The sequence below is a fragment of the Jaculus jaculus genome, chromosome 4, assembly GCF_020740685.1.
Source record: "Jaculus jaculus isolate mJacJac1 chromosome 4, mJacJac1.mat.Y.cur, whole genome shotgun sequence".
In the NCBI taxonomy this organism is placed as follows: Eukaryota; Metazoa; Chordata; class Mammalia; order Rodentia; family Dipodidae; genus Jaculus; species Jaculus jaculus.
In genome coordinates, this window is record NC_059105.1 from 13,320,976 (window position 1) to 13,597,763 (window position 276,788).

Genomic DNA, 276,788 nt, shown 5'->3' on the forward strand with positions numbered 1-276,788 from the left:
CAGTAGGGCAATCCAAATTTTATGAGCTATTCTTGTGAGACTTTGAAAATGCTGAATATGGAGATAATTGTAGACTATGAAGGTTCTGCAACCGGACATTCAAAAGGGAAAGAGAGACAAGTGAGAACTTACTGGACCTGGGCTACTGGCATAAAGGCTGGTGAGTTCTACCCATATCAACAGAGGTTGATCAAGGTTAATTTTAAAAGTAATTGGCTGATGAACTTGGTGGAAAATGTAAAACAAAGAAATGAAAAATGTACTGTTTATCACAGGGGAAAAAAAATCAAATAAGTTTACAGTTACAGACACAGACTGGTTTTAGGTTACGGAAGCTTTTGCAATTGCTTTGCAATTGTTAAACAGATTACCACCATTAAGGTGGGCCAACTGCTTTGCATTGGGACAATAGAAAACATGCCTGAGGGTAAATGAGTAGGAATATAAGGTTTTTAGTTTTTGTGTTTGGGTTTTTTTTTTTCTTTTTTTACAAGGAAGATTGTTAAAGGAGGCATTCTAAAAGTCTAAGCTGCTATTCATGGTCAAGATTTATTTCACCCCTGGGTTTACAAATTGGCTCTGCCACTACTCACATGATATTGGTTTTGGAATCATGAAACTGCCGGGAAGAAGGTCATGAAGTATACGCAGTTCCAGAAGCCACTGCTGAGATATGGCATGTGAAACAGGGTTGCTGGAATCACCTGTTTTCAAGGCCACTGTAAGAAGCTGTGAAGACAGACCATTATTTGCAGTATAGACTGAAGATGTTTTGGATACATCTGGATTGTACTACCACTACTATGGAGTGCTGTTGGTTTGGGATAAAAGATTTCCCCCAGGCTACTCACCCCAGCTAGAGGGGTTGTTGTGCCAAGACCCCTGACCAGGAGCCAAGATCCCCGGTCACCCAGGAGTCACCCAGAGAACTGCCACAGAAGTTGAGACACTTGAATGTAAAAGCAACAGGTTTCTTTATTGCAAGCCTAGGCCTGGGCTCCGTCCCCACAGTCCGGCACAGCGGTAGTGAGGGAGAGAGCCCCTTTCTTTTGGGGGAAGGGGTTCATATAGGAATTCGAACAAAGAAGTAGGGGATAAATACATGATTGGTTGATTTAAACAGTTCTGATTGGCTTGGGGTTTCAGCTGGCAAACTTGGGGGCAGGAGCTAGGGGCACTCCAGGCAGATGAAGTAATCTCCATTGTCTTTGAAGTGGAGATTCCTCAGTTTCTTATCTAAGCAGGTGGTCAGAGGCTGGAGGCCCCCCACAGTGGAGTGTTTCTGCAATGTCCTTGAAGTGGAGATTCCTCAGAAACTTTAGGGGGGAAGGCAGCATTTGAGCAAGCAAGCAAAGTTTACAGAAGCAAAGGTCAGCACATTAGCCGGCTAGTTCTCTATCTAAGTCAGGCCTGGGCCTTTTTACTTAAAATGGTTATATTTGGTCTCTCAGGGTGGAATCAGAAAATCCAGAGACTCATCAGTAGTTATAGATGTCGGGCTTGAACTGCAGATGTTTCATGTTTATCTGATGGTTATGAATTTTGTATTGGTCAGTCTCTGCTTGTTATGCCTTATTGCAATGGAAATATTCACTCTATGCCATTGTGTATTGGTAGTATGTAACTTGTTTAAGTTTTACAGGACTTTCAGTTATGAGACAGGCTTAAATCTCAGATGAGACTTTGGACTTTGGAACAATCTTAAAGTTGGTAAAGGTTATGCAGACCTTTGATGTTGGACTGAATGAAATTTGCATCGTGAGATGGTTATGAGTATATGGGAGTCAAGAGCAGAATGTGGCAGCTTGAATGTATGGCCCCATAAACTCAGATATTTCATTAAAATTTAGCCCCTGGCAGACAGACCTCTGCTACAGAGGGTGTGTCACTGGGGCAGATCTTGGAGTCCAGCCCTAAGGTATGTAAAGCGCAAATGGAGCCCTGTGGTTCTGTGGTCCTGGCTGTTGGTGGTCTCTCTGTGATTGGACCTATGAATGGGAGCCAGCTTCTTCCACCATTCCTGGTGTTCCCCTGTATTGGTGACCCTGAAATAAGCCCTTTCCAACCATTAGCTGCTTCTGGTTGGATGTTTGTCTCAGCAATGAGAAGCTGATTTACATTTCCATCTTTTAAAATCTACTTATCTGTATCTAAAAGCACAGGCTCCTAGACAGCTCTGCCCTTGTCCAATTTTTGCTGTCCCCTCCCTCAGTGAATACAGCTAATGTCCACTGGTTGTGACCTCTGGAGGCCGAGCGGATCTGCTGTCCTTCTCATTGAGGACAATGAAAAAATTGGTGCCTGGGGACTTCCGGTTAAGATGGCGGCGTAGGTACCACGCCAAAGCAGCCTAGGGGGGAAAAAGACCAAAAAAACTCAGCAAAATACACACTTTTACTAAAAAGTGAGGTGTATAGGAAATTAAAGTGGCAGCGGAGAATTAGAAGAGTTCTAGAGCATCCAGAGCCTGCACAGGCGGGAAAAGCGGCTCCGGCAGCTCAGCCAACCGCCGCGGCCGCGGCGCAGCAGAAAACCACCAGACTCGGCTCGAGCTGCAGGAAAAGCCAGGTGCGGGATTTTCCCCTCACACAGCACTCTCCACAACTCGGGAAACGTGAGGGGAGAGCGGCAGCGAGCAGCAGAGGAGCAGACTGCGAGGTAGAAGAACACGTGGAACAGCGAGACAACCAGAGCAGCCGCAGCTCCCTCCCCTCCCCCACCGCCTGAACCCAGCTCCAGCGAACAGAGCAGCGGCCCAGGACCCAGCCACGCCAACTTGGGCTGACAACGGGACCCAAGCAGGAGCAGAGTTCGGGAGCAACATCAGCGGCTCCAGGACCGGTACCAGCCATTGTGGAAAACAGTGTGGAGGTTCCTAAAGCAGCTAGGGATTGATCTACCATATGACCCAGCTATAGCGCTCCTAGGCATATATCCAAAGGACTCATCTCATTTCCTTAGAAGTACATGCTCAACCATGTTTATTGCTGCTCAATTTATAATAGCTGGGAAATGGAACCAGCCTAGATGTCCCTCAACAGATGAGTGGATAATGAAGATGTGGTACATTTATACAATGGAGTTCTACTCAGCGGTAAAGAAAAATGAAGTTATGAAATTTGCAGAAAAATGGGTGGACCTGGAAAGTATTATACTAAGTCAGGTAACCCAGGCCCAGAAAGCCAAGCGCCACATGTTCTCTCTCATATGTGGATCCTAGCTACAGATGACTGGGCTTCTGCGTGAGAATGAAAATACTTAGTAGCAGAGGCCAGTAAGTTGAAAAGGAGACATAAAGGGTGGAGAAAGGAAGGGAGGAGGATACTTAATAGGTTGATATTGTATATATGTAATTACAATGATTGTAATGGGGAGGTAATATGATGGAGAATGGAATTTCAAACGGGAAAGTGTGGGGGTGGGGAGGGAGGGAATTACCATGGGATATATTTTATAATCATGGAAAATGTTAATAAAAATTAAAAAAAAAAAAGCCCAGGCCCGGATGGATTCACTGCTGAATTTTACCAGACTTTTAAGGAAGAGCTAACACCATTGCTTCTTAAGCTTTTCCAGGAAATAGAAAAAGAAGGAATTCTACCAAACTCCTTCTATGAGGCCAGCATCACCCTGATACCAAAACCAGGCAAAGATAGAACAAAAAAAGAAAATTACAGACCAATCTCCCTCATGAACATAGATGCAAAAATTCTCAACAAAATATTGGCAAACAGAATACAAGAGTATATCAAAAAGATCATTCACCCTGACCAAGTAGGCTTTATCCCAGAGATGCAGGGATGGTTCAACATACGCAAATCTATAAATGTAATACATTACATAAACGGGGTGAAGGACAAAAATCACATGATCATCTCATTAGCTGCAGAGAAAGCATTTGACAAAATCCAACATCCCTTCATGATAAAAGTCCTACAGAGACTGGGAATAGAAGGAACATATCTCAATATAATAAAGGCTATTTATGACAAGCCTACAGCCAACATATTACTAAATGGGGAAAAACTGGAAGCTTTTCCACTAAAATCAGGGACAAGACAAAGGTGTCCACTGTCCCCACTTCTATTTAATATAGTTTTGGAAGTCTTAGCCATAGCAATAAGGCAAGAGACACACATAAAAGGGATACAAATTGGAAAGGAAGAAATCAAGTTATCATTATTTGCAGATGACATGATTCTATACATAAAGGACCCTAAAGACTCTACTAGCAAGCTGTTAGAGCTGATCAAAACCTACAGCAATGTAGCAGAATACAAAATAAATACACAGAAATCAGTAGCCTTCATATATGCTAACAACAAACACACAGAGGATGAAATCAGAGAATCACTCCCATTCACAATTGCATCAAAAAAAATAAAATACCTGGGAATAAACCTAACCAAGGAAGTAAAGGATCTATACAATGAGAACTTTAAAACACTCAAGCGAGAAATTGCAGAAGATACTAGAAAGTGGAGAAACATCCCTTGTTCCTGGATTGGAAGAATCAATATCGTGAAAATGGCAATCTTACCTAAAGCAATCTACACATTTAATGCAATCCCTATCAAAATTCCAAAGGCTTTCTTCATGGAAATAGAAAAAACAATCCAAAAATTCATTTGGAATCACAAAAACCCTCGAATATCTAAAATAATACTGAGCAACAAAAAAGAGGCTGGTGGTATCACCATACCTGATTTTAACCTATACTACAGAGCCATAGTAACAAAAACAGCATGGTACTGGCACAAAAACAGACATGTAGATCAGTGGAACAGAATAGAGGACCCAGATGTAAGCCCAAGTAGCTATAGCCACCTGATATTCGATAAAAATGCCAAAAATACTCATTAGAGAAGAGACAGCCTCTTCAGCAAATGGTGTTTTGAAAACTGGATAAATATATGCAGAAGGATGAAAATAGATTCTTCTCTCTCACCATGCACAAGAATTAAGTCCAAATGGATTAAAGACCTTAACATCAGACCGGAAACTTTGAAACTGCTAGAGGAAAAAGTAGGGGAAACCCTTCAACATATTGGTCTTGGCAAAGACTTTCTGAATACAACCCCAATTGCTCAGGCAATAAAACCACAGATTAACCACTGGGACCTAATGAAATTACAAAGATTTTGCACCGCAAAGGACACAGTGAAAAAAGCAAAGAGGCAACCTACAGAATGGGAAAAAATCTTCGCCAGCTATATATCTGATAGAGGATTAATATCTAGGATATACAAAGAACTCAAAAAGTTAAATAATAAGGAATCAAACAAGCCAATCAAAAAATGGGCTATGGAGCTAAATAGAGAGTTCTCAAAGGAAGAAATACGAATGGCATATAAGCATCTAAAAAAATGTTCTACGTCACTAGTCATCAGGGAAATGCAGATTAAAACTACATTGAGATTCCATCTCACTCCTGTCAGATTGGCCACCATCATGAAAACAAATGATCATAAATGTTGGCGGGGATGTGGAAGAAAAGGAACCCTTCTGCACTGCTGGTGGGAATGCAATCTGGTCCAGCCATTGTGGAAAACAGTATGGAGGTTCCTAAAGCAGTTAGAGATTGATCTACCATATGACCCAGCTATAGCGCTCCTAGGCATATATCCAAAGGACTCATCTCATTTCCTTAGAAGTACATGCTCAACCATGTTTATTGCTGCTCAATTTATAATAGCTGGGAAATGGAACCAGCCTAGATGTCCCTCAACAGATGAGTGGATAATGAAGATGTGGTACATTTATACAATGGAGTTCTACTCAGCGGTAAATAAAATGAAGTTATGAAATTTGCAGAAAAATGGATGGACCTGGAAAGTATTATACTAAGTCAGGTAACCCAGGCCCAGAAAGCCAAGCGCCACATGTTCTCTCTCATGTGTGGATCCTAGCTACAGATGACTGGGCTTCTGTGTGAGAATGAAAATACTTAATAGCAGAGGCCAGTAAGTTGAAAAGGAGACATAAAGGAAGGGAGGAGGATACTTAGTAGGTTGATATTGTATATATGTAATTACAATGATTGTAATGGGGAAGTAATATGATGGAGAATGGAATTTCAAATGGGAAAGTATGGGGGTGGGGAGGGATGGAATTACCATGGGATATATTTTATAATCATGGAAAATGTTAATAAAAATTAAAAAAAAAAAAAAGAATAAAAAATATTTTTAAGAAAAAAAAAAATTGGTGCCTGGGAAGACAGAGAGACCACAGGTGGTAGTTTGAAGGTATGTCCCCCATAGACTCAGATGTTTTATTAAAGCTTATCTCCAGCTGTCTGGCTATAGGAGGTGTCACTGGGGATGGATCCTGGGATCCAGGTGTGTTAGAGGCAGATCTGAATTCCAGCCAAAAAAACAAAGGTATGCAGAGCAGTGTCTGAGCTCTGCCTGGGACCCTGCTGCCTTCCTCTAGTTTTCTGCTTGTTGCTTTTGGTATATGCTGGCTGGTGATGGTTTCTCTGTGCTTGGACAGAACTTTTCCCTAGATCTATAAGCCTGAAGTAAATCCCTTCCTTCTCTAAACTGTGCCTGGTTTGGATGTTCATCCCAGCAACATGGAGCTGTCTCCAACATGATTCAGGCTTAACAAAAATGTATCGCCTGTTCACACCTGGTGACAATGACCAGATGCCCACAGTCCCATTTTCTACTATCATGTGACCCCCCCACCCCACCCCAAATACCCTGCCCTGGTTAATAGAATTTGCCTATTCCTAGAAAAACTCCACTCTCCAGGTTGCATGACCATAGAGGTAGGGAAATATGGTCAGGGATAAGACAGTCACCAAACTAAACCAGTGACTCATCAGCATGGCCACACAGAAATGGAAAAGCAGAAAAGGAGGCAAGTGGAAAGCTGGAGGTATTTCCTTCCCACTGCAGTATCCTCACCCGCAAGTAAAACGCCCTCTGCCTCCCCAACCTAGGGAAGTTCATGCCAGGAATTCCTTCAGGCTCTTCTACTGCTACCCAGCCTTCTGCTGTTCGTGTCCATCTCTAGAATCTTCCTCTGCATCGTCTTACCATTTACAGCCACCACTGTATTAATATTTTGGCATCACTCACCTCATAGTTTATTTAAAGTTGCTTTATAAGAAAAAGATTACCTGCCAAAGTTATAAAGTGAAAACCAGTTTCTCTGACTTATAAATGTGAGGTGCACAAAATAAATGTAAGCCACGCATAGTAGCACATGCCTTTAATCCCAGCACCTGGGAGGCAGAGGTAGGAGGAGCACAGTGAGTTTGAGGCCAGCTTGGAACTACAGAGTAAGATCCAGGTCAGCCTGGGCTAGAGTGATACCCTACCTTGAAAATTAAATAAATAATAAAAATAAATGTAATGAAAGACTGCACAGTTACATTTTTGCTGTCAGAATGCCTTCCTCAGTGTTGCTTGATGTTCTGCTCCCCACCACCTAAACCCCCATTGTCAGTGATCTCTGGTCAAGAGCAACCTAAACAGAAGGGAGATTGGCCCAGCCAAGTTCACAACTAGAGGCAGGACTAAAAGAGGCAGGCGAGAGCTGGAGAGATGGCTTAATGGTTAAGACACTTGCCTGCGAAACCTAAGGACCCAGGTTCAATTCTCCAGGTCCCACCTAAGCCAAATGCATGAGGTGCTACATGCATCTGGAGGTTGTTTGCAGTGGCTACAGGCCCTGGCACGCCCATTCTCTCCCCCTCCCTCCCTCCCCCCCTTCCCTCCCTCTCTCTGTCTCTAATAAATAAATTTTAATTTTTAAAAAAAATTTACAAACAAATAGAACAAAAACGCAGATGAGCTCATATAGTCTCAGCATTTAGGAGGCTGAGATAGGTGGATCACTTGAGCTGAGGAGTTCAAGGAAAGCCTGGGAAACATAAGAACCCATTTCCAAATAAAGAAGTAGAGGCAGAACTAGTACTCATTAGACGACCTTGACAAAAACAAACCCTTACTGTCAGGGTCAATCTGCCTTATTAACATGTAACTTTCAGGTATTTCTTTAACAACTCACCTGTCCTGTCAGTTTGTAGGTGGATTCTGCTTGTTAGTCTTGATCAAATAATGTGATCCTTCTTAAAAGGATAGGGACATATTTCAAGAAACTTGGGGGGGCAAGGAACCTGTGTTCAATCCCCTGTCCCCACGTAAAAACACCGGTCATGGCAACGTGCACCGGCAACCACAGTACTGGGGAGCTGGGGGCAGGAGATCCCCGGAGCTCACTGGTCAGCCAGTCTAGACTACTCGGTAAATTACACATCACTGAGAGACCCTGTATCAAAACCAGCAGTGGGCATTCCTGAGGATGTGCTCTAGGGGTGTTTTCTGCCTTCCTCATGCACACTCACATATGTGCACAGGCACACACACATGCATAAATAAAAAGAAACTTGAACATTTAATTTTGTTTTACCATCTTCAGGCTTCGAGCTTTACATAACACAATTCTTAGAGGAAAGAAAAAAAGACCTTCTATCCATTCCCCTATAATTCCTCAAGAAAATAGAGAGCAAGGAACAGAGTGTGGGGAGGGGTAAAGAAGATATAAACCTGAAGGTTTGATTGAGGAGGTAGCAGCCATTATGAGCGTTTTAAAATTATCGACTAAAGGGGAGACTTCAGTAATTGCTCAAGCCAGGGCCAGAGACTTAATATACTCCTATTTGGATTAATTAATAGTTCAATTCTAAGGTTATGATTGTAAATCCCAGGACTGCTAGCTTAGCTCTAATTTGCAGTTCAGGACTGTCTGTGAAGTTGCCATTTATAGTCAATTTCCTCTGAGAGGGAGAAGTAAATGAAAAGCACGAACATCTGAATAACAAGTGAGGGCTCTCCATGCCTTTGTCAGCCGCAGCAGAAGCACGGAGGAGCACGGCCATGTGGCGGTCTCCGCAGCCAGCTGACATGCGCAGCACGCACACAGCCGTGCACGCCGTCCTCACACTCGGGTGACCTGAGATACAAAATGCATGTTCTTGGGACTGGGGAGATGGCTTGGTGGTTAAAGGTGCTTGCTTGCAAGACCTGATGGCCCGGGGTTGATTTCCCAGTACCCACATAAAGCCAGACACACACGGTGGTGCACGTGTCTGAAGTTTTGTTTGCAGTTACAGGAGATCCTGGTATGCTCATACCCTCTTTTAGTGTCTGTCTCCTTCTCTGTGTCTCTATGTCTTTGTCAAATAAATTAAAAAATAAATATTGAGGCAAGCCTAACAGACTGGCCTCTTTTTTTTTTATGTGTGTGTGTGAGAGAGAATTGCCACAGCAAGGCCATCGAACTCCAGACACATGCGCCCCTTGTGCCTATGTGTGACCGTGCATGCTTGTGTCACTGCGCCTGGCTTACATGGGGCCTGGAGAGTAGAACATGAGTCCTTAGACTTCCCAGGCAAGCATTTTAACCACTAAGCCATCTCTCCAGCGGAAAGATGGCTTAGCGGTTAAGCCACTTGCCCGCGAAGTCTAAGAACCCGGATTCTAAGGACCCAGGTTTGATTCCCCATGATCTACGTAAGCCAGATGCACGTGGTGGCACATACATCCAGAGTTCATTTGCAATAGCTAGAGACCCTGGTGCGCTCATTCTCTCTCTTTCTCCCTCTCTCTCTCAAATAAGTAAATAAATAAAAATAAAACATTGAAAGAAAGAAGAAAAGAGATGCTTTTGATCGCTGGTTCCTGATTGCTGAAGCAATCTGGCCAAAGCTCTCCAGAACTGTTCCTAGAACCACTGTGGTCATCGCCGTCAGTGAGAACAAACCAGAACGAGTTTCTGGTGCAACCCAACCAGCCTAAGTGGGGGTCAGGGAAACCCTCGCTCCTCAATACTCACCTTCAACTTCCCCATCTGCTGAGGCTGAAGCCAGGACACCCCCCCCAACCCCCAGCTTTGGCTTACAAGATGTACACACCAAGCCCAGGAGGCAGAGCTAGAGCGGTCTGCTGCTGCCCGGGCTGCTTACCCCTCACAGCCCCACCAGGACAATGGCAGCAGCTTTTCTGACAAGCAGTTCACACAGTCAGTTGTACAGTAGCAAGATGCTAAGGTTGGGTTCAAAGGCTGAGGAAACCTCCACGCCTGCTATGGCACAGTCACGCATTTTGCCTTCTCCCACCCTAGTCTAGATCACTTCGCGAGTTGCTCCTGGTAAAGTCATCCCAGGCCCCTCCATCTCGGCCAGCATCCTAAAAAAATAACCTTGAAAAGAAAGACAACAATCCAAATTGTTGGGGTCAGCTATTGTAGAAAAAGTAAAAAAGAGAACCGCTGGTAATCAGTAACCTGCATTCAGTTCTCCAGAACATCTTGATGACTTACAGATACCGTCAACGTGTGGGCCAAGGATTTGCTAATCCTTGGGATAATGTTTAACTCGCAGGAAAACAAAGCCTTTTTCTAAGGAATTATAGCAACTGGCCCTGGGGACTAGATGAGTTACGATTGTAAAGATGCCCTAGCGAATGACAAGGAAAATACCTCAAGTGACAGATCACCATGGAGCCTCAGCGTGTAGCCTTCTTGTCTGTTCTCCCCATAAAAACTCATCCAGTTATGCAAATTCCTTGAAATGGTCCTTGGGACAATAGTCTGGCCATTTTCTGACTAGCTACCTTATCATAATGGGCTCTTCCCCCCCCCCCCCCAGTATTAGCTTCCAAGCAGATCTGAAACTGGACTGGTAAGGTTTGCCTTTAATAAATCATTTTTTTCCTTGATGCAGTAAGATGGACAGTTCTTCCCTTTTGCATGCCAGGATGATTGATGCCCCCCCCCAAGGCCTCAGTGAGGAAGGCAAATGAGATTCCAAGAGCATGCTCATGCACTCCTCATTTGCTTTGAGCAAGAAAAGGATACTGTTACTTAGTAGCAGAGGCCAGTAAGTTAAAAAGGAGATATAAAGGGAAGAGAAAGGAAGGGAGGAGGGTACTTAATAGGTTGGTATTGTATATATGTAACTACAGTGATTGAGATGGGGAGGTAATATGATGGAGAATGGAATTTCAAAGGGGAAAGTGCGGGGGGGGGGGGAGGGTATTACCATGGGATATTTTTTATAATCATGGAAAATGTTAATAAAAATTGTGAAAAGAAAAGAAAAAGAAAAAGAAAAGAAAAAAATGAAAAGGACACTGGACTGGTAGACTGCTCTTTGGGACAGCCTGAAAAGCCAGACTCAGAGTCCAAGGCATGTTTTCTTTCTTTTTTTCAAATTTTTGTAAGTGTTTGTGTATAGTATTGGTGAGAGAGAGAGAAACTGTGTGTGCGTGTGTGTGTATGTGTGTGTGTGTGTGTGTGTGGTGTACACACGTGTGTGCAAATATGTGCACCCTATGTGCATGCAGGCAGAGGCCAGTGGAGAACGTCAGCTGTCCTTTCTACATCACCCGTCCACGTGCTTTCTTGAAATGGAGTCTCTCACTGACCCAGAGCTGGCTCCAGCTCAGTCAGGTCGCCTGGCCGGCAATGCCCAGAAATTTTCCTGCCTCTGTCCCCACAGGACAAGGGTACATAGCCACACCCAGCCTTTAACCTGGGTGCTGGGGAATCAGTGCAGAGCGAATCCGGCCCTCTTGGACCCACATGCTTGCCCAGCAAGCACTCTTATCAGATGAGCCTTCTCCCCAGCCCAGAGGCAAGTTTTCTGAAAGAAGCTAATGAGGCCTGATCTAAGCCCTGAGGAGGGGTGGGGAAACGGGGAACACGTGATTCAATGGTCACTGCTCTCAGAATATCTGCAAAAAAAAGACGATATTGTTCTATCTTTCCTTAAAGAAGTCTCTGATAAACTTCAAGTCTCACAAAATCCAAATCAACTCTGCCATGACGCCTCTGCTACTCACTGACACACTGACCACAGAGACCCGAGGGAGAAAGAGGGGGGTGGAAGGACCCTCCCTCCACATCGCCCCAAGGGCTGCTGAGGGGACTGGTAAGGAGCAAGACAGCGAGTTTCCTCAGCTCCTTAGACCCAGAGCATCGTCAAGGCAGCTGCTGTAGTGGAGCCAGACTGCCTGGCTCAACATCGCTCTATCATACAAACACAGAGTGCGAGAGAACTGTCCACATAGGCATTTATCTGTTTGCTCTTCCCACTACAGTAGAAAACTCCATCACAATAGGTACATTGCCTGTCTGGTGCTCCTGTATATTCCCAGCGCCTAGCACAGAACCAAGAAGACAGAAGATACAAGTTATGGTGTCAATCTGAAACACTTCCCAGTGGCTCATATCCCCAGCTGGTAATTCTGGCAACTTTCTAAAATATTTTTATTTATTTATTTATTTGACAGAGAGAAAGAGGGAGAGAGAGATAGAATGGGTGCGCCAGGGCCTCCAGCCACTGCAAATGAACTCCAGATGCATGCGCCACCCTGTGCATCTGGCTAACGCAGGTCCCTAGGAATAGAACCTGCGTCCTTTGGCCTTGCAGACAAACAGCTTAACCGCTAAGCCATTCCTCCAGCCCAGTTCTGGAAATTTTAAGAGGTGAGACCTAGCTGGAAAAAGTAGGTCACCAGGGGCATGTCCTTAGAGGATATCTCTTGTCCCAGGATGCTTTTGTTCTGATTCTTGTCCACCATGAGGTGACCAGCCTCCACCCCACTCCCACCACCATGAAGCTCAGCCTCACTATGGTCCTAGAATCAATGGAGCCAAAGACTATGGGTTGAGACCTCTAAAACCATGAGTCAAAATACATCTTTGCTCCCTTAACTTCCTTATGTCAGGTATTTTGTCACAAGAACACAAACGTGACTATTAAAGAATATGATTTGTTTTAATTTTACTTGAATTTAAATACCCCCAGACAGCTTGTGGGGGTGAACAAGCAATGCAGCTCTAACATGTGAACACGGGCACACTTTGAGTGCCACGGAGCAGGAGGAGACAGGGAGAGACGAACACAGAAAGGTAAAAGTGGATGAGAAGGCCGTGATGGGCATGGACTCTGTGAGTGACAGAGGGTTCTCGGAACAGTGATAGAACGTTATGTTCTGTGTACTAGAAGAATGTCTGCTGTCATGGCTGGAATGTGACCTCCAGAAGTTCATGTGTTCAAAACTTAACCCCCAAATTCCTATGTTGATGGCATTTGGAGATGGGGGTCTTAGGGAACTAGTGATTAGATTGTGAGCATGGACCCTTAGATAGCATTAGTAGCTATTTAGGGTATGTGTGTGTATGTGTATGTGTGTGTTCATATGTTTGAGTGTGCGTATACACATGTGTGGCATACATGTGGAAGTCAGAAGACAACTTTTGGGTTAGTCCTTGCCTTACACCTCTTTTTTTCTTTCTTTCTTTCTTTTTTATTTTTCGAGGTACAACCTTTCTCTAGCCCCAGGCTGATCTGGAATTCACTATGTCGTTTCATCAGGCTGGCCTTGAACTCACAGTAATCCTCTTACCTCTGCCTCCTGAGAGTTAGGATTAAAGGCATATGCCACCATGTAAAGCCCACATCATTTTAAATATTTTTATTTATTTATTTGAGAGAGGTATGGACACACTGGTGTGTCTTGCCACTGCAAACAAACTCAAGATGCATGTGCCACTTTATGCATCTAGCTTTGTGTGGGTATTGGGGAGTTGAACTCCAGCCTTTAGGCTTTGCAAGCAAGGACCTTTGACTGCAGAACCATCTCTCCAGCACCTTTCACCCCATTGTTTTTTTTGTTTGTTTATTTGTTTTTGTTTTTTGAGGTAGAGTCTCACCCTAGCCCAGGCTGACCTGGAATTCACTATGTAGTCTCAGGGTGGCATCAAACTCACAGCGATCCTCCTACCTCTGCCTCGTGAATGCTGGGATTAAAGGCATGCACCACCACACCTGGCTTCCCACCTCTTTTTTTACTTATAGTTGTTTTGGTTTGGTTTTTGGTTTTTTCAAGGTAAGATTTCACTCTACCCAGGTAGAGTAGCCCAGGCCAGCCTTGAACTCACAGCGATCCTCCTACCTCTGCCTTCCACGAGCCAGGATTAAAAATGTACCTCTCACTGTTCTTCAAAACCCGCTGGCTAGCTTCCAGGATGCTCTCCCTCCCCGCCCCCATCATTCCTGCAGGCACGCTGGGATCATAGAAACCCCACCTCAACTTCTGGCTCTTCACTTGGGGTCTGAAGATCCCGACTCAGGTTCTGTGTATGCTTTGTGAGCCATCTCCCCAGAGCAGGAAAAGAGCCCACACTGACCCTTCCACAGTGCCCCACCACGCCATGATGGGGCACAAAGTCCTCCCCAGATGCCAAGCAAACACTGATGCTCTGATCCAGGGATTCCAAGCTCCAGAACAAGGAGCCAACCGAACTTGATTCTTCATCAGTTACCCTCTTCTCGGGAATTTTGGTACAGCCACAGTAAAGGGGAAAAGACAGTTGCTATGTTAACAATAAACTCTGAGGCCCAGCATGGTGGCGCACACCTTCAGTCCCAGCACTCAGGAGGCAGAGGTAGGAGGATCGCTGTGAATTCAGGGCCACCCTGAGAGTACATAGTGAATTCTAGGTCAGCCTGGGCTAGAACAAGACTCTAGGAACCAAAGGGACACCATGACAGGCTTCAGAGTCACCAGTAGGCCTAAGTTTCTATTTCCCAGCAAGGTTTAAATAAGAATTTAACAGTTACTGAAAAAAAGATCACAAACTGCTTATGCCATACATTTCTATAGTCATAAGACAAGTTGCTTAAGTTCCTCAAACACATATAGCCAATCACAATAAAGGTTACCTAATCTGCTTGAAATTCCCCTAGCCCCATGCCCACCAGCTCTGCCCCCCAGCATCCTAAGCCTATCAGAAAAATACAAGTGCGGGCTGGAGAGATGGCTTAGCGGTTAAGCACTTGCCTGTGAAGCCTAAGGACCCCGGTTCGAGGTTCGATTCCCCAGGACCCACGCTAGCCATATGCACAAGGTGTTGCCTGCATCTGGAGTTTGTTTGCAGTGGCTAGAAGCCCTGGCGCACCCATTCTCTCTCTGTCTCTCTATCTACCTCTCTCTCTCTCTCTCTCTCTCTCTCTCTCTCTCTCTCCCCGTCACTCTCAAATAGATAAATAAAAATGAACCAAAACAAATTTTTAAAGAAAGAAAAATACAAGTGCAGTTACTACTTAAATCTACCAATCATGTAACCATTCCCCTACTTCTTTGTTCAAATCTCTATAAAAAACCTGCCCCCCCACTGCTCAGAGCTCTTGTATGAATCCACTGCGTTGGTGAAGTCAAGAATCCTAGCTTAAGCCCGAAATAAAGCTCCTTGCCTTTGCATACGTGTTTGTTTCTCCTTGGTGGTCACTGGGGGCACCAAGAACTGGGCATAACACCAATCAAACTCCCATTCTTCATCAATTACCCTCTTCTCGGGAATTTTGGTACAGCCACAGTAAAGGGGAAAAGACTGTTGCTATGTTAACAATAAACTCTGCAGCCCAGTGTGGTGGTGCACACCTTTAATCCCAGCACTCAGGAGGCAGAGGTAGGAGGGTTGCTGTGAGTTTGGGGCCGCCCTGAGAGTACATAGTGAATTCTAGGTCAGCCTAGGCTAGAACGAGACTCTACCTTAAAAAACCAAAAATATAAATTAAAAAAGAAAAACTCTGGAGTTGAGGGTAGATCCAGGGTGACCAGTTAGAAGGCTGGCCGAGATGGTCAGGTCAAAGATTGATAGTGAGTCAGCATGGAGTTACTGGGTGTCAGAGTTCTAGATATATTTTGAAGGTTGAGCCCATAGGATTTCCTGACAGGTGCTGATTAAAACATATATTAAGCCCTTAATACATTCCAGGCTCTAGCTATGAACTACTTTGGATCCAGATTTGCCAGAAAAATGTCACCCAAGTTGTGACTAGTACTAGCTATTCCTAAGACAGATTGCACCATGGGACATTTCTCACTCTCTGTCCTACAGTTTGGTCTTCAAACCTTGCCTCTTCATATCAGAGCCAATATTGCCTACTGGCACTGTGAAATTCGTTGTTGTTCATATTATTATTCATTCAGCATCACTCCATGGTATGGACATTAAGAAAACAGATGACTCAAGTCCTCCATAAATCCTTCATTCTCCAATCTTATTTCCCCGTCCATCACCTCCTCTTTTATTTTTAATATTCAGGTTTTTGCATTCAAGGCCAGGTCAGCTCTCCTGAGGACTTCCATCTTCCTCCTTTCACATCTGCCCCGTCCTCCTGGGACTCACACAGCCTGAGGATGGGAAATTGAGTCATCCGTCTTCTGTAACCATATGGAAAAGATGCAGTCATTACCGTTGTCGGCATTGTTGTGCTTTGGAAGCTAATTAAGACAATTAGCTATTAAATACCAAAAACAATTAAGCTAATTGAAATAAACCATATGCAGTTTACACCCTTGCATAGACAAAAAAAATTAACATGCGGCTGGATGGTGGCGCTACAGCCGTTCTGATGCCAAAATAAATCAGAGAATATGGGAGCCCAAGATGGAGGTTTATCCCCACAAAATGTTCCTCAAAAACATTTGGCTTGAGATTTGGAGGGTTCTCCTGTGCTGCAGGGGGAAAAGTGGGATATTTTTGTCCAAACGTGTCTTTGGGGCTATAGAACAGCAGCCTCGTGCTGTTACCTAGCCTCTGACTCACCTCATTGGCTGAGAACATTCCAGAGAAACGCAGCTCCTCCAGGGACCAGGGAGCCTGTCTTGAAGTTAACCAGCTTCCCCAGGGGAAAGACGCTGTCCATGGTTTTAAGTTGTGACTAGCGGATTTAGACCGCATATGTGGTTTCCCAGCAGACAGCCAGGGAGGGAAGAGAAGCCGTTAAGACCAGAGAAGGCTCTTTATAGAGTGTTTATTTGGAATTTTTTCAGCTGCATGTGCCAAAAAAAAAAAAAAAAACTCAACTCAAGTTTACTTAGACCAAAAATAGAATTTGGCTAGAAAAGACGAGCAAAGGAAAGACAAGCTAGAATTTGGCAATGAAGAACCAGGAACGCAGACATTCTCATAGTATCTATCTGTTCATCCACATCTTACCTGTAGTCTGGCTACCGAGGGGTGCTCTCCCTGTACCAGGGACCGTGGCAACCACTGGGGCCACTTGGACAACGCTGTGGATGAAGAGAACTCCGTCTACTAAGTCAGTGTTCATGTGCCCCATGCCTGGGAGAGGCGCCTCCACTCCCATCCCGTCAGTGGCCAAGGAGGGAAGGAAGGAAAGGAAAGCTCGTAGAGCAGCAAAGCCGGAAGCCGGCTACACATCTTGCAATCTGAGTGCTAAAAACAAGCCAGATTTAATGGAGGAAGAATTCAAAGGACGTTTCCTAGGGGAAGTATATGTAGATCTGAGCATTCATAAGATTTCATATTTTTAATTTAAAAAGAGAAACAAATGGTTAAAAAATTAAAAATATTTCATATTTCATAGTTTTGCCACCATCCCAATTCTTTGCTGAATATTCAAAAGATGAGATTATAAACTCCAGCTCCACCTCCACCGCAATGGACAGCCATTGCCATGTGTAAAGTGACAACAGAAAGAAAACGGACTTAAGGACAGGCCAGACTGTCTCCTCTTATAAACTGACCTGAATCACTTTCCACTGTTTTGATGGCCATTTATTATGTTGTATGGGTATCCAGTACCTAAGCTTACTTCCTCTGTGTGGGGGAACCCCCACCTTGTGATGATAGTATCCTGCTGTGGTGGTTTGACTCAGGAGTCCCCATAAACTTAGGTGTTCTGAATGCTAGGTTCCCTAGCTGATGTCAATTGGAAATCAAGCCTCCCGGAGGCAGTGTATTGTTGGGAGCGGGCTTATTGGTGTTGCTACAGTTTCCCCTTGCCAGTATTTGGCACACTCTCCTATTGCTATGGTCCACCTGATGTGGGCCAGGGGGTAATGTCCACCCTCTGCTCGCTCAGGCCATCATTTCCCCTGCTATCATGGAGCTTCCTCCTCAAGCCTGTAAGCCAAAATAAATTTTTTTTTTTCCCCACAAGCTGCTCTTGGTTGGGTGATTTCTACCAGCAATGCGAACCTGACTGCAACACCTGGCCAAAGTTAGTGGCTGTTCTGAAGAAGGGACCTCAGTGGCAGTGCTTGCTCATTTCTGTGGCATCAATATTTCCATTCGGCAAATGGTTAGCTATTAATATGACGTCATTGACTTCAGACAGGGGAAGAGATGTGCACATCATTATCACTATGGGCTAGGGAAGTGGCTTAGCAGTTAAGGCCTTCACCTGTGAAGCCTAAGGACCCCCGTTCACTCACATAAGCCAGATGCACAAGGGGGCACATGCACCTGGAGTTTGGTTGCAGTGGCTGGAGGCCCTGGCGCACCCATTCTCTCCTTCTTTCTGACTCTTCCTCTCTCTCTCTCTCAAATAAATAAATAAATAAAAAGAGCATAGAGGGTTGAGAAGATGGCTCGGTGGTAAAGGGCTTGCCATACAAGAGTGGGTGCTTGAGTTTGGATCTCCCCTGGGATGGTTTGAACTAGACGTTCCACATAAACCCATGTGTTTTGACCGCTAGTGGCAATTTGGGAGGTGGAGCCTTGCTGCAGGAGGTGTGTTGTTGGGGGCGGGCTTTAAAGGTGTTATAGCCAGCTTCCCCTTGCCTAAGTTCAGCTCACTTTCCTGCTGCTGTCTTCCACCTGCTATGGCACAGGTGATGTCCAGCCTCTGCTCATGTCAAGCTTTCCCCTAACATCATGGAGCTTCCCCTAAAGAATGTAAACCAAAATATATATATATATTTCCTCCCATCAGATGCTTCTGGTTGGGTGCTTCATTCCAGCAAGGCGAAGGGAACTAAACACCCACTGTAGCATGAGCATCTGTAATCCCAGCAGGCCTTCAGCGGAAAGGACAGCAGAGACAGAAGATTGCCCATAAGCTCATGGGCCAGCTGGCCTGATGAACGCGGCAGTGGACAAAGAGAGATCATGTCTCAAACAGGGTGGAGGGCAAGGCCAGCAGCAGAAGTCCTCTGACCTCCACATGTGCCATGGCTCCCTAGGTTTTGCAGGGAGCTGCTTGGCCACTCAGCAGCCATCTCCCCAGCCTCATGGTTGCAATTTGTTTTGTTTTGTTTTTCAAGGTAGGGTCTCACTCTAGCTCAGGCTGACCTGGAATTCATCATGTAGTCTCAAGGTTGCCTTGAACCCTTAGTGATCCTCCTACCTCTGACTCCCGAGTGCTAGGATTAAAGGCATGGGACACCACACCACGCCCGGCTGTGGTTGTAATTTTTTTTTCATAGTTAGGAAATGGTCTCTTGGTATATGTTCTCTGAAGACTAGTGAAAGGAGCAAACCAAGGAGACCCAGAACACAAAACCACAAAAAAGAACATGTAGTCTGATGTTTCAGAGGTAGTGCTCTATAAATGTGAGCTCAGTCACATTGCTTGATGTGTTCCTGGGTCTTTCTTCTCTATTTTCTCTTTTTCTTTTTCTGAGACAAGGTCTCGCTATGTAGCCCTGGCTGGCCGAGACCACAGTCTCCTCCTGCTCTGACCTCCCCAGTGCTGGCTCACAGTCAGGCACTAGCCAGACTCAGACAGCACTCTTTTCTTTTTTCTTTCTTTCTTTCTTTCCTTCCTTCTTTCTTTCTTTCTTTCTTTTTTTTTTTCTTTTTTTTAGTTTCTCAAGGTAGGGTCTCACTCTAGCCCAGGCTGACCTGGAATTCACTATGTAGTCTCAGGGTGGCCTGGAGCTCTCGGCAATCCTCCTACCTCTGCCTCCCTAGTGCTGGGATTAAAGGTGTGCGCCACCACGCCCGGCTAGTCAGATTTCTTCTTTGCACCCATCAGAAGCAGGCTGTGGTTTATTCAGAAGCGGGATTGTGGAGAGGGACACACAGAGCCACTCACAGAACATTCCTTTCTTCCTTTCCTGGTCATGTATTTAACATGGCCAAATTGGCTAGAGAAAAGATTTTTGTTGAATTTTATATTTTGATTTGGGGGTTTGGGGTTGTTTCGGTTGGTTTGGGGGATTTTATTTGGGGATGGTTTGTTTGTTTGCTTGTTTGTTTGTTGCTTGGGGGGGGTTGTTTGTTTGGTTGGTTGGTTTTTGTCTGTACTTATCATTGCTTCTACTTGCCAACTTCTTCAGCTCCAAGTCTAGGAAATATGAGTCCAGGAGAAAACTCACTCGGATGTTACTCTTCAAATTCCTCCGATCCACTGGTCTACCTTTAACTAACCAACCCCTGAAATTTTAACAAGACCCCTGGCTCCGACATACCACTACCACATGTCTCAAACAGAGTCACCCTACCACAGGCTCCTACCACAGGAGCAAAAATGTGACACCCTGCTTCTCCCCACCCTTCCAGCAGGTGCATGACCGAGTGTGGCCGTCAGGCACGTCCCCCTGGGAACCCGCACTGCAGGCAAGCAGACCAGTGAGGAGCCCTGGAGGCCATTCCCAGAACAGGAGTGGCTGCAGAGCCAACTGTCACAGCCACCACGAGGGGCTCGGCTATGGCACCCCGCGCTCAGTCACCGTGGCAGCACATACCTGACCATGGTCTAGCCAATAGTGCGTCTCAGTTGCATTCTCTCTCCTTTCCAGTGGTTCTGTGTGTCCCTCTCCACAATCCTGTTTCTGAGTAAACCACAGCCTGCTTCTGTTGGGTGTAAAGAAGAATCCTGACTAGCCGGGCGTGGTGGCGCACACCTTTAATCCCAACACTGGGGAGGACCACTGTGTGTTTAAGGCCAGCCTGGGACTTCACGGTGAGTTCCTGGTGAGCTTGGGCTAGAGTGAGACCCTACCTCTGACTAATAGGACTGGGGAGATGGCTCAGCAGTTAAAAGGCACTTGCTTGGAAAGCCAGATGGCCTGGGTTCAATTCCCTAGTCCCCATGTAAAGTCAGAGGCACAAAAAGTGGCACCTGTGTCTGGAGTTCCGTTGTAGTGGCCCTAGGCTCTGGAGCGCCCATTCTCACTCTCTCTCCCTCTCTCCTAAGAATTCTAGCAACCACACGTGCCCACTACTGTCAGCCACAAAATCCTTTGGGGAACAAAAACTCCATAGCCACCATAGAATGTTCTCCTTCTTGCCCAGGACCAATAGTCGGAGGGCAACAGGAGCAAGCGACCCAGTAGACCTCAACCTGGAAGGGCACAGCTAGGAACCGTCTGTGTCTGAACACACGTTCTTGCAAAGCCCATGCTAAAACGGAGTCCCTGCTGGAAAGATGGCTTAGTGGTTAAGGACACTTGACCGCAAAGCCAAAGAACCTAGGTTTGACTCCCCAGGACCCAGGTGACCCAGATGGACAAGGGGGCGCATGCATCTGGAGTTCATTTGCAGTGGCTGGAGGCCCTGGCATGCCCATTCTCTCTTTCTCTACCTGCCTCTCTCTCTCTCTCTCATAAATAAATAAATTAAAAAAAAAAAAAACTGAGTCCTCACAATCCTGTCTCTGGGCTGCCCAAGCACCCCTAACCCTCCAGGTTCCGGTGAGCCTTCCCTCATCTCGCCTGGCTGGGCCTGGATGCGGGGAGGACCCCCGGCCCCTCCTCCCACATGGGCTCTTTGCCCCCTCCTGTCCTCCACATGGCAGGAGCTTTTTGTGCTTTCTTTACTTTCCTCTGTATCCTCTTTTTATGGTTTTTCCTGACCCACCACCTGGTATATTCATTTTCCTTCCCTTCATTTTGTACTTCCCTCAATAAATATAATAATTTAATAATTTTAAAAAAGCTGAATCCCCAGTGCAGTAGTGTTAAGGGCCTTGAGGAAGTGACTAAGGCCATGATGCTCCGATCTTCAAGAGGAGCAGAGCTCTTGGGCTTAAGGAAAGCTTTTGTCCCTTCCCCCACCCCGCCCACCATGTGAGGAAACAGAAATGGGGCTCCAGCTTGGAAGCAGAGAGCTATCGTCACCAGATAACTGAATTTGCTGAACTGGAACTCCCGAGCTTCTAGAACTAAGAGAAATACTTTTCTATTATTTATGAATTCCAAAGTCTGAGAAGGTTCTTTACAGCTGCAGGAACTAAAACAGAAGCCGGGCGTGGTGGCGCACGCTTTAATCCCAGCACTCGGGAGGCAGAGGTAGGAGGATCGCCATGAGTTCAAGGCCACCCTGAGACTACAGAGTTAATTCCAGGTCAGCCTGGACCAGAGTGAGACCCTACCTCAAAAAAACCAAAAAATAATAATAATAATAATAATAATAAAATAAAACAGAGCCCAAAGTGTCAACCTGCTTGCTCAGTTTGCCACACACCTTCTCAGTGACTCTGACCCCCCTCCCCCAGCAAGAATGCGCGGAATTGAAGTTTCTTCCAGTGAGCTGAGTCACTTGGCATGGAGTGGAGCACACCAGCTAGCCTGAGCTTGGGAGCCAAGCAATCCCATACCGTAAAACCCACATTTTCTCCTCACTACTTCCCACCTCCTCATGCCCTTCTGCACTGATAAATCCTTCCTGGCTAGAGAGTTCCCCCTACCCATGTTACTAAGGGTCACTTATGTGCACAGAAAACACCAATCCAACTAATGGTTGTTTCAAAACCCAGCTTACTTGAATTTTAAAAAATTACATTTGCTTTAAGTTTATAGATTTAGACATTTATAGCTCTTCCTTGAGCTGATAAAAGCAACTTAGGAATCAATTTTCTATTTATTAGTCTAACAAATATTAGCATTCACTTGGAGAAGACTTTTGATTAATTCTTAGTACCATCTAGACACTTAGTTAATTAAACCTCTTTAACATTTTAAATGGCATTACCAATTTATTATATTTGATTCATTTTTAAATTCTTCATCTGCCTGACAAACCTCCCAGAGTACAAAGGTGATTCTTACATACTTAATAAGTCATTAGATGTAAACTTAGAAAGATTTCAACTTAAAAATTGCACATATCAACTGATGACTACGGCATGAACGTGAAAGTAGAATGTTAAGTGTGGCGTATTATTCCAATAAGCCAAATTCTCTTTAAACTTGCACATACATAAGCTGTTATATATGCACAATTTCTCTAACTTTTGGATATTAAAAATAGCAGTTTTGTGGGTTTCTTTTTTAACATTTGTGTGCTTAATTTTAAATATTCCCAGGGCTACTAAGATTCTACTTACAAATGATAACTTCCCTGTCAGCTAAGTCCTGGTGAGGATACTGACTGGATCCTATGTCCAGCCTCTAACTTCCTAATTTACAGTCAGAGATGGCCCAATAGCCCAGTCCCTTAGGTTAGCAATTACCAACCTTCAAGACAGAGTCCTATCTCTATGAAGCCACCAAAGAATTTATCCTTTTCATGCTTGTTTGTTTGAGGTAGGTTGTTGCTCTGGCCCAGGCTGATCTGGAATTCACTCTGTAGTCTCAGGCTGCTCTCAAACTCACGATCCTCCTGCCTCTGCCTCCCAAGGGCTGGGATTAAAGGCGCGCACCACCACAGCAGGTAGGTGCTTCATTTTTGTTTCGTTTTTTATTTTTATTATTTTTTGCCATTTGTATATGTTGCTTATAAGAATTTTTTGGCGTAGGTGTGTGTGGTGTGTGCATATGTGTATGCAGATGTGCATGGCCCATCCACACACATGCAGAGACCAGAGAAGAACGCCAGGTGTGCGTTCCCCCACCTCCCCCAGTCTGGGTTTGATTCCCCAGTACTCACTTAAACCCATAGGAACAAAGCGGCATGTATGTCTGGAGTTTGTTTGCAGTGGCAGGAGGCCCTGGTGCACCCATACACACACACTCTCTCTCTCTCTTAAATAAATAAAAAATATTTTTTAAAATATGTTTAAGAAAACATTCCCCATGAACCCAATGAATAGCCACTGTGAAAAACCTCTGGCTTGTACCAATGACTTCTAACATTTCAGCCACACACACCTGCCTGCCAACTGTCCAATTACTTCTGTAAGTCAGTCAGCTCACTTATGTTTACCTTGTCAATTTACTTCATCTTTACCCTACAGGATGATGTGGTCGGTCATTTGATTTTTCTGTCCTACATGCGAGAATACCCAACTGTAAACTGTCAGACGATCCAAATACCATCTAACCGCGTCGCACGTACCAACACCAGCACCCTTCTCCACCTGGAGAAACACAACCTGAGCTCAGAATAGTGAAGAGACGCCAGTTTTGGGCTCTTTCCAGCAGGGTGGGAAATTACTGTGTATTTACTGACACAACTTAGTGGCACACGCCTTTAATTCCAGCACTTGGGAGGCAGAAGTAAGAGGATTGCCGTGAGTTCAAGACCACCCTGAGACTGACTGCATAGTGAATTCCAGGTCAGCCAGGGCTAAAGCGAGACCCTACCTTGGAAAACCAAAAAAAAAAAATGGGGCTGGAAAGATAGGTTAAGGTACTTTCCTGCAAAGCCAAAGGACCCAGGTTCAATTCCGCAGGACCCATATAAGCCAGATGCACAAGGTGGCTCATGTGTCTGGAGTTTGTGTGCAGCAGCTGGAGGCCCTGGCATGCCTACCCTTTCTCTATAACTACTTTTCTCTCACACTCTCTCCCTCTCTCTCTCAAATAAATAAATAAAGTAAAAGAAAGATGTTACTTGGAGCATTGTGGTACATGTCTATAAACCTAGCACCCATGAGACTTAAGGCAGAGGACTGCCATGAATTCAATGCCAGCTTAGGCTGCATAGTGAGTGCCAGCCCAGCCACAGCTACTGTCTTAAAAAAAAAAAAAAAAAAAACTATTGATTTCTGTGTGTGCCACACCAATGGGAAAGTCATCTATTTCAAACACCTTATGTCCTGGCCAGCTGCTCCATGCCTGGATGTCCCTACGGGAGACACTATTTCCTAAAAGTATGTCCTTCCTAAAGTCCTACCCACTCACCTCCTTTTACCCAACACTTGGAAAGCGACAACCTCCCTCGGGTCCCTAGAGTGTGAGGTGAGGACACACAGACTCTCCCAGTGATCTGTCACAGTAGGCCCGAGTCATAGCCTGCTAGCTCACCCTCCACCCACATTGGAAAACGGGGCCTTCACTCACCATCACACGGAGCCACGCAGATGGGATTCAAAGGACAAGGGAGTAATGTAGAGGGCTCAGGGGAGCAGGTGCCCAGTACCCATCCCCCCAACTACTTCCTCCACTGCAAATTCTCCTGGCCCCAAAACCGAAGTGAGGGAGGAGCCTCAAGGTAACTTTGGGCTTCAACTGCAACTAAGTAAACAATGGACCCAGAGCCACTGTGAGAGCATGTTGGGGGATGAAAAGACCTTGAGAGGCCCGTAAAGATCAGGCTGCTGGAGTCTGGTTTCAGAGCTCATCAGGAAACAGGCTCTTGAGTTTCCCTTGTATGGTTTTTTTTTTTTTTTAAGTTTTTATTTATTTATTTGAGAGAAGGAGAGAATGGGCACACCAGGGCCTCCAGCAGCTGCAAACAAGCTCCAGACACATGCGCCACCATGTGCACCTGGCTTACGTGGGTTCTGGGGAATTGTAAAGGCCTTAACTGCTAAGCCATCTCTCCAGTGCCCTTGTATGGTTTTTGAGACTGTCTCATTATGTGGCTCAGGCGGGCCTCAAACTCACAATCTTTCACCCCCACCCCACACCCAGGTAGGGTTGGCAACTTTATCGAGTTCCTCAGTGACAGACACAGAGGACACCAAGAATCTGCCTGAGCTGAGAAGGCTGCAGGAGAGGAGGGGAGGCTTACAGCTTCCCCTTGGCATCTCAGCCTTGCAGAAAATGTCTACAAATACCCTGTATGTGACCAGCCAGGCCCAGAATGGAGAAGGTGGTCTAGTTTGAGTGTGGTGAGAAAGCGCTGGTGGGGAAGGCAAATGGACGATGGGGCCTTCCTGTTGGCTTGAGATCCAGGGCTAGCTCTTGGCACAGGCCGACTCCCCACCGTACCCCCTTATATCCTTCATTTCTTGGAGTCTATGGTGGCACTTTTTTTAAGATTTATTTTTATTTATTTGAGACAGAGAGGGAGAGAGTGAGAATGGATGCGCCAGGGCTTCCAGCCACTGCAAACACACTCCAGACGCGTGCGCCCCCTTGTGGAGAATAGAACCTGAACCCTTGGGCTTGTTAAGCATGCGCCTTAACTGCTAAGCCATCTCTCCAGCCCCTATGGTGACACTTTCTTTTTCCCCTGCCAGAGTTGACTTGTCACTCTGGCATGCAGGATATGAGATCACCAATATGTCTTCCTTCAATTACCTCAGAAAGAAACTCACAATGCCTCTCTGTGTTCAGTGGGCATTGTTTCTATCAGCTGCAGAGAAAGGACAGCTTTATTTTTAATGTGTTTATGCGTGGCCACGTGTGGAAGCACGCATGCAGGTGTGTGTGTGTGTGTGTGTGTGTGTATGTTTGTGTGCATGCATGTGGAGGCCAGAGGGCAACCTCAGGAATACTTTTTAACTCCTTCGAGACATTGTTTCATTGAGCTGAAGCTCATCAATTATGTGAGACGGGCCGGCCAGCAAGTCCTGGAGATCCTCTTGTTTCCACCTCCCCCTTGCTGGACTTACAGGAACAAGCCAACCACGCCTGGCACTTTTTGGCACGTGTGTGGGGAGGGGAGGAGCGCACATGTATGTGGGAATGTGCTTGCAGGTGCACAGAGGGCGGAGGAGGACGTCAGGCGTGCCTCCGCTGTCACGTACTGCTTATCTCAAATAGGAGTCTCCGAATACAGATCTTCAGGGTTCCATGAGCCCAGCACTTCTCGGGCCTCCACTTCCCCGAGGACTGGGGTCACAGAAGTGCCTGGCCACACCCAGAGGTTTCATTAGGTCCTTCAGGTGGTCTCAGGCTCTCTTGCCTGTAGCAAGTTCTCTTAGCTGCTGAGCCATCTCCCCAGCCCTGCCCTGCATTTTTACATGGGTTCTGGTGCTCAAACTCGGGTCCTCACACTTTCAAGGCAAGCAGTTTCCATGAGCCATCTCCCCGGGAGAGAAATAGTAGTTTCAACTGAGACAAACACACATGGGAACTAAAATATCTGCAGAATTCTTGGGGTTCTATTGGTGACAGTAAATGGGACAGAGTCTGGGTCCTCTAGGTCCTTGCTACTCTGATGCTTTCTTGGCCCCACGCCTTCTGAGGATGTAGCCAGGTAGCTTGGGAGGCATCTGAGCTACACGAAGGTTCTGGCTGGGTTCTTGCCCACCTTACAGCCAGCCCAGAGGGAGGCAGAAAGTAGAAGGAATGGATTAGTAAAGTGGGGCAGGTGTGCCCAAGGCTGCTGTGCATCCTGCAAATGGAAGTGTGGCTTTAGCCCCCTTGTCAGTGCCTCCTTCTCCCTTCTTTGTCTTTTCATCAGCTGAGATCTGCTCTACCTTGCCACACCCCATTTCCAGCTGTGCCTCGACAACTCTCTGTCCCTAAGCTCCCCTGGTTGTGAGCCCCGCCCTTCGAGACATTGGACAAGAGGAGCTCTGTTGAAACTCTCTCCTCACCTACAGCCAACCGTGATTCACTCACCATTCCACCCACCCACCCACCCCCAATCTCACCAACTCCCTGCTTAGTTAGCACTTGATAAAGTATTGTTCAATAAAAAGAAACAGTTCCAAGGAAATTAAAAAGAATCCCAGCAGGCAGCTCAAACATTAAATCTTACTCGCAGAACATAAATCCTACAAATATCGGAGTCTGCGCTTTGCACAAGTGGTGAGTCAGGCAACGGATCAAATTCTCTCCAACGATCATATAATTTATTTATCTGGAAACCAAATTCCTCACTTCGCTTTTATTTGCCACCTTGGATTCCATCCACTGTTCGGTGCTTCCAGAACCTATCTTGCTGTTGTTTTCAACAGTGGCCTCCCTGCCAGCCACCTGGGTGGCATTTGCTATGGGTGCCCTTGAGTTTTATCTCCTGTCTCTCCTTTGCTGCTTAGAATTCCCTTTGAGAGCTCCAAGTGTCAACAAGCATAATCACTATTTGAGTCACCTGGTACCATACAAGAGATGTCACCCAGCCTGCCAAGTGGGACACATTTGTTTTGAGCTTGTGTGCCCTCGAGGAGGGGAGCCAGGCAATGTGAACAGATGGGCCTGTGCGCTCTGACAGCCAGAAGCTGTCACAAGGGCCTAGACGTCTTGAGTGAACTGAATCCTCCGCGTGGAGCAGGGAGGCAACAACAGCCACTCTTTGCTCCAAGTAACAGGAGCTAGAACTCTGCTAGGTCCTGAGGAGGCTTGAACTCGGCCTACAGTAATGAAAGCTTCGGGCAGCTATTCAAGATGGGGCTGTAACCCAGCTCTGAAAACTACAAAGGAAGAGGCAAAATGGTGGTGAAAGTCAAGGGGGTCTTCTGCCACCTTGCACATGTCTACTCCCAAGCAATTTCCAGTCCGAAGCAGTTGGCAGAGGGGCTGGTTGCTCCACTTCCAGTCACCTACCCTGTCATATCCTCCCAAGCTGTTTCATCAGGACCAGATGAGGCTCTACTCTGTCGACTCCCTTCCACACCTTGAAAAGGTCCTCAAAGGACCCAGACCTCTGGTGAGATCCGACCCGAAGCCCCATCAAGAGAACATCAGGGACTACAGAGGAAACATCGGGACTACAATGGCTTTGGGATAAATTCCCAGCGTCCTCAAATGACACGGTAGTAACTGGGGCCCAGGCCAGACCGCGCTCCCTTTCCCTGGGCTGGCAACGCGCCGCGTCATGTTGTTTCTAACAGACCCCACCTGGTCCTCGCTAGTGCGCGCCGCTCCTCTCCCTCGGGGCACCCACCCTGGTGAGCTTTCCACACAACCCTACTGGTCTTCTCAAACCCCCCAGAAGTGCCCACTGAGAACGAGGAGGGCTCTCCCTCCCAGCGACAAGCCCAGCTCAGGGGCACAATGGGGGTGGGGACAGGAAGGGTCTCCAAAACTCTAGGCTCTTAAGTCCTATTCATCCTTCCCACGCTGGGCGACGGGAGGTTACCTCGCAATGTTTCACTTACTTATTTCGCTTTTGGTTTTTCTTTGTTCCAAAACCTCAGGATGGCCTCACTGGAAGCCACCCTCACCCACTAGCCCACAAACAGAAGTCGCGCCGTTTCCACGCTCCCACCCCGAGGGGGAAGCTAGTCTCCCTCGGCAGTTCACAGCGCCCAGGGCGCTCAGCTGTTGGCTAAGCAAGGTGACAAGCACAACCCGACCCAATGAGGGAGGGGCCCAGCCTTCCTGGCCCAACGTGCCATTTCCTCTCAGGTGTCCGGGGGAGAGCAGCTCTTCCCCGAGGTGCAGAGGGCTCTTCAGAACGAACAGAGCCCACCTGCGGTCAAACCCCAAAAAGGGCCTCCAGGCTGCGAGGTTCCCACATACAGCCTCTCAGCCTGCCAGTGGGTGCTGCCCAGGCCACCTGGACTCTGCCCTGCCCTCGCCTGTGATCTAGCCTTTGCATTTGACCTTCACCTTGCTCCTTGGCGAAGGTTTTTGAAATTCCACTTCGCCTTGGCTGACCTAAGGGAAAAGGGGTCTTTTCCTCGCAGGGGACAGGGTACTTGGTCAGTGGCCACATGAAGCTGGAGGAATGGTGACGCCGGATGCCAAGGGTGGGGGACGGCTTGGATGAAATGCTTAAAACGGGACAGACAACCCAGGACAGCTGGGAGGCTCTGCTCTTAAGAACACAACAAACACTGCTCCCCTACTGTTGCTGTCCCCGCCTTAGGCACTAGCTGTTGGCCTGAACTTCAGGAGAAAAGTGGGGTAATATAAGGACGCAGGACCAGTGCCAGAGGGAGCTGCCGATGTGAAGCAGAGATCCAGGACCCTGGAAGCTCAGAACTACCGTCCTCCATGAGTCTCCCAGACCCCGCTTAAATGAGACCTCCGATCCCAGAGGATCCACCAGGTGGCAGCGCTGCGCCTGCTCCACCGACAGAGCCTGCAATGTGCAAGAACAGCCACTAGAGGGCCACACAGGACCAATGGCCTCCATCAGGCTGCTGGTTACCTAGCAACTGTGACGCAATAGGATCCTGTTGCCACCCTCCTCAAGGCCTCCCAGGTTATTTCTGGCCAAACAGTGACTCTTGCACAAGGAGAGGCTTCAGGAATCCCAGAACTGCTTCACTCTTAAGCCAGGAGAATCTAAAATGGTCCACCAGGCCCCAAACCCTGTGCCACCCTGGCATCTAGTGGATTCAGCTGCTCCCCAGAATGCCAGGGAGCAAGAAAAGAGAGAAGTTTTCCATTCTCCTCTGCAGCCCCACAGCTCCGGGAGACCCCATGATTTCCCTAGTGACTAAAGGAGAGTAAATGACAATTGTCTCCCCTCCCCATCCTCCTGGTTTCTAAGCAGGGACTGGATTAATCGCAGGTGACCTTGAACAGACCTTGAGCCGCCTGCTCCTCGGCTGTACTTAGGGATAAGAAGGGGATGATAAGGCCCAGTTTTAGCCTTTTCTCTAGTCTTCGTTCTCCTCCCTCCTCCCCAAGCCTCTCTCTGTCCTTGGCTCAAAGCTCTCTGAATTTTGATGACCCCAATCATGAGATCCTTTCAGTTCTGATTCCAGATGGGTAAGTGTGACCTGGAAAACCAGAGGTGGCACCAAGAAAGTGAGGCGGACACAAAACCAGGAGTGTGTAATAATGAGCTCAAAGCCTGCGCCGTCTGCTGTGTGAAAGGCTGCAGCCAAAGTCGGCGGGGGGCTGCTAGCCTGGCCCGGGCAGCGGCTCCAGGCACACCTCTGGACGGTGAAGAGCACCTGGCCCTGCCACTGGAGTCCTGGGGTCTGTGAGTCGCCAAGGTGGGGTCTCTGAGGGGGCGCCACCCCGAGGGTCACACAGGCATATGCAGCTCGTTGTATTCATCCTGACCATCCTCGTCGAAGTTCGGCTGGGCATCTTCTGAGTCCAGCTGCAGAGGGGGACACAGGGCTGAAGCAGGGAGGGGACGGACTCGTCCCTTCCTGGGCGCTGCATCCTCCTCTAAGCAATAGCTCCTCCTGCTCCCAGGGACTGTAACCCCAGCTTAAAGCATTTCCCTTGGCCAAGACCCTCACCCCTAGATTACCCAGAACCTCTGAAAAAGACAAATACAGCAGCTGACCCATGGCACAGAAGTTCTCTCTCATGGTTCTCCCTCGTTCCTGCGGTACCTCAGGACACCACGTTTGCCATGGAAGATGTCCCCTCCTCTAGCTGACATGATCAGGACAGTTTTCTGTATCACATGTTCCTCAGCTGGGTACACACGACACGCACAACCGTGCACCAAACCGTTACATTACGTTCTTTCCCTCAGTGAGTATTTATTTTATCCACAGTGTATATGGTGGGCTCAACTAAGGTTCACTAACTTGCCCACATTCACAAAATCCAGCAGACAGCTGGGCACAGACTGGAAGACGGGTATCTAACCGCAGCGTGACTGCCCTCATCCTGCCATCCCAAACTACCATCCCTTACCGCCTGCAGCTCCCTGTCCTGGAAGAGCCGGGGCAGAAGGCAACGCCTCAGAGGCACTGTGAGCAGCAGCAGGAAGGGAAAGGCCAGGGAGGCCGCTGTGGACTTGACCACCCAGAGCAGAGCAATGCAGCCCAGCTGGATGCAGGTGAACAGATGCATCCGCCATGTCTTCACCTGGGGAGCAGAGTCAGCCTCACTAGCCGGCGGCCAGGCTGTCCTGCCCAGACCTCAGGGGACAGGAGTCCCCAAGCTCCAACTTATCTCTCTCCCCCTTGTCCACCTCTGGCCCTGAGGTCCCTCTGGGCTTTCTGCTAGTCCCTTCCCCTACCCCCTACTCCATGAGTCCTGGCCTGACCTTGGTCACGTAGGGCTGCTCAGGGTGGTGCTTTGCTGGCATGAAGATGAGCAACAGGCGCTGGGACAACTGGATACCAGACAGTGAGGTGACACCCATGTACAGGAAAATTCCAAAGAGCACAGCCAACGGGATCCGGCGCAGCACAGCCCCCATGACAATGGACAGGCCTGGAAGAGGTGACACGGATCTACATGACCCCTCAGGGATAGCCCTCCCGTGAGGACAGAGGCCTGGGTAAGGTGACATGAGCCCTCTGACCAATCAGCTAGGCCGCAGGAGATGGAGCAGGACCAAAGGGAAGAAGGGCTCCTGGTGTCAGCAGGAAGGCTGGGGTCCCAAAGGCTAGGCATGGTATATCTGCAGATGCAGAGGAGGGAGTGGGGTGGACCCTGAAACAGGAAGGCCCAAGAAAGCGGGTTTGTGGAGAGGCCCGGCTCTCACCCACAAGGCTGGCGATGAGCACCCCGGTGACCCGCTGCTCCCGCACCTCCTGGATCTGGGGCTTGTCACCGGGCGCAATGGCGGTACGCATCACGGTCAGAGCATTGACGTGGGTGACGGAGCGGACGGTGGCAGCTGTGAGCCAGGGCAATCCAAACAGCCCACAGAGGCCACCCAGGGAGCCAATGAGCAACAGGTCCAGGTGGAAGCCGGAGCCCTTGAGCAGCCTCCGTGCCTTCTGGCTGACGATGAGCCTGTGGAGGGACGGGGACAGGGCGCAGGGGCTGGCAGGCAGGCACAGCGCACACAGGACCGGGGGTGTATGTTCAGCCCACAGCTCTGCCCGGACCTGCCAGCTTCCTTTCTCAGGTTCCCAAACTGAAGTTCTCACATTGCTGCAAATGTGAGCCAAAGTCTTATACTGAGAACGTTTAAAACACCACAAAAGCCAGATGCCAGATCACACCATGTTATTTTGGTTGAACCAAAATGAGATGCACGTGAGCATCACTGGCTGCAAGGACATCCCACCAGTGTTAAGTACCACCCTGCCAGGGGTGGTGGCAGGAGCTGGGCATCATGTCAAACCATCCGGGAAAACTGTGCACAGGCCCATGTCTTGCTCTGTGTCCACCCCCCACCTCCTTCTCACCCCTGCGAGGTCTGGACGGACTCTCTCTTCAAGGCCTACCACCCAGCAGCCCAGACCGGCAGATGGACCTGACTCAACCCTGAATGAAGCCATGCCACCGGCCCCGGCTAAGGCCGATCCCTCCACCTCCTCTCCCCGGCCCGGCCCTCTCACGCGGTGATCTGGGTCTCCATGAATATCAGGATGAGGACCAGGAGGGCAGGCACAGCAGCTGCCACCATCATCCAGGGTGGGAAGGGGCGGGCACTGCCCAGGGGCGGGATGAACCATGTGCGCTTATCGGGGGAGGTCACCGAGAGCCCTGTAGGCACCGTCAGCTTCTGCATGACAGGAAGGAGGGTGGAGGGCAGGGACACGGCCTCCCATGCAAGAGGCCCACGCTGCAGCTGTTCCCAACCACACACCGAGCCCTCGGCACCAGAACTCTAAGGAGCCGGGCAACAACTCATTTCCATTCTCCAAAATCACTGTCCCTCCAGGGGCTGGCCACAAGACAGGGAACAGAATGCCTTTGCCCTGAGCTCCAGAGCCCCGAGAAGACCTGTTGTGGGGGAGACCTGGCACCCTGTCCCAGTCCACACTTGCTCCTCTGGATTCTGCCCCCCCCCCCCACCAATCGCCCCTTTGGGATCACACCTGGCTCATATCCTCAAGGCCACTGCCATCCCGGATGTGGTCCAGCCCATGGGGACCACAAGGACAACGGAGGACATGGCCCAGCCCACTCACCTGCGTGTAGGTGTCTGTGATGGAGTAGTCCACGAGGACCATCACCAGAATGGAGATGGGGATGCCAAAATCCCCGATGATGCGGCGAGCCTGCAGGGGGCACGGCAGAAGCACAGGCTACGTGAGGACCACGGAGACCCTGGGCCCTTCCTGGGGCCGAGCTGAAGGCTGCACCCAATCCCCAACGGAGTCCCAAAAGACGCCTCCTACTATCCCTTTAGGCTCCTCCCCTCGGTGCCAAGCCGCCTGTCAGGCGCCCATCTCAACTGTGCTCGAAGGAAACGGCAGAATGAGGGCGAGGAGGAGGAAGCCGAGAAGGGTAGAGGGCCTTTCCCGACTTGGTTGGCACGAGAGGATGGGATTCAGCCCCTCTCAGAAGCTGAGCCTGGCAGTGACCACAGGGATCTATGGGGACCACGTGCCTTGCCCCCCAGGAAGCGGCTGTTCCTGAACTTGCGCAGGAAGAAGGCGATGAGGAACGTCCCCAGCATGAGGATGAGGGACAGCAGAGCAGTATTGGGCTGGTTCCTGGGGCCTGGGGGTCCCTCCGTGGGGGGCAGGGCACTGCTGTTCAACTCCAGGCCAGCTTCTAGAGCTCCCTCCGGGGCCCCTTCCGGGGGGTAGAATGGCAGTAAAGGGTGCTCTGTGAACACCTGTGCAGGAAACAAGACTAGCTTGTCACTCCTGCCAGGTGACAGCCTGTACCCAATCTCCAACCACCCAACCCCAACGGAACCCCTCTCCCTGCCCCTTTGCCCCCAGCAGGCCCCATGCCCCCCTAGAACACTGCACTTGCCCCATCTACACCCACCCTCTGGGGATCGCCACCTTGTAGAGCTTGTAAAAGGTCTCATAGATGAAAATGAGCGAGATGAGGAAAGCAAAGATCTCCTGGGTGAAGGGCGAGATGTAGCGGACGAGGAAGCTGCCCTCAGCGGCCACCAGGGCAAGCACGAAGACCACCAGCCAGAGGCCCACCCACACCCGGCCGGTGAGGTACTCCAAGTCCTGGGCTCGGCAGAACTAGGGGCAGCATGGAGGGTGGTTAGTCACAGGCGGGAGATCGCTCTGGAAATCAGTGCCTATAGGACGGGCAGGGCTGGATTCTAGGGAGAAGACTGAGTCAAAGGACTGAGTCGCCTGGAGGAAGGACACAGGGCAGGAGGAAGGGGTGGGACAATTCCCCAGGGCAAGGGGGGCTTTACCTTGAAGAAGGCTTCTTCAAAAACAAGCAGAGGCCCAGAGAAGCCCACCACAAGCAGTGGCTGGGCCCCCAACAGGGAGAAGAGAACTCCGAGCACGGCCGTGGAAACGATCAGCTCCGACACGCCCATCAGTCCTTCGGTCTTCTCTCCTGTGGCAGCCGGGCGTCAGTAGGGGGGGGTCCCTAGCCTGGCTCTGCCTCTCCCCTTCCTCATCTAGCTCATCCTAAACTGGGGTCCTGAGCAGGAGAAAAGCAGCCCCTAGAGTGACCGGCAGAGGATCGCCCACAGTCTCAATGGGCTCACGGCTTCCCTAGCCCCTCTCTCTGGTCATCAGTCTCCCGAGATAATGTCGCACCTGGGACACCCCGCCTGAGAAACCCAGCGGGTGACATTGGGCCCCACAGGGATCCTGGGAGGCTCACCTAGCAGCCCCCCGAAGGTGATGGCGGGGCTGAGGGCGGCGAAGTAGATGAAGAGAACGGCAGCCACACACTGGGAGTGCATGGCGTCCCGCAGGTCACTGGGGTAGTGCGGGTACCGGCGCTTCACATCCCGCACCAGCCCCCCAAACACCGAGCCTGTCCGCCGCAGGGGATCATCTTCAGGGGTCACCTCAGAGCCTCCTATCTCCAAAGATAACCCTGGGGGGTGGAGGAGAGACAAAGGGCTGCTGGAAGAATGCGCCCTCTTGCTCGGAGCCCCAACGCAGCTCCACCCTTAGGACTTGGGGCCAGGGACGGAAGGGCCAGGGGACACAGAGGACTCAGGGCACGGGGACAGGGCTGGGGTCTGACCTTTGCCAGGGGCTGCGTAGCCCGCCCGCGTGGTCATCTCCACCTTGGTCTGCTCTCGCTCCCGTCGCTTCCTCAGCAGCTCCCGCTGGAAGGCGGCCACTGAGCGCAGCAGGTCACGGCCCTCCACCTCGGACGGGGGGATCACAATGCTGCCATCCAGGAACTCGCTGATGGCTCCCAGCAGGTCCTGACGGTCATCTGCCTGGTAGGCAGCCTCGTGAAACAGCTACAGAGGGGACACGTACCTCAGGACTAGGCCCGGGGGAAGGGCTTCAGGAAGGCAGCGGTGGGTCACGGAGCAGGCAGGACGGATAGGCCACATAAAGTGGTCTAATCCAGCAATACCGGGGAGGGGACTCCAGAGCCACTCTGACCAGGCAGTGCCCACACCCTGCACACTGACAAATGTTCTAACCATCACCCCCAGCTAAGGGCCCCTCCTGTTCAAGGCCAGTCGTGGCCAGCACCCCTGGCCCTCCTGTTCCCATCTCCTGCTACATCTAAGGTGTTGGAGTCGAGCTCTGGCCATGCCTTGTCACCACCCTCTGCCATACCCAAGCCCAGGGTTCTGCTTTCCCCCTTGGGGCAGCAGCCCCGTAGAACCTCACTCCAAGGCAGTAAGAGGGCCAGAGAGCAGGCAGGACCCAAGCCCAGGGCACGGGGCCCACCTTGTCAGACATGAGGGTGGCGATGGAGCGCCCAAGCTCGTGATAGTCGGTGCTGGTGTGGGTGGGCCCCAGCATCACAAAGAGGAAGCGGACAGGCACCGGGACCTCCAGCACCGACTCCAAGAGCACGGCCTCACTCAGTCGCACAAAGGCTGCCGCTGGCTGCTCCAGGAAAGGCACGCAGCCTGGAGGAAGAGGAAGGCACAGGGTGACGGACAAAAGGGAACAGTCAAGGCAGGCCCTAGAACGAAGATCCGAGCTTCATGTCCAGTGAGCAGGCTGCCACTGCAAAGAACCCCTCCCCCTGTAATCTACAAGGGCCCAAGTCACTGGAGTGTTTGGATCCATGGATAGGTGGAAATCAAGGGTATTCAGGTTTGCTTTGTCCTCTTGTTTGGGGGGGAGAAGGGGGAGGGACTTTTGAGGTAGGCTCTTACTCTACCCCAGGCTAAACTAGAATTTACTCTGTTGTCTATTCCAGGCTGGTCTCAAACTCACAGTGATCTTCCTAACCTCTGCCTGCCAAGGGCTGGGATTAAAGGTGTGTGCCACCACACCCGACTAGGGTTGCTCTTCTCTAACCTCACCACGGCGATACAGAAACGGGCTGCACTCCAAAACGGAAGTGCGGGCAGAGCGAGCTGGGGGTGACAGCCTCCAGCCGGAGGTGAAGACAAGCCGGGAGGCACACAGCCTGCGGACCCTGCCCCCGACACTCGGCCCTCCTCACCCACGAGCACGACGGTGGCCTCCGCATCTTCAGGAATCTTCTCCAAGAGCCTCAGGCTTTTCCCCCGGCGAACGTCTCCCCCGGGCACGTGGAGGGGCTTCTGAGGACGCATAGCTGGAATAGGGCTGGCACCCCGCCCGGACGTCGTGGCAGGCCCTCCCCCCACCGCCCCAGACCTGGCTCTGGGTCCTGCTTCCTCCTTGTCCAGCACGCACCCCAAACCACCTCAGTCCTTTCTGCTGAATGGCTCCCTTAGGCCTGCCCCAGCACCACACGGAAGTCCGTCTCTTGCACAAGCAACCCTCATGGATGCATGTCCCCTGCATGACTGGCAAACTGCCCGCCAGCCAACCTTCCCATCTCAAATCAGTCCCCAGGCCCAGGGCAGAGCAAAGTTACTGACCTCCTTGGCGTCAGGATCGTGAGGCCACAATGGGGCTGGTTCCCCGAGGTCATCGGCTATGGTGGGCACGGTGCCATCAGGGCCATGGCTGGGGGTTGGGTGGTGATTCCCCAGGACGGAGTTCACACTGGAGCTTGATGGATTTCGGGGGAAGAAGCCACTGTCCTTATCGTCATTGGGATGGCTGGAGAACGAGGCCAGGCCGGTTAGGAGGTGAGAGGTGGAAGCTTACAGCCTCCAACCCTTCTATGCAGTACAGGTGCTAGTCGGGACTGTAGCAAGGCGGAAGGGGAATGAGCTCCCCACCACCTTCAGTCAATCATCCAGAACAGGCTGAGAGCCCCCAGAAGATGCCATGCTTCTAGAAGGCCACTTAAAGTGGGCTGAGCCCTCCCAGGTGCCCCCCACGCACACCTGTGTTTCAGGAGCAGAGTTCGCAGGACGCTGGCCCTGTCTTCGGGCCGGATCTGGTCAGACACAATCATGGTCTCCACCACAAGGTGGGCAATGCCTGGCAGGGTGGTCTGCTCCAGGTCCAGGAGAGCCGCTCCTAGGACACAGTCAGAAGAGGAGCCGTCCTGCCACACAGGAGACCCACCCCAGTGCTCTCCTCCCTAAGACCAGACAAATGGGCCAGGTAAGCTGAGTATCCGTACACCCCAATATACAGGCAGCAGAGGAGAAGTGGGTGGAAACGAAGCACAGGAGGGGTGTAGGCCTCTCCTCGCCAAGCAAGGGGAGTCATGGCTTAAGGCCTGAATGGCTGTGAGGCCTACTATGCGCCAGGTTCTACAGCCCTGCCCCTCAGAGCTCCTGGGAGCAGTCACAGGGCACCGGGCAGCCTGGCACAGGAAGAGCTGCAGAGGAAGGCAGGTGGGCTAGACCACCCTGAGCCCTACCCTGGGCGATGGTCCTGCGGAGCTCCAGCAGGCTTCGGAAGGAGAGCGAGGCAACATGGGGCTTCCCCCAGCGCTCCGTCTCCTCCTCCACGTCCTCCTCGAACTTGATCCAGCGGGCCGTCTCCCGCCAGTGGGGCTCCTGGCTGCGGTCCAGCATCAGCTCGTTCAGCTCCACGAACACCTGCGGTGGACACCGCGGCGGGGGTCTGGGCGGGGGTCTGGGCACTGCCGGGCGGGGCCCCTAGCATGGGAACTTCAGCACAGGAGGAGGGGAGGGGGGCCCACAGGCTAACATCCTGGGGGTTCCGTACCTCGTGAGGTCTCCGGTCCAGCTTCTTCTTCTTCTTCTTCCTGCGCAGGATGGGGGCCAGGCCACTGGGGCTGCCCCTCCCGCCCTGTGTCCGGGACGGTTTCTTCACTAAATGCCGCCTCACCCCGGGGTTGTCCTCCAGCCGGTGACCTGTGGAAAAGGTGGGCTTGGGAGTCCAGGGACTCAGCTCTGGGTGGGAGTCACGGCCCACCCGCTCCGGGCTCCCTGCTCTGTCCGCCCCATCTGCCTGACAAGAATCAGAGACCACATAATCCAAGGTGGCCACGACATGAAGACGGACCCTTGGGAGAGAGGCAGACACAAAGCCACAGGGGACCACGGGCCAAGTCACAACACAAAAGACAGATCCTCAACTCAGTCCTCAGCCCCAGCAGGATCTCTGAGCCCTTGCCATGGTCACTGCCCCTCCCTGAGGGGGGCGCCTTGCCTGACAGCAGTCCCTAGGCACTAAGCCCCCCAATATTTCCATGATCCCCCATTGGCATCCACGACCCCATCCCATGGGTGCCCATCTTGACAGGCTCGGGTGGGGCTGCCTACCCCGCCTGCCGCCCTGTCCAAGCAAGCAGCTGGGGGAAAGGCCAGCCGGCCAGTTACTCACGGGCTGCTGCCCCTGTCAGGGGGCTCGGCTGGCCACTGATGGGATCCCATGGGCCACAGTCCTCAAAGTCCAGCACAAGCATCTCTAAGTCCTCCGAAGCCGGCGAGTCGCCAGGGCCGGGGGCTGGATTCCTCCCAGGGCCCCGCTCCTCAGCGTCCCGGGGCCCAGGACCCAGCGTCCCATTGGGCTCCATGACCTTGTCCAGTGGGCTCGTCATTCCCCTAGTGGCCAAGGCCTCAGTGCCTGCTCTCCCCCAGAGCACTGGCTCTGCCAAACCCCCGCAGCAGTGGTCTCTGTCCACACAGAGCCGGAGGTAGCGACACCTCCTGTCCTCAACTCCTCGTCCCCCAGCCTGCTGGCCGCTACTACCAGCTCCCACCCTGGGTGTGTAAACACGCCCTTCCCATGCCCCCCCAATCCTGCTGCCACTGCTACTGCTGCCATCGGATTGTTCCTGTCCCTGTCCTCAGGCCCTGGCAACTTTCCATGACGTATTGAGCTCAAAGCCCTCCTCCTCCCCCCCACACACCCCGTGGTTCTCAGGAGGAGAAGGGAGGGGGACCAGTGATGCCCCTGGCCTGGGCACAGAGCCTCGTGGGTGATGACAGGTGGCACTGAAGCCAGGCACTGATAAGATGGAAGGAATGTGCCGAGATCACAGCCAGGCTAGGCCGAGGGTGGTGGGAAGGAGTGAGGGCAGCTGTGGTTCCTGGCCCAGGGAGAAGCAGAGGCCTAGCAGTATGGCTCGGCCCTCCGCCTCCGAGCAGGTGGGGCAGGGAATAAAGAGCAAGATGAAAAGTTTGCTGCGGCCTCGGGGGAGGTCAGTGACATTCTCAAACTGCACGTGGGGAGAAAGAAGGCTGTCTTAGGCTACAGGCAACTCGGTTAAGGTGAACGGAGTGGGGACCAGAGGTGCAACCAACGGAAACCTCAGTTCTGTCGATCAGAGAGAGGTGGCTTGGGGAGGCGGTGAGCTCCCTGACACGGCCAGGGTCCCTCCACAAGGACACTGCGCAAGGTTTCTGAGCCCGGGGTCAGGAAGAACGAAGGGCTTCTTGGAGTCCCCAGGAAGCTGGGGATTGCTACAGGGTCTCACTCACTCTTCATGTCATCCAGGTCAGCAGAGCCCAACATCTGGGCCTCTGCCTCATCCGTGGGGACCCGCTGCTCTGGGCCTGGGTTGCCCAGGGCACTGCCCGGGCACAGTCGCTCCCGCAGGTCATAGCTGGCTGATGGACTCCAGGGCCGACTCTTCTCTGCAGTGACTCGAGAGGCCCGGGCCCGGGGACTGGGGGAGCTGAGGAGACAATACATCGGCCTTGGACTTGTTGGAGAGAGACTATGGGCTCTGGTACCTTCCCCCACATGGGGTCCTGGAGTGGGCACCTGGGCCCAAGACACAACACACCCCTCCCCAACATGCCTAACCCTGGCTTGCCTTACTCCTGCACCCCCATCCTTTTCACCCCAACACATGGGGCCTGCAGCACGCTTGACCTCTTGATTCTCTCTGACTGAGCTTCCCTGTTTTCTCTTGCTCTCTTGCTTTCTTCCCTTCGTAAACTATGAAGACAGACAAGGCTCCCCCTGCCTCCCCTGCTCTCCAGGTCACACCTGGGGACGCATTTCGGGATCAGGACAAAAGTGATGGTCAGGAGTTTGGACCAACTGTTCTAGGCTAGGCTGGGCTGGGTCCTGCCGAGTGAGGGCTGGGGTCAGGGGCTTGGGGCCGGAGTACCTGCCCAACCGCTGAGGGCTCTGGTCAGAGTGCAGGCCCACAGAGGGCAGGGCTTTGGTGCAGGCAGCCCTGCTGGAGAGGCCTGGGCTGTCGTCCTCATCACTTCCAATGGAGAACTGCAGACACGTGAACACAGACAGACGTACCCTGGCTGCATCTTGCGCTGCCTCTGCACCCCTTGGGCCGGCCACCCTTCCTCCGATGGGCAGGCCTTACCTTTGCTTTCTGTGGAGGCCCTGAGGGTGGAGGCTCCACAGGTTCTGCCTCAGAATCCCCTTCTTCTTCCTCCTCCTCTTCTTCCTCCTCCTCTGCTCCAGCTCCCCCCTCCTCCTGAATGGGGGGTGTCCCCTCCGAGGGGGGAGCGGAGGTTTTCTCCTTCTTCTTCTTCCTCCTGGTGTGCCGGGTGGAGGCGGGGGGCAGTCGCCGCAGCTTGTGGGGTGGAGGCAGGCGAGCCGAGAGCGGGTGGTGGGTGTGGTGGGACGTGTGCCGGTGAACTGGGGGTGCAGGAGAGCCGGTTGAGGCCCCTGAGGCAGAGAGGGGCCCCTTCCCACCCAAGGGACAAACGCCTTCTTCTAGTTCAAGACCTCAAACAAGAGCGCCTTGGTCCTTCCTCCACAGCCAGACTCCCCCACCCCCAACACTTGTGTCCATGCTTCTGTCCTTGGTGAGGCCTGGCGGAGAGGGGACGGGAGTAACGGGGGAAGGAAAGCCACAAAAAGGGGGCTTGGAGGGATGTGATACAGCAAGAAAGAGGAGCTGGGTGAGGGGGGACAAAACAGGGGATGTGGCAGAGAAGAAAGAGTAGTGAACAGGGCCACAGGGGACAATCAAGGTCACTAGTGAGGAAGGCCTTGGGGTCATCTCCCTACATCTGCCCTGGTAGGGGACCCAGCTCCCCTGGCAGGTACACAGGCATGGTGAGGGAGGCAGGATGACTTAACATGGTATGGTGGCCCAGCAGTGTCCAGCACAGGATGGCACTGGGTGATCAAGCCGGAGGTGAGCGCAGTGATGGTGGCGATGGAGGTGATGATGGTGAAGGTGGCCGCACCTAGGGGGTCCCCAGGCTACCCACACTCAAAGTCCCGCTCGCTGTAACTGCGGCTGGGCTTCTCCTGGTCCCAGGCTGGAGGTTTGCTGATAAGGTCCCCAAACCTTCTCACAGCCAAGGTCTTGCCCAAGTCATCTTCCTCCTCCTCTAAGTCTGGACTCAGAGGAGGCTCCTCCAAGGGCACCCGGACCTGTAGGCCAGACAGCCTCTCCTAAGGTCCCCTGGCTCACGTACACCCCACCACCACCACCAATCCCAAGTCCAAGCCCTAGTGGGAGGAGAACAAACAGCAGGCTCCATCTTCAACCCTCCCTCCTGACACTCACACCCAGAAACCACCCTCCATGCGGGCTCCTGAGGCCTTGGGAGAAGTCGCAAAATATCTAAAACGCCCCCCCCCACCCCTCTTTCTGCATACGACCAGCCCATCTCCATCCCTGGGTGGGGGTGGGGGTCCCAGGGTCAGGCAGAGGACGCCCCGCCCCTCCTCTGCCGTCCCCGCGCGTCAGTCACCTGGGGTAGGGGTGAGGCGCCCCCGGGCGGTGGCGTCACCCCGTTGGCCATGGTTAGGCTGGAGGCTTGCAAGTCTCTCGCTCACTAAGAGACCTGAGCTCCCGCAGAGAAGGGGACAGCGCGGGGACCTCGCGGGGAGACCTGGGGGGGGGTGCAGGGCAGGGTCAGGACCCACGCGTTCGGGTCCCCTTCCTCCCAGAGCTGCATCCCCCCCCCCTCCACTTCTTCTACCCCGCCACGTCCGGGTCAGCCCGGCGCCCCGCCCCGCCCCGCCCCGCGGTACCTCGGGGCTCCGGAGCCTGCGGGACCCAGGCGAGCCTCCGCCGCGCCCCATGTCCCTCCCCGCGCGGTGTCCGGGGCGCGGCCGCCCGGTTCGCGTCCGGCCTGTCGCCGCGCAGAGCGGGGCCGGGCGGACGCAGGCGCCGGAGCCCGCAGCCCTGGGCTCCACCTCCTCGCGCCCGCTGGGCCCCGCCGCCGCCGCCGCCCGGCCGCACAATGGGAGCGGGCGGTGACTCACCCCACCCGGCCGGCGCCGGCCCCGGCCCCGCACGCGGCTCTCCGCAGGCTCCCACCTGCCCGCACGCCCCTGCTCCCGACGCCCCGCGCTTTGCGGGAGGCGGATGCACAGCTCTAAATTCCCATAATCCCTCAAACACACTCCTCCACCTTGCCTGTAACCTCCCCCTTCCCTCCCCCCAGGAAACCTGGAGGAGATCCCACCACCACCACCATAGACGCAAGCCCTTCGGGTCTTAGTTGGGCCTTGAAATCGCAGACGCCAGAAAGCAACCACCAGTCCCAGTATAGCCGATGCCCATCATAGCTCCGGCATCTGGTGCCCAGTACCATCTAACATTTGACCTTGGCAAATTACCTTTCCTTCCTGGCCCTCAGTTTCCCCACCCATAACCAGAGGCAGCTGAAATTATGTGCCATCCAACCCTGAGACCCTGTAGCTGCTCCCACATTTTTCCTCTCCTTCCTCCCCACAACCCCTGAGGTCCCATCTCACTTCCCAAAGGCAAAGCTCTTTGGAAGGAATCCCTAGACCACAATCTGACCCTCCCAGAGTCACCTAGCGCAACCCATGCCCATAAAAGCTCTTGATAAACATCTTGAGGCCGTATCCCGGGGCCCTTGGGACAAACGTGGGGAGAAGTGTGGACAGAGCTGAGGGACTGCAGAGGGTGGAAGCAAGGGTCGTGAAGAGGAGGGAACAGCGAGCAGAGCATGTTCTTTACTCTTCTGACCCTGCCTTGGTCAGGTTCTCTGCCCAATCCAAGGAGTGCCTCTGTGCAGAGCTTTTTGAGGGGCTGGTGGGGAGGTGGGGTCCACTGGGCCCCCCACAACCCTGGGTTAGGTAACAGTGCATACTCCCAGCCGCATCTCGGGAGACTGTTTATTCCCATTTCAGCCGAATACATGGAGGTTGAGGAAGGCTTGTTACCCTGGGCTAGAGGGAGACCCTGCTACAAAAAAAAAAAAAAAAAAAAAAAAAGTTCAAAGCCCATCTGATAGGTTGAATTGTGTTCCCTAAAATTCACATGTGAAGTGTTAATCTCCAGAACTGAAGAATAAGCAAGTATTTGGAAATATTAAGACCAGAGCTAGGGAGATGGCTCAGTGGGTAAGATGCTTGCCTGAAAAGCCTAATAACCAAGGTTCAATTCCCTCAGTACCCATGTAAAGCCACATACACAAAGAGGGGCATGCATCTGAAGTTCATTTGCAGCAGCTGGGGACCCTGGCATACCAAGTTTCTCCTCTCTCTCCCCCCTCTGTCTGTGCTTGCTTGCAAATAATAAATAAAACATTTTTTAAAATATTAAGACCAGGACTGGAGAGATGGCTTAGCAGTTAAGGCACTTGCCTGCAAAGCCTAAGGATCCATGTTCAACTCCCCGGATCCCACATACACCAGACACATAAGGTCATACATGCACAAGGTTATGCATGCACACAAAGGGATGCATGCATCTGGAGTTTCACTGCAGTGGCTGGAAGCCCTGGCACACCAATTCCCTCTCTCTCTTGCTCTCTCTCCCCCCCTCATATAAAGGTGTATGCCACTATGCCCGGCCATATCTCTATCTATCTATCTCTATATATATATGCCTGCAGATCTCTTAGCATCCTACCTCCAGCACATCTGCACTTGTCAGTCCCTTACCATGTGTTCTGACAGGGTCTTCATTACTGGGTCAAGATAAAGATATAAATATAGATAGATAGATAGATATAGATAGATAGAGATATATAGATATAGATATAGGTATATATGGAGAGAGAGAAGCCATACTAGAATGAAGTGGGATCCTTCCTTACACAAGGCATGTCTTTATAAAGGGAAAGTTTGGCACATGCACACAGAAGGATCACCCTGTGAAGAAAGGCATCATGCTGCCACAGCCAAGGGAATTCCAGAACCTGGGGGAGAGGCCTGGAACGAGAACTTCCGGAGTATCTTCAGAGGGAACCCAGCTCTGCAGACACCTTGATATCAGACTTCTGACCTTCACAACTGACAGTAAATTGTCTAGGCTGTGGTACTTCTCTCTGTGGTACTTCATTACAGCAGCCCCAGTTCACTAACCTGCTGCCCCATCCTTTGTCCCTCCGAGCCAGGTAACTTGGTTCCAAGTCTGTAAAGAGTGTTCTTTCCACAGGATTTCTTTCCTCGGGGATCTTCCAGAGCCTTGAAGCCGTCCTCAGTGGGGAACATTCCAAGAGGCTATCTCTGATCTCCAATCTGTCCTCTACATCATGGTACTGGGCCCTCTCACAGCCTATAGTCAGACAGCAGCCAAACTTTCATTCCCAGCTAGCCTAAAGAGGGTCTTGCCAACCTGGGAGCCCTGACATCCTGGACTTTGTGGATCCTGTACCCTGAGGGAACACATGACTAGTTCCCTAGAGGGCAGGGTGCTGAACACGATCCTCTTCTTACTGGAACAAAGGACATCCTTTGGACACCTCTCCACCTTCCTCTGTTGTTTATGCTGTTGGGATAAAGGAGTGAAATGTTTCTTGGAAGGGGCTTTGCAAGCACATGGTCATCTTTGTTTTAAATATATTTTTTTATTTGCAAGGAGAAAGAGAATGGGGAGCTCTTGCCACTGCAAACTAACTCCACATGCATGCACCACTTTGTGCATCTGGTTTTACATGGGTACCGGGAAATTGAACTCAGGCCATCATCAGGCTTTGCAAGCAAGCACATTAACCACTGAGCAATTTCCCCACCCCACCCCCATGTTTATCTGTTATTCTGGGGTGAGACACAGGGTTGACACCCACCAGTTGTTTCCCACCAGCTCAATCTATTTGACATAATGCATTCTTTCACTGTGCCTGCAGATCTCTTACCATCCTACCTCCAGCACATCTGCACTTGTCAGTCCCTTACCATGTGTTCTGACAGGGTCTTCATTACTGGGTCAAGAGTGCCCCATACATGCAATAAGGATGGGCATTCTGCTACGTATCAGCTCCCAGCTCAGAGCCCATAGGTGCTCGAATGTTGACAGGAAAGGTGACGGCAGAGGCAGTAGATAGTAACAGGCAAGCTTGAAGCAGCAGCTACCCACACACCTTCCCCCACACTCCAGTCTGACTTGAACTTCCCACCCTGCGTGCTAACTCCCCGGTACATGCAACAGTGCCACAGCCCATCCCTCCTGCGCAGGGAAACAGGACCCATTCCTGCACACGCACACTGTTCTGTGGATGCCCCACAAATGGGCCAAGAGCCCTCTAAGGTGGCTTCCTCTCAGACATTCCCTGGAATCATTCCTTGTCTTGGAGTCCAAGCCACATTTGTCATCTGTGATCACCTAGATCTTGAAAACTTTCTCATGTTTTGGTCGTTTTTCACATTTCCAGTCCTCTCTTGCCAAGGCATAAGCTATGAAAACTCATGTGTCCTGATTCCCTTGCAACTAGAATTGCAGACACAGACCTGGGTTCCACCAGTCAGATTCACTGGTACAAGACCTGAAATCAGAAGTGAGTGTTATATCCAGGGAATCTCACTCTGTTGGCATGGTATGGGCTGGAGCTACGTGATTCTTCTCAGGGCAGCAGTTGCGGAGTTTTCAGTGCCTGGTGAGGGTGGTGATTCTGCCCTAAAAGCTCTCCTTGTGGCTTGGTCATGATTCCTAGCTCTCCATTCCTCCCCCAATACTGCCAGTATTCACTGTACTCCTTCATAAGAGCCTCTCCAGCTTAAAGCTGTTGCGTTTGCAACTAGGCATCCTAGCTGGGATGGGATCCAAGTCCAGGTCATGGGCTGAGCAGTTACAGGCGTGAGTAGTGCCAGCATGAGGGAGCTGGCAGAGAGGAGGTGATACAATGGCCCTTTTGTTAATATAGCAGGGCCCCACCTCTCTCGTGATGGCTGTCATGCCTCATCATCTCTTTTTTTTTTTTTTTTTTTTTGAGGCAAGCCCAACAGACTGAACATTTTTGAGAGAGAGAATGTTGGCAATCCTGGGTATTCCGCCACTATAATCAAACTCCAGATGCATGCACCTCCTCGTGCACATAAGCAACCTTGCACACTTGCGTCATTGTGCATCTGGCTTACGTGGGACCTGGAGAGTCAAACATGAATCCTCAGGCTTCTCAGTCAAATGCCTTAACTGCTAAGCCATCTCTCCAGCCCTCATCCCTATTTCTTAATGATAACAATGGGAACATTTTTTTTAAACCTGAAATTTATGTGGGACTTTCCTACTTACAAGCCACAAGCCACTTTGATCCCGTACAGTAACCCTCTGAGGTAGGCCCTATTTGACAGGTGGGAAAAAAAAAAAAAAAAGACAAGGCATATAAAGTATAAAGTGGCTTGCTTCAAATTCAAGAATTGTAGGCATCAAGTCTCAGATCCTCTAGCGTCATGTCTCACATTTGCCTCTGCCTCTCTGAACCATAGCATGCCACCCCCACCCCCATGTCTTTTTGGGGTTTTTTGTTGTTGGTTTTTTTGTTTGTTTGCTTTTCAACGTAGGGTCTCAATCTGGTAGAGGCTAACCTGGAACTGGAACTCACTATGCAGTCTCAGGCATCTCCCTGTCTTAACACCCTTATGCAGCTGCCAAACTTCTCAAGTCTTGTGAGCAACAAAAATATACCCCTGTAATTCCCAGGTGAGTTTTTCATGACTGCATCTTTGCTACTAGGGGCAATAAAAAGGAGAAATTAAGTGTGAGTCTCCCGTGGCCAAGCGGCCTGAGATCATAACCCAGCTTGGCCACTTGATAACTGCTTGACCTTAAGCAAGTTAATTATTACCATCTCTGGGACTCAGATCCTCTGACAGTGCCCACGGGGTTGTTGGGAGGATGACATGAGTGTGTCTGTGTACAGCACATAGGATGGCTTGGCACATACTGAACGTTCAGGAAATATTAGGTAGTTCCCCATACTGTTACAAATCAGAGAGAGAGGGGTCCTCGGATAACTCACCTGTGAAAAAGTGATGGTATGTGTACATAGGACACAAGTGGGCTTTGCCTGACGATGACAAGAGCTACATACGTGGGTCAAATTAAAGATGCAGACTATGCGAACCCCCAAAGTGCAGCCAGATCTACAGTGGCTTTTTCCTCCTGTTGGGCAGATTCTGGCACTCCCTGGACAATCATCCAATTTTTGTTTTTCTTACTTTACAATTTTTGTTTGTGGTGCTGGGGATTGAACCCAGGAATTCACACATGCTACACAGATGCTCTGCCACCAGGCTATGCCCCAGCCTCAGTATACCAATACTTGCACTGGTCCTAACCTTACACAGCGGTTGTGGGTTCAATGAGCTTATGCTGTCACCTCAACTCTTGCTAGTTTATTTCTCTGCCCACCAGACCTTGGCACCCAAGGTCATTTACTATTGCCTGGGCTCATGATACATACATCTTATGCTTACCAATGGGGTGGGATGGCATTGAGTGAGGGACCAGGCTCTGAAGATAAGAGATGCTGGATATAAAATGCCAGTTCGGTACTTGGTACAGAACAGTGCTCAGTGAATGCCATTCTTGTTTACTATTGTTATTACTCCGAAGGGGTTTATCTCACAAACCATGTACCCAAATCCCGTCTCGACATCACCACTATCCTTGGCTGTCATTTCATCCCACAAAATCCACCTTCCAGACCCGCCCTTCTGAAGTGTGTTTGTTTTTCTTCTTCGAATATGCAGGAGAGAGGAAAGGGTAGCACATGTGTGGAGGTTAGAGGACCGCCTGGAGGTGTCTGTACTCTTCCACCTTGAGACAGGCGCCCTTGGCACTGGAGACCAATGCTTACCTAGCTGGTCTGCAAACGTCAACTTCTCCTGCCTTCACCTCCCACTGCCAGAGGCATGTTGGGATTTACTCAGCATCGACCCGATGTGGGTGCAGGGGAGGATGGAACTCAGGTAGGCAGGTGTTACAAGCAAGTACCTTGTCCGCTGAGCCATCTCCCAGTCCCTAGTAGGGCATTTTGCAGCATGACTCTGTGCTTCCACCCTCTGTCACTTGTAAGCAAGGAACCTGCTTCAGTTTTGTTGTGTAGAGGAACAGATAGGACAGAATGCAGAAACAGCCTTCCAGCCTTTCCACCTTTGTGTCACCCAGAGTCAAAGCCAAAGGAGGTTTCAAGGAAAGAAAAAGGAAGTATACGGGATTTGGCCAGAGCTAGAGAGGAGCAAACCAAGAGAGGGTTTCCCAAGACGTAAAGGAAAATGAGACCGGAGAATCCTGCCAACCCTGAGACAGGGCCTTGACAGAAAGGGTAGGTCGCTTTGCATACCTGTTCATATAGTCACACATTCCTTCTCTACTACATGCCAGGTGTTGTGTATACATTTGGTGGGAAAATTGCAAATATCCCTGCCCTTAGGTAGGTTACAGACAACAAGCTAATAGATAATTTATGAGGCATGGCAAGGACCATGAAGGAAAAACCCAATAGCAAAGGAGTTTCAGGTGGCAAATACCTGAAGGATGAACGAAAGAGCTGGAGAAGAAGTGAGAGGAGAAGAGAATAGAGGAGAGGCAAGAAGAGAAGAGAGGGTTTCAGGCATGGAAGGAATAGCTGGGAAAGGCCCTGCATCAGGAAAGATCATGTCTGTGTGGACAGCTGCATGTTGTGGATGGTATTCTGTCAGCAGGCTGAGGAAGTTGGTGCCACCAGGGGATATATGGAAGGACTGGAGGCTGAAATCAGGATGGGCATTCTTTAAGTCCTAAGAAGCGGTGTGGTTTAGAGAAAAGGGCAGATTCTGTACATGTAAGGTACAGGTGTAAAACCACCTTAGTAACCAAAGCTTAGGCTTCCTCACCTGTAAATGCAGTTGACTTCTCCTTGAGGATGGTGCGATGACAACAGACCAGTACAAAATGCATCCTAAAAACTGGACATTAGTCAACACATGTGGCACATGATTGTGAGGCCTGGCCTCAGAGGCTGAGGCAGGATGATCTCAAGTTCAGAACCATTTTCAAGAAGTCATTATTAGAATATGCTCCTGCACAGTGTCTTCCACCCTTCATCACCAGCTCTAGGTGCCCTTTCCATGCCTTCCCCCAGACTATAAGCTCCCAGAAAGCAGGAGTGAGTCTGGCTCTTCCTTGCCCTTTCTCCACCCCCCACCCCACCACACACACAGAGCAATGACCATCTGAAGAACTCAGTAAATATCTGTGGAGTCAAAAACAAGTGCACAAGTAATTATAGTAACTAATAAACTGAAGAATGTCTGTGTGGAGGACAGAGAAGTCACTAAGTCCAAAATTATCAAATGACAAAGGATGGGCCAAAGGGTGGGGAGAACCATGCCCGGACTCACTGCTATCTCCAAAAGTGTCTGAATTCCCTCCAAGGTACACTGGGCAGATATCCACTCATAAACACGTGGGCAGTAAGGCGCAAGCATTCACTCATCCTATTACAAAGAGCATTCCTCGGCTTCTAGGTGACAAAGCAACACAGAGCAACTGGCAGGCAGGTTCTGGAGCCAGCACGCGCCCATTGCCTCGTGGTCTGCACAGTATCCATGTACACCTGACCCCTTGGTGAGCTAGTAGGTTATTGGCTATAGATGAGCAGGCAAGAGAAAGCTATTTGCTCGTGGCCAAGACCTGCATCATTGAGTTCTGAATCCCCTGGGTCCTTTCCTATAGCAGCCACAGCACACTGAGCTTCGCAGATGCATGCAGTCGACCCCACGTCCTCCTAGGCGGGCGAAGCATCACACAGAACCACGGCCGAAGTCCCAAGTGCAGCCTAGCAACCAGGGCAGGTTTCGCAAAGCTACCACAGTACCTTGACAAAGGAAGGATGTTACATGTCACCTGTTTTAATATTTCATTTTTTTGTTGGTTTGGTTTGGTTTTTCAAGGCAGGGTCTCACTCTAGCCCAGGCTGACCTGGAATTCATTCTGTAGTCTCAGGGTGGCATGGAACTCACAGTGATCCTCCTATCTCTACCTCCCAAGTGCTGGGATTAAAGGTGTGCGCCACCATGCCCAACTAATATTAATTAATTATTTGAGAGAAAGAGAGAGATAGATTGAGAGAATGGGCACACCAGGGCCTATAGCCAGTACAAATGAACTTCAGACACATGTGCCACCATGTGCATCTATCTGGCTTAAGTGGGTACTGTGGAACTGAACCTGGGTCCTTAGGCTTCGCAGGCAAGTGGCATAACTGCTAAGCCATCTCTCCAGCCCACCCATAACTCTTGAAAACGACTCACCCACAGGTGTCCCATCTCCTATAGAGAATATGATAGGTGGCCTGCATCCCGCTGCCCCTTAGGAACCAGTATTTACACCCCTCAGTTTGAACAAGACTCCCAGAGCCTCATATAAATTTCAACTATAATTTTTGAATCAATAACATTGAAGGGTTAAATTTTTAAAAATATTTTATTATTTATTGATTTGAGAAAGAGATGGGGGATGGGCATGCCAGGGCCTCCAGCTACTGCAAACAATCACAGATGCATGTGCCACCTTGTGCATCTGGCTTACATGGGTCCTGGGGAACTGAACCTTGGTCCTTTGTCTTTGCAGGCAAGCACCTTACCCGCTAAGCCATCTCTCCAGCTCTGAGGGGTTAAACTTAAAATAGTTTTTAAAACCTCCAAGGCACCTCATAGCCTTCTCTTCCTCTCCCACCACTTCTTTCATCGGATTTAAATTTGAGCAAACACAAGCCCAAAGTCCACCCCTCCCCACACCTTTCTAAGATGCATGCGCGTAGTTTCAGGGGAGAATCCTCTCTCCACTGCTTTCCAGGAGCCACAAGTCTCCCACTGAGCGCCCTTCCTGCCAGCCCAAGGCCAGGCAGAAGCCAGCCAATCGATAAGCACTTGCTGGAAGGGAAAGGCCAGGCTGACTGGACAAATTGATCTCTGGGGACAGCCAGGAACTCCTGAGGCAAGAGCCTCCTGACACTTGGGCCCAGAGACAGCTGCAAAACAGTCACCTTAGCTCAAGGTACAGTAGTATGGAGGAAGGAAGTGAATCCGTCTGGGGCCCTGCTCCTGGTGAGGCACAAAGCCAACAGGTTGAACACCTCCAGGAGTTGTAATGGCCTCAGCTCTGATAACCCATCTTCTGGGTTACCAAAGAAAGAGCACCTTTGTATAACAAGGACTCACACTGTTGAAGAAAACAAAGGTGCCCCCAGAAGGCTCCCTTTTAACTTCCGAGCTTCACACTTCCTAGCACATCCGCCTCAATGGCAGGAGACTGTTCTGCCCTTTTTTGGACCCTAATCCTTGATTTGCAGGATACAGTTGCTAGGGGACTTGTGGTAAAAGGCAGCTTTGGACCACAGGCTGGGAAACCTCCCGCATGCCAGCACAGGCTCCTTTTTACAGACATCACAAAGTCACTGATGGAAAGGACTTACACATGAACTCTCAGAATGAATTAATATTTGGGGGAAGCTTTAATTTACTTCAAGGAAGAATCCAGGGCAGGGTTCAATTCCCCATGACCCACATAAGCCAGATGCACAAGGGGGCATATGTGTCTGGAGTTCACATGTAGTGGCTAGAGGCCCTGGCATGACCATCCCTTTCTCTCTCATAAATAGATAAATAAAATATTTAAAAAAAAAAAAAAAAAAGAATCCAGGGCAGGACTAGAGAGATGGCTTACTGGTGAAGGCACTTGCCTACAAAACTAAAGGACCAAGGTTCAATTCCCCAGGACCAACATAACCCAGATGCACAAGGGCACATGCATCTGGAGTTTGTTTGCAGAGGCTAGATGCCCTGGCATGTCCATTCACACACACACACACACACACACACACACACACACACACATTCTCTCTCTCTCTCTCTCTCTCAAATAAATAAATTTAAAAAAAAATAATCCAGGCTGAATGTGGTGGCACACGCCTTTAATCCTAGCACTTAGGAGGCAGAGGTAGGAGGATCACTGTGAGTTTAAGGCCACCCTGAGACTACATAGTGAATTCCAGGCCAGCCTGAGCTGGTAAGACCCTACCTCAACCCCCTCCACACACACACACACACACACACACACACACACACACACACACACAAAAGAATCCAGGGAAGCTCTGAGCAAAACAGAAATAGGTGAAATAATTTTGTGGGCTTCCCCCACAGGGCTCTCTGGGTCCCCTGCTCCCTTGCATAACTGTTATCAGGGACTGCTACCCCAGCCAGAATTCCCTCCTCATCTTTCCACAGACCAGACCAAACCACTAATCTTGGGAATCAGTCCTGAGGAAGCTTCATGGCTTGACCTCCCTTTTCTGGGGGAAGTGTGTGGCAGGAGTATACAGGCGCCGAGACTTCCAGACAGCTGCGGGAAGAGCACCAACGCTTGACTCTAGAGGAGACGCAGCAATGAGAGCATCTCATGTTCAGCTGTAGAGCCTAACAATGAAAGCTTTGTCAGGTGAGTCCACTAATCTTCACATAAAAACATCTAAAAGTCTCCCATTTATTTGCAAATACTCTGACCCTCCTCCTGACGACAACAACAGGACAGGTTCCAGGTAAGCAGTCCCGAGTGCACCGCCCAGCCCTGCTGTCCCACACAGGCCGTGGCTGCTCAAGACCTTAAGCCTGGCGGCCTTGCCGAAGGAGCCGCAGTAACCACACTGCCTCACTCAGGAATGGGAGCCAACACCAGGGCCTCTCTATACCAGGATATGGGTGTCACTACTTCTGCTGTGCTTTCTTTTCTTTCTTTCTTTTTTTTTTGGGGGGGGGCAGTCTTACTCTAGCCCAGGTTGACCTGGAACTCACTCTATAGCCCAGGCTAGCCTTGGAACTCAATGTAGTCTCCCACCCCTGCCTCCTCAGCTGGGTATAGGCGTGGCTTGCCACACGAGGGTCTACTGCATTCATTCCTGAGGGCAAGAAACAGATCCCCACCCAGGCTGGCTTTAGAGTCGAGGTTTAGTTAGGGGCCTTTCCGAGGCCCGTACTTGATTCCAATAAGCTTAAGTAGGGGAGAGCTTCCTTCGCCTTCTCACTGAAAGCTAGAGGTGCCCAGCACTAGCACAAGCGGACGCTCAGTCCTGCCGCCCTTCGGGAGCTCCGTCTCCTCTGCTGGCTCCACTCTCAGGAAGGCTCTCCCCACAGGACCAGAGCTCCAGCTCACCCTTCCAGGGACCCACAGGGAGGGACTGTGCCTCTAACTTGGTTGCTCCAGCGCAAAGCCAGAGCTGGGCGCTGGTGGGGCACTTCAGCTCACACGAGCATTTCTAAACCTATCATCATGGCCAGACATGCAGACAGCAGTGAAGGAGCAGGGCTGACCCAGCAAAGCTCTGGGCTGGACGAGGCAGTGTGGCAAGAAGGCAGCAAGTGTGGAAAGCCCCAGGTGCCAACCCCTTCCTTGGCAGCCAGGCACACCCTCTCTCAGACTCTCAGCAATGGCCTGAGGTCCTCACTGGCTCCCATTTAACTCAAGAGTGAGAATCTAAGAGACCCAGCTATTTGGCAGGATCCCATGCAGGGCCATATGGCAGGTCACTGTCAACTGGAGGACTAAGTGTCGAGAGACCTACTTAGAGGACTGAAGACAGTCTCACTGCTCAGTGCTCCGTGAAGAACAGGTTGGGGGATGGCAGACCTTATGAGTGGCACTTCTTTTTTTTTTTTTTTTTTTTTGGTTTTTCAATGTAGAGTCTCACTCTGGTCCAGGCTGACCTGGAATTCCCTATGTCGTCTCAGGGTGGCCTCGAACTCATAGCAATCCTCCTACCTCTGCCTCCAGAGTGCTGGGATTAAAGGCATGCACCACCACACCTGGCCAAGTGACACTTCTGTGTACATACAACCCATGACATATGGCATGGTCATGACTTCATGGATACTTGAGAAAAAGTGCTAGAGAAACATTTCCTTTTTTACTTTTTATCTCTCTCTCCTGTGTGTGTGTGTGCACGCGCGTGTGTATGGGTGCGTGCATGCATGCCATAGCATGAGTGGAGGTCAAAGTTGTCGTCTGGACTTGCAGAGGGAGTTATGTTCCGCCTTCCTTGAGACAGGGTCTCTTGCCACTGCACACAAGTATAGCCTATGAGCAGCTGGGAAATTGAACCTGGCCAGCAGACTTTGCAAGCAAGTGCCTTTAACCACTGAGCCATCTCTCCATGCCTGGAGAAACATTTTCACTGACCACTTAGCCTGTTACTCTAGACAGCTCGCCCAAGGACCAGACCATTTCTCTTATTCTTTCCTTAGGTTGGGAGTCACTAGACGCTCACACCAGTGCCCAAAGCTAGAGAAGTCAACAGCCAGGCTGGAAGAGAGGCTGAGAGACCAGGAGAAGGAAGGAACCTCTGGAGTATGAGTCAGGGAAGGCTCAGCTTAGCAACCTCATCGGTCAAGGTCCAAAGCCTCCTGGGTCACAGTCCGGAGTGCAATGGAGAATAACTCTTCCCAGGGCTCCCGGATCCAGGCCAGCAGGGCTGTCAGCTGCTCTCCACACACGACACGAAGTGCCCAGAAAGTCTCCAGACGAGAAACCTGCGGGCCAAGCAGTGAGGTGAGACAAACAGGAGGTCACATCAGGAGGGGGGACTTGCCAACCTCCTCTGCTCCTCTCATCTCTTCCCCTCCCCAGGCCTGTGTCAATCCCCTTAAAAGACGCAGTGCTTGAGCCTTGAAGACAGCACTGGCTGCGAGCACGAGAGGCTACTGCTCATGGTCCCAGCTCTCCGCTTCTGGTGAGTTCTGAAGTCAACTCCCAGAATTGCTTGGGTTTAGTTCCTTCCTAGGTTCAATTCCTGGTCCCACTACGGTGACATGGGCAGTGTGTTCATATCACCAACCTCATTTCCTCATTTGCAATACAGGACCAATGATAGTAACTCCTCCTCGTGCTGTGGTTGTGAAGGTCAAGCAGCTGGCCCACAATGGACTGGCAGATCACACCAACTCATAACAGCTGGGTGCCTCACTACAGGAAGCAGGTAGGCTCCAAGGCCAGGGCACACCCACTGCTGACCAGTGCCTTCCTCTCTAAGTACTGCTCTCCCAAACCAGTGTTCTCACACCCCTGCCCGCCCGCCCGCGCCTCAGCTCCATCCTGGTCCGATTCCCAGCCTTCCTAGGTGCATTTCCTCAGTGCCTTCACTGGCCACCACGTTCAACACACACCTCATCATAGAAGAGCAGTCGTAAGTCCAAGGGGCTCATGCGATAGAGCAGCACCGAGCTCAGACTGCTGAGCGGCTGCTGCTCTCTGACCCGCACGGTAGGGCCTGGCCCCAGGGAAGGGGCCTGCCCAGAGTCTTCCCCAGATGCTTCTGGAAAGGAGATCTCTGAGCAAGAGCCTACAGGGTCCTCATCTAGCAGGTAGAGAGTGGATGTCGTCAGCAGCAGGGACACAGAGCAGGCAGAGGACCCTGGGGAAGAGAAGCAGGGAGAGGCCTGGAGTGGAAGGCTGTGGAGGCAAGGACCCCTAAGGGCAGGGACCCAGCGCAGCGCTGCTCTGGAGAAGAGGCGTGAGCCACACTAGATGACACGCCACAAAGCAGTCTGGGCCCCTGCCAACTCCAGAGAAGCATCACCTCCAAACCCTCCAAAAGCCCGAACTAAGGGAGCCCACCCCAGCAAACACTCCAAACAAGACCCTCCTTCCCCTTGGGACAGGATGAAGAGAGCAAGTCCAGTCAACTTGCCTTCTTCAGGAAGCCTGGACCCCAGAGCTAGTTGGTGACCCACCCAGAGAAGCAGGAAACACCCAGACTATCATGTGGGCACACCTGTGAAACCAAGGAGTCCAGATTCCAGGAACTAGGAATTGCTACAGGGTGTATGGAGATAGCAGGGGAACAGCCAGTGGTCTGGCATGACATGGGAGACAGAGGCCAAAGGAGCATGTACAGCACAAGCCTCACCTTCAACCAGGAATGCCAGAAGGTAGAAGAACCGGGGAGCCTCCAAGCAAGCGTCTTTTCCCAGCAAAGGCCTGGGGAGACCATGGCAAACACAGAAGAGGGTCAGCCAGGTGGGACAGCCTGGCACGGGGAGGGGACGGTGGGTGTGATGGGGGTGGGCACCAGAGTAGGACCATGACAGCTCTGTGAAGAGAGGGCCTGGACACTACCTGCACCCTAACCTCCTGTGGTCTCACCACAGCCGGTGCTGGGGGGTCACCTCCTCCTCTGTGGTCTTGACGCAGTTCCTCTGGGTGGGAGGCAGAGATTGCAAAACACCTGGATAGAGCCAGCCAAGGACAGAAACCATCAGGGGACTCTGCTCTCCTCTATCTCAACCACTCTTCCTCTTAACCCTTCCCACTCTCCATAGTTATATACTTTAGAAATTTCTAGAAGGGAAAAAGGGTCCCATGGCCTTTCTCTACTAGTGGGCATCAGACTGAGGCTCAGGCCCTCAGGGCCTGGCATCCTGGCCTTACTCTCACAGCCTGCCCTCACCAATGAGCTCTTCAATGAAGGCCCGGCAAGGTCTGGCATCTCTAGGCATCAATACACAGCTCTCAGCATCAGCTGCCCACTTCAGCCGCAGGCTCTGGCATGCCAGACCCAGCTCCATGCCGCTGAGCTCCTTCAGGGGAATGGCCACGGCCAGCTGGAGCCAGCTGGCTGGAGGTCCGCTGTAGAGGGAGCAGAGTGACCAAGACTAAGAACAGGATGGAGTAAGACCAGCAGGGAGACCCCAATGTTGCCCCAGCCACACATGTGGCAAACTCACCATATGGGCCCAGTCACCTTCAACAAGTAAAGCTTGTGGTCAGACACAACCACAAGACACAAAAACTCCCCCATGTGGCCTGCCAATACCACTGGCACCTAAGAGAAGAAGTCGATGAGAAGCCAGGAAAGAGAACCAGGGAGGCTGGCGTCAGACCAAATGCTGATTGCCTTCCCAACCACTATGCCTCCATGTCAAGGTAACCTTGAGCTCAACAGACTCTCCATCCAACACTCGACCACTCTGCACTCTGGAGCTCTGCCTTCCTTCAGACCCTGGTGTCTCCCTGCCTGTCCTCTCGCTTCCTCAAACCCACCTTCCACACTCAGCAACACTGACTATCTTAAATATTTAACAAACCTGATTGTCACGCCTCGGCTCCAAATCCTCTGGGAGGCCCCTGGATTCCATCCAATCTTCTTGGCAGACATACTAGACTGCTTCTAAACTGGCCTGCCTGTTTCAGACTCCCCTGGGGACACTTGTCTGTCACCCTGAACACTGACTGTGCCATCATGGGCAGTCCTCCCCACTAGTTCCTCTTTCAGGCTTCCGTAGAGCTTTCTTCCCCCACAGCATCCTTTTCCCTCCTCCTCTTTCCTCGCCTTACAGCCTTAGCTCAGCCACCATATCCTAGGAAGGCTTCCTGACCCATACAGGCTGGAAAGATGGCCCTTCTAGGATCTACCCAGCTGCAGTACCTTCATACTATCTGAGCTTATCAGTTTCTCTCACAGATCAAGGGCAAGACTGACCCTCACTGGCCTGCATAGAGAGGGTTCGAACCTCATGTTTGTACTGACAAGACATTTACTTCTTCCTAGGTGTGATGCTGAGCAGCTCACGGATGCCAGCTCTCAGCCTCCACTGTCAGTCAGGGAGCACTACCTCCACCTGGAGGGGGACAACTGAGTTTCAAATGTCAAGACACATGCCTATGGCTAAACGGAAACCAGAAGCTGGATCTGAAGTTTCCCACACACTTGACCTGACACTCATGGCTGAGGTGGCAATGAGAATGTGGGACAGTGGGTGGTGCAGACCTTGATACAGCACTGGAATTCCTCCTGGGAGTCACTGAACACCTCAACGTCCAGGAAGAGCCGGAGCCGGTGATCCACTGAGCGAAGGTCACCGTGCCCCAGGGCTAAGGAGCAACCAACAGCTATCAGCCTGCCTCTGGCAGCCCATGGCTCCATCTTCACCTCCCCCAGTACCCACCCTCCCCTAGGTCCACCCCCATCTTATGCCATCCAGACTCACGTGGGCTGAGGCCCCAGCTGCTACAGCCATGAGAGGTAGGTGCCTGAGGTGCAAAGCTGTCAGGCCTGCTGAGATGGTCACTGTGGCCAGCAAGGTCACAGACAGAGCTGGGGGACTGGGAAGGAGTGGGTGATTTCTCTTCCTGCGTCTGCCCAGACACAGCAAGGAGAACCACATGGTCACTCCCACAGTTTGGACATACAGCAAGAGGTTCTGCAAAGACGGATACAGATTCTGTGAGCCTCTCCCCAAGAGCACAACCCACTGTGGACATAATGTTCTCTGTTACTCACTGACTGACCTAAACCCACATTCCAGCTTCAGGTGCAACCACTACCTCCCAACCAACAATTCCTTCTCCAGGCACAGTCTGACTGATCCCTCCTGAACCCAGGGGGGTAAACTTGCCCATGACCCACAATATCCTTAAAATATACCCCTGCTTCTCAAGCCAGGCCCTGCTATGGTCCCTCTCACAGCCTTGGGCTGTTCAAGCACTTCAAGCTCTACCAGCAATGCCTGAAAGGTCAAAATCAACACTGGGAGAAGAGGAAAGTCCCTGATGCCAGTTCAGGGTTCAACACTAGGCTCCATGGACTAATAATAACCATGGGTCAGCAGAGTGTGGGGGCGCACGCCTTTAATGCCAGCACTCAGGAGGCAGAGGTAGGAGGATTGCCACGAGTTCGAGGCCCTGAGACTACGTTGTGAATTCCAGGTCAGCCTGAGCTAAATAAAAAATTAAAAAATCATGGGTCAATCATCTGCTCTCAGCCTGGCTGCTATCTATAAAATGGGAATGAAATTGTAGCTATCTTACATGGTTGGCAGGATGGCTGAGTGGAAGTAGATACAGAATGCAGGATATGAGGGCTGTAAAGATGGCTCAACAGTTAAGGCACCTGCCTGTAAAGCCAAAGGACCTAGGACCCAGGTTCGATTCCCCAGGACCCACATAAGCCAGATACACAAGGTAACATATGTGTCTGGAATTCGTTTTCAGTGGCTGGAGGCCCTGGCATGCCCATTTTCTCTCTAACTATCTGCCCCTCCCTTTCCCTCCCTCCTTCCCTCCTCCCCCTCTCTTTAAAAATAAAATATTTTAAAATTCTAGTTTAGGACTAGAGAGATAGCTTAGGGGCTAAAGTGTTTACCTATGAAGACAAAGAACCCAGGTTCAATTCCCCAGTACCCACGTAAGCCAGATGAGCAAGGTGGCACAGGCATCTGGAGTTTGCTTGCAGCAGTTAATAGGCCCTAGTGTGCCCATTCTCATTCATTCCCGCCCCCCCGTCAAATAAAATAAATAAATAATTTGAAAGAATGCAGCATCTGAGTTCCCAGTGAGGGAAGACACTGAGCAGCTATGATGCTAGCACATGCTAGCCCGCACACCACTGTTATCCCCTTTTGACCCATCTAAGCTGTCCCTACTGCATTTTGCAAATGAGGAAAGAAAAGATAAAATGATTCACATGCCTTGCTCAAGGCCATACATCTGGGAATAATAACAGTAGCTACTACGTATGGAAGGAAGACTTTTGTTCTGGTCTAAGGGAAATGCTTGGTACTCTACCATCACAGTTAAATCTCACAAGAAAGCAGGGCATGGTGATTCATGTCAATAATCCCAGAACTTGGGAGGATGAGGCAGGAGGATCACCACACGTTTACCCTGAGCTATATAGTGAGCTCAGACCGGCCTAGCCATTAATTCCATGAGCTGGTTTCATTTTCTTTATTCACATGAGGTTCATGAGGCTCAAAAGAGAAAGCAGCATTTAGCAATGGAGCATTAAAAATGTCACCCCAGGAGGGATACAGAAGCCACAGGACCTCTGTAGTACATCCAGGAAAGCTTGGGCACTGTTTCCTGCACACACTGGACCTACTGGGCCTGGTGGGTTACAGCCCCTAGAGCAGGCTCACAGTGGTCAATGACACAGCTCTCTGAATCTGGAAAAAATAATTTAAAAGCCCTGATATAGCTGCTTCCAAGAAAAGTCATTGATAAAAGTCATGGATTTTAGGCTGGGGAGACAGTTCAGGGGTAAACTGCTACTTGCCATCAAGTGGCTCACAAGGTCAGCTGAGAAGGACAAAGTATCTCAACCCCCCATAGCTCACTGGACAGCCCTGTGCACAGAGGACGACATTACAACCTGACACTGCAGAGAGAGCTCTTGGGCTTTATGCTGTTTCTGAAACACTACCCAAAACACCCAGAAGCCTTCAAGTTCTGAAAAACTAATGAGCATGCTTGAGCACACTTACAAAATGGCACTTCCTGACTTTGACAGGAAAAAGGCACCATGGTTTCCTCCGCTTTTTAATGTAGCAGCAGGCAGTTTTAGCCCCACCCACCTAGGCCTTGCTCCCTGGGGTCCCTCTCCACACTCCCCCCCTTAAGCGTTGTCCTTCCCTGCAGCTGGCGGAGCTGTGTGGGCAGTGAGGTCACAGGCAAGGCTTGTACCTGTCTTTTGGGATAGAGGCTTCCAATCTTCCTCACTGTCCAATCCCAACCTGAGCTCCTCTGGTTTGAACTCACAGCCACAACGGAGACATTGGAAAGTGCTCCCCTGTGGGTCCCTGGCCTCCCCAAGCTGCTGCTGTTCCACAGTGGTGAATGGAGTCAATACAGCAAGTAGCTCCTAAAAGAGGGTGTGTCAGAAAGTAGCTGCAAGCAAGAGGACCCCAGATGGATAGGTCTGGTCAGTCCCCAGCCCGCCAGCCTAGAGCTGCTCCCTCTGCTCCTCCCACCACCCCTCAGACCCTGTCACCTGGATGGCTGCATGGGCATCAGGCTCTAGTACCACGTAGCGACGCAACTGCCGGTCGGGACAAATGTAGGAGAAGCGCAGCACCAGGACAGGGTCCTCTAGGAGCCGATCTGGGCCCTGTGCAACAAGACAGGAGCAGAGGGCAGAGGGACAGTTACACTGCGCGTGGAGGAAGCTAACTCTGGTCCCCACTCAAATGCTGGTGCTGACATCTAAGCCCTCGCACAGAATCTAGTCCTCAGCCCAGCCTTTTAAACCACCTGCAATGGCCCTCCATAACCCCAGAGCCCCACTCCTTAACTACCAGTGACCACGAGAGAAGGCAGAAAACACCCAGCCTGGTGCCTTGCACACATGAGCTGCCATACTGTCTATCTAGCATGCGCCAAGCACCTCTTCCCAAACCCGACACCACCGCTCACCTCAAGCACTGGCTCTCTCTCGGTTTGGGTCTCTGGTTGTAGCTCAGCTGCCACCAGACTCTGCAGTTCCAGCCGCTCCAGGGTTCGAGCTGCTTGGAGTTCCACCTCCAACAAGTGAGCAGAAGTGACTCGGAGAAAGCATTCCTTGCCCCGCGCACCATCAAGTCCATGCAGGGGACACACCAACATGGGACGGCAGAGCTCTGCTGCTGAGGGTGAGAGGGTAGCCTTGAAAGAGGGAAGAACCGGAGGCCCCACCATCCCACAAGTCCAGCCTGGCCTTCTACCACTTGGTCTCCCCCATTCCCCATGGCTTCCGAGTGCCTACCTTCTACTTCCTCCTGTCCCTGCTCCTCTTCCTCCTCGTGGCCCTCCCTACGTCCCTCCTCTTCATCCTGCTCCTCCCGCTCTTCCTCTTCCTGAGGCTCCAATTCCACCAGGCTCTCCTCTGATGCTTTCAGTGGTGATTTCTCGGGACCTTCAGCTTCCTCTGGTGCCAGAGGGCTGGGTGTAGTCTCCAGGTCTGGAGCATCCAGAGGAAGGGTGCTAAGGACAGAAGTCGTGGTGGTGGCCAGAGGGGGGCTCCCTGCGGGCTCCAGGTGGCTCCTGTACTGCAGCCAGTCACAGCCAAATCGCTCCCGGAAGCTGTTCAGAAGTTCAAGCTCCCGATGTTGCTGCACAAACCACCCTGGGTGGAAAGGGGCAAAGTGAGCAGGCCCACCCCATACAGATGACTACATCATTCAAAGGCTAGTTCTCAATGTGGAGAGGGGAAGGGCTATAGCCCTTTCCTCAGCACCATGTTCCTAAATGTGTCCTCTGGAATGCCGTGGTCACATGCAATCTAGAACTGCACATCAAATGACGCTCATGTCCATTTGCAAAACACAGCAACACATGGAAGGTTCTAAGATGGCCTGCAGAGAAGAATCCTCCTCACTCACTGAGTTCTATACTCCCCAATTTATCTGGCCACAAAAGCCCTTCAACACTCCATACAATTAAAAAGCTCTGGAGAATGCTACCAGGGAACAGGTCCATCTCCTTGCCTAAACTGAAAGATAACAGTAAGAGGCATTTTAGACAATACACCAAGCCACAGAAACCCAAGTTTCTCCTACCACACCTGTAAAGCAACATCAAGATCAGAGAAGCTGGAAGAGGTTGGGAGGGAATTAGCCAGTGAGGCCAACTTACCAGCTGGGGAAGGATCCAGGGTTCGTGGCTCTGGATCTGTGTCACTGGGCTCAGAGATGCTTGCCCGCCGCACACGGACTCGGCTCTGGGTTGGGTAGATAGATGGAATTCTATGAACGACAGGGCCATCAGCCCTGCCATCCACAGCCACATACCAAACCTACCAAGAAACCCCAACTACAAACAAGGATAAGGCCTTCCTACTACTGCCAGTCCAATGAGAAGCCAGACCCCCAGGAAAGAGCCTCAACCCCAGACACAAAGCAGCTGAGGACTCCACTTACCTTAACCTTACGAAGTGGGGCCTGGGCCACAATGCCCCCTGAGGAGAGGCTGTCACTCAGCTCTGGGCCACCTGAGGTTTCAGTGGTACTGCCTACTGGCCAAGATAGAGGTGGGGCCATGGGACCAAGTCCTGAGGATTCTGGAATCTGGTGGATGACAAGAGGAAGACTATTCTCCTTTGACTGCAGAGACTTTTCCTGCCCTGTCTCCCCAGCCACTGACGTCCCTTCACATCACCCCAATCGCTGCTTGCCATTCCACCCCCACCCAACTGACCTGAAGATCCTTAGGTGACAAGACCTTGCCATCGAGCAGGAACTGTGCAGAGACAAAGGAGAGGGCAATGCTCGCGGTGCAACCCATCCTGAACGACTTCAGGTATTAATAGCATAGTAGGATGCCTAGGTGTTGGTCCCCTTGCCCAGGAATGGCAAGAGAGTGTTAGGGGGAAGGGAATAGTACGGTAGACATCAGATGATCACTCACACCATGGGAAGCACCCCTGGCCCGGGGTGACAAGTACTGGACAGTGGCCACACGGTGCGCAGGGTGAAACCACAAAGGGTTACCTTCCAGATAGAGCTGAAGGACACAGAAAGGGAAATGAGGTGAGCCACAAGTGATCTCTGTGTGAAGCCACAGGAAGGCCAGGCCTGAAGGCGGATCCCAAGCCCCAAAAGCACCCGTGCCTCACTTTGCGGAGCTCTACCAGCAGCCACAGTGGCGACAGTTCCCGGTGTCCTTCTAGCAGGTTATAAGCAACATCCAAGTGCCTCAAATTCCTCAGCTGCTCCAGGCCTAGGGCAGAGGGAAGAAGAAGGCCATGCGCGCCACGTGTGAAGGTGCAGTGGTGCATGTGTGTGTGTGCGTGCATGCGTGCGTGAGCTGAGGGTCACAGTGGAAGACAAATCTAAGCGCCTCACCCCTGACTGCTAAGTGCTTACGAAGCTCTAGAGCTCAGTGGGTAACTGGGCCGACCCCAGTCTTGCTTCCACAATTCCCTTCCACACTGGAACCTGCCTCTCAACTCTCCACTTACCTTGCAGGCTCCGGAGCTCATTGCCTCGCAATATCAAGGTCCCCAGAGTAGCCCCTGAAGGTCCCATTCTTGGCACCAAGTTCAGGTGATTATAGGAGATGTCCAAATGGTACAGCTCAGACAAGTCCTGGCAGTAGGTGAAGCAGAAAAGGGTCCTCTGCTTGACAAAGCTCTAGCCAGGGTGCTCTGAGCCATCTTGACTCCACCTTGGCCTATAAAAACTGCAGACTCAGCACAAATGATCGTTCATCTCACACTGAAAAACTTGATCAAATGCTAGCACTGTTCTAACAGCTCCAGACTGCACCCTTAGAATAGAATTCAACCCATCAAGTTTCTGTCAGAAAAGGGAAGGCTCCAGGGAATACTCAAGTGACCAAAGTAATTTTCTCTTTGTTCCAGCCAACACCTGAAGATAGCGCCTATCTCCGAGTCTCTGGGATGGGAAGGACCCAACCAGTAAGAGCAGTAAGTGAGCAAACCTAGATGCACTTCACGTAAACCAACACCCTCTCTTCTGACTCGAAAATATCCACCTCTCAGAATGTTCACGCACCTTCCCTCCTTATCCTCATTCTCCATTGAAAATGCCCGGTCACTTCCGCCCACATCAAAGTCGGTTTATCTCACATCCTCACTGCTTGAAATCTATGTTTACCACCTTAACACATGCCAAGCATAGTTCATCTTTGATGAGGGACAGAAAGACATAGGAAAAAGTTTTGTCACCATTATCATCATAAAACCTACTGTTTCTGAGGTAGGTCCTACGCTAGGTGACACTACTCTTCACAACCATTTTATTATAGAAAAGGAAGTTCTCTGCAGGCATTACAAGCTGAGACTGGAGCGCTGCCTGTCTCACACTAGGGGCCAAGCCCCCGACAGTCTAATCTCCCAGGATGTGGCTCCAGCCAGGGACACAGCAACATGGAAAGCAAGCCAGTCAGGAGAAGCAGTGAGAGCACAGCCCAGTGCACCAGCCACCAGGCAGCTCACTTACCATCAGGAAGCCTTTGCAGTCCTGGACTCGATTGTGGCTCAAGTTCAGAGAGCGAAGCGCTGACAACAGATGCTGGGGGGGACAGGGAGCAGGAAGAAAAGGCAGAGGAAGGGTCTTCACACATGGACACTTGCCAAAGAGGTGGCATTCCTCCCCAAGGACCCCCTCCTTGCCCTTCTACAAACGCCTTCCCTCTGGGGCACTCACCAGGGAGCTATCTAAGGTGGTCAGCCCATTGTAGCTGAAGTCAGCAGAAAGCAAGGCCAGCCAAGGGAGGGCAGAGCACAGGTCACCACCACAGGCTGACAGGAGTTCCTGGGCAGGGGACAGGCATGTTACTACTTCACTCTCAGCCTCCTCCCCAGTCATGCATTCATTATACACCAGGCTCCACCTAGAGATGCAGGTCTCTGTCCCCAAAGAGCACACTGTGGGGAGCATGGGGAGGTGAACACTGGGATATTTGAAGCAGTATAGCAGGTATGAAGTATGACTGCACATATACAGACAGATGCAGAGCGCTGTGGGGTCACAGAGGACAGGGAACAACACAAGGGAAGCACAGAGCTTGCTCTTTGTTTCTCAGGACACAGCGTCCAAGCCCACCCCTCGTCATCCTTACTTCTAGTTTCTGGATGCTCCTGCAACAAACCAGAGTCTCCAGCTGGGAGTAGATGCCACGGAGGCCATGCAAGCAGTGGAGGGGGACACCTCGGAGCTGGCACAAGAGAAGGAAGACAGGAAAGCAGAACGTCACAGAAGACAACGAGCTCATTCATATTTCCTTGTATGGGGAGAGAAATGGCAAAGCCCAGCTCTGGTTCAAGGAAGTGCTCATGGAAGAGAGTGGATGCCACATTAATGCAGGGCAATGGCGCACTCAAATATATCCTCCCACGAGAAGAGGCCATCTCTGTCCTCGTTCCCAAGAGGCTATTTCGTGTTGGGTTTTGTGCGCCCCATTCCTCCTTACCTCCAGCTGCCGAAGGGACTTGAAGGGAAAAATCTTGATGGGCCCTGGAAAACCAGGACCGGGGATATGAACCAGCTAAAAAACAAACACTCAGGTTACTGAGGCATGGCACTCTCCCTTTTCTCATCACCCCTTCCTCAGTATTCCTTCATCAGCACATCACCAACACAACCTACACCTCAGCCCTGCAAGCTTCTCAGAAGAGCACCCCGACCCCAGCCACTGCCTCCATCATTCCCTTAGGCTCGCTGTACATCCTGCCCCAGCCCCACGCCTAGAACCTTGAGTGAAAGTGTTTTCTGCAGCACGTCGAAAAGGAACTGAAGCTGAAGGATGATGGGTGAGTCGGCAGGGTGGGAGGGAAGAGCCACAAAGCCAGTCTGCCCAGGGCCCCATGGCCCCAGGTACAGCTCAAACACACGGTTCAGTTGCTGCAGTGTGGCTGTCAGCAGGCTCAGTGTGCTACAGCCAGACAGGACCGCATCCCCTGCAGGGAGAAGGCCAAGCATAAGGAATGATCTTTCCTCCAAAACAAACCCACTCTAATCCGTATTACAGATATTACACTGCAGGATCAAATTTTCTATCTCTTCCACAGCCAACAGCTCCTTCTCTCTTCAAAAAGGCACTTGCTTGACAAGTCTGAAGAAGTGAGTTTAATTCCCCAGTACCCATATAAAGCCAGATGTACAAGTGGTGTATCTATCCAGTGTTCATTTGCAGTGGCAGGTGTCCCTGGCACAACCATTCTCAATCTCTCTCGGGTAAATAACTTAAAAAGGGAGGAACCTAACTCTTTAGTCTAACACACAGACCAGACCTCATTGCTACAGGAATCCAACTCACTTTCCCAAATTTGTTTGCCTTCTATTCAAATAAGCCTGGCTATTCAGTGTTAGAAATACAGCCTACTTGGCTTACAGCTATCTCATTTTCTGATGCATTCGCTCACACCGCCTAGCTGGAGATCGACCACCCCCAGAAAGCCTTCTCAAAAATACTGCTGAAAGCCGGGTGTGGTGGCTCACGCCTTTAATCCTAGCACTTGGGAGGCAGAGGTAGGAGGACTGCCAGGTCACCCCAAGATTACATAGTTAATTCCAGGTCAGCCTGGGCCAGAGTGAGACCCTACCTCAAAAAAAAAAAAAAAAAGATACAATGCTATTCTATCAGACTGGAGATGGTCTAGCGGTAAGCCACTTGCCTATGACGCTTAAGGACCCAGGATCTATTCCCCAGAACCCAAGTAAGTCACATGCACATATGAGTTCATATGTAGTGACTAGAGGCCCTGGTGTGCCCATTCTGTGTGTGTGTCTCTCTCTCTCTATCTATCTATCTCTATCTCTATCTCTGTTCTCTGTCATAGACAAATAATAAAATAAAATAACTATTCTATCACAATAAGGGTCACCTTCCTATTACTTCTCCATAGTCATATTCACATATTTCATCATCCCTAACCCCTGAAGCCATACTGAATTTCTGCTGAATAATCAACCTTACAACCTTGAAGAAAAAAGTTCTATATTTTGGACACAGCATATGATTCAAGGAGTCTTTTCCCCTCTCAAAGGACCTACTAGTCTAGAAAAGGTTAGATGTGTGCAGTTGTTAATATAAACCAGAAAACAAAACTGCTAAAGATTCCACAGATACCATCAATGAAAGTGCACTGATAAGAGGGCAGCTGTTAACTTGGTAACATGCGGGCTGGAGAGATGGCTTAGCGGTTAAGCGCTTGCCTGTGAAGTAAGGACCCCGGTTCGAGGCTCGGTTCCCCAGGTCCCACGTTAGCCAGATGCACAAGGGGATGCACGCGTCTGGAGTTCGCTTGCAGAGGCTGGAAGCCCTGGCACGCCCATTCTCTCTCTCTCCCTCTATCTGTCTTTCTCTCTGTGTCTGTCGCTCTCAAATAAATAAATAAATAAAATTTAACTTGGTAACATGTGACACCATTACCTCATTTAAGCCTTATGAGAATCTAAGGGAAGTGCCAATAACCACATCTTACAGATAGGAAAACTGAAGAGCAAGGAATTTTTTTTTTTTTTTTTTTTTTGCAATGCTGTGGATTGAACTCGGGAGTATGAACATGCTAGGCAAGAGTCTATCACTGAGCTATATCCCCAGCCCTCAAAGAAAACTGCAATCAGAGTTGGTAGGAAGCTGCTACTTCTCTGTGTTATCAGAGCTTGTTTCACCATAATTGATGTCAAACATGTTGAACAAGTACTGTGGTTCCACTGCGTCCAGCAATTACGGTAACAAGTACCAATTGTGAGCACTTATTTTGTGTGTACACATTGCACTAAATACACTAGTTAAAACTTCCCCTCCCCCCCCACCACACACACCAAAAAAATGTTCAACTGGGTGTGGTGGTGCACGCCTTTCATCCCAGCACTTGGGAAGCAGAGGTAGGAGGACTGCTGTGGGTTTGAGACCAGCCTGAGACTACATAGTGAATTCCTGCTAGTGAGCCTGGGCTAAAGGGAAACCCCATGGGGGGGGGGGGGCGGCGGAAGACTTCCACAGCTTTTGAGTCAAGTATAGTCACAATGGCAGAGTCGCTGTGAAGAAAACCGAAGCTCTGAAGACTTGTTAACTTAGCCAAGTCTGAAAGAAAGTTGTGTAAACCTATGAGGGTCTTGCTCCCAATCTCGTGCCTTTTTTTTTAACTATACGGCACCACTTTTGGTTCCTTTCAAGACGACACTGATTGTGGCCAGCCCCCATCTCGAGGGGCTTAGTCACTCAGTGACTACATCCAGGAGGATCGGAGAAGGCAGGGCGGCGGAGGCACTGAAGGTTGGTCCCCGAGGAGGACAGGGTTCAGCAGGGCAAAGACCACGCGACAGCACCGCCGACCAGCCCGGGAGCGGCAGAGAGGGAACTCCGACCCCTCGAGACCCGGCCAGGCGGAACTCCGGGACCGCGGCCCCGCGCGCTCCCGGCAGGCCCGGCGCACGCCGCCCGAAGCCCCGCTCGACCGGAAGTCCACTCACCGGACTCCCGCAGCAGCCCCGCGAGCTTCCACACCACCGAGTCCTGAGGAGCCGTCGTCATGGCCACGGGACGCTGGGGGCGGAGCCTAGGAAAACAGGAAGCGGAAGAGCCTCAGGTGGGCGGTGGCGCCCAAAGACCCGGGGCTTTCGCGCGCCGGTGGAGGCGTCTCGTGGAGTTAAAAATAAAAAAGCAAGAAAGATGCGCTACGAGGGCGCCTTCCCGGATCCCCGATGAGCATATAGAGGTTTGGTCAATGAGACTGGCCAGTTCCGTCCTCCAACCACTTTTACAGCCCTACGCGCCAGAGACAGGAAGTCCCGCCCCGGAAGGAAGGCGCGCCGAGGGAGCGGCGGAAGGCCCGCCCCCGCAGCTTGAAGCCACGCCCCGCGTCGCGCTTACGTGTCGGGCGGGGCGGGGCGGAGCGGGGCGGGGCGGGCACGCGGGTCGGAGCTGCGGCGCAGAGTTTGTCCCCGAGCCAGGGCCCCCCTGCTCTGCCCGGGCTCCAGCTGCGCGAGGGGCCGGTCCTCCAGCCAGGGGGAAGACCTGACTCGATGTTTGTTTGCAGCTTAGGCGGGGCAGCCACGTTTGGAAGAAGTGAGCTTTTCTGTCGGAAGAAAAAAAAAAAAAAACGCGTCCAAAGCCAACGCTCGTTTTCCAGCCCTTTGCGGGGCCGGCCATGGGCAGTTCTTCACGGCCGAACCAGGGAGCCGAGGCTGCCTCTCTGACGTCCCCTGGACACCCCGGCCTCAGTCTTTCCCCCCAAACCCGTTTTCTTTCCCTTCGGCGACATCACGCTGTCAAATTAGCCACGAGTGACGCTCCACTCGAGCCTGATTGTTGTTTTTTTTTTTTGGCTCAGCACATCCGAATCGAAAAGTGGGTGTCCTGCATTGGAAAATGAGAAAACAGGCTCGCAGAGGTTAGCTTGCTGACTCGTGAAGGTCATTCAATGAGTAACCGAAAGCGCCGAGACTGCCCAGGGTTCTCGATTCCTGGTCAAATGATGATCAACTGCTGGACTACATTAAGAAAAATGCTTTTCAACAGAATTCCTCGGTTTTTTGCTTTTTTTCTTTTTGCTGAAATGCCCCCTATTCAAATGAACAGTAAATGTAAAGTAAATGAACAGTAAGCCTGTTGAGAATAGGAAACCAAGTAGTTTTTGAGGCTGACAGTATAGCTCCGTGGTGGAACGCTTACCTAGTATGCAAGAGCCCTAGGTACAATCTCCAGTACGTGGAAGGTGTGTGTGTGGGGGGGGAGTAATAGAATCCAGCGGATGGGATGGGCCCGCCAGGGCCTCTGACCACTGCTCTCAAGCCCCAGATGCACACACTATGCACCATCTTGTATATCCGGCTTAACCGAGTACTGGGAAGTCTTAACATGGGTCCTTAGGCTTCGCTGGCAAGTGCCTTAACTGCTAAGCCATCTCCTCTCCAGCCCAGAATCCAGTACACACTTGTAGAATTAAAAGCACTTGGGGGCTGGAGAGATGGCTTAGCGGTTAAGCGCTTGCCTGTGAAGCCTAAGGACCCCGGTTCGAGGCTCGGTTCCCCAGGTCCCACGTTAGCCAGATGCACAAGGGGGCGCACGCGTTTGGAGTTCGTTTGCAGAGGCTGGAAGCCCTGGCGCGCCCATTCTCTCTCTCCCTCTATCTGTCTTTCTCTCTGTGTCTATTGCTCTCAAATAAATAAATAAATAAAAATTTAAAAAAAATTTAAAAAAAAAAAAGCACTTGGGTCGGGAAGATGGCTCAGCTGCTAAAGGTGCTTCCTTGCAAAGCCTGCTGGCCTAGGATTAATTCCCCAGTTCCCACATAAAGCCCAGATGTACAACTTGGCGCATGTGTATGGAGTTCTGTCACTGTGGCAAGAGGCCCTGGCACGCCCATATTTATTCTCTCCCTCTCTTATAAGTAAAATATCTTAAATATTTTATTTTTATTTATTTGACAGAGAGAAAGAAGGGAAGGGAGAGAGAGAATGGGCACGTCAGGGCCTCCAGCCATTGCAAACAAACTCCAGAGCATGCGCCACCTTATGCATCTGGCTTCCATGGGTACTGGGGAATTGAACCTAGGTCCTTTGGCTTTGCAGGCAAACTCCTTAACCGCTAAGCCATCCCGCCAGTCCAGTAAAATATTTTGTAACAACAATACTATAACTTGATTATCTCTTCCTGCTTGGTAATCACTTTAAACTAGAGATTGGGGAAAAGGGTTACCCTTTAGCTGCCAAAACAACTCCTGTTAGGCAAGAAACCCTTTCTATAGAAGTTCCTACTATGCCCTGGAGCATGTGAAGGGTTTATTTGTTTTGTCCTGTTTTGTATTTTTCTATGTAGGGTCTCTCTCTAGCCCAAGCTGACCAGAAATTCACAAGGCAGTTGGCTGGCCCCGAAATCACAGAGATCCTCCCTTCTCAACCTCGCCAGTGCTGGGATTAAAGGCATGCGCCACCACGCCCTGGCAAAGCATGTTTTTAGCCTTGCCTCCTCAGGTCAGTTATTTTCTAAGAATTGCTCAATTCATATGGGTAGCTCATAAGTCCCCATTTGTGCAGAACCCATGTGCTTCGAGAAATGTGAAAAACAGAAAAAAGAAAGATGAACTACAAGAGGGAGAAAAGGAAATCTACTAAAAGCAGCAGCAACAGGAGACTAAATAGTTCTTGTTTCCATCCCCTGGTGAGGCCCCTACCCTTTCTGTCCTTGGCCTGCAGGCTAAGCTTTGGCTGCCTTCCAAAGAATTCTCCCCTGTGTTCTCCCCTCCCCTTGCCTGTTAGTTTGAATGCACTTTGGTAAATTACTACCATAAGAACCTTGACTAAATCAAAATCTTAAAAGAAATTTTAATCCAAAGGGAAGAAGAAAATACTATTTACAGCAACTTCCAAAAAAAAATCCCACATACACACAAATTTCGAGAAATGTGTCAGGCCTATAGGAAAAAAGAAAGAAAACTTTAAGAACCTAATATCTATCTATATCTCTCTCAAATAAATAAATATTTTTAAAGTGACTTAATCAAATGTTGTCCCTGATAGGGAAATTCCATATTATTATGATGTCAGTTCAGTGCAATTTCAATTCCAATCCCATTGGGAAGATTTTGGAACATGACAAGTTGCTTCTAAAATTCATCAAGGAGACTAAACACATGTTCACAGCCAAGAAACTTTAAGGAAAAGAAAAAAAAAAGGCACTAAAGGGGCCTTGCTCTACCAGATAGCAAAATGCTCTATAAAGTCACAGTGACCAAAAAACATGATAAGGACAAAGAGACAAATATTACTAGATTGATGGACACAGCAGAATAATCAGTTATTCGACAGTTTTGGAACAACTAACCCCATTTGGAAAGAGCTAAAATAATTTCCTTACATCCTGCACATTAGCTTCCAGGAATATTAAACAGCTAAACATTTTCTTCTAAAAAAAAAATCTATCTGTGCATGGTGATACTTACCTATAATCCCACTGCTTGAGAAACTGGGGCAGGAGGATTAAGAGTTCCAGGCCAGCCTTTGATCCCAACACTCGGGAGGCAGAAGTAGGAGGATCACCGTGAGTTTGAGGTCAGTTTGGGACTACAGAGTTAGTCCCAGGTCAGCCTGGGCTAGAGTGAGACCCTACCTTGAAAAAAATAACAAGAGTTCCAGACCATTTGGCTATATAGTAACACCCTGTCCTGAAAGAAAGGAGAGAGGAAAAAGAAGAAAAGACTAGAAGAGAGAGAAGGAGAAAGAGAAGAAACTCAAAAGTTTCAAACTCAAATTCACTTCTTAATTATGTTGGTAGGGCTAAGTGTATAGACCTGTAATCCCAGTTACTAGAGAGACTGAGGCAGGAGAATCACAAGTTTGAGGCCAGCTAGGAAAACTTCACAAGAAGCTGTATTTCAAAAATAAAAAGTAGAGGGCTGGAGAGATGGCTTAGCAGTTAAGGCACTTGCCTGCAAAGTCAAAGGACCCAGGTTCAATTCCTCAGGGCCCACATAAGGGCACAAGATGACACATGCTTCTGGAGTTCATTTGCAATGGCTGAAGGCTCTGATGCGCCCTTTCTCTCTATTTGCATATTTCTCTCTCTCCCAGGAAATAAACCAAAAATTTTTTAATTGAATAAATAAGTAGGAAAAAAAGTCAGGGGATATTGCTTAGGTTTAGAGTGCCTACCATATATAAGGCCCTAAATTCAATCCCCAGTACTTCAAAAAGAACATGGAAAAGAAAAGGGAATTATTTTTTTAAAAGATATGCAATGCTGTATTTCAAAAAGATGACATTAAATAGTAGTGTTGCATAATGTATTACCATGAACGAAATTGTTTTCTAAAGAAATGTAATGGCATTATGCTTTTAACCTGTAAACACTCTTCTGGGTGTTGGGCCCCAGGAGTGAACACACAACTTAACATCAGAAATGTGGAGCTGCCCCTGCCAAGCACGAGACCAAGACCTCACAACACAGCCACGGATCTCACACTCAGAAGGCACATCTCTTCTGCCTTGTGTTCCACCTCTGGAGGGTGACCTGAGGAGACAGCTGCTGTTGGTAGTTTCCTGACTCCTTTAAGTTCCCCAGGGATGGTCTCTGAAAATGCTTCTAATAAAACAGGATAAAGAAAGATGTGCCAGTCACTAGCTTAGGCTGCTGGCATGAAAAGAAAAAAGCAAAGGGCATCTTCAGACAAAATCACACAGCCAAGTATGGGACGATAGATCTGAGACTCCAGTGCAAAGCCTATTGATACCTTAGAACATAAAAGACCCAGGACCATGACCACAGAGGAATGACGTCGTAGTATACTTTAGGATGTGAGCCATTGCTCTGATGCCACAGAATAGCAGAAGACCAAAACCAAAGGATTTTTGCTGAATGAAAATGTCACACTTAGGTGATGGATTTGTTTTGTCAACTTGGTATTTTTTTCAATTTTTTTTTTTATTTGCAAGCACAGAGACAGAGAGAAAATATGAATAGGTAAGCCAGGGCTTCTAACCACTGCAAATGCATGTGCCACTTTGTGTATCTGGCTTTATGTGGGTACCGGGGAATCAAACCTGGGTCCTTGGGCTTTGCAGGCAAGCACCTTAACTGCTAAGCCATCTCTCCAGGCCCTCAACTTTGTGTCTTGGAATAGGAGAGAGAGTAAGAGTGTGACTCTGGCCTCCACAGAGTTTTGGGAAAAGACTTTGTACTAGAGAAGACCATGTGGATTGAGTGGTCAGAGGCAGGCCTTTCTCTGAGAGTTGCCTCATTGTGTCTCTTGGCTCTGCTGCCACACCTGGCCACAAAAGAATGGCCCAGCAATTGGGCCAGCCACCAAAAGCAAACGCAGGACCCAGCAGGAAGCCTAGCCGGAGAACTCCGCATTAGACCGTGACCAAGCAAGTTCAGCGGAGCCTCGTTCCTGGAGAGACTGGGCTGAACTTGACAATGCAGAAGAATGCCAGGGAAGCATCAGCCATGCTCAGTGTGAAATCAGAGCAGCTGGGCCTGGGGACACAGCTCAGTGCCAGACTGCTTCTCTAGCGAATGCAGGGCCCTGGCACTTTGGAAAAAAAAGAGAGAGAGAGAGAGGGCAGGGGAGCAAGGGAAGAAGGAACCAAAGCCTGGGAACACTGGGAACAGCTGAGAGAAAGACTACAATCGCAGCGTTCCCATCTGGCCCACCCAGCCTGAGAGGACTGTGCAGTTCCGCATGAATACCAGAGGGATTCCATGATGACTTTATAGGAGCCTGAGATAACCTGGAATTGTTTTACTCACTTCAGCCTCTATGGAAACCCATAGAGAAGGGCTTAAAAAGGGGCTGTTAAGATGCTTGGCTGTGCTTGTTTCAGCAGTGTATATATTAAAATGAGAACGATGCAGAGGACATTAGCATGGCCCCTGAGCTAGGGTGGCACACACATCAGCAAAGCGGTCTATTGAAACAAATAAACAAAGACGCTTAATTTAGGACCCAGAAAAGAAATGGAGCGGTGAGGACTACCCCTCTCAAACTGGTCTGGAAAGAGCAGAAGCTTGGGAGGAAACATGAACACAGGCAGCTATGGAGGAGTTTGGAGAGCAGACATAAGTGCAGCGCCTGAGAGGCTGAAGCAGGAAGGTTGCTATGAATTGGAGGACAGGTTGGGTCATGCATTTAGTGAATACCAGGCCAGCCCAGACTACAGGCTGAGACCCTGTCTCAAAACCATGACAACTAAGGGCTGGAGAGATGGCTTAGTGGTTAAGGAGTTTGTCTGCCAAAGCCAAAGGATCATGGTTGGATTCTCCAGGGCCCATGTAAGCCAGATACACAAGTAACACATACATCTGGAGTTTGTTTCACTCACAGTGGCTGGAGGCTTGGTGCGCCCATTCTCTCTCTCTCTCTGCCTCTTTCTTAAAATATATTTTAATTTATTTATCTTTATTTGTATTTACTTATTTGAGAACCACAGAAAGAGAGAGAAAGAGGTAGATAGAGAGAGAGAGAATGGGCGTGCCAGGGCCTCCAGCCACTGTAAACGAACTCCAGACACGTGTGCCCCCTTGCGCATTTGGCTAACTTGGGTCCTGGGGAATCGAGCCTCAAACTGGGGTCCTGAGGCTTCACAAGCAAGCACTTAACTGCTAAGCCATCTCTCCAGCCCTTGATTTCTTTTTTTTAAATTTATTTGTTTTTTTTTTAAATATATTTTAAGGGCTGGAGAGATGGCTTAGCAGCTAAGGTACTTGCCTGCAAAGACAAAGGACCCAGGTTCAATTCCCCAGGACCCACGTAAAGCCAGATGCACAAGGTGGCCCATGCATCTGGAGTTCATTGCAGTGGTGAGAGGCCCTGCTGCACCCATTCTGTATCTGCCTCTCTCTCTGTCTCTCTCAAATAAATAAATATTTTTTTTAAAAAATCAAACAGAATCTGGAGGAGGAAGAAAGGCATCATGTCACACAGAGCCCGTGGTAGGTCTTTTAAGTGAGGCGTATATGTGACACAGGTCTTCTATCTCTGTTCTCCCTGTGCCCAGGGCAGAAGAGGGGAGAGGGGTGGACAGCGAGGGAGGAGACTGCAGCCGGCGTGGCAGCGGTCAGTGGTGAAAGGGAAACAGGAGTGAAGTGAGAACTCAGGCTTCGGGGCTCGGGCTGTGAGAGGTGGCAAGTCATGGGCTCTGGGAAATTTTGCAGCTTCTACAGAACCAGAGTTAGAGCTGGCTTTTGTTCTGCTGTTTGCTTAATAAATATTTTCTCAGCCCAACTGAGCCATGCCCTGTGCTTCTGGGTAAACAAAGGAGGCAGAGGTGCAGCTTTTCCCAAGAGGCTGGCCTTGTGGTAGAAGGGTCAGACCCCAGCAATCACGTTACAACATTGTATTAACTTCCTGCTGCTGCTGTAACGAATTACGGGAGCTTTAGCTATCAAGCACATTTAAAACAACACCCTTATTATAGTTCGGAAGGTCAGAAGCCCCACCCTTGTCTCGCTGGGCTAAAATGAAGGTGTCAGCCAGGTGGGGTTTCTTTGTGAAGGTTCCGAGAGAAAATCTGTACTCTTGCCCTTCCCAGGTTCAAGTGACTGCCTGCTTCCCTGGCCTGTCACGGTTCCATCTTCAAAGCTAGCAAAGGCTGGCTGAGTCTTTCTCAGCAGGCTGACCCTGACTCTGACCTACCTCCCTCTTCAACATTCTTTGTGATGGCATTGGATCCACCTAGAAAATCCAGGCTATAATTTCTTTGCTTTAGGCTCATCTGATGTGCGACCTTAATTCCATTTGCAATCTTTCCCTTGCCATGTGATATCATATATTCACGGGTTCTGAGGTTGGGATGCAGATGTCCCTGTTTACCACAAATATGAGGCACGTTCCAGTGAAAACAGCACGAAGGCCAGTGTTAGACACTGAACTTAAGCAACAGCCCTTTTCACCCATCCAAGTTCTTAGAAATAACAGTTATAAAAATAAGTAAGTGACCGATTATAATCACCCCGGATAAGAGCTCTTGGTGGACTAGACACCACAAGAGATATCTAGAAGACGAATGCCAGGCAAAAAAAAAAAAAATAGTCAAGAGGAAAAAAAACTACTAAACCACAGCTCATGTATGCATAGCACTAGACTGCCCCAAGAGTTGAAAAAGGCTTCAGATATGTAGCTCTGTGGTAGAGTGTTCAAGACCCCAAGTTCAGTCCCCAGCAGCTACAAGTGCAAGGCTGTATCCTCGGCACAGGAAAAAGAAAGTCACCATGCCCAAGGTTGGTCAGTTCTAGAAGCAGGGGTACTCGGAGCAACAACAGGACCCTGACTCAGCAGAGAAAGCAAATGTCAATCACACTACACTGTCCTTCTTATTTTTAAAAATATTTCAATTTATTTGCAAAGAGAGAGGGGGTAGAGAGGATGAGAGAGACAAAATGGACCAGGCACCTTTAATCCCAGCATTGGGGTGGCAGAGGTAGGAGGATCACTATGAGTTTGAGGCCACCCTGAGACTACATAGTGAATTCCAGGTCAGGCTGGGCTAGAATTAGACCCTACTTCAAACTCCCCCCCGCCCCCCCCAAAAAATGCCACTGCAAACAAACTTCACATGCATATACCACTTTGTGTATCTGGCTTTAAGCTGAACTCAGGCCATCAGGTTTCACAAGCATTTTGAACCACTGAGCCCTCTTCCAGCCCCACACTGCTCGCTTGCTTGCTTTAGTTCTTTCTTTCTTTCTTTCTTTCTTTCTTTCTTTCTTTCTTTCTTTCTTTCTTTCTTTCTTTCTTTCTTTTTTTGTTTATTTGTTTGTTTGTTTGTTTTTCGAGGTAGGGTCTCACTCTAGCTCACGCTGACCTGGAATTCACTCTGTAGTCTCAGGGTGGCCTTGAACTCACAGTGAGCCTCCTTCCTCTGCCTCCCGAGTGCTGGGATCAAAGGCATGCGCCACCACGCCCGGCTACTGCTCTTCTATATTCCAACCCAAGAAACTCTAGGACGGCCTGTGTGGATATGGATATTCAGTCATAGGTAAAGAGGAGAGAGGACAGGACAGTGCTCCTGGTGACTGATGACACCTTGGAGAAGAGGAAAGGGGAATACCAACTTTCAAAATCTGAAGAACTCACCCCAGCCCTGGGAGACCATGTCTGACAAAAGACTGTGGCATACACTGCGGGCCATCTCACACCCAGTTCTCCAAGGAATGTACAGAGAGGACAAACAGAACCTCCCAACCACCAAGCACATTTGAAAAAATCCAACATTTAAAAAAAATTTTAATATTTGCATTTTATTTATTAATTATTTGACAAAGAAAGAGGAAGAGAGAGAGAGAGAAAAGAGAATGGGTGTGCCAGGGCCTCCAGCCACTGCAAACGAACTTCAGACACATACACCCCCTTGTGCATCTGGCTAACATGTGTCCTGGGAAATCAACCCTGGGTCCTTTAGCTTTGCAGGGAAACACCTTAACTGCTAAGCCATCCCTCCAGCCCACCAACATTTTTTTAAAATTATTTATTTTGAGAGAGAATGAGAAAGACGCAAAAAGAATGGGTGCACCAGGGCCTTCAGCCACTGAGAGCCAACTCCAGACACGTGTGCCTCCTTGTCACACATGTCACTGTGCATCTGGCTCTATGGGACCTGGAGATTTGAACATGAGTTCGTGGGCTGCACAGGCAAGCGCCTTAACCTCTGAGCCATCTCTTCAACCTGGAAATTCAACATTTTACTTCGCGGTCTGCTCCTCCGCTGCTCGCTGCCGCTCTCCCCTCACGTTTCCCGAGTTGCGGAGAGCGCGGTGTGAGGGGAAAATCCCGCACCTGGCTTCTCCTGCGGCTCGAGCCGAGCCTGGTGGCTTTCTGCTGCGCTGCCGTGGTTGGCGGAGGTGCCGGGGCCGCTTTTCCCGCCTGTGCGGGCTCTGGATGCTCTGGATCTCTCCTACTTCTCCGCTGCCGCTTCAGTTTCCTATACACCTCACTTTTTAGTAAAAGTGTGTATTTTGCTGAGGTTTTTTGGTCTTTTTTTCCCCCCCAGGCTGTTTTGGCGTGGTACCTACACCGCCATCTTAACCGGAAGTCAAAATTCAACATTTTAAAAAAGAGATATGTAATCCAATATATTGAATAACATTTCCCCTATAAAATTGTTTACAGACAAGAACAGGCTATTAGGGTAATTATGAAAGGATATGCCTCTCATGTTTTTAGTTAATTAATTAATTTATTTATTTGAGAGAAAGAAAGAGGTAGAGATTGAGAGAGAGAGAGAATGGGCATGCTAGGGCCTCCAATCACTGCAAAGGAATTCCAGGTGCATGCCCTCTCCCTCCCCGGGTACATCTGGCTTACGTGGATCCTGGAGAATAGAACTGGGAACTTGTGGCTTTGCAGGCAAATGCCTTAACTTCTAAGCCATCTCTCCAGCCCACCTCTCATGTTTTTTTAAAATATTTTCATTTATTTATTTAGTTATTTGAGAGAGAGACAGAGGGGGGGGGAAGAGTATGGGTGTGCCAGGGCCTCCAGCCATTGCAAATGAACTCCAGACACATGTGCCACCTTGTGCATCTGGCTTACATGGGTCGTGGGGAATTGAACTGATGTCCTTTGGCTTTGCAGACAAATGCTTATCTGCTAGGTCATCTCTCCAATCCTGTCATATATTTAAATCACCCCCAAAAATATGATTAGAAACAACAATGTGTACTCAAGAGAATGACCACAAGAGACCAGTGAGAATGTGTGTATGTGTGTGACCTGGAAAGCTGAGTTCATGCATTTTGCTGGCACATAGAACCACACAACTCAAGGAAAGTGGTTTTTTTTTTTTTTTTCAGGCATTCAAAACTTTATTTCTTTTTCTTTTCAAAAATTTTTTTATTAACAACTTCCATGATTATAAAAAATATCCCATGGCAACTCCCTCCCTCCTCCCACTTTCCCCTTTTAAAACTCCATTCTCCATCATATCCCCTCCCATTCTCAATCAGTCTCTCTTTTATTTTTGATGTAATGATTTTTTCCTCCTATTTTGATGGTCTTGTGTAGGTAGTGTCAGGCACTGTGAGGTCATGGATATCCAGACCATTTTGTGTCTGGAGGATCATGTTGTAAAGAGTCCTACCCTTCCTTTGGCTCTTACATTCTTTTCCCCACCTCTTCCGCATTAGACCCTGCACCTTGGAAGTTGTGATAGAGATATTGCAGTGCTGAGCACTCCTCTGTCACTTCTTCTCATCACCATGATGCCTTCTGAGTCATCCCAAGATCGCAGCCATCTGAAAAGAGAAGATTCTCTACCAAAAGTGAGAATAGCAATAATATAAGGGTATGAACATTAAAAGAAGTGCTTACTGGGCAGTTTGATGAGCATAGTATATACATTTAGCCAGATAGCAGCAGACGTTACACCCCTAGGGCTCATGAGTACCCCTATTTTACATTTTCAGTATCAGGAATGTATTCCCTCCCATGGAATGGGCCTCCAATCCATGTAGTTGGTTTCCACCATAACAGATGTGCCACTATTGCACCTGTTGGCTCATTTGACCTAGCTGGCCAAATATAAGGCTTGCAGTGTCTACTGCAAAACTTTATTTTTTGGTGATCGTGGCGCACACCTTTAATCCCAGTATCCTGAGACTACAGACTGAATTCCAAGTCAGCCTAGACTAGTGTAAGACCCTACCTCAATAAAAACAAAAACAGTTTTATTTTTAAAAACTGCCTCACGTGTGATATATAAACAGAAGGGAGAAGGATATTAGGGGGAAATGGAAAATGGGGAGAGAGAGGGACTGGAGAATGGAGGTGGTCATGTGAATCAACTATAACAAATTGTTTTTTTTTAAATAAAAACAAGCACTAAATTTTTTTGTTTATTTTTATTTATTTGAGAGTGACAGACAGAGAGAGAGCATGGGCATGCCAGGGCTTCCAGCCTCTGCAAACAAACTCCAGACGCGTGCGCCCCCTTGTGCATCTGGCTAACGTGGGACCTGGGGAACCGAGCCTCAAACTGGGGTCCTTAGGCTTCTCAGGCAAGCACTTAACTGCTAAGTCATCTCTCCAGCCCAACAAAATTTTGTTTTGTTTTGTTTTTGGAGGTAGGGTCTCACTCTAGCTCAGGCTGACCTGGAATTCATTATTTAGTCTCAGGATGGCCTCAAACTCTCAGTGATCCTCCTACCTCTGCCTCCTGAGTGCTAGGATTAAAGGCATGAGCCACCACGCCCGGCTCAACAAATTGGTTTTTAACACAACAGAATGAATGATGCTGTCTCCATACGTCAACTGAAAAAAATACAATAAATAGACTTACCTTCATTAAAATTTTTAAAATATGAGAAAGCTTCTTTTTACCATACCTAAAGATCTGATAAAAATGCATAGCAGGGGCTGGAGAGATGGCTTGACAGGTCCACAGTGCTTCTCCTCATCCTCCAGCCGTTACATTCTTTTGGTCCTGCTGTCCCCAATGTTCCCCGTGCCCTGTGCATATGTCCCTTGTAGGGCCAAGCACTCATCACTCACTTATTCTGAACACTTGACCAGTTAGGAGTGTCAGCATTAACCGCTGCCCACCACAGAGAAAGGGAGCTTTTCTCATCGGGGCTCATAACAGAGCTGATGCACAGGGAAGTGAGTGTGGGCCATGGCAGGGGCTGGTTTTGATTTTTAGGAAAAGTTCTCAGTATGGAATCTCGGCTTCCTGGAAGCTCATGGTCCTCCTGCCTCAGCTTCCCAAGTTCTGAGTCAATAGGTATGTACGATCACACTGGACACGGCCCACCTCTAATACTTTCATCCTGGAGATTAAGTTCCAACATAAGAATTTTGAAAGGGGGTTGAGTGGCCTGAAGAGATGGCTTAGCAATTAAAGGTGATTGCAAAACCTGATGGCCTGGGTTGATTCCCCAGTACCCACATACAGCCAGATGCACAAAGTGGTTTGTGTATCTGGAATTTCTCTCTCTCTCTCTCTCTCTCTCTCTCTCTTTCTCTCTCAAATAAAACAAAACAAAAAGAAGTTTAAAGGTTTTTTTTTTGTCATTTGTATTTATTTATTTGAGAGTGGCAGACAGACAGAGAGAGACAGACAAGGAGAGAGAACAGAAGCATCAGGCCTCCAGCCACTGCAAACGAACTCCAGACGCGTGCGCCACCTTGTGAATCTGGTTTACATGGGTACTGGGGAATCAAGCCTCGAACCGGGGTCCTTAGGCTTCACAGGCAAGCCCATAACTGCTAAGTCATCTCTCCAGACCCCCACCCCCAAAAATTAAATAGATGTAACTGCTCTGGCAGGAATGAAGGTATTCTTTTTATTAGTTTATTGATTTGGTTTTTCGGGGGGGGGGGTATTTGTTTTGTTTTTGTTTTTGAGGAAGGGTCTCACTTTAGCCCAGGCCAACTGGCACTCACTCTGTAGCCCCAGGCTGGCCTCCAACTCATGGCAATCCTACCATTGCCTTCCAAGTGCTGGAATTAAAGGCCTGTGCCACCATGCCCAGCAGGAATGAAGGTATTCTAAAGAGATGCTTGTGCCCCTGCCTTTGGCTAGTGCAGTATTGAAACAGTGGATTCCCTCAAGAATCTCACACTGGCAGAAGGAAAAGGCTGAAGGCAGGTGCGAGCCAGAGAGAGAGCTCATCTTAGGAAGAGGTTTCATGCAATTCTGACGACTTGTCAGATCACCTTGCAGGAGAGACGATGGCAACCAGCGGACCACACTCTGACCAGCACTGCTTGGTAGTTATTCTACCTCTTGCCCTCTGTTTCAGTGTAAACCTGAGGTTGGGACCACAAAAATAGATTTGGGAGCCACTGGACCTCTGTTGGTCCTCTTCTCAATGGGCCACATTGAATAAATCTCCTTTTTCTGCTTTTCACTATCACTTTATTTAATTAGCCCACTGAGGGTGACTGGCCAAGTCTAGATTGTTAGGGCTGTCAGGAGCCCAGGCTCTGACTTTAACAACTCTATTAGCAGGGACACCTCCATTATGGCCACAGTGGGTGGGAAGAGGGAAAGAAGAATGAATAGGAGATTAGGTTGCAACCAGAGGCTTAGAAATGACTGCCAAAAGCCCAGCGTGGTGGCACATGACTTTAATCCCAGCACTCAGGAGACAGAGGTAGGAGGATCACTATGAGTTCAAGGCCACCATGAGACTATATAATGAATCCCAGGTCAGCCTGGACTATAGCAAGACACTACCTTAAAAAAAAAAAAAGAAGAAAATAAGACTTCCAAGGCCTTCCATACCACAAAAAAGAAATTGAACTCCTCGCCTGGAGACATGGCTTAGTAGTAACGCACCACCTGGGAAGCCTAAGGACCCAGGTTTGATTCCCCAGTACCCACTTAAACCAGATGCACAAGATGGCACATGTGACTGGAGTTTGTTTGCACTGGCTGGAGGCTCTGGCACACCCATTCGCTCCTCTTTTTTTTTTTTCTCTGTCTCAAATAAATAAATATTTCTTTAAAAAAAAACAGAAGGTGAACTCTGCTTAGACAAAACAATGCGTAAATCACCTAAGCAGCATGATCTTCTAGAAGGTTCCTTTGAAGCTCTGTGGAGAATGGATATAGGGGCAGGGAGGTACTGCTTTGAGACTGGCTAAAGAGACTAGAAACTATGCACAGTAGAATTGCAAAATGGTGTCAGGCATGGTAGCCCACCTCTATAATCCCAGCACTCAGAGTGCTGAGGCAAAAGGATCTCAAGTTCAAGATCAGCCAAAGCTATCATGTAAAACCTTGTCCAAAAATAGTAAAAAATAATAATAATAGTAATAATAATAATAATAATTTTAAAAAGTAATAATAGGGCTGGAGCGATGGCTTAGAAGCTAAGCATTTGCTGGCAAAGCCAAAGGACCCAAAATTTTTTTTTTTTAATTTATTTATTTGAGAGCGACAGACACAGAGAGAAAGACAGATAGAGGGAGAGAGAGAATGGGCGCGCCAGGGCTTCCAGCCTCTGCAAACGAACTCCAGACGCGTGCGCCCCCTTGTGCATCTGGCTAACGTGGGACCTGGGGAACCGAGCCTCGAACCGGGGTCCTTAGGCTTCACAGGCAAGCGCTTAACCGCTAAGCCATCTCTCCAGCCCAAAGGACCCAAATTTATTCCTTAGTACCCACATAAAACCAGCTGCACAAGGTGACACGGGCATCTGGCGATCATTTGCAGTGGCTAGAGGTGGGGGTGTGCTCATTCTCTCCTCTCTCTCTCTCTCTCTTGCAAATAAATAAATAAAATAATATATTTTAAAGTAATAATAAGGGTTGGAGAGATGGCTTAGCAGTTAAGGTTTTGCCTGTGAAGCCTAAGAACCCTGGTTCAAGGTTTGATTCTCCAGGACCCACTTAAGCCAGATGCACAAGGTGTTGCCTGCGTCTGGAGTTTGTTTGCAGTGGCTGGAGGCCCTGGGGTGCACCCATTCACTCTCTCTCTCTCTCTCTCTCTCTCTGCCTCTTTCTCTCTCTGTGTGTTGCTCTCAAATGAAATAAAAAAATTTTAAGAAAAAAGTAATAGTACTATTTCAAAATATTATCTGTTACGAGAATGGCTCAATTTGGGACCTAATTAGCAGCAGCCAAAAGTACTTTCCCCTCAGCAGATACCCTAAATTTTTGTGGTAACTCTTCCTGCTTTAGGGTCACAACCTTTTCCCCACCTGTAGCCCTTGTACTTGCTGTGGTGTGGATATTGTGCCCCCCCCAAAAGGTCCTATGTAGGTGATTGGTCCCCAGGATGGCAGTATTGGGGATGCTGTGGACCTTTAAGAAGTGAGTCCTCAGGGCTGGAGAGATGGCTCAGTGGTTAAATATGTGGGTCCTAGTGGGAAGTCATTTTGTCGTTGCTGTTGTAATATGGCTTTTTTTCTCCAGGCATCCCATCCCCATCTTAGCGCAGAGCAAACCCTGGCCGAGCAGCAGTGACAAAGAGGTAAACAGAGCAATTCACAGAAGTGCTATGTCTGTGATCATGATAATGGAGCTGGTCACACTCCGTAGTAGAAAGAGGGCAGAGGGTCGCAAGACCCCCACCTGGGATTCCAGCCAGCCCAGCTGCAGCTGCGCACGATCTTAGGGGATGAAGAGCCCTTGGTGATGCAGCTGCCATGGGGCCATCGTGGGCCTGTGCAGTGAGGCACCGATTTTGGAGTCACCCGTGATCCTCTAAGGAGTCCTCTGGCAAGCCCAGTAAGCAAGCCCAAGGAACGCAGTGGTTCACCAAGTTAGACTTCGGTGGAATCTTTTCTTTGGTTTGTCTTCTGTGCATCTGGGGTATATATACTTTTGTTCACAATATTCCCATTGAAAGCTCATGTAACATCCCTCAAAAGGGATCGTAGGATTCTGGTCGTTTTCTTTCTGCTCCAGTTCAAGATGTGATTATGTACATGCTGGGGAGATGGCTTAGTGGTTAAAGACACTCGCTTACAAAGCCTGAAGCTTGGATGTGGTTTCCCAAATACCTACAAAAAGCGAGAAAGGAGCCGGGTGTGGTGGCCCACGCCTTTAATCCCAGCACTCGGGAGGCAGAGCAGAGGTAGGAGGATTGCTGTGAGTTCAAGGCCGCCCTGAGATTACGTGTAGTGAATTCCAGGTCAGCCTGGGCTAGAGTGAGGCCCTACCTCGAAAAAGCAAAAATAAATAAATAAATAAAAAACAAAGCGCAAAATAAAGTGGTATGCGTGTCTGGAGTACATTTGCAGCAACAAGCGACCTTGGCATGCTAAAACACAGCTGCACACACACAAATAAATTTAAAAAAATCAAAGATGTGACCCTTTGCTCCTGCTGTGATGCCTGATCTTTGACTTCAAACTTCCAAAACTGGGAACTAAATAGCCATTTTCTCCTTATAAGGCAATTTCCTCAGCTGTTTCATTGTAGTAATAAAAACTGTGGGGCTGGAGAGATGGCTTTGTGGTTAAGGCACTTGCCTGCGAAGCCTAAGGACCCATGTTTGACTCCCCAGATGCCACGTAAGCCAGGTGATGCATGCTCAAGGCCGCACATGTACACAAGGGGGCGCACGCGTCTGGAGTTTGATTGCAGTGGCTAGAGGCCCTGGTGCACCAATTCTTTCTCTCTCTCTCTCTCAAACAAAAAAGGCCAGTCTGTTGGGCTTGCCTCAAAACAATAAAACAATAAAAACTGTGCTTTAGACTTCTGGCTCCAACACTAGGCCACCGGATGTGCTACGTCGTTAGCTTATTCTCCTCAAGCCACCTTTTCTGAGTAGCGTACCACCCTAATCAGGCCAACCAGGAGGATTCAGCCTGGAACTTTCATAATAAGCCTGCTCCTCCTGCCCACCAAGTGTCATAACAAAGGAAATCTGAAGGTGACTGGGGTCACCATGTACCTTGGGTAGAGCTGCACCAGGGAAAGTAGAATCTACACGTGGATCCCAATCGTCCTCTGAGCCTGGAATCCAGCCATTTCTTAGCCACGGTACCCATGGGCTTGTCATGAGCCAATGAACCAGTTACTTGTTTGTTGCCCAAGCCCATCTGAGTTGGGTTTTCTGCTCAAACAGTCTCTGAGTTAAGACTATTGCAGAAGAGGTGGCAGAAAGAACGTAAGAGCCAAAGGAAGGGTAGGACTCCTTACAACCTGCTCCTCCAGACACAAAATGGCCTGAATATCCATGACTTCACAGCACCTAACACTACCTACACAAGTCCATCCTAATAAGAGGAAAAGATTATGACATCAAAACACAAGAGAGATTGATTAAGAGGGGGAGGGGATACGGAGAGTAGAGTTTCAAAGGGGAAGGTGGGTGTGGTGGTTTGTATAGATGACCCCCAATATATACAGTTGTTCATTTGTTTGTAGATTGTATCTGCAGTCACCTGGCTGGAGGCAGTGTCACTGGGTGGCTCTTAAGGTGTGGTGGTGGGTTTCAGATTTCAATCTAAAGATATGCAAAGTGTACCTAGCTGGAGTTCCTGAAGTGTGCTGTGGCTTTTGGCTTTTGGCTTCTCTTCTCTCTCTCTGCTTGGTCCTGTGAAGGCAGGCCAGCTTCTTCTGCCACTTATGGAACTTCCTCTGGATCTGTAGGCTTCAATAAACATCCCTTCCTCTATAACTGTGCCTGGTCTGGAAGTTTATCTCAGTGAACCAGAAGCTGCCTGCTACAGTGGGGTAGAGAATGAATTACCATGGGATATTGTTTACAATCATGAAAGTTGTCAATAAAAAAAAAAAGACTATTCATGAAGGGCTGGAGAGATGTCTTGGTGGCTAAGGTGCTTGCCTGCAAAGCCTAACTACCTGACTTTGATTCCCCAGTACCTATGTAAAGCCAGATGCACAATAACACATGCATCTGGAGTTTGTTTGTAGTGGCTGGAGGCCCTATTGTGTCCATTCTTTGTTGTTGTTGTTATTTTTGTTTGTTTGCTTGTTTCAAGGTAGGGTCTCCCTCTAGCCAAGACTGACCTGGAATTCACTATGTAGTCTCCAGTTGGCCTCGAACTCACAGCAATCCAACCAACCTCTGCCTCCCAAGTACTGGGATTAAAGACATGCAGCACCATGCTCGGCTTGCCCATTCTTTCTCTCTCTCCTCGCTATCTTTCTCTGCTTGCAAATTATATATATCATATATACATACGCATATACATACATACATATATATATATACATACATATATATATATATATATATATATATATATATATATATAATTTTTTGAAGAGTATTCATAGAGTAATCCCATGACTATCACTTGGAACAAGAAACACAGCTGAGGTCCACTGCTCTCTAGGGTTAATCTCATGGTTAACAGCAAGGACAAAAAGGCATTCCCAGCCACCATTGGGCTCCTCTTAGACAGGGCAGACATAACTCTGACTTGCTGCATTAACAGAATCAGCAATCCTGGAAAGAGTGACTCAGCTGGTAATTCACAGACCTTGGGATTTCACAGAACAGCAAAATTCCAAAGAAAAATATTAAGGTCCAAATTAGAAAACCTAAAAAAAAAACCAAAACTCACTACCTTATTCCACTTCTTCCATCTCCATAATATCCTAAAAGAAATCTCTTTCCCTCTCCCTGTTTTTCTGTATATGTACAGAATAACTTCAGTCTAAAGAACAGCCCTTTCAAATGGGGCTGGAGGATGGCTCAGCAATTAAAGGCACTTGCTTGCAAAACCTGATGACCCAGGTTCAATTCCCCGACACCCATGTAGAGCCAGATGCTCAAAGTGGCACATACATCTCGAGTTCCTTTGCAGTGGCAGGAAGCCCTAGCCTACCCCACACTCTTGCTCTTTCTCTCTCTCTCTCTCTCTCTCTCTCTCTCCAAATAAATAAATTTTAAATTTTAAAAATTTAAATTAAAATGAATACATTTGGGCTGGAGGAATGGCTTAGCAGTCAAGGCACTTGCCAGCAAAGCCAAAGAACCCAGGTTTGATTCTCCAGGACTCACGTAAGCCAGATGTGCAAGCATCTGGAGTTCATTTACAATGGCTAGAGGCCCTACTTGGACCCATTCTGTCTCTCTCTCTCTCTCGTTCTGTCTCTCTTTCTCTCTGTCTCTCTCAAATAAATAAATAAATAAATATTTAAAATGAATACATTTGGACCAGGAGTGGCAGCCCATGCCTTTAATCCCAGCACTAGGGAGGCTGAGGTAAGAGGATCACTGTGAGTTCAAGGTCAGCCTGAGCTAGAGTAAGACCTCACCTTGGAAAAGCAAAGTAAATAATTAGAATAAAATGAATACAGTTGGCACTGTGAACAGTTCATTTATTTGTCACGTTGTGCTTGTTTTCCTCTCTTTGTAGAAGACACGTGAAAACTTCTGCTTACAACAGCCATGTGTCAACTAGTGGAGACTGCTATGGCCATGAATGTAGTAACGCTAGCCCTCAGAGTCCCTCCAGCTCTATGAGACAGACTGGGGTCTCAGCAGGAAGAATGAATGAATAGGGTCTTGAAGGAGGATTGGAGCTCCCAAGGAAAGGTTTTGCTGTAGTGGCACGGAGGTCTGGCCTGAACACAGGCAACCTTGGGAAAAATCTTTGGTCCCCCACTGCTCCAAACTATGCAGCCTGTCCACAGTCCACCCCCAGAGCAGGGGCCCTGGACCCGAGTGGGTTCTGGGAAAACCTCCGCTGTGAATGGAATTCCACACCCCTCCACACCCGCCACCTCGCTCCAGCACAGCAGCAGCTTTCTGAGGGGTCCTGTCAAGGGAACTTGGGGCTTGTGTGCAAGCCTGCACCGGGGTCCTTGCTCTGCCCAAAACAGTAGCTCCTGCAAGTTCATCCGGTTGCATGTGTGTGTGGGGGGGGGGGTAGTGTTAGCATGGGATAGCATGTTGGGGTTCTTTCCCCTTTGCTGCACCAGGTGCTTTCTCGCCTACCCCATCCAGCCGGGCTGCTAGAAGGGAGCCTCCGACAAGACCGGGAAAGTCTGCTAGCACAAAAATATGCCAGCGTTATACAGCCAGCGTCCCGGTGCCTTGTAGCTCCACAGGGTACACTGAACATCCCATCCCTACACACACCACTACCACCACCATCAGGATGAAACCAATCAGCTGAGAGCCAGGGCAAAAACACAGGCCCAAAAAAGGAGACCTTCTGATGTTCCGTTCTGGAGGCAGAGGGGAGTCACAGGAAACACATGGGGAAGGAAAAAGACTGTCCAGCACCTTGTCCTGCAGTCTCGGCGAGTATGCTGCGCGTGGAACAAGTCGCTTCACAAAGCAGCACACTTTTTCTCAGCAGCAGGCTGTCTTTCCACCCTTCTGACGTGAAGTGAGTTAAGAGTTATGGAAAGACATACAGGAAACAGCAAGGGAGCCAAGGCTTTCAAGAATCAGACTCCTAGCTCAGCGAGGGCCCACAGAACCTACCTCAAAACCCAACAATGGAGTTGGAGAAATGGCTAAATGGTTAAGGTGTTTGCCTGCAAAGCCCAAGGACCCAAGTTCAGTTCCTTGGTACCTACGTAAAGCCAGATCCACAAGGTGGCCCATGTGTCTGGAGTTTATTTGCAGTGGTTAGAGGCCCTGGCCTGCCTATTCTCTCTCTATCTGGCGCTCTCTCTCTCTCTCTCTCTCTCTCTCTCATTCACTCTCAAATAAATAAATATTTTTTAATCCAACAATGGAAGCCAGAAACTGGTTCGTTCATGTCTGTAATCCCAAGCACTTGAGAAGCTGAGGCTAGGGCCTGGCTTGAGCTCAAGAACAGTAACAGTCTGGGCTACAACTCAGTTCCAGGCCAGCCTGAACTACAGTGAGACCCTGTCTCAGGATAAAGAAGAAGAAAGAAAGGAAAACAACAACAACAATGGATTCAAGCAGTCCCATAACCCTCAGCAAATTTAAAATCTGGGTGTTTGTGGTCATCAGACCTCAACATGACAGTGTCATTCTGCCCTTGAGTTTCTGACACTGCCATCGCATGCATCTGCCTCTTCCTTATCCACCCACACTCCCTCAAGACCCCAGATCCAACCGTCTCTGAACACCTGTTTCAGTGGGAGTTGCAAAGGCCACAGTTTCTTGCCCCGTTATGAATTCCCTGACCTTGATCTGGGGCAGAAAGTGGCCGTGGACGGGGCTATGGTTGCCTTTGATGAAGGCACTATGAGAGCAGCAGTTTCTTTTAGATGTGGCTGTGTAAACAGTCTGACTGACATGTCAGGTTCAACTTGTAAGAGGCCAATTCTGTCTCCAGAGTGGCTGTCCAAGGAGCTTAAGGACATCTTTGCAGCTTCCCAACAGATATATACACCCAATTTCAGCCCTTGGATCATAGACCTCCAAGGTCAATGGCAACTGAGTGTCCTGAAATCCCATCATCCCATGCTATCAGCACTCAGACCTCCCCAACAGTTCAAGAGAAGCCTGAGAAATCACACCAAGACATATGCACAGTGCTCTTTATTGTCACGCGCTATCCATGGCAGGGGTGATGGGAGAGAAGCCCCCAGACAGAGCGGTGGAAGGAAGGGGAAGTGAGAACCACCGACTTCCCACACTCTGTCCTTCCCCCGGCTAATGGTGGCACGAGCTTAGGAACCAGAGGGGGACATGAAAACAAGATGCCCTCAGATACAAGCACAGTGTTGCGTGAGAAGGTTGGGCACCGTTTCATACTTGAAAGAATAACCCCCATCGGAGGTGATGCGGACACGCAAGGGCCTCATGGTCCCCGGGAAGGCCGCACAGCACAGCTGGCCTGGCAACAAAGAAAACGGCTGCACGGGAGTAGGCGGAACCCCAGGCACCGGCAGCGTCAGGTCTGGAGAAGTGGGCAGCCCACAGCTGCCATGGCAGTAGTGAAAGATGAAATTAGGAGGGCTCACGATCCAGTGGTCCCAGCCCAGTTCGTGGAAGGAGATGTTGAGTGAAGCTCGGTGGCAATAGGCATGGGCAGCAGGTTCGGGCGGAGGCCTCTGCAGCAGGCGCAGCGCGGCGGGAGACCAAGGCCAGGACCCCGGGGCAGCTGAGCGGCGGGCCCTCTCTCCACCGCGGGGTGGTTTGGCCCGAGTGTGGGCCACCAGGAAGGGTGTGGTCTCAGGCCGGGCTGAGCAGGAACAGAGAGGGCAGCGCAGCAGCAGCGCCAGGACTGGCCGGGTCAGCAGAGGGAGAGCAGAGGTGGCCAGGTGCAGCACAGCCCAGCGAGAGGGACCCTGGCCCAAGGACATGGGCACAGCCATGGGCCCCCCAGACGACAACACCAACAGGTTCAGCAGGGGCCCAGAGCTATTAGTCGCCACTGCTGTGGTCTTCCTGTCCAGCCCCGTGTGGAACCACAGCTGGGCTGCGGTCACTTGGCGGCTGCGCATGTGTTGCGATGGGCGGAACACGAAAGTGAAGAGACCCTCCTCAGCCTCCTGGACCAGCCCTCCGGCAACTGGATCCTCCTCACAGGTGGCACCTGCAGGGGACAAAAGAGGAAAGGGAAGACAGCCTTGCTGACCAAACCTGGAACCCCTTCACCTCTGCTCAGATGTATGCGGTTCCTGAGTTCCGGGGACTTTTCAAACACTGCTGAGTGCCCCTCCCAGACCTGGACACTCTCCGGAGTCTTGGGAAAACAGACATGGGCTCCCCAATTTTACATTCATCATTCAAGACAAAACATTGTCAATTTATCCCCTGAGTGGTTTTACCAATTACTATTCCAAACAGCAGTGTGTAGGAGTCCCTGTCACTACACCGTCACAAGCACTGTGATTTGCTGGGCTTAAACGGTATCCATCATCAGATAATGTGAAGTGAGGTGATGATGCTGTGTGCATGTGTTTGTTCCATCACCCTCTGTATTTTTTGGGGCATGTCAGAAATTTGTATGACCAATTCCTTAAGTTAATTGTGGCATGTCAGAAATTTGTATGATCAATTCCTTAAGTTAATTGTGCTTCTAAAGCACAGCTTGGGCTGGAGAAATAGCTTAGTGGTTAAGCGCTTGCCTGTGAAGCCTAAGGACCCCGGTTTGAGGCTCGATTCCCCAGGACCCACGTAAGCCAGATGCACAAGATGGCACATGCATCTGGAGTTCATTTGCTGTGGCTAAAGGCCCTGGCATGTCCATTCTCTTTCTCTTTCTCTCTCCCTCTCTCTGCCTCTTTCTCTTTCTGTCTGTCTTCACTCTCAAATAAATAAAAATAAACAAAACAATTTTTAAAGCATAGCTTAACACCAAGAGTAAAGAGGAAGAAACTGATAAAACATAAAGATCTGATTTCAGTACCCAAAACCTATGTTTAAAAAGCTGTGTGTGTTTGGTTTATTGTCTGTAAGCATAGAAGTTGTCAATACAAAAAAAAAATGTTTAAAAAAGCGCTGTATGTGGTAGTATGTACTTGTAATCCTAGTGCTGGGGAGGCAGCCAGTGTAGCCTACTTGGTAAACTCCAGGCCAATGAGAGCCCCTGTCTCAAAATAAATAAATAAATAAATAAATAAAGTCAAGTGTTGCAGTGGCACACACCTTTAATCCCAGCACTGAGGAGGCAGAGGTAGGAGGATCGCTGTGAGTTGGAGGCCACCCTGAGATTACATACTGAATTCCAGGTCAGCTTAAGCTAAAGTGAGACCCTATCTGCTTGGGGTGGGGGGGGAAGGGGTGGCATTGGGAGGAATGACACCCAAAGTATTCTACCCTCCACATGTATGTGCACATGCATGTGTGCATGCATACACACACACACACACACAGAGAGAGAACAACACAGAAAGGAAGAGGATGAAGAAGAGGAGAAGGAGGAATGGAAAAGGAGGAGGAAAAGGGATAAAACTCAAAATAGAAGCCAGTCCTTCCCAAGAAAGTACAGTTGGCATCCTTTTCCTGATGTACATACAGGCTATAGTAAATAATTATAAACCAAAGCAAAGAACTGGCCATTAAGGCCACACTATGACACCACTTCTCTTGTTGTGATTAACAACTGACCCATTTTCAGGCAAGAAACTAAGGCTGAAGAGAGGAAGTGACATTCAGCTACTGAGTGGCCAGGGTAGGATTCTCCCTGACTCCAAGGCACACTTTTCCCCACAGCGCAGCACAGAGTCTGAAGCAAAGGAGACAGAAGGGTCTCTCCATGCGAGAAGACGAGGAGAGAGCCCAGTGGGTGGGGCGGGGTGGGGGCTTTATTCACCCAGTGGGACATGGGAAGCACACGGGGAAGTGAGACAGGAACTCAGGAGAAGGCAGATTCGTTTCCCAGGGGAGCTGTCTGCTGCATCCCCGATACCCAAGTCCCTTGGCCTGAGGCTAAAGAACCAAGGCATGGAATAGAGAACAGAGGCAGGGATCGGACAGGCATCTTCTCGTCTTCATCTCTAGAGAGATCCTTAGCCTCCCAGAAACCAGTCACTTTAGGTGCACTGGTTCACCCAAGCCTTACAGGCGGGTGCTACCTAGGTGGACTTAGGAACACCATGGCCCCTTGTTGCAAAGGCAGCTCGATGATGGGGCTGAGCTTGGCACCTAAACCCATGCAGTAGTACCAGCTACTTCTCAGTTACCTTGCCAGCCCCGGCCCGCATTACCTGTGGCTGGGAAAAGAATCGCTTGGGAGACATCCTCCTCCTCCTGCTCAGAGGCCTTGTGCACATATCCCCCAAGGGCGTGTCTTCGGGGTAGCCGCCTCACTCCTGGACCCCCACTTTCCCCAATCACTGGTGGTGGTCCCAAGGCATCCAGGATCAGGGACCTCACCTTGAGAAGCACAATCTCCCGATCCAGTTCTGGCCCATGGCAGCCAAGCGCAACCTGTGTGGCCAACAAGAGGAGCAGCAAGGACAGTTGGGGTGCCATAGCTCTACCCTGTGCCCCTTCAGTCCAGGTCCTCCCGCTCTCCCCTTCCCATCCCACCACCCCTCTCTTTTACCCTTCTCCCCCAGTCTCGCCCAGCCCTTCCCACGCCCTTTAGTCCCAGTTGCCCCTGCCCATGGCATTGAGACCTCCTATCTCTGACGCAGACGTCTGTGTCCCTGAGGCTTATCTCCCACTCCCGCCAAGAATGTGGGGGAGGGGGCTGAGGAGGGTGTTCACCCCAAGTGACCTTACCCACACATACAGACATACAACCTATCCCCCCCCCCACACACACGGTCTTACATCCTAACACAGAGGGTGACACCAGGTGCCACAGGAGCCTGTCATTTATGAGGGCGACAGAGTGCACTAGCCCCCCCCCCTCAATTTCTGGGGCTACTTTTGAGCCACAGCAGCTGCTGAACCAGCGTGGGAGGAAGGGCTGCTGGGGCTAGAACTGGGGCTCCGAGCAGGGGGCAGGTGGTCCCGCCTGCTCTATACTTAGCCCCGGAGGAGCCAGTCTGGGCTCTTGTCTTCCAGCTGTGTCATCAGAGAATATTTTTGGGATTGGCAGCTGCAGGCGCCTCTGCCACTCAGGGCCAAGCCTGGCTGGCGGTTGAGGACCTGGCGGCTGGAGGTGGGAGGGAGGAGGGGAAAGAGGCCCAGGCTTGTGGGAGGGGGCTGGGAGGAGAGGCTCCCGGGAGCAGGAAGCTAGGCCGCGGGCGGACGAGGCTGCGGGGCCCCTCGCTGGAGAGGCAAACAGGAAGGACTGCCCCCCTGCGCTCTGGGCTCGGGGCCCGGGAATCTCCGCCACTCCGCAGAGCTGCCGATCGGGCCCCGGGGTTAAGGAGTGGGGCGAGGCACGGGCGGCCGGAGGAGAGCTCCGCGGGGTCCCGCGCCTGCTCCCGCCTCCCTCCCGGGCCTCCCTCCGCGCCCTGGGCCTCGGCGAGCCCTCCTCCTCCTCCTCCATCCGTCCTCCCTCCGGTCCCTCCCGGCCGGCGTCGCAGCTGCCCTTCTGCAGCCGCGGCGATGAAGGCGGGCTCGGGGGACCAGGGGAGCCCCCCGTGCTTCCTGCGCTTCCCGCGGCCCGTGCGGGTGGTAAGTGGCGCGGAGGCCGAGCTCAAGTGCGTGGTCCTGGGGGAGCCGCCGCCCGTGGTCGTGTGGGAGAAAGGCGGGCAGGAGCTGGTGGCCTCGGAGCGCCTGAGCTTCCCCGCGGACGGCGCGGAGCACGGCCTGCTGCTGAGCGGCGCGCTGCCCACCGACGCCGGGGTCTACGTGTGCCGCGCCCGCAACGCGGCCGGTGAGGCCTACGCGGCGGCCGCCGTCACCGTGCTCGAGCCACCGGCCCCGGAGCCCGCTGCCGAGCTCGCCGAGCGCCCGCTGCCGCCTCCGGGAACCGGAGAGGGCGCTCCGGTGTTCCTGACGGGGCCCCGGTCCCAGTGGGTCGTGCGTGGCGCGGAGGTGGTGCTCCAGTGCCAGGTGGGAGGGCTCCCCGCGCCCACGCTGTACTGGGAGAAGGACGGGATGGCCCTGGACGAGGTGTGGGACAGCGGCCACTTCGCGCTCGAGCCCGGCCGCGCCGCGGGTGGCCCGGGCGCGAGCCTGGCGCTGCGCATCCTGGCGGCGCGGCTGCCCGACTCGGGCGTGTACGTGTGCCACGCCCGCAACGCGCACGGCCACGCGCAGGCCGGCGCGCTGCTCCAGGTCCAGCAGCCCCCGGAGAGCCCGCCCGAGGACCCGGACGAGAGCCCCGCGCCCGTGGTGGAGCCGCTCAAGTGCGCGCCCAAGACCTTCTGGGTGAACGAGGGCAAGCACGCCAAGTTCCGCTGCTACGTGATGGGCAAGCCCGAACCCGAGATCGAGTGGCACTGGGAGGGCCGCCCGCTGCTCCCGGATCGCCGTCGCCTCATGTACCGCGACCGCGACGGTGGCTTTGTGCTCAAGGTGCTCTACTGCCAGGCCAAGGACCGCGGGCTGTACGTCTGCGCGGCGCGCAACTCCGCGGGCCAGACGCTCAGCGCCGTGCAGCTGCACGTGAAAGGTAGAGCACCGCACCGCGCCTCCAGAGCCCTGCTCCCCTTGGAGCCCGGGGAGTTAGTAGAATGCCCTTCCCCGCCTGCCTCCCACAGCCCAGAGATGCACACTTAGGAAGTCTTCAGGGTGCACTGGAATCTCTCACCAAACCACTCAAGCCCATACTGCAGCAGATGGTGAAGTGCGAGCCTTGGCGAGGCCAGGCCTAGAACTGCCTCGTTCGGGGGTTTTTCAACGCTTGCTATTTTAGTTCTCCTTCCCCAGCTGAATCCCCCCCTCCATCCATAACCCCAGTTTGTAAGACGCATAAAAGAAGCGCTCCATAGGCGTAAATTACTAAGTCTAAGTTCATAAAGTGCACGTAGGAGACCAATCGGTAAGAACAAGGGAGCTGTTGAGTTGAAAACAACATTTGGAGTGGCGGCTGTGTTCACGGCGTTTGGTCTGAGTCTGCGGGAAAGCCCTTGCAGAGCTCCTTGGAGCAACTAATTCACAGGAGAGCTAGATTTGCTGGAGGACAAACCTCCGGCAGTCAGTGCTCTTTATGTTTCAAGGAAAATGAAGGCAAGAAAAAAAATATATATATATATGTATATATATCAGAGTTGAATCACCAATAACAACTAACAAATGCTTGCATTATTAATAAACAGAAGATTCAGAGAAAGCAGAAACACACCCCAAACTCAAGCCGGAAGCTACAGTTCTCCATACTAGGATTTCATCACAACTTGAGGGATTTCACCTTCCCTAGTTACTGCGTAACTTTCTCCCTCCGAGGAAAATAAGTTGGCAAGTTCTCTGGAGCTCTGCCTGGCACATAACCGGACATGTGGCACCTGGGCTGTGACACTGGCCTCGTGGGTACAGCTTAATGTGCACAAACTTGCCCGGACAGTGCAGTACTGCACTGGAATGTCCTCAAGAAAGAAAAGCCCAGGCCGGCCACAGGAACTTCCCAGAGTGGCACGAAAATGTGCTTCTCTGGCAAGTTAACCCTCTGGTGGTTTACAACACCTTTCTTTCTTTCTTTTTTGAGGCAGGGTCTCATTCTAGCCCAGGCCAACTTATGGAGTCTCAGGCTGGTCTCGAACTCACAATGATCCTCCTACTTCTGCCTCCAGAGTGCTGTGCCACCACACCCAGCCATGTTTTCTATTTTTTAAAATAAGTTTTGAAGATGGCTAGAATGCTTTAAAAATGAAATTTTGGCGTAGAACTTTCTAGAATTAGGGAACAATTTGAAAGTCACTGAGCCAGATCAACCCACGCCTCCCTTATTCCTGTTTCACAAGCAGGGAAATGAGGTAGGGGCATGTTAAAATGGACCCCTCCTAAGTGCCCAGGTCAGGGCTAGACATTAGGCCAGCTGACTTCCCTTCTGCGGGTCTTGCTGCCCCGCCACACGCCCACTGGCTTTGGCGGTGGACAAGCCCTGTGGGCTAATGTACGTATAGGAGTCACCCATCCTCCGTGGTGGTCCTTCTCGACAGCCTCTTGCTCTTCTCTCCCTCCCCCCTCTCTCTCTGCAGAGCCCCGCCTCCGCTTCACGAGACCCTTGCAGGACATAGAGGGCCGCGAACACGGGATTGCCGTGCTGGAGTGCAAAGTGCCCAACTCCCGCATCCCCACGGCCTGGTTCCGAGAGGACCAGAGACTGCTGCCCTGCCGCAAGTACGAGCAGATCGAAGAGGGCACTGTGAGGCGCCTCATCATCCACAGGCTGAAGGCAGACGACGACGGCGTCTACCTGTGTGAGATGCGCGGCCGCGTGCGCACGGTGGCCAACGTGACGGTCAAAGGTCAGGCGGCCAGTGGGAGGTGGCCGAGGCTGACGCTGCCGTGACTTAAGACCCCAAGCTGACAGACGGCCTGTGCACATCTCAGGGCCCATCCTGAAGAGGTTGCCCCGGAAGCTCGACGTCCTGGAGGGAGAGAACGCAGTGCTGCTCGTGGAGACCCGCGAAGCTGGGGTCGAGGGGCGCTGGAGCCGCGATGGGGAGGAGCTGCCTGCCACCTGCCAAAGCAGCTGTGGCCACATGCATGCCCTGGTCCTCCCAGGGGTGACGCGAGAAGATGCTGGCGAGGTGACCTTTAGCCTGGGCAACTCCCGTACCACCACTCTGCTCAGAGTCAAATGTAAGCACGTGAGACCTGCAGCCAGAACCGGGGCAGGAGGGTGACCAGATGCCAGTGCCTGGGTTGGCTAGGTGGATTTTTTTTTTTTTTTTAAATCACAGGGCTGTAGGGGGTTTTGGGAAACGCACAGCTACAAACCCTGCCTCTGTCTCAGGTGTCAAGCACAGTCCTCCGGGACCCCCCATATTGGTTGAGATGTTCAAGGGCCAAAAGAACACAGTCCTGTTGACCTGGAAGCCTCCCGATCCACCTCCCGAGACCTCGTTCATTTACCGCCTGGAGCGGCAGGAGGTGGGCTCTGAAGACTGGATCCCGTGCTTCAGCATTGAGAAAGCTGGAGCTGTGGAGGTGCCAGGGGACTGCGTGCCTTCTGAGGGTGACTACCGCTTCCGCATCTGCACCGTCAACGAGCATGGCCGCAGTCCCCACGTCGTATTCCACGGTTCTGCCCACCTGGGTGAGTCACTTCTTGCCAAACAGCAATACTCGTACCCGACCCAAGTCATGTCCTCCCATCACCTCTTCTCCCTTTCCTGGACCTCGGTCCCTGTTGCCGTACATTCTTCCGCCTGCCCACCCCTGCTCCCTGCTACCCCTTCTGATTCTGAATGCCGTGCACCGTTCCTGTCTCAGTGCCCACAGCTCGCCTGGTAGCAGGACTTGAGGACGTGCGCGTATATGACGGGGAAGACGCTGTCTTCTCGCTCGATCTCTCCACCATCATCCAGGGCACCTGGTTCCTTAATGGGGAAGAACTCAAGAGAAACGAGCCTGAGGGCCAGGTGGAGCCCGGCGCCCTGCGGTACCGGGTGGAGCAGAGAGGCCTGCAGCACAGGCTTGTCCTGCGAGCTGTCAGGCACCAGGACAACGGGGCCCTGGTGGGCTTCAGCTGCCCTGGTGTGCAAGACTCGGCCGCTCTCACCATTCAAGGTTGGTGCTTGTGGAGACCCAAGGGGGCAGATAGGATCAAAACACAGAAGTCCTATTGGCCAAACAAGGTGAATGCTGTTCACATGTCTTACAGCCGGGCTGGGAGAGTACGGAGCATCCATGATGGGCTCAGATTAAGGGTCCAGAGGTCTGGATGACACGTTTCAAGACACACACAGCACACAGAGCACCCCTTGTCTTGTCAGCCTCATATCTGTTTCAGTAGAGCTTTATAAGAACCCCTGTCATGCTTGGCTTGGGTTACAGCTCAATAGTAGAGCACTTGCCTCCTATATCTAAGGCCGTGGAAAGGAAAAATCCTATTATATTTTTTCTTCATCTCATTCTTCTTCTTTTTTTTTTTTTTTGAGGTAGGGTCTCACTGTAGCTCAGGCTGACCTGGAATTCACTGTGTAGTCTCAGGGTGGCCTTGAGAGTTGATCCTTCTACCTCTGCCTACCGAGAACTGACCAGGGTCTTAGGAGAACTCCTGTGATAGTCCAAGAAGGATGCTCGCCATGACCTCCTTACCTCCCACTAGGCTCCATGTCTTCAAGGTTCCAGCACCACACTGCGGACCGAGTTTCTATCACATGGGTCTTTGGGAGATACACTCAAATCATTCCCAAGCCATACCAACACACAGTTCTGTTTCTTGCTTTTGTTTTTTGAGGTATTACTGTTGAACTCAGTATCTCATATGTATGTTGAGCAAATGTTCAGCTACTGAGCTCTTCTCTAAGGCCCCCAAACCTATTTTTTTTAATTTACAACTTCCATGATTATAAAGACACCCCTCCACTTACCCTTTGAAACTCCATTCTCCATCATACCCCCTCCACATCTCAATCAGCCTCTCTTTTATTTTGATGTCATGATCTTTTCCTCCTCTTATGATGGTCTTGTCAGGTAGTGTCAGGCACTGCGAGGTCATGGACATCCAGGCCATTTAATGTCTGGAGGGAGCACATTGTAAAGGAGTCCTACCCTTCCTTTGGCTGTTATGTTCTTTCCGCCACCTCTTTCGCATTAGACCCTGAGCCTTGGAAGGTGTGATCAAGATGTTACTCAGCACTCCAGTCACTTCTTTCTAGAACTATGATACCTTTTAAGTCATCCCAAGGTCACTGCCATCTGAAAAGAGAAGATTCTCTACCCAAAGTGAGAGTAGCGCCCCAAACCTATTTTTAAACCTCCCAGCAACTGCATTCATAGCACGTGTCTTCTCCATGTATCCACCCTACACCGAGCACATGTGCTGGCGAGAGGAATGCTTACCTGGCGGAGTAGACCAGGGATGCTACAGAGCAGACTTGTCTCCGTACAGAGAGCCCAGTGCACATCCTGAGCCCCGAGGACAAGGTGTCCCTGACCTTCACCACCTCTGAACGGGTAGTGCTGATCTGTGAGCTCTCCCGGGCGGACTTCCCAGCAACTTGGTACAAAGATGGGCAGCAAGTGGAGGAGAGTGAGTCGCTGGTGGTGAAGGTGGATGGATGCAAACACCGTCTGATCCTTCCTGAGGCTCAAGTCCGAGACAGCGGCGAGTTTGAATGCAGAACAGAAGGGGTGTCAGCCTTCTTCAACGTCACTGTGCAAGGTCAGAAACCATGCTGGCCTAGGCGTTTCAGGCTGAGGCTGGTTCTAGGTGCCCTGCAAGCTCTACCCCCTAAGTCTGCTCTCAGTGGGTGGAGGGGGCATGATGGAGTCCCTGTTAGGGTGGGCTTAGTGAGCCAGGTCCATATTTAAGGTCCTTAGTACTTGCCTCCTGTGTGTGCGTGCGTGTGTGTGTGTGTGTGTGTGTATGTGTCTGTGTGTCTATGTCTGAGGATGGAGTCCAGGGCTCTGCACATATTAGGCAGACACTCTTTTTTTTTTTTTAATTTTTAATTTATTTATTTGAGAGCGAGAGACACAGAGAGAAAGACAGATAGAGGGAGAGAGAGAGAATGGGCGCGCCAGGGCTTCCAGCCTCTGCAAACAAACTCCAGACGCGTGCGCCCCCTTGTGCATCTGGCTAACGTGGGACCTGGGGAACCGAGCCTCGAACCGGGGTCCTTAGGCTTCACAGGCAAGCGCTTAACCGCTAAGCCATCTCTCCAGCCCTTAGGCAGACACTCTTATCATTGAACTACAACCTCTTCAGCCCTGAACATTTTTTGTTTTTGTTTTTTGTGTTCTTTTTTTCCCCCAACACAGTCCAGCATGCGTATCCAGCACCTCACACACACCCTTTGCTCTGGACTGTTTGAGGCAGCTAAGCATAGTTTGGGGAAGAAGAAAGGGGAGCTAACCTCTGTGGAGCACCTACTCTGAGCCCAGCGATGTGCTAGGTGCTTCACACCTGCACTGTTTTGTCTGAAGAGCTTCCCAGCTAGATGAGGGGCAATATACCTCCAGTCCACAGATAAAGAGACAGGTTCAGAGAGGCCATGTGACTCCCCCATTATCGCATACTCAGCAGAGATCCTATGGCTTGGATTCACACCTAGGCCTGCCTTGCTTTCTTCTGCTATTTGAGGTGGTCAGGCCATGCAGAGGTATGAATACTGGGGATCTTCAGGAGAAGGGACCTGGTCACCGAGGTGTATCCTCAAAGGGGATGGTGGGATTCTAGCCAGTGCATTGGTCCAGTGGTTCTCAGAACACAAAGCAGGGGCACCCTGGAAGCTTGCTAGAAATGCGTTCCTTGGGCCTCCTGGGCCATCTCGAGCCAGAACACCCCAGACCAAGCCTGAAGGTCCTCTCTTAACAAAACTTGACTCTTAAGGAGGGCACCATAGGAGCTGTGGACCCTGCCATTGCCTCTCTGCCACCCCTCTACACTGCGAGGAGATCCTGTGGCCTGAACGCACACCCTGACAGGGAACTCACTACCTGTGCTACTCAGCGAATATCTGAAATGATTAATTGATAATGAGAAAAGGTTTATTTTGGCTCACAGTTCCAGAGGCTCCATCCTAGTGGTGTGTGGACCCATTACTTTGAGGCTGTGGTGGAGATACTAGATGACATGGCCAGGGAGTATGTGACCCATCTTCATGGTCAGGAAATCAGAGAGAGGAAGAGGCTGGGATGCCACCATCTCCTTTGAGGATACACCTCAGTGACCAGGTCCCTTCTCCTGAAAGTCCCCAGTATTACCAGCCTGACCACCAGACCTTTACATGTGAGCCTTTAGAGACACGGCTCATATTCAAAGATAGCATTGTTTCTGGTTAAGTCATCCTCCTTGCAAAGGAATTAGCAAACTCAGTCAGGTGGCTTGTGATAGGAACCTTTTCTCTGCCCGTGCAAATAGCAGGCGCCACATGTGAACTCTGTGTCCCTACCCACCCACTTCTGGGAATCCACGAGGCTCTCAGGCACCACATAACCTTCAATCATCTTAAGCCACCATGAGAGGAGGATCATCCCTAAGCACCCTACATGACATGGTTTTGAGAACACCCTCTCTCGTTGTCCTCCCGTACAGAGATGTGTCTACACTCTAGGCCAGTTTAGACTTGGGGCTCCCATGTGGGAGGTGTTTCTGTGACCCATGTTTGTCTCCCTCCAGACCCCCCAGTCCACATCGTGGACCCCCGGGAGCATGTGTTTGTACATGCCATCACTTCTGAGTGCGTCATGCTGACCTGCGAGGTGGACCGAGAGGACGCCTCTGTGTGCTGGTACAAGGATGGGCAGGAGGTGGAGGAGAGTGACTTCATGGTGCTGGAGAACGAAGGGGCCCATCACCGCCTGGTGCTGCCCGCCGCCCAGCCTCCCGATGGTGGCGAGTTTCAGTGTGTCGCAGGAGAGGAGCGTGCCTACTTCACTGTCACCATCACAGGTTCGGGCAGGAGCTTCTCTAGATCACGTGACAGTTCTCCCAGGGGTCACTCTTGTAGCTCCTGTTACCCTCCTCCTAGGTGGTCAGATCTCCCTTTCTCTTCCTCACAAGTGGTGTGGCCACGACTACACTTGTACTGGCCGTACATCATCAGGGAGGCCCTCCCTTCTCCATCCTCCAGAGTCCCCTGCCAAGGAGGAGTCTTTGGAGCCAACAGTTCTACTGTAGGGCAGATGGTACCAAGTACCGGAGGAGTCAGAAGATCTCAGAGGTCTTCAGGGGACCCCAGTTCCACCTGGGAACCCAACTCTGTCCCACATTTCACCCTTCATATCATCCCTGTCTCATCGTAGAGGATGTGGACTTTTTACAGCTGAGTTTGACGCCATAGTTTCCATTACGCAGCTCCTGCCCATTGCAAAGCCCACTGTGCTTTGAACACTGGGGTCATGTCTCCCTGGCTGTGATGACATTGAACAGCTACCTAAGGGAGGCCCCTTTCCTCCAACACATAGCTGACTATCGAAGCACAGGAAACAGGCCTGGATTGGGGAGGGCAGCAAGGCATGCTGGTCCCACCCTCTCCTGCGCAGCAGCGACTGTCTCTGTCCCCCAGATGTCTCTTCATGGATTGTGTATCCCAGCGGCAAAGTGTACGTGGCAGCTGTGCGCCTGGAGCGGGTGGTGCTGACTTGTGAGCTGTGCCGGCCCTGGGCTGAGGTGCGCTGGACCAAGGATGGGGAAGAGGTGGTGGAGAGCGCGGCGCTCCTCCTGCAGAGGGAAGACACCATCCGGCGCCTCGTGCTGCCCTCGGTCCAGCTCGAGGACTCTGGCGAGTACTTGTGCGAAATCGATGATGAATCGGCCTCCTTCACTGTCACAGTAACAGGTGTGGGCCCAACCCCAGCTGCCCGGAACCACGAGGGGACAACTCTGAGCCCATGGGCAGGGTAGCTGGCCAGATACGCTCTCACTTAACAAGCATGCCAGGATCAGAGGAGGGAGGTGTGGGTTGCAGGTGCATGTACGAGGGTCCCTGCTGAAAGAGCCAGGGTCAGTATTGGCGTAAACAAGCCCCTCCCCAGCGCCAAGGCCAAGGCCAGTTATGCTCCAGGAGCTCCTTGACGGAGCACTGTCTGGGCCAGGTGCTGGAGCCGGTGGTGAGTAATTCACACTCGGTCCCCACCCCACCCCCATTCTCAGGGAGATGCCAGTCTAGCTGGGGAGGCAGCTGTTAACCAGGGGTCGCAAATGGGCAGCCCCTGGGGCCCTGTGCAGCCCATAGATGTGTTTTGTTTGGCCTACAGAGACTTACCAAAGTCAGGACAGTTCAAATAACAATCCGGAGTTATGCGTCCTCTTGAAAAAGCCGAAGACACGGCGGCTCTGGTCCCGCTTTCCCCCATGGCGACGAACGGCTGGCACTGAGTAGCAGCAGCTACCCCATAGTACGGGGCTCCCCCCCCAACCCTCTCTATCTCACCCTCCCTGCCATTCCTTCTTGCCTCCCCACAGACCACTTCATTGAACTAAGGTGCCTGGCCTCTGTGGGCATTCGATTTTGCGACCCCTGTGTTAAACTAATAAATACACCAATAAATGTGCCTTGACACCTCGTGATAAGTGCTATGAGAGACTAGGGCTCCAAAGAGCGGAGAGGCAGGGAGGGCCTGGGAGAAAGTCACCCAGGATGACCATGTCTGGGAGGGGCTCTGGATAGTCAGTGGCATGCCAAAAGACTGGGACATTTCCTTCTCAGAGTGCAGAGCCTGGCAGGGAAGCCTGAAATGACTCAGACCGTGGGCTGTCAAGGACCAGCACAGGAATCCCAGGGCTGTGTCTGATCCCCTGGTTACGATGCAGGAAAAGCCTTAGTTTCTGATACTGGAGCGAAGTGGACGTAAGGAGTGGGCAGAGAATATTCTAGGTGGAAAAGGTACAGGGTAACTGTGGACCTGATGGTTCAGGCTGGAGACCTAAGGGCTGCAGGTCATGATGCCAACAGTGTGCGTGGAGGTGGGAGGGTGTGCTTAGGCTGCTCTGAGTGGCACAGAAGAACCCTGGCGGCACTGGAGCAACCATCCTATTGCTGGCACAGTTCCATTGCTTTCCTAGCCTGCCCTAAGAGTAATGCCCAGGCTGAGCTGCTTAGAGACCCCAGAGGGCACAGCCCACAGTGCCAATGAGGCCAGAACGCACATTCTGTCCTCTAGCCACCCACACCCTCTCCTGTCCCCAGTCCTGGCTGGACATAATGGCCACAGCCACACAGAATTGCAGCCCGTGATACCAGGTGCTTTGCAGGAAGTTCAGGTAAACACCACCTCAGCCCCAGGCCACGACACGAATCAAACCCCCACCCTTGTTGCACCTTTCCCCAGCCCACAGCACCTCCCCCAGCACTCAGCAGCCGCCCTCTACAATCTTCAAGCCCTGCAGGGCCTGCATCCTCCAGACACTTGGAGAAAGCCCATCTGTGGAGGAGCTGAGTGGGCTGTATGAGCTCAAGGCCACAGTCCCCCTGGGAGGCAGGGCACTGAGTGTGCGTCGTGGGTACATCTACCCATGCAAACCTAGTGAGGGAAGTAAGCAGCTTTCCAGGCAGACAGCAAGGTGGGCAGGCACAGGGAACCATGAAGATCCCCAGGGGGCATGGTCCTGAGGGCCAGCTTGGGCTCAGTACGCCCCTGCTCACCTCCAGTATTGACTTGGCTCCTTTTCTCTGGAGCGGCCTGTACTTGGAGATGAGCTCACAGAAGCAGCGGGTGGGGTGGCATCCCTGCAGGGAGAACTCTCCAGCAGGTGTTGGCAGCTCTTGTGCACAGATGCAAAACAACAATAACAACAACAACAAAAATTCACAACTTCCTGAAAGCCTGGGCCTGGACTCCCACTGCCTGCATGGTGCGAATTTGCCACGAATAGATGGTGTCTCTTCCTCCTACTTGGAGGCCATGCAGCCAGCTGTGACCTTAAGGACATTGCCTTACCACTCTGTGCCTCAGACCCCTCATCTGGAAAAGGCAGGCAACACAGTACTTACCTGCTGGGCTCACTGGGGGCTTAAATGTCTGCTGTGCTCAAGGGCTGTTCCTGCAGTTACAGAAGTTGCTCCTTCAGATCCACTATCCTTTATCCACAATTCTGAAATAATTTTTAAAAAACTCTCAAAATCAGGGAGCTTGTTAAAAGTTTGCTAATCAGTCATTTCAGTAAAACTGAGCTTATTTCTACTCTTTATCTAGGAGGCTTAATATATCTGTACCTTTGCATCTGTGAGATAATAACTATATCTTTTAATATATCCTGCTGAGGGCAAATACATTATGCAGCATAACCGTGAATATGAACGTTTATGAGGGGGCTTGGGGTGGGGCTTGAAGGTATGTGCCGCATGACAAACACATCATTTCTAGACTGCAGAACATTCTGGATTCCCTGACATGCCTGGATTTCAGAGGACGCGATTAGGGATCTATTGCTGCTCACCATTCTACTTCCCATCACACAGGCAGTGGGTGGTGTGGGGGAGAGCCAGGCCAGCAGTGACTTTGTTTCAGCTGCGGCTGCCTCCGCCCCGCAGAGCCCCCGGTCCGGATCATATACCCCCGGGACGAGGTGACCTTGATCGCAGTGAGCCTGGAGTGTGTGGTACTGATGTGTGAGCTGTCTCGAGAGGACGCCCCGGTCCGCTGGTATAAGGATGGGCTGGAGGTGGAGGAGAGCGAAGCTCTGGTGCTGGAGAGCGACGGACCGCGCCGCCGCTTGGTGTTACCGGCTGCCCAGCCCGAGGATGGGGGCGAGTTCGTGTGCGATGCCGGAGACGACTCGGCCTTCTTCACTGTCACTGTCACAGGTCGGCAGGCTCCGGGGCGCCTCGGGGGAGGCAGGAAAGCAGGGAGGGGCTGCTGGGTAGGCTCCCAAATATTCCACCTCGTAGGGACTCCTACTTGCCCCCCCCCCCAACTCATGGGCTCAGGCTTCCTAGCCTCCTCCTCAGCCTTCCGAGAGCCCAGATCAAACTGGGGCAGTAACCACAGGCCTGGTGAGAGGGAGCCCAGCAGTTAGGACCATTTTCATTCGCTCATTCAACAGGCACTCACTGAGCAGCTCCTATGTGTTAGAATTGTCCTAGTTATTCTAGGGTACAGATGTGAAGCCATGTGTTCATGGCTCTTACATCCTAGCGAGAGTAGACAGGTGAAGATAAGTAAAACACTTGGCTTGTCAGGTAATGTGTGTCAGAGGCAAAACATGGAAGGGGTTGGGGAGTGGGGCAGCCATAGACAAGGGGGCACTGATCGATAGATCCGAGTGTGAGGCCAAGCTGCCCCTTCTGTCTGTGAGGCAGTGGGCAAGTCCCTTTCCTCTGGGGCACCTTCTCTGTGAGTGGAGGGGAGAGTCAGGAAGCAGTCTCAGGTCAGACCTGTGTGCCCCTTCTCTGCCACCCATCAGCACCACCAGAGAGGATTATACACCCCGCAGCCCGCTCTCTCGATCTGCAGTTTGGGGTTCCAGGGCGTGTGGAGCTGCGTTGCGAGGTGGCCCCTGCTGGGTCCCGGGTGCGCTGGTACAAGGATGGACTAGAGGTAGAGGCGTCAGATGGCCTGCAGCTGGGCGCCGAGGGGCCCGTCCGTACCCTCACTCTACCCCACGCCCAGCCGGAGGATGCTGGGGAGTATGTGTGTGAGACCCGGGATGAGGCCGTCACCTTCAACGTCAGCCTGGCTGGTGGGTGCCCCGGTCCAGCCTGGGGTGGGCAGTTAAGGGTAGGCACAGGCTCTCACATCTTCCTTGCTTTGTACAGAGCCACCAGTGCAGTTCCTGGCACCCGAGGCAGCCCCAGGTCCACTGTGCGTGGCCCCCGGGGAGCCAGTGGTACTGAGCTGTGAGCTGTCCCGGGCTAGCGCCCCTGTGTTCTGGAGCCACAACGGGAAGCCGGTGCAACCAGGAGAGGGGCTAGAGCTGCAAGCTGAGGGTCCCCGCCGTGTCCTCTGCATCCAGGCCGCAGAACCCACGCACACAGGCCTCTACACATGCCAGTCGGGGGCGGCTCCCGGTGCCCCGAGTGTCAGCTTCAGTGTCCAGGTGTCTGGTGAGTGTGACCCGGGCAGGAAGTCTCGGAGCAGCGCGGCAAACCCAGGGCTTCCCTAAGACGCCGTGCCCACCCCTCGCCGTGTCCACCCCTCATCCACCCCTTAGCTCCTTTCCCCATCTTGCCTCCCACTGCCCTCCTCACTGCCTGGGCGCCTCTCCCTCCCAATGACCCCCAGCTCTAACCCCACAGAGCCCCCCGTGAGGGTGGTGGCCCCCATGGCAGCCCAGACGAGGGTTCGGAGCACCCCAGGTGGGGACGTAGAGCTGGTGGTGCACCTGTCCGGGCCGGGGAGCCCCGTGCGCTGGTACAAGGATGGGGAGCGCCTGGCCAGCCAGGGGCGGGTGCAGCTGGAGCAAGCCGGGGCCAGGCAGGTGCTACGGGTGCGGGGGGCACGGAACAGGGACGCTGGGGAGTACCTGTGCGACGCACCCCAGGACAGCCGCATCTTCGTCGTCACTGTGGAAGGTAACAGTGCACCTGTTGGGCCCTGGGAACCCCAAGGGCCATCTGTCATCCTCTGGGCCCTTCTCATCTCCCCTCCCCCTGCCCGTCTTGCTACCCTTGGCTCCCACCAGTGTGTACATGACTGTCTGTCATTCGTGAGAGGGCACGGAACTCCCTTTTCTGGGACCCCCCCCCCACACATGGCACGGCCCAGTGGCTAAGAGCAGGGCCTCTGGACCCCGCTCATTCACGGTGCCACCCAGAGTCTGTTGTCCAGGAGTTGTGTGACGTTGGCCAAGTTGCTGGACCTCTCTGAGCTGCAGCTCTGAAATGGGGGCTAGCTCGGTGGTGGTCATTAAGTGCTGTAAACAAAGACCTGTTGTAAATGACGTATGAATACTAGGGAGTTGGGAGGGCACCAGGGTGGGATTGTAAGGAGCTGGCTAAAAGTACTTGGCATGGCCACACAGCAGAACTTCCCCAAAGCTGTGTTAAACAATAAGAAAATGAGGGGCGAGAGATGGGGGAAAGACCCGTCCAGTTCACCGCCCCCCCCCACTCCACCCTGCAGAGTCTCCACCAGGCAAGCTGGTCTCTGAGCTGACACCCTTGACTGTCCACGAGGGCGACGATGCCACATTCCGGTGTGAGGTCTCACCGCCAGATGCCGACGTCACCTGGCTGCGCAACGGGGCTGTTGTCACCCCGGGGCCCCAGCTGGAGACAGCCCAGAATGGTTCGAGCCGCACCCTGACCATCCGGGGCTGCCGGCTCGAGGACGCTGGGACTGTGATGGCAAGAGTAGGGACGGCAGCCACAAGTGCCCGGCTCCACGTGCGAGGTTAGGTTTGGTGCTACTGACGACAAAGTGCTGTGTTCCCTGGACCTCCTCCCACCCCCCAGCTAATGGTGAGATAAGCAGAGCCAGCCCCTAGCCCAGTAGGCTCCAAGGCCTCCTCTTTTCTCCCCTGCCAGAGACAGAGCTGCTGTTCCTGAGGAGGCTTCAAGATATCCGGGCTGAGGAAGGCCAGGACGTGTGCCTGGAGGTGGAGACCGGCCGAGTGGGCGCACCAGGGACCATTCGCTGGATGCGAGGAGGGGAGCCCCTCCCGCTTGACTCTCACCTCTCCATGGCCCAAGATGGCTGTGTCTACCGCCTGTCCATCCACGGTGTCCTGTTGGCCGACCAGGGCACCTATGGCTGTGAGAGCCACCACGATCGCACCCTGGCCAGGCTCAGCGTGAGGCGTGAGTGCCCTGTCCTGTCCTAACACTTCGGCTATCATTGCACAGCCTCTCCTGGCTCGCCCAGTGCCCCTGAGACCCGTCCCCCACCAAAGTGCCCCTTGCTGCTAAGCAAAGTCTGCCCTGGCCATCCCATTCTGGGAGTGGGGCCTGAAGCTGCCTGCTCAAAGCAAAACCTCTTTTTTTTCTAATGTTTTCTAGTTACCTCTGAAGTCCACGTGGACTTTGCTTTCCGCTCCCTCCTTCCAAAATGGCTTTGCTAGCAACATAAATATTATAAGAAAACTCTCTGTGTTTATCCTTAGTCACGTGCCCCAGGAGTTCCTGTGCCCACTTAACAAGCAGAGCTAGCTGGCAAACAGCACCTCTCACCTGCTAGCCCAAGCTAAAGTCCTTCATTAGCTGTGTGACTTCATGCAAAAAATTTTTTTGTCTCTCTGGGCCAAGCCTCCTTAAAAATGGAGCCCCTGCCTACCTCCAGAGACTTGGAGGATGTTGACTGAGATGGCGCAAGCTTAGTGAATGGTTGTCACTGGTGATACAGAGCTCCTTCTCATCACAATAAATCCATTTCCTCAATGCTCTCGAACTTGTAGGCTCCATAGAGGTCAAAGCCAAGGATCACGCGGCACACAAACCACATGGTCGAGCTAGGCTCCAATCTGTGTGTCCGACTTCCTGCTTCTTAGTGTCATGGTACCTCTCAGCCCGCTAGCTTCACCTCACACCCCTTCGCGCATCCTCCTTTCTTAACCTCGTTACATCTCTTCCCCCCACCATCTGGACTCATGTGGACAGGGCCTGTGTAACATCGAGTCGTGAGCCAGCTCCTGCACCCACGCCCGGGGTTGGAGCCAGCATTTTCCCTTTCTCTCCACACCAGCGCGGCAGCTGAGGGCACTGCAGCCTCTGGAGGATGTCACTGTCAGCGAAGGGGGCAGCGCCACCTTCCAGCTGGAGCTGTCCCAGGAGGGTGTGACTGGGGAGTGGGCCCGAGGAGGAGTCCGGCTGCAGCCGGGGCCCAAGTGCCACATCCACTCGGAGGGCCGCACTCACTGCCTGGTGCTCAGCGGCCTGGGCCTGGCCGACTCGGGCTGTGTCTCCTTCACTGCAGACTCCCTGCGCTGCGCTGCCAGGCTCTCTGTGAGAGGTGTGGCCTCTGGCTACCTGCCTGCCAATCCCCTGCGTGTGACCACTGATCTAACCACCGTGTGGCCGCCCCTCACTGACTGCCCTGCCTGAGCGTGGTTGGTCTTACTGCTCCAGTCCTGTGTGGCCCTGCAAACCAGTGCCTTCCTGAGCATGCCACGCCTGGACATGGCTCCACTGACCACTCTGTGACTCCCTGACCACCCATCTCTTGTGGACTCTCTAATCTACTGACTGGCCACTTAAGAGTGACTCCACTCGTAACTGTGCTTGATGGTCCCACTTTTCTGCTTCTAGCCCCAATATGTTCTCCACTGACCCGGTCATTTTGAGGCTCCCTCACTGCTCTGCAGGCCCATTATGTCCCCCACTGCCTGGAGTCTAGTGCTGCCCATGACACCCATGCGGCCCCTTCTGGCAAGACTTGTCCCTGGGCCTGTGGCATCTCTGCTTCACTCCAGCCCTGGCATGTCCCTCACTGACCCCCCTCAGCATGCGACTGCCAGCTGGCCACTCTCACCCCATCAGCTCGGTGGCCTTGCTATATTGCCCACTGTCCAGTATCCCTTTTGAGCAACCATGTCCCCTGCATGTCCCCTACTCACTAGTGGCCTAAATGTGTCCACCACTGACCTAGTGTGCCCAAGTGTGTCCTTGTCCCTGCAAGCAGAGTCCTCAGCCTTTCCTCACCCCTGCTCCCTTGGCACTTTTCCCATTCCCACTCTCAGAGGTCCCAGTGACGATTGTACGGGGACCGCAGGACCTAGAGGTGACGGAGGGCGACACAGCCACGTTCGAGTGCGAGCTTTCCCAGGCCTTGGCTGACATTATCTGGGAGAAGGTCAGAGTGTAACCCGGTGCAGACCTGTAGATGTAACAATAATGCCTTTAACAGCCCTCACTGACCCTGGGTGCCTCACACTGAGCTAATCCTTTCATCTTACATCAACCGTTTGAGGTAGGCCTGTTATCACAATATCTACGAGGGAGCAATCTCATTAGGATGAACTGAGTTGCCCCAAAGTAGACAGAAGGGGTAAAGCCCCTTATTAGAATCTTCATATTTACCTGATTCTAAAATCAATGCTTTGTGTGCAGGGTACTGGGCCACCCGTGCCCGTGGTAACCCTTCTCAGCCGTAAAGCCCCCAAAGGATGGCACCTTCTCAAAGGGGTGTCCCATGCTGGGTGTGGTTGTGCACGCCTTTAATCCCAGAACTTGGGAGGCAGAGGTAGGACGATCTCTGTGAGTTCGAGGCCAGGCTGAGAGACTACATAGTGAATTCCAGGTCATCTTGGGTTAGAGGGAGACCCTACTTTGAGAAACCAAAAGCTCCTCCATAAGGCCCTCATTAGCTGGCCTCCAGACCTCTCGGCATCCACAGAGAATGAGGCCCACCTTTCTGGGCGGTGACCACCAGAGTTGCCCAGGGCTCGGCCCGACCCTCTACGCCTCCCCCCACCCACCAGGACGGTCGCGCGCTCGCCCCCAGCCGGCGGCTGCGACTCCAGTCGCTCGGCCCGCGCCGCCTCCTCCAGCTGCGGGGCTGCAGCTCCTCGGACGCCGGGATCTACAGCTGCACGGTGGGGACAGCCCGCGCCGGGCCGGTCCGCCTGACCGTACGCGGTGGGTTATGGGGAGATGCCGGGGCTGGGCCCCGCGTGGGGCGTCGGGGATGTGGGGGAGGGCGGTGTTTCTAGAGAGGGGGGCGTGGTCTGCACCACCTCCTCGGTCTCACGCCCCCGGGCCTCCCTCCTCCGGGTGCAGAGCGCGTGGTGTCGGTGCTCCGCGAGCTGCAGTCGGTGCGCGCCCGCGAGGGCGACGGCGCCACGTTCGAGTGCACCGTGTCGGAGACGGAGACCGCGGCGCGCTGGCAGCTCGCAGGCCGTCCGCTGAGGTCCGGAGACCGCGTCCGCATCCGCCAGGAAGGTCTGCGCGCCCCTCGACCCTCTCCGGGGGACCCCCCTCGCCATCCCGCCCAGGGGTCACATAGACCCCGCCCGCTGGGACGAGCCCCGCCTCCAGCGCGAGCAGGCCACACCCCCGGAGCCGGGTCTCCCCCGACTTTCCCCTGCCAGTCCTGAGCCCCGCGCCGCCCCGCTTCCCTTCCGCCTCCCAGGTCCGCCTGGCGAGCGCGTGCGGACCCAGCAGGGGCCTGGTGCGGCGTCGCGCCCATTCCCAAGCCCTCCCCAGCTTCCCTCTCCCCACAGGGAAGAAACACATCCTGGTGCTGAGCGGGCTGCGCGCCGAGGACGCCGGAGAAGTCTGCTTCCAGGCGGGACCCGCCCAGTCCTCGGCTCTGCTGGAGGTGGAAGGTACGCTGCGGAGGTGGGGGCCGCTGGCGGGGGCCTCATCTCTCCGGGTCGTGGCGCTGATGGACGGGAGGCTGACTCTAGAAATGCTGCCCCTTCGAGGGGGCTCTCTCGGGACTGGTCACAGAGGGCAGCGCGTTTCGTGTGGGAGAGATGGGAGGGGCCTAGATGGCATGCCGAGCATGGAGGGCTGATGCCAGGAGTGCATGCAGGTCGTAGGGAGGGAAGCTGCGCCTCTCCTGATTAAGCCCCTGTCCCCCCACTCCCCAACCCCAGCGTTGCCTCTCCAGATGTGCCGCCGCCCCCCTCGCGAGAAGACAGTTTTGGCCGGGCGCAGGGCCGTGTTGGAGGTGACAGTGTCCCGCCCCGCGGGACACGTGTGCTGGATGCGGGAAGGGGTTGAACTGTGCCCGGGCGACAAGTATGAGATGCGCAGCCACGGCCCCACCCACAGCCTGGTTATCCATGACGTGCGACCTGAGGACCAGGGCACCTACAGCTGCCAGGCTGGCCAAGACAGCGCCAACACACGGTTGCTGGTAGAGGGTAAGGCCCTCTGAGCAGAGGTCGCGGGGTGGGGGTGGGGCACCGGCCGAGCCGGAGGAACCACTGAAAAGCTGCAGCGCTAACACATGCCCGGGGAGGTGTCCAGAACTCTAGGCAGGTTCTTGGCAGTGGGTTCCTGTCCGTGCGAGGAGTAGGGGAGGGTTTTGGTCAGGGCTGCCTCGCTCCCTCCTGCTTCTGAACCATGCCTGTTTCTCCTGAACACCTCATTTCTACCAGTACCTCTCCGTCCCACAACCCACCATTATCTGAGCCGCCTTCTACCCACCTAGTGAATTTACCATCAGCCTGGACAGAAGGCTCCAAACTACTTCCATTCTTTTCCTCTTTTCATATGGAAGGTGCCCCGCTCCCTGCCCCACATCCCCTAACCCACATCCCCGCATTCCTTTTGTGTGATCTGCTTTGTGCCATCCTAACCGCCCCTGTGGGTAGCTTCAAGAGGGGCTCCAAAAAGGTGGGATGCAGCTCTTCCCCTGTGGGCGCCCAGGGCCTGTGTGTGTGTGGGGGGGGGGGGATGGCTCTACTCTCCCCTCAGCCTCACCGGAAGTCATTCCTCTGCAGGTGACTAGAGGTCTGAACCAGGCCAGGCTGGCACCCTCGGCGAGTTTGGAAGGAGTGTGCCCTTACTGTTGGCAGGGTGGGATGATGGGAAGCAGAAGTGTCAGGAAACAATAAAAGTGCTGTGGTTCATACCCCCGCCTGTCTGTGTGCCATGAGAGGGCAGACCTTGCCTGGAGGCCCTGCAGAAAGTGGCATGGGCTCAAGGCTGCAGTGTTTCCATCTCTGCCCATGGAAATGCCAGCCACTGAAGACTCCTGGCAGAGGCCGCACAGTTTGGCACATTTATAAAAGATGTAAAACAGGGTGGGGTGGGAGGAGACAGAAGCATGAGGTGTCTAGGGTGGCATGACAGACACCAGACATGCGCCGTGCATATAAGCCCTTCTCCCTCCGCCCTCCTCCCCAACGCAGCCCAGAGCATCTAGCCCCGCCCCTACCCCCTGCTGCTGCCCTCAGGCTGGTGGCTTTGCAGAGGGCAGGAGACTAGGGGGAGAAGTGCTGTCATTTGCCCCCATGGATAAAGACAGAGCAGTGGGGAATGCAGGCAGACCTCCTCCACACAGACATGCAGGAGAGTGGCCTGTGAGACTCCAGCCATGGGACAGGAGGGCGACTGGCCCTGGAGAAGCCCTACAGATCGGAAAGCGAAGGCAGGGATCTCAGTGTCCCCTCCGAGCCTGCCCTCTCACGCACATGTACAGGCGACACACAACCCTGAGCACGCCCCAGTGGGGTTCACACCCCGTGTCCCTCAGGATCCCTCGGAGCTTGGATGGGAGCTTTTCTCCCAGGCCGGGCTTAGCCTGAGACACAGCCTCCCTTCTGGTGGCTAGGCCTGCCCTCTCCAGAGAGGTGGGAGGGACAACCAGAGGCCACAGGGCTGGGCAGCCTGGGTAGTGGCCTGGCAGGCCTCTCCAAGCTGGCAGAGCTGGTGACTGTAGAGTTCAGAAGCAGGAGCGCAGCTACACCCTCACGGGGGGGCCTGAGCAGGCTGTCAGTGGGCCCCGGGACCCGTACTCATTGTCTGTGTCTGTGGGCGAAGCCATGAAGGAGCTCAGCGAGCTCCCCGTCTGCCGGTCCCGGAAGCTCTGGATGTAGCTCTGTGAGGGAGCAAGCCGAAGTGTGAGTCTTACTGCAGACGTGTGTCCTGAGTCCCACCTCTCCTGCATCCTCCAGGCCTGACATTTCCCTGGACTGCCCAGACCCAGGGCCTCCCCAAGTCCACAGCTTGGAGACCCCACCACATACCACATCCTATTTAACATCAGTACTGAGGACACACACCTGTTGTCACAAGTGCAGAGCTAGAGCCAGCAGGGCCCAGGTGCCAGGGTTCCGATGAACAAGCAGATGCCAGGCCCTGAGATCAGCGACCTTGAGGAAAGCCCAGCCTTGCTATGTAGTCTACACACCTGTTCTGTCGAGGCTAGAGAGACTCACCGGGGAGAGGACGTCTCCATTGAAGCGTTTGATGGGTACTGGCCTGCGTCGATACGCAGGGTCGGGGGGCCCAGGCCTTGGAGGAGCCCGAGGACCTTTGGGGGGAGCCCGAGGGGGTCTCTTCTTCCTGCGCTTCTCCTTGCGCTCTTCCTGCTGCCGGATCCGCATCAGCTGCACCCGCCTTCGCTGCCGGCTGATGACCACTGCGGAGGGATGGGCAGCGAAGGGACTCAGAGGTTCACTTGCCTCTTCTCCCCTGAGACCTGCCCCCCCTCTTCCTACCTGGGGGCTTCAGGCTGCCACAGTCCCTTGTCCATGTCCACCTTCTCACTTTCTTAATCTCCCATTTCCAACATAGGACTTTTTGTTTGTTTGTTTGTCTTTTCTTGCAAAAGTCTTTGTGCGTAGTGCCCCTCCCTGGCTGTCATTGCTGTCCCAGTCCTTAAGGTGACTCCCAGTCCAGCCACTGACGTCCTTGAGCTGAACAGCTGGCACCTCACCTGCTCCCTATCTCCACTTGCCTCCTGCTAAGAGTTTTTTTTTTTTTCTTTTTTCTTTTGCTTTTTCGAAGTAGGGTCTCACTCTAGCCTAGGCTGACCTGGAATTTACTATGGAGTCTCAAGATGGCCTCGAACTCATGGCAATCCTCCTGCCTCTGCCTCCAGAGTGCTAGGATTAAAGGCGTGCGCCACCACACATGGCCTGCTAAGACTTTCTATGCACAACAACAGAATGAGCACCCCAGATGCTGAACTGCATTCTGTTATCCCCTGCTTTAAGCCCTCTACTGGTGGTATCTCACTGCCTTTCTATAACATTCAGAGTCCTCATGACCCAGAGGGCCAACACCATCACACCATCAGTCCAACGCCCGAGCCACACCTGCTTCAAGCAGCCTCCCTTAAGCACCACCACTACGGAAAGCTACTTTTTTGTTTTGTTTTGTTTTTAGAGGTAGGGTTTCACTCTGGCCCAGGCTGACCTGGAATCCACTATATAGTCTCAGGGTGGCCTCAAACTCACAGCCGTTCTCCTACCTCTGCCTCCCGAGTGCTGGGATTAAAGGCGTGCGCCACCACGCCCAGCTGAAAGTCACTCTCTCTTGTTACCCCACGTCTCTGCTTCATAGCCACTCTGAACAACTAAAGTTGTTTGTCACTGGGCTTGGTGGCGCACGCCTTTAATCCCAGCACTTGGGAGGCAGAGGTAGGAGGATCACTGAGGGTTGGAGGCCACCCTGAGAGACTACATAGTAAATTCCAGGTCAACCTAAGCTAGAGCAAGACCTTACCTCAAGAAAACCAAAGAAATTTTTTTTTTGTTTGTTTGTTTGCATGTACTGGAGGTAGATCTGTAGGAAAAGTGCCCTTTTCTGGTGGCGTTCGTTTGCTTGATTGTAGTCCTGAGAACTGAACTCAGGACCTTGTGCATACTGAGCAAACATTCTACGCGTGGGCTCCGTCCTCAGCCCTCTTCTTTTCAGCTCTGCTGTAGCTCCAGTGCCTACCGTGGGGCTGGTCTTATGGAACGTATGGCCCCACTTGGCCCTCTCTTCCCCGACCCTGACTGAGGCCTTCTGCTTTTGGTGGATACAGATTCTGTCCTTTCTCCCCAGTCCCTCAGTCCCTCACCCGTCCTCGGCCCTCCCCACCTCCCATGCCCACCCTGGCCTGTGCCCGCTCACCTTCTGTGTGGGAGTCCCTGTCAGTCGTCACCCTCCATTGCACCAGAACGCCCATCAGGCTGAGCAGGGGCCAGAGTGCCAGCAAGGCCCAGCTCCGCCAACAGAGGGGGGGCACAGGGGCAGCCCGCAGCCGCTCCACCACGTAGCGCCCCAGCAGCAGCAGTTCAGCGAAATAGTCCACAGCAGTGGCAATGAGGGCGGCTCCGGTCACGGCAGTGGCCAGTGTGGTGAGTAGACGGGGCCAGCGCAGCGTCAGCAGGGCGCAGAGCAGGCCGCCCCCCAGCAGCAGCCCCAGGGGACCCCATACGGAGCCTGGCTGGTAGTAGGGTGCAGAGCCCAGCAAGGCGGCAGCAGCCAGCAGCAGACCGAGCAGCAGCCCCACCAGAAAGAGGCCCACGCTGCGCACCAGCATGGCCACCAGCCCACAGAGCAGCCCGATGCCCAGCGCGATGCCCGCGCTTGCCCCAGCGCTCAGCTGCGTCTCCAGCACCCGCTCTCGATAGCACAGTAGGAAGATGATCACTGAGCCAAACAGCAGCCCAGTGAGGAAGAGCACAGCCTTGAAGCAGCGGTAACCTGGAGGGGGACAGGGCCAGTGAGGGGCCAGAATGAGGTCACTGGGCTGGAGGGGGGAGGGTCATGCGAACATGCTGGGGGAGGGCATCAGTCATGTACACTAAGACCAGAGAATGACGGGGGTCATAAGGCTCAGTGGGGTCAGAGGTCAGAGATAGATACTCTATGATACTCTATGAGTGTAATTGGGGAGATGAGTATGATTATTGAGAAAGTGATTCGGAGGCATTTGAAGGCCAGAATCATAAGTCACTGGAGCTGGGCGTGAATCAGTAACGGGGCATTAGGGTTTTTAGGATCACAGGGTTCACAGAGGCGGGTCACTCGAGCCACAAGGGGATCAGCAAGAGTCCTTGGGACCTGTAGAGAAGGACTGTTTAGAGATGGGGTATCTGGAAGTCAGCAAGAATAATTGAGCTATTGGGATCACACAGGCTCATAAAGATGAGATTCTTGCAAGGTCACAGGGCATCAGAGATGGGGTGCCACCAGCAGGTTATAAGGAGGATGGACAGCTGAGTTACTGGAAGGAGTTTGGGGAGATAAGGTCTCTGCAGATGAGAATGATGGACAGAAATGGAATCACTGAGATTATTAAAGCGTCTCTGAGAAAGGGGAACATCAAGGCCAGATGGATGGGATCACTGAGGCCACAGTGTGTATGTGTGGTGTTGGTGGGGGGGGGGCCACTGATTGGGGTTAGCATTAACCAAGAATCAGAGCTATGAGTCCTACAGGGGCTCAGATGCTAGGGAATGAGGTAACTTGGTATCGGGGAGTCATTAGGGTTTGTGGGGTCAGGATATCAAAGAGGACTGTAGGGAGAAATGGTGGTTGTGGAGTTTCAGAAGTAGAAATTGCAGGGGCTGTTAGACCCATGAGCAATACCTGAAGGAAGGAAGTGTGGGTCCTGACCAGTTGAGAAGAGGGACGTCAGGGATGGGAATCAAGGAGGCAGGAAGAGCCACAGAGAAATGAGAGAGGGTATACCATTCCAAGATGAGGGTCTGAGAGCTCAAGAGGTTCTGGGGTCAGAGAAAGGAGCAGAACTAAGACAAGGCTCACAGACCTGGAGAAGGGGCATCCAAGAGGGTTAGGATCCCATTGAAGCCCGGGATGGGGAACGGGCACCATGCTGAAGGAGCGGGTGTGCACAGCAGAAGGGGTGGGGTCTCTGGGGGTCCAGAACGTGTCTTGACCCCTTGTGGGGAGTTCCTTCTGCCTACCGTGCAGACATTCAGCCCAGTTTGGAAGTAAAGGGGAATGGCCATCTGGCTCCCCTCCCATTGGCCTTCCCATTCTAGAGGAAAGTCTGCGGACTGTGAAGACGAGTCTCACTGCATCTCCACCCAAACCTGCCAGCCCCTTTGCCCCCACTGGGTCTCGACACTTAATAACCCTCCTAGAGGCTTTTCCTGGGTCCTTGCCCACAGAAGGCAGTCAGTCAGTCTCTCTTGGTGAAGGATCACTGGACACCTTCTCTAGGCTGCCACTAGCCCTCATGGCACTCTGTGAAAGTTAGGAAAAGGTCTACCTTTCCCTGGGGAAGGCAGCCTCGCGCCAGCACTTTGAGGTGGCAAATGGAACAGGAACTGGGTTTTACTCATCTATTCAACTGAACTCCCTTGTTCAGGACCCCATCCTCCCATCTCTCTCTCACCTTCTACATCTATATGTATCTACATTTTATATGCATATAAAATCAGCTGGCCACAAAGTTCCATCTGCCTGAGCTTCCTAAGTGCTGGGATGACAGGCATGCGCTACCACACCCCCACCCCGCACAAGTCCTCACAGCAGCCATCATTATGGGAGTCTGCCTTGTAGGCGATCTCCATGTGTGTGACTGCCATCCTCAGCCCACTGTAATACGCATCACAAGTATGACTGTTCCAGGACACTCTTCCCCCCGCCTCCTACAATATGCCCTGTGGTAAAGGACTATGTTTAATCACCGTACTAAGTCCTCTCAGTGCCCGCTCAGCACAGTGACCCAAGCACATCTTCACTGCCATAGCTCTGATCCACTGAGTGCCTACCAAGTCTGCCGACAACTCTCTGTGAGGCAAACATCACTGTTCCCGTTATCCAAGTGAGAAAGCTGAGGCTCACACAGGCCAACAGACACAACACGGTCATAACAACTCATGTACGGGGCCAGGTTCAAACTCAGGGAGCCTCTAAATCTACAAATGTAAGTGGGATGAAAGAGAGAAAATAGCTAGTTCTAGGGGTCCGCCTAAGATTCGGTGGGCCTCAGATCAAAACTCAGGAAAGCAGTGGGGGGCCCAGATAAGGGACGAGGGGATCTCACCGAAGAAGCAGTAGACGACTCCAAACAAACAGCACATGATGCATACGACGGCAGGCAGTGCCTGGTATCTGCGCTCCAGGGGCTGCTCACAAGGTGCACCCCACATGGCATCATCTGGCTCGGGGGGCAACAGCTGGAACCGCAGAGTATCCATAGTGCCTGGCATACTGCTGGGAAGGGAATGGGGGGGGGGTCACCCTCCCAAGTCAACCTGACAAGGAGGAAATCGAAGTCAAGGAAGAGTTAGTCCTGGTTCCCCACCAGGATGAGGGTGGAAATGGGAGAACTCAGCAAGGACACAGTGGACAAAGGAAAGGTGGCCACATCGTGCAGCTCTGGAAGCATCCCTAGAGTGGCGAGAAAAGACAAAGGAAAACAAGTGCTTGTCTACCGGGTTTGGGGGGGGGGATTGGGGAGAACTTAAAAGGGGAGACTCGATGGTGGGGAGATGAGGGTAGGGAGCCGCCGGTGAGGAGGCAGTCCGAGACCCAGCAGTGGGAGGCTAAATTTGGGATTGTCCAAGATCTACCTGGGCTAGAGGCGACCTGAGCTGCTGGGCGACAGAGGCCCCGGGTGGGCGGGAAGTGGGGAGGGAGGTTGCAGGATGCCAGAGGCTCCAATTGCCAGGGGTCCGGGCAAAGTCTTCCGTGTGAGGAAGGGGGCTGCTGGGCCAGAGAGACGGATCTCTGCGCGACGGCGGCTCCGCTCCGCCTCCAACACCGGCTGGCACTCCAGTCTCGCGGTGTCCAGGCAAGCCGGGGAAGGGAGAGGGAGCGGCAGGAGCTCGGGCTACCCCGGAGCCGCGGCCCCATGCCCTGAGCCCGCCGGCGGCCTTTGGTGCTGATGGACAGCTCCGGGCTCTGCTCCTGACGTCACTCAGGGCGCACCATCCAGGCCGGGGCGGGCTGCTCCTGACGTCACCCGGGGCGCACCAATCACGCCGGGGAGACCGGGAACTCCGCCCCCCGGCGCTGAGGAGGGGGCACTTCCGGGGGTCCTTCCCCTTTCACCTCCTCCTCCTCCTCCCTCTCCGGTAGCTGGGGATCGACACCCCACCCCGGGGGCGGGGCTCGAGCAGTGACACGTCGGACAGCGGCGGCCGCCGGGGAGGCTCGGGCTCCGGGCGCGCCGGGAAGGGAAGGGCAGGGCGGGGCGGCAGCGGGGCACGGCGCCCGGGGGGGTGGTTCGCGGCTCGGGCCGCCGGCTCTGCTCGGCGGGGGCTGGGCCCGGGCCCACCGGATCCGCCCCCCTCCCCGGTCCCGCCCCCTCGGAGCCTCGTCGGGCTGCGCGGGGGTCCGGGAGCCCCCGCGGTGCGGACGCCATGCGGGCGTCGCTGCTGCTGTCGGTGCTGCGGCCCGCGGGGCCCGTGGCTGTGGGCATCTCCCTGGGCTTTACCCTGAGCCTGCTCAGCGTCACCTGGGTGGAGGAACCGTGTGGTCCAGGGCCGCCCCAACCCGGAGACTCGGAGCTGCCGCCGCGAGGCAACACCAACGCGGCTCGCCGGCCCAACTCGGTGCAGCCCGGAGCCGGAACCGGAGAGAACTGGGAGCCGCGGGTCTTGCCCTACCATCCTGCCCAGCCCGGCCAGGCTGCCAAGAAAGCCGTCAGGTAGACATCAGCTCCATCCACCCTAACCCTAACCACCACCGCCCCCCCCCCCACCTTGGGTACCGGCCGGGCTGCGCGTGCTGGGGAGGCCGCCGGGGGCAGGGTCAGGCTCCGGAAGGAAGGGGCTGACTGGCCCCAGGAAGTCTTTGGGCCTTGATAACTTCCTATGGCCCTGCTTTCCAGGGAGCCAAACTGGGCTCCATGCGGACCTGAGCTGCACTGGCCGCGGTTCTAAACCGACTCCACCCGATGGCTCTCCCCAGATCCCCTAAGCTTCGAGCTGGGCTGCTCGGGTTAGAGAAGTTACTGGTTATGTAGGGTGAGTGTATTAGAGGGAAAGAAAAAAAGGAAAGAACTGGGAATTACCAGCTTGTCATTCCTTCGGCCTTAGAAAAGTGAGCTGCTGTTGTACGTTACCCTTCCCCCAAATGCATTCAGTAGTGTTCCTGTACCACGCACTTCATTGCAGCATTTGTGCCAGTGTATTTGAGGTATAACTGTATTTATGTTGCAATAAGTATATGCGTACCGTGCTAAGTATTTGGTTGTTTTAGTAAATGCAGTCCCATTTTACAGATTGCTCGCATTGAATAATGTGCTCAAGGACACAGTTATGTAGTGTTATCAGGAGTCAGATCTAGGATGTATCTTGCCAACATGCATGGATACTACTGTCTTCCAAATGCAAAACTGTGCATAATACCGGTATTACATTTAAATGTTTGAGTCTCTTGGAATAAAGGTGTTGTTCTCCTGTTCATGGGCAAGAAAACCTGCCCATAGAAGCTATGACAAGGGGAGCCTTTGTACTGTCTCCTGCCTGTCTTGTCATCTTTTCGATAACCCTGCCCTCTCTCTTCTCCCAGGACGCGATATATCAGCACCGAGTTGGGCATCAGGCAAAGGCTGCTGGTGGCAGTACTGACCTCACAGGCCACGTTGCCTACACTGGGTGTGGCTGTGAACCGCACTCTGGGACACAGACTAGAGCGTGTGGTGTTCCTGACAGGCGCCCGCGGCCGTCGGATACCCTCAGGCATGGCCGTGGTGACCCTGGGTGAGGAGAGGCCCATCGGACACCTGCACCTGGCGCTGCGCCACCTGCTGGAGCAATATGGTGATGACTTTGACTGGTTCTTCCTTGTGCCTGATGGCACCTACACTGAGGCACATGGACTGGCTCGCTTAGCTGGCCGCCTCAGCCTTGCCTCCGCAACCCACCTCTATCTTGGCCGGCCCCAAGACTTCATAGGTGGAGAGCCCGCCCCTGGCCGTTATTGCCACGGGGGCTTCGGGGTACTGCTGTCGCGCACTTTACTGCAGCAACTGCGCCCCCACCTGGAAGGCTGTCGCAACGACATCGTCAGTGCACGCCCTGATGAGTGGCTGGGACGTTGCATCCTTGATGCAACTGGCGTGGGCTGTACTGGTGACCACGAGGTAGAAAGATAAGCCTCCCTACTGGTGTCTCCTCTGAGCTCACACACTTCCCCGGGAGCAGCATGGGGGGGGGGGGGGCTAGAATTACAGGCCTGTCTTTCAGAAAGGCTTTTTTTCTTAAATCTAAACCTTATCTTCTGTATTCTCATGCATGCTAATATAAATAATTATTGCCCAGGGTTCTATAGAGATGAAGGCAAAATAAGATAATAAGTGTTCAATGTCAGTTATTTAAAATATTTTTATTTAATTGCAAGCCCAGAGAAGAGAGAGAAAGAGAATAGATGCACCAAGGCGTCCAGCCACTGCAAACAAACTCCAGATGCATGCACCACTGTACATCTGCCTTTATGTGGGTCCTGGGGAATCAAACCCCAGTCATTAGGCAATCACCTTAACCACTGAGCCATCTCTCCAGCCCCAGTGTCAGCTACTTTATTTGAATTTGATTGACAGCTATGAGACAGGTTATAGGTCCATGTCACAGGTGGAGGCTTGTTTAAAGTTAAGCGAGCTCTCCTGATTGCGGTAGACTTAAAGCCTACGGAAGTCTGAATGGAAGATGAGACTCTCCCATGGGATGAGAGGGAAGCTAGTCATGGGATTCTTTACATTATAAACCTCTCCATTCTCCTCAGGGGGTGCACTACAGCTATCTGGAGCTGAGCCCTGGGGAGGCTGTGAAGGAGGGGGACCCCCGCTTCCGCAGTGCCCTGACGGCCCACCCAGTGCAGGACCCTGTGCATATGTACCGACTGCACAAGGCTTTTGCCCGAGCTGAGCTGGAGCGCACGTACCAGGAGATCCAGGAGCTTCAGGTATGGTCTGGGGATTGGGGGCAGGGGAGAAAACAGGTGATGGGAGCAAGATCTGAGTCTCTGAGATCTCAGGGAATAAAAAGTCAGCACTATAAAGCCAGGCGTGGTGGTGCATACGCCTTTAATCCCAGGACTCGTGAGGCAGAGGTAGGAGGGTTGCCGTGAGCTCGAGGCCACCCTGAGACTCCATAGTGAATTTTAGGTCAGCTTGGGCTAGAGGGAGACCCTGCCTCAAAAAAAAAAAAAAAAAAAGTCAGCACTAGAATCATGGAATGAGCCTGCTAAGTGTTTGATTCCTGTTTGTGTTAGACTTTCTCTGGGGGCTTCCAGAAACCCCACTTCTAATTTCCAGGCTGTCCCATCAGTGCTAAGACCATGTGGGACCTGTGGGTGGGCAGAGGTTTTCAGTGGGCCAAGGGTCCACCCTGGACCTCATCTGCAGCCTGCACAGCGCTGTGACCCTACCTTTGCTCGTGTCTTTCCCTCCGGCGCAGTGGGAGATCCAGAACACTAGCCAGCTGGCTGCCGACGGGGAGCAGGCTGCTGCCTGGCCAGTGGGCATTCCAGCGCCTTCTCGCCCTGCCTCGCGCTTCGAGGTCCTTCGCTGGGACTACTTCACAGAGCAGTATGTTTTCTCCTGTGCTGATGGCTCACCCCGCTGCCCACTGCGTGGGGCCGACCGGGCTGATGTGGCTGACATCCTGGGGACAGCCTTGGAAGAGCTCAACCGCCGCTACCAACCAGCCCTGAGACTCCAGAAGCAGCAGCTGGTGAACGGCTACCGCCGCTTTGATCCAGCGCGAGGCATGGAGTACATGCTGGACTTGCAGCTGGAAGCACTAACCCCCGAGGGCGGCCGCCGGCCCCTCACCCGCAGGGTGCAGCTCCTCAGGCCTCTGAGCCGCGTGGAGATCTTGCCTGTGCCCTATGTCACCGAGGCCTCGCGTCTCACCGTGCTCCTGCCCCTGGCTGCGGCGGAGCGCGACCTAGCCCCCGGCTTCCTGGAGGCCTTTGCCACTGCAGCCCTGGAGCCGGGTGACGCCGCAGCCCTGACCTTGCTGCTGCTGTATGAGCCTCGCCAGGCCCAGCGGGCAGCCCACGCGGACGTCTTCGCACCTGTCAAGGCCCACGTGGCAGAGCTAGAGCGGCGTTTCCCTGGTGCCCGGGTACCCTGGCTCAGCGTGCAGACGGCTGCGCCCTCCCCACTGCGCCTCATGGACCTACTTTCCAAGAAGCACCCACTGGACACCCTGTTCCTGCTGGCCGGGCCCGACACCGTGCTCACGCCGGACTTCCTGAACCGCTGCCGCATGCATGCCATCTCGGGCTGGCAGGCCTTTTTCCCCATGCACTTCCAGGCCTTCCATCCAGCCGTGGCTCCGCCTCAGGGGCCTGGGCCCCCAGAACTGGGCCGCGACACTGGCCGCTTCGATCGCCAGGCGGCCAGCGAGGCCTGCTTCTACAACTCCGACTATGTAGCCGCTCGCGGGCGGCTGGCGGCAGCCTCTGAGCAAGAGGAGGAGCTGCTGGAGAGCCTGGATGTGTACGAGCTGTTCCTGCGCTTCTCCAGCCTGCACGTGCTGCGGGCCGTGGAGCCCGCGCTACTGCAGCCCTACCGGCCTCAGGCGTGCAGCGCGCGGCTCAGCGAGGACCTGTACCACCGCTGCCGCCAGAGTGCGCTCGAGGGCCTCGGCTCCCGAACCCAGCTCGCCATGCTGCTCTTCGAGCAGGAGCAGGGCAACAGCACCTGACCCCACGCCCTGCCGCGCGCGCCGGACCCTCCCTCGCCCCCGACCCAGCTCCTCCCTCCCCAGCAACCTGGAGAGAGCCGCCTACCAGCCTCGCTGGACAGGGCTGGCTGTAGCCTCGGACCCCAGAGCAGTCCACTGGGCCCCTGTCTCTGTCTGGGGGAGGTGCCCTGGAGCCACCCATTTTCACCCCAACTCCAGTCTCCCTGCCCCCCCCCACACACCCTTGACGCTGCTGATTCAAGCTGTGGCCTCCTTGTATTTATGCAGCACAGCCTGCCTGACGCCAGCCATGCCTTCTGGGGTGTAGTCCTGGGAGCTGGACTGTAGACAAGTCGTTGGAGAAGGGGGGAAGCAGAAAGAGAAGGGTTGTGGTATCTCCCACCCTCTCTCTTTCAACCCCTGATAAAGGCCTGACTTTAATAAACTGGCTGGGTGTAGACTGGTGGTCTGGGGTTTTTTTGAGAGGTGTGGGGGCTGGATAGTGAGGGTTGACAGGGGGATGGAGTTGCTCTGGCCCCTGCTGAGGCCTTTTTACAGGAACAAGTCTTGCAAGATGCCCAGCCCCCACCAGGCGAGTGCTGGGTCACACACACACAGAGAATTCATTATGCTGCTTTATTCCCCAATTCGTCAGCACTTTATAAAACCAGTCTGGAGGGAGTGAGGGCTGAGAAGGCTCCCTGGCCCCTCCCCCCAGCTCAGCCAAGGTCTGAAAGGTCTTCTGCCCGCTGCCCATGGAGAGTTCTTAGGGTGGGGCTGGTACAGGGGAACTGGGAGCTGGGCCAGACCTGCTGGGCCACCCACACCCCCTGCCAAGAGGGGAGCCGGGCCTGGGGAGAGGGCAGCCAAGCCAGCCCAGCAAGCCTGAATCCCGGGGACTCATCCTCTTTGGGCCATTCGTGCTAGGACCCTGACTGTCCCAGAATCACCCTCCCCTGTAGACCCGCCCTTCATTTACATCTTGGTCCCACCCCTTCCCTCCCTAAATATATACAAATGTACAGAGGGTCCTACCCTGCCAGGGCTCATCTCCCTCTCTTCCTGTCTGTCTACTCGGGCCCTCTCGTCTGGTCTCCAGTCCTTCCTGGACACCACCAGCCTGGGGTTGGGAAGTATGGACAAGGACCCTTGTGCAAGGCAGCTAGCTGAGCCTGGTGGGGGAGAGCAGGACTCCAGGCCTGGCTTCACCCTTTCCGCAGTCCCCAGATGCCCCAGGCCTTCAGAGCAGATGGACGGAGTCCCAGACTTCCTGGGTCCTTTCCCACCCAGCACCATCCTAGCAAGCAAAGTCTTCAAAGAGGCCTCCTGGAGGACCGTGGGGATGGTGGTGGTTGGGGAGCAGGTTGCTAGCACCCCCAACCTCAGCGCGGCCCCGGCTTGGACAGGGACTCTGAAAGACAAAGAGGGGTGGGCCAGGGTTCAAGCAGTGCCCCCTGGGGACCCTCACACAGGCTATTTCAGATACCACGGGGAAGTGCCACCCTGGGGATAGGGGGCTTGCTGCATGCTGGTGGGGGTAGGGGGCTTCTCCTCACCTGCTCCTTCAGCTCCTGCAGCCCCAGAGTGGAGATGCCCCCGGTGGATGCCCGCAGTGGAGTCTTGGGCCGCCGCCACACCCTCTTTAGTCGATCCCAGGACACCTTGCCGGTCAGGGTGAGGAGTTAGTTGAGGGGCCTCAGCACCACCCCTCCAGAACAGTTCTCCGTATCTCTCCCTGTTCCAGCCCAACAGGTTTTCAGAACCTCAGGACACCTGGCCTTCCCGCTATTAGGGGACCAGGTACAGAATCCTGGGTGCTGCTTCCCACCAGGGCCTGCACCATCTCCTCTACCTCGCCCACACTCTCTCCTGATCCCTTGCCTCATAGATGTAGTCAAGGATCTCCAGCAAGGTGAGGATACTGGCCCCGATGAACAGGCCCATCTGTCCCCCGAGGTCCCCTGGGAAGCAGGAGTTCAGAGTCAGGGGGAGCAGGCTGGGCTGACGGCTGACGCACACATAAGCAGAAGCAGGGCCCAGGGCTCACCCAGCAGCGCCGACAGGCCGTAGGCTGCCCGCTGCTCCACAGCTTCAGAAGTTAGCGCCTCGAAAAAGACATCCAGGACCAGAAAGTTCTCCCTGGGAAACAGAAAGCATGGCATCCTGCTTGGAACCACTCTCCGAGGAGGTGCCTGGTAGGGATACCCAGATCCAGCTTGAGAACCCTGTGTGCTGGGGAGCAGCTGGTGAGCTCAAGCTCCCAAAGGGGGAGAGCCCAGCGACATGTCTGCTTCCTCCACTGGGGGCCGCTCCCGTGCCTCTCTCGGCCACCCTCCCCCTCAGCGTGTGCACCTACTGCTTCCCAGACTACTGGAGAAAAAAAGACACGTGAAACATTCTAGAACAATAGCAACCGAACAGTAACAGAGGGAGCTCAAAGGAAACCTGGACCAAGTAGGGCTTTCCTGAAAGTGGATCCAGGATGTGACTTAAAAGGATGGATAACTAGAAGAATTGTAAATGGCATTCGTGACCAAAAAATAAAATAAAATAAAATAAAATAAAATAAAATAAAATAAAATAAAATAAAATAAAAACAAAACCACCATACACAAAGAGGCAGCCCGTGCACCAGGCCACTGGGCCGCCCCACCAACCACCACCACGTCCACACAGCCCAGCCGTAGGCACACACAGCACATACATACCGTATGTAGGTCTCGTTGCGGTTGTACTTTCTCGCCAGGTACCGGGCTGAGCCCTTGTTGGGAATCCTAACCATGGAGATCTCTTTGCCGTAGCGGGTCAGGTTGCAGGGCGTAGGGCAGAAGCATGGGCCCTCAGAGCCTCCACCCAGGGAGTCTGCAACAGAGAGGCATCAACTGCAGTGGGGAGGGAGGAAGGCCCACTAGCTGCGGGGGGCGGGGGGAGTACAAGCGCTGTCCTGAGTGAGACATGCGTGTCCGTGCGAAGGACCAGCCCTGGAACTTTCTAGAGGGAACAGAATTGGGGGTGGGGGGGCGCTCAGACCCGTTTCAACCTCATTCCCCTGGCTCATTGGTACAGGGAAGTCTCATGGCCCAGCGGGAAATCAGAACCCTTCTGCCAAAGCTATCCAACCACTTGAGGCCTCAGATACACACAAGGCAGTATGGAGAGGATGCTGGGATGGATGGATGGAGGACGGACGAACTGGTGGCCACATGCTTTGTGTTGCTGGGCTTGCTTTGCCCGCCTGTCCCCTCAGCCCCTCTCCTGTCTCCACTGTGCTCCCCGCCTGTGCTCGGAGGCTGATGCCCCCTAAATGCTTTGCTTTGGCTCCTTTTCCCTCTGGGCTGGACAGAGGTGCCCCCATTCACCTTCCTCAGACCCCTCACCAGCCAGCTGTAGGTGGACAGAGGGCTGCCTCTGTTTTCTGTCACGCAGCCCCAGGTCCCTCCCTGGGCTCCAAGAAGCGCCCTTCCTTCCTCCCCGAGGGTCCCAGAGAGCGAAGATTCTCTGGTGTCCCTGGTTCTTCCGACTCTTGTTGTACTTGTGGCTGCTTTATCCCTGCCGACATACCTGCTCCTTCACTGAGCACTCTTCAGTCACCCTTTTGACTAGCGCAGGCAGTGGAGGGAAGATAAGGTTGGCACGTTGCAGTATGCCACCCCAGGATCTCAAACCCACTCCCAGGGCCCCATCACATCTGGATTCCTTCAGTGAGCTCATGGTGGGACCCCTGCTTTGAGTGCTATCCCCCCCTGCACATCTCACAGCTCTAAACACACTGCTCCCTCCCATGTCCTTTGCCCTGAGCCACACTGATTTTGGGTTCTCTAGACACAGCATAGTTTGTAGATACAGGGTTGGATTTTTTTGTTGCTTGTTTGTTTGTTTTTGCACTTAGCTGATTCATGACCTCCTTCAGGCCTCTACTAACATGTGGCTTCCATAGCATTCCTCCCTGCCTTCCCAGGTCAGGGCTGCATGCCTCTCTCCAGGGCCTTGTAACTTGTGAAGTTCTCTTATCCGAGAAGCTGCCATGGTGTGGTTAAAGTCTGTCTCCAGCCAGGCAAGGACGGGGCTCTTGCTCCCCTACCTCCACCATGCAGCACAGGCTGCACAGGGCCTGAGAATGAGTGAATCGATCCACGGACAGATGGATGGATTGAGGATAAGGTAAGCCCTGTGGCCACGTGGGGTTTACCTTACCCACGGCGATGGCCAGCAAGGCATTCTTTTTTCCCTGAGACCCAGAGAGAGGTGGCTGTACTTCCGCCGGAGGAGAGTGTAGAACTGAGATGGGAAGCTCAGCCCTGTACGTCTAGTCTGGCTCCTCTGCAGCCCCGTGGTCTGTGGCCACTTGCCCCAGTGCCTGTGCCTGCAGAGGCCCGCAGACCTCCTGAGGTACAAGCTAAAGGCTCACCCCCCCAGCAAGACCCTCCAAGGAGAGGTTGGGAGGCTAAAAGACAGGACAGAGGCCAGGGAGATGGCTCAGTGGGGGAGAGCATTGGCTGTGCAAGCATGAGAGCCTGAGAGGGCCCAAGACCACCTGAGGGAGAAGCTCAGCTCAGCCGTGTGTGCCTGCCACCCCAGTCTTGTGAGGAGCAGAGCGTGCTGGTCAGCCAGTGTGACCAGAGCCACCAGCTCCGGGTTTCATGAGGTTCCACTCAAGGACACACACAGTAGGAAGGACACCTGGTGTTCCCCTCTGGCCTCCACACCTGTGTGCCCAGCGTACACACACCTGCACATCCACATGCAAATGCCACACGTCCCATACCACTCGGACCGCTCACACATAAACAAGCCGAGACAGCGATGAAGGGGTGCACAGAGGAATGAACGGGGTGTGAGGAGGGGGGAGGGAGCACGAACCCAGTATGTGGTCGGCACATTCAATGTAGATATTTGGTGGACAGATGGTCTCATTGCCTGAAAGGAGAAAAGTGTATTCCTGGCGTCTACAGTCCCTTCCCCTCTCACTCACCACACACCCATGTTGTGGGCATCCACATACACAGACATATAAATGTATATCTTTGCACTCACAAATAACAGATGAGAGTATATGCAATGCATACAAGCATGAAGACGCAAACATTCACATAGGCGTGAAAATATGCACCCTGACCCACACACGAGCACTTGCACATTTGTACCCATGACGCACAATTCCCCCAAATTCACAACGCACACATGCACGAAGACACATTAACATGTGCACACGCATGCGCATGCATGCATTCCCAAATACACACATGAAAACGTTCACAAGAGCCCAGGCACGGACATACATGAGCACACTCTTATGCATATAGACATGTGCCCATGCACATGTGGTACTTCGGCTCATGCCCCTGAAGGTTTGGGAGCCTAGTACAGTGGCACCAAGGACTGGATGGAGGTGCCCACCTGGCATGTGCACCATCCGGCAGTGGCAGCGCTGCAGCACAGCCTCCTTTTCACAGCGCAGCCGGCAGGCAGACACGCTGTAGGCCGAGTAGCCTTGAAGCTCAGGCCCCCTGTGCTCAGTCTCTGCCCGGCAGTTGCCCCAAGGCTGGGGCAGATACGTCAGCTGCAGAGATGGGGTATAAGGAAACCAAGGCCAGGGCCGCGGCCCAGCCTACTGTGAGCTCCCGCAGGGCAGGCCTGGCCAGCATCCCTCGGGAGCAGAGACCTGCCCAGTGCCCTGCCTAGGCCCAGGCTCACCCGCTGTTCCTGGCAGGACACAAAGGTCTGGAAGCCCGGGGACACGCCAAAGCCCAGCTGGTGGATGTAGGGAGGTTCCTCCTGGCTGTGGATCTGCACCCGGATGCCTGCCTCGAATGAAGTCTCATCTGCACGGCAGAGACAAGGACCATCGGAAACCAACCCAGGAAGAGGTCCCGGGTCGCAGGCCCCGGGGTTGGCCCTTGTCCCTTTCCCTCCTGCATACTTGTCTCCCTCCAGATGGGCAGGTATTCCTCCTGTTGGATGTCCAGCATGATCTCCAGGCCACTGCCCATGCCCCCGGCCCGACTGGGCAGGGAGCTCTGAGGGTCTGCGTTGAAGGTGTAACATTTCCCATAGCGAGTATAGACCTGGGGGCAGGGGAGAGATATCACTTATTGGTGACATAACTCTGCTTTTTTTTTTTTCATTTATTTATTTATTTGAGAGAGAGAGAAGGAGAGATAAAGAGGCAGATAGAGAATGGGCATGTTAGGGCCTCCAGCCACTGCAAATGAACTCTAGACACATGCTCCCCCTTGTGCAGCTGGCTTATGTGGATCCTGGGGAATTGAACCTGGGTCCTTTGGCTTTGCAGGCAAGCATCTTAACGACTAAGCCATTTCTCCAGCCATTATTGAGACAGTGTGGTGGTTTGATTCAGGTGTCCCTCATAAACTTAGGTATGCTGAATGCTAAGTCCTCAGCTGATGACAATTTGGAGATTAAAGCCTCCTGGAGGCAGTATATTGTTGGGGTGGGTTTATGGGTATTATAACCAGCTTCCCAGTCAGCTCACTCTCCTGTTGCTATTGTCCATCTGATGTTGGCCAGGAGGTGATGTCCACTCTCTGCTCATGTTGTTGTTTCTCCTGCTATCATGGAGCTTCCCCTCAACTCTGTAAGCCAAAATAAACCTTTTTTTTTTTTTTTTTTTTTTCCTACAAGCTGCTCTTGGTTGGGTGATTTCTGCCAGCAATGCGAACCTGACTGCAACAGACAGGTTCTTGCTGTGAAGCCCAGGCTGGATCTGCTTCTCTCTGGGACCTTGTAACAGTCCACCAAGTTCTCCTACCCAAGACCTGCCACACTGTGTTAACTGGAACTCACTACCTAGCCGAGACTGGCCTTGAGCTCACGATCCAGTTTCAGCTTCCTAAGTGCTGAGATTACGGTCATGCACTACCATGCCCTGCTCAGAATGCTTGCTGTCTTCCAAATCTTTCCTCTTTCCCACCATTCTCTTCCTCTGAATACAGGATCCTGCTCTTGCTATTCAGTTTTCAAGTCAGGATCCCTGAAATTCCCATCTCCCCACTCCCACATCCAATCCAACATCATCTCCTACCTGGTCTCCCTTCATCTATCTCTGCCCTTGTTCCCTGCACAGCATCCAGAATACTAAGGCCCTATCAAGTCTCCTTCCAGATTCTACTGTCTCCCACACCATCACATTGCAAATTTTGACTATACCCAATGAAACTTATTTGAAAGCAAAAGATAGCAAAGAAACAAACAAAAATCCCGATGGCTTTCAATTTTCCAGATAATGAAGTCTGACTCCTTCCCTACCCTGAAAAATCTTCATATAATTTTTTTTTTTGCTTATGTGTATGTTTTGTGTGTGTGTGTGTGTGTGTGTGTGTGTGTGTGTGTGTGTGTGTGTGTTGTGCTGTTTGCATGGGTATGTGCCCCTTTCAGATGCTCCCTGCACTTGCCTGTGGCAAGGGGTGCTCGCCTGTGGTGGCCAGGGAAGAACATTGGGCATCACACTCCACTGACCTTCTGCCTTTTTTGTTTGAGCAGGAGTGTCTTACTGATAACTGGAGCTTGCTGCTTTCTGGAGCCAGGGCAACCCCCTGGTCTCTGCTTCCTTTTGTAGCGCTGGGGTTTCAGGTGCCCACGCCCAACTGTCTTACGTGGGTTCTGGAGATTTGAACTTGGGCAGTTCCTGGCCCCCTCAGACTCTCATGATTGTGCAGGCAGTACACTTAACCATTGAGCCATCTCTCCGGTGTCCTCCATGCAATTTCACCCTGGACTGCCCTCCCCTGCCCCAGCAGCCCGGATGCCCCAGCGTAAGGGGCTAATTTCCTCCTCTGGCCTTGTTGCTGTCATTGTTTTCTCTCTTCGAGCATCCACTTCCCCGCGCCCCCCCCCCGACTTGGCAGAATTCGCTGTCCCGCCGCACACTGCACACTTCACTTTGTTGGTTCTCTCCATGTTCATATCAAGAACTGAGACGGCTTAGTTCGCCTACTCGTCCCCAGTTCTGCGGTGCATGTCCCCCACTAGAGAGCACACTGGCCCAGGAGGAGAAAGCCTGCTTGGGGTCTCCAGCGTCTGCCCTGGTGTGGGGGGCACAAGGGACATTCACACTCTAGCCCAAGCTGATCTGGCACTCATCTCTGTAGCCCCAGGCTGGCCTCGCTCGGTGATCTTCCTATCACAGCCTCCCTCCCGGGCACTAGGATTACAAGCGTGAGCCACCACACTGAGCCCCAGGGGACACGTTAATAAGCGGTTATTGCCCAAGCTCTCCCTACTCCTCCGTGGAACGTTCTTTCGAATGGACACGAGGTGGCGCTGGCGTCCTGGAGATGGAGGCCCGGGCTCAGGCTGGAGATGCAGCTGCCACCAGCTGGGGTGGGATAGCAGCCTAGCAAGAGGCGGATTCCAGTTCCCCCCTGCCAGGCTCACCCCGCCGAGACTGCCCCTGGGTCAAACCCATCACAGGCAGCACCTTTCCCGGGGCCGGGGGGTCAGCGTGCTCCATCGCTCGCCTCCACCCCTCGCCCCTCTCTTTGGGAACATGTTCACACTGCAAAAGCTGGAAAATGGCATAAAGATGCATGGAGGGGAAAGATCTTGAGGCTGGGCTGCAGAGGGGGCCAAAGGAAGGGGACGTGCAGAGTTCTTAAGAGATTCCGGGAGCTCTCCCGAGATATCTTAGGGGCAGGATCCAGTCTTCCCTCCTTTCTGGGTCAGCCACCGAGCTTTCATAATCCTGACCCTCCCCCGGCACACAAACACACACACACACACACACACACACACACACACACTTCTTTATTCACTGAGACCTTGTCTCTGAGCTCTGAAACAAAAACAGACACACTGGCCTGGCAATATAGTTCAGTCGGTAGAGTGGTTTGCCTTGCACCCACAAAGCCCTGGGTTCAGTCACCAACACCACATAAATCGTGGTGTGGTGGCACACTCCTGTAATCCCAGTGTTAGGGAGGTGGAGGCAGGAGGATCAGAAGCTCAAGGTCATTCTCAGCTACATAATGAGTTGGAGGCCAGCCTGGGCTACATGAGACCCTTTCTGAAAGAGGAGGCAAAGAGGGGGGAGGCATTTTGGTGATTACAAAACACAAAACACATCTCCTGCGGCCTCGTTTCATCCATTCAAATGAATGATTGCAGCCGGGCATGGTGGCGCACGCCTTTAATCCCAGCACTGGGGAGGCAGAGGTAGGGGGATCCCCGCCGTGAGACTACACAGTGAATTTCAGGTCACCCTGGGCCAGAGTGAGACCGTACCTCAAGAAACCAGAAAAAAAGAATGATTGCCAATAGATTTTGTGACTGTCATCTCTATTATTGCACATGGGGAAACTGAAGCTCAGGACAAGTGACTTGCATAAGGCCCCACAGCTAGTGAGTGGATGGGGTGTTCCGTACGTAAGGCTCCAGCTAGTCCCATAATCCACCGCAACCATCTCCTATGCAAACCTACCCACCTCCAGACTTAGTTCCCACCTCAGCCCCTTCTGGGTGGGAAAGAGACGCGATGTGCCTCCATACTCTGATCCTTCTTTAATTTTACCCCTTTCCCTTCCACTCCTCTCTTCCCTTCTGCCTGTTCATTCCTCAACCGTCTCTCCCTGGCTTCTAGGTTCCCATCCTTGCCCTCCATCTCTATCGCTCCTCCTCCCCGCATCTACCCCTTCCCTACCGCATACCCATCTGTCAGGCAGGAGGGAGCATCTCAGACAGCGTGGAGCACTCAAAGCGCCCCAGGCAGGTTAAGCTATATGCTCTGTCTAATTGAATCCCTGAAGGCCGCATCATTATCTCCCCATTCTGCAGATGAGGAAATCGAAACTCAGAGAATTAGGCTCATTTGCTTAGGTCTCCAAGATCAGTGCCTCTTCAAACGCTGGTGCACACGCACACCACCTCCGTTAAGTGTCGGTTCTCATTTAACGGATGGAAGTGGGTGACAGACAGGACCGAGGTTCTGTCTTTCTAAAAACCTGCTGATCCACGGGCTACAAGGTCAGTAGAAATGTGCTGGGCCTGGTGGCACAGGCCTGTAACCCCAGCTACTCCAGAGGTTGCATCAGAAGGATTACAAGTTCAAGGCCTGCCTGGGCTATGAGCTCAAGGCCAGTCTGAGTAAGTTAGTGAGACGCTGTCTCAAAAAAAAAAAATAATAATGAGGGGGGCTAGAGATATGGTTTAGCAGTTAAGGCACTAGTCTGCAATGCCAAAGGACCCAGGTTCGATTCCCCAGTGTCCATGTAAAGCCAGATGCACAAGGTGGCATACACATCTGCAGTTCATTTGCAATGACTAGAGGCCCTGGCATGTCCATTCGTTCTCTCTCTAATAAATAAATAAAATAAAATAAAATAAATATTTTTTTAACAAAAAGGAGTAAGAGGACTAGCAGTATAGCTCGGTGTTAAAGTGCTTGCCTAGTATGTGAGAGGCCTTATCAGGTTCAATCCTCAGTACTAAAAGGAAAGAAGGAAGGAAGGAAGGAAGGAAGGGAGGGAGGGAGGGAGGGAGGAAGAACCTAGAGAAAGAAATGAGTCCAGAAGACAGTTTAACGCTAGTCCTGTGCTCTCGTGACACTCCTGTGGAAGGAATCTGAAGTGGCCTGATCACAAGTTACGTGTCTCCCCGGTGCTGTGGGAAAGGCAGGTGAAGGGAACATAGAAGTATTTGCAAAAATTCTCCAAATACCCAGTGACTTCCTGTTTCAGGCTAATATGCTTAGAATCAGCTCCGGCCACACAGCTGGTTTTGAGCAACGCTTGAGTTGAGAGGTTAAAGGAGGCCTGAGCTGCATGGGGGAAGGGGGCTAGTTATGAGTTCCTCACTTTTTAAAAATTTATTAGAGAGAGAGAGAGAGAGAAAGAATGGGTTCTCCAGAGCCTCTGGCCACTGCAAACAAACTCCAGACACATGCACCACTGTGTGCATCTGGCTTACGGGCATCCTGGGGAATCAAACCTGGGTCCTTAGGCCTCTCAAGTGAACACCTTAACCATTAAGTCATCTCTCCAGCCCAAGTTACTCAGATTTATCCCTCAGCACTTGTGCCCTGACAACACCATGGTGTCTCCACAGCTTAGCCTTACCCACAGGTCTCCGACTCCCTGAGGCCTGAAGTCCTGCTACCCTCTTGTCATCCCCAGTCATTGAGACTTGTGGAAGGAGGGGTGAAGGAAGGAAGGAAGGAAAATATGATTGAGCAGATGTGTGTGAGCACATATGGGTGTCGAGGTGTTTGTACACATATATGCTCATGTGTGTGGAGGTTGATGTCCAATGTTTTCCTCAGTCACTCTCCACCTATGTATCTATTTATTTATTTGTTTGTTTGTTTATTTATGAGAGAAGTAGAGAGAGAGAATGGGTGCGCCGAGGGCTCCAGCAAACGAACTCCAGACACATATGCCACCTTGTGCACCTGGCTTCTCTGGTTCCTGGGGAATGGAACCTGGGTCCTTTGTCTTTGCAGGCAAGTGTCTTAACTGCTTAGCCATCTGTCCAGCCCCTCCACCTTGTTTTTCTGAGATAAGGTCTCTGGCAGAACCTGGAGCTAGCTTGACGATATTACTGGACTAGTTACCCAGCAAGCCCTAGAGCTCCTCTGCTCTCTACCTTCCCAGCACTGGGATTACAGGGAGCAGCAGTGAACATGGCTTTGACATGGGTGCTTGGGACCCAAAGTCAGGTCCTCTGTTTACCCACTGAGCCATCTGCCCGGTTCCCTGATAGGTGATTTGCTGCTTTTTCTCCTTGGAGCTTCCAAGCCAGCCACATGAGGGAGTTATTGTCACCCACTGTCAGTGATGAGGTAACTGGAGCTCAGAGAAGGAAAGCGGCGTGTCACAGAGCCCACGGCTTGAAGGACGGCAGAGAGCCACACGGAGTGATGCCCCATGGGACGGCCCCATCAGAGCTTACAAGGCACTTGGTGTGTAGTCACTGAGTGAATGACTCTCCTGGCCTTGGGTGGGAAAGCACTGGAGGTGTGTGTTCATATCCAACACATACACATGGACTAAAGGACATGTAATCCAGCCTCTGGCAGGATGGCGTGGGAGGGGTGTGATTACCTGACACGTGTGTATGCAAAGTAGTTATATAGTTGGGGGACTGAGTGACACAGGAGGTGGCTAGAGATAGCTCGAGCCCAAGGGACCCTCTACCGGGAATTGACAGGCCAGGCCAGCAGGGCTAGGCAACCTCCATGGCCCAGGTCAGGCCCCACTGCTGGGCAGCTCACAGCGTTGCCCCGGAGACCATCCCTGGCCCAAGCAGTGTTGACGGAGGCGGCGGCTGGCTCCTAAGTGGCAGAACTCTGGTGGCAGCACAGCCCACAGCTTCTTCCATGGAGACGGCACGGCTGCTCAGCCGCAAGGTCCCACTGGCTGTCCACAGTTCTCTCCCCATGGACAAATTCAGAAGGAGGGTTTGTGTGCAAGAGTTGAAAGCCCAGGGCACAATCATAGACAGGGTCAGTGTTGGGCCAAGAGGTGTCTGAATGGCAGAGGGGCCATCTCCAGATGACCTCAGCCCTTCCTGCCCAGAGGGTCGTGCCCCATGTTGGAGCCCTTCTACCTCCTCTCTGTCTTGGCTCCCAGCCATTCTCTCTCTCATACCCAGCCTTCACCAGAGTGCATGGCTTCCAAGACCTCTTCCGGGTGGAGGGGGGACAGCTTGTAGACAAGATATCCTTGGTTCTCTCTGCCACCTTCCTCTGACCACCCCACCTCTTAGCCAGCGTCCTTGCTGTTTCCTGGGCTTAGTCTATCTCTCCGGTGTTTCTTTATTCCCCTGATCCATCTGTCCCTAGCACCTGATTATCTCTAGGGACTCTTTTTCTCTGTCTCTGGCCCTCACCTGTCCATCATCTTGGTGTGTTTTTCTTTCCCACTGCCTGGATGTCCCCCTGGCCTTTCTGTCCCTGTCCTCAGCACCTCTCTCCCACTTGCTTTCTTCTGCTGGAGTGTGGGTGTCCAGTCTTCGTCTTTTATCTTCCTCCTAGACTTGACAGTGGGCCTAAGTCACCCGATCCCCTCCCCCTCCTGCCCCCACTCCTTGCGTCTGCCTGAGACAGTGATCAGGCAGATCTGTCCAAAGTTCACTCCCCTGAGCGATGGCTTCTCTTGGCCCTCTGAGCTCCATCCATCTAGTTCCCATTTCCCTAGCTAGCTCTCTCCCTGCTTGACTGCTGGCCTGCTCCTCTTCCTCCATGCGGTCACAGAGCCCACAGGGTTAATAATAGGCAATTAGCAGAGCCAGGACTCAGTGCTGCGCAGGAGAGGGCCCTGGGCCTCCAGGAGATAAGACACAGCCAGGAGCAGCAAAGACTAGGCCACTAATCCACAGCTAATCTGCAGCCTGGGCTTTATCTCCACTGCCTTCTGGGTGCCCTGCTTCTGCCAAGACCTTGCCACCTCCCTTCAAGCCCACTTCTCTATGGATGGTAGTACTTTTCCTGCACCCTCCCCCATCTGCCTCTGTGCAGTTCTTCCCCCCCATACCTCCCACTTAGGCTTCCTGTCTGCATGGGCAGGTGGAAGAAGGCACGTTGTCATTCAACTTGGATTGTGAGCAGCACCCCAGAATCAGCCGGACAGCTCCCAGGTCCTAGATTTACTCAGGGATGACCCAGTGTCCAGGTTCCAAGCCCCCTCCTCTATCCTCTCCAGGGGTGGAGAAAGGAAGATGGTGCCCACTCAAAGCATCCGGGTGTGTCTGTGTTGGTCAGGACCCTGAGGTCACTCAGACTGACTCATTGTACAAAAGCTGAAACCAAAGCCTAGAGACGTCAAGGTCCAAGTCCAAAGGCATGCACGAGGGAGGAGCAGGTTCAGTACTGGGACCCAGTCCCCCACCCCCACCAGCACCCGCACTCTCCACTCACATGGCCACCTCCCTGGGAGTCCATCGGTGATGCTGGCTCTAGGTCCAGCTCCACCTTTGTCAGCCTGTGATCAGGGTCAGTGATTTGTCAACTTTCCTGGACCTCAGTTTTCTCATCTGTCAAATGGAGCCTTCCAGAAAAATTCCTGCCTATTTCATGGAGTAATTGCAAATTTTGGTGGCAAGCACCTATAGTCTCAGCTATTCAGGAGTCTGAGGTAGGAGAATCACTTGAAACCAGGAATTTTTGGCAACATAGTGAGCGTCCCTCCTTAAACAAACAGGCATTTGGAATCATATATATGAAGCCTCAGTATTAACATGTGATGCTGGAACAGGCATGAGAAAAGGGACAGAAATTTTGGTGCTTGACAGAGATGGTTCAGATCCTGTCTCTTCTACCAATGTTGACACAAAAACTACCTTGGGTGTCTCTGACAACCTCTCTAAGCCTCAGCTTATACTTCTGTAAAAAGGGATCTGACAATTCTTCCTCCTCGGGTTAGGACTATAGATTAGAGATAAATTCAGGGAGCAACATGTCAGGCACCCAGAGAGAGGAGCCCACCTAGGGAAGGGAGCTTCCTGCCAAGACAACACAGCCGCTTTAGTTTTGGATTCTCACTGGACCCATCCTCGCAGGGCATTCGGTGAAGACTGTCTGCGACTTGAGCTGTCAGAGCGAAACCCGCGGGCTCTGAGATGTGGCTCTCCCAGCAAATGGAACCTAGCTTACCTCTGGGCTTTGCCCTGACTTAAGCCTGTGGGATTTGGATGCTGTCATTTAACCTGTGCTCCTTCATTTTTCATGTGAGAAATGGGGATAAAATCAAGCACCCTTCAGAGGTGGTATGAGGAAGAGATAAATACATAACACATTCCCAACAGCTAACTTTTTTTTTTTTTTTTTTTTGAGGTAGGATTTCACTCTAGCTCAGGCTGACCTGGAATTCATTATGTAGTCTCAGGGTGGCCTCAAACTCACAGTGATCCTCCTACCTCTGCCTCCCAAGTGCTGGGATTAAAGGCATGCACCACCACGCCCGGCTCCAACAGCTAACTTTTACTGAGTGCCAAACACATCCCTGAATATTTTATATAAACGAACCCCTTGATGCTCAGAAAAAAATGATAGGAGGTATCCCATTGGTTCCATTTCACAGATAAGGTGGCAGAGGTACAAAGAGGGAAAGGGATCTGCCCAGGTCACATAATGTGGCAGAGCCAGGGGCGGTGGGGGTTCAAACAACACATGCATCCCCCCCTCTTCTCTGCACCTGCACAGTGTGCTCAGGTCCTGTGCTTTGCTGAGGTACATCCAAGAACAAAATAGTCTGCCTCAAGGAGCTCGCTGTCTGGCATGGAGACATGCATTCATTCACAAAGTGTTTACTGAGCACCTACACTGTGTGCCAGGCATATTTGTAAGTGCCAGGTCTACAAGCAGGAACAGAACACATGCACATCCAGCAACCACATAGATAGATGAATGCTCCTGGCTGCGATCCAGGCCGTGAGGGGGATCTCTGCCAAGGCCCCTGATGGTGCAACAGGAGTTTGGTTCAGGTTGGAGGGCCAGGGAGAAAAAAAAAAAAAATCTGAGACGAAGCTGACTGGCCCACTACTCAAAAAGACCATTAGATTAAGATAGGATACACTCCCTTTTCAGTGTGACTGGGGAGAGATTCAACACTACCTCAGTCTCCACCGGCACCCATATGCTTGGCAGGGAGCCAACCTCCACTGGGGAGGTCCAAGGGGTAATGACAGGAAGCCAGAGCCGGCTAAGGAAGGCCGGGCTGCTGGAACCTGGGAAGGCGCAGGAGACTGGACTCCAGCTCAGGGTGCTTTCCCAAGAGGAGAGAGGACTCCAACATCCAGGTAAGCTGTCTCACCAGTTCCCAGCCAGACATCACCAGAGCCGGCAACCCTTGAAAGTCAATTTCGCTGGTGATGATTTTATTTGTTTGTTTGTTTGTTTAATGTGAAAGAAAGAAAGAATGGGCGGCGACAGATCCAGCCACTGCAAACGAATTTCAGACGCATGCATCACCTTGTGCATCTGGCTTTATGTGGGTCCTGGGGAACTGAACCAGGGTCCTTAGCCTTTGCAGGCAAATGCCTTCATCGTGGAGCCATCTCTCTAGCCCAAAGATAGTATTTTTAATTGATAACTAAGTCCTTCCGTGTCATTCCTGCCCCTCACTGCAAAGTTGTCCTGTTAAGAGTTTTGTGAGGCTCACACTCAGAGGCGACAAGACTGGAGGACCCCAGCCCCAACACTCTCCCCACCCCCCACCTTTCCTAGACGCAGGCCCTGGCAGCGCAGGCCTGGCCATCCGCACCCCACCGCGGGCCGCGCTACCTCCTGCGGGCCAGGCATCCATCAGCGCGGCGCCCTCGCCCTCCCTCCGTCTCCACCGGGGCCTCGGCCTTCCTCCCCGGGTTTGCCTCATTTGCATTCCCCTGGCTCCCGGCTCCGCGGCAAAGTGACCTCCGCGCACACAGCCAGCGCCAGAGGCGTCCACCGCGGAGGGAGACACCGTGGCCCGCCGCCCGCCGAGGCTGGCGAGGGGACGAGGAGCGGGGCGGGCAGGGTGGGTACCGAGGAGACGGATCAGAGCTGGGCGTGGCCGGCGGGCCTGGGAACCGCCCAGAGACCTGGTGCTGAGGAAGCAATGAGGAGGGATTAGGGTGGGATTTGAACCCGCGACCTCGGTCCCTGGTCTGGATTGAATCTGAATGAAACGTGCAGGTCAGCTGGAGGTCTAGGGAGCTGCGCCCCAGAAATGAAACATCTGCTTGGAACTGGGGACTCCCAAACATTCCGCTCCCCCCACTCTCATCCTCACTGAGGAAGTGCCCGTTCCTTGAGGCAGTGGTCTACGGGTTCCCCACTCCTCTGCGGACCTGCCCAGCCCCCTGTCCCCGCTCCCCCGGCCCGCCTGGCCGCCTCCCCTCCCCCTGCTTGGTATTTACACCTTTCACACATTTGTAAGCTATTATCCTGTCCACGCTTAGTCACCGCTGAGCCAAGCGCCACGGATTTAGCTCCTTTAATCTTTCCTCCTAAATCAATCCTCCATTTCCCCTTAATCATCCCGTGGCTCCTCTCTGAACTCTCGCTGCCGCAGCCTATGCCCATCTCTCTGGAACTGCTCCCCCTCCAACCCAAAGCGGGTGTCCCAAGGGCACCGTGAACACTGGGGGGGGGGGCTGGATTTTCAGTGATGCCACCCCAGCCTGGGAGCCAAGGAAAGAAGTGCGGGCACCTCCACCCCTTGCTGGAAGACAGCATCACACCTTTCAGTTCTGACCCTGACTCTGTCCTCCTCCAGCCTACCCACTCCCTGGGCATCTAGGGAGCAAGGGAGCTCTGAAGACCCTCAGCCTCTGCCAGGATTTTACCAAGAGCAAAAATAATGACAGCCACAAAGCCCACAGCCACCCTGACAAGTCAAGTCCTCTTCCTCTCAGGCCTCCCGCCCACAGAGCTGGCTGTCCCCACCTCCTCTGCCCAGCTGCTCAAAGGAGCCGGACGCAGAAAGGCCCAGAAGAGCAGGAAAGCTGACATCCCTCCTGCCTGAGATTGTCACCCTTGCCCTCCCCTCCCGTCCTTCAGGGTGGCTGTCCATCTTTCCTGGACCACCTTTCAGCTCAACCCCATTCACCCCTCCAGACTGGGCCTAGATCCAGTAGCCTTCGGCTCCTCAGCCCAGACCTGGGTGAGGCAGTCCCTTGTCACCGCCCGAGAGGGAGCAGGTTCCTCCGTGGAAGCCAAAGGGCAGGAAGGCGGGTCAAGAGGAAGCACTGGTAGGGGTGGAAAAGGGAGGCTGTATCTGGGGCCATTTCTTCAAATGCTAATCAGCATCTTCCGGCACTGCCACAAGAAGCTGAGCTGATAATGAGCCCAGCTCGGGGCTGATTCCTGATTAATGAAGAGGCCAACAGAGCTCCAGAGTGGGCCCCGGGTGGGGCATGTCCCTCATGACACTCCCCACTGTCCTTGAAGACCAGCTCTCTTTGACAATAACCATCCTTCCCTTCCCTGCAGGTGGTGCCACAGTCTCCCTTCAGCAAGGCCACTGCCAAAGCAGCCGGACTGAGGGCGCCCCCTCCAGGAGGCCCTGAGGAGCAGTGGTCAGTAGGAGGTGGGCAGTACTAGGCTCTGCAATCTAAGTGGTGGGCAGGGAAAGTTTTATTGATATGAGCAGAATTTTGATCGTCTTTTTTTTTTATTTATTTATTTGAGACAGAGAGATAGAGGCAGATAGAGAATGGGCACTCAGGGCCTCCAGCCACTGCAAACAAACTCCAGATGCATGTGCCCCCTTGTGCATCAGGTTTACGTGAGTTCTGGGGAGTTGAACCTGGGTCCTTTGGTTTTGCAGGTAAACGCCTTCATGGTTTAGCCATCCCTCGATCATCTTTTGACACTGTGGAATACCTACTGAAACCCTTACATAGGGTGCCATTTAGCTGAGTCTGAGATGGGGACCCCACCCCCTTACCATGTGTCCTCACTGACCAGACCCACCTGGATCCTGAGGGTGGGACGAATCGTGAACCAGATAATGCACTAAATGTGCTCAGCACCTTGGGACAGGACGGGACCAGAGAGGTCACTGGGCTGGGCAGGGGATTCAGGCAGAGTTAATTAAGTTCATCTGGTAGATCAGAGACCTGGAGACAAGGGGGCAAAAGGCAGGTCTGGAGTTGGAAAGGGAGCCTGGAGAAGGTCCTGCCAGGACCAACGGCAGGGAGTCGGGGAGGCCTATCCACACTGACCTGACTGCACCAGGGAAACAGGTACTAAGGGAGAAACAGGAGAGAGGAGTCCTTAACTGTGGGCCAGGGCAGCCAAGAGTGGTCGAGGGCTTGCACGCAGTCTCCCTTGCCTCAGAGCTGTCCTAGGCGGCGGCTGGGAAGGACTGGAAGGGGAGGATGAGGGCAGGGAGGGGGACTGCCCAGCTGGAAGAGGCCTTGTCTAATTGTGCCTGATTAGTAGAGAGGAAGAGAACGGGGCGAGTGATTAATAGTCATGGCAGTCACCGCGTGCGGGGAAGGAGGCTTGGGAGGGGGAGGGAAGCCTGGGTGCCAAGAGGGATGGAGAGAGGGAGGAGCCCGCCGGGCCCCGGCCTTCTGCCCCTTCAGGGGCTGTCTGAATCCCTGGTCTTGAGGACCCCATGGAGAGGGACCCCTGCCTACTTCCCCCTCTCCCCATGCCTCAAATTTCCAGACAGGAGAATGGAAGAGCCCCAGGTGGTGTTGGCGCTGAGGAAGAAAGGTGTCTGCTTTAGCATAGTGCTTGTGGATATCCCAAAGCCTTCAGTTCCCAGGTGCCCCAAGCCCAGCTCACCCTGGGACACTGGCCTGACTTCCAGTGACAGCCTGCAGCCATCACTGTGTGCCCTTTTGTCCCAGAGCAGTAATTTCAAGCCCCCTGGCCTCCCGCAGCCAGGCAGTCTGAACCTCACTCACCAGTAACCGCTGTCCAAGATAACAGCCGCGAGCCACATGTGCCTGATCGCACTTTGGATGGTCAACAGCTACATATGGCGAGTGACTACCAAGCTGGATGATGGCGCAGACAGGATGTTTCCGTCATCACAGAATTCTACCCGCTAGCACACCTGTTTGGGAGTACTGTAACAGCTCAAAGGGTCACGTTCAGGGAAGATGGGGGGCTGGAGAGCAGCCTCATACCAGGACAGTGGATAGAGACCAGTGGGTGGTGCTGAAAACAGGTTAAAAAGATGACCAAGAGCTGGTGGCATTTACGAGAACTGGCACTTGCAAGTGTGCCTACTGTGTGTGTGGCAGGCAGCGTAAGAAGCTCTTTATGGACATTTCTGAAATCCTCACAACAGCCCCAAATGTTCAGATTCTAATGTCCTGTCTAATGAGCACACAGACACTTGTTCGCGGAGGCATTTCGTTTTCCCCGGGGCCACACAACTGGAGTAGAGCTGAGGTTCAAATCCGCCTGACCGTGCGGCTGCAGAGCTCACACCACACATGGCACATAGTCCCCCACGGGGAGGAAACGCTGGCTTTCAGAGCCACCTGTGTATGATACAGGTCAAACAATGAAGGCTAGGAAGATAGGATCAGCAGGCAGGTTGAAGGTAAGCCTTGATGCTAGACCTAGGGCTTGGCCCACAGAGGTCCGAGAGGGATGGGGACAAGAACGAGGGGCCAAGGAAGAGCTGTCTCCAAGGTGGGAGGGCATGGGGTGGTGGTGAAAGTGGGCAGTAGAAAATGGGACTGGGCTGCTGTGAGGCTGAGGGCGGAGGAGAAGAGGACAGAGAGGACTAAGGCCCTGGCTGGAGGACAGCAGGGTTGAGAAGGACCCCCAGAGCCTTCGTCTCTTCCTCTCCTCCCTCCTCCTCTCCAAGCCACGGCCAGCTTGCCTCATCCCTTAAGCCGCCCCAGCCCTCTTCAGCCCAGAGTGGCCTCTCCTTCTGAACTCGGGCTCTTGCCATCCACGCACCTCATCTGGCAATTAATCCCGGCACCTTACGACACTGCTTGCACGGCCGATTAACTCTTGCAGGGCTGCTTGAGCTTCTGAGCATGCCGGCCTCTGTGCTGTCGGGAGACTCGCGCAGCCTGAGGACAGGGGCCGGCCGGGAACTAGGGCTTTCCTTCTCCGATGTCCCCCCTCGCCCCTCCCATAGGTCCTAGCAGGGAGCCGCACGCATAGTAGGCCCGCATGCGGAGTGGCTGGGAGTAAGTGAAGAGATATTTGGGAGTGTGGAGGTGAAAGCAATTGCAGTGGCAACAGAAGCAAGAGCAGCAGCTTAGGGACTGGGGGAGGGCACATTACCCGGAGTAAAAATAGGCTGGAAAATGTGACATTTATTAACTTGGATTCCGGAGGAAAGGTCACAGCAGAGTGGGGAGTGGGAAGGAGGAAACGGGAAGAAACAGAAGACACTCAATGGCCCCTTACTGAAGCCTGTCTGTCACGGTCACTGACCATTTCGCCACCCACTCCCTGGAAGGTACCACCCCAACGGGCTCACGTATCCATCTCTTTATGAAAGATCCCAAAATTTTCATCATGGACCCCACATTGTGGCAGGGTGGACCGTGGGCCTCGTGTCTCACTGAGTCCTGACCTCCTCATCCCCTTCACCAGGCCACACACCTCCTCTTGCCCATCGCCACAGGCCCAGCCCAGCTCCTTCCTCATGGCCTCAGGCTCAGCCAAGTGTGTCAGGTCCAGGAGGAGTGACACTTAGATGGGGAACAGGGTGTGGGCAGAAGGGTATGATGGAGGGGTCGGGGCGCCAAAGGAGAATTCTGTCCCCAAGTGTGCTCTTTGTCACACTTTCCCTGGTTATCCTGCCACAACCCCAAAACTAAGACCCACAAACTTCCACCTGCCCTCTCTAGCCCCAGAAGACCCAAGGGTCTATGAAAAGCCACCCACCCCCCCCACGCCTCCCCAGTATCCTCAGGAACTCCCCACCTGCCCTGCCCGGGGTCCAGCAAGAACCCCTGTCACCCTCCCTTCACTTCCTATGCCCTTTCCATCCTTCCTCCACTGACGAGTGTCAGTGCCCTTCCCCTTTCCTGCCCACCCCAACTCGGGCCCAAGACACAGACTCTGGCTTAGGGACACAAAGACCCCATTGATTTGTGCCCCAGCAGCACCTGCTAAGATTGCTCCCGCCAACACAGGGGGTGAGGCAGGCCACACTCACACTCCACACCCCACGTCCTCCTTGGGGACTTTCCCGGCTCTAGCTTTGGGGAGCAGGTTTTTTTTTTTTTTTTTTTTTTTTCCTAGAAGACAGAGTGTACAGCTAGACAACAGGCAGATAGCTCCCGACTTCACTCCAGGCACAATCCCCTCCTTCCCGCGCCTGCTTCCACCTCCCCACCCCCAACTCAAGGTCAGCAGGTCCCAGACCCTTGTAAGCATAGTGGGGCCAGGAGCCTGGTTGATGCCTGTTTGCTGATGTCCCCGAGGCAGTAAGTGAGACCCTGGGGCTGGGAGGCTGGGCCCTGAGGAGGGAAAGTTCCCCCTGCTGCTGGAAGCTGGGCCTGAGTGGGCACCACCACATTGACACCCGCACATTTGCACATGCAGCAGGCAGTGGCCACAGGGATGAAACCCCAGGCACACATACGTAATGATGGAAGTCATCTGGGGCCTGGGGACAGGCGTCTCAAGCACACCGTGAATAATAGATAGCCTGTGACTGTGGGTGAATGGAGGCCTGATAGACAGACAGACAGTGTTCAAGACACGCCCCCCCCCGCCTCACTGACACACCTGACTGCAGGAGGTGTGGAGGTGTGCAGGAGAATAGCAAGCAGAGCTAACACTGCACTCTTGGTGAGGGTGTGTGTGATTGAGTTCACATCCATATGAGCTGTGGCACCAGCGGTCCCTGCGTGGAGAAGGGGGAACAGTGATTTGGCTAGAAGGGGGGGGTGTTGGGGGTTGGGCTGGCATCCACAGCCTGACCCCACCCTGGCAGCTATGAGCTGGGGTGCAGGCACAGGGATGAGTAGCTCTCTGGGTGTGTGGGTGCGCAGGTGTGCATGAGTGTAGAGACAGGGCCGCTGATTGTGAGAGGGAGTATGCAGGGAAACTGTGTCCCTAAGCAGAGTGTGCGTGCATGTGTGTGTGCACGTGTGCGTGTGCCAGCACTGAGGGTGAGGGATGCACATAGAGGGAATGAGTGATTCCCAGTGTGCGAGCCAGAGCCAGGCAAGGGAGCAGCAGGAGCCGGAGGGGCCGTTGGCAAGCAGGACAGGCTGAAGGGGAGCATGAAAGACGGGTGTGTGAGGCCGGCTGTCAGGGAGGGGGGGCTGTGTGAGAGACGCAGAGACGGAAGAGACTGGTACCCACTGTACACGAAGCCCATCTCCATCCAGTCGGCTGGCCGGGCCAGCTCCCCGGAAGGCAGTCTTGAGTCCTTCCCTAGATGGAAAGCACCCCGGGAACCCCCTCCCTGTCACCTGGGAAGAAGAACCCAGTAGCCTCAGAAGAAAAGGGCAGTGAGAGTGAAGTGGGGCTCAGTCAGCCCATCCTTGGGGTGGGACCAGCTTCAGGCCCTCAGCCCCGGGCACTGCAGCCGCAGCAGCAGCAGCAGGACCAGCGGCACCAGGGTAAGTCCCTCTGAGCTTCTGCAGCTCCAGGCCGGGGGAATCTAGAGGGAAGCACCGGCTGGGGGGAAGACACGAGGTCCGCCTCTGGTGGTGGCAGGAAGGGAATCCCTGTTGAGGATGCCCTCACGTACCACCCTCCGCCCCCACGCCAGCCTCTGGGCCACCCCAGGCCAGGTGGCCCAGTTGGCAGAACTCACCACGGAGAAGTTGCTGGCAGAGCAGCGATGCCCACTGAAGTTGCAGCTCTTGAGCATGTCGGCAAGCTGGTGGCCAGTGCGGTTCAGGATGTCTACCATGTCAGGCTCTGGGTAGCGCAGGCCAGCAGCCCGGTGGCCGTCCCGGTCTTTGGGGGGCAGCCCTGTCAGGTTGGCCAGGTGGAAGATGTCAGCATCGCTGAGTGCCGAATGCCGGAAGCGGTTGATGTTGCACAGGGTGACGGCCGGGAAGCCTGACACGGGGGCCGGGGCAGCAGGGTCCATGGCCAGCAGATGAGGCCGGCTCAGGTAGCCCCTGGCCAGGCCAGCTGCCTGGTACAGGAAGGCAGCTAGCGAGGTGAATAGGGCCAGTGCCCACAGGGTCCTACGCAGTCCACGGGGGCCTGGACCACAGGCCCGACCCAGCCCGTGCAGAGTGCTGGTACTGGCAAAGGTGGCCAGGTCCCGAGGGGCTGCTGCCCCGGGAGCAGCCCCCAGGAGGCTCTGCTCATCCCCTGCCTCCTTCTCCTTAGGTTTTGCATCCTCCTCAGCAAATTTGATTTTGCACACAATCTCGATCGGCATCTGTCCCCAGCTGCTGGGACTGGCCAGTGCCTCCCTGCCCCTCTCTGGCCAGAAGCCCTGTCGCCCTCCGGAGTGGTTGGTGGTGGCAGCGGCTGCTCCTCTAAACTCAGGGCAGTCGGGAGGAGGACGGGGACAGGGTGGGGGCCCGAGGTGGGGGCGTCACTCCCACTCCCAGCAGCTCCGCAGCCCTGGTGCTGCCTCTGCCGCCGCTGCCTCCGCCGCCGCTTGTCTCTCTCCTCGATCGTCTCCTTGTGGCTTCCCTTATCAGCACCAGCACAGCTGTCAGCCCCTGCGTGTGTCCCTGCGAGCGAGTGAGCGAGGGCGCGAGCGCTGCTCCGCCACGCCGCGCAGCCCCAGCCGCTCTCTCCGCTCAGCATGTGCTCCGGAGCCCACCCCGTGCTTAATAATTCAGGACATGTCAACAGCGTTCCGCCGACTGCACGGGGCGGCGGCGGCCAGGACAGGGAGGGGAAAGTGCCCCTCCACGCCAGGATGGGGATCCCCAGATTGGCGGTGCTCCCCAAACTCTTGCAGGGCTGCAGCCACTCACGGGGACCCCCAGATGGCCCACTCCCAGGCTACCTTGGGAAGCCCACTGCCCCCAGAGTGCTGGGCCAACTCACTCCTTGCCACTTTTCCACGCGCCACCCCGCGGAGGGTGGGCCGACTCTGTCCCCCATCTGTTCGCCTCTCCGACTCCAACCACTGCCCCCGCTCACAGCAGCTTCCAGAAACTCCTTGAGAGCCACTTGTTTGAATGAGGAGGGCAGGCAAGCAGACAACTGTGGCTCCACCACGATTTTCCTTCCCTAGGGCTTTTCTGCTGACTTCAACACCCAGCTTACTCCTGCCCCCCTCTGGGAGGGGCTGACCCCTTCTTCCCCACTTTGCCTCCAGCCCCAATCCCAGTCCCTCTTGGGACTGAAACAGAGGTCACCCTAGCTACCTTGCAAATCTGTGGCCACTTTGCTTCCCCAAATGGTGTCCAAATCCCTTACCATGGCTGGGGCAGGGGGAGCTGGATGAGCCTGGCTAGCAAAACAAAATAAGCTCAGAGGCAGGGGAGAGTGTGTGTGTGTGGGGGGGGGTGAGGGACAGGCAGAAGGTACTGGAAAGACTAGGAAGATGAGTGAGGCTTCAATGGAAATGCTATGCTAAAAAAAAACAGTGCCTGGAATGTCCCACCCCTGGCAGAGTGGGACAGAGGATGCCTGGGGGCTGCCGGCTTTTGTGGAAGGGGAAGCCAGGCACATGGGCCACCATCATAAGCTGCGGTTGAGGCGCCCCTGTTGGACCATCAGGAAGGGATACATTGATGGCCTCTCCTTGAGGGTGGCAAAAATGAGCCGCTTATGGGGAGGCCGTGTGAAAGTGTGAGCCCTCATGGGGGGGAGAAAGCACTTGTCCCTAGAGAAAGGGGGTGCTGATTAATCGGGGCGCTAATGAGCAGCAGGGAGAGGAAGCTCAGAGGGGCGGGGGAGGTGGCTCCATCGATCCAAGCCGCAGAACCAGCAGCTGAAAAAAAAAAGTGAGAAGGGAATCGATCTGAGGGAAACGGCAGCTGCTGGGGATTAGAGCCCGAGGTCCACCCGCTGCCCGATGGCCACCCCACCCGCGCGTCACGCTGCCCCCTTCCCACAGTCTCCTCCTGGCCCTGTCCGAGGGGCCTAAGGGTGGCTCCCCTGGAGGCAGGGTGCCGCTCTGCCTCCCCAGGTTTCAAGACCAGTTCAGGCCTTGTGAGGGTGGGCTGGCTCCTGGCCATCACCCCAGTATGAAATCTGCCCACACACCAGTTCTGTCCACACATAAGCATTCTGCCTAGGTTGTCCCAACCTTTTGTCAGTGTGGCTTCCCAAGACCCTGCACCAGGGTTTCCCACAAGCCTCCAATAAGTCTGGGTCAGTGAGCTCCCCAGGCTGAAGATGGGCCCCCTGAGGCCAGTTGCTGCCTCTCCCTGGGACACCACAGGGGAGAGCGGACTTGGCACTGGAAGCAGCTGCTGAGTTTGTGCCTACTGAAGTGTCCGAGGGTTCACAGTCAGCTCCTGTTCTGTCCCACGCCCTGGCAGCCCTCCCTGTGCGTTCCCCTCCCTGGGAGACTTCAGACCTTTTTAGAGCTCCCCACCCCACCATTATACCCCGTCCTTCTCTCTCTTCCCCTTTCTCCCAATATTGATTTTTCTTTACTGGTTTTTTTTTTTAAGGTGATTTAATTGCTTTTTTAAGGTTACTTCAGTCTGGGGCTCTGCCAAGAAAATGGGAGCTGCCCCCCTCCCCAAGCTCTCCCCAGCGCTCACTACTGTTCCTGTGTCCTTTACAACCCTGAATTCCCCACCCGTCTCATGAGATCTCAGGGTCACGCTGCCCCCACTGCACACAGCCCTGGGCCCAGAGGACACCCTCTTTCCTCCTGCGGGGCTGAAGGAGGCCCTCCCCCTCTGAAAGGAATGAGGTTGAGTGGTAACTGTGTGTGTGTGACGGGACTGTGAGGGAACTCCAGGCCACTGGGAATGAAGCAGCAGTTTGTGATAGGCGCACCCCCCCCATTGCCCGATGGCCAGCTGTCTCCAATTGTCCCCAAGTCCCCACCATCCAGTCTCCCAGATCTCCAGGAATCTGGTTATGCTCTATGGGGGTCCCCCCATCCTTCCAGCCCATCTCTTGGCTTTTACCCCCACTCCTCCCCAGTCCCTTCTGGCCCCCTTCCGGTCCCTCCACACCCTCTTCGCCTCTGGCCCCGTCCTCTCTCCCCCTTCTCCCTGCTTCCCTGCCTGCCTCCCTCTCTGCCCGGCTGCAGTTGGGTGATAATCTCCCTCATTTAGCCTCCCGGCTGCTTCCCCGGCTCATTGCCCAGCTGGTCCCTGGGGCCCAGCCCAGCTTCTTCCCCACCCCCACCCCTGTGCCCAAGCTCCCCCAGCCCCTCCCAGCATCCTCACCCACTCCCAGGGGACCAGCTGCCCCTTGCAGTGAAGCAGTGGGGTGAAGGGGTGCTGGTCAGGACCTAATCCAGCTGCGAGCAGGTGGGAGGGGCCGCTAAGGACCCCGGAGCTGGGTGTGTAGAGGGCGGCAGCTGGGAGCAGGATGGGAAGCCTCAGCCAGGGTTCCTCTGCCCTCCAACTGTCCCCATTCTTCAGATTTGTCCCCAGTCCAATTTTCCACCCTCCAGGGGATGAACTAGGCTTCCTGACAGTGAGGAAGAGAAGGACAGATGGACTGGGAGGCAGAGGTTAAAAAAGACATGGCTGGGAATTCAAGGGACGGGGTAAGGGGCAACAAGGAGGGCAGGACAGGCTGGCTCCCGGCACTTAGGGGACACATAAAGATATTTTATTCTGGGCAGAATGTCCCAAAGTCAGGCCTAGAGTCCACTCAGGATTCAAGTTGAAGGGGTTCCTAGGGAACCTCTTTCCTCAGCTCTGGGACCCTCAAGCCAAGCCTCATCTGGTGCTTCCCTACCCACCCCCACTACCTGGCTGCTGGCTCTACGCATAAACTGCACGACCCTCCAAGTCCACAGAGAGCTTTCTCCAGAGTGAGTCCCCCATCTCCTCCCAAGGGGCATCCCTTGCCACCCTCCCCAGCGAGAACTGGCCCTGGTGCTGAGCGTGTGAATATGGGGTGGGATCAAACCAGTGCGGGACAGATGTGGGTGGGGAGGGACAAGGATGGAGGGGGCAGTCAGGCGAAGGAGCGGCGGTGACAAACGGGCTATGCGGGGGCCGAGGGGCGGGGGGCGGACGGCGGCTGATTTATCTGGGTTATTTATGCCGTGGACGCGGCAGGAGAAGCGGTTAATGAGAGTCCCAGGGAAGGGGGTGGGGAGACCTGGACGTGATCTGAGGCGAGTGAAGAGGGTTAGTTTCCCACCGCCGTGCCCCGCCCCCACCGTCACCAGCACTCTCTGCACCCCACCTGGTCTTCCTTGGGCCAGCCCAGCAAAGCACCCTGGCTTCGGTCTTGTACCAACGCCGTCCACCTCTACTTGGGTACTGTCAAGTCTCAAGTCAAGGGGAACAGTTCCAACAGTGGGGCACCTTGAGGACCTGGTGATGGGACCAGGAGAGGGAAAAGATTCAAACCCGAGGCTGGCCAGGAACTGAACAAGTTGTTGAGGCCTGGGAAGCAGGCCAGGGGAGGAGGAGGAGGGTGGGTGAGCTGAGGCTAGAGAGAGGGCCAAGCGCACTGGGGCACAGACCTGGTGTCAGCCCAGAGCCACCAAGCGGGCCCGCGTGGCAAAGAGGCTGGGCAGGAGGGGGCGCGCTGGTCAGACAAGAGAGCGCGCGCAAAGAAAGCCTGGAAGGAGGGAGAGAAGATCCGGGGAGGAGGGGGAGAGGGCTTTGCAGCAGCGAAAGCTGCTAGGAGCAGATAAGGCGGCACAGAAGCAGGAGGGATTAAAGCTCCGAGGGGCAGGGGTGGGGGAGTGAGACGATGGCAGGGGGCGGGAGGAGGGGTGAGGGCAAGACACGGGGTGCGGTGGGGGAGACAACGGGAAGAGCAGGAAATCGAGAGCTGCGAGGGGGCCAGGTTTAATCAGTGGCCACGAGGTGGCCATTAACTGGGGAAAGGGACCCTTCATCATCTGTTCTGGACAGGACTTTACTGCATGGACAGGGCCCCCACACTCCACACACGTCCGGACCGCAGGGCTAAGCTGAGGGAGGAGCAGCGGAGGGTAGGGGCCGGCGGGATGACTAACTGGGAGGGAGGAGTGGCAGGGGCTAGCCCCGGAGCGGCTGGGCGCGGGACTGGACAGAGCGAGGGCTCACAGCGCCTCCTTGAGGCGGCCAGTGGAACATAGGAGGGCCGCAGGGATTGGTCATCGGTGGCCACCCGCTGCCCTACTATGGAGACCCCCACCATGTCCAGGCTATGAATCTCTTTGTGGGGAGGGACACAGGCTTGGAAGGAAAAGCAAGTGGCTTCCCGGGGAGAGCCTAGGATTCCCAATTACAATCCCCTTTTCCCAGAAGGATGGGACCCCTGTTCCCTCTAGACCCGGCCTAGGGCAGTTCAGAGGTGGCCTTGGTGACAGAAGGCAGCCTTAGGGGAAAGGAGGGGAGGAGAGAGGCCTGCCTGCGGGAAGAGAGCGGGGGTGGCAGGCGGGGCTGAGTAATTGCGTGTTTGCCAGTTCCCCATCTCTGCACACGAGGGAGCGTGTGTTGGTGGGTGTAGATCCACTTTTGAGGAGTGTCTGTTGGCAGAGGTGCCAGTGTGTCTGTCTCAGGGGTCTGGCCTCTCCTTGGTCCCCACCCCCTTTGTGTTTTGGGGAGCGTGGCTCTGGGCACACCCAGCTGTGTTCCGTGCTGATGCGGCAGATGTGGCGGGGCCCCAGCTGTGCCTGCTTCCCGGAGAGGGGGAGGGCGGTACAGTCTGCTCCCCTATAATGGCTGCTAAGAGCCAGGGGGAGGGGACTGAAATGGAGGTGGGCCTGGGGCTCTGGGCCACCCGGGGAAGGAGACTGGAGTGAGATGAGGGCCCGGGTCCACCCTGGCCGGCCTCCCGCAACGTTCTTGGCTCACCCTCTCCCCTTGGCTGGGCTGCTGAAGTCCATCCAAATTTCTCTCCACACTCAGTCCCTGTCCTCAGCTCTCCTCCCCCGTCACCCCATCCAGCTTGGTGCCAGGGACCCACCCCCCCTCCCCGGGCCCCCAGCTTGCTCCCCCTCGCTGATTTTACAGAATAATCTTTTTATGGAAACCGAAAAAAAGCACTAATGGCAGGAGCGCACCCCTCCCCCGCACCACGCCCCCTCTTCTCCCCCCCACTTTCCCTCCTCTTTCTCCCTTCCCAAACCCCTCCCAAGGACCAGGGCCTTCCTAGCCCTCTACCTCCCTAAGGTTAATGAGGGTTAGGTGCAGGGTCCAGGGTGGCAGACAAACGGTGGGGGCCCTTGCTGCCTCTTAAGACATCTCCCATCTTGGGCCTTGAGCTGCGCCCCTTAGATGGATGGGGCGCTTGGCTCCTCCCAGTGCACAGAAGTGATGGTGCGGAGCAGGGACATTCCATCTTGTCCTTAAACACCGGCACAACTGACCCCTTCAGCCTAGGGACACGTCTCACAGGCCTCAACTTCGCGACCAAGCCCCTTCCAACACTGACCCTCTCCCCTTGCAGTCTCTTCCCCACCGTGTCCCCACCTCCACTGGGTCTAGGAGGGGGGTCCCGGGGGCCAGGGCCTGACACAGACTTATTGGATTTCACGGTGTTTTGCTGAGAAAATAATTAAATTATCATATTTATGATGGAGCTGCCATGGTCCCTGCCAACCACTTGGAACAGAAGGGTCAGGATGGGGGAGGAGAGGGGAGGGACCCAGAGTCTGGCCAAGTGGCCGGCCCCTCTACTAGCTCCTTCTTGGCGGAAGTGACCCCAGGCTGAGCAGCTCTGCAGCTCCCCACTGGTGGCAGAGATGACAGGTCTGGGCTGGAGGCGGGGGCAGGGAGAACCCCGGGAAAGGGACTTCAGAGGGGCAGGTTACAGGTCAGCTTTGCTAACCCCCGGCCCCTAGCCTTCTCCAGCGGCCCTCACACAGCCTGCAGGGGTTAGGAGGTCACATGTGGCCCCCGACTCCAGGTCAGCCTTGGCCCAGCTCCCATGTTTCTTCCTGCCTGCCTGCCTAGGAAGCAAATGACGTCCTGGGCTCAGTCCCAGACCCCGGTGCTGACGAGGCCCCAGCACCCTGCTGCCTGCCACCCCAGCCGGCTGCCAGGACCCCCCCTCCCTCCTACCCAAACCCTGCCCCCCATTCTCTTCGGGTAATTGGATTCCTCTCAATTAGCAGATTACGATCATTAGCAGCTCATCTGGCAACCAAGCTCAGCACCCACAGCTGGGGAAAGGAGGGCGGTGAGAGGGGCACACGGGGGTCATGGGCAAACACGAGGTGGTGGCAAGAGCAGGGCTGAGCACAGGCTGCTGGGTTAGGACCAGGGCCTGTCCTAGAACAAGGGTCTCCCACAGGAGACAAAGCCTGGAAGACTCCCAGGAGGGGGCAAAACCTCCACCCCTTCAAAAGCCAGGCTGGGAGCAGATGGTGCCGGCAAAGCGTTAAACAGGCCAGGGCTGCAGCTCCACGGGAGCTGAGGGCAGGCTGCCGGGTGTTCAGCCCAGGCCTGTGGCTCCCAGCAACGCTGCCCTCTAAAATCCTCCAGCCTTCCCCCAGCATCCTGCAGACAGGCCCAGGGAAGCAGGAAAGCAGGGCGAAGGTGGTAATGGTATGGGGGGGGAGGGGCGCAGAAGGCCAGGGAGCCCGGAGGGCCTTCCTCCACTGCAGCCTGCACACAAGGCTGAGACAGTGGGAGGGGGAGATTTACCAGGGCCCCAGATTCATTATTCATGAGCCCGCAGCAACGACTCCAATTTAAATGCTAATGTGGGGGGGCCTGACTCAGCTGCCCCCCTTCCACCCCCCCGCCCCCAGTCCAGGCACAAGTGGAGGAGTCCGTGCAGGCTCCAAGGTTCACCAGGGTTTATTTGGGAGCGAGGAGAGGCCAGGTGTCCCTAGCCACCCACATGGCTCCTCACATGGGAAGAGATCCTGCCTGATTTCCTCTGGTCCTTTTGGGACAGAGCCGGCCAAGCAGGCAGCATCCCAAGGGCAAGTGGACAGGAGTTGGGGGGCCTCTGGCAGCCCCCTCACAGGATGATCTGGTTGGTGAAGCTGCGGCTCAGCTCCTTGTGAGGCAGAACAATCGAGTTCAGGATGAGCACCTCGGCAGGGATCCGGACGCGGCATCCTGCAGCACGATGGGGCACCAGGGGCAGGTCATGGGGGAGGGGCGGAGAGGGCAGGGAGCTGGGGGCCCTTGGAAGGGATCCCTCCCTGCCCATCTGTGTCCCTGGCTTCGTGCCCCTAGTGGTCTCGCCAGGTCTGGCACACAGCAAGTACTTGGTGTTTGCTAAAGGAACGCATGCACGCATGCACACACACACACACACACACACACTTCCAGCCATCACCTGTGGAGCTTCCCAGCCCTAAACCCCCCCCCCCCCCGCAATCCATACCCAGTATAGTGATGGCTGGCAGTAGCTTCCCATCCTTGAAGAGGCTCTCACTGTCCATGTGAGCTCGGGGGTCATTGGGGTTGGGGTCATTGGGAGTCCCCTCCACACGGGCCCAGCGTCCCACGGTGCTCCCCCAGCCCACGATGCTGTGCAGGACACATGTGTGCTCCTGACAAGCAGGATGAAGCAGGTGAGTAGTGAGTGAGGAATGGGAGGGTGTGGGAAGGACCACCCTTCTCTGGGAGGGGAGGCCTGGGCCCACCGCTGAGTTTCTTGAGTACCACATGCTGCTGTGTGCCCAGTGCCTACCTGTAACGCAGCTCCATGGAGGACAATACTCTCGCGGAGGCGCACACCCTCGCCCACGGTCACCCCCTTCCCAATGGAGACATTGGGGCCCAACTGTGGGGAGGAGCATCGTACCATGAGTGGGGGGGGGCAGGACTTGGGGGTTCTCAGAGCACAGAGGTTATAATAGAAAAGGAAGACAAGCTGGGTGTGGTGGCGCACGCCTTTAATCCCAGAGCTTGGGAGGCAGAGGTAGGAGGATCACCATGAATTCGAGGCCACCAAGACTACATACTGAATTCCAGGTCAGCCTGAGCTACAGTGAAACCCTGCCTTGAAACACAAATAAATAAATAAATAAATAAATAAATAAATAAATAAATAAAGAAAGAAAGAAAGAAAGAAAGAAAGAAAGAAGGAAGAAAATAAAAGGAAGACAGAGGAGAACCATAAGCTCAGATGGTCTCTGGGAACTCCCGCCCATCCTGACAGGCAGCCACCTTCCCCCTCCCCGAGGCTGGGTCCACAGCTTACCACAGCTGATGGGGCCACTTTGGCAGTTGGGTGGATGTACACATTTCCTAGAAGCAGAAGAGAGGACCTGGAGGACGATACCCCAAACCACTTCTGGAGAGGGAGGCGCAGGGAGAGAGCTATCACCTCTGCACACGGGGTCAAGAGGCTCCCAGGGCAGGGCAAAGGGTAAAAATGGGGTGGGCTATGTACCTCGGATACGGGGACCCCCCGAAGTGTGCTTGGCCAGCCGTTCTGGGTGAGTGATCTGGTATCTGCCCAGATAGAGGCGGGAGGCATAGAGGGCTGACCTGGGGGCCAAAAGGGGTGAGGGGCTCAGGGACCAGCAAGACCTGTGTCTACACCACTCTCAACCCTCAGGCACCCTGGGCCTCATGATCAGATCCAAATTCTTCCCCAGTCCCCCCACCCCCACCTGCCTACCCTGCGGACTTGATCTGGCTCCAGATGCCATCAGTGATATGCACATAGATTTGACCCTGCCCAGCCAGGGCTGAGAACACATCCTGCTCCAAGCGGATGGTCCCTGCCCCAGGCCAAGAGCCTGGCGAGTCCTCCCTGGCAGAGGAAGGAGACAGTGAGTTCCCCAGCTAAGCCCAAATGCGGTGTCTCTTTGGGAAGGAGCTGGAGGGACGCTGACCACCTCTTCAAGCCCCTCTCCAACTTGGTTCCTCTACTAGAGCTGTTCACATCCCAGTCGTCTCTCCCACCACCTTGGAGAGGCTCTTCTCACAGGGACACCCCAAGCCTAGATCCTGCTTCCCATCTCGACCCCTCCCCCCAGCCCCCCTCCCACTCACTCTTCCAGCTCCCCTCCCTCACAGATGGAATGAAACATGGACAGACTCACCCCAGAGCAAGGCAGCTGGTGAGGGCAGAGACAGTCACAAAGAGATAGGGAGAGAGAGAGAGAGAGATGGCAGAGATGCCAGCTCAGCAGAAACAGAGACAGAGAGGCCAGGAGACATGGGGAGAGGCAGAGACACAGTGGAGTGAGAAATGGTTGTCAGCAAATGAATGAGGCGTGAGATGGGAGCTGGTGGGGAGGGACAAGTCTAGAAGGGACCAGCTTTAAGGCCTAGCAGGAACAACCCTAGCATTGGCAAGCAGGGGTGTGGGCAGCCTGAGAAGAATCAGTGTGTGTGTGTGTGTGTGTGTGTGTGTATGCACGTGCGCACAAGTGCGAGTCTGCACTCAAGCACATGTGCATCCAAGTGTGTGTGTTGCCGTCTGTTCTGAAAGACATCTCCGGGACACCCAGGACTGGAGAGGAATGGACCAGAAGGGGAGTGGGCAGGCACCAGCAGAGGCGGTGCTGGGACGCATAAGGAAGAGGGACAGAATGAGGTTAGAAGGGGAGGGACAGACTGAGGCTGGCTAGAAATGACAATGGGGAAGGGAGCCAGGAGGAGGAGGTGGCTGGTCAGGGTGATGAGGGGCCTGCAGAGCCTGACAGGGGCCAGGGGTGTGGCGGGGGGGCGGGGCTTGGGGTCACGGAGGGTCACGGAGCCTGCCTCACAGCTGCCCATCCTGCTGATGACGCTGGAAGACATCTCGAAGAGGCTTCAGGGCTTCCGGGGAGAAGAGGTATATGCCACAGTTGATGATGTCACTAATAAATGTGCTGGGTTTCTCCACATAATGTAGGACCTGAGGGCAGTGAGGGTTGGGTTCACAGCGGAGGAGACCAACACCCACCACACCCCGAGAGCCCTCTTCATCTCTAGGCCCTCCTTTACGCTGCCAGGGATGACCTCACACTTTGCTCCTACCTGGATTTCTTTATTTTATTTATTTGAGAGAGAGGGGCAGATAGAGAGAGAATGGGCACATCAGGGGCCTCCAGCTGCTGCAAATGAACTCCAGACGCATGTGCCACGTTGTGCATGTGGCTTACATGGGTCCTGGGGAATTGAACCTGGGTCCTTCAGCTTTGCAGGCAAGTGCCTTAACTGCTAAGCCATCTCTCCAGCGCCCTCCCTGGATTTCTATCAGAGGACTGTCCTTCACCTTCAAGGTAAATGCCAACCCCATGCCTTTTTCTGCTCTGTCCTCTCCATCTCCTCCCATTCCTAGAACACAACTCCAGGCCACTGGAATGCCTTTTCCCACCTTCTCCCCTGGAAAACCTACCTTTTGAAACCTAGTTAACATCGTTATTCCCTGAGTCCTCTCCTGCCAGCCCTAGAGTTAGCTATTCAGGCCAAGCCCCCCTGGCTCCTGGTCACACGTCACCAGAGGCACCATGCTATTTCAAAGGCTGGCGTTGACTCTATCTTTCCCACAAGGTGATTTTCTGAAAGGCAGGGAAAATGTGCTCTTTGGGCTGTTTCTCTCATACCTAGCCCATGCCTGGCACAAAACTGTATGTGTATATGTGCATGCATTTACATGTATATTTTATACTGAAGTATGAACCATGTACGTAAAAGGGTGTTTGAAAGTTGGCGAGGCTCTGGGGCAAAACGTGTCACAAACAAAGACAGGGCCCTCTGGCCGGGGGACAATGCTACGCCCTGCCTGGCTTTGCACATACTGTCCCCTCTGCCAGCAATGCTTCAGTCTCCATCTTGATAACTTGTTTTGTTTGTTTGCTTTTCAAGGCAGGGTCTCGCTCTAGCACAGACTGAATGGGTCTCTGTAGTCTCAGGCTGGCCTCAAACTCCCAGCAATCTTCCTACCTCTGCCTCCCAAGTGCCCGGATTAAAGGTGTGCGCCACCACGCCCGGCCCCTTTAGTGTTCTGTATCACCTGTGCACCCGTTTATTACAGCACCACACCCATGGAGGTGAACTGGCACCCCTTCTCCCTGCCAGTCTCTCTTACAGGGCTACAAAATAACTTACTAAAGGACCGTCCTATCTGTTTGGCAAGATTGGTGGGGTCCAGCCAGGCACAGTGGTTCATTCCTGTAATCCCAGCACAGGAAGATGGCCAAGGGCTCGGGGCCAGCCGGGGCTACAGCGAGACTCCAAATGACTGGAGCCCATGTCACAGCATTCCAAGGTTCTCTAGAGGTGTGGGGTGGGGCCTCTTGCTCTCACCTCATGTGTCTGTGGATTCTCAACGATGCAGCCATAGTTGAGGGATTGTGTCCTGTTGGCCTGAAAGACAGACACACCTGAGAAAGTGACCCTCCTGCCCCGGAGCCGCCAAGGCTGTTTTCTTAGCTCCTTCCCTCCCCTCTAGCACCTGACACGCAGCAGCTCGGCGCTGACATTGACAGGCCAGCAGCGGGAGTGAGAGCTGACAGCTCCCCTCCCCTCCCGCTTCTGAGCAGCCAAAGGGCTCCGGGTTGCCAGTGACACCTCTCTTCCTGCTGGGGCAGCACGTCTCCCTCCCAACCCCGGTTCCCACTCCAGCTCCTCAGGCTGTTCTTGCCTCCCCATCTCCTCCAGCCCACCCAGCCCCCTCACTGTAGTGCCAAGGAGTAAGAATGGGCTGCGCTGGCGTCTGTGGGCATCCAACATGGCATTCAAGGGGAAGTCAGAGCAGACATCAGCATTGAGCACGAAGAAGGCCTCGGGTGCGCCAGCCAGGATCTGGTCCCGAAAATGGTAGAGGCCGCCCCCTGTGCCCAGGGGGGCAAATTCCTGCAGGTACCTGTCCAAGGGACCCCACCCAGCTCAGTGAGATCCAAGGAGACAGAGAATAGGAACCAGAGCACCTGATGCTGTGCCTCTCCCCACCCCTGCCAGGAACATTCCTGCCCATGGAAACTCCATTATATTAAGTAACTCAGATGCCCACATAAGAATGCCTTCAGTGGGGGGGCGGGGGATAAACTCTGGCAAATACTGACTCAACCCCACTCCCAAGAACTCAAGAGACCCAACCCCATCCCCCACCCCCAGGCCCAATGCCATATATGTATGCTCAAACACCTGACTGGAAGGTTAAATTCCTGCTGGGCAACTTCTAGGAACTGGGTAAGGGCTTCATCAGGCTGGTAGAAGCCAATGAGCAGAATTTCTTGCATCCCAGGGACCTGGGAATGAGGGAAGAAGCAGGGAGAGGAAGTATGACTAGGGCTGGGGAGATCCTAGTACTGGTCTAGAGGTCCAAAGGTCACCACTTCAGCTTCAGCTGGGAGCCCTGGAGAAATCATTTTGCCATTCCGGCCTGCTTTCCCCTGAGATAATGAGGACATCAGTATGAGCCCAGCTCAATCTTTTATACTCCCCCGACCCACTTGAACTGGGACTCACTCCACCAAGCTGCATTAAAGTATAATCAACTCATCTTTTCTCCCTTTTCTTTATCACCCTAAACTTGAGATCAGTGTAAGGTGAGGATATCGATTTTTAAGGGCCTGCATGGAACCAGGCATTACCTCACATAGAAGGTCTAATCTCTACAGATGAGGAAACTGAAGCTCAGAGAGGGCGGGGAGGCTACTTGCAGCAAGTCTCACAGCAGGGAGAGACTGGATTCAAACCCCAAACTTACCATCCCCAAACCAAAGTGATACAGACCCCAGCTCCCAGGCGAGCTCTGTGCACTATGACCGGGAAGGGTCCCCAGGCCATGAGCTTACATGGTTTCTAAGATCCTCTTGTGATTTCACACTCCATACTTTAAAACTAGGTTTGAAATCTGAGCAGCAAGAGACCTGGGGAAATCAGCAGGGCAGCTGCACTACACAACCGGAGGGGGGCGCCATACACGGAGTCATGTGTGAATAGATGGGCCTTGGCCTATGTACTTGGTGGGAAGAGATCATGGTTGGGGAAGAGCGATGCACGAAGAGGAGAGTGCAGAGGGAGAGGGGAGCGTCTGGGGTTACCTGGGCACAGGCTTCTATATGGTGCTGAATCATAGGGACACCAGCCACAGGGAACAGTGGTTTGGGCACCTCAAAAGACAAAGGCCTGAAGCGAGTCCCTAGGAGAGGAGAACATTTGAACCTCCTGCCCCTTCTACCTCTATCCCACCAACTTCTCCAGCCCACTCCTTCCCTTCCTTCCCTTCCCTTCCCAGCTTCTTTCTCACCCTTCTGAGGGCCTCCAATCAGGATCACAGCTTTGAGCATGATGGTGATTAGTACCTAAACCTCAAACCCCAAACAAACAACAACAAGAAAATTACATTCAGGTCTCATACCCCAAATACCCCACAAAGCCCTCTCCCAGGATGTAAAACCAGAGTTCAATACAGTACCTCCCAAGACACACCATCACAACTCTCTCATTTCCAGGCCCAACAGAGATTCCACACAATTTCGGAAACCCACGTCTCATCCTTTGATCTCTCACAAACTCCCTTCTGTCACAAATTCCGCAAACTCAGAAACTCAGCAGACTCCCTTCCCACACCTCAAACCAAGACTGAAGCCTCGATCTCATTGATTCTCAAACCGTCCTCTTTCTGGATGCTCAACTCTGAATCACAACAGTAAACGATGAACTTACAGAACTGCAAAACCTGAGTGGGCCCGGGATGTTTAGCTTCGGTCCTGAGCACGCCAACACTCATTTGCACTTGGTGAACCCAATCCTCACAAAACCCCTCTAGGTGCGGAACGTGAACCCTCAAACTAACCTCAATACGCTGAAGCTCGAATAAAATAAAATAAAAAACAGCTTCCCTTGGAGTGCCAAACACTGAACCTATTACCTTACTACCTTCTGGAATTCCAATACTGATGACTGGTGAGTCTCCGGATTGGGGGATTGATTGGTGACCTTCTTGAATCCCCCACAACTGACTCCGTCCAACCAACATTAGCCTCCCTTAGACAAGGGTTGAAGAGGCAGCCTAGACCTTCGAGCCTGCCCTCCGTCTAGGCTCGGTCCCTTCCCCTGGCCCAACTTTCTTGCCACCCCTCCACCGGGTCCCTTTACCACCAGCTCCCTTTACGCCAGCTCCGCCTCCCGCTACCGCGGGCTCCTTCCGCGCACGTGTCTTCCCGCAGCTCGCGAGAACTCCTTCGCACGGCCTGCCGGGAATTGTAGTTCTGAACGAATCTTCGCTCTTGACAACTCTATGAGACGTCTAGGAAAGCGCGGTGGAATCCGGGGAGGGCGTAGCTCATGGATCCAGGGGTTTCGTCGAGGGATGGAGGCTTGGGGGACCTAAATGAGAAGAGGGAGGAGAAGCGGAGAAGCGGAGAAACAAGGGCTGGAAGCCAAGTTCCGATGGGCCTATTTATTAGATACAGAGGGACAGAGGTAGAGAGAGAGAGACAATGGGCGCACCAGGGCCTGTAGCCACTGCAAACGAACTCCAGATGCATGTGCCACGATGTATAGCTGGCTAACGTGGGACCTGGAGAACCGAACCTGGGTCCTTAGGCTTTGCAGGCAAGCCTCTTAACTACTGAGCCATCTCGCCAGTACCCACCCCCCACCCCCGCTTTTATATTTTGAGACACCTTTTTCTTTTTTCTTTTCTTTTTTTTGAGACACCTTTGACTGTGGAAACTGTCCTGGGTTAGAAGCCAGAAAGCTGGGCTCTAACCTTGGTTCTGCTTTTGGCTCACTCGGTGGCCTTGGACCCTGGATTCATAGGATGGAATCCCACAGCTGGCTCTTCAGTCTGGGTGGAGCCCGGTCGTGAAGTACAGGAAGACATTGTCATGCACTCCTGACTGCACTGGGTCCAGCGATAGACGCGTGGCTCGACCCGGTTGCGAGCGCCCTTGGGGGCGAGGGGTGCCGTTTGGCGCTCTGGCTTTGCCGGGGGACACGGGGTGCGCCCATTGGCCGAAGGGGTTAGTTACGTTGATGCTGCACTGGCCCAGGTCGGCCAGCACACCACCACAGCAGAGTCCTCGAGGACACAGAGGTACTTGGGCCCTTCGCGCAGCTCCTTGCAGGCCTTGCTCCAGCGCATGAACGCCGGGGAAAGCTGAGGTGCTGCAAGTCAGCTGGGCTGCGCTACCCCCCATCAAGCACGGCGCGCTTCTGCGGCTGCAGAACCCAGCGCGGCCCCTTCTCTCGCAGGTCCTTAAGGGACCTACAGGCGGGGGACGGATCAGGACCCAGAGCTCCCGTGATGCCGCAGAGGCCTGCTCCCAGCTCTGCCTGTCTGCCTGCCATTCCAACCCTTCACCACCGCCACCCTCCCCCCGCCCCCCGCACCGCTTGACCAACCATACCCCAAACCGAGGAAGTAGGATGCTTGGGAAGGAGGCTGCCCCTGAACTGTTATTCTCCTAAAATGATCCTCTCTTGCTGCCTCTCCATGCCTCCTTCTGAACTTCATTCTCAGTTAACCCCTTCGCCAGCCCCAGCGACCAGTGTGGTTGAAAACACTGCGCTGAAGCCAGGCATGGTGGCGCACGCCTTTAATCCCAGCACTGGGGAGGCAGAGGTAGGAGGATCGCCATGTGTTTAAGGCCACCCTGAGACTACACTGTGAATTCTAGGTCAGCCTGAGCTAGAGTGAGACCCTACCTCGAAGAAAAACAAAAACAAAAACACTGTGCTGAGCCTCAGGGGGTCCTTCTCAACTGTAGGAGGCCTGGAGGTGAATGGCTGCACTCCTGACTTGGGAGTCATTGATATCCAGAGGACATTCTGAAGGTGGGGCTGCTGGGTTTTTTGTTTTTGGACATCTGGAGAGATGTGGAGTTGCAAACAGAGAGAGAGACTTTGACCTCCAACCCCTCCCCCACAGCCGCCTTTTTTGTTGTTGTTTTCAAGGTCAAGTCTCACCCTAGTTCAGGCTGACCTGGAATTCACTGTGTATTCTCAGGGTGGCCTTGAACTCATGGCAATCCTCCTACCTCTGCCTCCTGGCCACCACGCCTGGTTCACTTTCAACCCTTTTTATGGCTAGGGAAAGCACCATTGAGGTTCCTCTGAGGAATGGACACACCTTGCAGGGGTTGACTTTGCCATGTCTGTCTGTCTGTCTGTCTGTGTGGGTTGCAGGCAGCCTTTCTGAATGTCACTATAGGGATGCAGGCAGGTTATCAGCCCCTGGCCCTGGTTTTATACATTGCTCTCATCCTTGCCTTGTGCTTCCCTGGCACCGCCACCCCTGCCCAAGTGGGCTCCTTAAATAACCCTAGGATGGCTAGGATGCGGGGGAAGGCCTGGGTGGGGGGAACCTAATGGCTCTGGGTCAGCGCCTGGACAGTGAACATGGCCCGTATCCTCTCAGGACCCTTGGTTATCCATCCCACTCCCAGGAGGATCACTTCTAGGACAGTATTTTATTCAGCTCAGCCTCCAGGCAAACTATATTCCTTTTCCCAGACACTGTAGGTTAAATGGGTACAAGTGTTTGTAGGGTGTCCTTGGATAAAGCCTTGGACATCATGATCCATACAATCACTCCTGACAAGACTGCATGGCTGTCAAAACCAATGGGGATCATCTTGCTTTGTCTTTTTTTTTTTATACCCACCCTTAGCGCAGGTCTTTAGTTGTTCTTTCTGCACTGTGCCCCCTGGTGGTAATCTGAGGTAAACCAAGAGGGGCCCGGAAACAGAGCACCCCACCATGTCACCTTCATCTCTGGTCACTCCTCACCTTGGGACAGGGTAGGGTCTGACTGGCAAGTACTGTCCCTGAAGGTCGGTACTTTTATTGACTGCCCATCCCCAGGTCTTCCCCAATTCTTCGGAGACATAAGCTGGTGTCTTAAGAGCATCAGACTGCCTGTGGTGAAGGGGCTCAGACCACCTCTCCTCTCCCGGCTTTGACTGGACTACAGTCTGCTCAGGCCAGGGCACCAAGCAGAGCATTGCTTCTTTCACTCATTGTAACTACTTGCTAAGGTGTGGGGCACTGTCACCCTTTGATCAGCACAATTTTGACATCCCTCTGCTGACATAAATTCCCTTTGCTCCTCCAGGTTTGGAACAAGCAGTTCACATGCCATGTCCAATGGAGATGGGAAGGGAGTTCCAGATCAAAGGGGGGGGGAGTTTATCAAGAGGTGAGTTCAGGCACCTCATTTTTATATGAAAACATTTGCAGTGGGTAAGGGATTGGAGAATTTCATCACTGAAATGACAGCTGGGCAAGGTGTGCCTCTCATCCCTTCCAGCTGCCTTTAATGTCTTGTTATTTTATGATGGGCAGAATGTCTCTTCCCTAGGGACCTGGGAAGCCAGAGAGGCTGGGCTGTAGTGGGCAAAGGGCTGTTGAAGTTGGAGCCATGGGGTCTCCAAACTGGATTGGCGGCACACCAGTGCCAGCTCTCTTTCTTTCTTTCTTTCTTTCTTTCTTTCTTTCTTTCTCTCTCACTCTCTCTCTCTCTCTCTCTGTTCATGGTCAAAAGCTTGTCCCTTTCATTTTGCTACAAAGGACACCCGACCGCCTCTCTTCCTACCTCGGGGCAGGGCCAGCTCGGTTCTGGGATCCAGTGACCATTCTGGGTACTGTGTGGCAGTGGCCAGCCAGGTTTGTCCTAGCACCCAAGCAGACCCGTAACTTGCCACGGGGACAAGATGGTCCATACAGATGTGTCCTTTCTCCCTAGGGAAATGGTGGACACAGCTGCTCTGAGCACTCACAGCTGGCCCGTGCGTGCTGATCTATGCTGTAACCCAGAGAGTGTGGGGCAGGGTTCCTCCGGTGCACTCTGCAGCTCTTCACCCTGCCTGCTTCCACTAGTCCCTGGGATGAAACCGGTGGTAGTTTGAATGCGATCATTGGAACTTATGGCCCAATAGACTGAGGTGTTTTATGAGAACTGAACTTGCAGCTTGAGCCCCTAGCAGGCAGATCCCTGCTTCAGGTGGTGTGTCACTGGAGGTGGATCTTGGGAGTCCAGCCCTAAGGGGTGTTTGGGGGCAGACCTTGAGTGCAGCCCTACATATGCCTTTAGTCCCAGCACTTGGGAGGCAGAGGTAGGAGGATCATCATGAGTTTAAGGCCAGCCAGAGTCTACATTGTGAACTCCAGGGCAGTCTGGACTAGAGTGAGACCCTACCTCGAAACAACAACAACGAAAGTTGAGCCTGGCCCTAAGGCGTGTGCAGAGCAGTTTGGAACACTGGCCATTGGTGCATTCAGGGCATGGGCTGGCTGTCAGTGGTGTCCCTCTGACTGGATCCATGGCAATGAGCCGGCTTCTCCCACCACTGATGGTGTCCTTCTGGAATTTGTAAGTCTGGAATAAAACCTTTACTTCCTATGAGCTGCTTTGGGTCTGGTGTTTGTCCAGCAACACAAAAAAGTAACTGCAACAAAACCCCTCTGCCACCTGGGGCCGGATGAGGGTCAAGGAGGGAAAGCCAGGGCTGGGGTGTGCAGGTCTATTCCCGAGCCCAGCACCCTCCACGAGGCGGAGAACAGCACAGGGGCCGACTGATGGAGCCCCAGGGCCCGGAGAGAGGCTGATGGTGGGGACTCTCTAGGCATATCAACATTCCAGAAACTTCAGGGTGAGAAGCAGACCATTCCTCCCTCCCTCCAGGAATAAGGGGAGGTTGGGTGGGACGGTCCAAAGGTGCTAGCTGACACGTCCTGTACCCCTGAATGTGTCTTCATAGCTCAGAGAAGGCTGAAGCTCCCACCCAGGACTCACTCCGAGCCACCTCCAGCCTCTTCCCCACCCCGGCCCCAGAAAGCACACGTGTGTCCTGCTGCTTGCTGTTTTTATTTTCCTCGTGACAGACAGACAGAGTTGTACAGACAGCTAGACGGCTGGGGGCAGGGGGTGGGGGAGTGGGGATGGTCAGGACAACACGGGCAGTAGGGATTGGATGGAAGGGGAATTCCATAAAAGTCAATAAATAAATAAATATGAATAAGAAGGGCAAAGACCATGGAGGAACAGTGGGGTCATCCCTGGGCAGCGTAGAGTGCCCACAACTGCATCCACTGGGGCAGAAGGAGAGCCCAGCTTGAGTGGCCACTGGCCCACAGCCCTCTGCTTTCTTCCTTTCTCCCTTGCGGATCCAGATACGGCTCTGCCCCACCTCTCCCAAGCCCGCTCTCCTTGTCCCCCACCTCTCTGCCCTCGCTCACATCCTGGCTCTGGCTCCCTGCATCGTGTCCCTGTCTCACTCACTGACACTCCCAGCCCGCTGCCCCAGCACTCTGGGCTCCTTCCCTCTTCCTTCCCTCCTGTCCCTTCTTCTCCTGGGTTCTCCCTGAGATGCACAGTGCCCCACCCCCACCCCAGAACCTTCTTGAGTCTCCCCCTCCCAGCATCTTCCCTCTTTACTTCCTTTTCCCCTTCATGCCTCTTCCTGTTCCCATCCCACGCCCGGGTCTGGCCAACGGCTCTCCCTGTTCTGGCTCTTGCCAGGGTGACTTCTGGCCAAAGCCCCCCCGCCCCCGGGGGACCTTTCCCCTCGGCTCCATGAGGTAACAGCCCGGCCAGATGTTGCTGCTTGCTGGTGGTGTCCCAAGCCCTGGCCTGCCCAACTCAGTGTGGGCCCTGGAATGTCCCTTGGTGGCGACAGTGGGAACCGGAGTTGAAGCCTGAGGCCAGACTGTGGTCCATGCCACTTAGGGGCTGCCAGGGTAGGAGCGGAGCAGCACCTTGTGGCGGGTGGCAGCTTCGGCCCTGCGACGCCGCTGCTCACCCAGGAACTCCTTGAGCCGGTTGGTGGTGAAGGTAAGGGTCTGGCGGCGCAGCTTCATCAGGTAGGCGTCCTGCAGCCACGGGTGGGCCAGGCAGTCCTGCAGGGAGGGCCGGCTCCTGCCAGGCAAGCCAGACACTTGTAAGTCAAGACTCAGGCACCCGGCAGACAGGCTTCACCCTGCCTCGGACCCTGTCTCCATCCTGACCCACCCCTGTGGATGTGACTCAGTTTCCCATTCCCCGAAGTGGGGACGGCGCTTCTGCCTCTCAGGACTGTGGGGGCTTCGGTGGCGGGTGATGTGACTATGACCACAGCACTGCTCTTCGTGCAACAGAGCAACTGGAGTCTTTGGGTAGTTGGGGGCCACAGCAGTTGATAGTCAGAAGGAAGTATACTGAGTCTTGGCAGGTGTGTGTGTGTGTGTGTGTGCGTGCGCGCGTGCGTGTGGTGGTGGGGTACTCACCAGGGATGTACTGAGAGGACCTTTCGCAAGAAGAGAGTGGCACTCTGGGATGTGTTGGGGTACAGCTGGAAGGCATCAAAGCGGCCCCCTACGATCCGAGCCTCTGTCTCCTGGGGGTCTGGCTCATAGAATGGGGAGTGTCCACTGAGCCTGTTGGGGAAGACAGTTCAGCTGGCACAGCTCCGGCCTTCCCCTCACTGCCTCTCCACCTTAGGGGACTGATGGTCAGCATTCAGGTCTGGGAGACACTGATATGGGAGTTGGGGGGATCATAGTGCTCAGGGACAATGCCCTCCTCCCCCCCCCCCCCGCTCCCCTGCTCCCCCGCTCCCGAGTGTGTGCTGGAAAGACAGAGTGAGAGAGATGGTGTCGGTAGAGTTGGGCAGAGGGCCGGGGCAGGGCCCGGGCACTCACATGATGTAGGTGAGCACACCCGCTCCCCAGATGTCTGTGGCGGAGCCGATGGGTTCTCCCTTCACCATCTCAGGAGCTGACAGGAGACAAAAGCCAAGCTGACCAGGCTTCTCTGGTAGCAGGGGAACAGGGAGCAGTGGAGAGAGCAGGCAGCTTTGCTGGCTGGATGGGCAGGCCAATGCCCAGGTCACCAAATCAGGAATACAACCAGGGCAGCAGGCTCTGAAGGCCAGTGGGCAGACTGAAGCAGGGGTGGCACCAGGGGAGGTAGGCTGCCTGAGGAATTAGCCAGCTGCAGAACAATGGAAGTCCCCAGAACTTCACAGGAGCGGAGAAGCAGCATCATGAACTGCCTTGGATCAGCTCCGAGGCAGGAGTCCTGTTCACACGGAGTGTGACTGACACCACGATTAAGAGCCTTTGAAACCAGCCTGGCTGGCTCTAATCCCAGGCTTGCCCCTTCCAGCCATGGGACCCTGGGAGATTTACTAAACCTGTCTGGCTCTCTCCATTGTCTCTAGAAAGTGTGGCTTACAGAATAACTCTAAGCAGTAGAGACAATAAACATCAAACATTTAGCAGGTAGCTAAATGGCAGCTGGTTTTCCTAATTGTATAAAATAATAATTGATTCTCATGTCTTTCCAGCATTAGCAAATTCCACCTCTACCACTTAAAAATGTCAGATTTTAAATTAAAAAACATAAATAAGTAAAAATAAATTTTACAAAGCTGTTGGATTGGATAAGTACTTAACTTCAGGATGCCTGTTTCCTCATCTCAAAACTATTATAAAGATTAGCTTTTTGTTGTTGTTTTTGTCGAGGGAGGGTCTTACTCTAGCCCAGGCTGACCTGGAACTCACTCTGCAGTTCCAGGCTGGCCTCAAACTCACAGCAATCCTATTTCTGCCTTCTGAGTGCTGAGATTAAAGGTACATGTCACCACTCTCAGTTTATATAAGATTAATTTTTAAAAGTCTAGGTAAAGGACCCAGTTCACTGATTGCATATAGTAAGTACACAGTGGGCTGGAGAGATGGCTTAGTGGTTGAGGTACCTGCCTGTGAAGCCTAAGGACCCATGTTAGACTCTCCAGATCCCACGTTAGCCAGACACACACGGTGATGCAAGTGCATAAGGTCGCATATGCACATAAGGTGACATACGCATCTGGAGTTTGATTTCAGTGGCTGGAGGCCCTAGCATGCCAATTCTCTCTCTGTCTCATAAAATAAAAATAAATCAGGCTGGGCATGGTAGGACAAACCTTTAATCCCAGCACTTGGGAGGTAGAAATAGGAGGATCACTGTGAGTTCTAGGCCACTCTGAGACTACAGAGTGAATTCCAGGTCAGTGTGAACTAGAGCGAGACCTTATCTCAAGAAACCAAAAATTAAAAATATGAAAAAAGTTAAAAAAAAAATCTAAAACAGTCAGTGCCTAGTAAATGGTACATATGTGACTGAAGTGGGATGATCCTGAGGACTGTCCCTCTGGCAGTGCCCCAATCTCTCCCTGCCCTGCATTAGCCCCTGGTCCCTCACCCATGAACTCCAGTGTTCCTGTGCGGTGGCCCAGAGGCCGAAGGGCCTGGGGGTTGTAAGGCTGGGCACTGCCGAAGTCCACAATCTTCAGGGCGTTGTCGGGGGCGAGCAGCAGGTTGTCCGGCTTGATGTCCAGGTGTAGCACGTGGTGGCCGTGGAGGTAGTCCAGGCCTTGTAGCAGCTGTACCACATAGGTGGCCACGTCGTCTTCTGAATACCGGAATCTGAGGGTGGCAGGAGCTGAGCAGGAGGTCTCCCCGCCGGCCCTCCCCGTTCTCGGCCCTGGCTCCCCGGGGAAGAGTCCAGCCACCTGTCACTGAGCCCGCAGAGGAGTTCCCGGTTGCCACAGCTCTCGGTGATGAGCACGAGGTACCGGGGGGTGATGTAGGCTTCGTGCAGGGCCATGAGCCGCTCGTGGTGCAGCGTCCGCAGCACCTCGTACTCCTGCAGCACTCGCTGCTTGCCCTCTGCTGCGTAGGGCACGATCTTGGCCACAAACGTCCTCCCTGTGGCATTCTCCCGGCATGCTCGCACGACACCAAAGCGGCCCCTGTGCGCGTAAAAGGCGTGGCGCAAAGCTCAGGGGGGCTGCTGCCACTGCGAGGGCTGAAGAGGAGTGGGGGGGGGGACCCTGGGGACAAGGATGCCGTGGCTCGACCATGGGCTTCAGAGCTGACAGGAAGCAAGGTTCCAAGCCCAGCTCTGCACCCGCGTACAAAGCCGGTGGCCTCAGTTCTCTTACGCGTGAAACGGGAGATAACAACGCAGCGTCTGCCTCTCCCAGCTGTGAAGACTACCTGACAGCACGTGGCTCACAAGCTCAGGACAGGGCCTGGCACAGCTGAAGGTGGCAGTTCTGAGGATCCATGCCTCACACCTTCCCCCCAAGCCCAGTCAGGACAGTTTGTTCTGCTCTCCAAATCCTCTGTGTGCCTGTGTCCGCCCCCCCCCCACCCCGGCCCCCGCCTGCTCTTTCCCACCTTCCCTTCCCCAGCCCCGCTTGCCTGGCCTTCTCCTCCAGGAAGGTATAGGGTTTCTGGGGAGGACCCTGCCGGAGAGTGGTGCTCTCGGGTGTGAGGGGACTGACCGCCTCCTTGGCTGGGCTGAGGCTTCGTACAGTCGCTTTGGTGGGCTCGGGCGGGGGCTCGGGGGCTGGGGGCTCGGGGGCTGGAGGTGCAGACACAAAGGAAGTCACCATGTAGAGGGAAGTAGAGGAGGATGCTGGTTTAACCCCGCGAGGAGTGGCGGCTGGGGCTGGGGTTCCACTGCCAGGGACAAAAGACTTGGGTTCACTTGGGGTGACCTGGACGCTGGGCGGGGCGGGATGTGTTGGCTGGGCAGCCAGCAGGCCCCTGTGCTTTCGCGGCGGGGTTGGGGGCGGTGGACCCATGGCCTTGTGTGAGGACAAGGCCTGGCTGGAGGATGTGGGGGAAGTTGAGGGGCTGAAAGTGGCTGCCTGAGGGGCTAGGGGAGCTGGGGTGGGGGTCAGTGAGGTAGGAGAATCAGGAGGTGGGGCCCTGGCTGGCCCTGAGGTAACAGGGGCATCTTGGGGAACAGCAGTTGGCCGAGCTGAAGAATCTAAGAGGAGACAGAGAAAATCATCACCGCGTGTTCTGGAAGCAAAGCCATGATGCTCCAAGGGGGCGGGGGGGGGGGGTGGCTCCTAGTCTCCTGCCACCCCATCACCTCACCCCTCCTTGTCTCCCTTCTTCTCACCCTAACCCCACCCTATCCAACCCCACCCACTGACCTTGAGTGCCCCTGACAAGGACTTTCTCAGAAGGGTTGCTGAAAGGCCCCTGCCCAGCACGGTTGACACACGCCACACGGAACCTCACAGTCACACCAGTGGGCAGGTGGGTCACGTTGTAGTAACAGTCGAGGATGCCTGAGCTCACAGGGTGCCAGACAGACTCCCCTGTGGAAAGTGTGGCGGAGGGGCTAAGGCCAAGGGATGGCCCAAGCTTCCAGTGCTCTCCGTCAAGATCTCAGGGAGACACTGGCTTTCCCAGGCAGTGACCCTTGCCGGCCACCTCCCTTCTCCCTCCGCCCTCCCCTGCCCTCACCATCCACCCGCCGCTCCAGCGTGTATGTGCAAGGTGCCCGGCTGTCTCCTGGTTTCCATAGCACCAGCGCTGTATCCTGGTAGGTCTGGGGCACTTCGGGAGGAGCTAGCTTTCCTGGGATGCCTGGCGAGAGGAGGAGAGTTGCCGTGACGCTCTGGCTAAGGGCCCATCTAGCCCTGCCTCACCATCCCCTGAGGACGACCCCGTTGGTCCTGCCCTGGACTCACGGGCCACAGCCACAGTACAGGAGCTCGTGACTCTGCCCAGGACGTTGGCAGCTGAGCACTCGTAGAGACCGGCGTGCCGCTTGCTGGCCCGCGGGATGCTTAGCAGCTGCCGTCCGTCTTTGCAGGACACGATGACCACCGAGGGCTCTGACCTTAGGGACTGCTTGTCTAGGGGCAGAGAGGAGCAGAAGGGACTGATGGCACACGTACAGACGCCCCCCCCCCTCACCCACCTCTTACCTCCCCCTCCCCCGGGGTATGCTCATCCAGGGCCTGGCTTCTCCCATCCCTGCACTTGGTGCCCTCGCCACACCTCTTTCCTGTGAGAGGCGCAACCTGCTTACCTTTCATCCAGGAAATGCGGGGTGCAGGGCAGGCTGCTGGCAGGCAGAGCAGGGTGGCTGCCTCCCCCTCCAGCAGCACCTGGTCCTTGAGTTTGATGTGGAAGACTGGGGGGAAGTCTAGAGGGAGAGAAAGACAGCTGTCTGTGTACGGGGCGAGCATTGGTACGAGCATTGGTACGACAGGGCCAGCGGGAAACACAGTGAAAGGTTCTTCCCAGCCAAATGTGAAGAGTGGGGCCTCATGCTATGACTTCAAGAAATTCCTTTAAGACAAGCATCACCTTCCCCAGGGTCTCAGCATGTGCAGAACTACCTTATTGCACTGATTGAAGATTCACGGCACATGCCTCACATTTATAAATCACTTAGGGCAGGGGCTGGCACTAAGTGCTCTACAAGCATTTGTAAAAAAAAAATAAACAAAATTTGAAAAATGTTAACAGTTAGTTGAGATTCTGCAGTACGCATTTCCTCGGGAGCACTGCAGGGCAGGAGAGCAGGGAGAGAAGAGGCAGTGAGTGAGCTGAGCTAGAGTACGCTCTGTGATCAGAATACACATTCTTGAGCTGGGGCAATGGCTCAATGGTGACTGCTGACAAAGCCTGCTGACCCTGTCTGATTTCACATAACCATGTAATGCCGGATGCACAAGATGATGCATGTATTTGCAGTGGTAAGAGGTCCTGGCATGCCCATCCTTTGTGTCTGTCTCACTCTCTCTTGCAAGTAAATAACTAAAAAAAAGGGGGTGGGGTGCTGGAGAGATGGCTTAGCAGTTAAGGTGCTTATCTGTGAAGCCAAAAGACCCAGGTTAGATACCCTAGAATCCATGAAAGCTAGATACCCAAGGTGGCACATGTGTCTGGAGTTCATTTGCAGAAACTAGAGACCCTGGCATGCCCATTCTTTCTTTCTCAAATAAATAAATAATAAAACTTAAAAATAAAAGAATGTGCATCAGGCTGGAGAGGTGGCTTAGCCATTAAGGTGCTTGCCTGCAAAGCCTAAGGACCCAGTTTTGATTCCCCAGTACCCATGTAAGACAGAAAGTGGTGCACACATCTGGAGTTTGGTTGCAGTGGCTAGAGGCTCTAGTGCACCCATTCTCCCTCCCTCTCTCTCTCAAATAAGTAAATAAAATATTAAAACAGAATATGCATTCTTTTAAAGAAATTTTATACTAAAAAAATAAAGATTTTTATTAAGCATTGTAAGTTGCATTCAATGGCCTCCGGATACGCCACACCACAATCCACTGACAGTCAATCAGACCCAACAGCGGTTCATTCTTCACAATCCATGAGTTAGGGCAGAGCTCCCTTCAACTTACAGTAGGATCCTGCTTAGCTCTTGTGGGCAGGGGTTGGGGAATTACACCTCATCAGAATATGCACTCTTAAGAGATCTGCAGCCAGCACACTCTATGGGCAGCCCCTGGAAAGGTGCCAACCTCCCTGCCCCTCTGCCTATCTGGGATCTGGGAAAGGCTTGTAGACAGTCTGCCTTCTACGTATTCCTGCAGGTCACTAAAAGAGGAGGACTTTGGAAAGGGCAAGTGACAACAGCTACACAACCATGGCTAATCATGTGCCCTCACAGGAACTCCATTTCTAAACTGTGAATTGAGGGAAAGAGTCAGACCAAGCTCAAGGTTTGCTGTGGAATGAAACGAGGTCATGAAATGCTAACACATGTCTGGCATGAGGGAAGTACTCCCAAACATTAGGTCTTATTGTGGTCATTATTATCGTCTTAATATGCTTCATAGAGAAGCCAGGGGCTGAGCCTCGAGAAGGAGGCTGTTTCAGGTAAGCAGGAAAGCTGCCTCATCCCCTGGCTGCTGTTAGTGACCTTGCTCATGGCTCAGCTGGGATCAGGATCTGTGCTAGTGGCCCCTGGGCTAGAGATTCCTCAGTGACCCGAAGATCGGAGTTGGTGATTCTCTGGAATGTTCTTTCAGAAAAAATTGAATCTGGAGGCTGGAGGGATGGCTTAACAGTTAAGACGCTTGCCTGCAAAGCCAAATGACCCAGGTTCAACTCCCCAGGATCCAGACGCACAAGGTGGTGTCCGGAGTTCATTTGCAGTGGCTGGAGGCCCTGGTGTACCCATTCTCTCTTTATCTGCCTCTCTGTCTTTCAAATAAGTAATTAAAAAAAAAAATTGAATCTGGTTCAGGTCTTAGGGAGTGGGGGTGATTTACTTTTTACCTGGGCCTAGAGAGCAGAAGACCCCTGGGGACTCACAAGCTGCCCCTGAAGAGTCAGGAGAGCACGGGAGTGGGGGTGAGCTGCATGGGAAAAATAAAGGGCAGGAATGCATGGTCAGGACTCCGTGTGCTCTTTTCCCATTGCACCCTATTGTTTCCCAGGGAGGAATCCCACTGGGATGCTCCAGCATGCTGTGAATGGTCTCCTCAGTGGCTGCCTTCAGACCCGGTGAGGGCCCTGATTGAATGCAGTGGGGGGTGTGGGGGAGGGGGAGGCAGGGCAGGAGAGGTGAAAGATGACCATGGTACCGCTCTGTCAGCAGTACGGCCATTCCTCCAGGAGCAGCCCTAGTTGGTGAAGTGGACACAGGCTTCATCCTTTGGGGAGATGATGAGGTCAGGGGACAATGCTGGGCAGAGAATCAGCTGCACCAGCAAAATGGAGCTGAGTTAAAGGTCCCAGGTGGGAAGGGATCATCTGTCCCCAGTCTTCTCTGCTAAATGCCTTTCTCCTTCCTCCTCCTTTCCCCCCTTCCTCTCACTAGCTGGCCTCCCTCTCCTTCACCCGGCCTTGGCCAAGGCTGGATACCGTTCCCTCAAGCCCAGCTGAGACAAGGCTACACCTATTCTGAGCAGTTTAACCAGGACCTGGGGCCAAGGTGGAGTTGGCTTATAAAGATCCTGTACACTGCCTTGCTTGGTGACTGGTTGCTGGCCTGGAAACCTGGCCTCCTTAGTAACACTGCCTCTCTAGGTGGGGAGACCCTAGAGAGAGAACCCTCACTCTCTCTGCAGCCCCTAGATGTCTGGGTAAGGAAGAGACACCAGCATATGGTAGGCCCTTTCCCCAGCAAAAACCCCGAAGGCTGGTGTTCCCCAAAGATGCAGGAGGACAACAGGGAGGGGCAGCCAGTGTTCAAAACTGTAGAGAAATGGAGAAGTGAGGTCGCAGTCCAGGTCAGGAGGAAAAGCGTGTCTTTGAGAGCACACTCAAGCCAACACACCTGAAGGGGGCTCTGGGGGCAGGGAAGTGTGATCCTGAGCTGCTTCTCAACTGGGCCCAGAATAAAATTCAGAAGCAGAGGCCAGTAAGCTAGAAGGGGAATAGAACTGGAGGGAGGTAGGGGGGCACTTAAGGGGATGGCATTGTATATATGTAAGCAGAAGAAGAGATTACTGGGGGGTGGAAAGGTCTACGTGAGCTCAGGGAAAGAGATTGAGTATATAAAAAGTGGGGGGAGGGATAATCAAAATCTAAGAAGATATGAATAAATCATATGGAAAACTACTTTTTTTGGACAGTGGCACAACCAGAAGCCATAGATTGTTACTAGAAAATTTTCAGTGCCAGGGATGGGATACCTTCCAATGAGTTGTTGGCCAGGGAGGTCCCTGATGGTCCCCCCTTCAAACATATTACAGGTCATTTCCAAAGCTCTTGGTTTCCCACCAGGAATAGATGGTAAGACCCTATTGCTGAAGACTCCACATACTTGGGCTGCAAGGTCACTGAGAAATCCTGCTGGAGCTGAGCTGAAAACCTCCTCCATATAGACCAGCTGACAGAAAGATGAAAAAAGCTACACTGCATGCAGTTCCAAGGGAGAGAGAGAAATCACCAGTGGAGATAAACAACAGTGGACACTGCAAACCTCACGTTTGGCCAGCCAGGCCAAATGAGCCAATGGGTGCAATAGGGGCATGTCTGTTATGGGGGAAACCAACCACTCTCTAATTGAACTGTAGGCCCACTCCACGGGAGGGAATACATGTCTGATACTAAAAACCTTTGTTGGGGGAAGTCATGAGCCCTAGGGATGTAATGACTGCTGGTGTCTGGCTAAATGTATATACTATGTCCACCAAACTGCCAGTAAGCACTTCTCTTAATGTTCACAACCATATATTAATGCTATTCTCACTTTTGGTTAGAGAAGCTTCTCTTTTCAGATGGCAGTGACCTTGGGATGACTCAGAAGGCACCATAGTACTGAGAAGAAATGAGAGAGGAATGCTCAGCACTGAAACATCTCTATCACACCTTCCAAGGCTTCCAAGGTCCATTGTGGAAGAGGTGGCAGAAAGAATGTAAGAGCCAAAGGAAGGGTAGGACTCCTTACAATGTGCTCTTCCAGACACAAAATGGCCTGGATATCCATGATCTCACAGTGCCTGACACTACCTACACAAGACCATCACAATAGGAAGAAAAGATGATGATATCAAAATAAAAGAGAGACTGATTGAGAGGGGGGAAGGGACATAATGGAGAGTGGAGTTGTAAAAGGAAAAGTGGGAGAGGGAGGGAATTACCATGGTTTATTATCTATAATTTTGGAAGTTGTCAATAAAAAAATAACTGGGCCCAGAGCTGGAGAGATGGCTTAGTGGTAAGGGTGCTTGCTTGCAAAGCCTAAGGGCCCAGGTTTAGCTCCCCAGAACCCATGTAAGCCAGATGTACAAAGTGACACATGCACACAAAGTGGCACACACATCTGGAGTTTGATTGCAGTGGCCAGAGGCCCAGGCACATCAATTCTGTCTCTCTCATAAGTAAAATAAATAATTTAAAAAAACTGGGCTCAGTGGGATGATTAATCTCTGGTTGTCAATAGACAGCATTTAGAATTATCTTAGAAATAAATTTCTGGGCATGTCTGTGAGAGAATTTTTAGATTAGGTTAATTGAGGTGGAAACCTTAACTGGGCTGGGGTCCTGGGCTGTATAAAAAGGAGAGAGCTGGAGCTGGCAAATGGCTTAGCAGTTAAGGCGCTTGCCCTCAAAGCCTAAGGACCCAGGTTCAATTCCCCAGGACCCATGTGGCCAGATGCACAAGGTGGTGCATGCATCTGGAGTTCATTTGTAGTGGTTGGAGGCCCTGGTGCACCCATTCTCTCCCTCCCTCCCTCCCTTCCCTCCCTCCCTCCCTCTCTCTCTCTCTCCAATAAATAAATACTGTTTTTCGCTGGCTGAGCACCAGCACACATCACTCTGCTTCCTCACTTTGGGCTGAATGTGACCAGCTGCCTTACATTCCTTCTGCCATGACTGTAACCTTCAACTGTAGCCGGAATAAATGCTTCCTCCCTTAAGCTGTTTCTTGTCAGGTATTTAGTCACAACAATGTGACTAAGGCGACAAATACACCCAGGGACAGACACCATCGAGGCTCTTTTGAGAGGCCCAAGACCAAAGAAAGGCCTAAACAGGGTGACCTGGAGCCACTTCTGAACCCTGGCTGCAGAGAGTCACACGCAGCCCAACTTTGACTGCTCTCTTTACTAACTCTTTACTAACATGTTATTCAGCATCACACTGCTAAGCCTGTGTCCTCACCTGCAAACTGTGACAATGACCACATTCTTAATATTTTGTTTTTATTTATTTGACAGAGACAGAGAGGGAGGGAGGGAGGGAGGGAGAATGAGGGAGGGAGGGAGAATGAGCGCGCCAGGCCTCCAGCCACTGCAAACGAACTCCAGACAAGTGTGCCCCTTTGTGCATCTGGTCCTGGGGAATCAAACCTGGGTCCTTTGGCTTTGCAGGCAAATGCCCTAACCGCTAAGCTATCTCTCCAGCCCCAACGATGACCACATTCTAAGGAGAGCTGCAGCACTGAATGAGACAGCATTTGTGACATGCCCTGCTAACTAAACGGCAGCTGCTGCCGTAATTATGAAGCTGTCCTCCCGACTCCAGGCTCCTTCCATGCTCGTCGAGGTAGCCAGTTTCTCACCCACCTAGGACTGCAAGCTCAGGCACTCAGGAGGCCTCTCTTACCTGACTCACTGGGCACATACTGGTGACCCAAATCCTCCTGGATGCTGGCAGAGAGGTTTGGCTGGGATGAGCCCTTGTCCTTCCGCAGTCTGGAGAAGCCCCAGCGACGCCGGCTTCGGCTTTCCCCTGGCGCTGTTGAGACCCAGGCCCGTGAGCGCTTGCCCAGCCACAGCCAAGCAGCTCCCACCTCGGTACAGTCAGTCCCCCCATGCAGCGCAGGACAAACATCTCCTTTCCCTTATTCGCCCTGCTCTCTCTCCAGTCCCTGGCCCTGGGCCTCTAGCCCCTCCAGGGCCACCAGTGCAGCCCTCGGTGGGAGGGGTCTCCGGGGTCCCTCCCTGGTGGCCCCCTCCCCATCCCACCATCTCTTCTAGCCCAGCCTCTCCTCCTCACCCGAGGAACCCGAGGTGCCGCTGGCCTCGGAGCCCAGAGACTCGGCCGAAGGAGTGGCGGCGCCGGCCTGCGAGGCCAGCTGGTTGTGCGGAACGCCGAGGCGCCGCAGGCTCTCGCCCTCGGACGTGGCCCTGCGCAGCTTGCCGAAGAGCGGCGTGCTGCGGCCCGAGCCGCCGCCGGAGTCCTCGCTGCTGCCGCTGCGCTGCAGACGGCCCGACAGGCGCTCGAGCGTGGAGCTGAGCCTCCTGCGCACCGCCAGCACCGGCGAGCCGCGCGCCGAGCTCCCGCCCTCCGAGCTCTCGCCGTCGGCGCCCCGAGCCTCCCAGGCCGCGTGGCGCTGCGCCGGCGGGGTCCTCCGTAACCTCTGCGACAGCGACAGCGACAGGCGGCGGACGAAGCCGGGCTCCCCGACGGTCCGGAGGTCCTGCACCGAGCGCGAGCGCTCGGCACGTCGCACCAGCTCCAGCGGGGTTCCCGCCGGGCTCGGCCGGTAGATGCCGTCGTCGTCCTGGGCCCCGCGGAACGGACCGCGCTCCTCCGAGCGCGAGCGGCTCAGCAGCCGCAGCCCCCGAGACAGGGGCGACTCGCGGCTGCGCTTGAACTTGGCCTCGAACACGGCCTCGGACTCCAGGTTCTCGATGCTGCTGCCCAGGCTGCTGCCTGGCCTCGGGGGCACCGTGGGGACCCGCGCTTTCTCGGCTAGCACTGGGGGAGCCCGGGCTGAAGAAGGCACGCGCTTCTCGGAGGCTCCGGGGGTTGGGGAGGCCACCCTGGCGAACACCGCCGGGTGGGGTCTGGGCTCTGAAGGAGGCCCCGGGGAGCCCTGCGGGGACTGGCCGGGGACTGAGAGCTGGAGCGACTGCATGATCTGGGCATAGGGCGTGAGGGGCAGCCCGGGGGTCTGCAGGGCCAGAGCGGGCTTGGAGGCTCGGACTGGCTTTGGGGTGGGCTCTGGGGTCTTCTCTGGAACAGGCTGGGGTGCTAACGACTGAGGTGCTAAGGGCTGGGGAGGTTCACTGGGTTTGGCGGCTGAAGGTTCTGGGGACTTGGGGATACTGGGTTTGGGGGCGCTGGGCCGCGCAGGGCTGGCTGGCTGGGCTTCGCTGAGGGCAGACAGGGAGGGGGATTCCTGCAATCTGCGAGCCCCAAGCTTGGCTACCGGAATTTCGAGGGGTGCCCCGGCGCGGCGGTGGCGACCCCGAGGCTCCGCCTCACCCTGGGAGAAGCTGCTGCTCTTTTGCAAGCCCCGCGCCTCGGGAGGGGGCTGGTGGTGGGGCGCCGCCTCGCTGGAGGCAGCCCGCGCCATCCGGGGGTCCCGCGCGCGTCCCCCCAAGCTCTCCAGCAGGGGACCCCTGAGGCCGCTGACCTTGCCATCCTCGGGGCCTCCCCGCAGCAGCCGCTGGCGCAGGGCCTGCAGCCTCTGGGCGTACTCTCCCTCGCCCAGGCCTCCCCGGGCCAGGCGCGTGGCTCCCGGGCTGGGGCTCCTGCGCTGCGGCAACTCCACCGACGCCGCCTTGTGCAGTCCCCGGCCCGGCTCCCGCGGCCCGGCCCGGGGCAGGGCACTCTCAGCCGAGCTACCCCTGCGGAGCTCTCCCCGCCTGGGACTGGTCCCAGCGGGGGACTCCGGGCCTGGAGAGGGGAGGGCCTCGGGGCTGGGGGCTTCCTGGTCCTGAGAGGGAACCCTTCCCTGTTCTTGCCAGTCCATAGGGGTGACAGCCCCAGCCTCGGGGGACCCTAGGGCCTCATCCTCCGTGGGAATGTCGGTGAGAGACACCCTGGAGCCAGAGAACTCGGGCTGCAGGGGGCGGGGCACCGAGGGCAGCTCCTCCAGCTCCTCTTCTTCCGAGTCCGAGGAAGACGAGAGCTCCCCACTAGGGGGTGATCTTCTGGGTATGGCCACCCACACCCGCTCTGGCGGTGCCCGCAGCAACTCGGGAATGGGGCGCAACACCAGGTGGCATTTGTAGCTGATCTGGGAGCGCTGGAAATAGGGTACTACAGTCAGACCAGAGGGGTCCGGAGGCGTAGTTAGCCCACGCCCACCTCAGCCCTGGAGGAGGTAGGAAGGGAGCCAGGAATTGAGATAATAAAAAAACAAGCTCATCATCCTGGTGTAGGAAGTGAGGGACACCATGAAAATAAAATAAAAAAAAATTTAAAAAGGTTGCATGAGAGCGAATTCGAGATTGGAAAGGGCAGAGGCAGGGCGCAGCCAAACGTACCTGCCACCTCCGCCGGGAAAGGAAGAGCTTCAGGTGATCGGTGCTCACCTCTGCCCCCTTTGCTTGTGTCTGTAAACCCAGGAAAGAGGGCCTGAGTGACAGCTCTCTGTCACCCCAGAGCCCTGAAAGACAAAGTCCAGGGTGGGCAGTGACGCAAATACTGATTGGGACAGGACAGCTCCTCTGGCCCGGAGCCCAGGGGAAGAGGGAGAAAACAGGTACCCCTAAGCATCACCAGGGCACAAGGCGCCCTGGAGGCCTGCGCTCCCACATGGCCAGCAGCTCTCTGCCTGCAGGTAAGGCCACCGCCCCAGACCTTAGGAGTGGCTGTGGTCCAGTCCGAGGCGGACTGCCTTCAGCACCCACCCAGGCTTTCTCTCCTGGAGCCTGTTCCCAGTCTGAGGGAGGAGGCTTTTACTTCAAGGGCTGCTAGCTGACTAGCTTCAGTCTTCAGACGACCCAGCACATCGGTCAATGGCAAGTGTGTGGTTTTTGTCTTGCTGCGAGCTGGGGATCAAACTCAGGGCCTTGACCGTGCTAGGCAGGTGGTTTGCCACTGAGTTACAACCCCATCTAATGTCAAGTTTACTCAGGCACCCTTAATGGGTTCATTTGCTACCCTTCCCCCCACCCAGTGCTTAGCACTGTACCCCAGGATACTGGCATTTGAAATGAAGAAAAGCCTTGTCCACATATAGCTCATGAGAATGAGCCTGGCAGGGTACCCAACCACCACAATGTGGGACCAGTGCAAGACAAAGGTCAGCCCGTATAGAAGGGGCAGAAGGAAGACCAAGTCTGATCTTTATTTTTTCGAGGTAGGGTCTCATTCTGGCCCAGGCTGACCTGGAATTCACTATCTAGTCTCAGGGTGGCCACGAACTCATGGTGGTCCTCCTACCTCTGCTTCCTGAGTGCTGGAATTAGAGGCGTGTGCCACCATGCCCAGCTGAGGCTGATCTTTTGTGCCAGAATCTTCAAGAGGACCACAGGATAGGGGAGGGGTCCAGGCCTATGCTTGGGGTACATTATATCCACTCGATTACTGATTTGAGCTTCAGTTTCCTTGCCAACAAAATGGTAGTAATAATACTTCCTGGGTTGGAGCGATGGCTTAGTGGTTAAGGCACTTGCCTGTAAAGCCTAAGGACCCAGGTTTGCTTCCCCAGGACCCATGTAAACCAGATGCACAAGGTGGCATATGCATCTGGAATTCATTTATAGTGCCTGGAGACTCTGATGTGCCCATTCTGTCTGTCTGTCTCTCTAATAAATAAATAAAATATTAAAAAATGCTTTCCTTTGCAGATCTATTATGAGGCTAATAGATTATATATATAATGCATATCATAGTTGTTGCTTATAGTAGATGCTTAATAAACGGAGCTGTTAGTAACATTCTCCCTCTACCTCTGTACCACACTTGGCAGGACTAGACTTACTTTGAACCAAGGATGTTCTAGGGTCTCCTCTGCAGTGGGTCTCCTATAAAGGAATAACGATTAAGCAGGGATTTATCATTCATTCACTCATCAATGAATGTTTGAGAAAATGAGGCCTTTTAAGAGCTGGGAATTTGTATATCTAAGGGCAGAGGCTTGGTAGGAGTAGGCAGGTGGCTAGGAGGGTCTCTGAAGTTGGGGGAGGGTCTGCTACTCACAGCCGGTCCTGCACCAGCACTTTGATGAGGAAGCCCCGGGCCTCCCTGCTCAGACTCAGGAATGTGGTCTCATCAAAGGCCACGTTGTAATTTCGGATGTTCATCAGTGTTGTCCGATCATTCTCCCCAACAAATGGGGAGATGCCTGTCAGACTGGAAAGGTGGACAGCGCTGTGGTGAGAGGTGGGAAAGGGCCTGGGGCTGAGGCCAAAGTGAAGGGTAATGTGTGTTGGGGTGGCGGGAGAGGGGCACAGAGGACCAGAGACAAGTGGAGGCCCTGGGTTGTGGGCACACCAGAGGCTGTGCCAATCTAGATAGCAAGCCAGAGCTTTAGGCTTCCTATCCCTACTTCCGCCCCCCCCATGTGAACAGGGAGGCAGTCCTGTCTTGGCATCTGATTACCCATGCCTTAGAGGACCTGTTCTACCCCTCCCCCAGTGTGGCCTCTCTGAGAGGAGATGTACTATTCTAGTCTAGGCCCTGGACACTCAGGACCAGGAAGTTGCCCACTACAATGGCACCAGGTCTACATTGGCCTCTTTTGGTCCAGTGTACCCACCTCTTAGGGAGTGGTGTGATGGAGGACAGAACTGAGGCATGCTGACTGGCATTCATGCTCATGCTTATGAAGCCCTTGAGTGAGGAAGGAGCAGGGGATGTGACAGAGGAGGGGACGGGCGGCAGGCCCTTCAGATGTTAGGGGTGGGCCACCCAGCAAACAGCTAGGAAAGTGCAGAGGGGTCCTTACCAGAGGAAGGCAACAACACCCACGGGCCTGTGGGGAGAGCATAGGTATGGGTGAGAAGCCAGCCCACCTCTTGATGGGAGCGAGCAGCTCCCTCCAGCGCCACCCTGAAAGAGACAGCTCCTCCCCGGGGAACACTGTACGGGAGAACCTCCTTCAGGGAAGACCCGCAGCCCACAGTCAGGGTAATGGCAGGGCTGGCCCAGAAAGTGCAGAGAAGTCTGGGCATCAATGGGAGGGACCACATCTATTTCAGTGGGGGAGGCCTGGGCCTGGGGGAGCCAAGAGCTGAGGACTGCAAGGAGGAGGCCCCGTGAGGCCGAGTGAGCCGGGAGGAGTGAAGGATGGGGCGATGCGGGCAGGAGACCCCGGGAGCAACGCCGCCAGCCAGCTGTCAGAGAAGGAAGGCTGGCTTCCCAAAGCTCCTCTGCAGCCACTGAGAAAATCCCCCCAGCCCAGCCAGGCATGCCAGCGTTACCAGATGTCAGTGACTCCAGACACAGGGCTCTGGTTGACGATCTCGGGTGCCACGAATTCCGGTGTGCCATATTGGCAGTACTGGGGCTCCCCTGGAGTCATCTCTTGGGCATTCCCGAAGTCACAGATGCGCACCTGCTCTTCACCTTGTGCGCCGTCCCACACCAGCAAGTTCTCAGGCTACAAGATACCAGCCAGGCATGGCAGCAGCTTCAGGAGGGAGCCTCCCGCGGGCCCCACCCACTGCCTGCCCTCCACACCCAGCCTCACCTTGACATCAAGGTGCAGTACGTGGCTCTGGTGCAGATAGCATATTCCCTCTAGCACCTGCCGCATATAGGCCCGGATCTGTGGAAACAGGGGATCCCCAAGTCTGTGGAAGTTGGGGGTGGTGCCATGCTTGATCACCACCAGGGGTGTAGCAGGAGGTCAGACAATGCCTGGGCAAGTAGCCTTCAGATGGCTAGTGGAGAAAGTAGAAATGCAGGCTTGGGGGTGCTATGAGCCAGGGCTTACTATATAAGGCTGCATGGGTCAGGCACAGTGCGTTTTTATAGTGTAAAGTCAGCTGCATTGTGGTAAGTAGAGCTTTGCCAGTGTACACCACGGACAGTCATGCACTGGCACCAACAAGGTCTAGGTAAGCTTTTTAGGACTACGGAGAAGTGTCTGGGGAATGTGTCTGCGAGGAAGGCTGGAAAGCAGCAGAGTTGGGGGTCTGAGGTGGATCCGCAGTTGTTTAGAGAGGACAGTTACACGTCCCAGATGAGTGGTGGTCTGGTCTCTACCTGCATAACCATGCTCTCCACCACCGCCCATGACTTCCTTGTGGGCACAGAGGGGGCATGCATAAGATGCACCCATCACTCTCAGAGCTCGGGGGGGGGGGGTGAAAGCTCATGCGCAACCTGAACCCCTGCCACCCGCTGCCCTCACCTCAGACTCACACACGGTGGGTTTCCTGGCCATGCGCTCCAACAGCTCTTCTGTGCAGCTGTGTCCCGGGTCAAGGAGAACACTGACAGGTGCCGGCTGCCCAGCTCAGCCTTGGAGCTCAGTGCAGCCTCGGCTCCGCCCCGGGCCCTCCTTCCCTTCAAAGCACATCTGACGCGAGTCAGACACCACTCCGCTCTTTCTTGGTGTCAGGCTACACAGCTAGGACAACGCTCCTTGGACTCTCGGGTTAAGTCTCTCCCCCACTCTGAGCGTGCGTCTCCTCAAGGTTGAAATGGAGGAAGACAGTCCCTCGCCCACCCTATGCAGCGTGTACGGGGCTCAGTTTCCCGCAGAGTCTTCCTGACTACGGAGAGAACTTTTGTTTCTACTTGGGAATGACCTTGGCATGGAAGAACTTGTCATTTTGCTGAGGTTTGAATTTGAACAATACAACTGGGATACTGGTGTGCAGGCCAAGGTCCCCCCGCTTATGGAAAGCCAAGGCAAGGGTCCAGCATCCTCAGCTGGTGACGCCTTTGCTGAGCCACAGCTTTCATGAAAGGTTATCAGTGATCACCTGAAATGGGGTCCCATCGAATGTGTGGGTATACCCTACCGCATCTTGTGCCATTTGATAGCTGTGGGCTATTTAACCTTTTCATACCTGTTTCATCAGCTAGGAAATGGGGATAATGAAATTCCACAAGTACACGCAAGAACTGAGCCAGTTACTAAGTGTAGCGACCATGTAACACCACCAGGAAGACATTAAGTGTATGAGAATTTGGGCTAGAAAAAAAAAAAAATGGTGCTTGCAGAAGTCTCCAGACTCTTCCCTCCCAACTTCAATGGTTACATGGTTGAGTGCGATCTTTCCTCCACCCTCTCCCATAGGATTACGGGACTACACCACCACCCTCAGGGTCTCGTCCGTGGCAGGCAAGCACTCTGTCAACTGCACTACCTCCCCAGCCCTACCGTGCCCATTTTGAAAAGGGTAAAGCATGCTCCCCGTTGGCTGCTACCAGGGACAATTATTCGTCCCCAGCCTGCACCAGGATACAGCTCGGTGACAATGACCAGTCCCCGACGCCTCTCAAAGGCCTCGTGGAAGTAGAGGACACAGTCATGTTGAAGCCTGGCCAGCAGCCGGGCTTCCCGTCTCGCGGATGCTTTGGGCTTGGCCTGGCTGGGAATGAACTTGGCCGCGAACTCTAGACCAGAGCTCCGCTCCACTACACGGCGCAGGTAGGAGAAGGCGCCCCTAGATGACACAGAGAGGGTGGGTGACAGGATGCAGCTATCACAGCAGCCCCGGCCCCGGGTCTGTTCTGGCCTTCACACCCAGCAGCCGCTCTGGGCTTCTCTTTGCCCCGTACCTGCCAATCTCCTGGTGGATGTCATAAAAGTCGCTGAGTCTCCTGCCTCGATGTTCCTCGTCCTCTCCAACTCCTTCTACCTCCATGGCTGTCTGAGCTGTGGAGCAGACAGATGTCCCCGTGTTATTAGGCGGAGATGACAAGGCAGGGGTGAGGGCAGAGACTGGGATGGGCAGGACAGATGCAGGAGACAAAAGAGGGGCTAGAGTGCTGAGACCCCGCCCCATGGGTCGTCAGGACTGAAGGCTAGGGTGAGGCTCACAGTCCACTCCTGGGGTGCCACAGGGCCCTTCTCCCGGGGAACACCAGCCCACCTGAAAGTACAGCCAGCTCGGCCTTGCAGGAGACTTCGCCGGCCAGGTTCCGTGCTATGCAGGTATAGACGCCTCCATCTTGGGCCCCCGTGCTTAGCACCACCAGAGAGCACTCATTCTCCTCGTACACGAAGCTCACGTGGCTGCTCTCGGCCAGCAGCACCTCGTCCTGCACAGACGGGTGTCACGTCCAGTTCAGGTGTGCTCTCACTGCCGCCTGAGGCCCAGCCTTCCCTCCACGCCAGACAGCTAGTTTCATCTGAACTTGGGCGCCAGGAAGCTGCCTACCGGACCCTATCCCTCCTGTCTCTACCCAGGGCAGCAGGACCCCCCTCCCCCCCAGGGCCAGGCTCAGCTTCTTCAGTTCCTGCAAATAGCTCTAAACTCTTCAACTAACTAGTCCCCTTGGTCTCACTTCCTTCTCGCAATGTGCCTCTGCACAAGCCTGTCCCTCCCAAGGTATCCCAGGAACCCCCGTCCTCCCCCGACCCCAGGCTCCTAGCCAGCGGGCAGACTCCGTGCCTGGATCCGCGTGCCTCCTGACCTTGTACCACATGATGTCCGGCAGCGGTTTCCCCTCAGCCACCACAGCAAACCGAGCTGTTTCCCCGGCCCCCACCTCCACATCCTCCATGATGGACTCGAACCGAGGAGCCTCTGCAAGGCACAGGGACAAGAGGCAGCCAGATGTCACCCGACGTCAGCTTTTGTCCCCGTGAGCAGCTGGCTTGGAGGAATGCTAGGCTCTGGCCCTCAAAACCCGGGCCATGAGGACACCAGAGTTCCTGGCTTCCCTCCCTATAAATCCAAACGTGATGTTCTCTAAGCCTCAGAAACAATGTCACAGGTGCAGGCTGCTTTGCTGGACTCTTGGCACTCATTTGCTTGCTTTGAAATGAGGAGCTTTTCACACACAAAAGAAATCTGGATTTTCTGTGTCTCTTAGAAAATCAGGACTGGCCATCCAGGCATTTCCATTGCAGTAACCAGTGGGTGGGTGTGATGTGGCTCAGTGTCGCCCCCTGTGGGTTTCTCCCTTCCTTATCTGGCCACCTTTCAGACTGTCTGTACTTGGCTCCTCTAGGAGGCTGGGCTGTGACCTAGAATTAAGTTTCTGAGGGACATTGCTCTCTATGAATCGGTTTTTCATTTTTATTCATTTGAGAAAGAGAGAGAGAAAGGAAAAAATACATAGAGAGAATGGGTGCACTAGGGGCCCTAGCCACTGCAAACTCCAGACACTGATGCCACCACGTGCATCCGGCTTATGTGGGTACTGGGGAATCAAACCTGGGTCCTTACGCTTTGCAGGTAAGTGTATTAACCACTAAGCCACCTCTCTAACCCTGAATCTGTACTGTGTGTGTGTGTGTGTGTGTGTGTGTGTGTGTGTACTGTGAATGGACACCAACGTGAGGATGTTTGCACTGTTTTATGTCCAGCTTATGTGGGTAGATTGGGAATTGAACGCCACCCCCTCCAGCAGGGTTGGCAATGAAGCACCTTTAACTGCTGAGCCATCTTCCTGGCCCCATCTATGAATCTTATTTAAATGTCAAGGGGGTGTGTGGAGACTGTACTCTTGGGGAGATGACAACTGAACCAATGCGCAGCCCTCAAATATTACATGGACAGTCTAGAAGCAAGTTCTTGGCTTGGTTCTTCCACATATCACGTAGCTTCATTATCCGCTGCAAAACAGCTTGTAATGCTCACGCCGGAATCAAACACGATGTGCCCTGCGCCTTGTGAAGACTCCCGACCTCAGCTTGTCTGTGCGTCTTGGCTTTAGAAAGGGGATGGGAGTCATCAGACCCCTTTGAAATTAGGAGGGGCAGGGAAGGACAGAGCGCCCAAGTTCGGACAGGTAACAGGGGAGGCTGTCCTGGAGCAAGGAAAGAGGCTACTGTGGGGCCCCATGTGAAGGGAAGAGGGCAGCCATTCCACCTGCCCCTTCTCGCTGATGGTGGGCAGGGCTTAGCAGCACGGGGGGGGGGGAGGGCTTGGGGGAGTTGGGGGGGCGTTCTGATACAAGAGGTCCCTGTTAACAGCCCCTGGCTGGCTGGGATATAGTTTCCTACAGCTCAGCAGGACGACCACTGAAGCAGATGAGACCGTTCAGGGGCGAAGTAGTGACTAAGTAGGGAGTGCCAGCTGGGGGGTGGGTAACCGCAAACCCCTAAATGGGGGTCAGTGGATGTGTGGTCCCACCCTATGATGGGGGTGGGTGGGGGAGAAGCCCCCAACTCCTCACACCTGCTGTGGTCACTTAGCTTACAGATGTCTTCCCCGCCCTTTAGGAACTTGGTTCCCTGTCTGCTGTGGGGTTGGGCGGAGGCAATCTATGAAGGTCATAGGACCCAAAGGTTTTGAGTGGACTTCAATGATTTTTTTTTTAAAGCATTACAAAATATCCATTTGTTCATAGATCGCCTGTGCTAACTAAAATGTGACTTTTGTTGCTTTTGGCTACAATTGTATCTGTTCAGTAGGTAACAATATTCAACTCAAGTGGATATGAAGCTCGAAGTGGCACTTACAGATGTTAGAGTTAATTAACAAACAGGACTACAAAAACAATGGCTACTTCCTGGCTGCCATACCTTGAAAGTCTATGGCTTTGAAGGGGAAAATTACAGAAAGGTGCTTTGCTGGGAGGATTGGAGGCTCTGTCAAAAAGGCCATGAGCCACAGAGCTGAGAGGCAGGGGTAAAATTCACTTGTGGAGATTTGCTTAATCAATCTCTTTCGCATACTAATTTTAGCTGTGACCCTATTTCCTGCTAGATTTAGCATACACACTAGGGGCACTCACAGCTTTGTAGTCCGGCATGAAGACCCAAATCTGGCTCCTATACTTACCAGCTTATGTGACCTTGAGCCTGGTTATTTAGCACCCTTTAAACTCGTTTCCTCGTCTGTAAAATGGGGATGACCACTAATCCTGTTGATGCTCACAGTAAACGAGGTGAGCTATGTGGAGTGCTTAACACTGATCCTGGCCCATATGAGATATTGACCTCTTTTTTTTAACAGTGCTGGGGATCAAGGCTAAGGCCTTGTGCATGCTAAGCAAGCACTCTTCCAGTGAGCTACGCCTCCAGCCTTTGTGGCAGGAGGTTGATTTTTTTTTTTTTTTGGCTTTTTAAAGTAGGGTCTTACTCTAACCCAGGCTGACCTGGAATTCACTCTGTATTGTCACAGTGGCCTCGAATTTACGGTGATCCCCCTCCCTCCCTTCCGAGTGCTGGGATTAAAGGTGTGCGCCACCTCGCCCGGCTTGGTTTGGTTTCTTGAGGTAGGGTCTCACTCTAGCTCAGGCTGACCTGGAATTCACTAATGTAGTCTCAGGATGGCCTCGAACTCACAGCGATCCTCCTACCTCTGCCTCCCAAGAGCTGGGATTAAAGGCGTGCGCCACCATGCCTGGCTTTGTTTTGCATTTGAGAGAGAGTCTCACTAGCCCAGGCTGATCTTGAACTTGAGATCCTACTGCCTTGGCTTGTTGAGAACGTCCTGTCAATAAATATCTTATTGGAGCCATCATTGTTATATTACTAATGCTAGTACTCTTACTAGACGGATAAGCAAGCCTAGGAAGAAAGACATGGGACTGGATCCCCAACAGTGGCAGTGTGCTTCAGAGAGCAACAAGAAGAAGCCTGGGGTCACCCACCTGCCAGCTCCAGGACTACTGAGCAGGCCTGTGTGCCGTGACGGTTTCGAGCAGTGCAGGTGAGGGACCCCAGGTCGCGGCGGCTCACCCGGCAGATCCGAAGACAATACTGGTCATCGTCTGGCTGGCTCAGCTCATATACACCTGTTCGGGCCTCTAGAAGGGCTCCTCGGCAGCTAAGGGACACATAACAGGGACTGCCAGGTGCGGCCCGGGCTGGGTTGTCCCAGATAGGGAACGGGGTGAGCGGTGGGGGGGGGGGCGGGCTGGGGTCCCTACCTCCTCCAGACAACCTGGGCCTCCACATGGTTGAAGGTGACAGTGACTCGAGCGGGCTGTCCCTCTACCACATACACAATTTCCGGTCTGTCCAATACGACAGGAGCCTCCTCCAGGGGCGGGCCTGAGGGCAGGAGAACACAGGCCCCGTGCTGGGCTGACACTGGGGCCATGGCACCCTCTGCTCCTCCACCCAGTCACCACTACAGCTCCACTTCCACAGGTGGGAAAGACGAGGCTCTGAGGAATTCAGCCTCTTCTGGTGGGCACCGCCGGGACTCCAGCCAAGCATACGCTTTGCCCCCAAAGCCCTGCTGCTTCTGATGGGCTGGGGGTGGGGGGAGCGGGCAATACAGCTCCCGCCATAGTTATCCTGTCCCGAGCAGCCCCTGAGCCTCGTCCTCGGGTCCCTGTCTGCACAGCGCCCGCTCACCGCGCTCCAGCAGCTGCACGGGCTCCGAGGGCGCCGAGGGCTTGCTGCTGCTCTTGCCACTGGTGCTGAGGACCCGGAAGATGTGCTGGAGCCCCTTCCGCAGCCCCGTGGCTGCCCACTGAGGCTCTTGCAGGCCTGTGACCAGTGCCGTCCACTGGTCTGAGCCCAGCACCTGGTGCTGCACGGTGTATGTCAAGGAGCCTGGATCTAGAGAAGACACAGCAGAGGGGCTCGCGGCCGCACCCCAGCCACCCCACGCCTGTCCTCTTTGGTGCTCTGCCAGTCCACAGCTCATCCCCACCCTCAAACCCGAGTGGCCCTGACCCACCAATAGCCATGTCCAGACTTCTGGGGGGGTTCCACGAGAGAGTGACCATCTTCCCTGTGACGGTCACCACCTGCGGGGCACCATCCGGGGGACTTGGAACCACATCTGAAAGCGACAGGTGGGGTCTTTTAGAACCCAGCAATTTCTATAGGATCACCAAGCCTTGGACAGAGGGCTGGAGTTGGGGTTCAACCACAGGGATAGAGGTTAGACCAGCGGTTCCCCAGAGAGGCCCCTCCATGGCCTAGCCCCTGGGTGGTACTGGAAGCCATACTGTGGACACAGCAACCAGCCTTACCTGTGACATAGAGGTGGGCGTAACAGGCAGCTTTGCCCAGCTTGTTGGCGATGACACTCTTATAGACACCAGCATGCTGAGGGCCCACAGCTGGAAACACCAGACGATGTACATCCCTGTCTGGTGGGGGGGGGGGACAGTGAAATGGGGTTGGTTTAGGAGGGTACTCTGTGGAGTGGCCTAGGCCAGCTCGGGCCTGGCCATACATGCCACTCACTGTGGGTAAGAGACAAGCGGATCTCACAGGACAGGCAACAAGAAGCTTGCCCTCCTGGCCACAGCCCTGGGCCCTCTTGTTGCCTCCAGTACTTCAGGCCCAGACTTTCTCCCACATGCCCCTCCCTCCCCCGTCAATCTTTATTCACTGCCTCCTCATGTGCGCCCCCACCCCAAGGGGGGGTCGCAGCCACCCGGTCAAAGTGCTGACAAGCCTTTGTTCCTAGATCCGCTCCCCAGTCCCTTCTTTTCTATCTCTATGGCCGCTGCTGCCCCCACCCCCAGTGGAGCCTGAGGAAACCAGGGGCTGACTCTCACACAGCAATGGGTCCCTGCCTCTAGGTCTGTGCTCACCAACTTCCTCTCTCTGGGAATGTTCTGTTACATGAGGCTGCCTTTTTTTTTTTTTTCAAGTAGGGTCTCGCTCTGGCCCAGGCTGACTTGGAATTATTAACTACGTGGCCTTGTACTCACTGTGATCCTCCTATCTCTACCTCCCGAGTGCTGGCTTATGTGTGCGCCACCACGCCTGGCTTTGCCTTCTCTTTTTTTTTAATTATTTTATTTTATTTTATTTTATTTTATTTTATTTTATTTTATTTTATTTTATTTTATTTTATTTTATTTTATTTTGAGAGAGAGAGCAAGAGGCAGATTACTTACACAAATACACACACACACTCACACACTCCGAATGGGCACACCAGGGCCTACGGCCACTGCAAACAAACTACAGACACATGTGCCAGCTTGTGCATTTGGCTTACATGGGCACTAGGGAATTGAACCTGGGAGGTGGCTTTGCAGTGCCTTAACCACTGAGCCATCTCTCCAGCCCCTGCCTTCTCTTTTAAGGCACAGTTCACACGTGTGCAGTCCTGTGAAGCCCACCCTGCCATGCCCTGGCCTCTCTGCTCCCTGGGCCCTGACCCCTTCCCTGGGCCACAGCCTGCTGCTCTGAGAAGTCTTCCTTCTCACTTCCGACTTACGGCTCCTGTCCAAACCGTCTATCTCATAAAGATGGCGCTGCTTTTGTCCACATCTGCTTGTTCTATCAAGAATGCAGTGGCCTGGAGAGATTGCTTAGTGGTTAAGGTGCTCGCCTGTGAAGCCTGAGGACCCATGTTCAACTCTTCAGATCCCACATAAGCCAGATGCACAATGTGACGCAAGCAAGCACACAAGCTCACACATGCTCACAAGATGGCGCACGCGTCTGGAGTTCAATTACAGCAGCTGGAAGGCCTGGCACGTCAATGTCCTCTTCTCCCCTTCCTCCCACCCCCGCAGTAAAAAAAAAATAAAAAAGAATGCAATGGCAGCCAGGCATGGCGATGCACGCCTTTAATCCCAGCACTTGTGAGGCAGAGGTAGGAGGATTGCTTTGAGTTTGAGGCCATCCCAAGACTACATAGTGAATTCCCAGTCAGCCGGGCCTAGAGTGAGACCCTACCTCGAAAAACCACACACACACATACACACATACACACACACACACACAGAGAGAGAGAGAGAGAGAGAGAGAGAGAGAGAGAGACAAAGAATACAATAGCTTTGTTTTCAGTAAGTGCCAAATACATGTCACATTATAAGTGATAATAAGAGTTGTTTGCTCTGTGCTCAACATATGCCAGGCACTTGACGTGGTTTTCCCTACCTTAATCCTCTCAACAACTCTACAAAATTATCCCCATTTATCAATGAGGTCAGAGGCATTAACTGACTGATCCAAGGTCATACACTGAATAAATGATGAAGCTATGGCCTGAACTTGGTTCCGTTTCCTCCCACACCTCTCTCACTACTCTCTTCCCTGTGAATGACAAGGAGGCTGTTGCTGGCAGGGCATGGAGAGGAGCAGCCTGCAGCATCCTCCTTCACATGAGAGATGTCCCAGACACCTCTCCCTTCCTTTAGCAGCTATCGCTGTATAGAATACTCACCCATTCCTTTATCTCTGCTGACACTATTGATAAGGGGAGAAAAGCCAGAGGCTGCCAGTGACCCCAGATACAGGCACAAGCAGAGACACCAACTCAGATCCTGAGACAGACACCCGGCCAGCATATGGCGACACGGGGAGGTCTGGGGCTAAACGGTCTCGATTACGGAGGGGAGCCAGGGTCAGGGCTGCAGGAGAGGCACTAGAGATGGGGTGAGGGCGGGGTGGGGAGCATGGAACGTGCATGACCGAGAGCAGCTTTTAGGAGATGGCAATGAGTCAAATCCCTGTATCACTCTAGGCCTCAGTTTCCCCATCTGAAAACAGGGCTAGTAACACCTGCCTCACAGGCCTGCAAGAGGCCTTTAGCACTTGGGGCCTGCTAACCCCAAAGGAGCACGTGCAGCTGTAGAAGAGAGCCCTCACAGGCGATGGTGTGGGCACGGCTTAAGGGAAGCGGGAGGACCGCACGTGGGATCCAGATTCCTTCCAGGATGGAACACGGTGCTCCCTGAGGAAGATGCCCAAGCTAAGAGGACATTAATCCAAGTGAAGCTGCCCCATGCTTCCCCCGGCTCTTCTTTGCTCGCTTGTTTGCTATCTGCCCGTCCTCCTGGGCCAGGCCTTCTTTCCCGGCCAGGCCCCGCCCACATCAGCCCTTCAACTGAGGTGCCTCAAGTATGGGCGGCTCAAGAGCAGTGGCAACCACTGTGGCAAGCTTTAACAATCACTGAGCACTTGCTAACAACCAGGCCCTGCTGTCCGTTCTACACACACACACACACACACACACACACACACACACACACACACAGAAAGGGGGGGGAGAGAGATATCTAATTTTCATGACAGCACAATTACAGACAAGGAAACTGAGGCAAGGTGCGTTCTATATCCAACGAATAGTACTGCCTGCCGGGCAAGTGCGAACACAGCCACTCTAGGTTGACACACCAGATGGTACTGAATAGACTCAAGGAGGGACAACACTCTGACCTCAGAGCCCCTGGGGCTTCCCAGACACCCCATCTCTGACAAGACTACACAAGAAAGGCCCTGGAGCTGGGGGTCAGGGGCAGTGGGAAAGAAGGAATCTGAAAGCCAAGAGATTGCTGGAGGGGACACTTCCCAAGGGTCCCTTCCCGGTCACATACACTGCGTCATGCGTCGGTCATCACTGCTTTGGATGCGGTGGCCATTGTGGAACCAGCTGATGGTCGGGTAGGGCAGGCCGGTCACCTGGCACTCCAGCATGGCCTCCTTAGCCAGTCCCACCTCCAGGTCCTGCAGTGGCCGCAGGAAGTCAGGAATGGACAGTCGCTCTAGCTCGCCGTGCTCTGGCTCCTCAGGGATGGATGGCATCTTCTCCAGTTTTGAACTGTAAGAACCACACAGCTGCCCAGAGGTGCAGGGCTGGGCCTCTCATAATATAGGGCAGGGACCCCTCAGAGGCAGTGCGGCCAGCACGTGGGGTTGCAGGTGGTACCTGGGCCCAGAGGCAGCTGTCCGAGGCTCCTCCACATACAGCTGGGCAGAGCAGTGGGCCTTGCCATGGGTGTTGATGGCACTGACTTCATACAGCCCCTCGTCCTCGCTGCCCACATGGGCAATGTGCAGCGAATGCAGACCCCCGTCCTGCCTCAGCCTCAAGTTCTCGCTCTCCTCCACCAGGCGGCCTGGGGACAGGAGGAACAGAAAGCAGAGTCCCTATTCCAGGGGCCCTCAAGGCACACCCATACTGGTCTGGACCCTGAGGGTTCTCCCAACATCTATGCAAGGTTGGGGGGGAGACACATACCAAAATGAGTCCAGGTAATGGAGGGAGGCGGGGTGCCACTGATCTTGCAGTCAAGGCGGGCAGCTCGGCCCTCCAGCACCTCCACGTCCTCCAGCAGCCGGGTGAACAGGGGTGCCAATGAGGGCCGCACGGTCAGCCGGGCACTGCAGGTTAGCTCATCTGGGAAGAAGAGGACAGCACTGGGGCAGACAAGGCCATGGAGGCCCAAGTACCCCATCTCACAGTCCTGCCCAGCCTTAGGAAGCTCAGGCTCACGCCCACAAAGGCTCCAAGTATAGTGGCTGAGGAATTAAACCAGGCCTTCTCAGGAGACTGGGGGGGGGGGAGTGGTCAGCAAGGATGGGCAGCAGGCTGCCAAGGCAGGCTGGGGACCTGGCCCAGCCTTCCCCTTACCTCACTGTAAGCCACTTAGGACGAAACGCAGCCTGTCTCTGAAGCCCACTGCCTGAACCCTTCTCTATGTGCTTCCGACCTGACCCACACCCAGAACCTTCTAGCCCCACTCCATCCCTTCTTGTGAGCAAAGAGTCTTCGGGACAAAGTGCCAGCATCACGCTGACCCGTAGCTTCTTCCCACTCATGGAGCCCCTCCACCTTCATGTCATCTGCTCCACTACCCATCACCTGGAAGCAGGTACCATCACCTCTGCCCTCCAAAGGGGACAGGGTCAGGGCAGAGAATGTCACTGGTAATAAAACAGCTGGTATCCATGAGGCGCCGCCCTTCACCAGGCTGTGAGCTTGGTTCTCTGCATGAGTTATCTCACCAGGCCTGCCAGGCCCTGGGCACTGTGTCGGCGGGATCCCTCCTCACCAATGAATCGCCCGAAGCTCACACCAGGAAGTGACTCGCCCAAAGATGCGTGCTTGGCAACGTGTGGGGCAAGAATGGGAGCCCAAGTCCAGCCTTGTTTGCTGCACCTCAGTGAAACTGCTCCAACTGGGAACAGCGCACACTGGAACCTCTCTCTCTGTGTGCCAGGTACCACTCCAAGGGCCCATTCTTTTGAGGCTGGAGTCCCACACAGCACCTCTACCGGGAGGTGTGGTCCCATCTGCTGGGCATATTCTTCTGCGCACGGCTCTCTCAGCCTCCTCCCCCTGGTGTGGGCCCCACGGCATTCCTAGTTACCTTTGGCTGTGCTCAGTTTGCAGGTGTAGATGCCACTGTCGTCCTCGTGCACAGATGTGAGCAGCAGCTTGCATTTTCGGCCATCAAAGTGCATCTTGCATTTGAGCAGGGCAGGCTGCAACAGGCGGCCGCGGCACAGCCAGTCCACCTCCACGTCAGCAGGACCCGCCACCAAGCACTCAAACAGCGCCATCTCCCCGGCCCCCACGTCCACGTCCTGCAGAGGGGCCAGCACGGCCAGGGACCGGCTTTCAGGGTGTGCTGGGGTGGGCAGGGGGAAAGGCAGCCACAAGGGGGTACACACAGAGCAGAGACGCACAGGGCAAAGGAGACACACACACACGCACGCACAGAGAGACAGACAGATACAGAAAGAGAGATGCATTTGGTTCCTCTGGAGATGGGGCAAGCCCACCCACCCCGGGGCCAGGACAGCAAGGAGCCCCTAGACCTGGCTCTGAGATGGCGACCCAAGCTGGCCCTGGGAGGAAGAACTCATGAGAGGCGAGAGGGAATTGAGAGAGGGGATCTGAGGGGGCCATTTGGCGGCAGCAACGGCGGCGGAAAGAAAACACAGCACACCAACTGGGTACAAACTGGACTTTATTTAAGCTAAGAAATAGTGTTTCCAAACCTCGACCCCCGGCTATGGCCCCACTCTTGAACCCAGCATGACTACCTCCTCCCTCATTTCCAGAGTGTGCTCGGCCTGGCTGTGAAGAGAGGAGCCCCACTGGGCCCTAAGCCTGCTAAGGGCTCAACCCTGGGCCTCTGGCTTTTGGTCTCTTGTGGAATAGAAAGTGTTGTGCCATTTGAAATCCATTTCTGGAATGGTCAGTGCCCTTCCCTCTCCCGGTGGGCCCCTGTCCACAACCTCTACCCCTTTAGGCCCCTCCATCCTTTGGACGCCGTGCTCTGTCCTCTCGCTCTGTCTCAACCCCGCCCCAGCTCAGAGGCGTCCTTGACTGTCACAGACACACAGACAGACAAACGGATAGACAGACAGTGGCCTACAGCAGCATAGCACATGCACTGGCTTGGTGCTCTCTACGGGGAAACTGGCGGGGGAGGAGGGCTTGACACCCCTCATGGCTGCCCCTCCCCAACCTTCAGTCCATCAGGGGGCCCTCTTGGCTTGCACAGCCCCGTGTCCGCTTGGGGAGGGAGGGTCCACGGGGGCCCGCGGGCTACCCCAGGACGTTGCATGGGCTGGGAGGGGAGGCTGGGCTAGGTCCGGGCCGGCTGGCCGGCTGGGTCTTTGGGCAGGAGGCAGTGAAACACAGCGAGGTCCGAGAGGTGCCTGAGACAGGGGCGCGGCTCTGAGGGTAGCGGGGGGGCAGCGCAGGTGGCCCCCTGAGCTCACTCGCCTGTGTACAGACAAAAACCTCAGTCAGCAAGCGGCAGGTTAGTGCAGCGCACGCGCACGCACACGCACACGCACACGCAGGCACACAGACCTGGCTAGGGCCCCTCCGGCTATGGAGCTGCCTCTCCAAGTGCACGCAGCACCGTCCCTCTCAGCTCCCTCTAAGGTCAGCCCTGGGGTGGAAGGGCCAGCAGCTAGCGCAAATCCCTGCACTTCCCTGGCAAGCAGAGACCCTGGGCAACCAGGGGAGAGGCATTCACAGGCATCAGGAGCACCCCGAAGCCTGCAGGATGTCAAGGAATCCCCAAGACAGAGAAGCGCCAAGACACGGGTTAACACAAAGAAGCGAAGGCAGAGCCAGACCTGGAGGAGAAGCGGGCCAGGGAGAGGGCTGAAGAGTTGAGAGCCCGAAGAAGTGGCACCCACAAGGGCACCAGGATGGCTAAGTGGCTAAAGCGCTGGACTTAAGAAGTGGCAATAGGGCAACGAGAGGCACCAGGGAGGGTGAGGCACGTGAGGCCTGGCAGAAGGACCAGCTGGTGCCTTGGGGTATGTTGGGAAGGTCCTAGAGCTGGCCTCTGCCAAGCTTGAAGGAACTGAGCCCGGTGGGGGTCAGGAGTGGCAGAATGAGGAGATGAGGAGAGATGCCTGGTCCTGAGCCATCACAGGGTAGGGGAGGCCTGCCCGGGGGTGAGACCCGGCGGGCTCTGGAGGGCAGCCTAGCTAGAGAGACCCCTGCCTCGTGTCCCTCACTCTGAGGGCTCAGCACTCTTCCGCACTTCAGGGCTCTGGTACCCCTGGTGTCCCGGTAACGATACGCTAAAGGTCCCTCCGAACGGGTCCAGCCACCCCACCGCTACCCCAACCACAAGAGCTTCTGCCCAGGAATGGGATGGGCATGGAGGGCCAGGGGCAAGTGGACAGCAAGAACTGGGTGAGGGAGAAGGCTACGCCGAGCACGGTGACCAAGGCTTAGAAGAGTGTGGGAAGAGGACGGCTGGCTGCAGGGAGCAGGGTCTCTGGCTGGCGCTGGGGGCTGTCACATTAGGAGCCGGGAGCAGGTCGATGGTGTGGAATGGAATAATTAACTGGCTTAGGCAAGTTGCTTCCTTGCTCTGGGCTCACTTCACCCAACCACAGTATAAGCAGCCAGACTAGGGGACCTCGGTTGAGCTTTAAAATGTGATACCCTGTGACGAAGGCTGTATGTGAGCCGTGAGGAGGGTGGAGGCCAGGGACAGGAGGGGCTTTGTCCGAGCGCGGCCCTCTCACCTCGGACCTCCAGGCGGGCTTCGCACTGCCGAGCGCCGTACTCGTTGACGGCCTTGCAGGTATAGAAACCAGCATCGCCCCGCTCGGCGGCCAGGATCCGCAAACGACACAGCCCGCCCTCGGCCTCCTCTGCAAAACGCCGCTGGTCTGGACGCACAGGCTGGCGATTCCTTAGCCTGTTAGAGGGTCAAGAAGTCAGTCCAAGGGGTCTTTACCTGTGTGTGTGGCAAAAGGGGGCTGCAGAATTCCACAGGCCTCTCCGCCTCACTGGTTCCCCAAAGCTGTCCCTTGGGACACAAGGCTAGGTATTCGTCCTGATTCTTCCCTCCCACCTCCTCCAAGAACGTCCAGACCAGCTCCGCTCACTTGGATCTCTCCCACTTCAGCATCTACTGCACTGGAATAGCATGATGCTAGTTAACCTCTTAATAGCTCTAAATGTCCCCGCATCTTATTCCCATTTGTCTGTAACAGAAACATAGCCTTCCCACTTCTCTAAAGGGCTACTAAAGAGCTTAACGATGTTTAAAAAAAAAAGTCACAGTGGAGACCAAACAATCCATTAGAATGGAAAAACAGAACCTAAGCCAGTTTAAAACAAACAAACAGACAGACAAAAACGTGATGATGGTGGTGTATGCCTTTAATCCCAGCACTTGGGAGGCTGAGGTAGGAGGACTGCTGTGAGTTCAAGGCCAGTCTGGGGCTACAGAATGAGTTTCAGGTCAGCCTGGGCTAAAGTAAGAAGACCTTACCTTGAAACACACAGAGAGATAGAGATGGAGATAGAGGTAGGGACAGAGAGAGAGAGAGGGAGGGAGGGAAGGAAGGGAAAGAAGAAAGAAAACCTGCTCTGCGTAATGGGTGTTTCAGGCATCTGAGGTGAGCAAGGAATAGCAACTTAGACCTACATTTAACTCTGGGCTTCAGGCAGCTCAGAAACATACTGTGGATGACTGAACCCACCTCAGGGCTGAGCACAGACTGGGCTTCAAAAGTCATGGTGCACAGGCTGACGGGGTGGGAATGGGTGGCCTTCTATAGAGTCAGGAGTAGTCCTGACCATTCATTCCGCGTGGGCAGACATGGGACCATTCAACACTCAAACACCTTCCCAGCAGGGAAGCCCTGGATAAGCATGAACAGCAGGGTAGGGGTACGGGGGGGAGGGGCACTCCTGTACCTTGGTTGAGGGGGGTCCGCTAAGGAAGTCCTCAGAGGCTCTACTGCCTCCCACCAAGGCTAGCTCTCAGGCCCAGCTTGGGGGCGGGGCTCTGCTGGGACTTGCAGAAGGCTACTTACTACTCACCAGGAGACCACAGGCTTGGGATCTCCCTGTACCCGGATGCTCATGATTACATCTTGGCCTTCTCTTACTGACTGGTCCATGAGTGAGACCTGCAGTGGAACCCCAAAGTATCAAAGGTGACAGCGAGGACATACAGAGCGTAATGCTGGCTCCCGAGGGCTTGGGGAACCTGGAACAGAGGCCTCTTCTACACCAATCTGAAGCTGGCTCTGGCTAAAAGGAGTTTAACAGGGGCACAGTTCCAATTAACCTTATAGTGTGGAATTTAAATGTGGCTCCCAGAACAAGGGCCACACAAAGGAATGGTATGACCTTAGGGGGCTGGGCATCCACTTCAGCAGTCTGACCTTGAAGGTGGGCGGTGCCTTGGAGGCAGAGTCTGAAGAGCGCTGATCCTGGCTGGGGCTGAGCTTCATGGCTGGTGTTCGGGGCCAGGTCTCCCCAGGCTCCGGGAATTCCTCCGGGGGACTCAAGTATTCCTCATCAGAGGTGATGGGGCTGCTGAAAGGGGATACGGATCCGCCTGGAAGAAACAGAAGATGTTAATGAGGAAGGAGATGGAGAGCGAGCTGTGGGAAGGTTGCGCAGTCCCCCAGAGGCGAGGGAGCTGCTGCACCCACCCCCCTCACTGCCCTGACCTCACCTCCTGGGCTCCACTCAATGCTGTGTGACCTGGCCCAGGCACTTTCTCTGCCACTGACCCTGCCAACACTGACCCTGCTGATCCTCCAGGGATGGGACCTTGTGGGACTGGCCTGGGGAGAAGGGCTCGGCCAATAGAGGGGCTGTTCCTATAGGCTTTAGAGGAGACCAAGAATGCTACTGGAGCAGGAAGCCCACGCTCCTGGCATGGAGTGCAGGCCCAAACTACCAATCATAGGGCTCCCAGAATGTCAGGGCCAAAACACTGGTTTCTTAGGCGAGCTGGGCCTGGCATAGAGGAATACGCACCTCACTCAGACATGCCCCATCCTGACCTCGGTCCAGGGCCAGTGAGGCAGCACTGTCCATCCAGCCCTTCCCCCTCTCCCTTCTCAGCTTCCTGCTGCAGACACCCCAGGAGCACCTGTCGGCCCCACCCTTACAACATGGACCCCAAACTCTTAGGGCATGGGAAAACAAAGTTAGAATCATTCACAGAAAAAGGCAGCTCAGGCTGGGGAAGAGGAGGGGGATACCACAGTCTGCCTTGGAGGAGGGGTGTCCCCAGGGCCCTGATGCCCTCCCCTGCAACTGGCCAGGGGCCCAGCCTCCCTGAGCTGGCTCTTATCCGACTGCCAAATACAGACATGAATCTGACACAGCCCCTGGCCCCTCCTCCTGGTTCCCCAGCCCCAAGCCCCCAGCAGAATTGCACCCCAACTCACCCTAGACTCTGCACACAGACCCCAAGCCTGTACCTTCCTGGAGGCTGTGCCCTGGCACCGGGCCCTCCTGCTGCCTGCCCACTGCCCACCCCGCCTTGGCTCCCCAGGGAGCAGCCGACCTGGCCGGCCCAGCCCCACTCACTCGCTGACCCAGCTGAGGCCCTGCACTGAGCTGGCCCTGGGGGAGGGGAAAGAGCCCAGGAGGAAAAAAGAGGAGGTGGGGGTGGCCAGTGAGAGGCTGGGTGACCGGCAGGCACTGGCTGGGAAGGTGTGCCTATTGACCACAGGCTACAGCCCCAGAGCAGTGGAACAGGGGCAGAGGGAGGGGCAGAGCCTAGCCCAGCTGAATTTAGCCCTTGCTCATCTCATTCCCAAGCGGCCATGTGGTTTTCTTCTCCTCACAGCTCAGGACACAGACAAGGGCTGACTCCAGGTGCACAGACCCCATAGCTCAGAGAGACATGGGGTGGGGTGGCACCGTACTGTGGCCTTGAAGACCCGCCTGACCCATACGCGTCAGTAAGTCCATCAAAGGAAGTGCTGATATACAGCACTATGCTGCCCCTTGCCCAGCACAAGCCTCAAACTCCAGAGCAAGCCAGACCCTGCTTTCTCAGGCACAGAGCACCAGAGTAATGTCAGAGCATTGTCCCCTTCAACCTGAGGGGAACCAACACCCCACTTGTGTCTCCCCGACCTGCCATAGCAAGTCTGGGCCCACAGCCACGCTAGGGAAGAAGAGGCCTGTACACAACCTCCCACAGGCTGGACACCTTCTGGCAACTTGTCCTTCACCCAACAGCCCAGCAGAGCCAACGAGGAACAATGCGGGCTGCTCCCCTCTTAACCAGCACCCATTTACAGAGAAGAAGGGGAAGGAGAGGGCTTAGAAACAGCAAGAAAGAAGGGGTGTTGGAGCAGGCATTTTGCGGCACACGCCTTTAGTCCCAACACTCTGGGAGACAGAGGTAGGAGGATTGCAGTGAGTTTGAGGCCACCCTGAGAATACATAGTGAATTCCAGGTTGGACTAGCGAGAAACCCTAGCTAGAACCCCTCCACCCCCAAAAGGGATGGAGAGATGGTTTAACAGTTAAGGAACTTGCCTGCAAAGCCTAAGGACCCAGGTTTGATTCCCCAGGTCCCATGTAGACCAGATGTACAAGGTGGCACATGCATCTGCAGTTCATTTGCAGTGGCTAGAGGCCCTGACTTGTCCATTCTCTCTCTTTCTCTCTCTCCCTCCTTCTCTCTGTCTCAAATAAAAATAAATTTTAGGGCTGGAGAGATGGCTTAGCGGTTAAGCGCTTGCCTGTGAAGCCTAAGGACCCCGGTTCGAGGCTTGGTTCCCCAGGTCCCACGTTAGCCAGATGCACAAGGGGGCGCACGCGTCTGGAGTTCGTTTGCAGAGGCTGGAAGCCCTGGCACGCCCATTCTCTCTCTCTCCCTCTATCTGTCTTTCTCTCTGTGTCTGTCGCTCTCAAATAAATAAATAAATAAATAATTTAAAAAACATATTTAAAAAAAAATTAAAAATAGAGCCGGGCGTGGTGGCGCACGCCTTTAATCCCAGCACTCGGGAGGCAGAGGTAGGAGGATCGCCGAGAGTTCGAGGCCACCCTGAGACTACATAGTGAATTCCAGGTCAGCCTGAGCCAGAGTGAGACCCTACCTCGAAAAACAAAAACCAAAAAACAAAAAACAAAAACAAAAACAAAATTAAAAATATAAAAAGGGGGTGGTGTTGAGCTTTCTCCCTCCTCCTATCCCTTCATTCCTACCCAAGGCCACATTCCCAAGCTATGACCCATGTTTCCCAGCACTGTCAGTGAGGACAGAGGTGGGGGCCAGGTACAAGAGGGTCCACCCTCAGGCTGGCTGTCTCAAGGTGGGTGGGGGAGGGAATGGCACTTGTTGCTGGAGGCTTGGCCCCCAGCTGGCGCTGAGGTCCTAAGAATGGCCCTTAGAGGTGGAGGCTTCCTCTCGCTCCAGGGAACCTGGAGTCCTGCTCCAGGGTCACCTCCAGACTGGACGGAGCGGAGGCAGCTCCTAAACCCAGGGAGGAGGGTGGGGCGGAGATTTAGGCGGATTGGCAAAGGTCTGTTGGGGGGCGGGGGAGAGGGGGACGCTTTAGAGACCCCTGGTGGCCACAATGGGAACAGCACCGAGAGGATGCCCAGCCAACCAGCACGTTTTAAGTCTTATAGGGCCCATGGAGAGAAAGAAAGACTGCAGTGGACAAAGGCTCCAGAGGGGGTAGAACTAGGGCTCTCTGAGAAAAGGCTGTTGTCAGGCTGGGAGATGGCTCAGTAGGCAAGAGTGTTGCTATGCGAGCACGCGGCCACACGGGCCTGTAACCCCAGCACTGTTGGGGGGCAGGGGAGAGGCAGTGTGGAGATGGAGACAGGAAGATTGCTGGACACCAACCTAGCTGAAAAGTGGCGAGTTCCGGGTTCAGTGAGAGACCCTGTGTTACAGAAAATAAGGCATAAGGCACACAGGACATCCAGTGTCCTTGGATCTCTGCACTTGCAGAGACCACACACATATGTGGGCAACACACACACACACACACACACACACACACACACACACACACTAATCTGCCATACTCCAAAACTATGTGGCTAAGAAAGCTGATGCCAATGGAGGGTCCTGGAGTTCTACAACAGGTCTCTCTGGCCCCATGTCCAAAACCACCCTAGTAGCCACTCACATTCCATCCCTGCTGCACCCACAGGCCTGGATTTCAGGGGTCTAGTTCCTGTGATTCCCACTGCACCAGCTTGACCTCTCTCATCTTGAGCCAGGTCTCTGACTCTGGTTGTGGTCTTCTGAGTTTATTGTGCATTATAATCACTTAAAGGCTCTTTAGACCACGGCCTGTTGTGACCCACACCCAAAGTTTCTCATTCGGTAGGTCTGGACTGGACTGGACCCCCTTCCTTGTCTTTCCTTCCTTGATACTGGGAAACAAACTTAGGGTCCTGCCCATGCCAGGTCAGCACTCAGCCGCTGAGCTATGTCTCTAGTCATCTTTTTGCTTAAAAAAAATTTTTTAAGCAGTCATTTCTTTACCTCATCTTTACTTCTCTCATTCTTCTTTTAAATATTGTTTTAATTTTTTTTTTTTTTTTGAGGTAAGGTCTTGCTCTAGCCCAGGCTAATCTAGAATTCATTCTGTAGTCTCAGGGTGGCCTCAAACTCATGGCAATCCTCCTACCTCAGCCTCCCCAGTGCTGGGATTAAAGGTGTGTGTCACCACACCCAGATTTGTTTTAATGTTTTTGTTGTTGTTTTTTGAGGTAGGGTCTCACTCTAGCTCAGGGTGACCTGGAATTCACTATGTAGTCTCAGGGTGGCCTTGAACTCATGGTGATCCTCCTACCTCTGCCTCCCAAGTGCTGGGATTAAAGGCATGTGCCACCATGCCCAGCTCTTAAATTTGAAATATATATATATTTGCAAGCAGAGAGTGACAGACACAGAGAGAATGGATGTACCAGGGCCTCTAGTCACTGCAAAGACCTCCAGACACATGTACCACTTTATGAATCTGGCTTTATGTGGGTACTGGGGAATCAAACCTGGGTTGTTAGCCTTTGCAAGTAAGCGCCTTAACCATTGAGCCACTGAGCCATCTCTCCAGCCCTTATTTTTATTTTTTTAAAATATTTTTTATTTGTGAAGAGAGAGAGAGAATATATGGGTGTACCAGTGCCTCTTGCCTCTGCAAATGAACTCCAGACACATGTACCACTTTACATGGGTACTGGGGAGTTGAATCTGAGCACTTGCCAATCAAGCGCCTTTAAACACACAGCCATCTTCCCAGCCTTACTTTTTATTTTAAGATAAGGTATCATCATGTTATCCAGGCTGGGCTTGAACTCACCCTGTAGCCCAGCCTCAGCCTCCCAAGTAGCCTGGATTACAGGTCTGTGCCATCAGGCGGGGCGACATTCTGTATTTTTAGCACACGTCCAGGGGCTGCCGATGCAGCTGGTCTAAGGACCACACAGTGAGAACCACAGATCCATGGTCTCCTCTGCCACCCATCCTCCATTCCTGGGCTGCTGGATGTCCTGCCTAGTCTCTGTGGAGTACCCAAACTGCTCCCAGGGCTTGCAGCTTCTAGGGCTCTCCCCCTCACCTCCACAGCCACCTCATACTCAGGCCATGTGGTCCACATAGCCCCCATCTGTCCAGAAGGGCCTCACGTGTGGCTGCAAGGGCTATAGGTGGAGAAGTAATGGTCATGCTCTTGGACTCCTTGGGCTTGATAAAAAAAAGAGAAGTCATATTGCTGAAGACTCCACATGCTTTGGCTGCAAGGTCACTGAGAAATCAAGCTGGAGCTGAGCTGAAAACATCATCCCTGTAGACCAGCTGACAGAAAGCTGGAAAAAGGTACTGTATGCAGCCCGATGGAAGAGAGAAGTCATCAGCGGTGAGAACAGTGGACACTGCCAGCCTTAAGTTTGGCCAGCCAGGGCAAAAGATGGAACGGGTGCAACATTGGCTTGTCTCTTATGGGGAAAACCAACCGTGCTCTAATTAGACTGGAGGCCTGTTCCATGGGAGGAAATACATGCTGGGTACTGAAAACCTAATCAAAAACCTATCGCAGGGCTGGAGAGTTGGCTTACTGGCTAAGTCACTTGCCTGTAAAGCCTAAGGCCTCATGTTCAACTCTCCAGGTCCCAAATAAGCCAGATGCACAAGTGACGCAAGTGAACAAGGTCACACGTGTGTACAAGATGTGCACATGTCTGGAGTTTGAATACAGCAGCTGAAGGCCCTGGTATGCCAATTGTTTCTCTCTCTCTGATTAAAAAATAATAATAAAATGATTTAGCCGGGCATGGTAGCGCATGCCTTTAATTCCAGCACTCGGGAGGCAGAGGTAGGAGGATCGCTATGAGCTTGAGGCCACCCTGAGACTCCATAGTGAATTCCAGGTCAGCCTGGGCTAGAGTGAGACCCTACCTCGGAAAACCAAAAATAAATAAATAAATAAATAAATAATAAAAAGATATTTTTTAAAAGCCTATGGCAGGGAAGGTCATGAGCCCTAGGAAGGTAATGCCTGCCCTTATCTGGTTAAATGCATATTTTATACTCATCATACTGCACTGTAAGCACTTTTCTTAATGTTCATAGCCATATATTGATGTTACTCTCACTTTTGGTTAGAGAAGCTTCTCTTTTCAGTTGGTGATGACCACTGGGATGATCCCAAAGGCACCATAGTGCTGAGAAGAAGTGACAGAGGAGTGCTCAGCATTGAAACATCTCTATTACATCTCCAAGGCTCAGGATCCATTGTGGAAGAGGTGGCAGAAAGAATGTAAGAGCCAAAGGAAGGGTAAAATTGCTTACAATCATTCAGACACAAATTGGCCTAGATATCCATGATCTAGCACTACCTTCACAAGACCTTCATACCAGGAGGAAAATATGATGACATCAAAATAAAGCAGAGACTAATTAAGCTAGGGAGGGGATATGATGGAGAGTGGATTTGTGAAGAGGAAAGTTGGGGGGAGGGAATTATCATGGTATATTGTGTATAATTATGGAAGTTGTCAATGAAAAAGTTTGAAATAAAGAAAGAAAGGTCAGGACTAGAGAGATGGCTTAGCAATTAAAGTACTTGCCTGCAAAGCCTAAGGAACCAGGCTCGATTCCTTAGTGCCCACATAAGCCAGATGCACAAGGTGGCACACACATATGGAGTTTGTTTGCAGTGGCTAGGGGCCCTGGCATGCCCTCTCAAATAAATAAGTCTTAATAAAAAGACAAGTCAGATGCAGAGGGCTAGAATAGTGAGTAGGAATGGAGGACAGGGTGGCAGAGGATGAGCAGATAAGGGCCACAGAAGTGCCGTGTGGAGCTGGAGATGAAGGAGGGAACTGAGGGGGAAGTGGTCATGGAATCAGAGTTTGTATTAGACAAAAAAACGAAACCATCCCAGGAAGAACACCTGTATGAACAAACCGGCAGAGGGAACAGAGGCCTGGAGCTCAACTGTGGGGTGACAGAGCTGGGTGAGAAAGAGAGGGCAACACAGTGTGGAAACGGGAAGGCGCCACCTCTGGCCCCTTCTTCCCTGAGGTGGAAAGTAGAGGCCAGGTGAAGGACTGCGCCTTTTCTCTGAAGACCAAGGGGAGCTCCCTAGGATGTGGAGAAAGGGAGGAACATTTCCATGAGGTCTGGCCGCCCCGCTTGCACCGCCTCAGCAGCTCTTCCACAGGTGTCTGCTCCAGAGATTCCTCCCCGGAGAAGAGCAGGGCCAGGAGGGCTGGGCCATCTAGAGGTGGGGCTTGCTTACCTCAGGGTGTTGACATAACCAGAGCTATTTCCCCAGATACAAGGAGAAATACCGAACCGGGAGTGCTTTAGATTAAGTTTAAAATGTATGAAGCTGAGGCTGGAGACATGGCTTAGTAGTTAAGGCGCTCGCCTGTGAAGCCTAAGGACCCATGTTCCACTCTCCAGATCCCATGTAAGCCAGATGCACAAAGGTGAGGCAAGCGCAAGGTCTGACATGCCCACTAGGTGGCACAAACGTCAGGGGTTCGATTTCAGTGCCTGAGGCCCTGGTGTGCCAGTTCTTTACCTCTCCTCTCTCTGTCTCTCTCGCTCTCTCAAAAAACAACAACAAAAAAAAAAAAAAAAAAAAAAAAAAAAAAACCATGAAGCAGGGTGTGGTAGTTTGAATGAGTGTCTCCCATAGACTCAAGCGCTTCGTGAAAGACTGCAACTTGGATCCCCCGCTGCCTGGCTGTAGGAGGTGTGTGACCAGAGATGGATCCTGGAGTCCAGCCCAAAGGTATAGGAGGAGTCTGAGGCAGTCCTGCTGCCCATTTGTGCTTGGTGCTTTTGCTTTTCATGGGCTGTCTGGTTGTTGCTCTCTGTTTGATGTATGGAAACAGCTTCTTCCACCACTGATGGAAACTTCGCCTGGATCCGTAAGCTTGAAATAAACTTATTCCTCCCACAAACCGTGTCTGGTTTGGATGCTCATCCTAGCAACGTGGGACTGTCTACACCACAGAAGCTGGGGTAGAGGTCAGCAGTGACGCGCTTGCCTAGCAAATGCAAGGCCCTGGCTTCAGTCAGTCCCAGCACCAAAAAGAAAAGTATGAAGCCTCACTGAGAATTTCACATGGTCAGCCTGACCTACCCAGGCAAGTGCCGATTTCTTACACAGCAGTGCTCCAGGGCAGCTGAAGTGCTTGTACCCACAGTAACACTGGTCTCTGTCTTGTGGCAGCAGAGAGCAGTAAGCCCTGTTCTAGATAACGGCCTGGGGGAGTCAGCCCATAGGTATCCCTGATGCTAAGGAGAGGAGGTGGAGGGAAAGGCCAAGTCTGGTTGAGTGGACCATGGCTCCCTGCTTTTTCAAGTGTTATTCAGAACACATTGAGGTGGACAACAGGGGTGGGGTGGCCTTCTATCAACGACCACAGCCATCACCAAAGAGAACTTGCGACTATGCTGTCGGTGACCTGAGGCCCAAGACAGAAGGAGGAAGCAAAAAAAAAAAAAAAAAAATCAATGGCACACTCTTCCTCCTTTCCTTTTGTATTCATGACCTAACAAAAGACAGACAGTTCTCTGGAGTGATAGTGGTGGTCCTATGAGCTGGTCCACAAGGAACCTTGATGGGCCAATTCTCTGACCCAAATATTCCAGGCCAGCCCAATATTCGCTAGGAGGCTCACACATCTTACTCGAGCATGTAGCCCACCAGTTAGGATGATTCTCATGTTGTAAACAAGGGAATTTGGCTAGCTAAGGCAAAGTTAAGAGACTCAAATTTTGGCTGAAAAAATGCTAGAGGCTTGGACTCTTAACACATAAAACCTGAAGAGAAACCAGGGCACGTTTTGAGCCTCCTCCCTCCTGGCTAGGACTAGAGCGGCTCCTGCCAGAGCTCGCAGTAGATGAGAAGCCAAGAGCACCAGGACCCGACGGGAAGGGCCACAAGGGAGGGAGGCAGGCAGTCAACAGATGAAGCACAGGACTCCCCTCGCCCAATCTGTTCACCCACAGAGGTCTGCCACCTAAGCTCAGGGGACCTTAGCGCTCAACCCTTTTGAGAGTAACAGGAAGGGGGATGTATGGTGCAGTGTTATGAATGAGTGGCCTCCAGTGGTCTCGGGCTCCTAGAGTTTAGCTTTCTAAAAGGGAGCCACTAGCTGTGAAGACATGACATGATGACATCCAATGGAAACTTCCGGGGGTTGGGGAGACAGCTCAGTCAGTAAAGTGCTTGCCCTGCAAATACAAGGACTTGAGTTCAAGCTCCAGAACCCATTTTTAAAAAGCCAGGTGTGTGGGTTGGAGAGATCGCTTAGCAGTTAAGGCACTTGCCTGGGAAGCCTTAAGGACCCAGGTTTGATTCCCCAGTCCCCATTAGGTGGCACACGCATCTGGAGTTGATTTGGAGTGGCTAGAGACCCTGGCTTGCCCACTCTCTTTTTCTCTCTTTATCTGTCTATCTCCTTCTCTCTCTGTCAAATAAATAAAATAAAAAAATGTTTTTAAAATAAGGGGGTGGACAGTGCCTGAGGAATGACAGGTTATTGTCTGGCCTCCACTTGCACACACACAAACATACACACAATGAAAATTTCAGTTTCTAATTGAACTAGCCACATTTCAACTGCTCAATGACACCTGTGGCTAGTGTCTACCACACTGGAGAGAGGACGCAGAACACTTCCATTGTTCTGGAAAGACCTGTTGGTTGGCATTTTCCTGGAGCACCTTGCAAGCACTTCCCAATCTCAGTCTCCTCATCTGTGACATGGATGTAACAGAAGTTACCTCACCGAGCTGGGTTTAAATATGATTATAGGCTGGGCATGGTGGCACATGCCTTTAACCCTGGCACTCAGGAGGCTGAGGTAGGAGGACTGCTGTGAGTTCAAGGCCAGCGTGAGACTACATAGTGAATTCCAGGTCAGCCTGGGCCAGAGTGAGACCCTACCTCCAAAAAGAAAAACAAACAAACAAACAAAAGATTTAAAAATGATTATACAATCAACACCAGGCCCGGGACATACAAAGTGCTCAATAAATGCCAGATAGTTGGTGGTATTTTTTATCCATGATTCACACTGCTTGTTTCTTGGGTAATCATATTGCTAATTACATTCTCAGGCAGATTCCCAGACTGTTGGCTCTATGTGATCACATTCTCCATATTTTTATCCTCCATATTTTTGTCATTTCCATGAGTAAAACAGGAATGTCATGTATCATGGGTCCCTTCAAGGGATGGACGGACGCATGCACACACGCAGTATGATATACCTGATATACTTCAGGAAAAGATGTGAAAGGTTTTGGGGAAAGCACATGGTACTCTGTGAGCAGAAGAAACTTCCAAGGCAGACCACTTGGCACCGGAAGTACTCAACAGAAACTTGGGTGATGGACGAGCCAGTGACTACACATCCGTTAGGCACGCTCCTCACACTCCTGAGACACTCCCTCGACAAGGTTATTCCATGGGTGGAAGGGATTTAGGACCCCAAACCGGGAGTTTTATTCTCTAGTTGCCCAGTGTCTGGTCCTTGGTTACTGTGGTTCCCAACCAGGAACTGAAATCTGTAGGCTAGCAAAAGCAGGCCCTGACGGGGTGGGCATCCCAGGAGTGCACTGGATAGCCAGCCCTGGTTTCCATGGCACTGGGCATAAGTGGGGAGGTAGTAAGAAAAGGGTGGTGGTTCTATACAGGCCTCTTCCCACAAGACACTCCCTCTCTCCACCTACTCCCCAAGTCCCCACTCCCACAAGCCCAGCATCCCTCACTCCCTAAAGACTCCAGGTCCTGGACCCTCTCCTTTGCCAAATGTCTTTGCCACCACTGGTTCCACCCCCTCCGGCTGCCTTTCCGTCCCCTGGCTCTTATCCAGCCACTCTCCACCGAACAGTGCCTTGTACGGTAAGAAAGTCAGCTTGCTCCACAACCAGCGTGGAATTCGCACCCGCGTGCCAGCCTCTTGGGAGCTGGAGCCAGTCTGGCTTGTGGGGGGGGGGCTGCTACACGCCTGGCTGCAGCCCCTGATGCAACTCACAGGACAAAGGCTTTCTGGACCCCCAGGAGGAAGGAGGAGCAGATATGTCCGGACAAGCTGAGGATCCAGGGGCTAGGAGCCGGAGGGATCTAGAGAGCAGCGGGCTTTGCGAGAGCAGCGGTGGAGGCTGTAAGGCGCAGACGGCGAAAGAAAAGGGCACAGAAGGACAAGGCACTTCCCAGGTCCCCGTGGAAAGCTGAGCTCATGTGCACATCACCCCCAAACGCTAACAACTAACATTTGTCTACAGCTTTACAGTTCATAAAGCTTGTTCGCACATTCCCTTTCATCCGTGAGGACGGTATAATTATCTCTGGTTTACAAATGAGGAAAACTGAAGCTTGGGAGCTTCAACCTGGCAAACACAGAACTCCCAATCAAGTGCTGACAGCTGCCGTGCCCCCAAGCTGCCTTCCCAACCTTAAAAGGCTCCCAAATGGCCCCGAGCCAGTATCGGGGCACCCTGCACCCCACTCCTTGCCAGATCTCAGCCCAAGCCAGGTATTGACTGGAGTTCTGGGGCCAGGACTGGGGCCCCCCCACCCCAGGGGAGCTGGAAGCTGAGTCAGAGGCCAGATCCCAGAGGTGATGGAAGGATGGAGGAACGCCGTGGAAGGGCGGCAGGCATGATTCAGCACGCTGGGAGGGTGAGGAGAGGGAGAACGCTTCCAACATGGCGCTGGGGAGGGGTGAGGCACAGGAAGATGAAGACCTGCCACTGCACAAGCCAGACCTGAGCCCAAAGGAGCCAACTCAACTCAGGCCAAAGGCTGAGCCCCGAGCCCACCCAGAGCGTCCGCACTGGAAGGGACTCAGGGCTCAAGCTCTGGGATTGCATGCAGGCTCTCACCTTGTCTCCTGAACTTAGTAGAAGAAAGGCACCGGACAGTGCATGCTGTTCCCCCTTCTGGCACGTCCCGCCCTTCTCCCTGTGGTCTGACTTTCCAGCCCACTCCAAGGCCCTGAAATCTTAGTGCAGACATCTAACGAGAGCCAGGCCCTCCCAGCTAGGTTGGGACGCCAAGTGGGGAGCATCCCATGAGTTTCACGGTGCCGTTTCCTTCTGTGACAGCCCCTTCCTCCATCCTCTCCCACTGCTGCCCCACTGCCCAGGCTCAGCATGTGGTCAGGCCCAGCTACCTGGATGAGTAAAACTGGCCATGCCCACAAACAGCAGCGCAGCCCAGCCCTGCCTGAACCCAAAAGAAACTGGGCTGAATCCAAGGGAAATAGTCAGACACCAAGTGAGGGATTTCACAAAAAATAGACAAGACAGCTTGGGCACAACCATCTCTGGGCAATGCTTCCAGCTGCCGCCTCTTCAGGGTTTGAGATTCAACAGGAAGTGGGTGGCACCTTTTTCTCTTTTGCAAATGTATCTGAATTGTTCTGGGGAGGAGATGACCTCAAAGGCTCTTCTTGGTGCCTCTTAGACCCCTTGAGCTGAGAAATTCTTTTCTCAGAGACTCAATGACAGCTGGTCTTTCCATGGGACTGTTCAGAGAACTGTCTTTGAAAGATGGCATTTAGAGGATATCCAAAGACAAATTTTACCAACTTCATAAATTCACCAGTCTGAAACGTGTCCTGAGAATGTGGCCTCTGCGTTGAGGCCAGCACCACTTAAAATGCTTTCTCTAGGACTGGAGGGATGGCTTAGTGGTTAAGGCATGTGCCTGCAAAGCTGAAGAACCAGGTTCAGTTCTCCAGGACCCACATGAGCCAGATGCACAAGGTGGCACATACATCTGGAGTTCGTTTGCAGCGGTTGGGGGCCCTGGCATGCTCTCTCTCTCTCTCTTAAATAAATAAATAGAAATAAATAAATTGTTAAAAATGCTTTTTCCAGAGAGGCAGATGCAACACAAGGAAGGACTGTGCCCAACGACAGCTTAAGTTTTTGGGTGTGAGTGGGAAGAATCTTGGGTTTATGACTTCAGGCTCATCAAGAAGGGTCGTGGCCCTGGCTTGAATTCTCCCTACCTGGTCTCACAGCCAGTGAAGCCGCACAGGTGGCCTGACCCAGTTCATTGGTGGCGGTAGCCGTATAGCTCCCAGCATCAGCAGCCCGGGCCTCTCTGAGCAGCAGCGTGTGCCGCTCCCCCTCAGCCCGGAGGAGAAGGCGGCCCTCACTGTGAAGCTCTGACCCATCCTTCTTCCAGGACACTGGAGAAGAAGCAGGAACCAGCTCAATAGGGCATACAAGGCCTTCCTAGGAAATTTCATTCCCCGCCACCCCACCCCCGCCACCCCATATCACACAGAAGCCCAAACCACAACTCTCCCACCCCAGGAATTCTGAGCACTCTGCCCTCACTATAAAAGCACAGTCTGCCCTGCCCTGAGTGGAGGGTATCTCCCTGAACATGCCACGGCCAGTGCAGTCTCATGGGGTGACAAGTCTCCTCTTTCCCACTCGTCCACAAGAGGATTTTGGTGGAAAATTCCCTATTCCACACACACACCCCATTTTAATCTGCCAGGCCCCAGCCCTGAAGCTCACCTTGGGGTGGAGGGTTGGCCGTGATGATACATTTGAGCAGCACGTCAGCCCCTGGCGCCACCACCACATTCTGCAAGGGGATCTCAAACACGGGGGCTTCCAGGGGCTCCTCTCCAGCCGAAACATAGGAGTCATCCGAAGACTCTGCCAGACACAGGGGTGGGGCAGAGGATATGGGGATGTAATCTCCGTGGGGACAACTCGGGAATATTGGTAGTGCACATTCGAGAAGCTCAGAGCAAGGGGCTCTGGAGAGCAGGGGATGAGGGAGCCAAGGGTCTCTCTCGCTTGACTGCAGAGATAAAGGAAAGAGGAAGCCAGGAAACCAGGACAGGACAGCTGAGACCACTTCCTCCACAATTACTGCTGGCTTCTTGAAGAAGGTGAACTGCATGGTGTGTGTTGCCACATGAATCAGCCCTCATAGGTGGCCCAGCAGGCTCTCTGTGGGGCATAAAACTGTCCAAGCTCCAATGGACAGGGGACAGGCTACCAGCAACCCAAGAATAATCCATAATATTACTTGCACAAGGCAACATGTGGGGAATAGTCAAAATGTTTAAGGCTACCAAATTCCAAAGGTGTGTCAAAGGAGTCAGGGGTCTACAGAGATCACCTCTGATTCAGTCCTTTAATCATGCAGTAACACTACTGCAGTCTGAACACTGAGAATCAGGGCCACAACCAGAACTACGATGTAGTCCCTGCTTATAGGGTCATAAACATGGAGCTGACAACATCCCCTTGTGTCCTTCCCTCTGGATGTCTTCTGTGTGTGGGCTGGGGGTTGAACTCAGATCCACTTACACGCCATACCTCTAATCCCTCCTTGGGTTATTTTTTCTTCTTTCTTTCTTTTTTTTTTTAAACTCTGACATCCTGTCAGCTAGATAAGGGACAATGTAGGCAACCAAAAGGGTAATGAGGGGTCCCAGTTCTGCTGTTTCTAGTCCCATCGCCTTCAGCAAATGAGGTCATTGCGAGCCTAGCTGTGCTATCTGGAAGATGGAGGAATAGCATCCAATACTTTGTGGAGTTGGCATGAAAACTGAAATAAGATAGCATCCCTGTGGGCCTACTTGGTGGGAATACGGTAACGGTGGTAAGTAGAATGGACGGGAACCTTCTCCTGTCTAAAGATTTTTTTTGGGGGGGGAGGGGATGGTCATACTAAAATAATTAGAAAATAATTTTGAGAGGAAAAATGCAGGGTGGCAAACACAATAATAAGAGATCCATGCCGGGCGCACGCCTTTAATCCCAGCACTCGGGAGGCAGAGGTAGGAGGATCGCCGTGAGTTCAAGGCCACCCTGAGACTACAGAGTTAAGTCCAGGTCAGCCTGGACCAGAGTGAGACCCTACCTCGAAAAACCAAAAAAAAAAAAAGAGAGAGAGAGAGAGAGAGAGAGATCCTGCCAGTCTGCCAGGCACAGTGGGAAGAATCAGTGGAGAGTGGGGGAGAGGCAAGGATGGCTTCCTCTGCTTTTCCAGCTGTTCAGGATGTGTAGGGCTGGGGCAGCAGCATTCTGTCAGGGATAATGCTCTTCGCCCATGGGAAGACAGGGAACCGCACATAGGCGGCCATGTGTAGGAACCACAGTCAAGCAGTGTGCGTGAGGGAGCCGGGGGTCTCCCCCGCTTGACTGCAGAGATAAAGGAAAGAGGAAGCCAGAGTGAAGTTTCTTAACAGGTCAGCTGAGACCACCGCGCCTTCAGGACAGCCCAGGAAGCTAGAACAGGAGGCTCGGGGCGCATCTCAGTTGCCAGAGATGGGCCAGGGAGCAGTGCTGTGGTGGAGTGGGAAGAGCCAAGACTTAGGTAATGCGAGGCTCTCGAGCAGGAATTGGAGATCAACTCTTTTGGCCCAAGAGCTGGGGACACTGAGGCTCCTCGGATTATGTCCGGTGCCTCTTCTCTTCACTGGCCCTTGACCCAACAGCTTAACAGACCACTGGGCCTTAGGAGACAGATCTACAGCAGGCAGGTTGTGACCAGTGACCCACCTGTGCTCTACCGGGCCTCCACTGGAACACACTCACAATGCACCTCGCAGGTGCAGGTGGCAGGTTCTAAACCAGGGCCTCACATTCCTTCGCTCCACCCCCGACAAGCCACTTAACAGCCTCAAGCGAAGCCCTTGTTCCCGCCCAGCAGTCTTGCTGTCCCCCAGCGCCCTCTCCTGTTCGGGGCACTTTTCTCCGTCTCCTCTGTGGCCTTACCGAGCTCAGGGGAAGTGGGCCGGGCCCGACGACCTTTGCCTTGGCTGCGGGCCCCTCTGCGGTCCCAGGCCCCCCAGGGACCATCCTCCTCGGGCCCTCTGCGCAGCCTCTTCTCGGCCTCAGGCCCCGCTCTGTTCTTCTCCAAGGTCTGCGGCCCAGCGGCGCCCTCCACGCCAGGAGTGGCCCAGGGCAAGAAGCGCACCGCCTGCGCGGGCGGCTCCCGTTTGCGGCCCGAGGGGGCCTTTGTCCGGGTCTCCGGAGGCTCCGCACTTGGGGGCGGCACGGGGCTCCTGCATTCTTGAATAGCTCGGCTCCGGGTCAGCGGGAACTGGTCCCGACGCTTAACCTCCTGCTGCGGGCCTTCCCCGGCCTCCGTCCTGCCCGCTGGCCCTCGACTCCGGGGCCTCCCAGGCTCATCGCCCGATTTGCCCGCAACGCTGGCCGGGGGCGGCTGGGCGGAGGTGGCGGTGGTGGGGCTCACGGCCCGCGAGGTCTTGGGGGTCGAGGGCCGGGAGAAGAGTGGGGGCTCGCCGGGCTCTCGTGGGGACGGGGCGCGCTGCAGCGTGGCCCGCAGGGACTCGTGGGAGCGCACCAGCTCCTCCCGCGACGTGGACCGGCGGATGCGACCCAGCTCCTGGGCGAAGCGCAGCTCGAGGTCCGAGGCCGGGCTGCGCTGCCGCGTGCGCTCGTCCAGCGAGGCCGCCTTCTGCTGGAACAGGCGGCGGCGCTCGGCCACGCTGCCCCGGGGTGACCGCAGCTCCTCCTGCGACGCCCCGGGGGCCCCCCACGGCTCGCTGCCCTCGGACTTGGGCTGCTCCAGGGAGCGCGCCTTGCGCAGGGGCACCCAGGGCCGCAGGGGCGCCGGCGGGGAGTCGCTGCGCTCCAGGCTGCGCCGCCGCTCCTCGAAGAACTGCAGCTTGTCCAGGATGCGCGAGCCGGCACGCACCAGCCGAGGCGACCGGCCCAACGCCGACAGGCGGCCCGAGGCCTCGCTCAGTGGGGTTTGGGGCCGGGACTCCACCGTGCCCGCCAGCGAGGGCCCCGAGGACTTGGGCTTTTTCCCTCGCTTCTCTTCGGCGGCGGCGTCCTCGGGCAGCGCGGGCTCCTGCGTGCGCCGGTGGGGCGATGTGGGGGTGGCCGGGGGCTGGGCACTGGGTCCTGGCAGGGCCCGCTTACCCACACGGGGGGACGGCGGGGGTAGCAGCGCGGACTTGGAGGGAGGTGGAAGGGACGGACGAGGACGAGGGGCTTCGCTGGCGGGCTGAGGCTGAAAGTCGGGCTCCTCCTCCCTGTGCAGTCCACTCTGGGGGACACTGCTGCAGAATCGAGACCGAGAGGGACAGAAGACTCAGGGGGCCTTCCTTCCTAGACCCCCAGTTTGTGACAGGGATTGGGCGGTGAGGCATGCTGGGCAGGCTTGTGGTGACATGGGCCAGACTCTCCTGCCCCCTCCCTCCCAAAAGGACACAGCCAGAGCAGGTGGTGGGAAGGGGCCAAGGGTTCATGCACCAAAGGATTGGGCTAGTGGCTGGGTCCGTGTGCAGACTCAGCCTCAGGGGGCTCTGGCCAGCCCCCCACCCCCACCCCAAGTCCCAGAAGCTGGGAAACAGCGAGAACAGAACTGAGTATGAGGGAGAGAAAAGAATGGGGCTGATGACCCAAAGATGAAAATGACGAGGGAACACAGGAGGGTTAGATGGGGAGAGACCCTCTCAGGAATGTGCCTCCTACTCATTCCTGCCCCTAGAAGGCGCCCACCGTCTTGCCCAGCCTCAGCAGGACACTTGCCCTTCTCGGTGGCCATTAGAAGAAAGCTGTCTTTTCCACTAAACACCAGAGTCCCATCCCAGTGATGACCCAGCACTCTTGCTGGCAAGGGCCCAGCAGGTGGCAATTGAAGTCCCTGGGAACGGAACACCCAGGCTCCCACCCATACTCTGTCCCCAGTGCATACCCCTTTGTCTTTGTCCTCCTCCTGGGAAAGTTCTCCCAAGTCCTTGGAAACCCTCCTGAGAGACAGAGAAGTCCCTTCCAAGGGCCATACTCAAACAGCTCAACTCAGGGGCTCAGCGGTTAAGGTACCTGCCTGTAAAACCACCTGGGTTTGATTCTCCAGGACCCATGTACAGCCAGATGCACAAAGTGGCCCAGGTGTCTGGAGTTCGTTTGCAGTGGTTGGAGGCCCTGGCATGCCCATTCTGTCTGTCTGTCTCTTCTCTCTCTCTCTCTCTGCTTGCAAATAAATAAATAAAAATATTTTTTTTTAAAAAAAAAAGAAGGAAAAATAGCTCAACTCAGAAATAAATACCAAGTGGGCCTGAACAGGGGGTGTGAGAGATGAGGACTGAAGGAGTCCATCTACCCAAAACACCTCCTCGCCTAAGACATTTGATGACCAAGAAATAGGCCTCAGGGTTGGAGAGATGGCTTAGCGGTGCGCTTGCCTATGAAGCCTAAGGACCCCGTTTCAAGGCTCGATTCCCCAGGACCCACGTTAGCCAGATGCACAAAGGGGAACACGCATCTGGAGTTCGTCTGCAGTGGTTGGAGGCCCTGGAGCGTCCATTCTCTCTCTCTTTCTATCTGCCTCTTTCTCTCTCTCTCACTCTCAAATAAATAAATAAAAAGTAACAAAAAAAAATTTAAAAATGACCTAGAGATTCCAACATGAATTCTTTTTTTCCCCAACATGAATTCTTAAAAAAAAAAAAAAGAAGGAAAGAAATAGGCCTCAGTTTCCCCCATCTGGGTCTGGGGGAGGACACATTAAACATAAAGACTGACAAGAAAAGCAGTCTGAGAGCTATTATCATACCTGGCACATTAGAGAGCTAAAATCTCATAAAAAGAGCTCATTGAACACTTAGTGCGTGCCAAGCATGTATTAAGTGCTTAGATACGTGGAGTTAGTTAATCTTTACATCATTCCCTTGAGAGAAGAACTGATATTACCCCACTTATAGATGAAGAAATCGGGACCTCAAGAAGGTTCCTTGCCCCCACCCCTCCAAAGGGACAGCTAGAAAATGGTGTGAGTGCTGTTAACCCAGATGGTCTGATTCCTGAGCAAGCCTTGTTCCCTGCCAACGTTCCAGATTTCTTGGGGACCCAGAAAAGAGCCAAAAACAGAAGTTCTAGGGGTGCCGGAGTATAAGCCTACCTGGGTCACCCCACACAGAGCAAACCCACCTCTGCGTGGAGAAGGGGAGACCCCGAGGGGGGAAAGCCTCAGCTAGACACCGGCAGGGAGGCAGAGTCCACTGTGGGGAAGGGGCACCAGAGCCCCGAGGAATGGCCTCTTAGAACTGGTAAGGCCTGGAGAGAAATCGGGGACAGCGGAGGAGACCTCTTGCTGGCAGCTCCCAGCCAGACTCTGTACCACAGACATCACTAAGGAAATGGGTTCCTCCGAAGTTGCCATAGCAACTCCAGGCTCATGCTGGAGCCTGGGAAAGAAAGACAGGCAAGGAGGGCCTTGTAATGCCAACAAGATAAGCCAGAGGAGCTGCTCCCTGCCCTGGACCTAGGCCTAGATCTCTCCCCTGCCCACCGCCAGCCACACTAACCACGCTCCAAACAACCCCATCCAGTTTCTTTTTTTCTCCTCCATAAGAGTACCTCTTCCATACCTACAGCCATCACAGACCAGGACCCTCTCGGCTCCAAGTGCCCCCCCCCCCCGTTACCTCTACCATCAACCACTCCCCTCTGCTGCTATAGCACTCCTTCTGTCTCTGCAAGCCCCTAAATCTCCAAAATTGGCTCCAATGTCTCATTTCAACACCTCCACTGGCCACCACCCCCTACCAGGTCAGTCACAGAGCCATCCTCAGGTGTTGCCACAAAATCATCACATACCCCCTGTCACTGTCACTTCAGCCCTCCACCTCCACCCCAGCCTTCTGCCAGTCCCCAGCCCCTCCCTCGCCCAGCCCCTTGCCTCCCCACAGCCCGCATCCTCCTTCATCCTGAGGCCCTTTACCCAGGCTGCCCCTGACCACTTCACTCTCTTCTCTCCTGGTTGCTGGCTGGCTCCCCTGCTCTCTCTCCTGCTCTCCCGGGAGCTGCCGTGCGGGGAAAGGTTCTGTTCCTCCCAGAAAAAGGCCCACATGGGAACAGGAATGTGCAGAGAGATGAAAAGACAGCAGCTGCTGAGACAGCAGGCATGGAGGGGGCCCCCGAGGGGGGAGGGATCCTGGGACAACTGGAGCCTACATAGGCGAGGCCAGAGAGGGCTCCTAGCAAACGTGAGCTCTTAGAGGAGACAAGGAGGGGAGGGGGGGGGTCTGATCCATGAAATCATGGGAAGAGAGCACTGTGGGCCAGGACAAGGTGGGAAGAGGAGGATGTGGGTGGTAACGGCAGAGGAGGAGCAGTGTGGGAAGCGTGTGTAGCCAGGGCCAGGAGTGGAAGCAGTGGGGAATGGAGTGCCAGAGATGGATTTAGGCAGGGGAGATGGGGTGGAGGCTGATGGGAGCGTGATGAGCAGCGCAGGACAGCACAGTGAGATGGGACAGTGCGGGCCCAGGTGAGGCCATTACTTACACGTGGATCGAGAGCGCCCGTCCTCTGTACAGACTGAACGCGCTGCCGTACAGGTCACTGGCCACCGAAAGGCTATCCTCTGACCCCCAGCTTGCGCCCACCAGATTAGCTCGCGATGCCCGCACCAGCGGCTCCACCCCCAGGTGCCGTGGCCCGGACCCGGTTGCCTGTGCTTGCCTTGGGCTGCCTGGGAGGGGGCGGGTGCCACCTCCACTGCCCGCTTCTTGCTCCAAGACCGTCTGCCCGCTGCCCCACCAGCTCACTTGCTCTTCTGAGGTTCCTGTCACGGAGGTCGGGGGTGTGTCCAAGGAGGTGCCCACCAGGGTATCAGAGCCCCCTAAAGAAAAGAGCACACAGTAAGGTGGAGCCACCCCTGGTAGGAAGTCCTCTGCTTGCTTTTGGAGCACCCAGAAAGCTCACCCGTGGGGGTGCTGAAGGCCCCGTCATCCCGAAGCTCCAGGCGCTGGGTCCCCTGCACATCGCTGATGTCATCCTCGGCAGTCTCCGAGTCTGGAGAAGAAGGGGGTCTGTGTGGGCAGGGCCCTCCCCCCTCTGCCTCCAACACTTCCCTAGTTGTCTCTTGCCTCCCCCACAGCAGGCTGCATCTTACCACAGAGAGGGTTTCCATGACCCAGGCTTCTCCCCTCTCTTGCTCCTGGAATCCCTTTACCCAGCCTGGGTGGCTTAGGACTCCACTCCCCCACCCCACACTTCACGCTGGCGCCTTGGCTCCATCTCTGTGGCCTTGCATACTCACCCTCGCCTCTGTGGGGCCCTCCAAACAGCCATCCACCCCCACCCACTTAAGGGCTTGACAGAGCCTCATCTCCCTGTCTCTCCTCTCCCTGTTCATAACTACTGAAGTACAACACTCAACATAACAAGGCCCTAACTTCCAAGGCTCTAAAGTCTGGGCTTCAGGACCCCAGAAACAAAGGAGTCACCTCAGAGTCGTACTGTCAGGGCACGTGACCAACAGCCTCCTGCACCCCAAAACCAGCCAGAAGGCATCAGGGTGCAGCTGAGGCAGGGTGAGGAGAGTCCCGGGTGGGTGGGGGAGGGGAATGGGGAGTTAGAGCAGGATCCAGCTTCCTACCGTAACTTTGCTTTCTGCAGGAGCGGAAAACTTCGCTTCCATAGGAGCAGCAGGAGAGAGATGTGGACAGACAGTTATCAGAGTGTTTGTGGGGTGGGGCATGGTGGGCAGGCAAGACATAAGGGGGGATGAGGGACCCTGGTGTCCAGAGATACCCTGTGGGGATGGGTAGGGGAGGGAGATACCCAGGATGTGCCCAGCACTGGGAAGCACACATGCTTAGGCGCCTCATCCCAACTGTCCCAATTCTGGTACCCTTGGCACTTACTGGTGTTGCTATTGGACACACACACACACACACACACACACACACATACACACGTTGTGCCCAGCCCGACTACAGTCCTAGGGCTCCGTAATATTAGGGATCAGGCCCACCTTCCATTATAGTATATGCAGTAAGCTTTGGTCACTCCTTGCAAATACCCCCCCCACCTGTCCACACTATGCGGTGGCGGCCACCTTTCATCAAGAACCTCTCTTCCAATGTTCAATGGTCCTCAAAAAAAAAAAAAAAAAAAAAAAAAAAGCCCAGTGCTTAAGGTAGGAGCAAAAGTTTCTGGGCAGATATTCAACATTCCCAGAGCCTATCTGATTCTGTGCCTCAGTTTCCCTTTGGGCGCCATGACACACAGGAACCATGTGCTGGTTGCAATGAGCTACTCCTCGCGTGGCCCCACAGGTGACCATCAGGAACCCTGGACCCAGGATTGGGTGTGCCAGCAAACCCACCCTCCTGCATTGCTAGGGCCCCTGCCAGCTTCAGGGCACAAGGCCCTTCTTGCGTGTGGGTGGATGAGGGGAGGGTCCCGTATCTCATGGGCTATCTTCAGGGCCTCGATGCCTCATGAAGAGACAGGGACCAAGAGGAGGATTTGGGCATGGGCTACAGCAGCCCGCAGTCCACGCACCATGGGTAAGTCGGCCAAAGGCCCGGCGGGAATGGCCGGTTTTCTGAAAGAGAAAAGCCAGAATGAGCTGTTGAGGGGAAGGCTTGCTCCAGAGTCCATACACCTCTAGTCCCACTGGGCTATATATATCAAGCAGAAACACATGCTGGGGGCCGGAGTGGGGTGGAGGGACAGAGACCTGGTGGCTACTAGCTTGCCCTGGAGAAAATGTTGCCACTCTCCTTCCAGGCTACCCAGCCGGGTTCAGGAAAGGATCAGGGTACAGGAAGGTTGTGGGTCAAACACCAGGATTTCCCTAAGGGACAGAGCTCACAGCCTGGGGTCAGAGCAGCCCTCTCGCAGATGAGACGGGAGGAGGAGACAAGAGAGTCAGCGTGACAGGGGAGATGATGGAGGGGGGCGCTTGCATGACTGGAGATGGAGGACAGAGGGTACAGATTTATGCCGGGGAAGGACAGATACCTGGGGTAGGTGTCAAGTAGGCGGCGGAGGAGAGGTAGCGAGGTGGGGGGAGGGTAAGGTGCCCCGAAGGGCCAGAGCCTCGCTTAATGTAAGACTGAGAGGCAGGCCCGGGTGCGCAGAGGACAGGGCAGGGCTGGGAGAAATTCATTGAGCTCAGCGTTGATCTCCGGAATATGGAAGGCTCCAGACTAGGGGTGGGGGTAGGCGGGAAAGCGAGACGGGGGGCTGGGGGGTGGGAGACCAGGGCCCAGAGAAAAACGAGATGGCCAAGAGAGCCGTGGGGCGCCGCGCGCCGAAGGCTGCGGCGGGGACCTCCCCCCCCCACAACGGAGGTCGCGGGGATGATTGGAGGGCCGAGGGGTGGGGTGAGGGGGGACACTTCTGTCCTTCCGCGCCGGGAGGAGCCTGCAGGGCGCCCCTCGGAACGCGCCCGGCCCCGTCGCCCTCCGTGGACCTCGGGCTGGTGGCAGCTCCGCTCCAGCGCCCCCTCCCCGGGGCCCGGTGGCGGTGACCCGCCCTCCCTCCGGGGCGCCCAGCCCTTCCTGCCCCCCTCCCGGCGCCGCCCGCCCCCGGAGCCCTCACCTGGAAACGCTTCTTCACCCACAGCTTCTTCATGGCGGGGGAGGGGCCGGGCCGGCGGCGGGGCGAGGAGGGGACGGGCGGGGGCGGGGCGGAGTCGGAGGCGGGGCCGGGGGCGAGCTGGGGAGCGGGCGGGAGCCGGCGCGGGGAGCCTGCGGGCCTCGGGAGCCCGGGCGGGGGGACGGCGGCGGCGGCGGCGGCGGCGGCGGCGCCCAGAGCCCGCCCCTCCCCCGCCTGCCAGCACCCCACCTGGCGCCCCTTCTCGTGCCCGCTCCGCGGTGCGCCCTGGGGCTGCCCTCGCCTGCCTCGTAGCTCGCCCGCTAGACAGCCCCAGAGGCTGGGAGCTCGCACCCCCACCCCACATCTGCGTCCCGGGCCCTGGGCACATGGGGAAACTGAGGCACAGAAAAGGGTGCAGTGTAGTCGCTCCTTCCCCTCCCCCTCTCTCTCACACACACACACACCCTAGTTTAGGCCACTTCCAGGGGCAGCGTAAGGCCACCCCCTGACCGCATCCCCCTTCCTCCCGCGGCGGAAGGTCAGCAGCATCGGTCACCACTCCGCAAACATGCGCACACGCACACTGGGCCAGGCAGTACCCAACTCACCGCGGGGCACATCGCCGGGTGGGGGCGCCTAGGTCAAGCGCAGGTCCTTGAAGAGGGGGCTCCGCGCTGACATGAACCCAGACCATGAAGACCCTCAGGACAGCTAAAGAGGGCTTTTCTCTCTTTGTCTTGAATTGCTTGATGGCCCCTAGGGTCGCTCACCCACAACACACAAACTCGCAAAGCCAGGGTGCCCAGAGCTATTCCTAAAGTCAACTCATGTTCTCACAAGTAATCACACAAGACTGTGTGTGTGTGTGTGTGTGTGTGTGTGTGTGTGTGTGTTCCCCACCCACTCTCTCCTCCACCCTATTCAGCACCATGCACAGTGCATAGACAAAGTTCTCTCCCCCTTCCCAATAATCACCGTAGCCAGATTTCTTTAGCATTTGCCAAATGCTTGGCACTTTACAATGTCACCTCATTCACAACGTCATGAGCCTGTAACGCTTAGGAGCGTTCCCATTAAACTGACGAGCGGCTGAGGCTCAAAGAAGCTTGTATCACTTAGCCAGGACTCCTCGGACTCCAGGTTGGAATTCCCATCCCAGCATGTACAGGTGGGACCAGCCCTGTTTTCCCAGCTGTGACTACAGTAATAAGTAATTATTAACATTTTACTGCCTCCTGGTCTGCATTTGGCATTGTGTGACACACTTTGCACGAATAACTCACTTAATCCTCACAAAGAGAGAAACTGAGGTACAGAGAGGTCATATGCCCCAGGCGACACTCTCAATACACTGCGGAAGCTGGAATGCTGTGACTAGGTTATTGACTGCTGAGCTAGAAAATTTCACATGCTGGTTGGTCAGTGTGTCCTCTACCCTCTCTGCTTTGAAGCCTGGACACGGATGTAAATGAAGAGACAGACCTCATGAATTTGGTTCAACCGACACACAATGTTTAGGGGAGACAAGCACTCCTACATTCAGTGGCTGACAACACCTCCCTCATTTTCAGTTTCTACTTGGCTCTTATAGTTATTTGAGTTTGGGGGCCCATTTATTTTAAAGCTTAAGGCCCTGCCTTGTGCATTTTGGGAACATCCACTTCTTGTTTCCCAGACCAAGGGCAAATGTTACACATATAGACAAGTACACACAGGCAGGCGTATGCTGGAGAGGGCACAGTTGTGTGCCTATCATCGCTCCAGCCTCGACACCCCCAAATACACCCACTCACAGATGGGGAGCTGAGTGCACAGTGGGGGTAACTTGAGCCCCTGCTCGCCAGGAGAATCCGAGGGGCTGGCACATTCCATAACAAAAATAACCAATGGGCAGCGGGCGTGAGTGACGGGACAGCTGGGCTGAGGAGTGGCCGGCAAGATTCTGTGTTCCTGCCCTGTGCCCCTGCTGCACCCTTCACGGGCTGGCCTGGGGTGCGCCTGCTCACAGCAGAGGCCCCACAGTTGGCCCCTAGCTGCCCCATTTCCCCCTGACATTCTGTCATTCCTGTTCTGCCAGCATTTCCCTTTAGCCAGAGAAATTCTTGCCACGACTTCTGTCTTGGGCAGACCCTTTTCTGGGCCCCCGTGCCACCCTCTGCTTTGGCTCCTTTCTTTCCTGCCTCCGTTTGGCTTCTCTCTTTTCCCCCTCCATTAATTACTAAGGGTCCCCGCTCTATTGTCACACGCTGTACAGATGACTTATTTTCTGTCTGCTTCTCCTCCCTAGAAAGAAATCCCCAGGAGGACACAGATTTTGGTGCTTCCATCCCCGGTAATGTATCTCAAGCCCCCAAATGGGGGCAGCTACTCATAAGCACGGAAATGAGTGGCCGATCTGTGGGGGAGAAGGTGAGGAGTCCTAGGGCCCAGAGAACGAATCTTCTGGAACAGTCCCCTTCATCCAGCCTTTCCCCTTCTCTGCCCTGACCCAGATCTCTTTCCAAGAAACAGGGAAGTGACCATCTCCCCTCGTAACTACATCTACCTGGGAGGGCCTGCTCTCATCAGCAGAATGTCTCCAGCGCTGCATTTGGCTCTGATTCACTTTGGAGGGGAGGACCCCTCTGCTCCTCTCTTAATTCTTTTTCCACTCTGGTCCCTCCTTTCTCTGATTTCCACTTGGCATGAGCAGAGGGTAACACTTTCAAAATTCCCACCTATTTGCTTATGACTTTGCATCCAGACTTTCCAGGTGACAAAAAGATGGTAACTGCAAAATAGTCCTAAAAACAGGTTCTTGTGTGTGTCCCTCCCTTCCTTGGTCTAAACCGGCCCTCTTCCTGTCTGTAACCTCTCCCTCCATGCCTTCAACTCTCCGGGATAGTTGACCATTGGTCCTTCTGATTAACACCAGTTTTCCAGACCCTCGCTACAAAGCTTCAGATAGCACGTGTGATTGTGTGTGTGCGTGCATGCACACACACATGAGCATCTCTGCTTGTCCCTCCTCTCAGTTGCTCCTTACCTACTATATTATAATGAAAAGAGGACGCCTTTGCAGCCACACATGCCCCATGCTCAGAGGGTACCATCTGCCATGGTCACCTGCTTTTCACATAGCTCCTCAGCTTGTGCAGGTGACGACCTGATGCTTTGAAAGAGAATGTTTGTGTTGGAGGTAGAACTGGCGGTAGATGGAGATACTGACAGGAAAGCATGAAGAGAAGCCCTTGACCTGGTCTCCTTCCACCTCTCTTCTGTGCACGGGCAGTGTGGGCCCAGACTGAGACCCAGCTTCCGGGCCTGGCCCTGCCACATCATGAGACATGTGACCTTAGGTAAATGGGAACTCCCGTTGTCTTATATAAATAATAGTCCAAATAGTAGCCAGAGGTTTAGGAGATTAAATAACCAGATGATTTAGCATGCTTTACCAATGCTAAGGATTTCACTAGCATCCTGCATTTCTGCCATGTTGGCCTCTTTTATTTCTTATTTTTCCCATTCCTACACCATCAAATTTTACCACTAGCACCCCAGCTTCCAATCGTCCAAAATCTCCATCCTGCAGCCCACTTGTCTCCTCTACTCTTGCCAATACCCCTCCATCATGAGCTAACAGCCCAGGTTCTGGGGGTGCCAGAAGCCTTCACATCACCCTCTCTTGGCCAGCCGCAGAGCAATCCCGGCCAGGAAACTGCTGCTTCCCTTGCAGCCAGGTCCTTGCTTGGCTTCCTCAAGTCCTCCTACTGTTGATTCCAAACAACAACGTTCTCCATGAGGGGGTCTGAGCTGTTGGTGCAGCTGCCTCTGAGCAGGGACTAGTGAGGCGAGCAGTAGAAAGGGGCCAAAACCACCACTCAGTCAGCCCCTGGCATCACCAAAGCCGCACCCCTCCCCCCCCAAACCATTCAGACAGGGGGTAATGGGTAAGTACATGTTTCCTTGTGGGGGGTAGGATGAGGCATCCACCCGTTCTGCCACCTTTGATCTGTGCAGTCCAAATAGGTTCTCAAAGGTGACATGCTGCCGTCTAATTTGGATGTCAAAGTCCCCAGAGCATACGAGGCCTTTGGTTCACCAAGACCCTCAAGCCTGCTGTTCATCAAAGTGGCCCAGCCTGGGAGACTGTTCCCCAAGTCTGTCTAGGGATGTACAGTCAGGGCTCAGCTCTGCACATCATGCCACCTATATCATAAGCTTCAAGGAAACAGCCATGCTGGGCCTTTCCCTCAAATCACCATCCAACGACACAGGGACAGGCCAGATCAGGAGATCCCCATCTCCCCATGTTCACAAATGCCAGGCCACTTCTCAAACACCGAGCAGTTCTCTTTCCCACCCCTTTCTCCTTTCTTTCTCTTCCCCACTTTCTCCATCCAGGACTTCTTTTGTAGTAAAAAGGCCCCAGAACCAAAGCTAAGCATGGTGACACACGCCTTTAATCCCAGCACTTGGGAGGCAGAGAGGTAGGAGGATCGCCATGAGTTTGAGGCCATCCTGAGACTACATAGTGAATTCCAGGTCAGCCCGAGCTAGAGCGAGACCCTACCTCAAAACAAAACAAAACAAAGCAAAACAAAACAGGCCTCAGAACTGGAAGGACAGGGTGCTTAGTCTTGACATGGCCATAATCAGCCCTTCTCTCAGGCAGATCTCCCTCCCCTCTGGCCCACAGTGTCCTCACCTGTAAAAGGAAGTGTTTGAAGCTGTCGTTCTCTGTGGACCTGTCCAACACTAAACAAACATCATGACCACTACTCTACTAGTCTTTCCCTCTGCCCTGCCTTTCCCTTGCTTCATTGCTCTTTCCTCCCAGTTATATTCTTGTTAATTGATCTGTCTCATCCTTTGAGTTATGGTCTATTTTCAGCTTCCTTTGCTGCTGACCAGAGATAAGTGAAAGCCCCGAGGAATCCACTCCTTCAGCGTAGAACTCAACCGTACCATGCTCCATCCCTGGCCACAGGCTAAGGAAGCTTGTACCTGAGAGCAACTGGGCCAATCAGAAGAAGCCAGCCTTGGCCTTCATCAGGTCAGGCCTGGCCACCGGGGCCACAGGGAACCAGTGGTGGTAAATACTAGGGGGTAAGCAGTGGGGCCGGGGCGAGAACATGCTGACTGAGGGAGTCTGGCTTAGTTCCGTTTCTTGACTTGGCTGAGACCAGTTACTGAGGTCTTTCATCTCTGGATCTCCTCCTCAGCCCCTGAGGATTTGACCCTGAAGTGAGATGTTCCTTTTGTAAATGCCAAAGATGGTGACACTACCCCCCCCCCCAGTTTTTTGTATGCAGACCATTTTCTCTGAATTCTGTTTGTCGAGGTTCAGTCAACCCAAGGTTCTGTCTGTGGCCTCAAGAACCATTTGGCTCAGGGGCTGAGGAAACAAGAAAGACCACAGTCCACCCAAGGAAAATCCACCCTAGAGGTAATATGATGGAGAATGGACTTTCAAATGGGAAAGTGTGGGGGTGGGGAGGGAGGGAATTACCATGGGATATATTTTATAATCATGGCCACCCTAGCCTGGCATTGCCACCTGCGATAGTACTACCATGAGCACAGGGCCCAGACTCCTGCCCCTGCTTCTGTCTCAAACTACCAACAAAGGTGGGCGCCCCAGCCCAGAACATGCCTGTCTGTGTCCTCTGGAACCCAGTAGACATAGTCCACACCGGCTCCACACATGCCTGCACCCCTGTGTACCACCAGAGTCCAGAGCCTTCCACAACCCACAAACGTATGCACCAGATATACACACGCACTTGCATGCGTGTGGGATTCTGGAGCGGTCATGTTCATTCATGGCCGGCCCTAGCTCCACCTACTGATGCCTAAACCCTGTTCATATACATCCACGCTCTGGTGCACGGTGCCTGGTGCTGACCATCAGCCTTGCCACAGCGCTGACCTGAGAGAGAGAGAGAGTTCTGGCCATCTACAATGGAGCCTGGACCAGAGAAACTGGTGGGGCCCTCACATAAGGGCAAACCTGTCAGGGGCTCAGCACCAGGTCTCAACTCGGTGCCTGAAGCAGAAGGGGGCTTCTCTCTAGAGGACTAAATAGAAGAGCTTCTGCTGAATTTCCCAAGAGGCCTGGGTGGGTGCTTGACTCACCAACGGCTGACCCTTGCCCGCTGATCTTTCCTGTGGGAAGCCTCTCTCCCTCGGACACGCCTTCCCTACCCTTCCCTCTTGACCTGCCCGTCTGAGCTATCACAGCTGGGCACCTGGGAAGAAGGTGAGGCACCGCTACCTGTCCTGCGTGGCCCTGGGCACCTCTTTCTATCCCGGTGGCCCCCTGCCCAGCCAGGCAGGCCCCCATCTCTGCATTACCTCTGACCTCCAGCACCGTGAGCACAGCCTCGCAGGAGGCCTGGCCCCGCTCATTCTGGGCCCTGCAGCTGTACACGCCGGCGTCCTGCGCCCCACAGTTCCGCAGCCACAGGCAGCTGGGCTCCGGGGACGGAGCGGGCAGCGGCTGCCCATCCCGGAACCAGCTGAGGCTCGGCTGGGGCGTCCCGCTCGCCGCCACCCGCAGCCGCACGTCGCTGCCCGCGCACACCGCCGCGTTCTTCAGGGGCCGCAGGAAGACGGGCGCCCCGGTGGTCCCCGCCCCGGCCGCCGGGGCCCCTTTGCCGGCCCCCACTTTGGCTCTCTTCGGGGGTACCCCGGGGCTGGCAGGTGCCCTCGTGCCAGCGTCCTCGCCTCGGGTACCCCGGGATCTCTGCATGGTTTTCTGTGAGCTGAGCTGAGCTGAGCTGGGGTGGGTGGTGGTGGGGGGGGCACGAGGAGCACCCAGAAACTGGTGCCCTCGGAGATGAGTCCTGGGGGGCCCCCGGCGGCCTGCCTTCCTGCTGCCCGCCCGCCTTCGGCCTGTGCTACCCAGAAGGTCACCAGGGCGGCCCGCGATTGCGCCTCGGGGGCTATTTTTAGGGGCCCCGGCTCGGGTTGCGAGTGAGCTGAGGAGGGAGGGGGCAGCAGAGGAGGGGACTTGGACTCCGCAGGCTCCTTCTCCCCCCTTCACCTCCAGCCTCCATCGCCAGCGCTGGCTCAAAGGCGGCCCCCCCCCCAATGGGTATCTGTCCCCCTCGCCTCTCCTCTCCAGGCAGAGGAGTCGAGTTACCCCTGGGCTCAGGCTCGCTTCCCTTCCTCCCTCTCAGGCCCCAGAGCCCCAGCCTCACTCGGCTGGCTGGCGGAGAGGAAGAGGGAACGTCCCCGGGAAGATGCCTGCGGGGTTGCATGGAGAGGCTGAGGCCCCAGTGGAGGTGAGCAGGTTGGCGGGGCAAGGGGGGACCACAGGCCTCTAGCACCCCCGTGACAGCTGGTCTGGTGGATTGTGGTCCCACCACTGGGTGACAGCCGTCCCCCCCCCCCCAAATTCTTTGTCTCTCTCCAAGCCTTCACCTGTTCAAATAGGTAGTTAGATAGGGTTCAGCAGGAGGCAAAGAGAAAGAACGTCGGAAGCAGCGGGACAGGAAAAAAGAGCCACCTGTCCGGAGAGCCAGAGGAAGCTGGCTTTGGAGGGACTGAACCTTGGGGTAAGGGTACTATAGATGGCTTTGGTTGCTAAAGGCTCTGTTCTGAAGGCTTGCGGCGCTAGGACGGGGTTTTAAGCAGGGAAAGAAAGGGGCCACTGTTGTGTTCTTAGTAAGATTCCCTTAGCAGCCACACGTAGAGGTGGATTGGAAGTGGGAGTCCCACTAGAGCCTTGGTCACCAAAAGATGACGCCTGTCCCATGCCTTTAATCCTAGGCAGAGGTACGAGGATCGCTGTAAATTTGAGGCCAGCCTGAGACTAGATAGTGAATTCCAGGCCAGCCTGGGCTAAAGCAAGACTCTACCTCAAAACAGAAAACAAAAAACAAAAAAGAAAGAAAGAAAAGGAAAAGGAAAGACGATTCCTGCTAGAGGTGGAGATTCTCAGGCCCTATCTCAAGGGATTCTGGCTCTGTAGAGGGGCTGAGAGGCAGGAACCTGCACATTTAACAGTGCACCCAGCTGACTGATGCATCTAAGGGCTGCACTTTGAGAAACATCAAAGTAGGGTATCATGGCTTTCAAAGGTCTAGAGAAGACTTCTGTAATAGACCAGTTCTGTACCTTGACTTGATGGTGGTCACATGAGTCTACAGAAACTTTAAGTTTGCCTTGAACTAAATGTGGATGTGTACACACACACGCACACACTATACACATACACACTAGAAAGCACACACTAAACTGGCGAGTCTGAAGACGGTGGATGGACTATACCCATGTCACTTTTCTGGTTGCCATGCTGTGGCCATACAACACACCACTGTGGGGGAAACCAAGTGAAGTGTACACAGGGTCTCTGTGCTATTTCTGACATCTGTATGTGAATTTACATCTTCAAGTCAGAAGTTCCAAAAGAAATCTGGGCTGGGGAGATGGCTCAGCAGTTAAAGGTGCTTGCTTACATGGCCTACTGGCCTGGGTTCAATTCCTCAGTACCCACTTAAAGCCAAATTGCACAAAGTGGCACATACATCTGGAGTGCATTTGTAGTGGCAAGAGGCCCTGACATATCTATTCTCTTTATTCACTGTCTCACCTCACAAACAAATTTTTAATAAAAATATTTTTAAGGGCTGGAGGGATGGCTTAGCAGTTACGGTGTTTGCCTGCAAAGCCAAAGGACCCAGGTTCTATTCCCCAGGACCCACGTTAGACAGATGCACAAGGGGGTGCACGCATCTGGAGTTCCTTTGCAGTCAGTGGCTGGAGGCCCTGGCATGCCCATTCTATCTATCTCCCTCTTTCTCTGTCAAATAAATAAATAAAAGTAAAGCATTAAAATGATTAATAAAAAATATTTTTTAAATATCTAAGCTGGATATGGTGGCTCACACCTATAATGCCAGCACTTGGGAAGCTAAGGTTGCAAGTCTGGGCTACAAAATGAGTTTTCAGGTCACCTTGGGCTAGAATGAGACCTTGCCTCAAAAAAAAAAAAAATCTAGGATTTGGAGGTGTAACTTAAAAGTGAAGGACTTACCTATCATTCCTGAGGCCCTCAGTTCTATTTGTTGAACCACAAATAAGAAAAAAAAAAAAAAAAAGGAAAAAAGATCCTTGAAAGATCCAGACATGACCTTGAGCCCTGACTCATGAAGCTGAAAAGAGCCACAAGTCATTCAGAGATAGAGAAAAATACTCTTGATCTTACCTCATTATCTCCCATCATTCTGTGTGTGTGTGTGTGTGTGTGTGTGTGTGTGTGCATGTGTGTGCGTGTGTGTGCACGTGTACACAGGCACACACCACAGTAAGAAGAAACAATTTAAACACTGAATTATGTCCATAGAGATTAAGAGCCTTAAGGAATAATTTTTCTTGTGCTTTGCATACATTAAAGTTCACTCTTTGTGAAGTGCAGTTCTATGGGTTTGACAAATCATGCCTGCGTGACTCCAGGACCATACAAAATAGTTCCATCACTCTAAATATTCACTGGTGCATTCTCTTTGTAGTCAACCACACCCCACCGACCAGTCCCTGGCAACCACAAATGATGAATTGAATTCTACAGTGTAAATTGAATTCTAAAAAGGAAAAAATGTAGGAGAAGTCATTTAACACAGAACACCAAGAACAAAGGAAAAGAGTCTGTAGCTCTAAAAAAACTCACAACCCCAAACCACCTAACATTGCATTTCAACCATTGCATGGAATGTGCCGAATGACTGTAAATGTTGACCAGCTGGTTGGTTGGGTAAGTAAATGAACCATGTGACCTTGAACAAGTCACTTAATATCTGTAAGCCTATTTCCTGGTCTGTAAAATGAGAGTAACCAAACTTAGGGTTTATTTATTTATTCACTTAGTGAACATTTCTGAGTTCCTACTATGTATCTGGAACTGTTCTAGAAGGTAGGAATATAGCCATGAACAAAACAGACAAAGATGGGACTGGAGAGATGGTTCCGTGGTTAAGGAGCTTACCTGCAAAGCCTAATGTCCCTTTGATTCCCCAGTACCCACATAAAGCCATATGCACAAAGTGGCACATACATCTGGAGTTCATTTGTACTGCTAGAGGCCCTGGCACACACATTCTGTTTGTCTGTCTCTCCTCTCTATCTCTCTCTGCTTGCAAATAAATTAAAAAAAAAAAAATTAGGCTGGGCATGGTGGAGCATGCCTTTAATCCCAGAACTTGGGAGACAGAGGTAGGAGAATTGCCATGAGTTGGAGGCCACCCTGAGACTCCATAGTGAATTCCAGGTCAGTCTGGGCTAGAGCGAGACCCTACCTCTAAAAACCAAACCAAACCAAAACAAAACAAAAAAATTAAAGAGACAAGGATGCCTGCTGCCCCTGAGTTGCTTATATTAGAGAAGACAGATATGCAGCAAACAGAAAGAAATAAATTGTAATGACTGTGAAGGAGACAGTCTGGAAACAGCTCAGCAAGGCGGGGGAGATGAGAGTTTGCTGGGTGCTGTGCTTTAGAATAGGGTGGTTGGAGGGCTGGCACTTGGGAGGCTGAAGCAGGAAAAGTATGTGTTGGAAACTGACCTGAGCTATGCAGCTAGACCCTGTCTCCACAGGCTGGGGAGGTGGCTCAGTGGAGAAAGCAAGGGCTGGGTCAGCATGAGTACCTGGGAACCCCCAGAAGCTCAAGGGAGAGCTGGGCCTGGCAAACACAGTGGTGAACGAGAGGCCTTGCCTTGCACAGGCCAGAAGGAGAGGACCCACACCTGAAGTGCTTCTCGGACCCCCCACAGGCCTTGCAAGCCAGCACCTTTAACTGCTGAGCCATCTCCCCAGGAGCTTCTAACTTGAAGGTGTAGATTCACATGCAGAGGTCAGAAAGAGCCCAGAGATCCTGCACACACTTCACTTGGTCTTCCCCACGGTGGTGTGTTGTACGACCACAGCATCGCAACCAGGAGAGCGGCATGAGAATAATGCATCCAGCGTCTTCAGACTCGCCAGTTTTGTGTACACTCTCTAGTGTGTATGTGTCCAGTGTGCGTGGGTACACCCACACTTAGTTCAGGGTAAATTTAAAGTTCTGGGTTTGGATCCTCAACATGTACAGAGCTGGGCCTCCTAGCACTAGCATCTGTAATATGTGTGCCCAGAGCGAGGAGGGGAGTGGAAACAGGAGAATCCTCTGGAAAATCAAGGGTCAGCTAGGCCTGGCAAGCACAGTGGTGAACGAGAAAGCTTTCCTTATACGAGTTGGAAGGAAAGGAGCAACACCTGAATTTGTTCTCTGGCCTCCACGTGTGTGCTATGTCACACGCACCCCCGCACTCCCCCCCCCCCCACATGCACACACACCCTCACATCTCACACCAAAAACAATGTCAGATATCAAAATGTTTTAGCAGGCTTCCACAGCACGAGGAGGAAAATGATGCAGAGATCTGGGAAGGCCCACTTCAGGCCCAGCTGGGATGTACCTGCCTGGCTTTGAGAAGAGCCGGAAGGCAAGTAGGGCCAGAGGGGCTGAAGGCAGAGCCCAGGGAAACAGATCAGATAGCCTGCAGGGGCCAGATGGCTTAGCATCTTGCAGACCACGGTGCTTTAAAAAATGTTATTTATTTATTTAGGAGACAGAGAAGCAGAGAGAGAGAGAGAGAGAATGAGCACGACAGGGCCTCCAGCTGCTGCAAACAAACTCCAGATGCATGCGCCACCTTGTGCATCTGGCTTACGTGGGTCCTGAGGAATTGAACCTGGGTCCTTCAGCTTTGCAGGCAAGCACCTTAACCGCTAAGCCATCTCCCCAGCCCCCATGGTGCTTTTATTCTTGGTGAAATGGGGATTCATCTCTGGGTTCAGAGCACAAGGTGATCTGTTACATGATCTGACCTAAGTTGTTGTGATGGCATTAAATTATTATATTAAATATTAAAATGAATATTAACTATTTAAAAGGGTCTGGAACAGAGCCTGGAATATGGCTTGTGTCCTGCCTTCCTATGTCCATACAGAGACATTTGTTGACTTTTCCCAAGGGTCTGTGGTCCTGGGTAGGGGAAACACAGTTGGTCACTGGCGCCCTCTCCTGGATTACCATACCAGTGGCCATAGCTGGAAGAGGTCAGGCCCTGGCCAGACCAGTTGCCCAAGGCAGCTGGCTGCAAGGCACTTGTCTGTCCCCACGGTGGGCCCCACCATGCCCTGCAGCCTGGCGCCAGGATGGATGTGTGCTGCCAGGCTGTCCTGCCTTTCCATCACAAGTCTGTGGTGTCATGGAAAGAGATCTGGGCTCTGGAGGCCAAGGAGCCTGGGCCCTGCTCTGCCTTTGCTATGGACTGCTGGGTGAACTTGGCAGGTAACACCACCTCTCTGGGCTGTGGGATATTTCATCTCAGTTGTTTTGGTTTTATTTAACTTATTTATTTATTTTGAAACAAGTCTCCCTATGTTGCCCATTTTGGCTTGAAATTTGCTACGTAGCACAGACTGGCCTTGAACTCATGATCCTCCTGCCTCAGCATCCCCAAGTGCTAAGATTACAGGTGTGAGCCATCATGTAGCGCTTCTGTAAGTCTTAATGATATACTATATGCCTAGCACTTGGGGGGGAAAAAAGTCTTAGTAAATGTCCATTGAATAGGTGAAAGAAGTGGGGGCCCACCCAGCCCTTCCTATTAAATATTTAACTTAGAGAAAAGTAAATAAACACGCCCAGTGGGTATTCATTCAAGAAGGATTTAAATATTTAATGAGTACCTACTATGTACCAAGTACTCTTCAGGGCACTGGGAATATAATAGTGAATAAAATGGATAAAAACTGCCCTTGGGCAGCTGACATTTTTAGGTATTGAATCAAAGGTCACTGATTTATTTGCATATGTGCCCTGCTGAGCTATGGTGAGTGGAAGAGGGGGAAGTGAAGGCCTCAGAGGGCAAGGCTGGGAGGGCAGCCAGAATGGACAGATGGGGTAGGAGAGTGCCCACTGGGCCCTCACTTTCTGACACGGGGATCTAGCTTCCTCTGCAATCCTTCCTGCTCCCTCCTCAGATGAGCTTGGAGCCGGCCTTGTGGTTGGAGGGGAGCCTCTAGGAGCCCTCTTTTTTCTCAGTGTTCAGAATCTTGCAGAAGACTCTATTGTCCCAATGAACGAAGAGAGATTTGGCCATGGAGGTTATGGGGGTGGGGCTGGGCACAGATGGGGCAGGATATGTTGAAGGGTTACGCCTGGATCCACGACCGCTGTGAGACACAGACCTTTGGTTGGTTGGTTGGTTGGTTGGCTGATTCATTCCCTAGTTCCTTTGGTCACTTGATAGCTCCCCAGAACAGGCCCAGGAAGGCTCTACTCAGTGTTTCCCCTGGAGCAGAGAGAAGCTCTGGCCTCCTTCCTGAGGACAGGCAGGAGCAGTCACAGATATGTGCAGAAGGAAGGGCTCTCCACAGAACACGGGGGAGGCCTTGACACTGGGGTCAGGCAGAAGAGCTTTCTCACTGCCACCAAGGACACCTGGATGGGCTGGGGAGGGGATTTCTGTCCAGGGGACTTTTGAGACATGACAGAGTCTGGGATTCGGGGCTTCTCCCGCTCTAGGGACTAGTGTACCTGGGCTACCTCCAACACCTCCCTGATCTACGTGTTCCTTTGCCCTGTGTGGGAAAGGCGAGTACATAGAACTCACTTAGTAAAGCAGAGGCAGCAAGACTCCAGAATCTTTTCACAGAACCTCACCCACCTAGTCAACCAAAGCCTAGCCCCACCCCAGTTTCTCCAGAGAGGCTGGAACGTATTTCAGAACACCAACAAGGGTGGCTGGAGAGATGACTTAGTGGTTCAGGCTCTTGCTTGTGAAGCCTAACGACCCAGGTTCAATTCACCAGTACCCGCATAAGCCACATGCACAAAGTGGTGCATGCATCTGTAGTGTTTGAATGCAATAGCTGGAGGTCCTAGTGTGTCCATTCTCTCTCTCTCTCTGCCCCCCCCCTCTCTCTCTCTCTCATAAATAAATATTTAAAAAAGAACACCAACACGGCCCTCACCCATCCCTTATATTCTAACTGGATATAAAGATATTTCAAATGCTATTCCATGGTCTGTGAGGGTCCTAGTAGTTTCTGTGTATGCTGATGTCCTTGGAACACTGAGGTGGGGGAAGGTGAATCAGAGCATGGGTCACAGGTGGCAGAGGTGGGAGCCTGGGGTGGATCCCCAGATCCTCTGGACCAGACTGAGCCTGCTTAGGAAGAGTGGGCAACTTGTAAGCCAGGGTTACAAAGGTGGAGGAAAAAAAAATGAGCCACCAGAAAGGATTTTTGGAACTTTCTAGATAATCCAGTTTAAAGTGGCTATGACCTTGGGCCTAAAACCTCATTAGGTTTATTCACCTGTCAACTAGATTTACCATCATTTTGATCCCTACCCTTTTTGTATCTTTTAAAAGGTAGTATCCTAGGGCTGGAGAGATAGCTCAGTGATTAACGCGTTTGCTTGAAAATATATATATTTTAAAAAAGATTCGTCTTGGCTGGGCATGCCTTTAATCCCAGCATTTGGAAGGCAGATGTAAGAGGATTGTTATGAGTTCAAGGCCACCCTAAGACATCATAGTGAATTCCAGGTCAGCCTGGGCTAAGGCAGTCTCATGGCTTACTGGTTAAGGCACTTGCAAAGCCTAAGGACATATGTTCAACTCTCCAGGTCCCACATAAGCCAGATGCACAAGGTGATGCAAGTGCACAAAGTCACACATGCACAGAAGGTGGCACACATATCTAGAGTTTGACTGCAGCAGCTGGAGGCCCTGGCATGCCAATTCTCTCTCTCTCATAGAAAAAAAGGCCAGTCTGTTGGGCTTGCCTCAAAAAAAAAAAAAAAAATGTAGTCTCAGATGTGAGAGGAGCAACATGAAACCATAGGCCAATGGGCCCGTCAAGTTACTCAAATCTTCTATCTAGATTATGCTTTTGGAAGAAGTAAAATGAGAGTCAACCTTTGTGGCTCACCCAATTCCCCTTAGCTGCTCAATTCTTCCCAAGCCCTCTTTTGACCAAGACTTACCCACAAATTTAAATGCCTCCTTCAACATATATCAGAGACCCATATGTGTGTGGGTCTTATTTCATTTCATTAATAGTTTGTTTCACCCTCATTAACAAAACTTTAAATTTTCATAGCTTCATAATACTTTTTAATTTTGCGAGGTAGGGTCTCACTCTAGCTCAGGATGACCTGGAATTTACTCTATAGTCTCAGGGTGGCCTTGAACTCACGGCAATCCTCCTATCTCTGCCTCCCAAGTGCTGGAATTAAAGGCGTGTGCCACCACACCTGGCCTCTTTTTAATGTTTAATTCCATAACTTTCTATTTTTTTCTCATACTGGTTTCCCCAACTTGACCCAAATTTTTCCCTTCCTTGTTCGTGGGTTTTTTTTAATTAATTAATTAATTAATTTGCAAGCAGAGAGAGAGAGACAGACAGACAGAGATAGAATGGGCACACCAGTGCCTATAGCCACTGCAAACAAGCTCTAGATGCATGTGCCCCTTGTGCATCTGGCTTAAGTGGGCCCTGGGGAATCAAACCTGGGTCCTTTGGCTTCACAAATGCCTTAACTGCTAAACCATCTCTTCAGCCCCTTGGTTTTTAAAAATATTTTATTTATTTACTTATTTATTTGAGAGAAAGATACATAAATAGGCAGGTAGAGAGAGAGAATGGGTGCACTAGGGCCTCCAGCCACTGCAAACGAATTCCAGATGTGTGCACCCCCTTGTGCATCTGGCTTATGTGGGTCCTGGGGAATTGAACCTAGGTCCTTGGGCTTTGCAGGCAAGCACCTTAACTGCTAAGCCATCTCTACAGCCACTTGTTCTTGAGTATTTTTGTTTTGATATTTTGTTTGGTTTTTGAGGTTCTCACTAGGTAACCCAGCCTGACCTTTTATTACTAATTTATTTGAGAGAGAAAGGCAGCTAGAGAATAGGCATACAAGGGCCTCTAGCCACTGCAAATGAACTTCAGACACGCCATCTGGTGCATGTGGCTTACATGGGTACTGTGGAATCGAACCTGGGTCCTTAGGCTTCCCAGGCAAGTGCTTTAATTGCTAAGCCATCTGTCCAGCTCCAGTAGGTTCTTTAACCAGACATCTTCCTGAGCCTACTGAGTTAAGTGCTGGGATTATAGGCTAGCATTACCTCCTTTTAGGTTTTTTTTTTTAATCTTTTGAGTGTGTACATGTGTGAGAGGGCCAGAGGACAATTGCTCTACTTTCTTATTTCTCTGAGACAGAGCCTCTCATGAAAGCTGGATTTTTGGATTAGAGTAGCTGACCAGGGAACCCAGGTGATCTTTCTGTCTCCACCCCTCTCAGTGCTGAGTTAAGGCAAGTGTGGCCATGCCCAGCATTTTACGGGTGCTTGGGGTTGATCTCAAGTACTTATACTTACACAGCCAGCCCACTTACCACTGAGTCACCTCCCCTGCCCTCCTTTTGATATGTTCTTTGAGATTGCATTGCAGATGAATGTAGGGAGGGTTGACATTTTTAAAAAAGTATTGAGCCTTGTAATCCCAAGCACAAGTTAGGTTTCTCTGCTTGGGTAAGCATTATAATTTTTCCTAAATTGACCTCTGTGCATAAAAGTTTTAGAAACGGTTAGTGCGCACTTAGGAAGCGGAATCAGGGGAATCAAGAGCTCAAAGCCAGCCCACATGAGACCTTGTTTCAAAAAACTAACTAACTGGGCTGGAGGGATGACTTTGCAGTTAAGGCGTTTGTCTGCAAAGCCAAAGGACCCAGGTTCGATTACCCAGGGCCCACGTTAGCCAGATGCACAAGGGGGCGTACGCATCTAGAGTTCCTTTGCAGTGGCTGGAGGCCCTGGCATTCCCATTCCATTCTCTCTCTTTCTCTCCCTTTTTCTCTGTCAAATAAAAAATAAATAAAGCCGGGCGTGGTGGCGCACGCCTTTAATCCCAGCACTTGGGAGGCAGAGGTAGGAGGATTGCTGTGAGTTCGAGGCCACCCTGAAACTCCATCGTGAATTCCAGGTCAGCCTGGGCTAGAGTGAGACCCTACCTCAAAAAAAAAAAAAAAAATAAATAAATAAATAAATAAATAAAATATTTTAGAAAAGAAAAAAAAAAACCTAACTAAATGAGAAGTTAATGGAAAGAGGCTGGAAGCTTCCTTTGAGGAGAGGACAGAGGGAACTTCCCTCAGAGGCAGTCTAAGGCAAAGAACCGCAGGCCACGCCCCCATCCCTGCCCTCACCCTGCTGATCTGAAAGTGAGGCAGGGGATGGAGGAGATAGACTTGGGACCTCACAGGAGGCACTATGGTTTCCCAGTAAAGCCCCTGTCCAGCCCCTACTCCTTATGGGCCACGCACACCGCAGGGCCGGGTGGTCTGGAGGGCAACCTGGCTGATCTCAGGGTAGGGTCGACCGCTCGTATGACAGAGTCCTGGGACTCCCAGGAGACTCCACAGTAAGACGGCAGGGGCACGTAGGCTTGTGTGTTCTTTATTGCTTCAGTCCAGGGCCCCTGCAGTGGGAGGGGCAGGCGTGGGAGGTGGCGCCTTCCTGCCAGCCTGTGCCCACTGTCTGCCTCTCTTCTCTTCCCGTCCGTCCAGCATCTCACCCACCTTCTCTCCTTCTCTATCTCTTGCTCCCACATCTAGCACCTTCGGGGTTCCCTCGTACAGTCCCTGCTTTCTGAGCCCACCCTGGGATGGGGAAGATAAAGGGAAGGACCACGGAGACAGCTTCCAGCCCCTCAGTCTTCATCCCTGCTTGCCAAGGAGGGTTCCCTCTCTATCTCTGACCCAGGCTGGGGAGAGGATTATGGGGGTGTGGAGGCCCAGGGACTCTGCCCCTGTCCCTGCAGATCCCAACACCCTACTCTGCGACCCTCTCCAAAGCCAGAGGCTGGAGCCTGAGGTGACAGAATTAGGAGGGGCAAGGTCATGACTTGGGCTGGGCTCCATCTAGCACAAGAGCCAGGCTCACCCACTGCCAACAACCAGAACTCATGGTGGGGTCTGCAGAAGTGGCTGGGCTGCTGCCAGGGGCTGGGCAGGGTAGGGCCCACAAGAGGTGGCCAGTGAAGAGGGGTCAGAGGCTGTGAAGGGGGGAAGGTGGTTGAGTGTGATGTCCCAGGATGGAAGAGGCTGGCTTCGGGAGGCAGTGAAGATGGGGCCGGGACGGTGTCCGCCTTTAGAGCACCTCATGCTGCTGCTGTGTGGCCTCACTGACGACCTGTGTAAGGAGAGAAGCCCAGTCAAATCCTGAGGCTGGCTGAAACAAGGCTCAGCCCAAAGCACCCTACCCCAAGGCAGCAGGGCTTACTCGCCCCCATCCAGGGTCTGAATCAGCCCAGCTAGTAGAAGACACCTGGATGGTAGACCCCCTCAGCTGCCCCCAGAGCTCCCCCCAAGGACAGAGGGCCAGCGGATGACTTTACCTCCCCATCGCGGGTCTCAATGGTCTTGATCATCACCGTCTTCTTGGTGTGGACCTCGGAAGAGCCCCTTTGCTCAGGGCTGGTTTCTGTAACAGAGCCACCAAGTGCTCAGCCCGGCCAGCTTCCCAGCTAGGCATTCCCTGTGGCCGTGAGTCCCTCCTAGCGCCATCTCAAATCCTGGCTGACCCCCACCTCCCTCCAGACAACCTTTTGACTTCGTGAAGACCTCAGCACCTGGTTTTGATTCCAGCACCCCGAAGGTGGCTCTGCAGCTTAGGGCCAGTGCCAAGGGAGAGAGAGGGGGGCTCAGGGGCCAACACAGTAAACAGAGAGGGCTGGTACAGCAGCCGTACTCCCCATCCCTCCCGGCGCCCTCTGGACCTCCCAGAGAGCCCTGCTTAAGTGTGCACCTTGGGGCTCCCCTCCTCTAAGACACAGGCCCTGTCGGGGGGGGGGGGGGATTGCTTAGAGGTTCCAGCCCGCTTTGGCTCTCTGGTTGAACAGCTTAGTGTCTTCAGACAAGTAAGATGGAATAGGAGTTAGTCATGGACCCATTGTGCTGACCCACTGGCCCTCCTGTGCCTCGGTTTTCCCACCACAGAGCCATGATATTTGCCCTATCATGGCCACAGAGCTGCTAATTTGCAAAAGCATCTAGCAATTTTACATGCAAGACTCAAACACTTGGTGTCTGACTAAACAACTAGCTGGGAACAGAGGCCTGAGTTTTATGTATGGGAGGTGTCACATTTGGGTCTTCGCTATCATCGTGACTTTGGTATTCATGAATCCCTTAGCAAGCAGCTAGCCTGCGATGAACGTTGTGAGTCGGTGGAGCACGGCATGTATTTTTTTCCTGATGGAAATGAACATCGAAGATATAAAAGGTTTGATCTAGGAAAGGAGACGCTGCCAGGGACTGCGACTCACTTTCCTAATGTATCATTAGTGCACATTTTTCTGCTCTCTGGGGTTGGAAAGCCACTCGATCTGCATATTACTAATGTCAGGATGGCAGAGTGCCCAAAGAGCTCGGTCTTTCTATTGTTTGGCTTTGCTAACATTTGGCTTCATTTTTTTTTTTTTTTCTAACGTGCATCCAACATTTTGCTCTCACAAATGAGGTGTTCAACAAATACCAGACAGTGTTTTGCCAAGCACTCCAGCAGCATGCCAGATAGGTCATGGGCAGTGCGTGCCTTCTGGCCAAAGAATTTTACTTGTACTGCTAGCCCCCAGAAGCACCCCTAGTACTCCCAGAGTTTGCCATCCTGGACACAGACTGCTTCCTGAGGCCAAATGAACCAGAAAGCCTAACCTCTTTCTCTCCCAGGTCTGGCCCGGTCCCTGTTCTATGCTCTCCTCTCCTCCTGCGCAGGCTGAATTCCTGGCTCTTGCGACCCCACCTCCACCACTGAGCACACTCACCTCGGAAGTTGAGTGCAGAGAAAGTCTGGATAGGGAGATTGATCCTGGAAAGGGAGAGACCATGTTCCCAAAGGGTCAAGGACACTTGCATCAAGGCTGGTCCTCCCTCACCACCACCCTCTGCTGCCCCGACCCATGACCCCAGTGCTCCCACTACCTGCACCGTGCAGGGCACGGGGTCAAGGGCCAGCTCCAGCTGTCCCGGAGTTGTCCTTTCCGGAAGGCTCAGATTCTAATCCTGACCCTCAAGCATGACCCCACGATGCCCTACCCCACTGCCCCACTCTCCAGGTGCCCAGCACGTCCTCCTTGCCCCTGGCCCAGTGGGAGGCATGAACAGCAGTTACAAGTGACAGCCACTTTGTGCCCAGCCTCCAGGCAAGGCCAGCTCCCAGGAGCTGGCCATTTACGCCTGTGCTGGGGAAAGGCATGGGATCTCTAGCTACCTTAAAAGGCCATCTGTATTTTGTTAGATGGAGATGTCGTTCTACAAAGCCTGACATCTCTCTGTGCAACTCTATATCTAAACATGGCTGCCACTCTTCACCTCAGATATTCTTTTTGTAAGTATTGATGGGTGCTGTTTCTCGGAGCACTTGACCTGTCTTTAATTAAAGCTAAATTTACATGCAGTGACATGGGCAGACCTTGACTGCATAATGCTCATAACATAACATTCAACATTTACTTCCATGTAACTACCACTCCATTCAGATATATAGCATTTCCGTCTCCCACAAGGCTCCATCATATCCCTTATGTCCCGTGTCTGGACGTGTGCTGCTTCGAGCACACGTGTGTGGTTGCGTGAGCACTCGTCTCTACCGTCTCTCATAGCCTATCCATGTGCACGGCTTTCTGTCTTATGTCTCTGCCTGTGTCTGGCTTCCCCTCCCTTTTCTTCCTCATAATTTCCTACTCTTTCATCTCTCCCTTGACTGGCAGTAATATTTTATTACTGATTGCTGAATATGATTTTATGCTGCAGGTTCTTAATTCTAAAGGTGGATAAGGGAATACTTACATTTCTCTTTTTATAAAAGATGTTAATTACATCGCTTTTTTTTCCCCAGCGGTCCTGGTTAATTCTCTGCAATGAGCAGAACTGGGGCCTCTTGTATAAAATTGCTTCTAGGGTGTTGAGATCATCTGGAACCCACTGGGAGCCCCCCAGCTGTTGCCTTGCCCCTCACCTGCTCTCTTCGCCCTCCAGCAACTTCCTGTAGGTGGCAATCTCCACATCCAGGGCCATCTTCACGTTAAGCAGGTCCTGGTACTCGCGCAGGTGGCGGGCCATCTCATCCTTGAGGTGCCGGATCTCCTCCTCCAGGCGCGCAATGCTGTCCTGGTAGCCGCTGGCCTCGTTGGCGAAGCGGTCCTCCAGCTCCCGCATCTGCCTCATCAGGGAGTCGTTCTGTAGGAGACAGGGGAGCCCAAATCAAGAACCTGCTAAAGGGCTGGAGAGATGGCTTAGCAGTTAAGCGCTTGCCTGTGAAGCCTAAGGACCCTGGTTCAAGGCTCGATTCCTCAGGATCCACGTTAGCCAAATGCACAAGGAGGTGCATGCGTCTGCAGTTTGTTTGCAGTGGCTGGAGGCCCTGGTGCACCCATTCTCCCTCTCTCTCTGTCTGCCTCTTTCTCTTTGTCTGTCGCTCTCAAATAAGTAAATAAATAACTTTTTTTAAACGTTAAAAAAGAACCTGTTGAAGAGATGACTTAGTGGTTAAAGCCTAACAGCCTGGGTCCGATTCCCCATTACTCATACAAAGGCAGATACACAACGCAGCATAAGCATGTGCAATTTGCAGTGGCAAGAGGCCACTGTGTGCCCTCCCTTTTTCCTTTTTCTTTCTCTTTCTCTCTCTCTCCCCCCTCGCTCCCTCTCTTTGGAAATAAATAAATTAAAAAAAAAAAAAGACTAGGCTCAGAGCATGCTCAGGCGGTTCTTTAGTGGACCAGGATGGAGAGAGACACAGCCTTGTCAGGTCAGGACTAGGAATTATCAAAGGCTTCTTAACCAGAACTCTCAGAGAATAAGCCACATAAAAAGGGAGCATCTGTGTTAGTCTCCCTTCCCCACACAGGGAGTCACCCTCAGGAGGCCTTTGATTTCTTTATACCCAACTAGGAATCCACCCATCTGGTTTTACACCTGTGTGACATCTGAGGAGATGGAGGCCCAGAGAGGATCTATGATGGGCTCAAGGCCACAGAGAGAGTGTGAACTGGCAGTAGAGGCTGAGCTTGTGGAGGTGGCCAGGAACTCACAGTGCCCTTGAGGGCATCGATCTCACAGGTGTAGGACTGGATCTGGTGTCGGTACTCCATCATCTCCTGCTTGGCCTGGCGCAGGGCATCGTTGTTCTTGTTGGCGGCCTGGGTCAAGTCAGACACCTAAGGGTGGAGAGAGGGGCTCTGAGATGGGGACCAAAAAGATGCAGGGGGGTGGATCAAGGAGCATGGAGATCCCAGGCCTCCAAACTGGGAGGGGAATGGAGGGGAACTGATACCAGTCCTTGGGCCTGGCCACTCACCTTGGACTTGTACCACTCCTCAGCTTCAGAAATGTTCTTAGCCGCGATGGTCTCGTACTGAGCCCGGATGTCCCTGAGGGCAGCCGTGAGGTCCGGTTTGGACATGTCCATCTCCACCTGGACCTGCTGTTCCTGAAGCTGGGCCTGCAGCTCACGGATCTCCTGCAGGGTGCAGCTGGGCTTCAGTCTCTTCCAGGTCCCCCGAGGCACCCCCTCACCCCTATTCCAAAGCCAGCCCACTACTTTCCAGCTGCTTGCACCCTTGCCCAAGAGCCCTAGGCAGGTACCTACCTCCTCGTGCACTTTCTTAAGGAATGCGATTTCCTCATTGAGAGACTCGATTCTGCGCTCCAGGTCAATGCGAGCTAGAGTGGCTGCATCTACATCCTGAAAGAGGGAAGCAACCGGGGTCAGGGACAACCCCAGTGGGGCCGAGGCAGACCAGGGTAGAGAGAAACGAGAGAAGACTGCTTGGGGACCAAAAAGGGCTCACCGCTCGGAAGGCTGCCAAGTTGTTCTCTGCTTCTTCTCTTAGCTGAATTTCTTCTTGCAGCCTAGGCAACACAGACAGATACACAGACAGTTGATGGGGGACACAACGGGCAGTGGAGACCACTGGCTGGGGACCTATGAAGGAGCCATCTCAGGACAGAAGAAGGCCTGGCTGTTGGGTAGAGACCAGAGGCCCAGAAAAGAAGTGACAGACGCCCTGTCCAGTGGGGGAGGGGCAGGAAGTGGCCTAGTCTCTGCTGTGGAGCCACACCCTTGAAATCTATGTCCCTGCTGGACTGTGACCTGCCTCTCTGGGGTTAGAAACTGTGTCTATTTTATTCACCCGCATGTCCCCTGGTTCTTAGCCTCAGCCTGACTCATGCAGCAACTCAAGTTTGTGACTTTGGTAACAGGAGGGCCACTCTACTCACTTTGGGTAAACAAAAGCAAGGACCCATGAATAAAATTCTCTACACTTCAGTGGGGCGTGGTGGCACACGCCTTTAATCCCAGCACTCTCGGGAGGCAGAGGTAGGAGGATCACCATGAGTTCAAGGCCACCCTGAGACTACAGAGTGAATTCCAGGTCAGCCTGAGCTAAAGCGAGACCCTACCTCGAAAAAAACAAAAACAACATCAACAACAAAAATCTCTACACTCAGATTTTGCTTTTTTTTATTATTTTTTTTAAATTGTGGAGACAAGGCCTTGCTATATAGCCCTGGCTGGCCTCGAACACAGGCAATCTTCTTCCTGCGTCAGCCTCTCAAGTGCTGAGATCACACTGCGTTGGAGTCCTGAGCCTTTTTCATACTGACTTCCAGTCCCTACCCGCTGTCCTTTTTACTGAAACCTACCCACTCTGTGAAATGACACAGCCCCAGCTAGGCTCAGGGATCAGGCTCCCCACAGCACCCCTCCCCAGGGCCTCACCACAGCTGAGCTAAGGGCTACTGCCAGGTTTCCCTCTCCTGCCCTTCCCAGTCTGCCCAACTTGCCAGTCTCCTCACCTCGTCCCTTCCCTTCTTTCTCGGACAGGGCTCCTACCTCTCGGCCCATCCCCCACACCACCACTCCTAGAATTCTAAAACGGGGGCTGGGCTGGCTCCCCACTAGGTTCTGACCTCCCAAGGTCTCCCATTCCTTCTCCTCTCCCCACCAAAAACTATTCCACTTGTGTTACAGGGGGGCGGGCAAAGGAGAGATCTTAGGTCCATGTCTACTTGGGAGGCACAGAGTGGAGGAGGCCAGATGACCTTCTGCATGCCTAAGGCCCAGCTGCCTGCTGCAGGGTGGAGGGGGCGAGCGGGGGGGGGGGGGGGGGGGTGTCGGGCCCTCCCTCACTTGGCCTTGAGTCGCTGCAGGTCGTCGATCAGGTTGTCGCGCTCGACGTCCACGCGGGCGCGCTGGTTGGTGAGCACCTCCACCTGGCGCCGCAGCTGGCGCATCTCCTCCTCGTAGAGCTCGGCGACGCGCGTGGGCTCGCGGCCCTTGAGCCGGTTGACCTCGGCGGCGAGCGCGGCGTTCTGCTGCTCCAGGAAGCGCACCTTCTCGATGTAGCTGGCGAAGCGGTCGTTGAGCTCCTGCAGCTCCACCTTCTCGTTGGTGCGCGTGGCCAGGAACTCCTGGTTCACGGCGTCGGCCAGCGAGAAGTCCAGCAGCTCGCCGGCGCCGTACGACGACGCCGCCGCCGGCCCCCGGCCCGCGCCCAGCCGGCCCCCGGCCCGCAGCGAGCCCAGGCCGCCGCCGCCGCCCGACGTGCGCGACACCTGGTACACGCGCGACGTCACCGAGCTCGAGGAGCCCTTGGAGCCGAAGCCCGCGCGCGGGAACACGGGCGAGCCGAGCGGCGAGAAGCCCGGCGCGCCGCCGAACGTGCGGCGGTAGGAGGACACGCGCTGGCTGGACGAGTAGGCCTGGCTCATGGTGGCGGCGCGCGGGCGAGGCTGGGGCGCACGGACGACCGGGACGAGGACGAGGACGAGGACGAGGAGGAGACGGCGGGCAGGCGGCCGGCCCGGGTGCAGGCGACGAGGGGAGACGGGAGCCCCTGGCCGGCCGCACTATTTGTAGCCCGCCTGACATCAGCCCCCTCCGCCCCTCCCCTGACGGCAGCTGCAGGATCCCGCTGTCCTGCCAGGAAAGGGCGGGCCCCCGGGCGCGCGGGGGTTGGGGGAAGAGCGGGGGAGGCCCGGGGAGACCGGCTCCCCCGCCACGGGTCCTGCGCCCCGGAGCCCCGCAGCTCCCCTCCCCACCAACCCGGGGGCGTGTGAAGGGCCCCTGACCCGCTCAAGGAGGGCGGATCACAAGCACGCCAGCTCAGCCTCACGGGGCCATGAGCAGTCCTGGAGTCCCAGGAGCAGCCCATTCCACATTGGGGGAGCCTGCCTTGTCCTGAGAGTGGCGACTTGGAGACAGGAGGTTAGACACTTCCATTTCGCTTGGTGGGGCCCCCTGTTTTCTCTGAGGACAGACTTTGGGTCATTGCAAGCAACAAGGCCTATATGCAAGAAGGGCCTCAAATCACTTTATTTGTAAAGATTGTCTGAAAGGTGCGGAGGTTTCCAGTCGCAGTGTCCACCAGCCACAGCCACGAGGGTCTGCAGGTAGGCAAGGGAGCGCACAAGGCGCAACGATGGGCAGAGAGCAACCCTAGCCACTGTCTGCCTGCTCACATATATCCACTGGCATCCGCGTTCAAGCTTCGGGCCTCAGTTTCCCTCTAGAAAATGTAGGCCTTCCTCTGCCCTTAAGTTTATAACCAGCAAGGTAATTTCTAGAAAAGCTGTGATGCACTGATTCCAATTGTGTGTACCGTGTCACCCCCGCATCAACTTTGCCTGCCTCCTCATACCCCTCACCCCTTCTTCTCTGATTCATCCCCCTAACTCAAGCCACCCACACCCACTCACACCAGGGGCTTGTGTTTTGTCAGGAGCCGCATGTCAACCCAGCCATCTCCCGAGCAGGAACAGCTGCCAAGCCGAAATACCAGAGTTGGTATTTATAGAGGAGAATGCATGGTACAGGAGAGGAGCTCTGGGGGCTGGGGGCCCCTGAGCACCTGAGGAGATGGTGAAGGAGAGCTAGAAGGATGACGAACCTCAATCACTCCAGGCCCTCAACAGAAATGAAGCACTAGGGATTGGAGAGAGGGCTCAATGGTTAAGGCCCTTGCCTGCAAAGCGAAAGGACCCAGGTTCAATTCCCCCAGGACCCTCGTAAGCCAGATGCACAAGGTGGTACATGTGTCTGGAGTTCCTTTGCTGTGACTAGAAGCCTTGGTGGGCCCATTCTCTCTCTCTGTCTGTCTGTCTATCTCTCAAATAAATAAATATTTTAAAAAGAAAAGAAAAAATAAACGAAGCCCTAAAGTGGGTTTGCCCTGTCCTTCCCAGTCCTCCTTAGCACAAGGCCCTCACTGACCCTACAGACATCAACAGCTTTTCCGGGCACAACGGCTGTGTCTTTACACCTCCACCTGGCATTCTACAGGCTGCACTTACATCTGAATGCAAAGCCTGGAAATAGAGCACTGCATAAGGAGCCCTCACCAGCAGGAGAAATGACTAGAAGATATGCCCTCCACCTCCCTAAGCCTCAGTGTCCCTAGCCAAAATGTGGGGCTAGGGAGCCTTGTATGCCTGCTCTGTGTGCATTTTGAGCAGGTCCGGACAACAATAAATCTCACAGTAATAGTAAATGTCTCGTATGTACTGAGCCCGTGCTGAACGTGTAACCCCCTTGAGTATCCAGCTCTCCAGCAAACTTCATGAGCTATGGGCCCACAGCACTCCCATTTTGCAGCTCAGCAAGCTGAGGCAGTCTGACTCTAGAGCCCAGGCTTTGTCCCCGGGGCTGGGTGAGACCGTGCCAATAAACTGTAAAGAGTTTTGCTACTGCCGTCTTTTGAAAGCCCTTCACATTAAGTGTCTAATTTTTATCCAAGAGACAAGCGGATAGGGTGTTCCAGATATTCTTATCCAGCCTTCCAGTCAGTGCAAGCTGTTATGTTCTAGTTATTTTTGTGTCAGCTCCCAATCTAGACTGTATGCTCCTGGAGGATTTTAGAGGCTGTGTGGATCCTTAACACACCGCCAGGCAGCACCTTTAGCTGTCATTGTCATTCAAAGTAACCTACATGAACCGTGGAGACGGCTCAGGGAGTGAAGTGTTTGCTGTGCAAAAATGAGACCTGAATGCACTTGCAACCGCGAGGGAAGACCTGAGTTCGATCGACAGGACACACGTCAAAGCTGGGCATGGTGGCCCGCACCTGTAATCTCCGTGCTGTGGAGGCGGACACAGAAGGATCCTGGGGCTCTCTGGACAGTCAGTCTAGCCTGAGCTTCAGGCCATTGAGAGACCCCCGTCTTAAAAGAGGTGGATGGGGCTGGAGAGATAGCTCCGTGGCTAAGGTGCTTGTCTTCAGTGCCTAACGAGTCTGATTCCCCATCACCCACGTGAGGGTAACACTCAAGGTTGTCCTCTGGCCTCTGTATATGCACACACACGTACACATGTGTATGCCTCCACACATGCATATCACACACATATACGCTCAAAAGTAGCCTACAAACTACAGGCCCATCCCTTTACTTTGATGACCCTTGCTATGTGACTGTGATCCCAGCTAACTTTTTTAAAAAAATATTTTATTTTTATTTATTTATTTGAGAGAGGGAAAGAGGCAGAGTGAGTGAGCTAGAGAGAGAGATAGAGAGAATGGGCGCGCCAGGGCTTCCAGTCACTGCAAACGAACTCCAGACACATGTGCCACCTCGTGCATCTGGCTTACGTGGGTCCTGGGGAATCGAACCGAACCAAGGTCCTTTGGCTTTGCAGGCAAATGCCTTAACTGCTAAGCCATCTCTCCAGCCCCCAGCTAACTCTTAATCATTGCATCTTCTAGCTGCAGTGATTGGCTTAAGGGGCGAACCTGGGACTGAACTGGGCCAATCAGTGACCTTTCCTAGAATTTATAGATGGAACTAGGATTGCTAAGTGGATCCAATGGTGGCCCGATTTCCTGCCCCACCTGGGCTAGTAAAGGGAGTGAGAGGGCAAAATGCAAAATGCAGAGAACGCAGAATAGCTAGATAGCAGCGCTCAGCTCCTGGGGCTTTGTTCACATAGAACTTCCTCCCCATTGCTACTGTCCCACTCTATCCTCAGCTTTGGACCAATAAACTCTCCCTCCCCCAATTTGATGTTGGCTTTGGTCCCTTACAGCCCAAAGAACCATAGGTGTGTGGGAGCAACTGCACACCCATTCCCGTGATGCCAGCGAGGAGGGCGTGCTGAGGCTCCCTGCACCATCTCCAGCCGTCGCGAGGAAACTGGCTTTCAGAGCAGCTCCAGGCTTCAGTTCTTGCGTGAAATGAGGCAGAAAACAAACAAATAAATTGCACCGTCTCTTCTCTAGTCAAAATCAACAACTACTGGCCTTGGCTCCAAACCAGCTGGGACATTTTCCAAGGCACAGTTCCACTCCCGAGGATTTGCTACCATGGAGGGCAGCAAAACAACACGCCGGGGGTTTGGAAGGCAGGTGAAAGAGGAGCGTTCCAAAACACGCTCTGAGCTGGCAGTGATGCTGGACAAGGGCTCAGCCTTCTGAGGGAACTGCTGGGCCCACTAAAAATAGACATCGTCTATCCAGTGGGTAATGCACACAGTCCACATTCAAGATGTATGAAAATGTGGAAAGTTATTTTAATATCCAGTCACTGTCTCCCCCAACTTTATTTATTTATTTATTTTTACTTTTTCAAGATAGGGTCTCACTCTAACCCAGGCTGACCTGGAATTCACTATGTAGTCTCAGGGTGGCCTCGAACTCACAACGACCCTCCTACCTCTGCCTCCCGAGTGCTGGGATTAAAGGCGTGTGCCACCATGCCCGCCTTTCAATAATCCCTCCCCATCCCAGACACTTCACACATAGCCAAGTGCATTTATATGTATGGAATCACCCCTTTTTTCCCTCTTTTTTTTCAGTTTTTGCCTTTTATTTAATTTTGCCTGTGTGGCATGCATACATATGTGTGCATGCATGTGTGTACAGGTGTGAGTGCATGTGTGTGCATAAGCATGGCAATCTGAGGACAACTACAAATGTCACCCTTAGATACTCCATCCATCTCTTCTTTTTATTTATTGTGACAGAGAGAGAGAAAGAGAGAGGCAGATAGAAAGAGAATGGGCACACCAGGGCCTTCACCCACTGCAAATGAACTCCAGATGCATGCTCCCCCTCGTGCATGTGGCCTGTGTGGGTCCTGGGGAATCGAACCTGGGTCCTCAGGCTTCACAGGCAAATGACTTAACTGCTAGGCCATTTCCCCAGCACCCCCATCTCTTCTTGAAACAGGATTTCTCTCATTGGCCCAGAGATCAACCACTAGACTAGATTGTCTGGTTGGAGAGCCCCCAGAGATCCTTCTGTCTTCACCTCCCCAGCACTGGGATTATAGGTACACAATACTATACCCAACATTTACGTGGGTGCTAAGGATCCAACTCGGGTCCTCATGCCTGTGAGGCAAGCACTCTGTCAAGTGAGCTATTTCCTGAGCCCTAGCCTTTCTTTTGTTTGTTTGTTTGCTTTTGTTTTTTGAGGTAGGGTTTCCGCTGTAGCCCAGGCTGACCTGGAATTCAATATGTAGTCAAGGGTAGCCTTGAACTCACGGTGATCCTCCTATTTCTGCCTCCCAAGTGCTGGGATTAAAGGTGTGTGCCACCACACTCGGCTTAGCTTTTATTTTATTTTTTTTATTTTAATTAATTTATTTGAAAGAGAGAGAGAGAGAGAAAGAAGCAGATGCAGAGTGAGAGAGAATGAGTATGCCAGGGCCTCCAGCTGCTGCAAGCAAACTCCAGACACATGCACCACCTTGTGCATCTGGCTTTACATGAGTCCTGGGGAATTGAACCTGAGTCCTTTGTTTTGTAAGCAAGTGCCTTAACCACGAAGCCATCTCTCCAGCCCCTGCCTTTTGCTTTTTGAGACAGAGTCTCACCTGTAGTCCAAGCTGACCTCCACCCTAAGAACATCCTGCCTCAGCCTCCAGTTGTTGGGATCACAGGCATGCACCACCTCATCTGGCCCCTTCCCCTCTTGAACTAGTTTACATGCTGTTTTGAATCAAGCTGCTTTGAATAAACATATATCTTAGAAATTGTCCCATTTTAACACCCTAATAGCTGAGTCATTTTTTACTATGATAAAATATATGTACCACTGTTGTGCAGTCATTACCACCATCCATCTCTAGAATGGTTTCATCTTCTCAAACTAAAGCTCTACACCCATTAAAAATAACTCCCCACTCTCCCCTCCTCACCACCCCATAAACACTGTCAAAAAGTGAGCTGAGGCACAAATCTTTTTTTTTTTTTCATACATGTGTGGGCATGCACGCGCGTGTATAAGTATATGTGGTGTTGAAATGGGATGTTAGGGGTTCATGAATATAGTCCTTGAACCCCAAACCCTAGGTTCATGTCTAGTTCTAATGAAAGAATTGGGTAAAATAAGACTGAGAAGGATACTTATTAAACCAAAGGAAAGGAAATGAATACACCTGTGTGGTCTGACAGCCCATGTGGTAGGCCCGAAAGAAACACAAAAAGAGAGTTAGGAAGGAAAGAAAATAAAATACAAGCCAGGTGTGGTGGTGCACACCTTTAATCTCAGCCCTCAGGAGGATGGCTGTGAGCTTGAGGCCACCCTATGACTATATAGTGAATTCCAGGTCAGCGTGCACTAGAGTGAAACCTTACCTCAAAAAAATTTAAATTAAATTAAAAACAAAAAGGAAGTACAAAGGGATCCTGCTATGTGGAGGGCAGGAGGGGGTCTAAAGAGCCCATGTGGGAAGAGGGGTGGGGGTGGTTCTCCCCTGGTCTCAGCCCAGCTGGACTGAGATTAAGGGACACTTGCCAGAACCTGGTGGCTCACAAGTGATGAACTGGCTGCGAAGAGAAGTTGCCTGCCCCTAGCAAATGTGTTTATAACCTTATGGTGGGGGGCCCTACCTTCCGGCTCAGGTGAGCCAGAGACAGCCAGTTGGTTTGGGCTAGGGGCTGTCTCAGGAAGAGGTGAGCCATGACACCAAGTTCTGGGGACTGAAGTTGACCAACCACAATGTGAGAATTAAATCCTAGGAAGGAAGACATCCCTCCCAGGAGGGACCCATGTTGTTTGTGGAAAAACAGATCCAGCTAAGAAATAAGAAGTGAGATTATAGTTTGACCTCTAGCAAAGTAGAGACTGCAAGGATACTTTTAGGGATCCAGTCACCCTAACTGCCTAACAAAGCTACCTCACTCCCTCTCAGCATGGTGTATCATGTGTAGTACCTGAGGTATTGTGTGTGTGTGTGTGTGTGTGTGTACACAGATGTTTGCATGTGTGTGTGGAGGCCAGAGAAGAACTTCGGGTGCCCTTTTCTATCACTTATTCATGTATTTCCTTAAAGCCGGGCATGGTGGTGCACGCCTTTAAACCCAGCACTCAGAAGGCAGAGGTAGGAGCATTGCTGTGCAGTCAAGGCCAGCCTGAGATTACATAGTAAATTCCAGGTCAGCCTGGGCTAGAGTGAGACCTGAACTCAAAAAGCATAATTAAAAAATGGTGGTGGGCAAGGGGGCACTGGAGAGATGGCTTAGCAATTAAGGCACTTACCTGCGAAGCCCAAGGACCCATGTTCTACTCTCCAGATCCCACGTAAGCCAGACACACAAAGTGATGCAAGCATGGGCCGTCATATATGCGCACAAGGTGACACACGCATCTGGAGTTTGATTGCAGTGGCAGGAGACCCTGGCATGCCAATTTTCTCTCACGCTCGCTCTTACTCTCATATAAAAAAAATGCTAGTCTGGGGCTGGAGAGATGGCTTAGTGGTTAAGCGCTTGCCTGTGAAGCCTAAGGACCCCGGTTTGAGGCTCAATTCACCAGGACCCACATTAGCCAGATGCACAATGGGTGCATGAGTCTGGAGTTCATTTGCAGTGGCTGGAAACCCTGGTGTGCCCATTCTCTCTCTCTCTCTCCTCCTCCTCTTCCTCTCTGTCTGTCACTCTCAAATCAATAAATTAAAAAAAAATCATTTCTAAAAAAAAAAAATGTTAGTCTGGCTGGGTGTGGTGGCGCATGCCTTTAATCCCAGCACTTGAGAGGCAGGGGTAGGAGGATCGCCGTGAGTTCGAGGCCACCCTGAGAGTACATAGTGAATTCCAGGTCAGCCTGGACTAGAATGAAACCCTACCTCGAAAAACCAAAACCCAAAAACAAAAACAAAAAAAAGTCTTACTTCTTTGAGACAGGATCTTTCCTTCAACCTGGAACTGCCAGTTTTCAGCTAGTAAGATGTGAGATGCCATGATTCTCTGGTCTCTGCCCCTCAGCTAGACTGGGATTACAAGTGTGCATGGTCACGTATAGCCTTTGTTTTTTTATGAGTTCTGGGAAATTGAACTCAGGCAGTCTCAGGTTCTCCCGGACCTTCATGCTTAAGTGGCAAGCACTCTTAATACTGAACCATCTTCCCAGCCCCCACACCTTTCTGAAAACTTTATTTGAGCAGGGGCTTGGGATGTGACTCAGTTGGTAAAGTGCTTGCCCAGCACTCACAAAGCCCTGAGGTCAATTCCCAGCATGGTATAAAGTGTGGTACATGTCTGTAGTCCGAGCACTTGGGAGGTCCACAAGTTCAAGATCATCCTCCACTACATGTTGAGTTGAAGACCAGCCTAGGCTAGAGAGCCTGTCTAGAAAAAAAAAAATGAGTTTATTTGAACAAACAATGATTTATAAATTGGGAATCTATATACAACTGGTCCAGGAGCTCCATGAGGGAACACAAGGGAGATGCACTTATTGGATAGACACAAAAGGAAAGCAAAAGAATATTTGGTTGTTACCATTGTACAGTTGCCTTATTTGGTCTCTCCAATAAGAAAATCATCAGTCATTGGTTGAACTTTAGTTATCTTTGCAGTTCTTGTTCTTTTTCTTTTTGTTTATTTATTTATTTTGCTTTTTGAGATAGAGTCCTGCTGTAGTCCAGGCTGACCTGGAATTCACTATGTCATCTTAGAGAGGCCTTGAACTCATGGTGATCCTCCTACCTCTGTCCCCCCCCCACACACACACACAGGGCTGGGATTAAAGGCATGTACTACCATGCCCTGGTTGTTTTTGTTTTTGGTTTGTTTGGTGGTTTTTGTTTTTTTTTTCTTTTTTGAGGTAGGGTCTTACTCTGGCCCAGACTGACCTGGAATTTGCTATATAGTCTCAGGCTGGCCTGGAACTCACAGTAATTCTCCTATCTACAGTGATTTTCCTACCTCAGCTGTGTGCACCACCATACATGGCTCTTTTTCTTATTTTTTTTTCTAAATATTTATTTATTTATTTAACAGAGAGAAAGAAAAAGGCAGATAATGGGCCTCCAGCAGCTGCAGACAAACTCCAAACACATGTGCCACCACATGTATCTGGGTTTATATGGGTGTTGGGGAATCAAACCTGAGTCCCTTGGCTTTGCTGGAAAGCACTTTAACCACTAAGCCATCTCTCCAGCCCCTTTTTATTATTCTTAAGACAGGATTTGTTGTCTTGTTATGTAGGCCAGGCTGTCCTTCAACTTTCAGAGTGCTAACCACTACACAATGGAACCAGCTGTCTTGTCTTGGTCTCCTTGTACCTAGAATTACTCTGTTTTCCTTTAATACAGACTTTTACCAAAAAAAAAAAGCTCCAGTTTCCCTTATGTTCGCAAAGCAAGCAAGGATTAGGTTACTTATGAAGCCTAACTGATTTGTCTGCTGAGAGATTCCTCAGGCCATTTTACCCTAACACCAAAGTTGATTTTCTCTCTGAATTAATTGCTCTAAGCAACTCAAGTAAGTGGAATCACACAATATTTGCCTCACTGTAACTCGTTTATTTCACTCAGCATAAGATCTTCAAGGTTCATGTTCTAGCCATGGTTCCTATCCATGTTACAGTAGGTATCAGAATCCCCTTTTCTTTAAAGACTCCAGGATATTCCATTTTTCTGGTATTTCAATGTTTGATAAATGTAGCTTTGAAGTAAATTTTTACTGTTATTGTTTTTGGTTTTTTTCCAGGTAGAGTCTCACTCTAGTCCCAGGCTGGCCTTGAACTCACAGCCACCCTCCTACCTCCACCTCCTCAGTGCTGGGATAAGAGGCATGAGCCATCACCTCTGGCTACAGTACATTTGAAATCAAGAAGAATGAGTCTGCCAACTTTTTCCTTCTTTTCAGGATCTTTCTTGCTACTTGGAACCCCTTGAAAGTCCATATGAATTTTACAATGGTATTGCAGCTAATTCTCATTGCTGGGAAAAAAAAGAAAACAGCAACCTCAAGCCACAAGAAGCAAATGGAAGGAAAGGGCTGAAGTTCAGCTCACAGTCCACAGGGGAAGCTTCACGAAGGCACAGCAGAGCAGAGGCCATCAAGCTTGTCACATCAGCTAGGAGGTGGCAGCAAGTCAGCTGGCTCTGGCAAGTGGGGTTTGGGCTATGATGCTCCAAGGCTGGCAACAAGTAACACATCTTCTCCAGCAAGGCCTCACCTCCCAAGCTGCCACCGGCTAGGGATTGAGCATGAGGCTTAATCACAAACACATGAGGCTGTGGGGACACTGTATGTCCAAACTCCCATAGATGAATTTCTCTGTTCAGCCAAAAAAAAAAAAATGCTGATGGGGTTTTGACAGAAAGTATACTGGATTTACAGGCCACTTTGGGCAATATTGACTTTTTTTTTTTTTTTTTTGAGGTAGGGTCTCACTCTAGCCCAGGCTGACCTGGAATTCATTCTGTAGTCTCAGAGTAACCCTGCACTTGCAGCAACCTTCCTACCTCCTCCCAACTGCTGGGATTAAAGGCGTGTGCCACCACGCCCAACATTATTGACATCTTAATAATATTAAATCTTGTAGTCCACGAACATGAGACGTCTTTACATTTATTTTGATCTTTATTTCTTTATATATTTTATAGTATTAGTTTCCAACATACGAGTCTTATGCCTTTCTGGTTATATTTATTGCTAAGTACTGTATTCTTGTTGAACTTATTATAAATGAAGTTATTACCATTGGTCATTAAGAGAGAGGATCACATGTGGGGTTTTTCCATTCTGTTAATGTGTTGTGTCACACTGGTTGAATTTCTTATACTGAAATTTCCTTGCATTGAAGGAATAAATTCCACTTCTTTGTGCTATATTTTCTTTGCTGTTGAATTTGTTTTGCTAATATTTTGTTGAGAATTTTTATGCCAAATTCATGAAGGCTAACAGGGTATTGTTTTCTTATGGTCGCTTTGGCTTTGGAGTCAGGGTAGTGCTGGCCTCACAGAATAATTTAGGAAGTATTATCTCCTCTTCTAATTTTTTGTTTGTTTGTTTTTTCAAGGTAGGGTCTCACCCAGGCTGACCTGGAATTCATTATGTAGTCTCAGGTGGCCTTGAACTCACAACAATCCTCCTACCTCTGCCTTCCAAGTGCTGGGGTTAAAGGCGTGCGCCACCATGCCCTGCTTCTTTTTCTAATTTTTGCAAGCATTTGAAAAGGATTGGCATTCATTCTTTTTCAAATGTTTAGTAGAATTAACTAGTGAAGCCATCTGGCTCAGCACTTTTCTTGGTTGTGAGGTCTTAAAGCCTTTCTTCTAACATCTTTTGTTTTTGAGGCAGAGTCTCGCTCCAGCCCAGGCTGACCTGGAATTCACTCTGTAGTCTCAAGCTAGCCAGCCTCAAACTCACAGTGATCCTCCTACCTCTGCCTCCTGAGTGTTAGAATTAAAGGCATGCAACACAATTCCTGGCTATTATCTTTATTTGTATTTCACTTATGGATTTGGCAAATTTATCTGATGAGTTCCTTATTGATGGGTATTGTAGTCAACTCCACAATGCAGGGGTGAACCTCCAAATCAGGCACAACTTATGGTAGGAAGGGAATGAAGCTTACAGATCCAGGGGGAGTTCCAAAAAGGAAGAAGAGGCCGGCCCCTTTCGCACAGATCCAAGCAGAGAGAAAACCCATCACCAGCCACCACCACAAGCAAGCACACATGGACAGCAAACACCAGGAGCCCAGGCAAAGCTCAGACTACTCTGTAGACCTTTGGCCTGGAAATCAGCTCCACCCCTAGTAAGACCTTAAGGATTGTACCCCAGGATCTGCCTCCAGTGATGCTTCCTCCCACCAGGTGGCTGAACACAAGCTTTAATAAAACACCTGAGTCTATTGGGGGACATACATTTAAACTACCACAATGGGCATTGATATTATTGTCAGTCTTTTGTTATTTAAGCAATGTTCAAGATTACTAGGAATATCAGACAGGCGTGGAGGCACACACCTTTAATCCCAGCACTCAGGAGGCAGAGGTGGGAGGATTGCCATGAGTTCCAGGCTACCCTGAGACTACATAGTGAATTTCAGGTCAGCCTGGGCTAGAGTGAGACCCTACCTCGAAAACCCCAAAATAAATAAAGTAAAAGATTACTAGGAATATCCTCAGGACATAATTTTGAATATATAAATTTTAGCATTTTTTTGTGTATATGGATAGACGCATATATGCCACAGTGTGTGTATAGAGCTCAGAGGACAATTTCAGGGTTTCCACCTTGTTCGAGACAGGGTCCCTCTTGTTTGCTATTGTGAATGGCAGACTAGCTGCCTGTGAGTTTAGGGGTTATCAACTCTGCTGTAGGTATGTTGGGGTTACTGAGGTGTGCACCGTCGCATCTTCCTTTACATGGGCTCTGAGGGTCCAAACTTCAAATCTGTGTAGCAAGCTCCTTTAACCACTGAGCCATCTCCCTAGCCCATCCATATTTATATATACACATAATTTATTCACATTATTTCATGGTCATGCCTCCTTCTTTAGCTCACTGATATTGGACAATGTGAAGGAAGGTCCACCAAGATAGACCATTTCACTCAGTATCTGTCAGAAAAGGAGGTGCTATGTGATCTGGCCCCTTGCTTATAATATACTTGTTGACTGAATGAGGGAAGAGAGACTGCCTTGCTGGGCAAAATCTTTCAGAGTACTCAAATCCCATGGAGCCTCGGAAACGTAAGCTTGAGCCTCACAGATCCTGAGGTTGGCCAGCCCCACGGTCCGCTTTCTCACTGGAGGCTTGAATCTTCTCCATTGGAACTTGTCCAGTTGAACCCCTGCACAGCCTGGAAACTCACTATCTGTAGACAGCCCATTCCCTTCAGGAAGGGTCACTGAGTTCCTGCATGTCCCCTGTGGGACAGGACACAGCTTTGCTTTAGATTTTAAGGCAGGTGATGTGTGTTTGCTGGGTCACTTATCCTAACCTGGGAGCCAGGAGGAACAAGAAGTCCTTTCACTTGAAAATATTTGTGGCGCTCCTACCTTGGAGACTTCCCCTACTACACCACTCCCAGTCTTCTTCTTTCTAAACTACTGAACCAACAAAACCCAAACCACCATAGCCTCCAAGGCCCCATAGGGCTAGCATGTCCACCTTAGCAAGCTCAGCTCCCTAGTCTCTTAGGCAGACCTCCCTCATTTTGGCTCCTTTTCCGTCAGCAATGCCACCAAGCTCTCCCCAGCTGCTAGGCTTTTTGGGTGCTGTTTCCTGTCTTCCCCTAAGCACAAGGTCTAGAGGATTAAAGGAGGTCCCTGCAGATCCCTGACTTCACAGAAGCTCCCTGAAAGGCAAGGGCTCTGGATACCCACATGACTCCTCAAAAACTAGGGGCTGGCCAGGCGTGGTGGCACACGTCCTTAATCCCAGCACTTGGGAGGCAGAGGTAGGAGAATTGCTGTGAGTTGGAGGCTACCCTGAGAATATAGAGTGAATTCCAGGTCAGCCTGGGCTAGAGTGAGACCTACCTCAAAAAACAAAACAAAACAAACAAACAAACAACAACAACAAAAAAAAAAACTAGAGGCTGATTGCCAAGGCACTTGGTTTCCCACCAGGAATAGATGGTAAGACCCTATTGCTGAAGACTCCACATACCTGGGCTGCAAGGCCACTGAGAAATCTTGCTGGAACTGAGCTGATAACCTCCTCCATGTAGACCAGCTGACAGAAAGCTGGAAGAAGCCATTCTGCATGCAGTTCAAGGGAAGAGAGAGAAATCACCAGTGAAAATGCTCAGCAGTGGACACTGCAACTCTTATATTTGGCCAGCCAGACCAAATGAGCCAGTGGGTGAGATAATGGCATGTCTGTTATGGTGGAAACCAACCGCCTTGTGGTTGGACTGGAGGCCCGCTCCATAGGAGGGAATACATCCCTGATACTGAAAACCTACAACAGGGGTAGTCATGAGCCCTAGGGGTGTAACGTCTGCTGCTGTCTGGTTAAATGTATATATTATGGTCATCAAACTGCCCAGTAAGCACTTAATGTTCATACCCATATACTAATGCTACTCTCACTTTTGGTAGAGAACGTTCTCTTTTCAGATGGTGGTTACGTTGAGATGACTCAGAAGGCATCATGGTTCTGGGAAGAAGTGAAAGGAGTGCTCAGCACTGCAATATCTCTATCACACCCTCCAAGGCTTAGAGTCCATTGCTTAAGAGGTGGTGGAAAGAATGTAAGAGTCAAAGGAAGGGTAGGACTCCTCACAACGTGCTCTTCCAGACACAAAATGGCCTGGATGTCCATGATCTCACAGTGCCTGACACTACCTACACAAGACCATCATAATAGGAGGAAAAGATGATGACATCAAAATAAAAGAGAGACTGATTGAGAGGGGGAGGGCATATGATGGAGAATGGAATTTCAAAGGGGAAAGTGGGGGGAAGGAGGGCATTACCATGTGATATTGTTTACAATCACGGAAGTTGTTAATAATAATACACACACACACACACACACACACACACACACACACATATATATACAAAAAAACCTACCAAAACAAAGACCATAATATATAATAGGAGGAAAAGATCATGACATCAAAATAAAAGTGAGGGCTGGAGAGATGGCTTAGCGGTTAAGCGCTTGCCTATGAAGCCTAAGGACCCCGGTTCAAGGCTCGGTTCCCCAGGTCCCACGTTAGCCAGATGCACAAGGGGGCGCACGCGTCTGGAGTTTGTTTGCAGAGACTGGTAGCCCTGGCGCGCCCATTCTCTCTCTCTCCCTCTATCTGTCTTTCTCTCTGTGTCTGTCACTCTCAAATAAATAAATAAAATTTTTTTAAAAAATTATTAAAAAAAAAAATAAAAGTGAGACTGATTGGGGGGGGGATGTGGTGGAGAATGGAGTTTCAGAGGGGAAAGGGGGGGCGTTACCATGGGATATTGTTTACAATCATGCAAGTTGTCAATAATAATACATACATACACACAAAACAACCTACCTACACAAGACCATAATATATAATAGGAGGAAAAGATCATGACATCAAAATAAAAGTGAGACTGATTGAGAGCGGGGAGGGGATATGGTGGAGAATGTAGTTTCAACGGGGGAAGTGTGGGGGGGAATTACCATGGGATATTGTGTACAATCATGGAAGTTGTTAATAAAAAATAATTAAAATAATTAATAAAAGTAGTTAATAAAAATAATTAAAAAACAAAAACTACAGGCTGGGCGCTTCACTTGCTCCAGCCTTCTCATAAGCAGGAGCTCTTCACAGTCTCTCCTCTTTCCTTCTCTTAATCTAATAAATTCTCTGTAAACATTAAAAAAATAAAAATTAAAAATCCGGGATTAAAGGTGTGCGCCATCACACCCAGCTGGCACACACCTTTAATCCTAGCACTCAGGAGGCAGGTAGGATCACCGTTTGTTTGAGGCCACCCTGAGACTACCCAGTGAATTCCTGGTCAGCCTGGGCTAGAGCAAGACCCTACCTCGAAAAAATAAAACAAACACAATATACATACACACACACACACACACACACACACACACACACACACATATTTAATACCCTAGTGGCTGGGGAGATGGTATAATCAGTAAAGTGCTTGCCTCTCAAGCAGGAGGACCGGAGTTCAATCCCTGTGTAAAAGCCAAGTGTGGTGGTGTGAGCCTGTGATCTGTGAGCCTGTAATCTCAGCACTGGGGAGGTGGAGACAGAAAGATCCCCGGAGCCTGATGGCCAGCCGGTCCACCCTACTGGGTGAGCTCTAGACCAATGAAAGATCCTAGCTCAAGAAAAGTAGAATGCGGGCTGGAGAGATGGTTTAGCCATTAACCGCTTGCCTGTGAAGCTTAAGGACCATGGTTTGAGGCTCGGTTCCCCAGGACCCACGTTAGCCAGATGAACAAGGGGGCGCATGCGTCTGGAGTTCCTTTGCAGGGGCTGGAGGCCCTGGCGAACCCATTCTCTCTCTCTCTCTCTCTCTCTCTCCCCCCCTCTTTCTCTCTGTCACTCTCAAATAAATAAATTTAAAAAAAATTTTTTAAAAAGAAAAGTAGAATGCATTCGTAAGGAATGACACCCAAGGTTGTCCTCCGACCTACGCACAGCCACGCACACACATGCACATGCACCCACGCACACACAGGCACCCACACACCCACACACACACATGCACCCGTGCACACAAGCACATCCACACCGCGTGAACACACACACATGCAGAATGAATAAACAAGTACATGCATGCTTTTTTATTTGAGAGAGAGAATGTATGTATATGCCAAGGCCTCTTACCACTGCAGACAAACTCCAGACACATGCACCACATTATGCATCTGGCTTTACATGGGTACTGGGGAATTGCACCCAGGCCAGCAGGCTTTGCAAACAAGTGCCTTCACTGCTGCTACTGAGCCATCTCCCTAGCCCATGCATTTTTGCTTTGTTTTGTTTTGTTTAGTTTCTCAAGGTAGGGTCTCACTCTAGCCCAGGTTCACTTAGAATTCACTATGTAGTCTCAGGATGGCCTTGAACTCACAGCGATCCTCCTACCTCTGCCTCCCAAGTACTGGGATTAAAGGTGTGTGCCACCATGCCTGGCTTCCATGCATACTTTTAAAAAAATATTTTTTTTGTTCATTTATTTATTTGAGAGCAACAGACAGACAGAAAGAGGCAGATAGAAAGAGAGAGAGAGAGAGAATGGGCGCGCCAGGGACTCCAGCCACTGCAAACGAACTCCAGACGCGTGTGCCCCTTTGTGCATTTGGCTAACGTGGGACCTGGGAAACTGAGCCTTGAACTGGGGTCCCTAGCCTTCACAGGCAAGCGTTTAACTGCTAATCCATCTCTCCAGCCCTCATGCATACTTTTAAACAAATACATGCAAACTTAAAAAAAAAGGAAAGGAAGGAATAAAGAAAGAAGAAAGAAAGAAAGAAAGAAAGAAAGAAAGAAAGAAAGAAAGAAAGAAGGAAAGGAGGTTTATGCAGCTCACATTCTAAGGGTTCAAGGGTGTGACAGTGGTACCTGCTTGGCTCTGGTGAGGTTCGCAGCAGATGGCATCACAGGAGCGGGAGCATGTGCAGGAGACTCACGCTGTCAGGCAGGAAGCCGCAATGGTGCAGAGGTCAGTCCGACTTTTCTGTAACAACTCACTCTTGCAGAAGTTGATTGGGATTCCAGAACCTCCTTAATCCCTTCGTAGAGCAGCTCCTTCCCATGCCCCACCTACCTCCACTATGTCCTGTGCCCAAGATCACTTACAACCCTACTATATCCTCTACTACTTTTTTTTTTTTTTTGAGATGGGTGGGCAGTGAGAGAGAGAGAGAGAGAGAGAGAATGGGTGCGCCAGGGCCTTCAGCTGCTGCAAATGAACTCCAGACGTGTGTGTCTCCTTGAGGTGGTGCATTGCGGCATTGTGTGCTTTCATCACTGTGTGTCTGGCTGTGTGGGACCTGGAGATTCAAACATGAGTTCTTAGGCTTTGCAGGCAAGCAGCTTAGCTGCTAAGCCATCTCTCCAGCCCTACTTCTTTTTTAAAAAAATTATTTATTTATTTCAGAGAGAGAGAGAAGAGGCAGAGAGAATGTGTGCACCGGGTCTTCTAGCCACTGTAAGTGAACTCCAGATGCACACGCTACCTTGTGTATCTGGCTTTACGTGGGTACTGGAAATTGAACCTGGGTCCTTAGGCTTTGAAAGCAAGCACCTTACCCACTGAACCATCTCTCCAGCCCTTCCACCACTTTTTTTTTTTTCGAGGTAGGATCTTTCTCTAGCCCAGGCTGACCTGGAATTCACTGTGTAGTCTCAGGGTGGCCTCAAAATCACGGCGATCCTCCTACCTGTGCCTCCCAAGTGCTGGGATTAAAGGCGTGCGCCACCATGCTCGGCCTTCCACCGCTTCCTAACATCACAACATGTGCTAACTTTCCAGCAGGTGAGCCCTCGGGGGCCACACCATATGACTATCTCCAGAGCCACATTTTACTCTTTTCCCTAGGGTCCATCCTCCTCTTTCTGCTTCCCGGGTCACACCTCATATTTCTGTCACAAGCTAGGTTGGGCCAGGACACATGAGAAAGAGCTTTGAAGACCCTGGCAAGGGTGGGTGGATTCTGGGGCTCTAGGCTCTTGTCAACCATCTTAGCACTTGGTTGAGAGGATGGTTGGAGACGCAAGCACAGGGGTGGGATTGGACTGATCCTCTGGAGACAAGATGGGTGCTTGTCCTAGGGGTTAATCGCCACCCCAGAAAGGCCTGTTTCTTTTCTGGTCCTGGCATAAACCCTGTGAGAAGGGACCAAGTCACGTCGGAGGGGCCCCATCAGTTCTGAGACTCTGAGTCTCTGGGCCCCAGAGGGAGGCCGCACCCTGAAGCCTCTTTCTCTTTGCAGACAGCCTCCCATGCTGTGTGTACCCCCCCCCCTTTCCCTTGCCTAGCAGATGCTCAACCTACACAAGCCGCTGGCTCCTGAGTGACTGTAAAAGGGAAGGAATGTCCAGAGGCAATTGTTTCTTCCTGATATCATCCCTGGGGGAATCGCAGTGGGGGGAGGCTGGAGAGTTGGGGGGCCCAGCTAGGATGGCATCCAGAGTCTCTCTGAAACTCATCTCTCTGCTGCTGTACTTGGAGTGGGGTAGGGCTTTTCCAGGAAATCACACCCCTTGCCACCCTCTGCTGCCCTCCACATCTGTTTGGTTTAAGACCTCGCAAATGCATCCTCTGTTCTCAAGCAAGTATCCACCTCCCCCAACTGCCCAGCCCCCTCCTCCATCAGCACCCCAGCCCCCATGAATCTCTCCCCCACTCCTCACCCCAGCCCTGGCTCCTGGCCCCCTCCCTTCTTTTACATACATGGAGTGCCCCTGGGTTTTCTGCCAAAGTAGGAGACGTCTGGGGATAATCTCACCTCCTCCCACCCTCGCTTCTACCAAATAGGACATCTCTGCCCGTGGTGAAGGGAGGAGGCTGAGAGGGGAAGGGGAAGGAGGAGGGGGTGGAAGAGAAGGGAGGACGGGAGGAGGCGGCCAAGGCCTGGCCTCAAGCGTGAGGAGGTGAATGCACTTTCTGGACCTTCGGTACTGCGGGAATCTCAGCAGAAACCATGAAGGTAGCTGGAGGGGAAGAGGGGGCTTCTGTAGCATTAAGGAAGGGCTGGCAGCCAGGCTTGGTGGTACAGCTTGTCATTCTAGCACTGGGGAGACAGAGAAAGGAGGACCCAGGATTCAAGGACAGCCTAGGCTACATAGTGAAACCCTGCCTCAAGGAGGAGGCAGGGCGGCAGCTGGAAAGATGGCTTAGCGGTTATGATGCTTGCCTAGGAAGCCGAAGGAGCCAGGTTCGATTCCCCAATACCCATGTAGGCCAGATGCAAATGGTGGCTAGAGGCCCTGGTGCGCCCATTCTCTCTCTCTCTCTCTGTCTATCTGCCTCTCTCTCCCTCTCTCTCAAATAAATAGATAAAAAAGAAAATAAAGTATAAAAGAGAATGGGAAGACTTTCTGTCACTATGGGAGCCACTGTCCTGGGCTACCTCTTGGACAGACTGTGCAACACTGGAGTGACTACATCTGTCTCTGAATTTCAGTTTCTCCTTGTTTAACGTGAAATACTGAATGTGGCGATGTAAGCCCAGCACTTGGGAAACCGAAGCAGAAGGAATGCTATGAGTTTAAGGCCAGCCTGAGCTGGCCCAGTGGGTAAAGTGCTTGTCATGCACACACAAGGACCATGAGTTTGGATCCCTGGCACCCACGTAAATGCTGGGTGAACCTGGCAGTGCACATTGTATTCTCTTGTGCTCAAGATGTGGATGCGAGGGATTCCTGGGGCAGTCTGGCTAGCTGGATTAGCAGAATCAGGGAATTCTGGGCACAGTGAGAGACCCTGCCTTAATGAATAACATGGAGAACAACGAAGAAAGATACCCTACTGGACTTCTAGCCTCCACGCACATACATGTGCACGTGTCCTTGCACACATATGTATCCCCCCCCACATGAACATCCAAACATGTACACACCACACACACATATAAAAATAACACCCTCAGCCAGGCATGGTGGCTCACGCCTGTAATCCCAGCACTTGCGAGACAGAGGTAGGAGGATCGCCGTGAGTTCGAAGCCACCTTGAGACTACCAAGTGAATTCCAGGTCAGCCTGGTCTAAAGCAAGACCCTATATTGAGAAACCAGAAATTAATAAATAAATAAAATCTCCAGATGCCCCTCCCTCTCCGGACCCCCCACCCCCAAGGAGAAGCAAGCAAGCAGTTGGCTTCTTTTTCTGGTGGAGTGGAGGTCAGGGGTCGAAGCAGGGTCTTACTCTGTAGCCCAGGCTGGCCCCAGACTCACACTAATCCTACTGCCTCAGCTTCCTGAGTGCTGGTATTGGCCAGGCATGGTGGTGTACACCTTTAATAACAGCATTCGGGAGGCCGAGGATTGCTGAGAGTTCATGGCCAGCCTGAGACAACATAGTGAATTCCAGGTTAGCCTGGGCTACAGAGAGACCCTACCTCAAAAAATAAAATGTAAAAAAGTATGTGCTGAGTGCTGGTATTAAAAGCATGCACCACCACACCTGGCTAGACACTGGTTTCTTTTTTTCTCAATTTTTATTAACATTTTCCATGATTATAAAAAATATCCCATGGTATATATTTTATAATCATGGAAAATGTTAATAAAAATTAAAAAAAAATAAAATAAATAAAATAAAAAAAATAAAAAATATCCCATGGTAATACCTCCCCCCCCCACTTTCCCCTTTGAAATTCCATTCTCCATCATACCCCCTCCCCATCTCAATCAGTCTCTCTTTTATTTTGATGTCATGGTCTTTTCCTCCTATTATGATGGTCTTGTGTAGGTAGTGTCAGGCACTGTGAGGCCATGGATATCCAGGCCATTTTATGTCTGGAGGGAGCACATTGTACGGAGTCCTACCCTTCCTTTGGCTCTTACATTCTTTCCGCCACCTCTTCCACATTAGACCCTGAGCCTTGGAAGGTGTGATCGAGATGTTACTCATTACTCCCGTCACTTCTTTCCAGCACTATGATACCTTCTGAGTCATCCCAAGGTCACTGCCATCTGAAAAGAGAAGATTCTCTACCCAAAGTGAGAGTAGTGTTAATATAAGGGTATAAAAATTAAGAGAAGTGCTTACTGGGCAGTTTGATAAGCATAGTATATACACTTATCCAGACATCAGCAGATGTTACACCCCTAGGGCTCATGACTACCCCTGTTTTAAGTTTTCAGTATCAGGGATTATTCCTAGCCACTGGTTTCTTAGCTGGCACGTTGGGGCCTCCCTGGTTAGCCTGGCCTGGAGCCTTTGTGCCTTCCCAGATGGGGTACATCCCCTACAGTAGACCTGTTTCTGTCACAGGTTGAGACATGGCTACCCGACTTTGCCCCACCCCTTCATCTCCCTGTCCCTGACCCCAGGCTTGCTTTATGGTCCTCTCAGTCACTGGTTCTCTGTGACCAGAGAAGTTCCATGGCCCTTCTGCCTCCCCAAGTGTCAGCGTCTCCACCACACTGCTCCCTGTCCCAGTCCCTAAAGTCTGTAGGGGACAGTCCTGAGCCCCGTCCCTCATTACTGCACTGTCTGCTGCCCAGCCCTGCGTCTTGCCCAAGAGACAGAGGGGAGAGAAGCTCCTTTCCCAGCATGGCTGCCACCCTGAAGGAGAACAGAAAGGACTGCCCTTTGACCAGCCTGGACATCAGGTTCTGAGGGCCATAGGGGGGCGGGGTCAGCAGGCTTGGAACAGTGTGGGGCCCTCATAGAAAGAGACCACCCAGGCCCCTTGGGTCACCCCCAGAGCTAGGTCTCAGAAGTCCTCTGGGAGAAAGGTGACCCCCGACTTCCCATCTCACACCTTCACCTCGGTACAGACTAGAGGCTTGGGCCTTCTCTGGGGTCCTAAGCTATCACTCGGCGCTCTCATCTCCCTGATTCATTCCCATTCCTTTCATCTTTCCTCATAGACCTTTTTGGTTTCCCAGGCCCCTCCAGTTTGGTCATATTCCTGCTGTCCTGGGCTCCTTCCAGGTTTCCCCCATCGCCCTGAAGCTGTGGAGTGCTTTAAACAGGGCCTGAGCCGACTGGCAATGACCTCACAGGGCCACTATGCACAGCTGCTATTTATAGCCATACGGGATCCTCCTCCTCTTCCTCCAGCCAGCTGAGTCACTGTCAGCCCCAGGTCCACTTAGACCCCAGTGCCTTTTCTGATACTCCAGACCCCAGCACACCACACCACCTTCAACTGGCTGGTGGGACAACTTATTCTCTGAACCATGCAGGCACACGATGAAAGTGAGTCCTGGGTTTCACAGGATACATACCTAGGCAGGGTCTTGCTATGAAGCCTAGGCCAGTCTTGAACTCACTAGGTAGCCCAGGCTAGCCTCGAACTTGTGATTCTCCCCTCTAAGCCTCTCAAATGCTGGGATGACAGGCCTGTGCCGCCACACCTGACTTGTTCGCTGCTGTCTTCGCCCTTCATCCTTCCATCTAGTGACACCTTCAGAACAGTGACCCAGTGAGTGGTTCACGTTCTACTTGACTCCACAGAGGCCTGGGCAAGGAGAGGATTGGAGGGAGAACAGGTGGTTAAAATCCTGGATCAGCCACACTTGGGTTAAACTCTCTTTTCTCATCTGTGAGATGGTGACAAGAACACAGCCTGTTGGGCTGGAGAGATGGCTTAGCGGTTAAGCGCTTGCCTGTGAAGCCTAAGGACCCCGGTTCAAGGCTCGGTTCCCCAGGTCCCACGTTAGCCAGATGCACAAGGGGGCACACGCGTCTGGAGTTCGTTTGCAGAGGCTGGAAGCCCTGGCGTGCCCATTCTCTCTCTCTCCCTCTATCTGTCTTTCACTCTGTGCCTGTCGCTCTCAAATAAATTAATAAAAAAAATTTTAAAAAAAAAAAAAAGAACACAGTCTGTTGAGAAGGTGAAATGAGAAACAGGGCCTGGCGCCCAGTGAGCGCTCAGTGAGCCAGCCCTGGCTGATACTTTCTCCCCTCTCCACCAACCAGGACACTGGCGCAAGGATGCCCAGGGTCTCGCCTCAGTCCTTGCTTCACAGGCCAGTGGCCAGAGGACCAAGAGCCAGAGTCAGGACCGTGTGATTTCCAAAGCTCCCCCCATCTCCCCCCACCCCCGTGGCTCATGCTGCCGCTGACACCATTTATACAGCTCCTACTGTATATGAGGCCTGGTGCCCCGTGAAATCATCTAATTCTCACAACACCGAAAAGCAACCATTATGATCTCCATCTTACCTAGTAGCTACTAGGCTCACACAAGTGAAGAAAGTTCCCTAAGGTAGCCAGGCGTGGTGGCGCACACCTTTAATCCCAGCACTAGGTAGGCAGAGGTAGGAGGATCACCATGAGTTTGAGGCCACCTTGAGACTACATAGTGAATTTCAGGTCAGCCTGGACTAGAGTGAGACCCTGCCTCAAAAACAAAACAAAGCAACAACAAAAAAAAAAAAAAAAAAAAAAAAAGAAAGCTTACTCAAGTTACAAAGCAAGTGTGGGGGGAAGCCTAGATGTTTTAGCTGGTGGCCCTGAGAGGCTTGCTGTCTTCTGTGTGTGGGCTCTGTGGCTTTGCAGTGGATTGATTGGCAGGTTCAGCCTCAGTTCTTCCCCTTAACACAATTCTATGAGGGAATTTCCATGAGAGAAAAAATAAAACACCAAAATCCACGTTCAGTGTCAGGTCCCTCAAACATCCTCCCTGGCTCCTCTCCTCAATCCCACTGCCATCAGGAGGGGCCTGGACAGAGTCAAGCCCCTTTGGCAGACAAGTCCCCCCTTCACACCACAGGAAGGCACCCGGGACGTCTCCTATTTGGGAGGCGAAGAAGCCGCTGGACCCCTCAGCCCCGCACCGTCCATAGGTTGGCCAAGCTCTGGGACTCCCCACCTGGCTGGAGAGGTTCAAGCACAACCGGGCCCCAGACTGCCCCCCACCGGACTCATCCACACATCCCTCCTGGTCAGGTTGCCTGGGGCGTGAAGCTGGGGACCCAGGCTCCATCAAGGTTGGAAGGAGACGCTGAGCCCAGCGCCAGCTACTGGGGATTCCTCCCCCAGAGTCCCAGCTCCTGAGAGCCACAAGCCACCGAGAGATGGCCCGGGTGCTCTCCCTTCCCAGGAAAGATCCCAAGAGGTTTACAATTGACTGAAAACAAGCCTGAACTTTTTTTTTTTCTTTCTTTTTTTTCCCACCACAGCTGACAGACGCTGCACCCTGGACAGTCCCAGGGACCTCCTGACAGCCCCTCCCCATCTCACCTCCGAGGGACGAGCAAGCCCACCCACCCTGGGTACCAGAACAGAGCGCTGAGTCCGGCCCTGGGGACTGCGAGGGGTCACTCAAGCCAGGGGGGCCGTGGGGCTGCCACTGTGGGAGCGCGCGTGCTGGGCACAGT

General features: G+C 53.0%; 10 protein-coding genes, 1 long non-coding RNA gene and 1 other non-coding gene across 33 annotated transcripts; 3 read left to right on the plus strand and 9 right to left on the minus strand.

Moving 5' to 3' along the window:
- Nucleotides 1-16,054: 16,054 nt before the first annotated feature.
- LOC123460193 lies at nt 16,055-16,746 on the minus strand. Its single transcript, XR_006636847.1, has 2 exons — nt 16,636-16,746; nt 16,055-16,250 (listed from the first exon to the last, which is right to left on the minus strand). It is a non-coding gene; the product is annotated as an uncharacterized LOC123460193 (long non-coding RNA).
- A 13,804-nt stretch (nt 16,747-30,550) lies between these two features.
- Slc4a3 (solute carrier family 4 member 3) lies at nt 30,551-42,826 on the minus strand. The gene is made up of 23 exons (XM_004662892.2): nt 42,788-42,826; nt 42,505-42,645; nt 42,016-42,181; nt 41,157-41,434; nt 40,941-41,056; nt 40,303-40,499; nt 38,582-38,730; nt 38,271-38,451; nt 37,786-37,921; nt 37,372-37,555; nt 36,969-37,068; nt 36,239-36,423; nt 35,571-35,796; nt 35,199-35,417; nt 34,777-34,925; nt 34,400-34,594; nt 33,994-34,224; nt 33,572-33,661; nt 32,996-33,162; nt 32,191-32,444; nt 31,747-31,916; nt 31,392-31,565; nt 30,551-30,840 (listed from the first exon to the last, which is right to left on the minus strand). Exons 2-23 carry the CDS (start codon nt 42,553-42,555, stop codon nt 30,763-30,765), a joined length of 3,696 nt encoding a protein of 1,231 aa, XP_004662949.2. The 5' UTR covers nt 42,556-42,645; nt 42,788-42,826; the 3' UTR covers nt 30,551-30,762.
- Nucleotides 42,827-53,057: 10,231 nt separating this feature from the next.
- On the minus strand, nt 53,058-69,988 carry LOC101602721 (serine/threonine kinase 11 interacting protein). 4 transcript variants are annotated; one of them, XM_045147633.1, is made up of 25 exons: nt 69,683-69,988; nt 66,956-67,161; nt 66,675-66,749; nt 66,324-66,419; nt 65,909-66,016; nt 65,702-65,773; nt 64,699-64,825; nt 64,354-64,457; nt 64,146-64,241; nt 63,936-63,977; nt 63,659-63,808; nt 63,375-63,459; nt 62,506-62,865; nt 62,178-62,386; nt 61,756-61,872; nt 61,449-61,626; nt 58,976-59,188; nt 58,756-58,859; nt 57,713-57,810; nt 57,436-57,614; nt 57,132-57,213; nt 56,896-56,966; nt 56,153-56,400; nt 55,369-55,519; nt 53,058-53,413 (listed from the first exon to the last, which is right to left on the minus strand). In XM_045147633.1, the coding sequence occupies exons 1-24, from the start codon at nt 69,741-69,743 to the stop codon at nt 55,370-55,372; spliced, it is 3,231 nt and encodes a 1,076-aa protein (XP_045003568.1). In that variant the 5' UTR covers nt 69,744-69,988; the 3' UTR covers nt 53,058-53,413; nt 55,369. The 4 variants fall into 4 exon arrangements, with proteins under 4 accessions (XP_045003568.1, XP_004662951.1, XP_045003570.1 ...); XM_004662894.3 differs by lacking the exon at nt 53,058-53,413 and having other exon boundaries at nt 54,703-55,519; nt 62,178-62,383; nt 63,659-63,805; XM_045147635.1 differs by lacking the exon at nt 53,058-53,413 and having other exon boundaries at nt 54,703-55,519; nt 63,659-63,805.
- Nucleotides 69,989-75,521: 5,533 nt separating this feature from the next.
- LOC123460484 lies at nt 75,522-75,626 on the plus strand. The gene has a single exon (XR_006637037.1). It is a non-coding gene; the product is annotated as a U6 spliceosomal RNA (small nuclear RNA).
- A 15,959-nt stretch (nt 75,627-91,585) lies between these two features.
- Nucleotides 91,586-97,039, minus strand: Inha (inhibin subunit alpha). Of its 5 annotated transcripts, none has more exons than XM_045147406.1 (3): nt 96,775-97,039; nt 94,717-94,939; nt 91,586-92,600 (listed from the first exon to the last, which is right to left on the minus strand). In XM_045147406.1, exon 3 carries the CDS (start codon nt 92,506-92,508, stop codon nt 91,768-91,770), a length of 741 nt encoding a protein of 246 aa, XP_045003341.1. In that variant the 5' UTR covers nt 92,509-92,600; nt 94,717-94,939; nt 96,775-97,039; the 3' UTR covers nt 91,586-91,767. The 5 variants fall into 5 exon arrangements, with proteins under 5 accessions (XP_045003341.1, XP_045003342.1, XP_045003339.1 ...); XM_045147407.1 differs by lacking the exon at nt 96,775-97,039 and adding an exon at nt 95,486-95,901; XM_045147404.1 differs by lacking the exon at nt 96,775-97,039 and adding an exon at nt 95,288-95,901.
- Nucleotides 95,650-115,426, plus strand: Obsl1 (obscurin like cytoskeletal adaptor 1). 3 transcript variants are annotated; one of them, XM_004662896.3, is made up of 21 exons: nt 95,650-97,025; nt 98,551-98,820; nt 98,906-99,157; nt 99,312-99,614; nt 99,791-100,087; nt 101,415-101,687; nt 103,647-103,919; nt 104,536-104,808; nt 107,503-107,775; nt 108,375-108,650; nt 108,727-109,014; nt 109,207-109,482; nt 110,033-110,302; nt 110,437-110,709; nt 111,590-111,856; nt 112,584-112,696; nt 113,325-113,481; nt 113,623-113,784; nt 114,066-114,170; nt 114,444-114,713; nt 115,296-115,426. In XM_004662896.3, the coding sequence occupies exons 1-21, from the start codon at nt 96,014-96,016 to the stop codon at nt 115,301-115,303; spliced, it is 5,691 nt and encodes a 1,896-aa protein (XP_004662953.2). In that variant the 5' UTR covers nt 95,650-96,013; the 3' UTR covers nt 115,304-115,426. The 3 variants fall into 3 exon arrangements, with proteins under 3 accessions (XP_004662953.2, XP_045003338.1, XP_004662954.1); XM_045147403.1 differs by lacking the exon at nt 109,207-109,482 and having other exon boundaries at nt 95,652-97,025; XM_004662897.2 differs by lacking the exons at nt 107,503-107,775; nt 108,375-108,650; nt 108,727-109,014; ... (8 more) ...; nt 114,444-114,713; nt 115,296-115,426 and adding an exon at nt 105,227-105,539 and having other exon boundaries at nt 95,661-97,025.
- Nucleotides 115,427-115,562: 136 nt separating this feature from the next.
- On the minus strand, nt 115,563-122,262 carry Tmem198 (transmembrane protein 198). Its single transcript, XM_004662898.3, has 5 exons — nt 121,839-122,262; nt 121,310-121,520; nt 118,420-118,995; nt 116,736-116,938; nt 115,563-116,395 (listed from the first exon to the last, which is right to left on the minus strand). The coding sequence occupies exons 2-5, from the start codon at nt 121,473-121,475 to the stop codon at nt 116,258-116,260; spliced, it is 1,083 nt and encodes a 360-aa protein (XP_004662955.1). The 5' UTR covers nt 121,476-121,520; nt 121,839-122,262; the 3' UTR covers nt 115,563-116,257.
- Nucleotides 122,263-122,615: 353 nt separating this feature from the next.
- Chpf (chondroitin polymerizing factor) lies at nt 122,616-127,363 on the plus strand. The gene is made up of 4 exons (XM_004662899.2): nt 122,616-122,917; nt 123,784-124,357; nt 124,996-125,175; nt 125,670-127,363. Exons 1-4 carry the CDS (start codon nt 122,631-122,633, stop codon nt 126,924-126,926), a joined length of 2,298 nt encoding a protein of 765 aa, XP_004662956.1. The 5' UTR covers nt 122,616-122,630; the 3' UTR covers nt 126,927-127,363.
- Nucleotides 127,364-127,929: 566 nt separating this feature from the next.
- Nucleotides 127,930-150,892, minus strand: Asic4 (acid sensing ion channel subunit family member 4). 2 transcript variants are annotated; one of them, XM_004662900.2, is made up of 10 exons: nt 150,098-150,892; nt 132,826-132,970; nt 132,600-132,727; nt 132,303-132,465; nt 131,766-131,822; nt 129,614-129,767; nt 128,953-129,044; nt 128,787-128,866; nt 128,462-128,566; nt 127,930-128,316 (listed from the first exon to the last, which is right to left on the minus strand). In XM_004662900.2, exons 1-10 carry the CDS (start codon nt 150,677-150,679, stop codon nt 128,203-128,205), a joined length of 1,620 nt encoding a protein of 539 aa, XP_004662957.2. In that variant the 5' UTR covers nt 150,680-150,892; the 3' UTR covers nt 127,930-128,202. The 2 variants fall into 2 exon arrangements, with proteins under 2 accessions (XP_004662957.2, XP_045003427.1); XM_045147492.1 differs by lacking the exon at nt 128,787-128,866.
- Nucleotides 150,893-158,129: 7,237 nt separating this feature from the next.
- Nucleotides 158,130-165,376, minus strand: Gmppa (GDP-mannose pyrophosphorylase A). Of its 8 annotated transcripts, none has more exons than XM_045147993.1 (14): nt 165,132-165,376; nt 164,500-164,560; nt 164,294-164,391; nt 163,392-163,495; nt 162,924-163,110; nt 162,552-162,611; nt 161,027-161,157; nt 160,358-160,372; nt 159,931-160,065; nt 159,700-159,797; nt 159,508-159,554; nt 158,995-159,087; nt 158,686-158,854; nt 158,130-158,414 (listed from the first exon to the last, which is right to left on the minus strand). In XM_045147993.1, the coding sequence occupies exons 2-14, from the start codon at nt 164,537-164,539 to the stop codon at nt 158,314-158,316; spliced, it is 1,278 nt and encodes a 425-aa protein (XP_045003928.1). In that variant the 5' UTR covers nt 164,540-164,560; nt 165,132-165,376; the 3' UTR covers nt 158,130-158,313. The 8 variants fall into 8 exon arrangements, with proteins under 8 accessions (XP_045003928.1, XP_045003924.1, XP_045003926.1 ...); XM_045147989.1 differs by having other exon boundaries at nt 164,500-164,554; nt 165,124-165,376; XM_045147991.1 differs by having other exon boundaries at nt 165,124-165,376.
- Nucleotides 165,377-170,632: 5,256 nt separating this feature from the next.
- On the minus strand, nt 170,633-228,696 carry Speg (striated muscle enriched protein kinase). Of its 5 annotated transcripts, XM_045147240.1 has the most exons (44): nt 228,003-228,069; nt 227,421-227,608; nt 226,959-227,001; nt 226,048-226,082; nt 225,372-225,461; nt 224,952-225,288; nt 220,407-221,722; nt 218,187-218,330; nt 217,667-217,849; nt 204,571-204,746; nt 204,224-204,312; nt 202,915-203,090; nt 200,277-200,537; nt 199,145-199,303; nt 198,833-199,022; nt 198,501-198,724; nt 195,189-195,308; nt 194,891-194,995; nt 194,563-194,769; nt 194,130-194,253; nt 193,851-194,026; nt 190,719-190,831; nt 190,175-190,343; nt 189,861-189,957; nt 189,545-189,745; nt 188,482-188,539; nt 187,816-187,893; nt 187,547-187,725; nt 187,072-187,098; nt 186,324-186,476; nt 186,106-186,148; nt 184,664-184,732; nt 182,442-184,422; nt 182,049-182,180; nt 176,059-176,175; nt 175,715-175,882; nt 175,488-175,610; nt 175,172-175,339; nt 174,426-174,999; nt 173,732-173,971; nt 173,422-173,645; nt 171,876-171,951; nt 171,462-171,611; nt 170,633-171,114 (listed from the first exon to the last, which is right to left on the minus strand). In XM_045147240.1, exons 2-44 carry the CDS (start codon nt 227,566-227,568, stop codon nt 170,922-170,924), a joined length of 9,636 nt encoding a protein of 3,211 aa, XP_045003175.1. In that variant the 5' UTR covers nt 227,569-227,608; nt 228,003-228,069; the 3' UTR covers nt 170,633-170,921. The 5 variants fall into 5 exon arrangements, 4 of the variants coding, with proteins under 4 accessions (XP_045003175.1, XP_045003177.1, XP_045003176.1 ...); XM_045147242.1 differs by lacking the exon at nt 227,421-227,608 and having other exon boundaries at nt 226,048-226,077; nt 228,003-228,072; XM_045147241.1 differs by lacking the exons at nt 226,959-227,001; nt 227,421-227,608; nt 228,003-228,069 and adding an exon at nt 228,608-228,696.
- A 16,780-nt stretch (nt 228,697-245,476) lies between these two features.
- Des (desmin) lies at nt 245,477-252,913 on the minus strand. The gene is made up of 9 exons (XM_045148228.1): nt 252,231-252,913; nt 250,888-250,948; nt 250,686-250,781; nt 250,395-250,556; nt 250,129-250,254; nt 249,054-249,274; nt 247,861-247,904; nt 246,433-246,518; nt 245,477-246,227 (listed from the first exon to the last, which is right to left on the minus strand). The coding sequence occupies exons 1-9, from the start codon at nt 252,809-252,811 to the stop codon at nt 246,186-246,188; spliced, it is 1,419 nt and encodes a 472-aa protein (XP_045004163.1). The 5' UTR covers nt 252,812-252,913; the 3' UTR covers nt 245,477-246,185.
- Between the last annotated feature and the right edge of the window lie 23,875 nt (nt 252,914-276,788).

Excerpts from the sequence above, each read along its gene's own strand:
- Slc4a3 (XM_004662892.2), bottom strand. The coding sequence starts at position 42,555 with ATGGCCAACGGGGTGACGCCACCGCCCGGGGGCGCCTCACCCCTACCC. Across the intron at positions 38,452-38,581 it reads TGGACCGGAGACCTCACGAG|GTGTTCGTGGAGCTGAACGA; the intron begins GTACGGAACCCC and ends TGTCCACCGCAG. Across the intron at positions 34,225-34,399 it reads CCTTTTACAAGCTCTACAAG|GTGTTCACAGAGCACCCTTT; the intron begins GTGGCGATCCCC and ends TTTCCTGCACAG.
- LOC101602721 (XM_045147633.1), bottom strand. The coding sequence starts at position 69,743 with ATGACGACGGCTCCTCAGGACTCGGTGGTGTGGAAGCTCGCGGGGCTG. Across the intron at positions 57,615-57,712 it reads AAGGTGACTGGGCCCATATG|CGGACCTCCAGCCAGCTGGC; the intron begins GTGAGTTTGCCA and ends CTCCCTCTACAG. Across the intron at positions 56,401-56,895 it reads TCTGGCATTCCTGGTTGAAG|GGTCCTCTGCCTGCTCTGTG; the intron begins GTGAGGCTTGTG and ends TCTCTTCCCCAG.
- Inha (XM_004662895.2), bottom strand. The coding sequence starts at position 94,984 with ATGGCACCCCAACTGTCCTTGCTGCTCCTCTTGTTGGCCACACAGGTT. Across the intron at positions 92,601-94,716 it reads GATTCTTTTCCCAGCCACAG|GTGCCACCTGTGAGGAGGAT; the intron begins GTAATGCGGGCC and ends TGTCCCCTGCAG.
- Obsl1 (XM_004662896.3), top strand. The coding sequence starts at position 96,014 with ATGAAGGCGGGCTCGGGGGACCAGGGGAGCCCCCCGTGCTTCCTGCGC. Across the intron at positions 109,015-109,206 it reads CTTCAGTGTCCAGGTGTCTG|AGCCCCCCGTGAGGGTGGTG; the intron begins GTGAGTGTGACC and ends CTAACCCCACAG. Across the intron at positions 111,857-112,583 it reads TGCCAGGCTCTCTGTGAGAG|AGGTCCCAGTGACGATTGTA; the intron begins GTGTGGCCTCTG and ends TCCCACTCTCAG.
- Tmem198 (XM_004662898.3), bottom strand. The coding sequence starts at position 121,475 with ATGCCAGGCACTATGGATACTCTGCGGTTCCAGCTGTTGCCCCCCGAG. Across the intron at positions 118,996-121,309 it reads AGTCGTCTACTGCTTCTTCG|GTTACCGCTGCTTCAAGGCT; the intron begins GTGAGATCCCCT and ends GTCCCCCTCCAG. Across the intron at positions 116,939-118,419 it reads CAGGGACTCCCACACAGAAG|TGGTCATCAGCCGGCAGCGA; the intron begins GTGAGCGGGCAC and ends ATCCCTCCGCAG.
- Chpf (XM_004662899.2), top strand. The coding sequence starts at position 122,631 with ATGCGGGCGTCGCTGCTGCTGTCGGTGCTGCGGCCCGCGGGGCCCGTG. Across the intron at positions 124,358-124,995 it reads GCTGTACTGGTGACCACGAG|GGGGTGCACTACAGCTATCT; the intron begins GTAGAAAGATAA and ends CATTCTCCTCAG. Across the intron at positions 125,176-125,669 it reads AGGAGATCCAGGAGCTTCAG|TGGGAGATCCAGAACACTAG; the intron begins GTATGGTCTGGG and ends CCTCCGGCGCAG.
- Asic4 (XM_004662900.2), bottom strand. The coding sequence starts at position 150,679 with ATGCCGATCGAGATTGTGTGCAAAATCAAATTTGCTGAGGAGGATGCA. Across the intron at positions 131,823-132,302 it reads CCGGATGGTGCACATGCCAG|GCAATGAGACCATCTGTCCA; the intron begins GTGGGCACCTCC and ends TTCTCCTTTCAG. Across the intron at positions 128,317-128,461 it reads TGCAGGAGCTGAAGGAGCAG|AGTCCCTGTCCAAGCCGGGG; the intron begins GTGAGGAGAAGC and ends TTTGTCTTTCAG.
- Gmppa (XM_045147989.1), bottom strand. The coding sequence starts at position 165,231 with ATGTTGGTTGGACGGAGTCAGTTGTGGGGGATTCAAGAAGGTCACCAA. Across the intron at positions 163,496-164,293 it reads ATATAGAAGCCTGTGCCCAG|GTCCCTGGGATGCAAGAAAT; the intron begins GTAACCCCAGAC and ends CCTCATTCCCAG. Across the intron at positions 159,798-159,930 it reads AGCCAGATCAAGTCCGCAGG|GTCAGCCCTCTATGCCTCCC; the intron begins GTAGGCAGGTGG and ends TTTGGCCCCCAG.
- Speg (XM_045147240.1), bottom strand. The coding sequence starts at position 227,568 with ATGAATTTCTCCCAGCCCTGCCCTGTCCTCTGCGCACCCGGGCCTGCC. Across the intron at positions 190,832-193,850 it reads AGTAGTCCTGGAGCTGGCAG|AGGCTCCTCGGTTCGAGTCC; the intron begins GTGGGTGACCCC and ends TGTGCCTTGCAG. Across the intron at positions 171,952-173,421 it reads AGGAACACTGGAGTTCATGG|CTCCTGAGATGGTGAAGGGA; the intron begins GTGAGGGACCAG and ends GTCTCCTGTCAG.
- Des (XM_045148228.1), bottom strand. The coding sequence starts at position 252,811 with ATGAGCCAGGCCTACTCGTCCAGCCAGCGCGTGTCCTCCTACCGCCGC. Across the intron at positions 250,782-250,887 it reads ACTTGGCAGCCTTCCGAGCG|GATGTAGATGCAGCCACTCT; the intron begins GTGAGCCCTTTT and ends TCCCTCTTTCAG. Across the intron at positions 250,255-250,394 it reads AGGAGTGGTACAAGTCCAAG|GTGTCTGACTTGACCCAGGC; the intron begins GTGAGTGGCCAG and ends CTCCACCCTTAG.